The sequence below is a fragment of the Cyanistes caeruleus genome, chromosome 13, assembly GCF_971803275.1.
Source record: "Cyanistes caeruleus chromosome 13, bCyaCae1.hap1.1, whole genome shotgun sequence".
Classification (NCBI taxonomy): Eukaryota; Metazoa; Chordata; class Aves; order Passeriformes; family Paridae; genus Cyanistes; species Cyanistes caeruleus.
In genome coordinates, this window is record NC_141713.1 from 1,726,920 (window position 1) to 1,972,720 (window position 245,801).

General features: G+C 45.0%; 7 protein-coding genes and 5 non-coding genes across 35 annotated transcripts; 9 read left to right on the forward strand and 3 right to left on the reverse strand.

Moving 5' to 3' along the window:
• Positions 1-99,023: 99,023 nt before the first annotated feature.
• ZWILCH (zwilch kinetochore protein) lies at positions 99,024-168,817 on the reverse strand. 13 transcript variants are annotated; one of them, XR_015275693.1, is made up of 27 exons: positions 168,456-168,817; positions 168,126-168,177; positions 167,541-167,636; positions 167,314-167,432; positions 166,528-166,724; positions 166,010-166,089; positions 165,593-165,748; positions 165,318-165,389; positions 164,916-165,009; positions 164,500-164,555; positions 163,544-163,646; positions 162,895-162,974; positions 162,565-162,721; positions 161,974-162,002; positions 161,488-161,624; positions 161,131-161,226; positions 160,932-161,050; positions 160,184-160,307; positions 159,003-159,123; positions 158,409-158,606; positions 148,519-148,658; positions 147,169-147,300; positions 143,833-144,053; positions 142,147-142,238; positions 104,066-104,388; positions 102,990-103,162; positions 99,024-102,201 (listed from the first exon to the last, which is right to left on the reverse strand). XR_015275693.1 is itself a non-coding variant. In XM_086848712.1 (19 exons), exons 1-18 carry the CDS (start codon positions 168,509-168,511, stop codon positions 160,216-160,218), a joined length of 1,791 nt encoding a protein of 596 aa, XP_086704838.1. In that variant the 5' UTR covers positions 168,512-168,817; the 3' UTR covers positions 157,031-159,123; positions 160,184-160,215. The 13 variants fall into 13 exon arrangements, 3 of the variants coding, with proteins under 3 accessions (XP_086704838.1, XP_023789544.2, XP_086704841.1); XR_015275692.1 differs by lacking the exons at positions 158,409-158,606; positions 159,003-159,123 and adding an exon at positions 105,721-105,856 and having other exon boundaries at positions 100,707-100,925; positions 101,472-101,676; positions 102,990-103,195; XR_015275698.1 differs by having other exon boundaries at positions 101,231-101,676; positions 158,409-158,503.
• Positions 152,491-159,065, forward strand: LCTL (lactase like). Its single transcript, XM_023933633.2, has 11 exons — positions 152,491-152,572; positions 152,811-152,920; positions 153,207-153,335; positions 153,814-153,909; positions 154,531-154,585; positions 154,667-154,828; positions 155,398-155,672; positions 155,971-156,097; positions 156,494-156,693; positions 157,233-157,296; positions 158,392-159,065. The coding sequence occupies exons 1-11, from the start codon at positions 152,554-152,556 to the stop codon at positions 158,505-158,507; spliced, it is 1,353 nt and encodes a 450-aa protein (XP_023789401.2). The 5' UTR covers positions 152,491-152,553; the 3' UTR covers positions 158,508-159,065.
• Positions 168,770-173,899, forward strand: RPL4 (ribosomal protein L4). Its single transcript, XM_086848716.1, has 10 exons — positions 168,770-168,885; positions 170,202-170,373; positions 171,094-171,200; positions 171,522-171,660; positions 171,989-172,113; positions 172,344-172,473; positions 172,880-173,036; positions 173,173-173,256; positions 173,437-173,557; positions 173,638-173,899. The coding sequence occupies exons 1-10, from the start codon at positions 168,883-168,885 to the stop codon at positions 173,830-173,832; spliced, it is 1,233 nt and encodes a 410-aa protein (XP_086704842.1). The 5' UTR covers positions 168,770-168,882; the 3' UTR covers positions 173,833-173,899.
• LOC111945180 (small nucleolar RNA SNORD16) lies at positions 170,033-170,133 on the forward strand. The gene has a single exon (XR_002871558.1). It is a non-coding gene; the product is annotated as a small nucleolar RNA SNORD16 (small nucleolar RNA).
• LOC111945177 (small nucleolar RNA SNORD18) lies at positions 170,944-171,014 on the forward strand. Its single transcript, XR_002871555.1, has one exon. It is a non-coding gene; the product is annotated as a small nucleolar RNA SNORD18 (small nucleolar RNA).
• On the forward strand, positions 171,361-171,460 carry LOC111945179 (small nucleolar RNA SNORD16). Its single transcript, XR_002871557.1, has one exon. It is a non-coding gene; the product is annotated as a small nucleolar RNA SNORD16 (small nucleolar RNA).
• On the forward strand, positions 172,517-172,586 carry LOC111945178 (small nucleolar RNA SNORD18). The gene has a single exon (XR_002871556.1). It is a non-coding gene; the product is annotated as a small nucleolar RNA SNORD18 (small nucleolar RNA).
• A 7-nt stretch (positions 173,900-173,906) lies between the features above and the next one.
• On the forward strand, positions 173,907-177,114 carry SNAPC5 (small nuclear RNA activating complex polypeptide 5). The gene is made up of 3 exons (XM_086848719.1): positions 173,907-174,196; positions 174,999-175,088; positions 175,580-177,114. Exons 1-3 carry the CDS (start codon positions 174,107-174,109, stop codon positions 175,691-175,693), a joined length of 294 nt encoding a protein of 97 aa, XP_086704845.1. The 5' UTR covers positions 173,907-174,106; the 3' UTR covers positions 175,694-177,114.
• Positions 177,115-177,564: 450 nt separating this feature from the next.
• On the reverse strand, positions 177,565-210,292 carry MAP2K1 (mitogen-activated protein kinase kinase 1). Of its 2 annotated transcripts, XM_086848717.1 has the most exons (11): positions 209,522-210,292; positions 195,269-195,479; positions 193,505-193,651; positions 190,237-190,314; positions 189,718-189,769; positions 184,353-184,477; positions 182,074-182,281; positions 181,563-181,627; positions 180,257-180,318; positions 179,335-179,380; positions 177,565-178,470 (listed from the first exon to the last, which is right to left on the reverse strand). In XM_086848717.1, the coding sequence occupies exons 1-11, from the start codon at positions 209,599-209,601 to the stop codon at positions 178,357-178,359; spliced, it is 1,188 nt and encodes a 395-aa protein (XP_086704843.1). In that variant the 5' UTR covers positions 209,602-210,292; the 3' UTR covers positions 177,565-178,356. The 2 variants fall into 2 exon arrangements, with proteins under 2 accessions (XP_086704843.1, XP_086704844.1); XM_086848718.1 differs by lacking the exons at positions 193,505-193,651; positions 195,269-195,479; positions 209,522-210,292 and adding an exon at positions 193,444-193,475.
• A 5,495-nt stretch (positions 210,293-215,787) lies between these two features.
• On the forward strand, positions 215,788-227,715 carry TIPIN (TIMELESS interacting protein). Of its 9 annotated transcripts, none has more exons than XM_023933781.2 (9): positions 215,791-216,013; positions 216,357-216,516; positions 216,924-217,017; positions 217,241-217,316; positions 218,517-218,639; positions 219,192-219,255; positions 221,089-221,286; positions 221,567-221,733; positions 221,816-222,188. In XM_023933781.2, exons 2-8 carry the CDS (start codon positions 216,384-216,386, stop codon positions 221,719-221,721), a joined length of 843 nt encoding a protein of 280 aa, XP_023789549.2. In that variant the 5' UTR covers positions 215,791-216,013; positions 216,357-216,383; the 3' UTR covers positions 221,722-221,733; positions 221,816-222,188. The 9 variants fall into 9 exon arrangements, with proteins under 9 accessions (XP_023789548.2, XP_023789549.2, XP_086704943.1 ...); XM_086848817.1 differs by having other exon boundaries at positions 215,791-216,009; XM_086848821.1 differs by having other exon boundaries at positions 215,791-216,009; positions 221,092-221,286.
• LOC111934329 (small Cajal body-specific RNA 14) lies at positions 220,095-220,229 on the forward strand. The gene has a single exon (XR_002867152.1).
• DIS3L (DIS3 like exosome 3'-5' exoribonuclease) lies at positions 222,589-236,697 on the reverse strand. Of its 3 annotated transcripts, none has more exons than XM_086848772.1 (18): positions 235,555-236,317; positions 235,104-235,263; positions 233,839-233,992; positions 232,965-233,093; positions 232,279-232,414; positions 231,620-231,796; positions 230,644-230,722; positions 229,620-229,799; positions 228,909-229,078; positions 228,439-228,600; positions 227,558-227,805; positions 226,692-226,784; positions 225,564-226,097; positions 224,590-224,744; positions 224,317-224,495; positions 223,861-224,006; positions 223,173-223,347; positions 222,589-223,100 (listed from the first exon to the last, which is right to left on the reverse strand). In XM_086848772.1, exons 2-18 carry the CDS (start codon positions 235,153-235,155, stop codon positions 222,789-222,791), a joined length of 3,081 nt encoding a protein of 1,026 aa, XP_086704898.1. In that variant the 5' UTR covers positions 235,156-235,263; positions 235,555-236,317; the 3' UTR covers positions 222,589-222,788. The 3 variants fall into 3 exon arrangements, with proteins under 3 accessions (XP_086704898.1, XP_023789546.2, XP_086704897.1); XM_023933778.2 differs by having other exon boundaries at positions 235,104-235,176; positions 235,555-235,774; XM_086848771.1 differs by lacking the exons at positions 235,104-235,263; positions 235,555-236,317 and adding an exon at positions 236,373-236,697.
• Positions 236,698-245,801: the final 9,104 nt, after the last annotated feature.

A 245,801-nucleotide genomic window follows, 5' to 3' on the forward strand; every position in this document is an offset into this window, starting at 1 on the left:
AAAAAGAAACAACTGGCTTAATGGCTGTACTTGATGAATGGACTTTGGATTGGATTGGGAAGGAATTCCTGGCTGTGAGGGTGGTGAGGCCCTTGGCACAAGGTGCCCAGAGAAGCTGGGGCTGCCCCATTCCTGAGAGTGTCCAAGGCCAGGCTGGAGCAACCTGGGACAGTGGAAAGTGTCCCCACCCCTGGCAGGAGTGGAATGGGACGAGCTTTAAGGTCCTTTCCAACCCAAACCATTGTGGGATTCTGTGATTGTAAACAATTCCAACCTCATCCTCCCTGAGGTGAGAGGTCTCCTTTAACCTTCACAGTCCCTGGAAGAAGAGCCTGTTCCTGTCTGCCTGTTCCTGGGTGTTGTTTTCACCTGGATCTTCTGTCCCTCCTGTGCCCCTGCTCCACCTTCTCCCCGTGTCTGAGCTCTGGCTGAGCTGAGGAACCAGCAGTGCTGATCAAACCAACAGCAGAGGGGAGCAGAAGGAGTGCACTGGGTCCAAAATGAGGAGCCCCACAAAACCTCAGGTTTAAGAGAGAGGGAAATGTTCCCCTGCAGTGCTGGACCTGGTGCAAGTCTCAGTGCCCAGCACACAGCCGGCCAGCGGCGATGGGAATTCACGGATCCCGCTCCTTCCCAGGGAATGAGCACTCGGATCCCATCAGGAACAGACTGTGCTGCTGCCTGGGAAGCTCCCCTTGGATTCTCTCTGAACGCTGGAAGCAGTGACTTGGCCAGGAACAGACTCATTTTCGGCAGTCAGTCACATTTCGTCCCCAAATGCTCTCTCTGTCCCTGGGCTTGACCTCAGCACCCTCCTCCTGCCAGGGCTGCTCTGTCCTGGGTCTCCTCTGCTTCATGTGAGAAGGTGGAACAATGCAGCTCTCTGAGCACCCCTCCAGCACGGAGGAGTTGGACATTGTTTTCTTTTCCTGTTTTGTTTTGCATGGAATAACTCCCCTCTATGGAGTCACTTCGGCTCCAGAAACAGACTATTAATAAACTGAACTGCTTTGGGGAGCCCACGCCAAACGCTGGCCTTAGAGGGGAAAAAATAAAATCTACAATTGCACAGAGCCTTTTCATCCCTGTGAACCTTCTGAGGGACACGTGGTGATTATCCACCACGTCACCACGTCAGTGCTGGCTCTGGGAGCCACCACAGCCCCGCCTGCCCGTGCTGGCCCTGGCTGAATTTCTCTAAGCTGGGGCTCTTTGGTGGCTTCCATCAGTTTTGTTTCATGAATTAATGGTCCTACAAAGGGGACAAGGGTGGTTAAGGCACAGGGAGCTCAGCAGGAGGAGGAAACAGTGCTTTGGTATCAAAGGTTTCTCTGCTGGACTCACCAGGTTCTGCAGAACGTAAACTTTAGGTTTTAAAAAGAAAACCAGCTCCATTATTTGGGAGCATATTATCTGAGGCCCAATTCAAGCAGCCAATGAGGATAAAAACACAATTAAGTCTGTGCTCCCCATTCAATGTTAAATCTTATTCCAGGCACAAGATCAGACTCTCAGGCCACTTTGGATAAAACCAAGGGTGTCCAGCAGCAGGAAACAGTCAGGGATCACAGGAAGAGGCTGAGTTGCTTTGGTAGGGGGTGAGAGGATATTTAAAATACATGAGAACAACATCCAACCTAGAGATGGGACCAGAAGTCCCGTGGAAACACAAAAGGAAGAAGACCATGTGCCAGATCTTTCTCCAAGTGATACTTGAAGCCAATGGAGTTGCTCTGGAGCTGTGTCAGAGAAGCCAAAACCAGATTTTAGCACCAATTCTGGGATGGGATGCACACAAAACTGACACATGGTTGTAAGACTGACAGAGAAGGTTGAACACTGAGCCCAGGTGCCATACTGGTATGGATCTCCCAGAGATCAGGGGGGTTTAATTATTTTCCTTTTAAAAATTTATAAAATTAATAGAGATCTGAAACAAGAAACAACACAAGCCAAGTGTTCAACTTGCACTCACAAACCACAAACCAGAACCTCCCCCCACCCAACTCCCAAAATAAACTTGAGCCTAAAATTCAGTAATTTTAAAAACAGCAGGTCTTTCACTCAAAATCTCCAAATAACTACATAGAAGAAATAACTTTCTTTCATTATTTCCAGCATCAAGAAAGCCTGGCAGCTTCCCTTCCCTATAACAACTGCCTCTCCCTGGCATTAACCTGCCCCCAAACAACTCTGAGAGGTCACCTCTGCTTCCCTGCCTATCCTGGAATAAATCACTGTTTAAATAAATCACAGGATGAGGCTGGCACCTTCCCCATGATCACCTGTACTTCTCCTGGCCCTCAGAACACCTTGTTCATGTGCTTCCCCTGGCAGACTGGGAGCGTGTTCCCCTCTCTTGCCTGATGTGCAGGGACTTGCTTTGGCACCATCTGATTAGCTGCTGTTAACATCACTTATCCTGCTGGAGCTTCTTCCCAGTGAGCAATGAAACATTCCTAATCCAGGCAGATTAAAGAGAAACACGTTTCATCATCCACCCCTCAGCTTCAACCACTCCATTAGAAGGAGAAAGGCGTTTGGGTTTGGGAATTGCTCACAGCTCCATCCCAGTGGAGCAACCACTGTGATGGAGACACAGCCTGACAGATCTCAGCTCCACGGGGATGTCTGGCTGTGAAAACGATTTTCATGGTGCTTTACCTCAACCTGCTGCAGATGTTTTGTACCTTGGGTGAGCCCAGCCTGAAGTGCTGCTGCTTCCAGACACTTCCCATGGCTTTCCATGCCGGCTCAGCTGCACCCAGAGCTGCTGTCCAGCCTCCTCCCTGGGCTCGGGCTGGCAATCCAGATCATACCCAGCATGGCCTTATCCAGAACACTCTTCACATGTTTTAACCTGGTCTTCTAAGTTTGTGTAGCTGCTCTCAGTGGCTGTGAACACCTGCACACGTTCCCCAACTACGGCAGGGGCTTTTAAAGTCGTGGTTCAGTCACCACCTAATTCAGCTGTGCCACAGGTGAGGGGCTCCATGAACATTCCAGCTGGCAGGAGAGCAACCTCTGAGCACCACTGCTGGGGAAGGACAAATCTACAGCCCAGAAGATGTGACACCAAAGAATTTACTGGCAGGATGGAAATACTGCATCAGAAAAAGCTGGAATTGGAAGTTGTTGTCACCCAGAAATCCCATCACAAGGTAAAAATAGGGAGGAAACCAGAGCTTCAGTATTTCTGCTCCTTGTGGGGCAAGTTATTTTTATTATCACAATAAAAAAAGATTCTGCCTTGAGAGGTTTGGGGAGGTACCACTGGCTTTCTAAAACCTCTCTCTGGAAAGGGTGGTGGGCACTAACCCCAGGTAAAACATAACAGTCTCCCTCCAGCCTCATCTCTCCCCAGAATTTCCCATATCCCTTGTTTTGCCCGATCCCTCGATGATGTGCTCTTGGAGAAGGGCTCTCAGTGCCTGGGGCACTGCAGCTCCTGAGCTCCAGCAGGACCCTGCTATCAACCAGGGAAGTTCCCACTTTCCTGGACACAACAAAGCCAGAAGAGAGGCAGCAGCACAGAGGAGCCCGTCCGTGCTGCTCTGCTCTGCCACGACACTGAGAACCAATTTAGATTCAAACCAAGAATTCTCTCGCCACCAAAATAAGCCACTTGTGGAACTGCTATCCTCCCCAAACCACAGGGTTGTTTTAATGACCTTCCATTTAAGCATTAAGGAGTGAAATGTCTAATCCTGTCGAGTGTGTAAGAACGTGACTCATTCCCTCAGCGCTGTAAGCTGCCTCCTTTTTGGCAGCTGCTCTGTACAGCAACGAGAGCAGCCTTCAAAATGGCAGGGCTTGGATCTGCTCACCTGGAATGAGAAATAAACCCTAACTGCAGGTAAGACCTCATTTAATGTCTGTGTGCAATAATATTATTCCAGTTGCCAAGCAGCAAACAGGAGGTGCAGTAAAGGAAAGAGATAAACCCATGTGAGCAGGGCTGTGCTCTCAGAATCACTGAATCCTGGAAGGCTTTGGGTCGGAAAGGATCCCAAAGCTCATCTTGTCCTCATGGGCAGGGACTTCCTCTGTCTCAGGGTGCTCCAAGCCCTGTCCCACCTGGCCTTGGACGTTCCCAGGGACGGGGCAGCCTCAGCTTCATTCCTCCATATGGGAGGGTTTATCCAATCACAGAATCACGGAATCACCAGGTTGGAAGAGACCTTTGAGACCATCGAGTCCAACCCACCCCTAACACCTCCACTAAACCCTGCACCGAGTGCCACATCCAGTCTTCCTTTAAACACAGCCAGGGATGGCGACTCCACCACCTCCCTGGGCAGACAACTCCAGTCCTTTATAACCTTTCCTGAAAATACCTTTTTCCAATATCCAACCTGTATTTCCCTTGATTGTGCTGGGTTTATCCAATCTTGCTTAAGATCAAGATCTGCTCTGAATGAAAAGGGAAAGGTGATGATTTGAAGTAAATATGGATTCAAACCTCACAGAAATCCCTCCTACTGGCAGCCCTGAGCTTCACACTGGGCAGAAAATGGACAGTGTGATGGGAGAAAATGTGGCTGTGATCATCCCCACCGTGGGTGGGTTCTGCTGATGGAAAAGGTGACGGTCTTCAAGTCAGCTCCTTAAACTGGCCTGTGATATAAACAGTGAGCAAACAAGCAGCAACAACCCATGGCTGTGTGTCCAGCTGCCTGTGTTGTTCATGTAACCACTTGTTTGTCCATGCTGCAAGATGCTACCGGGACAATTAACAGGGTGAGCTCGCCCCTAATGGGTTTTTTTCATCAAAACCAGAACCCAAACCACCGAGCCCTCCCTTGCAATTCTCCAAGCAACACAGTTGCTACCTTAGTCTTCCAGTTGAAAAGGGATAATTGCAGTATCAAGGAGAGCTCTCAAGATCTCCCAGGAGATGTTCTGGAGCTCGCAGGATCAGGTCCTAAGCATGCATGATTCACTGAAATAAACAGTGGTCTGCATGTTTAAACTTGGCTTTCAAATTGGCTCCCAGAAATGAAGGACCCATGCTCCCTGCAGCAGAAAAAGCATCCAACAGGATGTCCCTCACAGAGGTGGCTGGAACCTCCTTCAAAATGAAAGCTGAAATTCTAAACTTGCTTCTAAAGCCTGGTTTAGCACACGCAGAAATGCAGCTCTCAGCAGGCGTGCAAAAAATGCATTTGTATCTCTTTTTCCTTTCTCTTTAGGCTTTTTGGCTGGAGGAGGTGATGCATGGAATGTCAGAGCTACTGCCTCCCATCAGATCCCCAAAATCATGTTCCTTTCTTTCCTTTTTACGTTAAGCAATGCATTTCAGCTGAGCTGTACCCACTGGAGAACCCGCTCCAACACCTCTAGCTTCACACACCTCGTTAAATTGGCAGCTCAAAGAAATCAGAAACAGACTGAATGTGAAATCTGACAATCACCTCACTGCAAAATTACTGGTGTAGTTCCTCCATGGAAAAGACAAGAAAACCAAGACAGTTTAAAAAGAGACAGAGGAAGCACAGAGGATGAGAAGAACTAAACAATCCTCACGTAAATGCACTGCGGTGAGCCCAGGGATGTCGTGAGTGCAGCATTTGCTGCAAATGTCACCCCCATTTTTATTTTCTGTTTGAAGATCACTTCAGTTAAACTGAATTTCACACCTGATGCAACATCTGTCTTTGTGTCTTGTCCAGCCTTCCAGCTGCCAGACAGGAGAGCTCTGGCATCCCTGCCCCAGCTGCCAATAAAGGCCTGGCACCTGGATTTAGGGATTTAAGGCTAAGGATTTTCTGTAGGAGGCTCTTCTGTGCCGACAGTTATGAATCTCCAGGGCTGTGTAGACATTTCTATCAGTGCTGGCCATCACTCAAATCCTTGCAAACAATGACTAACAGGAGCCCACACATGGTTCTGAGGGAGCTGAGCTCTCCAGCTGGGCTGTGTCACACGTGTGGGGTTGAGAGACCATGGGGACCAACAGGAGGATGCCCACGGTTCCTTCAAACCCAAAGAACTCCCATTCTGCTGTCACCCACTGCGTGGCACACACGTGGCCATGCACCCTGCCATGGGAACACTGTTTGGGGCACTCAAGCTGTAAAGCCCAGAGGAAACTTGGGTCAACATCCCCACGGTCTGGTCACGCCCCCGATGGCAGCTCTGACAGCCTGTGAGTCACCCAGAAAAGATTAGAAGAAAGTTCTCCTCTGTTTTAATGAATGAATAAGCTCTAAGGCTTTTCTAGGGTGTGGAAAAAGATAAGGCTTAAGGAGGAAATGCAATTGTCTGTGGAGCCTTCAGGTCTACCAAGTGCTTCCAGCACGTTCCTAGAAACAGCTGGCATTTAATCCTATAAATCATGGGTGCCTTTGAATCATGTTCTGGACTAACTGGAACCAGTGTACCTGAGATCCTGGTTGCAGTGCATTTCACTGGGGGGTTTAGGAAGGTCATCACCCACTGCCAAGTGCTAAAAGACTTTAGAAGGATCATTCACTTGAGCTATGGCACACAGTGAAGCTAAAGGTGGAAAAAACTCTGCTGAGCCTGCCTAGATCCCTGGAAATCTGCAGAGACAGCTGGAGCACCAGGAGCATTTCCCACGTGCCCCAAGGAAAGGGCAGGGACAGGCTGGGACTCTGTCCCAGCTCTCCAGCAGCAGCAGAAACCAGTGGTGGGCACACAGGGTGAGGCAGCTGATTCTGCTGGCTTAGCCCTGCAGAGGTTTGGATGTTGTGTGGGTGGGAGGCCCATGGAAGGGCATCTCCGTCTCTGTGCAAGAGGTTTGTGGACCAAACCCTTCCAGCACTACAGGTAAGCAAGGACCTGTCCCACTGCCACCGCAGAGCTCAAACTGGAGCAGCCTGGAGCTCCATCAGGTCCGTGCTGAAGCCACCTTCACTGTGCCTTGCAGAGACCTTGGAGGGCTCAGCCCACCAGTGCTGGGGGCTGCTGACCTGCCAGGGCTCCAGCAGGGACCCCGCTGGTGCCCTCCTGGAGCACCCCTGGGTCCTTCACCGCGGGTCGTTCCCATGTTTTCATCTCTACCGTGAGCAGGGCTTTGAGGGGATTATCCCATGGGGTGTGCTGTGGCCAGGCAGGCTCCCACCTCGAGGAACACCAGCACCATCCAAGCTCTTCTGCTGCCACTGTGTCTAGAACCGCTCAGGAGAAGATTCCGGCCCGAGCAGGCAGCGGGAGCCACAGGATCCCTCCCACTGAGCTTTCGGACTCCTTGCAGTATGAAACTAGAAATTATCCCTCTTCTGGCCCCTCAAGATGCCTGTGAAAGATGCAGCCAGGAACGCTCAAGTTCACCCACTGGGGAAACGTGGCGTTACGTGAAGATTGCGGCCTCCTCCCCTTATCTGGGAGCAGCTGATGAAGGGCCTGGCGTCAGTCTGGCAACTCTGATGGCTCCCATTTAGCACCAGCAGAGAGCTGCCTATCAGCAGGACGCTGGGGCAGATAGCAGCCAGGACTATCTAATCACATACCTTTTGCATTAGTGCTGCCATATATTCCTTCCATTTACAATCCCGAGACCGGGCCCGCGCTGAATTTTCACAGGAATGAACTGTCAACAACCCCATCCTTCCCAAGGCCTAAAAATGGGAGCTTTATCACAGAGGCCAGTAGACTTCTTTTCTTAGACTTCCAGGCAATGGCCGGAGCAGACTTGGAGCCCCCACGAGCGAGACATTAAGGAGACCTTTTTGAGATAACAGCAGTTCACTTGGCTCTCTCAAGAATGCCTCATGGCTGTTCCTTTTCAAAGCAGAAGTAAGGAAACCAGCTCAATTAGAGCATATCAAGAAACTTTGTGTCTCCTGGTTTGTTTACCTTTTATCAGTGCTCTTAATATGCTTTCCTGCTTTTCCAAGGGGAGTAGGAGGACTTTGCTTTGTAAATCCCACTAGAAAAATCAAGTAAGAGGCAGTTTTTTAAAGTAACAAATCCGAGTTAATAACGGGAGGGCGAACTTGATGTTTGGCTGCTTTTGGGTGCGTGATTAAGTTTCATTTTGCAGAAGGAGATAGTTGTGCTCAGCACACATTGCCAACCTATAATCTCTGGGGTCATGTTTAAATAGTCTGTGCAACCATTAGCTCTTCTGTGAGCCAAATGCACATTAGGACTTGTCCTAAATGAAGTGCCCGCTGAAACATCCTCTCCAAGAATGGCATCTCACAACATTTTTCCAAGCCAAGCCCTGACTCGGCAGAGCAGACTCAAGTTCAGAAGCTCTCGGAGCCTACATTATGCCATTAATTGAGGGCATAATTAACGATGGCCAAATCTCACAAAAGTGCCAAATTAGATTTCACTTGAGACAAGCAGATGGATTTGGGATGACTGGAGCAGGCCAAACCCTGCCTGCCACTGAAGCCTGGAAGTCTGGTCACAGATGGAGAATCAGATTTGCAGCCTTCACATGACTCAGCTCTCCAAGCTGGAATCAGAAGCTCAAATTCTCCTGACCAGAGATCTGGACACACAGTTCCCTGCAGTGCTTCTGAAAAGAAAGATTTGCTTTTGGAGGTCAGTTGGTTCATCCTACACTTAAATAAATGCTTTTATGTCTCCTGCACCCCTCACCTTCTGCAGGTGAGCTGGAACCCTGCCAGTGCCCTGCACTGCCACGCAGATCCCTCTTGTGCTGAGAAAGGAAAATAATATCAGGAAAATGAGACAAATCCTTCATTAAAATCTGGTTTTAGTCCACTGAAAACCCTGGATAAACGTTCAGAAGATTGTTTTATATTGCAGTGATTTAGTTCCCACCTGCTGCATCCCAGCACCACCCTGAGCTGTCCAAACCTTGCTTTGTGACCTCTGCTTACCTCCATCGTGTTTGAAACTACTGATTCACTTTGGGATGGTTTAGGGCAGGGGAAAGACAAAGTCTGGCCAGTGGAGTCCAGCTTCCAGCTATCTCCATGTGTAACTTAGGGGTTGGACTACTAAACATCCAGCCTCACCCTGTCCCTCCAGAAAACTGATTTTACTCATTTCCCACTGGGAGATAAAACACAGGTCTGCTCCCATTCCAGAGTTCTTTGGCTGGGACACAAATAGCTTTGGAAACACTCTTATCTGTGCTCAAACATCCTTTCAAAAAATGTATCGGCCTGCACAGGGCTGTCCTGGGACCACAAAGCCTCCTCATATGAAAAATGGGAGCTCAGCCCACAACCAGATCTTGTCAAGGAGATTTGCTTTCCTCTTAACACCAACATCCCACAAACCCAGAGGGAGGAACATCCCTGTGCAGGGGAAGCCTTTTATAAACCATCCACCCTGGAAGGAACCTGCCCACACATTTTGGGGGCTCCTGAGCAGGATGTCCCTGAGGGTTTTGCCCTGCCCATGCTCATGGGGAGGTGATGCTGCACCCTCAGCACAGCCCTAGTTTATCTCCTTCCTGGAGTGCTCCTGTTACCCAAGACAGCTTCCCTGAGACCCCTTGTTTTTCACATGCTTGACATTTTTTATGGTTCCTCTAACCCAGGCACAGGCTCAGCTGGAAACAAGTCGGGCTTGTATCAATTGCTGAAAGCGGGAGCGGTTCGGAAATGTGGGCAAGTCGAAACCTGGGCTGGAAGAGCTCAGGGCTGTCTGGGCCATCCTGCAGCCCCTGTGCTCTGGCAGTTCCCTGAACCTGACCTCCCTCTCGCAGCGGTGACACTCGGCTCACGTGAGTTTGGATTTCACAACCGCAGCCTTGGCACCGCTGCTGCCACGGTGCCAGAGAGGAGCCATCCCTAACTCCTGACACATCTGCTGCCCGAGGACACTCACACCCTGGGTGCCTAGAGCATTACTTAGATATTTCTGAGGGGAAAAAAACAAAAGAGTTTGGCTTTGCACAGCAGTGACAGTGAAATCCCAGCACACCTCTCTGCTCCTTCCCTCCGTGCCAGCCAAACCTGCTCCTCACACCTCTGCAAAGGGGCTCTGGGAGCTGGCAGGGATGGCTGCCAGCTGCCAGCTGGGTCTGGGTGACTCTCAGCAGGCCAGGCTTGGTGGGAGCTGCTGACTTGGGCTTTGTCTTGGCTCCTGTCTCTGTGAGCCCCAGGATTTCCTCTCCTGGTATGGGAGGAGAGCGATGGGAACGTGTTGGTGAGCTCCCATCCTCACCTGCTTCTCCCAGGCTCATCCCTAGCCTGTCTCAGGCTTGTTCCCATGGCAAAGGAGCAAGCAGGGCTGCCCCAGTGCAAAAGAGATGCCTGCAGGGTGGATAAGGGGGCAGGAAGAGAGGCAGAGCTCCTCATGTCCCTTGCCCTCTCTTGCGCTGTTCGTGGCACAGATGCTGCCGCCCAAGGGAACAACTCGTCCCTCATGGCTCCCAGTTCCTCTGCCTCATGCTTTGCCTGATGGCTCCCAAATCTCCTGAGCTGTGGAGCATCAGGAGCCCCTTGCAGACATCTCCAGATGAGCTGCAGGCTCCTTCCCATGGCCTCAGGGTCACTGGCGCTGCTGTTTGGAACCCACGGCTCTGGTGTTGTGGGGATGTGTTTCCACTGCCCTGAGCTCCACGCTGGTGTCTTTGAAGGCTGACACATTGCAAAATAGGAACAGAATGTTTGCAGCACACTATCAAACCTCAGTGGTTTCATTTATCCCCCCAGGACTGGTGCAAATGGTCAAACAGATAGTGAGGAGCCAGGCCCACTGCCCTTGGCCCTGAGCCCGGAGAGCATTTTCCATCAGCTCTGTTTAGGAGTTGTCTCCCCCCAGCACTCCCTCTACCTTTGTCCTTTGACAAAAAGCCCCTCTCCCGGTATTCCTGGGGTTAACCACTCCAGTGGTGGCATTTTCTGCTGGGACACTTGTTGCTGTCACCTTGCTCTGACCCTCAGGAAGGCGGCGCTGCTGCAGGTTGCAGCCCTGAATAATCCCTTAAAATCTACAGGATTTCATACAGAAACAGCAGATTTTTTTTCTGCTTTCATTTAATAACATGGACAAACGAGGTAGATCACCCACTGCTCTGAGATATTAAGTTTTATTTATTGACAGGTACCTCCCTTGCACACCCTGACTGCACTCACGTCTCCTCAATGTTTATGTCCCCAAAAAATAGCAAGGGATAAAACCCCCCCTGCATTACATGAAACCCATCATTTCACTCACTTAATGGAACACATTTTCACATGCCTTCACCCCAGCTCTGAAGCTGGAGCCTGCTTTTGCTTGGCCATATTTTTCATGCACTTCGTTTCCTTATCGCACCATATAATTTTCAGACGAATTAAAATCTGGGCTTTCACTTGCACAAACACTTGGCCATGAAAACCTGGTCATTGCCAACTCTTACAAACATATCCTCATAGCTGATGGGGTTTGTAAGGCCTCAGTCCTGGGAGACCTGTGAATGTACCACAATCTCGACTTTCCTCTTTTTTTCACCAGTCATTTTCTGGCCTTGATGGTTCCAGAGAAAAGCAAAAACCCCAGGAACCCAAATAATGCCAAAGGTAGAAGGCAGAGAAAAGAACTCCCTTGTTACAATTTAAAAGGACATGCATTTGCTGGAGTTTTAAGGGAATCTTGTGAGTTGGGGTTGGCAGAGGTTTGGGAGCAGAGCACAGGACCCTGCTCCAGCACCTCCTCTGGAAATGGGGTGCAGAGCAACACCCTGCTGGGGCTCTCACCCTGGGCAGTCCTTCACCAAGGACTCAGCATCACCCTTTCCAGGCTGCTTCTCAACTGCTTACAAAAACTAAAGATGCATTGTATGTACAGACTGCCTCTGCCAAGAAAAATAAACTCCAGAGATGCCTTTTTTCCAGGCACTGGCAGGCAAACCAACACAAATATTAACAATTAGACCCCAACTCCTGTGAAATAATAAAAGGAGGTGACACTGTAACCCTGGGCATTAAATCATGTCTGTAATGCACTCCTGTCCATCTGCTGCTTTCCATCCAAAAGCAATGAATAGATAAGTGTTAGGAGAGAAAGTAATAATTCCAGGAAATAGGACAATTAATTTTTTTATGAAGGATTGAGGTACTGTTTGCTTTTTTTTTCTGGTGGCAAAAAGAAATTAATTGCTGGTGGTGGCAGTGGGAATTAAAGTGGTCCCTCTGTTGCAGACCTGCTGCAGCCCATGGGAAAAGGGCTGTGGAGGGTGCAGAGCTCAGGGTATCTGTCCCTCCATCAGTGCATCTCCATCTGTGTTTGACAGATCAGCATCACACAGTCAGGGCTTCTGAATTAAAGAACACACCCCTGGGACCTTCTAATTAAATGCTGTAGGGCAAAAAAGTGGAGGGGAGATTTCACAGACGTGCTGGTCTCGAGGATCTGTCCCCAGCTTTAGGACTTTGCTCAGCTTTTCTTCATAGGAAAAGCAGAACCAAGGAGATCAGAGCACCAGGGGCTCAGCAAATCCATATTCCAGCCTCTGTTTCCACACAAAAAAGCCTCAGAAAGTCCCTTCCTGCTGCCACACAACTCGATGGGAGCAGAATCTGCTTGCTCAACTCCTGGAGAGTAATTGCAGGCTAATAACATGCGCTGGCATGTGGGCTGGGATGTGAAGTATGTGTGTAGGTGCCTCTGGAAATATGTCACTTGGAAAACACCCCTTTAGCCCACAGAAGCACTGCTCAACAACAGGAATTCCTTCAGATCCATATCCATTCAAACTCTGAAGCCACTTGTTGTTGCTCTGCCAGGCAATAAAGCGTCGATAAATGAAGGAATTTACACATCAGACATCTCAGATTCCTCTCCCTCCTTTCCCAGGAGCAGGATGAGGGGACAGTTAATGATTCTAGTTTATGGTATAAATATTTTGACAGAATATATTTTGATACCATAAATTTTAACAGCTCTGGCTGTTTTTAAACTCTGTTTATTCCCCAGCAAGAATCTGTGTAAAGTAATAATATCTGAAGTGTTTTTTAAGGAGCATAACCTGTCCCTAGGAAAACATTCTCCTTCCTTTAAAATAGTAATTCTTTGCCTGACAAAGGAAGTCCAAATATCTGGAATTACAGAGCATTCAGAGCTCAAAGCTCTGTTTTTCCATCTTTAGGTGAGATGTCTGTATCTGTGTAGGATCCCTTGCTCACACAACATTCCTGGTGGGCTCCTGTTACCCTGCACCTCTGAATCCCACTAATCCCAGCCAAGACCTCTCAGATCAGCACAGAGGGAGGAGGAAAAGCTCTTCCCAGACAGCCATAAATAACTGGGAATATCTATAGGGAAGCAGGTTTCACCTCTCCTGCCAGAGAAACCATCACCCTGCTGGGCCACTTGCAAGGCTCTTGGTCCCTCCTCCTCACCTCCTGAGCCAAATTTCCAGCACTGAGAGGAACAGAGATGCTGAGACCCCAAATTTCACAGCAGCTGCCCTGTGGTGGGACAAGACAGGGATTTGTTCCCCCAAAAAGGTGACCAGGGCACTCAGGCAGTGACCAGCACCTTCCATGGGAGCAGCAGGGACTGTGATGGGCAAGCCATGGGAAATCATCCGCATGGGATTATTATAGGGCCAGAGACTACAAATCCCAACAAAACCAAGCTTTGTTAGCGCCACTTCTTAATGAACAAGCGGTTTAATTACACAGTCCAAAAGGAACCAGCGTGGAACAGCTTTCCAGTATGCTTCCTGGATGTCATTTCACCCAAGTAGCTGCTAATGGGATGAATTTCAAGCAGAAGTTTAGCTGGATTTTGGGGTTTCGAGTGTGCTGGGACATGCTTCCCACAGCAGAGCTGAAATTCTCTGCAAACATACAATTAAAATTCTCAGATTGCACTAAAAACTGCTACAGCTTCATCTTCTGCAGCAATTTCTGACAGCCACAGTTTTTCCTAGGAAAAAACCTTGGTATCTACAAAGAGCAGGGCCTGTGTCAATCTCCAGACATGCCAGCTCAGGGCTGAGAACCAGATAGGCAGAAAAATGTTGCTGGGAGAAGGCTCTGGCCGTATCTGCTTCCCAACTTTCCCAGGCACAGAAATGAAATGTGGACCCCGGCACCTCGGTGTCTGGCTCCAGCTCTAAAGTGGTTTCCACTGGTTATAGAACATGCTGACAGCCTCTTCAGATAAGTAGGGCAAGGCAAGGGCACTCGGGCACTTGGCAGCCAGAGGCTCCTGAGTCCTGCCTGTGTGGCTTTGGGAGCAGCTCCTGAAGCCCAGGCCTGTGAACAATTCCTCCACCAAAGGCACCTGACCCATAAATCCCTTCGGTAATTTAAAGCTCATTAAAATCTGCAATCAATAGCGCAGGACACTTGGAAACCCTCAGATCCATTAATGTAAGTGGAAGAGGAAAGGGAAGGCAGTCACTGCTGAATGGCAGCTGACTTCCATGGCTGGTCCCAAATATAAAAGGATTTTGAGCTGTCTGCCCATCTTAGGTTTTCACAGTTTGCCCAAATCCCTTCCCCATATCAGAGAGCTCCCAAACCTTTCATGGCATTCGTGGAATTCCTGTTCTTTTCCACTCTTAAGGAAACAATTCCACTGGGATCTGGAGCTCTCGCAGGGTGATTTTTTCCAAGCAATTTCAAATCATTCCAATTAAATCTATTTAAACACCCACTTAACGATGCTCTTTCAAGGAGGTGGGGGAGGCAGAGATTTTGAGATGGCTCGGATTTGGAGTCAGATGTAATTTTGCCTCTCTCCTGCTTGCACAACTGACCATTAGCAAAATTGTTGGTGGCGTCAGGATGGTTGTTCCTGTGTTTTCAGGTCTCTCTTACACCATTACAGAACTTCCATTTCACAACTGACGCGTCACTTTGGAAAGGGCAGAAATTGCTTTATAGCTCCATAAAGCTCTGCTGGAGATAATGGGTCATTTGTATCAAGGAGATTCTCTTTTCCCATGAGGGTATTCCAGAGAAGCAGGCAGGTGCTGGGAATTCCAGCAACATTCCTGCCCCAAGACACCCCAACATCCCTGACGGTGTGGGGTGCTCTGTGTTTGAGCAGTCAAGGGACACGAGGACACTTTTTGGAGAGAATTGAGCAGGAAAGGATCCAAAGCTTTCACCAAGTGAAGGCTCTGGCAGGGCGATGCCCACACAAGGGGTTTGATGTGTGAGTTTGGGGCAGGAGCTGCTTTTTGGGATGGTTTTGCTCAGGCAGGAGTCTCTCCTGAACAAACAGCCCAAAGGTGTCTGTGAGCAGGCAGAGAGGCTGTCACAGGGTGTTACCTCCATCCCTGCAATGTTGCTGAAACAGAAGTAGAGGCTCTTTCACACACACACGAATTACGCCCTAGCGTAAACATGGCCTGGAGGAGCCCACTCGGATTTCAAAGCTCCACGGCGCAGCCTGGCAGCCTCACACGGGATTTTACCCTCACACACACTCACACTCAGAGGGGTTTAATGACAATGAAGAAAACCCTTCTGTCTCAACAACAACCCCAAGTTGATAAGCGCTGCTCTGCCTCTTCTCCAAGTAATCTCTCCCTAATCAGGCGGACAGCCTGAAACGGAGGCGGAAAGCAGAGCATGGGGCGCCTTCTTTGCTATGAAAAATTCCCCTGACCTTCCAAGTGGTTAAAGATGTTTTCTGGGTGTCAGCACCGGCCCTGGTGTGTCCTGTGGGCAGCCCCAGAGCTCTGCTGACGTGATCCATGTGCTGGCACCAAGGCTGCAATGATGGCAAAGCCTCTGCCCTGCTCCCGGCTCTTGGGGATGAAGGTCAGGCCAGCACCGAGCCCAGCTGCTCAGCACAGGCTGCACTGATTTACCCTGGTAAATGAAATTTATTCAGTTTTCACCACTCTACTAGGCCAGGCTGGATGGGGTTTGGGGCACCCTGGGATAGTGGGAGGTGTCCCTGCCATGGTAGGGGTGCAATGGGATGAGCTATAAAGTCCCTTCCAACCCAAAGCATTCTATGATTCATCTGCCTCTTACCCAGTTTCAGGAATATGATTCAAACCAGCAGTCTAATATCTTCAGAAAGCTCAAATTAGCCCGAGACAGCTCGGTTTCCGGCAGATTGGGGATAATTGCTACTGGTTGATCACCCAGACTTCTCTGCTTTGAACTCTCTTTTCAGTTGCTTATTCATTTCCCCCCAGACTGTGTCTGGGGCTTACGGTGCAGTTTGGACAGGAAAGGAGCAGGTCCTGAACTGCCAGCACCTCCCTGGGCTCACAAACCCCACATCCCCATGTCACCCCACGCAGGGGCTGTCGTGACAGAGCATTTATTGCTGGGGCACCAGAGCAAACAGAATCCCACATCAATCAGGGCTGTTTAAAAAGTTTATTACATTTCACGGCTGCCATAATTGACAGGTTTGGAAAGTTTTTCTATTTTCTTTTAGATCCCTGTGTAAGGGCTTTGCACATTGTTAAGGAGGGTCTCCTCACGGTTCAATTTGCCCTGTGTTTGAGATGAAACTTCCCAAATTTCCCCGGTGTGAGCCGCAGAGGTGTTAATGAGAGCAAGGCAAAGGAGGGAATTGCAGCCAGCCCAGGGAGCCTGTTCTCGGGCTGTGTAAAGAACTTAATGTTCGTGGGGAAGTGGTTGAACTGGTTTCTTTCTCTGAAAAAAGCCCTAAGAAGAGCTGGAAATGTTTTTGTAGAGCAAATGTCAACAATGCAGGACTCTCCCCCTCGTCTCCTTCAGCAGAGACCCAAAACAAATCCCGGGAGAGGCACGTAGGGCAGGATTCAAAGCAGGCTATTTAAATCTCAATTCACAATTACACTCGTATCAAGGAAACTTAATTATCTGTATTTTACCATCTTATCTCCAGTATGATTTCTCCAAACAAACAGCAGTCTGGAAACAGATAATCCATCCAATCTCTGATATCTCCGTCGGGAAAGTCAGCGCCTGGAGCAGCGGAAAGGGATGGTGGGGGGAGCCAGGAGCACCAGATTCCCAAAGGGACCTGCTTGCCTGGCCATGGGGCACGTCTCTGCCGAGCCCAGGCAGGGCTGGAGGAGCTGCTGGCTCTGGAAGGGGTCTGGTTGTGGGGGCAGAGCTTTGGGGCTCAGCAGGAGCAGGGAAAGAGGCTCCACATCAAAGGCAGCAGCACAGGGCACTGCTGTGCCAGCCAGATGTGCACAGCTGTGGGTTGAGATGTTCCTCTGTGTGTTAGCAATATGGTAACACCCTAAATTCATTAGGAGAAATCACATGTGAGTAAGCACTTGTGGGAATGGGGAATATCTGGGAAATCACAGTTTTTTCAGCATTCCTTGGAAGGCAAATGTTCTTGCTGGATTTCGTGTTCGCCAACTGAGAGCTGGGCAACAAATTCCCATTCCAGTAACTCAGCAACCATAAAGATGGATCCTGGATCCAGCACCCCTCGTCCTTTGGTAAAGATGGGCTCTTGGACACTCCCATGAGGTCATCAAGTTCCCTGAAAAAGTTTGGGGATTGATGAATTCCCTCAGGTAAAGCTGTTCCCACACAATGATTTTCACAGGCTGCATCCCAAACACATCCACCATCCTACAAAAATGTGGGAAGTGCTGAGCTAACTCTGGCTCCAAGGCCTGGTCCATCAGTGGCCAAACTCCTTGTGATGACGACAGTGCTAATGACTAATTCTGATAATAATTAAATGTCAAGGAGAACTTTCCATCCAAAATGATACGACAAGCACTAAGGAACATTCTGAGATAGGGGGAACAAAGTGTGTGGAAGTTCATCTGTGTGTAATATTTCCTGCTTTCACACTTGCCAGAGGGATTCTGAATGGGATGGATGAAAGTTACGGTCCCTGGTACCATCTGCAGAACTCAGAGCGTGCAGCGAGTCCTGAGCCAAGCCTGAACCCACCCTACACAGACCTTTCACAACCCTCTCACTCCGGTCACCTCAGGCTCCTCCACAGCACATGGAGAGCTCTTTGCATCTCCAGTGGGCACTGCTTAAGACCTTAATTACTCCCTAAGATCTTAATTAATCCCTGGAGGTGTTCACCTGCATTCCTTCACTGCAGAGGGAGCCAAGTTCTACACTTCAGGCATCCCATGCAGTGAAATGCCTAAAGAAGTGTGGGATGAATCCACAGAAGCACAGAACTGTGCAATGAATTTTGTGTGTTGCCCAAGTCTGGAGCCTTTCCCTGCTGGACTTTCCACGGCAGATCTCTCAGCAGGAAGTGGCACTGAAGCCGTGACACTCCCTGGCAGAGGGGGGAAATGGTGCTCCTTCCCAACACCGCCCAAATTCACTTGGGATTTATCCCTCTGGAACAGTTCTCTTGCTCCAAACCAGCAGACTGACCCTTTCCATCATACTGGGATGGCATAGAGAAGGAAATCCAAACAGAATTCCCTGGCACAGCATCTGAGCTGCCATGGAATCAGCTGGAAAGGGGAGAGAGTCAAATGCTTGATAAGTTCATTGAGTTTTCTGCAAAGGCCACGTCCCAGTGCCAGACCCTCCAGTGGTGGCTGCAGGATCCCAAAACCATTCCCACCTTCCTTTGCCCATCCCAGCCACGCTGTCCCTCCTTACCACCCACTGCTGCTTCAGTCAGACCTGGCTGAGGCCACAGAACCTTTTAGGTTGGAAAAGACCTCCAAGATCACCAGCCTTGGTCAGCTATTCCCCTAGTGAAATGTCTCTCAACTTGATCTTCTGATCCAATTATCCTGCAAGATCTTTGTGCTCCCTCCTCCATCCTGTGGATGAGATCCAGCTGCGAGCTGAGCTCCCCTGAACCCACTGAAAACCATTCCCAGCCTGGTGTCTCCCAGGGATTGGGCAGATCTGGGCTTTTGGGCTGTCTGGAGGATCCCAGGTGCTCCCTGGCCACGTGAGCCTTTTGGGATTGCTGCACCCTGGGAATTGCTGTGCTCTGCTCTACCTGGGGGATGGCAGAGTGCCACGGTCAGAAGTTCCTCCTCACTGAGCTGTTAGTCCCATCTCCAAGGAAAATACCCTTTTTATGTGCTAAACCCAGCATCTCATTCCAAATGTAACAAATTAAAGTGTATGAAAGTTTGAAAATACCTTAAATGCTAGGATAAGCAAAACTATAAAAAGCTGAATGCCACAAATCAGGGACTATGCTGGAATAGGAGACTTTAAGGGAACCTGCAAAATCTGGGATTGTCTGGATGAGGGGATTGTGATTCCTTCAGGTTGATACTCCCTGGCATGAATTAATGAACTGGACACAAGCATGAGTAGATTCTGATTTCTGCTGTTGTTGATAGGCTTGGGCTCGGTTTTTGCTGGCTTTTTTTTTGTTTCTCTGAGTTCTGTATTCCCAGAATGCATTTTAAAATAATCCCTGCTGTGAAAATGTCCTTCAGAACTTCCAAAAAAGTTCATTATAGTGAATTCAGGTTGTTTGCTTCTTCGCTGCTCACCCAAAGTCCTTTTTGTCTGGTGAGTTTGCTCAGAGCTGGTGCCAAAATGATCTGCAGAGTTTGCCACTAAAAACGCAGCCTCCTGAATGGCGGGCTGCAGTTTGGACAGTAATTTATGTTTGGGTGGAAAGCACATTTTCCCATGCAGAGAGGGACAAAGGAACATCTTTACAAAATCCTGAGCGTGTTTGTATGCGTGTGAGAGAGGCACAGAGCTGCTTCCTTAGCATTCCTGCTTGGATTCATGGCCCAGGGATCCAAACCACTGCAGCTCGTCTTTGTGATGGACCCACAGCACTCCAGTCCTCACTAAATACTGCTCCTACTTCATGCCACTTCCAGACTGTTGATTTTACATTTCTTTCACATTATCTTGTAGTTCTGTTGTATAATTCTGATAAAAATTTGTTTTCCAGACTAAATTTGTCACAGGAATCAATAAAATTATAAAAGGTGCACCATTACTGTCTTTGGATTTCCACAGAACTTCTGAGTACTCTGAGCCCACAGCCAGCATTGGAGATTCTGAACAACCCTCTGACTTCAACCTCTTTATTCCCAACAATAAATTTACTCCATATCTCCTTGAAACCCTATTCTATACGAAACAAGAATGGTGAGTGCTGTGAGTCATAAACTGATGATTAAAAATTTAAGATTTGATTGTTTGGCTTGGAAGATTTTATCATGGAATGGTTTGAAGACCATCTTGTTCCAATCCCAATGTCTGGGGGGTGTTTTGTTCCTTTACAGAGGTTTCTCTTCTCTGGGCAGCAGCTGGCACAGAGGTCAGCCCTGAGAAGCACCACGTGAACAAGTGACACCTGCAGAGCCCCAGGTCTCAGGTGTCTCCTCTGTTTCACAGCTTGAAGAACCTTCAAACCCATCCAATGCACTCAACAGCAACCAGAGTGTCCAGGAAAGAACTGGAGTTTCCCCTCCAGTTTTGTCTCTAGTATAAGAATCCTGGAATAGCTTAGGTTGGAAAGAGAGACCAATCCAGTCCAACCATCAACCAGTCCCAGCACCACATTCTCCCCTAAACCACCCCTAAACCAAGTGTCACATGTGCTTTGAACACTTCCAGGGATGGGGACTCCACCACTGTCCTGTGCCAGGGCTGGGAAATCCTTTGTGTGAAGAAATTTTTCCCAGTATCCAACCTAAACCTCCCCTGGAACAACTTGAGGCCATTCCCTCTCCTCCTGTCGCTGTTCCCTGGGAGCAGAGCCCGATCCCCCGGCTGTCCCCTCCTGGCAGAGCCAGAAATTCCCCCTGAGCCTCCTTTGCTCCAGGCTGAGCCCCTTTCCAGCTCCCTCAGCCCCTCCTCCTCCATGTCATGATCTCCCTCTGCAAAGAGGGATCACCAGGTAAAATTTAGCTAATGAGACAGGGAAATACTGAGCTGCTCTTGGAAACAAGAGAGGAGAACCACGTGTTGCACAGGGAACACGTCAGGAGGAGAGAGGCACCAAATTACTGTGTCCTCAAATGCTTTCATTAGATATCATTTGGTAATTGGTGCCGGGAACATAAAACTAGAACAATTGGGGAAGCATAAAAGAAAAAAAAAATAAAATAACAGGACAAAAACCCAAAGGGAAAATCAGAAGTCGGAATTTTAAACAGGAAAAGCATGGCGTCGGAACGGGCGGAAGATAACAGAGTGCTCTGCTGAATACACAAACAAACAAAAAATAACAGAGACAAACTGGCAAAACATTCCTCTGGCTGACTTAACCACTGCTCTTCTCACTCCCAGGTCTCCAACCAGCGCTGTCACTGCTCCAGCATCCTTCCCTGCAGATAAATCCGAGGGGAAGGGATCTCTCTGCTCTCACAGGACTTGGTAACAACAGTGCAATGAGAGAAATGTCAAGAGCAAAATGAGTAATAGTTCCCCTCCCGTTAAATGAGGGTAACACCTCTGACCTGCCCCTGAGGTACTTGCAGGCTGATTAGTGAAGGTTCTAGATAAGGGTAGGACACACTGCTGTCACTGCTGGCTGTTCCTGCTCCCACAGAGCCCACAGGGATCAAACAAAGAGGTGGCTGAAGGCTCCCAGGCTGGAAAGCCAACTCCAGCAGGGCTCCCTCTCCTCCCTGCCCTGCTGCACAGCCAAAGAGCCAAATGCCATGAGGGAGAAGCCACAGGCCTGTCCCTGCCATGGTCCCTGCTGTCCCTCCAGCACAGCACACATGGGGCTGTGCCCCCAAAGGCTCCTCCTGCCCCTTCAGTTCCCCTTCTCCCCCATCCTGGATTGTCAAGAGACTCCCAGCTCTTCTCCCAGCACAGCTCAGCGATGGCACTCAGCTTCTGGGGAAGGGACAGACGCCAGGGAAAGAGCTGGTGGCCATGACTGTGCATATAATTAAAGTCTGGGTTCTTTAAAACACTAAAATCATCTGGAGACGTGAATAGCAACCTTCAGATCCACTGACAGCCCTCAAGCAGGGATGGGGACAGAGTCCATGATCTCCTGGGGAATGTGGAGTTTATTCCAGTTGTTCTAATTGTTCCTCACACTCTTTCCCAAGTAGCCCTGCATTCTCAGGAGATGAAGAGAGGATGGCTGTTTATACCCTGAGATAACTAAACAGTGCTGGAGAATTATCTTATCTTCTCATCAGGATTCAAATGCAGAGGGTTCCTTTGTAAAGCCCAAATGAGCCCCCTGGAAGTTTTCCCGAACATTGTTTTACACATTATTTTATCCAAGGAAGTGAAAGGTCTCTCTTCAAAGAATGGGAAATGGATCACTTTTTTGTTTTCAGATCTCCCTGAGAAATCATCCCAAGTGGAGAAATCAGTGGAGAGCTGAGGGGCCTCTCTCCTGTACAGGCAGTTCAGAGAGCTGCCATCAATCACTGATGGAAATGATGTGAAGCCAAAACCTGGAACAAGGAGAGGGGATCAACCTGTTCTTGGTGTGGAAAGCCTTGGCTGATGGCACCTGAGCAAAATTCACCTCCAAAACTTCTGCTCCACGTTTTCATCTCTTCCCTTTGCCTCCCCTGCAAGGCTGTTCATCGTATTAATTTGAGAAAAAAATTAAGAGTATTCAGGAAGAACCATAAGGGAACTGAGACTTTAAAAGGGTGATGGATAATTATTAGGAATAAGTCCCTGCCCTACATACAGCACATGAAAACAGCAGCTCACCAAGTCCTTTCAGTATCCTGTAATTTCCTTATCTCCACAGTTTAGGTAGGGAAGAGATGCCTGGAGAGATGCCATCCCCTGCCCAATACCACACAAAAACCTGTCTGAGAATGGGGAACCAGAGTTTTTGGGAGAATCCAACCTTTCTCCAACTGAACCATCACCAGGGAACATCATGCACAAAACCAGGGCTCCCTTTGTTTAATAAAAAAAGGAAAACAATAACAGAGAAATGACCACTGCCACCAAGTTCTCCTGAGTTCTGAGGGGACCAGTTTTTCCAGAGTGGTAACATTTGACCTGTGTGCATCCTAGTTTTTCCACAGACTCTTATCCTTGCTACCAGCAAGTACCTTAGAAAACTGAGTCTCAGAAGGACTGAGAAACGTGGGAAAAAAAAAAAAAAGACAAGAAAAGAAAAGAAAAAGCATAACTCTAAGGAAGAAACAGGAAAAGCCATTATATACAGCAATAAAAAGACCGCTTCCCCCCCTGTTCAAAACATGATCATATTATCTTAGCAACCAGCACAGCCAAGCAGATTTTACCACAGGAATTGTATAACCATTCCTAAAGAAACGGGAAGGGGAAAACATTTATTCCTTTCTATATTTTATGACGTGAGAGCTGATAGGATTTGCTGAAGCCGAGGCTGCACATATAGAACCAGAGTGGGTTTCACACTCATTGTTTTTGCTTTTTGCTGCCCATACGCCGCAGGGCGAGGTAGTTTCCTACTGCTGGTGTTGGAAGGGCCTGGAATCATAATAGTCTCTCTGTAACATTCCCCAAAGTTGACATGTTTGGTGCCTGTTTTGTCAAGCAAACCTTTGCAATCTCCTTCAGAGCTGTCTAGGGTGCTCTAAATTAGTCAGTTGTTCTTGCACTCAGTACTTGCTGCCTGGGTTAATAAAAAACCCTTCAGGAGAAATATATATGCATTAAAAAAAAAAAAAAAGAAAGCTCCCAGAAAAGCCTTTTTTGCTATATAAAGAGTGCACTCAGATCCAACCCCTTGGAAATGCTCCACGGTGCTCACATTCCAGAACCTGGGAAGGGTTAAGTTGGATTTACAACCCTTCGGAGCAATTACCCAGCGCTGCAATTTAATGGTAATTCCAGAAAGAGCATCTCTGAACAAGACAGGCATGTTGGGAGAGCCACGCACAGGAAGCTCTTCAGGCAAAACATTACATAGGCTCTTAATTAGGGTCATTGACTCCTCTGCAGAACGATCTTATCACGGCTGGAGAGGCAGAGTCAGCACTCTGCCACCCTGCCCTGGAAGGATGGGCTGGGATGGGGATCCAGCAGGGATGGGAATCCAGCAGGGATGGGGATCCAGCAGGGATGGGGATCCAGAGTTAGAACTCTGCCACCCTGCCCTGGAAGGATGGTTTGGGATGAGGATCCAGCAGGGATGGGGATCCAGAGTCAGAACTCTGCCACCCTGCCCTGGAAGGATGATTTGGGATGGGGATCCAGCAGGAATGGGTGATGCTGCATGGGGAACCACTGGGCAGTGCACACAGCTTTGCTCTTGCCTGTGAACTCCAGCAGGCTGCTGAAATGCTCAAGTGGCAGAAGGAGCTTTCAGCCTGAACAAAACCCTATTTTCATTGCAGTTTTGCCCTTTTATTTCCCTGCAAGATTCCTCGTCATGGAGGGCTTCATAAAACATCACCACACAGCTGAAATGTGGGGCCCAGGGTACCTGACAGTTCTCAAGCAAGTCTAAGCCCTAATTGCAGGGACTGGCCTGCTGAATGCTTAAAATCTGAATAATGAATTACTTATCTTTGCTGTTGAGGCAGAAATGTATTAGGCATTACTAGCTCCAGCCTCAGATTCCTTGACTGGGTTCCAGCTGTAAACATTCAACAGGAAGAGGTTAATTTTTTGATTCAGTTAATATAAATACTGAAAGGTTCCTTACTTCACTGTCCCACATCACTGCAACATACATTCTGTAATTAGAAGCATATTTTTGTGATTTCAAGGTATATTTTGCCAAACCAACAAAAAAGCATCAAACTCCGACATTTCTGCCAAAAATACCCACTGTATAATTTATGCCAAATCAACAAAAGTCTTCTTTTGTCCTTCCCAAACCACACTAAAGAACAGTCTGTTGAGGAGTCCAAATGTTAAAGTTCAAAAAAAGCCCTCTATTATACAGGGTGCAAGATAGGGAGGAACAGCAAACCCGTGGAAGGAGCATCTCTGTCTGCCAGGAACGGGATCTCCTTAACTCTGTTTATTCCCCCTCCACCCCACACACACTTCTCCCTCTTTTTTCCTCTCCCCCTCCTCGTTTTCCTGAAGCTTTCTCAGCATCTGGAATGTGTAGGCAGCCATCCATGTGTTTGCAGTAAACTTTGAAAGCAGAGCCAATGAGGACCACATGGGCAGGTAGCCCTGCAAAGCCAACCTGGCTTTTGGGGCTGCTTGGCCAGGAATGTGTCATGTCCCCAAAACTATGGGACACAGCTAAATTATGAACAACAATGCAAGGAGAAAAAAAAAAAACAAATAAAATAAAGGAAGAATGAAAAAAGGGAGGGTTTTGGTGATAATTAAGCTTTTCCTTTCGCCGACTCAAAAAAAAAAAAAAATTTAATTAGAAGTTCAAGCATTTGGTTTTAATTCAGCCTGATGCACAAATGGTTTATTTCCACACAGCATATTTTCATAGGCTACGGAGCAGCCTCTGACTAGGAAGCCATTACAGCCCCTGATTACAGCTTTTACATGCACTTAGAGCACTTTGGGAAGTCGTGGAAGAAGAGATTCACTCCCACTTCTCCCTGTGCATGAGGGTGGATCCATGTGAGATTAATTAGGCTTGGTATAGACAATTAACAAACTCTTTTTTTTTTATTTTTAACAGAGAAATTCAGTAGTCTTTACATATTCAGCATCGATATTGGAACGTGGCACCTTGCCAGGGTGCACAGCTCGGAGCAGAATTTACTTTAGACCATCTGCTGGGTCTTTAAGTGACTGCACCATGACTGGAAGTTGTTTGGATCAACATTGGACAATAATGCTCAGTCTGGCCCCAGCAGAGACCCAACCATTCATTGCTGTGGCAACCACTAATGCAAAGGGTCCCTGAAATAATAATTCCTAATTTATAGATGCATAAAAAAAACCCAACTGGCCAAAAACCCAACAGCCTTTTCCACTGCAAATGCAAACCTTGGGTTTCTGATGTGTGCTGATGGCTGCAAGTCACTCAGAGGCATCAAATGTCAAAGTCTGGGTGTTCCTCAGCCCATCAAAGCCCTTGGCCCCATCCCTGGAAGTGTCCAAGGCCAGGCTGGATGGGGCTTGGAACAGCCTGGGATAGTTGAAGGTGGTAGGGGGTGGGATCAGGTGGGCTTTAAGGTCTCTTCCAACCCAAACCATTCCAGGGTTCTGTGATCCTCTGATTTGAGAACCAAGTAAAGAATGGCAGGGATTTTGGAAACTGTTTTTTTTTAATCCATTACAAAGGATCTTTAGTGAGACAGTCCACGAGGAGGCAGCTGGGGAGAGAGGCTTATCATCTTTCCAGCCTTTTTTGCAAAAATTCCTCATTCATTTCCTGCTGGCTACTGTCAGAGAGAGGGTACAGGACTAGCTGGGCCACATCCCAGATCCCGTCTGTTCCTACATACTTAGCTTATCTCCCTGTGACATGGAGCTGTGATTACATAGCTCAAGGGCCTAAAAACATTGCCAAAACCTTTAAAAAAAGAGAGGCACGGTTTTGGTTCTTTAACTGCACCAACAAATGGAAATGACTGGACAGATGAGCACCAGGGTGACAGAAAACCCAATGGGACCCCACTGCTGCCTGACACGGGTCCAAAAGGTGCCAGGGTGCCTTTCACCTGTGTGTTGAGATGGGAAAAGCTGATGGGGAAAGCACCAGAGCCACCAGAATGAGCTTCTTTTGGTGACCATTTATCAAAGCTGCATTTCTTTATGTCTGGCATGTGTCAGCTTTGCTCTCCAGCACGGCTTTGGCAGCAAATTTCATTGGAAAGCCAGAATCTGATGAGGGGACACATTTTTTACCTGGCTGCAAGGGTGACTGAGTGGCCACGTGCCCCAGCTCCCTCCTGGGCACTGAGGAGCTGAGGGCAAGCACAGCCCCCAGAGCCAGGGTCTGACTGCCAGGGATTTCAGTAGCAGCCTGGAGGGTCAGGCACGGGGCACTTGGCACAAGAGGTGGGAAAGAAGCCAGGGTGAGACCTCTGAGTGAGTGGAACGGTGTGGGGGCAAGCCAGGGTCACACACGGGGCTGGATAACACAGGGCAAAGGGAATGGAGCCAGGAGTCCAGGGGAGAGCCTGAGCTGTTCCCCAAGGAACCTGGTGAGAACCCTGAGAACTTCACTGAAAATCCTGGTGAGAACCCTGAGAACTTCACTGAAAATCCTGGTGAGATCCTTGAGCTATTCCCCAGGAACCTGATGAGATCCCTGAGCCAGGTGAGATCCCTGAGCTGTTCCCCAGGAACCTGATGAGATCCCTGAGCTGTTCCCCAGGAACCTGATGAGATCCCTGAGCTGTTCCCCAGGAACCTGATGAGATCCCTGATCCATTCCCCAGGAACCTGATGAGATCCCTGAGCCATTCTCCAGGAACCTGGTGAGATCCCTGAGCCAGGTGAGATCCCTGAGCCAGGTGAGATCCCTGAACCACTCCCCAGCCCAGCAGGCCAAGCAAAAGCAGGGGCTGCTCTTGCCCTCTCACAAACCCCACCAGGAGCCAGGAGCCCATTCCGAGCTGCAACAGCCCTCAGAGCTCTGGCAGCACTTAACTGCTGAACTCCACCAGCAGTGACCTTTCACGTTACCTCCAGGACTATTTAGACTGGCTGGGCTCCCCTGGCCTAGCAGCAATCCCACAGACTCCATCTGCCCGCTCCAGAGGAGAGTTATGGCCTGTGCTGCCGATGCAGTCTCTTGGGTTTGTTTTTTTTCTTGCAGTCTTGACTTCATCCCAGCAAGGGCTCCTGTCTCTAACTGGCCGCTGTCAAAACAACTCCAGCGGGGAGATAAGGGAGAGAGGACTTTGAAGAGGCTCCTTCCTGCAAGCTGCTCACTATCTCCCCAAGACATTTGTCAGCATCCCCTAGGAAGGGCAGCAGACTTGGGGAAGGCAGGAACCATTCCCCCTCCTAAGCCCCAGTCACATCACAACACAGTATTTAAAATGACTCGTGAACCCCAGATAAAAAGCAGGCGATTAGTGTCTAGAAGAAACCTCTGTTTTCTATCACCAGATGTGGCCGTTTCCCAGCAGGACAGATATTCATTCATGGAGGGACAAATATTTCTGTCCATTTTTCCCAGCTTTATTGCTTCTCTGCTCTTCCCAGCCACCTTTCTCCTGATTTAAATTAGGCTGTGGCTTTGGAGCATGCCCAAATCCACCCCCAAGAGAAAATAAGATTAGAAAAGGGATGTGATTCATTTGGTAGTTTCCCTTTTCTTACATCTTGCTTTGAGTGAAGCATCATTGGACCAAAGCTACCCCTCCATGACAATCTGCTTCTTCACAAGAGGACACGATGCAGGGCTCCTCGTGCCCGTGTGGTCGGTCACTGCTGTCTCCATGGGACAGCACAGATGAAATTCCCTCTCTTCCCCATCCCACAGACCAGCTGAGCCCTGCAGGCCCTCACAGCTCCCTTGGGAGGGAATTCCTGCTAAGGGAATCATGCCCAAACTGGTTGATGCCATCAGGGAGCCATTCTCCCTTTGGCTGGGCTGGGTGGGTCACTGCTGCCTCTTGGCTGTTTTTTGGGGCACTGATCAATGGCTCTGAGCTTGCAGCTGGCTGAGGTTTGGGTGGGTTTTTTGCACCAGCAAACCACACACTTTAAGTACCAATTTTCAAGTTTAACCCTGTGAAAGAAGGAGATTTGCAAATATTTCCATCCTGGGTAGCTGATGAGGAGCACGATGCCACAAACCACGCTGAGCTCCACACTCTCAGCCTCTCCTGACTGCTGGATTATTTGATGGGCTTTAGCTGCAAAGTCTCCTTTCACTTGCTCCGAGATGGGGTAACGTATCAACAGTGCTGGCAAGCCATGGGGTAACAACAGTGCTGGCAAGCCATGTTCCCTTGGGAAAACCGGTGTCTTTCCCTGCTGAGCAGGCACCTTGGACCACTGAACCTCCCCCAGGACCAGCAGCTCCCCAGCCCAACCCAAAGCCCCCAGCAAAGCCCAAGCACATTTCCTGCTCTGGTGGAAGGTGTCCCTGCCCACGGGAGGCTGATGATCCCTCAACTCATCCACCCAAACTCATCCACTCTTCCAACCCAAACCGCTCTGGGGTTCTGGGGGCTGGAGCAGCACAGCCGTGCCGCAGCCTTGTGGGATGCCTGGCTGGAAGCTCAGCAGCTTCCAGCGAGCCTGGGCTGGGTCAGGGTGAGCAGTGAGAGCAGAGCAGGGACAGGATGGAGGGGTCGCAGCCCCCGAGCCCAGCCCGGCTCCGCAGCCCCGCTCCCGTTTCCTGCAGCGGCGCTTCCCCGCGGCAGAGCCATCGCTGAGGCCTTATTGGAAAACTGGCAAACAAAACACAGCACTTCGAGCTATTAAAAAAAAAAATCAAAAAGTAAAAAAAAAAAATCCTGAAGTCTGCAAAGCAAAAGGGCTCCAGCACGGAGCGACTTTCTCTGCCCAGCCCATTGTTAGCGGAGGCAGCCGTCCCTTTCCCATGCCAGAGAGATTTGCCTGGTGCCGGCCAGTTCTTTATCCCACTGCGCAATTAATACAGCTTCCCCCAGATAAACAGCAGCTTGTTTAACTATGTCTCTTGATAGGTCCCAGCAAGGCTTGATAACATGGATGGTCGGATGTTGTCAGGACCAAGGAGTCAGACATGCTGGCAGCAACCTTTTCCCTTTCAAAGCACACATGTTTAGAAAAGAAAGGGCTGCGCCTGTTCGCGGCACAGCCACCGAAATCTCACTGTGGCATCAAACGAGGCAGGGCCAGGCCTGGGAGCTGCTCCCTCGCAGGAGCCAGGCTGCTCCCGGCACTGGCAGCCAGCTCCTGCAGTGTCAAGACCCCTCCTCAGGCCCTTCCCGTTGTGGTGTGTTAAAATCCATGAGTTCAAATTCTCCTGTTACGATTTCTACTATCCCTAGAAGCAGCAGAATAAAAATTAAAAATAATCGTTGTTTTTAATTTCCTTTCTGGTTTTATCCCCAGCACGCTTTTTTTTGTCAGCTCTCCAATGGTCTCTGCTGGTCACAAGCCCCAGTTTCTTAATTTAGCAACTTTTAAACTTTATCTTAAAGTCCTTTGATTTGATTGTGCAAGAATCTCAGCAGTCATTAAAAATAAACTAATTATGTTTGGTGAGATTGGAGATCAGAACAGTGAAAATGCCACGGTACTGGTAACAATCCCGTGGAAATGATCCCTTTCTGGATCAGGACTGCACCCACATTCCTGGCTTTTCAGGTGCACCCTGGCTCCCCCAAGAGATGGATTTGGGGGTGCTGGGGGGCCACCCCCACATGAGACTTGTCCCACTGCAAAAGGATGGCATGGAGACACCTGGCCAGGAGTTCCAATGGGAATTCCCAGGATGACAAACAACAAAAGGGATTTGAGGGCACCTCACTGATGCTGCTTTGGGACCTCTCCACGCAGCCAACCCACTCCAGGGGTCTCCTGCTCCTCTGGGATTCCATCAAGCCAGGGGCTGGGTTATCTCCACTGCTCCAAGCTCTCCTATCTCCCAGCTCTTCCTCTTCCCTTCTGAAGAAACCCCTTCCTTTCCCATCTCTCTCTTGGAAACCACCCTGTTCTTTCCATATTCCCTCTTTCCTTCCTTGCTGAGCTGCAGACCCTGCTCCCCAAAGCATCAGTCCCTTACCTGGGGCTGTGGGAATGCATCCCTCCTGCTGCATTATTTGATGCTCCCTTCCTCCCACCCTGGCCCTCCTGGAGCCCCCCTTGCCTGCCCACCCCCTCCCAGCTCTCCCAGCCACTTTCTGAAGCGGGCAGCACCCGTGTGGCAGCTCCCTGCTGCTCTCCTGGGTGAGGCACCCCTGGCACTGATGGGACACCCCAGGTGGGGTCACCTGAGCCTGCAGAACAGCACAACAGCACCTGGGGTCAGCTCAGGTCCTCAGTGTAATGTGAGGGAGCTGCAGGCATCCCTCGAGCAGCAGCAGAGCACAAAACCCTCCTGAAGCACGCCAGACCCCAATTACAGGGATAGGGCTGGCTTCAAACTGGCCTTAGGCAAACCCAGGCAGGTTTATTAAAATAATAAACCCCCGGTGTTTCAAGCAGCAAAATACAGGGCAGCAGGATCAGATAAAAGGGGAGCTCTGTCCAGGTGAGCCAAAGGAAGGCTCCAAGCCCTCCCTGGGAAAGATCAGTCCAAGGCACCTGTTAATCCTGGGATGGGTTCCTTTCCATTGTGGTCACAGTTGTGCTGCCACCTTTCCCTCAGCCAGCAGTTTGGGTCTGTGCTGTTTCAAAATCTCCACTTAATAGCCAGATTAAACAGGCTCACATTTGCAGTTTGCAAACCACAGGGGCAGCAGCAAAGTAATGAGATTTGGTACTTTCTGAATGAAAGCACCGAGTGACCTTTGTGGCACGGCGATGGCAGAACTGTGCAGGATGGCTCTGCTTTGCAGCCAGCACCAGGTGACTGCACCCATTCTGGCTCAAGGGGAGCACTTGCCATTTATTTAAATGATATTGATCCTTCAGAAGAGTTTAGGGGCAGGTTTGGAGAGGAAATGGCATCAGGAAGGCTGAGATGCCTCGTACCAGCTTGTCTGGAGTTTTCTCCCTTAGCTCTGCTCTGTGAAAAACCACTGAGGTGTCCTTGAGGGAGATGAGGGCTGCACAGGAGGCATCACAACCACGTCCAGCTGGCATCAGGGGACACTGGGGTCTCCAAGAGTTACCCCTGGAGGCAGATCAGCAGGGCAGGTCACCTTTCCCTGAGCTCCCACTGAACACAAAACCCGCTGCTGCCAAATGTACTTTGCCCTTTCCTTCTGTCTAGAGCAGAATGGAGCATAAATGGGCTGCTCAGAAATTACAGCAGTGCTTTTGAAAGGTGAGAGAAAAGATCTGTGACCCAGAACTCCGGGAGTCAGTCAGTTATTGGCCTGGTGAGGTTTTTTGGGAAGAGCACAGCTGGGAAGGGCTGTGGAGCTGGGTTGTTTGGGTGGACCATGGCAACCTAGGCAGGTCAGGGGTCTGATCTGCTCACACCAAACCTTTCCACTCCATCACCACTGCCATGGAGGTGGAGGCACCTGAGAGCAGCATCCACAGAGGCACATTTAGAATCACATGCAATTTTCCTTCATGCTCTGCCCCTTGCTGTGGAACTCATCATTTTTCATCAGGTTCTTGCACAATCAGTGTCTGCCCAGAGCCTCCTGCCACACTGCATGGATAGAGGGGAGTATTACTTAAGCAAAGAGCAAATGCTGGATTGGCTGTGGCTGGCTTTGCCAAGCTGCCAGCACGCACACAGCAATGTTTGGCATCCCAAGGTGTCGGCCAAGCAATCCACCCTGTGCCTGCCAGGCAGCCTCAGCCTCACCCCACAGCTCCAGAGCACACAGAGGCCCAGGTTCAGAGAGGAGAGCCAGGGTGACAAACAGAGCTGCCCAAAGTGCCCCCATCCAGATCGTGCTGACATCTGAAACGTGGAGAGGAGCCCTTGATTCCCTGGAAATCTGAGGGGTGAATTGAGATTCCCTTTTGTGGCACAGCAAAGGTAGGGCAGAGTTGATCCAGGGTATTTAATGCCACAGGATTCATTCATTCAGCCAAAAGCCCAACCTGCCTTCCCTGGGCTGAGCATCACTTCACAGTGCTGATATCATAAATACCACACAGAAATTACAAATCTTCCCAAGATGTGCTCTCCTCTCCACACAAACTGCTGCAGTCACACCTTCCCCTCCTGCTCTGCTCACCCCAAAGAGCAAAATGTCTCTTCATGAGGCCCTGAGCTAGCCCTGAAATATCTTCACTGGAGGACTGGAGCTGGTCAATGGAGACTGGCACATCCTCCTCCTCCGAGGGAGCGTATTTACGAGGAAGTGATTATGAGGGAGGCGGGGAAGAGGGGCTGGGGACGCTGAGAGAGTCCTTTCATTGATCAGATTATTTTTAGAAAACAAATTTCCCTTAATGGGTTTATGGTTTCAGTGAGAAGAGCAGCTGGTGCCAATGTTTACAACTCTGAGTCACGTCACAGAATGTCGAGGCAGTGGAAAGTCTTATGAGCCCTGGACAATGGTCCCACTGAGCAGAGCTGTCCGGGCACGCTGCGTTGGCAGGCTGAGCTCCAGGGAGCCAAACCTGCCAGAAAACAGCATCAGTCACCCACCCTGGCTGGACACTGGCAGCAGGCACTGGGGGAGCTGGAGCTGCACCCCTCCAACACCCCCTGATCTCAGGCAGAGAGGATGGGAAAGAGGGACAGTGACATTCCAAGAACTGATGTAGAGGCAAGCTCGTGTTTCTCTGATGATGTAAATTCCATTTTCATGTCACAATAAGTTATTTTTTTCACCTTGGCCGTGCTGGGATGTTTTCTGTAAATGCTTTGGTGTCTTTCAGCAACACAAAATCCAAGAGCTGCCTGCATGGAGCTGTGGGCTCTGAGGACACAGCTGCCTTCCTGTCCTGCAGCAGGGAGGATGGGACAATGAGCAGGGATGTCCTGCAGGGCTGTTTTACCTACAGAGTGAACTCCTGAAGTAAATTCCCCAGTTCTTTCCCACTGCCACACGTGGTTTGCCTGTGAGGGAAATCTGCAGATGTGTGAACAGATGTGAGCCCCAAATTCTGCATCAGGTGGGCAGCAGAAGAGGCTGTGAGGCTCTGCCCTGATGTTCTGTGTTTTTCCCCATATTCTCATCTTCCCTTCGAAACTCAAGGAAGCCCAGGATGGAAAAAAACCAATGTGGTTTTACACATCAGAACCTTTCCTGCACTAAACCCCAGCTGAGTCATCTCATCCAGCTCCAGGGGAGTCTGGTCCTACCTCCACATCCTGCTGGCTCCTTCCTCCTCCCCAGCAGAGCGGGGACAGAGCAGGGACAGCTCAGCCCTGCCAGGGCCAGGCTGACTCCCCAGGGATGCAGGAAGGTCCCTCCCTGTGTGTCACACATGTCCCCAGCCATGGGGCTGTTCCCCTTCACTCAAATCCCCTCCACACAGAGCTGTGTGAGGGTCCCCAGGCTGGCACATCCCTGCCTGCACAGGAGCAGAGGGGCACACGTAGGGACAAAGCCACATGGCCATCGAGTGCCTTCTTCCCAAGGAGCCTGCAGTGCCCTGACCTGCTCCAAACCCCATTTCCATCAAGGATCAGGGCCCAGAAGCCCAGGTCAGCCTGGTCTGGAGGATGTGAACAACACTTTGGCCCTCTCCCATGTTTGTTTTTCTCCTGCTGAGCATCTCCAGTGAGATTTCCATCCACAAAGCAGCCAGTAAGCAACATTCAAGCTGTAAAAATCGAAGAAGCAGCTCTAAAAACTATTAAAATCTGCCTTGCAAAGCTTTGGTTGCGTTTGATGTATTTCTTTTTTCAGCACATGAATTTGAGCAAAGCCTCACACAATGTGCAGGGCCCGTGGCTCTGCTGGCCTTTGGTTTGGAAACAGGGCTCAGATTTTGGGACATCTTCCAGGGGCACCATTCCACTGGAAAACGTGGGCTGGTCACACCCAGCCAGCTCGCAGGATTAGGTCAACAGATACTCATTTTTTAATTGTGAAGAAAGTCAGCCTTCAGGGAGAAGTATTCCTAAAAGATTGTTCAACAAGTATGAGGGATTAACTGAAAAATCAAGGACAGATTGGGAGAGGCCAGTCATTCCTTAGAAAAAACAGAAAGACAAAAAGGATGCTGGCCATTATGGAATATTGCCCTGTAATGGCACAGGGTGAGGCATTTTCAGTGGGGTTCTGCATTTTTGGGCAAGTTGAGGATCTGAGTCAGAGCTTTACCAAATCCTTCTGCTCACCCCAGTTGATGAGGGCATGCAAAATCCCTGAATGGACCCAAATGTCCTTAGAATCAACATCTGGCTCCAATAAGCAGCCTGATGGTCGTGCTTTAACAATGTTTGTTCCAAACTAAATCTTTAACTAAACATTTTCTGAAAAGGGGTTTTGATAGCGGAGTTGCAATAGTGAAGAGGCTGCTCGTGTTTGTTTTTACTAGAGATCCCAGTTCCCTGGGGTTTAACTCATCCTCACACATTCTTTTGGGCCTGGAACTTGGTGAAGCAAGAGGGATTTCTGCCATTATTGCCAGATTTTATCACGGCATCACTCTGGGGATTTTAACCTGCAAACTCCAACCTGGCACAGCAGCAGGGGAGGTGCTTGTGCTCATCAGGTTTGGGTTCTCCCTCCTCTGTGTCCAGGATAGGAAGGACAAAGATAACCACAGCAAGGGGACAATTCAGGATAGATATCAAGACAATTATAGAAAGGATTATAAGAGTTAGGTAGAATTTCCATCCCACGATGCCACCTGGTTTAGTGGGTGGCATCTCTGCCCATGGTGGGGTGGAACAAGATGAACTTTAAGGTTCCTTTCAACCCAAACCATTCCACACTTAGGAAATACCAGACTCACACCTGCCAGACAATGACCGTGACAGGGAGGGATGAGTGGATATTCCAAGGTCCTTTTAGCCCACTCTGTGATGCTGCCCTGGGGACAAGAGCAGAGCCACCTCACCTGTACAGGCATCACCTCCAGCCTGTCCCATCACCTGCACAGGGCCAGCAGCTGGAGCCTCTGCACAGGAGGCTTCCAGTCCTCAGCCACAGCCAAGAGCAGGCTCGCCCACACCAGGCTGCAAACTCCGAGCACCAGCCCAGGTTCTCCTCTGGACAACTCCTGGTGGCACAGGAGAGGCAGCTGCAGCTCCAGCCCCTCTCAGCCAGGAGAAGCTGGGAAGCACCTGGATGCCGGGCTCAGAGCCTCTCCCCAGCCCCTCAGAGCAGGGAGGGCTGTCCAGGGAGAAGGGGAGCGTGCAGGGAGGGCTGTCCAGGGAGAAGGGGAGCGTGCAGGGACTCGCAGCCAGCCAGCCCCGGGGCCAGGGCCGGCAGGATCCATGTCTGGCTCTGGCTGTGACTCAGCCGGCTCCGCGCTCCCGCTGCTCCTCTCCGCATCACGGGACACAAATGCTTCCCTCGCTTCCTAAAGCACTGCCAAATAGACTAAAAACATGAAAGAATGGCTAACTCGAAAGCAGCTGCTCCAAGTCCTGTCTTTGCCTGCATCTGCTGTCATCAAAATGCACGGGAACAAATCCTGGGTGCGGGGCAGGGTCGGAGGCCGGCCGGTGCGAGGCTCCTCACTCCTCCAATCCCTTCAGCTTTGGGATGCTCAGGCTGGTGGCACCTGGGCATCTCCTCCTGGCAACACTGTTTTAACCATCATAGCTGAACCAGGAGAGGCAGAGACAGCAAATCACGCTGATTTCCTAAATTTACTAATATTAAAAGTTATAAAAACTACCCTCATAGGATGCTGCAGTGCTCATTTGACTTCCCACATTCCATATTCTGCTTCCTCCAGCTACCAAATGCAACCCTAAAGCTAAAACTGGGATTAAGACCTCCTGTGATTCACACCTGAGCCCCTGTGTGAGGGGATCCAGGGTGAGATCCCAGGGATCCAGCCAGGACAGTGTCCACATGTAACCCCACACGCACCCTCCGGCCTTGCCAACCTTGATTAGCAAATTTTTTTGTGTTTAATTGTCCCTTTCCCACTCAAGAGCCGTTCCCTGGCTTTGCTGGTGGAAAGGAAGGACACTGGAAAGCGCAGCTGTGGAGTCTGATTCCCATTTAGGACCGAGGGCCCCTTTACCCAGCTCCAGCTCCACAGAAAGGCTTAAATGCAAATGGGAACCAGGCCCTTGGAGGGCTCACTTTGAACAGGTTCTATTCTTACCACTTTAAACAAACTTTTAGGAGAGGGCAGCAACTGAGCTTTAACCAGTACAATATGGCAGGGGCTGATGGTTTAGGCCTGATCTTTTTCTTGTCCCAGCCTTCCCAACACCCTGGGCACTGCTGGAGAAGAGCTGAAGGGTCAGGGTCATGCAGCAAAACAGAAACCTTTTTTTTTTTCTTCACTGAATAAATATAAAGATACTGTATATGAACAAAAAACGAAGCATGTTCCACAGAGGATTTTAAAGCTTCCAAAAATATTCCCTCAGCCCTTGCCAAAGGTAATACAGCCAGACTTTCCATGGAAAGCATCATTGTGCACGGTGAGGTTCAAGGAGGTCGCTCTGCTTGAAGTGCACAAACAGCCAGCGCCCTGTCCCGTCCCTCCTCTCCACACACACATTCTGCACCAGCAACAAGTGCCCTTTTTTTTTATTAAAAAAAAAAAAAAAAGGAAAGAAAACAATTTTCTTCCCTCCAAGGTGGTATAGAATTCACCCTGGCTGGGCAGCAGTAGCAGCTCCAGCTTGTATTTACAAGCAGCCCCCTTAAGAGGATTTGGATGGTTGTTTGTACAACACCCCGACACCAACAGGTTGCTCAGGGGGTTCTGTATTTTTGGAGGCTTTTCTAAGCCCTGCTTTCTTCCCCGTGCCCAAAGCAGAGACCCTGCACTAAGGAGGTGGGAAGCTGGCTGCTGAGAGGTTCCTGTAACACAGGCATTACTCCACACTTCTTGGAGGGCTGGAAAATAACCCTCTTTTCTACAGTTGCTGCCTTCCACCTAATTATCCTCAAAGCTTTGACTTGTAAACACCTGACCTAATTCTTTCCACGGGCAGTTTTTAATAACAGAAATTCTTCAAAAGTGTCTTTATGATGCATCACACCATGGTACCTTGTAAATAAGCTGTGGGCCAGCCGAGCCTTTCACGGGGAAAGGAGGCAAAGACACTTAGTCACTGAATATTCAGCTTTAGGGAGAGGCACCACAGCTCAGTCCTCAGCACTGGAGCTGGATCCTGTGGGTCCCTTCCAGCTCAAGGTGTTATGTGATTCTGTGATCTGAAATTCCACATCCGAGCTCTGCAGAGGAAGGAAGGTCCTTAGATCTTGTCCTAAGAGCAACACCGTGCCCATATGGATTTCCTTTCACTTTTGGATCACAGAGCTTTCTATAAATACCTCCCAACGAAGCTGCAGGGTTTACTCAACACTTAGGTAGAGGTGGGGGTTTGTAAAGAGAAAATCAGCACTTCCTGAGCTTCCTTCTCTCAGCACCACCAGCACCCTGTGCTGGGCACTGGGCACATCACAGCACAGAATCTGCTCTTCTGGGCCCTTGTACTCCTGGCAAAACCCAGGAGCATCTCCAGGAGATCAGCAGCTTCCCCTGGAGCAGCACCACATCCCAAGGGAAAAGCTGGGAGAGGAGCCCTGATCTCTCCACCTCCCACCTCACCCTCCATCCTGTGTCTTCTCCTGGCACTCTGGAGCAAAGCTGATTTTGCAAATCCTCCCTATTTGCATTTTGGATTTGTATGTATTTGTATATGGCCGTGCCCAAACCTGAAATTCTTTTGGCAGCACAAATACACCTAAACCTGTGATACACCTAAATCTGTTATACACCTAAATCTGTGATACATCTAAACCTGTGATACACCTAAACCTGTGATACACCTAAATGTGTGATACATCTAGACCTGTGATACATCTAAACCTGTGATACACCTAAATCTGTGATATATCTAAATCTGTGATACATTTAATCTGTGATACACCTAAATCTGTGATATATCTAAATGTGTGATACATCTAAATCTGTGATACACCTAAATCTGTGATACACCTAAATCTGTGATACATTTAATCTGTGATACACCTAAATTTGGGATACATTGAAATTTGTGATACACCTAAATCTGTGATACACCTAAATTTGGGATACATTGAAATTTGTGATACACCTACATTTGGGATACACCTAAATCTGTGAATTCCCCATGTTCAGCTGGGCTGAGCCTTGCACCAGTGACCTTTGGGGTGACCCAGCAGAGGGGCAGAGCCCTGGGAGGATGGAGGAGCAGGGAAGGGAGTGGGAGAGATTCCTGCTGGCTGGAGGGAGGGAGTTCAGGAACAGGCCTGGAGAAAGAGTTGCCGAAAGCGTTGCAACACGAGAGAAGCTCTGCAGGCCTTTGATCTCGGAGCTGTTCTTGAACTGTCACTTTAATGATGTGTCAAAGACTAAAAAGAGTTGAGATTAAGAATACTGGAGCCTGGGGAGAGGAGAAGGCCATTTTAAGCCTGCTGGGTCTAAGCTGGGTTTCTGGAAGCTTTTAGACCCTTGCTGCACACTGTGCACCAGCACAGAGCTGAAAAACAGGTCAAATTTTGGAAGTCCTCCGCCACAGTTTGCCTTATAAAAATCCTGTGTGCTCCCTGCACGGGCAAATCCCTGCCTGCTCCAGACGTGCACGTGCACGCTCTGCTCGGCAGCTTCTGGGCACAAAAGGCTGCAGTGAGCTGCTTTCCCGAGTTTCCCCGTGGAATGCCGGATCCCTGCACGGCCTGTCCCTAAAGCACTGGCATGGCTGAGCTGCAGGGCAGGGCTGGTGGCTGGAAAAGGGACAGGAATTCCTTAAAACAGCCCCAAGTGCAGGAAACACGGGCGGTTTTATCGGCCCACGACTGGCAGGACATTTGGGCTCTCCGCGTATATTTCATTAATATCCCAGCCAGCTTTCATGGCGTTACCATCAGGTTAATCTACTTTAGATTAATGAACCTCAGTTTCAGCCAGGCAAGCTAATTAAGATGATTTTCTTTGAACTTGTTCTAATGAATGTATTAATATCATTCAGGGCTTCTTTTGGAGCTACAAGCATGGCCATGTTATTCCTGAGAAGAGGCCAAACATTTTTTATTAGGGAATCATGTGCTGTGCAGAGTCTGGGACTGCCTTGCCTTTGTTTTCTCTGTGCTTCACCTTTACAGAGGCTGCAGAGAGAGCAGCCCTTCGCTTTCCAGATTCTGCTGTGGCTCCACAAGTCAGGAAAAGTTCAGGAATGCTCTGCACATGCTTAAAAAAACCTGGGAGAACTTACAGTCAACTAGTTCTTGTTCTTAAAAAACAAATTAAACAAGATTTATTTAACTACTCCTCCAGCTCTATTCCAACAGAGAGAGATTCAAATACAGAATCATTTGGGTGGGAAAGGACCTTGAAGCTCATCTCATTCCACCCAGCAGCATCTTTTCCCCAGGTAACAAGGGATGATGCCTTGGGTGTCCCTGATTTCAGGCCTAGAGAGGAATTGTTTTGTCTGACAAAATGGAAAAGCAGTAGCTAATACTCTGTATGGAGTTTAGAGTTATACACTAAAGAATAGAAGGATTACAAATTGATGAAAAATATAAAAGCTAAAATCCTAAAGCATCAGTAGCACAGGAAGAAATGGGAAATGGCCTCAAGCTGCACCAGGGGAACTTCAGGTTGGGTATCAGGAAAAATGTTGTCCCTGAGCAGGTGGTCAGGCACAGGGCAGTGGTGGGGTCACCATTCCTGGAGGGATTGAACAGATGTGTGGCTGTGAGCCCTGGGAACACGGGGAGGTGCTGGGGGAAGGATCTCAGAGGCCTCAGGGACTCTGGGACTCCGTGGTGTGGGGCTGGGGAGGCAGCAAAGGGGGAAATTCTCCAGGGCAGGAGCTGTGCAGAGCTCCAAGGGGAGAGGATGGGACCTGGTGATGCTGAGCCACACAAACAGGGATTTCCAGGTGATTCTGGGCAGTGTGGGTCAGGCTGCAGCACCAGGCTCGAGGCTGGAGCTCAAAGGAGACAGAAATAACTCAAAACTCAGCTTTATTAAAAGCTGCCTCACACCTTGGGTCTGCCTTGGCCACTGCTCTGGGTGTTCTGAGCAAACATAAGGAGCACACAGGGATAAAAATGTGGGCTTGGGAAGCCTCTTGCAGTCCCCATGGCCCTGGGGGAGCCCCTGGTGGTGAATGACCCCCTCCTCCAGCCCCAAAGACACCCCAGAGCTCCACCATCCCAGCCAAGGCTTGGCAGCAGCTCCCAAACCTGACCCTTGGACCTGCACAGAGACATCATTCCATGGATCTGGCTTAAATAAGCTCCTTAATTAATTGTTACTCTCATGAAATGAGGAAACCACAGGTCCCATCTCTCACAGTCACAATCCCTCAACATAAATAAAATAAACAGCCTGGAAATAGTTATTTAAAATTATATTGCCACACAGGTATCATTCAAAATTGGGGAGTATGGTTCTTTTTTTTCTTGATTTCCCTAAGTAACCAGCCTGCAATCAATGTACCAGGCCAAGGTGGAGTTTATTTATAAATGCACATTTATGATGAATCATTGGAGGAAATGCAGGCAGACTGGAGACAAAAGTCTGCAGTTGCTAAACCAAATAGGAAATGCTCTTTACATCTGCCTCTTCAGTTGGCATCCACTTCCCCTCCCAGTCTCCTTTCTGCTGGGTAGGCCTGTTTATTTTTGGGCCACTTTTGTTTGCAAAGCCAAACAGAGCTTCTGATTTTTTTTTGTATTTATCTATTTTTTTTTTTTTTTAATTTGTAAACAGCATTTCTCACTTATTCAAGCCTCAGAATATTAACAGTGGAAACCAGGGCACCTTCCTGCACAGAGTTGTTTACTCTCTTCAGGGAAAGCAAAGACACAGAGTGGAAATAGGGTGGAAAAACAGCTTTGTTAAAATGATATAAAAATAAGGACAATGATGAAACTACCCTGCCAACTATGGAAGAGATGGCCATCTCTTCTCTATTAGGTTTATTTTAAAGGTTGCTAAATTGAAATGGATGAATTGGTACAAATCACCAAATGAGTGTTACCTGTATCTCAGGCCAAGCTGGGTGGGGCCCTGAGCCAGGGAATGGCATCCCTGGCCCTGCTTGGAGCTAGGTGAGTTTTGAGGTCCATTCCAACCCAAACCATTCCATGATTCTGTGTCTCTAGGAAGTTTCCAAGTGACAGGACACTACTTGCTGACACTCCCATTCATTTTCACTTCTTTTTCCCCAAACTGGCCTTACCAAAGCACCTTCCACCAAAGGAACAAGCATCCTCTGTTTCCTAGCAGAACCCTGTGGCTCTCCAAAGGGACACCCCCATGTCCATGGAGATCCTCCCACCTCAAAGCAACGAGGAATCAGCAGAGCTGCAGGAGAACCCACGTCCCTCCCAGGCCCCATCCCGTGCTCCGGACGTGGGCACCTCTCCCACGTCACCCTGCAGGTTTTAGAGCTCTGCTGCTGCAGTGAAATATTTACTCTGCTGGAGTATGAGCTGATGGGAGATAAGGAAGGAGCTGTGGTTCATAAACCTGTCGTTTCTCTGAGAGCTGGTGCTCCCTGTGTGCGTGTGCGCGTATCAAACGCTCACATCAGCCATTTGATCGCCGCTGCTCGGTGCAGGGTTTCTATGCAGAAAGCTGGCATGGCCTTTCTTTCCTCCAGGAGACTTTAAAATCCTTCCAGCCCCACTGGAGAGAGAATTCACACTGCCAATATTTTTTTTTTTTTTTTTTCCAAAGGTTTTATAGAATGTGCTATGCGTGCAAAACGCAGCCTTTAACTGCTAGAAAAATACAGGCATTGGAAATGCGAGCAACAGAAATAGAGACGCACAAAAACAGAAACAAAGAGAGCTGATTTGATCCACTTCAGAGCCACTGGAGGAAGAAGCACCCTGGTAACTGTGATCAATGGTAAACACGGATTCTTATTTAGGGAGGTCAGAGCAGCTCCTCTTGTTTCTGCTCGCTTTTTATAGCAGGTTAAAAAATAACAATATTGCCGTGGAAAGATGATGCGAGCAATAACTTCCCTCCGCCTGAACAATTGGAGCAGTCAAGGCAAACCCAAGGAACAAAGTGAGGGACAAAAGCTCTCCCTCCCTTGGGCTGAGGGACTGCTGGAGTCTGTGGTTTGTCGGCGCTGGAGGGGCAGCGCTCATTCTTCTGCAATCTTGGGATTGTGGAATGCTCTGCCTCCCCCTGACCTTCGGAGCGCGGATCTCGCTGCTCCCAGGAGCTGCTCGCTCCTTCGACCCCCTTCGCTGGCCCTTGGAAAGCCGTGGGAGTCTTCCTATTTATTTTACAGCCCTCAGGAGCAAGGCTTTGTTTGGGAAGGCAGCCTGGAGCAGGTTTAGGGACTTTACACTCTCAAGAGCAATCCCCAACCTGTGTTTTTATAAAGAAGGGATTTTTGTGAGCAGCACCGCTGGCCAAACCCCTGGCAGCAGCTCCTGTCCCACCTGAAGGGCTGTGGCTGCTCCTCCTGCCAGGTGTGGCCCCAGGAATGGACCTTTGAGCGGGGTCAGGCTCCTGCCTGCCAGCTCAGCTCCCCGTGCCAGGGCTTCCAGAGGCGCTCCAGAGCTTTCCAAGCTGCGCAGGAATATGTTTGAATAACAGCCCGCTCCCAAAATTGAGAAGAGCTGCATTATGGCTCCTGCCAGAAATAACCTAAACGAGTGTTACTCTAGGAATGAGGCTGGGGTGACCACTTTCAGTGCCATTTTCAGGACACTGAGGGGAATTTGCTGTTCTTTTTTTTTAAAAAAAAAATAAAAAATAGCTTAGCTAATGAAAAACTGATAAGAAAATCATTCAAATGCCAAAAATTCTCTCTCACACAAACCAAACACTAATTCTTGTGATACTATATATATTTATTGGTTAAAAGCACATACCAGCCTGTCCAAATCTGTGATTGGTGCCTAGTTTATAACACCTTTGTGGCTTTTAGTTTCTCACCCAGACACATCAAAGCAGGGGACACTTAGCCAAGGAAAACTTCATTGTTAGTATTAACTCATTCCAAGAAAAAGATTTTTGGAAGTTTGAGAATTTTTCACTTCATGGCAATTGTTGATTAATGAACCTCAATGGACTACAGCCTAAAAGAGGACTTTGTTAATAAAAAATGCTAAACAGCGCAGGCAGAGTAAGGAGATACTTTCTTTGAACCTAATTGATATAAAGGCGTACACAAAGAAAAGACCTGTGAAGATGGATTTATTCACTGTGATCCTCTTTGCTTTCCAGTTCTGCCTCAGGCTATTTCTACTTGCAAAAAAAAACCCAGTTACTGAGGACAGGAGGAGAAATCAGAAAATCACAATATAGCTGGAGAGATTAGAGCACTTGGGAAATACTTAACAGTGATATTTTGGACAGGCAGAGCTACCCCAGCAGGGCTGTGAGAGCAGAGCAGGAGCAGGGAGCAGGGCAGTGACACCTTCCAGCAGGGATGGGAGCACCAGGATCCTGAGGGACTCATCCTGGCCCTCTCCTGGTTTTGTTTGGAGAAGTCATGTAAGATCTGTGAAGCAAAATGTCTTAGTCTGAAGGCAGGGTTAATGAAAACGGCTCATTTCACTGGGGTGATCCAGTTCATTCCTGTTTACACACTGGTTTAGGCTTCCCAGCAGAGAGGTACCACGTGGAAATGCAATTTTTTTGCTGTGAGCAGGTGGTGCTGATGCTGCTCAAGTTAAACACCCAAACCAGTGCAGACTGGGGTGAGGGACCTGCACACACCAGCCAAGCTCATGCTGGAGGCTGCAGTGTCCCTTCCAACCCTCACCATCCTGTGAGCATCAGGCACCACCACTGGGAGATCCCAGACTTGCTCTTACAGCTCTCAGCACTGGGAGGAAGGGTTCTAAGGAAAGTTTTGTTCAGTTGTGAGGAAGCAGCAAGGCCCAGCAGGCACAGTGTGAGGTCAGAGTGACCTTGGCCATGCCCTTCCTCTGATCACAGAATCCCAGACTGGTTTGGGTTAGACCAGTCTAAAGCTCAGACCATTCCACCCTCTGCCATGGCAGGGAAACCTTCCACTGTCCCAGGCTGCTCCAAACCCATCCAACCTGGCCTTGGGCAGTCCCAGGGATCCAGGGACAGCCCCAGCTGTGACCCAGAGCTCCCTTTCCTCACTCATTTACGAGTTCGTCCATGTGACTGAGAACTGGGACCGGTGAAACACTGAACAGAGATCAGTTCATGGAGCCCACGTGAGGATGAGGAGCTCACTGTGAGGGTCTGGTGTGCCCACTGCCAGAACCCCTGACCCCTTCCTCTGGGGCTCTGGAGAGCCAAGCTCCTGTGTGTTATTTTGAGGAGCCTGTCACAGTCAGGGGATCGGGGATGGAGTTTTGTGTTTTTATGTGTTTTTATGTGTTTTTATGTGTTTTATGTGTTTTTATGGAGGCTGCATTGCAGCCAGGTCAAAGAGCTGCAGTATGGAAATTGTATGGGAAGAGATGTGCCCAGGCAGTGCTGGCCCTGCTCTGCAGCCCCAAATCTCAGTGGCAGGGGGTGGTTAGATGAGGGGAAGAGGCTGCTGTTTACTGTGGGATGGCCTTTCTGTCTACATGTTTCTGAGAAAGAAATGAGAATTGTGTTTCTTTATTAAATTCAGTATTTGTATCCTGCCTCTGTGATAAGGAACAGTCTATAAATCATGGAATAAAACAGCTGTAAATCATCATCCAAGCTATTAAAGCCTCTCGGGTCTTTAGCAGATTTTCTACCCCCACTAGTTCATAAACACAATCCAAAATGTCACCCAGACACTTCTTCCCGAGGCCCGACTTTTTATTTTGGGTTGGGAATTCACAGCAGACCCAAGGCAGCATTTATCCCAGATGGGTGTTCCATATCTCACTGCTGTGTCTGTGCTCTCCCTCCAGCTCCCTCACACCACCACACACGGCCAGCTCCATCTCTCTCCAGCCTGGACCTCTGATTTCCTCGGAGCACAGCCCCAAAGGGGGAGCAAGGCAGGAAAAAGCTGGGAAGTGAAGCTGCTGCTGCTCATACAGAGCTGTTCCCTCCCCCTGAGAGCAGGGCAGAAGCTTCCATGGGGCTGCAGCAGCCTGGGAGCAGAGCCCTGGCAGGAGAAGGGACCAGCCCAGCTGCCAGGGGAGTTATCAGCTCCCAGAGGATGGGCTGGGACACAGACAAGGAGGAGATTGCAGAATCTCTGAGGATGGGGCTCTTGGGGTTCCCTGCCCTCAGCAACAAATCCTGGCTGGAAGGAGATGAGCAGCCAAGCTCAGGGACCACGGCTGACACACAGCATCCACACATCCCCCCTTCCACATCCCTGGATCTGGTGGGCTGGAGCCCATCCTAGCTCCAGATTTCCACAGCTGGCAAACCCAAGTGGCTCCTTCTGACAAGTTTTTCCCTATTTTTTGAATAAACTTGTATAAACTGCAAGCTCAGAGTGCATGGCACAGTCCTGTGTGCTTGTTCCTCCAAGACTGACTCTCCATCTGAAGCACATTCCACTCATCACTTGCACCAAGTGCTCCCTAAAATCCAGGACAAGGTCTGGTTTGAGATATAATATTTCAGCTGACTCACAAAGTGTCTTTGCATGAAATAAAGTTATAACCCACCTGGCAGATGCACCTTAATGAAGTAACTGCTAGGTTAGTCTTTGGAAGCTCCTGCTCAAGCTGGAGAGAAACAATAAAAGGCATCAAGACCAAAAAAATCCCAGAAACCTCCAGAAACTTTAACATAAAGATAAATTTTCAGTGGTAACTCTAAGACACCAAGGATTCACAGCCTGTTATTAAATATTGCATTGGTTCAGTGGGTAGTAAAGACAACACATAAAACAAAGCTGAAGTAAAATTCTGATAATTCCAGTCAAGAACTGAACAAAGATCAGCTACACATAATTTGCATACTAATTCCCACTTTTCTGTGAGTTAACCCATGGGAGCCCATAGAAATCCTTGTCATAAGTCAGGAGAAGGAACTAAGAAAAAAGATGCCATTTCATCTTGTTAGCATTTGAGCCCTGTGCCTGAGAACAACTTCACCAAAATGTGCCTTAGCCCAAATGCACAGCGGGGTTGTGATTGTGGTAACTGAATATTGGGAATTTTTAACCTTATCTAGAAAACAGATTTGAACCAGCCTAACCAGACCTGTTTTAGAGTAGTTTCCAAGCAGTAGATGTGACCTTGCACATTAAAAGACCCTTAGACAGAAATGACCCTTTCTGCATCACTCAAAGGGGGAAAAAATCCTCAATCCCTCTCCCTCCAAGCAGCCACAGAGCAGCAGGACACTCAAACCAGTTAAATCTCCACTACCAGACTTGCTGGAGGAGCCAGCTTCCCAGGCTGAGCAGTGGGATGAAGGGCTGCCCCTGCCATGCCAAGAGTGCTTTCCCTAGGTTGAGAGGACAGGATAAACTGGAAGAAAAAGGATTATCTTTGGCAAACCCAGTTCCAAGGGGTTTACTGTCAAGATGTTGAATAAATGAAATAAATAACAGGTGACTGCCTTTCTCTGTGGAAGGAAGATGCACTTTATCCTCTGGGAACATCCCTCATATCTGCATATTCCCATCCAAATCCAGCCATGGCTTAACTGTGGAATGAATGCTTTGACACTGCACTAAATTCCCTGGTGTTTCAGCAGGGAACAGGAATATCTGAGGGGCAGAGTCAGAACAGAGGGTGGCAGAGGGACAAGGTTCATCTGAAGGCCCACTTGCACCCCTCTGTTCCTGCTGCAATGAACAAAGCCGGGGATGCTGGAGGTGGGAAGGGCTGCCTGAGTATCCAATTCCCTTTTTTCCAGCACACAGCCTGCCTGCTGCCAATTCCAGGTGTTCAACAATAATGCAGCAGTTACTCCCAAGTAACACCTATAATTTGAGTCGCTGGGACATTTCCTCTGGCATTTCAAAGCATATGGGAAGGAATGTGAAAACCTTTCATTAGCCACAGGCAGGCAGCCGCTGTCAGAATCACTCAGAAGTGCCCTAAAAGTTTTCCAAAAATACATATCCATGTCTCTGAGCTGCTGGGCACCAGACACCACTGGAGACCACGGATGTGAGCAAAGCACTGATTCCTCCACCCAGGAACAACCTCTCCTGCCCTTTGGAAGGGTTTCAACAGCAGAACACGGTGTTCAAATCTCTAATCCTCACAAAGCATCACCTGTGCTCTCTGAGGGATGAGGGATTCCCTCGTCCCTGGAGTGACAGCTCCTTTCCCCACAAAGGGCATGTGGGGTCAGAGCTGCAGGAGCTTTCTACTCTGCTCTGTCCCTGCCTTTTGTGGAGAAGCCACAGCCTCTCCTGCTCCTGTGATGAGCAGAGTTGCGAGTCTCTGTCAATATTCCATGGGATGGGTATAACTTGCCAGATTTTCTGTTTACTATGGAATTTCTACACAGCTTCAGGAACCCCTCTATTTTATAAGAAAACAGAGTGGCATATAAAAACATTCTTAGTGCTGGTTTATTTATACAATTAATGGTCAACAGAATAAAATGTACTTTTGTGCACTCCACCTCCCTGCCCCAAAAGCCAATTTTGTTTGACAGACAGTTTTGTTCCACACTCTCGGGGGGTGCATTAACCTCTGCAAAATCCATGGGTGACTTCAGAATTGGCATCACCCCTCCTACTCCTGCAAAGAAAACCAAGCAAGCTCAATACTGAGCCTCTCTGTCCCACCAGAAGGGAATCACTGAGCTTCTCTTCCCCACTAGAAGGGATTCTTTCAGTCACATCCCTGGGTCCCGTGGCAGTTTGAGGCTGCTGAGTTGGGAATGCTGCCTGCCCAAAGGCCAGCAGCAACTCCTGGGACTGGGAATTCCCACTTGGGAGCACCAAGTCTTTCTAGGTGGGCCAGTGAGACACTGATGTTCTGTGCAGGGCAGCGCTGAAGATGAAGGTTTGTGAAGGTTTTAGCAGCCCTGTGCTGCTCGTGGATCTGCAGCTCCTCAAGTGCTGGGAATCTGCCACAGATCCAACTCTGCTGTGGATTCCAGCCTGGAAACTCCACCAGAGCCACGAGCCTGAACTCAACTCACTGAATGTTCAGCCTTGAACCATTTCAAGTCCCACTTTATAAAAAGAGATCAGAAGCCACATGGGTTTCACAGGAGCCTCTTGCACTCCTGGTTTGCTCCTGACTGGATGCTGCATGATTGGGATGGCCATCCTCCTTCTCCTGCTCCTCCTCCTCCTCTTTCCTGGAGCCACGTGCTCCAATCCAAGGCCAGTTAATGGTGCCCAAAGTCACCAGGAGCCCAGAAGCACAAACATGAGATTTACAAGAAGCTAGAGAAGCAAGATACAGAGAACAAACCTGAAAAGTGAATTTAGCTCAGATCTGTAAATGACAACCAACTCCCACCTAAGGGGCTCCTGGGAAATTTGTCCCCAACACATCCCAGCTAAACTGGTTTAAGAATCGATAAAACCAATATGAAGATGTCTACACTGAGGCTGTCTAGGACTTTAATTAGATCAATTTGAAACTGATTTTGTTAAACCAGTGAATGTTTCGTAATATGGACCAGACTGTGAATTTCAGGCACTTCAAACCTCATTACATGTATCCTTTATTACAACAGTGCTTCCCTCCATGCTCTCATGGCAGATTCCTGCCTCCTGAGGTTTGGGCTGGAATGCCAACAATTTATTTTAATGCAGTTCAGACATTTTAAAGCTTCGCCGAGCTATCCCCAAAATAACCACTGATAGTAGGTGGCAAGCACCCTGAAATGATTAGGGTCTTTCTTGTTGAAGAAAAAAAGATATTTGATGGAAAAAAAAAAAGAGAAAGCAAAACTGATGAGAACAGGATAAGCATTAATGAAGAAAAGCCACGTGTTGGAGTGCAAACTGGTTGAACTCAAATACTCAACATGAGTTACATTAAAAAATATCTTTGCAGAGTAATGGTCATTGGGCTGGTTGTGTTGGGATTTTACTTAGCTGATTAAGAATTGGAGCCACCTTTCCCTTTTCTTATTTCCACATCCCCACTGCACTTTATTCCAGCCCAGTTTTCCTTCCCATCACGTTGTTGGGTACCAGCTGGACCCTGTGCAGTGTTTGATCCTTCCTGGTCCCGGTCAGTAAAATGGATTTTGCTAAATTCCTGCAGGGCTGGCAGCAAGGAGCAGCAGTGTGTGGTTATCCTGGGGATGGGATGGCATGCCATGTTTGGCTGACTCAGCCTTTTGAAGCCGTGCATTGATACCAGGGCGGGTGTCTCGTGGTGATTAATCAGCTCTGGGAAGTGACAGCTCATTTGGAAGAACACGAATGAGCTCTCCCTCCATACAGAAAACAGCTCTAAACTGAAACAGGCACTGCCCCAAACTGAAATAATCCAAACAAGACCTCTCCTTCTCCATGGCTGCTGCACGGTGTCACCTCTTTACCTTTGTAGGAGGGAGAGAGCTGCGCTTCTCAATTTGTGAGAAATGGAAAGCCTGAGGAACAAAAGGATCTCATTCAGGGGCTCCAACCCCAACCCACAGCACTTGATAAAGCAGAGCATCCCTGTATTTAAGTCACAACCAGCATTAAAGTCAGGAAACACCAAAATTTCCAACCATTAAATGAGCTTTTTTCTGCCCTAGTTACCCAAGTCCCCTGTGCTATGACATGAGGAATAAATAGAAATCTTGTGACCCTCCAGGTTTCACCAGCCTTGCAGAGCTTCTATGAAACCCAACACACGGCCACAATCCTGTTTGGATTATTAAACAGATCCCTGTGCAGCTTCCAAGAAATGAAGTCCAGCAGAATTCAGTGGGGTCTCTTTGTGGAACGCCTGGGAATGGCAGGAGCAGCAGGGAGGATGTGGATATAATATCTTACTGCAGAAGGGGCTAGGGGGGAAAAAGCCTTGTTGCTGGGCTTGTGCCTGAACAGCCCAGAAATCGGTGGGAAATTTTTGGGCCAGGAGAATGCAAGAAGAGGAACGACTCAGGTGTTGGAAAAGCAACCTCTAAGTGTGGCTGAAGTGGTACAGAAGATGCCACCAGAGGCTGGGGAGAGGCAGGGGCTGGAGGGAGATGGGCACAGAGCTGGGAGCCAGAGGCTCCAGGGGAGGCTGAGGAGGGAGGAGGGAGCTGTTTGCTTTGGATTTTGTGCCTGTGTTTTTGCTGCAACGCCCCAGGAAGACACAGCAGGGAGTGAACTGACCAGTCTGGTGAACTTTTTATATTCCTTTTGGCCTTTTAATACCCTGAGAAGTGGAGGATCTTTTATTTTTAAACATAGCTGAAGGGCTAAATTAGCATTTTGGCAAGGGAAACAAGCCTGCAAGGCAGCAGTGAGGGAAGCAAGTGTTACCTGGAGCCAAAACTGAATGGAAACTCAGGCAGAAATCCCACCAGTGTTGGAGTCCCATGCCTAGTGAAGAAGGTGAGGGGCCCAAGAGAAAATCCTGCCCAAGCCCTTGCAGCATTCCCTGCTGATGAAGCCCTGGCAGTGGGACACATCTCACTCTGGTGGGCTTTTCCCAGCAGCTCTTCCCTCCTGGATCCATCACCCAGCGAGCTGGAGGCCTCCAAACCCACCCCACAGTGGCCTGAGGGCTAAAACTGCAAATTGGGTGGTCCCAGGTGTGTTCATGGAGCATCTGGGCACCACCTTTGTGCATCCTGGTTGGAGCACAAGCATTACACACAAACGTGACTGCGTGCTTCAGCAGTGAGGGAGAGCAGCACCACACACCAGGAATTCAGCTGGAAAACGGTCCAGTGGAATCAAAGAATCCCAGGATGGTTTGGGTTTGAAGGCACCTTTAATCTGCCAATCCATCCCTCCTGGTTTGGGTTTGAAGGCACTTTTAATCTGCCAATCCATCCCTCCTGCCATTCCTTCCTCCCTGTGCTCGTGCCAGGAGGCAGCACTCGGGTCACTCAACACCTCCACACCCTGTCACGGACACGTTCCCCATTCCCAGCACAGCCCATGCCTGGGATTAACATCCCCAAATCCCACCTGACACCCACATACACACAAACACCTCTCAGCTCTTCCCTGAGAGGAGCAGCTCATCCCAGCCCGCAGCGTCCTCAGCCTCCCAGAGCCTGTGGTTGGACAGGAGCAGGGGCAGAGCAGTTCCCTGGGGATGAAGTTACTGGGAATATCCTGCACCCCATTCCTGTGCTCACCTCTCCTCAGTCCCACGGCTCTGTGGGGCGGTGCTTTGGGGTCAGGTGTGGGTTACAGGTGTCTCAAAGCTGGAGGGGATGCTCCCTGTGACCCCCCCATCACACCCCTCAGCAATGCCTCCAAACAGAAATGCTCAGCTCCCTAAAAATCCCCTTTTTTATAGATGGATGTGAGACAATACTGATACCCAGTGGCTGATTAAGTTAATTACAGTTGAGTAAATATCCCCCATGGACACCCCCAGCATGGCACCCCGAGGCGGGCTCCGAGCAGCAGCCTGTAAGCAACGGGATATTCAGTTCCCACTCATTTTTGGCATCCTTCTAGAAACAATTGCTGCTAGAAACTGTTTTTGACTGAGGATCAAGTACAAGTTATACCTACTTTGCAGAGTCAAAACATTAGCTAAGGAGAGGGCTGAATCCTTTAATCATTCCAGCATGTGATTTGCATTTGCCTTGGCTAACAAATGCCGAAGAGGCATTACCAAAACCAAAGCTGAATCCTGCTGAGGTCATGTTATGTTTTTTTCACAGCAATGTGCTGCACCTGGATATCAGTTTTTAAATGCAAACAGGTATGTTTTATCAATTTGTAGCAGGAAAACCTATGGTTTCATGAGACTGGAAAAACTTGGCTTAGTGTGAATCAGGATTCCAGGCAGAATCCTCGGTGAGAAAGTTGCTCTTTATTTCTCCATCGATATTTTTCCTTCCCAACTCCATTTAATGTGAAAGAATTAATGAACAGCATAACAAATCCCTGTGTACCACAAATATCAGACAGCACACGGACCAAGCCTTCCCAAGGTAAGCCAGTGGGTGAAGGTTGGAATTTATCAAAACATGACAGAATAAACTACTTAATTATGTTGGGGTGATTGCCAGCATGCAACAATCCTCAGAGCAAAGAGCTTCTCAAACCAGCCCGAGGGCAGTGCTAGTTTAGAAGCTGCTGTTTAACCATAGATTTCAGAAGTTTCCTGAGCCTCATTAAGCCTATGGATTCCTGGCTGTTTTCCTGCTGACACTGGTGGATGTGGATGACACGGTCCCAGAGCTGTGACAGCTCTCAAGGGCTGCCAGAGCTTCTCCCAGTGTCTCTCTTTGGACACAAGCTGCCTTTTGATATTAGAGCAAACCCCAAAGTGCCCCAGGACACAGGTCTAAGCCCTAGGGCCACCAAATTGTCCTGTTTTGAGGAAATGTGGAGCCCAAAGCAAAGACAAGGCTCTGTGAAGAGTGACCAACTGGAAATGAGGGCTGGAGGAGACCTGGAGGTCCTTTGGGAACACCAGGAGCTCTCCCATCCCAGCAAACAGCAGATTCCTGCAGCACCCAGCTCCTGCAGCTCTGCCAAGCTCCAGCCACCAGGGCCTGGACTCTGCTGCCTCTCTCTGGCTCCAGATTTCTCCTCTCCTCACTCAGCCAGTTGTGACCCGACCCACTGGATCAGGAATGACATCTCCTTGCTTTTGAATCATAAATACATTTTTAGGCATTTAGAATGATCCCATGGTCCATCCCTGAACCTGCCTGTGGCACTTAACACCAGAGGTTAGGGTCTTACTTAATTACAGGAGATTTTTTTCCTCCCCCAGCATAAACTGGAACAAGGTGATTTCCACAGCTGCATTATTTACCTCAGATTTATTTAACTGGGGCTGTTTTTAGAGCAGTGCTACAGGTTAAATCCTTCATTATTTCCTACCCACTGACTTCAGGTTACAGTGCACAGTAGTCAATTAATCCAAGCAATAAAAGAGAGACCAGCACACTTTTCCAAAAGAGGACCTTAAGTAGAAACAATAAATTAAATTTAAAAAAGTAAAGAAAGAAAAAGGGAGATGATGAGCTTCACCTGAAGTTGGGGAAAGCTTCTCCCCCAGCATGATGGGATCAATAAATCTGTCACACACCGAGGCTGGTGCTTCCCACCATGGATTCACCTCCTGCAGCACCCTGTGGTTCCTGCAGATCTTCTGTCCCTCCAGCTGAGCCTCGGGGTGTCTCCTCCTGGCTACCAGCACCCCATGTCTGTAGTCCCAGGGGGAGGAACACACCTCCAAAGCACTCCCTGCTTGGACTCCATCACCTTACAGGTCATTTCCAGCCTTAACAATTCTATTTTACTTCCCCTCCTTCCCACTGCCAGTCTCCCTTGCAAAGGGGGAGAGGATTCCCAGACTTGGCAGCAGCCCTGCTTTGAGAACTGATCAGGCATTTTTGCTGTTTGAGAGCCCTCTCAAACAGGAATGAGCTGCACATCCCTGCTGCCCCTGGGCCAGCCATGGATGGTGGTTCCCAGTGCCGGGTCAGTATAAATAGATACAAAATATCTCTATGAAAAAGCAGCCTTTGCTCTGGCCTGGCAAGGCTTCTAATGAGATCTCCCACAAACTGCGTCAGAACGTCAAGAGGATTTTATTCCCTGTAATTGAACTGTGTTCCTGCCTGTGTTCTGTGTCCCGCCCTTCAGTGCTCTCCTCTCTGAAAATTCCTTTGTTCAGCCTAAAGAGACGTTTCATTAAATAAGAAATAATTTCTGGGAGTGGTAATTACAGCCTTTTTTTTTTTTTTTTTTTATGGATGATATGTAGCTGTTCTGTTTTCCTTTCTGTTAGCAAAAACAAAGAGAATCCCAGTACCTTTCATTAGGTGTCAGCTCCAGCCACCCAAACTCCAACAGGTCCCTTTGGATTAGGTTGAATTTGCTCTTTGGAATGACTGAAGCTGCAAGCAAAGATAAATGTGGCAATGCTTGTTGCCTGCAGGATGATCCATTCTGCCTCCCTGAGCTCTGCTACCCTTGGAAAGAGATTTTTAACACTGGTTTGGGTTGATCCTCTTTCTGTTTTCTTCACTGTGAGCTCAGCACATGGGAAGGAAAAGGCACAGGGATGAGAGAGGCTGGGAGAAGAGCCTGGATCCCCTCCTGCACTGTGGCACTGGAATTACACCCCAATAACAAACCTGAATCTGCTCCATCTGTTTATCCCCTGTTGGCCAAGACATTATATCCAGCCCTCTGAACGGGTGGGGGGTGGGTAATGCCCGAAATTTCTGCCTTTTGAGTTAATGAGACACTTCATCAAGGTCTGGTTTTCATCTGTGTTCCTCCTGCTTTGCTGAGCCCCTCACTTTACAAATCAAAGCAATTAGCAGGGCTGCTAACGAAGCCCAACAGGTACAGAGTGCCCAGGGATGCTCCCAGACTCCACAGACCAGGGAGCTTCCTGGGCAGCCTTTCCCAGAGGGATCTGTTTCCCTGCTCCAAGGCCAAGCCATGCTCTTGGCACCTGCCCCTTAAAGCCTGCAGAGGCAAACGCAGCAGCAGCAGCAAGGCTGGGACCTGCTCAAAGTGTCAGAGGCAGCTCAGCCTGATTTGAGGCCTCTCAGGATCTGGGTTTAGCCAAACCAGGCATTTTTCTACAAGCCAGAAGCCAGTGTGGGAATCCATGGCACAGCCCAGAACCAGAACCAGAACCAGAGACTCTTCCCATGCAGCATCAGGACTTTGCCAGAGGTGCCACCAGCGTGTTCCTGTGGGTGACACTGTCCCAGGAAGAGACTCTCAGCCCGAGTCTGCTCTTTGGGACTGGCTTGTCAGGAATGTTGCTGGGAATCACCCCTGGCACTGCTCTGACTCTTGGATGCAGCAGCAGCATCCCTGTGCCCGCTGCGCCACGGCTTCCTATTTAACCTGGGTGCATTCCCAGGCTCACACTCTGAAATGGCCAAACTCAGCAGCCTCAGAGATTAAATTCTTCAAGTTCCATGAAAACAGGCTGCCAGGTAAAAAAAATGGGGTTTTTGTTTCCCCTTTGGAAGAGAGGGAGGCTCCCAGCTCTTCCATCACTGGAGATTCTCACAGGGGCTTTCCTGGGGATCCCAAAGCTCAGGGGTGCTCTGGGGATCATTTCTGAACCCCACAGCTTCCCCATGCAGCACATCCCTTAATCTGGCCAGATCTGGGAAGGCAGGAAAACTGAGATATGGGTCTTTTCCCCAGCAGATTTCCTGTGTGACCTGGGCAAGTCGCTTATAATCATGTGAGATCTAAGAAGTGCAAAACATCTTAAATTCCCTTAAGTAGAGGGGAAACCTAAAGGTTTCAGAATAAGATTTGCTCATTTGGAATTCAGCCAAGCCTTTGGGTTTAATACCCTTACATTTGCAAAAAGCTGTTGGAGATCCTTAATGCCCTCCAGGGCTCACAAGCTCAGGTTTAGGTTTCAGCTGGAAGCCAATAAACAACCAAAAAGAGTGAAACAGGCACTTCTGTGCGAATCTGAAGGATGATATTTCCAACCAGCACCATGGAAGTGTCACTGGGGCTACCCACAAACTCCCTGCAACACGACATAAAATGACCTGGGTGTTTTAGCAGCGAGGTTGAGGAGACAAACTTAGCATGGCTCCTTCTAGATTCCCTTTTCCCAAACTTTTCCAATAAAAGCCCCAGTCACGCTCGCTGCACTGCTCTCACTACACCTAGGCAAACAAAACAGGAGTAAGCAGATATGCCCAACTTGTTTAAGCTCAAGTAGCAAATTCCAGCTGGCAGCTTCCAAACTGTGCCTCTGATTTATTGGCATTTCAAAATGTTTTACAGAACCACAGTCCACTGGCACCAGAGCCTTGTCACACTCAGCAGGGAGAGGAATAACACAGCAAAAAAGCTCTTTATGAAGGTGCCAGGTCCTCAACATCCTTTTGGGGGGACACTTACAGCACAATTCAAGTGTTTCCAGAGAACTGTGTTTTCTGCCCAAAAGAAAACAGCTGGAAAGGAGCCTTGAGACAAGTGAGCCTGGGCAGACCCGAGTTCCTTCACGTGTGTTCCAGCTGGGAGTTACAAAATACACAAGTGAGCTCCAGAGCAGTCCTGGCCCAGCAAACCTGGCCCAGTAAACTCAGCGCAGCAAAGCCCATCCCAGCACGATCATCTAAAGCCCTGGGTGTTTATTAATGTGACAACATTTGAGAGCACAGGGAATTTGATGATGGCATTAAATCTATCATTTCCCTCTGAAATGATAGAAATTTCATCGTGCTAGCTCAGGGAAAGCCCTGGAAAACCTGGAGCAGCCATGGAGAAGTGACAGGAATAAACTGGGCAGAGAATTCAGCTGCAGTCCTCGGCAGGAGGGAAAGAAGGGAACTCACATCGAGCACCAGCGCTCTCCCCTCAGCCCCTGTGTGGGTTTTACTGCAGGAAAAGGCTTCTCTGAACCTTCTTGTGAAGCCAAAGCTGGACAAACTGGTTTGCCATCTTCAGCCCAGGCTGAGTGCAATCCTTCCCTTCCCTCCTTCATGCCTGTCCCGTTTAAATCCCACAGCTGCTGATGTGCCTCTGAAAGCCGTGGCCTGAGTACCCTTGGGAAGGAGAGGATGGAGCTTTAGGGCTGTGAATTATTTCCTGAGACCTTCCACTTGTATTTTATAGAGACTGGAAATCTCTGCCGCTCTGCATCCCCCCCAGAGAGGCAGGGATGTCACTGGGGAGGAGGGCAAGGCTGCCATGGAGTCAAATAGGACTCAGCACCCCCTTCCTCCTCCAGCCTGGCCCGTTCCAGTCTCCCCAGTTATCAGGAACCCCCACACCAGTCCCAGGCAGCATTTCCACCGGCTCAGCGAGCGAAGGCTCCGTGCTCCCGAGCTCGGGGTATTTATGCAATCCCGGCTGGCTCGGGGCCCACGCCAGCTTTATTTATCTAATGTCTGCGCTGCAGGCAATGAATTCAGAGAGAAGGGATTATTAGAAGACAACACACAGAAAGGGGAGGAAAAGAGTAAGTGAGAAGTCCAGTGGAGCGAGGCTTTGCTGCTCTCCCAGCTCTCCTTGGGCGCCGATCGGAGCAGCGGAGCCGGGAGAGCCACGCACAGCCCCGAGCTGGAAGGGTCCTGGGCAGGGTCCCTGTCACAGCCCTGTGGAGACCCTTCCCAGCAGTAAATTCCACTAATTGCCTCCATCTAATTAATTATACAAGGAAATACATGAAATGAAAATTAATTCCATGAAACCAATCCAGCAAAATGATCCTGGAGCCTTAAATCGGCACTTCCACAACAATTGGAAGTTTCTCTAGGACCCTTTTAATGTGGGAATGAGTCTTGAGTCATTGTTTCTTGTCCTGCTGTCAGAAAAAAGCTGTTTCCTAGAAAGAAAACCACCTACAGAGACCTGATAGTTGGCTGAAAGGATTTAAATTTCCAGTATTTACCTAGAAGGGAAACACATCCCCCGCAACAACGGCCATCCCAAAACTGCCTATGCATAAAGGAGAGAATAAACCCTTTAGGGATGGAAATGTCAGAGCATAATAAACCTCTGTATTCTGTTTTCTATTTTCCCCTTTTCTATTTCCACCTCTGTTTTCAGGACTCAAAATCCCATTAAATCTCATGCTTCAATCACCAGAATCTGACACAGCTGCAAATCTGAACAGAGATGGCATTTTCTCACCCCTAATTTGGACATCTGCAAGGGGGAAGGGGCTGTTTTGTTTTGTTTAGGGGTAAGTTTAGAGGATGTTTAGTTTTGTGTTTAATTCCTGAAGTCTTCACCCAACTCTTAAGGAAAATAAGAAAAGCACCAGCTAAAGCAAGGGGTGAAATTCTGCCTATGAGCACCCCTGAGGGGGCATTATCTGGCAAGAGTTATTTGCCACTATGCACAAACTGCCAAAAAAAAAACCTCCTTTTGCTCCTCCTTATTATTATCTCCAGCCTACAAACCATCCAGTTCTCACACAAACCTGGATGGATGTTTAAAAACAGGTTACCTCTAAACTTGCACTGCTTTGGGAGCAAAATGCTCCCTCCTGGAGCAGGATTTGAGCCATGCCTTGTTACCTCAGTACACTTGGTTTTCTGCCTCCTTTCCCTTCTGGGAGCTCTAGGCAGGGGGAAAAGTGCAATGTAGGGAACTTGCATTGCTGGGGCCTCAGTAATATCCGTCAGTAAACCTGTAATTAGATAGGGAGTTCTATTAATCTTGTGCATTGCCTGAGGGGCATTGCCAGCATCCAGCAAAACCTCTATTGATGAGGGAGGATTCCAAGCATGCCTGGATGAAAAATGAAAGAGATGAAGTATTTACTTACTTTACCCTTCCCTCAACCACTCATTCCCAACCAAGGGCCCAACAGACTAAATTTCCTCCTAACATCAATGTCCGAACACAAAACGCTCGGCCTTTGGGTTCCTCCTCAAGTGTTTCAAAGAAACCCAAAAGTGTGATATTGTCAGACTTTTTAATTTAAATCGTGGAATGAGAACAGTTAATGCAAACAAAGATGTTGGTCAGTTGTGATAATGGAAGGCAGAGCCTGCTCATCCTTGCACATGATTCATAGCTCACATCTCATTCATCTGGCATCAAAGACATGATTTATAGATGTTCTTGCTCTGCACGCTCCACCCTTGTTTCCTGGAGGAGCGGGAATAAACTGTTTTATACAGAGGTAGGAATTTTTTTCAAGTGAGTCTGTAAAGTGAGGGATTACTCTGGCCTATTACAGATAGCTGAAACACCCCAAAAAAGAGTTTTCTTATTGGAAAGGCATTTAATAAAACTGGCATTGTTTCTATTAACCTAATTGCCAACTTCATCACTTCCTATCTTCCTATGACTAGTTTTCTTTTTTTCCTCTTTTTTTTTTTTGCATTCATCTGCCTTGTGAGAATTACTTGAATGTTGGAAATAGAAAAGAGGCCAATAGATGGAAACTGCCCATCCATAGGTGTTCAATACATTCAGCTGAAAACTCTGGCACTTTTTTACAAAATGTGGAGAGCAGAACTGAGACAACTTAGCATTTTTTTCCTTTGAGGCTCCTTATTTTATTTCTCAGCCAATTGCAGTATGCTGGCAGATGCTATTTCCCTGGTTAGGGTGGTTTTTTTAGGGTGAAGGAAAATCATAAAATCGCAGAATGGCTTGTGTTAGAAGGGACCTTAAAGCTCATCTCATTCCACCCCCCTGTCCAAGGCAGGGCACCTTCCACTAGACCAGGTTGTTCATTCATTGACTGAATCCTGGATTTTGACCTGAGCAGAACCAGGACTTTACCCCACTGCTGTGAATTAACTCAGCCAAGGCTCAGGAATTATAAAATGTGAGGAGTCTGACAACATGAGCTACCAAAGGAAACGGGGGTCTTGCACATCAGGGCTTAATCCCAGCAAGAACTGCAGTGTACACTTAGCATTAAACTGTTTTGATAGAAATGTGATCATATAAAGAGAATTAGCATTAATTATGCATCCAAGTGTTTTGGATAGAAGGCCAAACTGCTCTGCAGTTCAAGTTTGGGGACCTCAGCTTTGCAAAACTCTTTCCTCACATGTGGCCACTGAACTGACAGTGGATTGTGCAGCCCCATGGACATTACTCAGTGCTAATTTTCAAACTCTAACAAGTGTGAATGCCATATCTGTTAGGGCTCTGAGGAGAAATCCAACCTGCCTGCTACATTTTCCCTGTGGGAATCCCACCCACTATGTCACAACCATCATTTTAGGTATTTAACTTCTCATTTTTGAAACAAAAAAAAACCAAGAAGTGGCTGCCAGGGCAATGAATGGAGCCCAATGTGTCCCCGTGTGTAGGCTCAGCACCACGAGGAAGTGAACTCTCCAGCTGAAGCACGGCTGGGATTTCAGCACGGGACTTGCTGAAAGTTGAATCAAAATGGGCCAGTCTAATATTCTGCAGCAAATATTTTCCCTGCAAGGAAGTGGCAGGTTCTGAAATCTGCCCATTGTGGCAGTGAGTCAGGGAAGCTCATTAAAGCAGTTCTCAGGAGAGCAACTGCATGAGTTAAGCCAGAAAATTGCAAACTCCATTTGCCAGTCACTTTGACAACACTTATGTTTTTAACCCAGGGCTGGCGCCCAAAGTGCTGAACCACTGCACTCCTGACTGAAACTGTTCTTCCCAACATGACCAAACAGACTGGGGATGGGGATATTTTATCAATATATTGTTTTATTTCATGCTGAGCCTGTGTGAAGGAACTCTGCCCTAAGAGGGTTCAGAGTCAACCAGGAAATATCTGAGTATTTCCTACCCGTTCCCTGACATTTCAAATACACCCTCCAAACTTTCCTTCCTTCCTTGGACATGCCTGAATCTGGGCTCCATCTACAAAACCAGCTGCAAAAGCTGGTCACCCAGGAGGTAATAAAGAGTTCCTAGGACCTTTTTCTGTTGGATAGTAAATCCCAGCAGCAAGTACTTCTCAATTTTAGCCCAGCAGATTTCTGTTCCAGAGGATTTTCCCTATGGGAAGAACGTTAGCTTAGGCATCCCTGATAAACTCTGCAAATAAATCTTTATTAGCGACACAGCCAGACAGATTATTAGAATCAAACATTTGTGCTCAAAGACTTTGGTCTCTATAAACATAATTCAAAAAGCCTCTGGGCCCTTTAAAATTCCATATGTTCTCTTTTGATTAAGGGCTGCATCTCCCTGGAGGCAGCAAAGCAAGGACTAAAAATTGATCACCAGCTTTGCTGTGATTTGGGGAATCTCACATGGAATCCATTCTTTTTCAGCTTAGGTTTTGGGCATTTGGGAAAAATCCCCACAGGATTTTTGTCCCCTCAAGGCAACGAGCATCTTCCCAGGGAGGTGCTGGCCAAAAGGAAGTCCTGTGATCCAGCTCCCCAGAACTCCTGGAAGATGCACAGTGCAGCAAATGTAACAGATCAGTTCTGGGATTTCAGGGAGCACATCCATGATGAGCAAAACTAACAAACAAGGCTTGTTTTCCACTTGTCTGACTCCCAGTCTTTCCTCACCTCCTTTCCCTGTGGGAATCTCTGGTGTTCAGGGGAAGGTTTGGGGCTACCAGGGGCTCTCCCAGTCATTCCTCTGCCACCTGTTTCCCCCCAGCTTGTAGGAACAGATCCCTCTTGGAGATCTTCACCCTTTTGCTAAATCTGGCTGGAATTGGCCAGCGAATTCAAAAGCTTTTAGAGACACACACACACACACCCCCAGAGGCAGCGTGATCACACAAGACTCATTTCCTTAGGATATTAGGCAAAAATGCCTACTTGAAAGCTGTTTGATGTTGGATGCACCTTTCTCCATTTCCTGGTTCTGCATGAAATGCCGAGGAGAACCAAAGAGATCACAAGTAAAAGCCCATCCCCAGCAGACTGTTATTAGCCTTGTTTCTAGAGCAACTCTTGGCTGGATATCAAAACAGAACCTCCTCCCCCTCTGGGGTTTGCTCACCCCATGCAGATCTGTGGGTGGCATCTCCTGAGGATCCTTCTCTGCAGATCCTGCTAGTAGAAATCAGATATATTTATGAAAATATCCTATAAATCCTAGTTTTTAGCTGACTGAGTCAGGATGTTCATGATGTTGCATTACTGACTCTTAGGTGAGCCTGGTCATCAGGAGGGATATTCCACTGGTGTAGCAGTAATGTCACTCCAGGTGGACAAATCAATTCCAAACAGCCACTCTCTGCTATAAATCAGACACTTCAAGTTATTTAGAGGAAATGATGGAAAGTAGAATGGTCTTTCTGAAGATTTAGCACAGTTTGTAGAAATACTGGCAGGATTCTGTTGCTCTGGTTGCTCTGCTGCTGGTGAAATGCAGCCCCAGGTGAAATCTTGCAGTGAAACACAGCCCCAGTGGCACAGAATGGAAATAGAAATGAAGCCCAAAAGGATGAATGAGCCACTTGGGGTTTATTCTGGGAATCAGAGGGATGAGGAGGGAAGCAGAGAAGTGCTGCTGCTGGTCTAGCATGGCTCCATTTGGAATTTTGGTCAGTGCAGGGGCTGTTATTGAGGGGTTATTCCAGACAATTTCCACTTGTGCTCAGCCCTCAGACAGACTGCTGAAGGTGGATCCTGCTGTAAGGCATGTTTTCAACATTTAGCTCTAAGGTAGCTAAACTCTAAACCTGCTCATAGCAGAATTATTTTAAGCCCTTAACCCCAGAGTCATGAACCAAATGTTGCTCCCAAAACCATCCCCTCAACTCATGTCACATTCAAATCCCTCCTTCTGGGAGGTGCTGAGTTACCTCTGCTCTCATTCCCTGCAGTGAGAGTCGAGGCTGCTTAGCACAATACAGGATCAGACCTGTAAGATGCTCCAGTTCCTGAAGAACCAGCTTTAAAATGAGGAGCAGAGCCTGGGTCTGAGCTGGGAGCTGAACTCAGAGCGGGTGGGAGGGTCTGCCTGCCCCAGGGAGGCAGCAGATCCACGCTCCAGTTAATTATATTAAATAACACCTTCTCGTAGGTACCCGGATCCCTCTCCCTACCACTGCTGCCACCTCGGTGCCAATTATGCTAACCATGGGTTTCTTTTCAAAGGAGGAAGCAAAAAATAACATTGAATTGAAACTGCAGGAAGAAACTTCAGTGGGCAGAGGGTAATTATCCAAACTGGAATCCAGCTGGGGAACTGGAGTACCAGACCCCTGCTCTGGCTGGGAGGGATGAGGGGAGCATTAAACCCACGGTGAGCCAGCCTCGAGCTCTGTGAGGTGTCTGAGGGCAGCAGCTCTCTCAGCACAGTACTTTCAGTCTTTGTTTCCCATCCTCTGTCTTCCTGAAGAGACAGAATTGTGTTTTTCAGATAACCACACCGCAAATGGAGAACTATGAAACCACAGAGATCTATTTTAAATTAACATTAGCCATGTAGCTGAAACCCACAAACCAAGGCAACGCTCTCCCCACCATAACTCAGGGCACATGGCATGTGAGATAAGAGAGCTGCAGCTTTATTTGGTAAATGGAAAACCCACCTCTCCGTGTCTCCTGCAGCTGCAGCACACACAGCACAGGTGGGTGGCTGCAACCACAAACCTGAAATTTCCCAGCTTTCATTTTTAATTCAGTTCCTTAAAGTTCTTGAAGGGAAGGGATGGGCTTTGGGGTTGGGTTTGGGTGGTTGGTGGTTTGTTGGCTTTTTTTTTGCTTTTTTTTTTTTTTTTGTTTCTTTGCCAATTTAAACTTCATTTTATTGCACTCAGTGCTATGTTTAGGCCTTTCTCCAAACACTGTCTCCCAAAAATTAAGAGACTATTTTATTACTACACAGAGGAACTTCAAAAAGGGATCTGATAGTGGGGGACTTTTCAACCTTGCTTAATGAGATCTAATGACTGGAACTTGCAACTAGACATATTTGACCTTGTATTAAGATGTAATCTCTTGGCTGTGAGGGTAATGACATACTGGAACGACTCCTCATGAAAGGTAGCTGCTACTGCTCGGAAATCTTGCCCCAAAATCAGATATCATTCTAGAAAACAGCATCTCATTTGGGGCTGGGTGAAGGTCTAGGGGCTGGAAGGGAAAGGGGATGAAATCAAGCTGTATGTTTATCTGGGGTTTAGTGCTGGGAAAGTTTCTATCACCCCAGGTATCGCTGTCCTTCCCTGGCCTCAGGAAAAGGTGACTGCCCACGTTGCTCTCTGTGCTCTGCAGCCCCATCCTCTGCTCCCCCAGCTCCACAACAGGCACAAAGCAGCATTCCCTCCAACAGGAGGTCCAGGGAGAAGAGATTCCTTCTGGGAATGTCTAACTGGAGTGCCCCTTATTGCCTGGTTGTAACCAAAATCTCTTTTGCAGAACCATCTCAGCCTGAAACCATATCCAGTGCTACAGAAATGAAGTGTTAATGGCTTATTTTGAGAACATTTTCCACAGAAAGGTCACAAATCATGGAGTTTTATCTTGGTATTTCCATCTTTCCTCCCATTTGGTCAGAGGCCTGGTTAAGAGCAAAACTCTTCTTGCTCTTTTTTGGAGAACAGGCTGCCAGTGTCCACCTGAGCTCAGCCTGTGGTTATTGGGCAAGGAACAGGAACAAAAGCTGCCAGGGGCAGGGAACATGTGGCACACACTGCAGGGGACAGGTGGCTGTGGCCCATGCCACTGTCACCTGCTGGGCACATGCCACACGGGCTTGAGTGGCCAGCAAGGGCTCAGGTTTGCTAGCCCACACAGTAATGTGTATATATACATTTATATCTATAGGGGGAGGATTCAAATCTGGAACTGCAGGAGGTGAAAGCACCCCTGCTGATCAGAAACACATTAACCCCTAAAGGGCCTTGCAGGGTTGTGTTATCCAGCTTTGGGACTGGGCAGTCTGGGTGTGTTTCACACACTCAGGGCATTCCTGCAGAATTTTTCAGCCCTGGTGCTGCTCAGGCCAGCTCAGGCAGGGGTGACTTGCAGGGCTCAGAGATGACACTTTATATCTGTGAGTGGAGGACAAGCATCACTTGTGGCACTCTGCTGAGACAGCTCCACTGATTCCCATTGTGCTGGTGGATGAGAAACCTTTAATTCCCACCAGCTTTCCTGGCTATTTCCACTGCTTTGCTGGATGTGGAAAGACTCTCATAAATTTTAAGGATTTTTTTTTTTTTTTTTTTTAAAAAAAAATGGAATAGGAAAGTGAGGAATGGTCATGGAGGCTTCACAAATCACACAGAGCCCCTGAGCATCTGAGAACATGGAATTGTTTTATGGACTGCCCAAAATCCAGTTAGAGCTGCTGGTGCTGTGAGAAAGGAAAGGGCCAGTTTAGGATCCTTCCTTAAAGGAAGAAAAAAGACAAGCTGGAAGCAGGCAGGAATGTTTTCCAGTAACAAATGCCTTTAGAAGGATCTGATAAATCTTGGCCTGGATTTATTTGAAAAGGAAAATTCACATAAAGACACTCCCTTGATCAACATAGCTTGAGTGGCTTATCTTTAAATCAAACCCAAAAGCTCCAAGGCACACATCTTTGAAATCTGAGCTTTAATGGCATTAAGAGACTCAGAGACCACCAGTTTCAGACTCAGATCCTGAAAAGCAGGACTTGAACCAAACTGGTTGATTGTATCCAGAACAGCATTTTTGTTTTCAGCTCGGGGGAGGCCAGAGAGCGAAGGGTCAAGCAGGACTGAGATTTATTTACTGGCACTGAAAAGTAAACACCAGGCATTACCCTGATAACAACCTGGCCCTGACAAAGGCCATTGGCAAGGCACATTCTTGAGGAGGAAGAGTTTGGGTTGCTGTATTTCTGCTTTGCTAAGGGGATAGGCAGAGAAGCAATTACATTCTTGAGTGTAGACGAGGCTGGGAGAGCTGCCCTGTGTCGAACGTGGCAGGGGAGGGTGGGAGGGAGGGCAGCTCTGCAGAGGCAGGATCAGGGCTCAGGGCTTTGCCAGCCCCTCTTTATTTCCTTGCTTGATATAAACAGGACAACTCTACTCTCCAAAGCCCACCAGAGAAAAGAAATGCCTCGTTAGAGAGCTGATGGCCCCGCTGCAGAGCTGCTGTGTGATGGTTTGGTTCTCGCCTGCATTTACACACTTACACTCTTATCCATCCACCCCAAAGTGGGGAAGAAGCTTTCTCCAGGAAAATCCCTTCTGGGTAGGCTTAGAGAAAAAAAAATGGGAAAGATTCTGCCAGGGAAAGGAAATACAACTGAAAATGCTTATGCTGGGTGGCTTGGGAAGAGCAGCACAAACCTTGGCTCAGTAAGAAGAGATTCCTGTGGCTGGCAGGCTGATCTATAGCATCTTCACACTCTGCATTTCATTTGCCCATTATATTTAATTTTGAATATTTCTTAATTGCATAATAAAGAACACTTAATTTAAGCAATAATTAAGGTGTTAAAGCAGAGCTTCCAAAGACAGAAGGCTCAGTAACTTTCTGAATGCTGCTGCTCAGACACAAACGTTGGGACACCACGGATCTGAGATCCAAAGGGGAAGGTTAAGAGCATCCCAAAGAACCAGGGTCCTGTCAGGAAGCAGGGTGAGCAGCCAAAAGCACACAAAACACAGCTGCAGAAAGTCCTGCAGCCTGAAAACTGAGTTTCTTATTCTAATAGCCGTGTTTTTCTCAGGTGCAGAGTAACTGCTGGAGGGTGGGACCCCCCAGTCCTGGTGAGGAAGGGCACAGGCACAAACAGAAAACTGAAATTACTATTTTAAGTGTGCAGCTGCAGAGAGATTTCACATGTTCTTATCCCAGCCTGCTTCTCTTTACTTTTAGATTTACTTGTTTACATCAGAACATTTTCTGAATGAAAATACAAAGAACTTTTAAATGCTTCATTCCCCTGAACCAGGGCTCACTGAAAGCCCTTTGTTGTCACAATCTCTTTATCCGCCTCCTAGTCCTGATTTTCTTCATTTTAAGGGACCTTAACATATAGCACAGCTTGATAAATTTATGTCTCAAATTACACTAAGAATAAGCACAATTTAATACTTTGTATATTATTTGCAGATTTGATTAACATTTGATGACAATGTGTCTTGGCTGGGAGCCCAGAATGCACAATGCACCTGTCAAAAATGAAGAGGCCTTTATACCCATTGCTTGCCCTGGGACATCCACATTAATCATCTGAATTTGCTGCATTTTTAACCAAAAAGAAACCGAAATAGTGGGTTTGGACTGGGTGCTGCTGAAGTTGTTTATGGGATAGATGGAAGTGCTGCCCATTCGAGTGAGCTTGGCCAGTCCCATCAGGGCCTTACTGCAGTTTTCCACCCTTTTCTTGGATGGAAAAGGAGGAGAATTCAGCTTGTCAGAGCAAAACACCCGGGAAAAAGCAACAGAGAATTTGTGACGCTTTTGCATGGAGAAGCAGCTCTCCTGGCTGCTGATCTCCATGGCTGCACTTCCCAACTCCATTTTTATACATTTGGGGTACGGGAGTCTTCAGGTTCAAGAAAATCAGTTAGTGGGTAAAGTTCCTGCCTGCAAACCCAAAATATATCCCATTTTTATTAGTGACAGCAATCTGGGCTAGGACACTGCCAGATTGAGCTGCACTGATGGACTGGATGTGGCAGAAGCAGCTGGAGGAACTTCCTGCCAGAGCAGGTGAGCTCCCACCTTCCAGCACTTGCCTCATTTCATTTGTGGGGGCAACTCAGCAGAAATCTAAACCTGAGGAGTCATAGAGTCATTAAGGCTGGAAAAGACCTCCAAGATCATTAAAGTCCAGCTTTTGACCACTAGCTTTTTTCCCACTCAGCCTTACCCAAAAGGCCACGTCTGCTGGGTTTGTGACCACTTCCAGGGATGGTGACTCTGCCACAAGTCCTGCCCTGAGCCTGTGAGCCAGGCAGGGCACAGCTGGGATCTGAGGCACTGGGACATCATCCCAGCCAGAACCTGCTTCCATCTGAAGAAAGGTTGCTGGAGATGGAACAGGGAAAGCAGCAGTAAGAAAAACCTGTGATATTTCAATGTATTTTTGGCTACAGAGACCACACTGCGACGTCTGCTGAGATGGAAACACCTCCAGGCATGTTTTTTTCCCCTTGGCTTCTCCAGTATAATAAAGATACTGTTGACAGGTGACAGACTGTGGTCTTCCAAACTGAAAGATGAAGGAGGAAAATAAAGCTGTCGATCCATGCTGTGCCTCCTTTGGAGCAGGGAGCTGGAGGAGCAAGAGCACTCCCACAAAAGGCCAGCACAAAACAGGGACTCCCTCTGTTTAACCACACAATTGCCCTTTATGATTGTGTGTTTTGACATGTTCTTTTTGATCACTTATGATCACTTTTATTATTAAAAAATGTAAAGCTCAGAGTTCCCCCTGTAAGCTGTCAACATAGAAGAGCCGTTTCTATTTGCTTTAGCCAGCAGCACGTGGGAATTCAATGTATTATTAATTAATGTTTCATATTTTGATCCTGAAAAACTCAAGAAGCAGCTGAGGTGATGGAAAGCTCAACTTTAACTTCTCTCTGTAACCTATTCTGAGGTACCTGTGCTGGTACAAATGGTTTGTGCTGCTGCCAGAGCAGAAAGGTGGATTTTTACCCTCACTCCACTCTCCTGCAGATACCACCAGAAAAGGCACAGCTTCTGGTAACAGAAAATCTCAGATCTCTCCTTCATTCACTTTCCAGTTCTCCCACAGAGAGGATTTTAACCCATCTGTATTCCCTGCAACACGTGGGGTAACAGGGAGCAGCACTCCTCCCTTCCCCCTCTGGCCTTTCCCTGCTCATCTCCTTTTCTTTTAACATTTTCTTTTATTTACACAAAGTCCTCCTGCATACTTTTAATCTTTCTGGCCACTGCTGAATTATGTTCTGTAAAGATGTTTAAGGAACTCTCAGCTCTGTTTATATACATACATAGAACAAAATGCAGTAGGTAGTGCAAAATAAACTTTCCCATAATCCTTATAAATCTGCCTTGTTTCAGAAAATTGTTCTGCGTGGGAGAATGGTGAGGTCACTCCAAAGGCCTAATTGCCAAACTCCTTTGGCAATCTTTCCCACCTTCTCCTTGTCCTCACCCCTCTGCTCCCCTTCCCTACCCCATCCTGTCATCATTCCCCTTGTTCCTTTATTCATTTTAATACCAATTCCAGTGCACCTGGAAGGAAACACACGTGAGGGCAACTTCAAGAGCAATAATGAAGCCCTTAAAGAAAAGCACATGGCAAGTCTGAGCAGTAGAGAACCTCAGAATCCCAGAGTGGTTTGTATTGGAAGAGACCTTAAATCTCATCCAGTGCCACCCCAGCCATGGCAGGGACACTTCCACCATCCCAGGCTGCTCCAGCCTGGCCTTGGACACTTCCAGGGATCCAGGGACAGCCCCAGCTTCTCTGGGCAAGGCCTCTCCACCCTCACAGGGAGGAATTCCTCCCCACCTCTCCCTGCCCTCTGTCAGGGGGAAGCCATTCCCTGTGTCCTGTCCCTCCATCCCTTGTAAAACAGACCCTGCTTGCAGCCCTGGGTGCATTTTGTCCTGAGCAGGGACCATTCAGCACAGCTGAGGTCACATCCTGATTTCCAGGAGCAGTTGCACTGCAAAATAGAAATCAGAATACCCAGCAACTCCTTCTTAGCAGGTTTCCATTCTCAAGCCTTTTCTAGAAGCTGGAAGAGCTCAAGGCCTGCTCTCAGTAAATCCCACTGGATAAATAACTCAGCTGAAAGCACAACCAATGCTCTGCTGTGCTATCAGGCTACAGAGCCAATAAACTAAAACAACACTCATGAAATCACTTAACCAAGAGGAGCTTTCCCAGTCTTGTTTCATGGGAAGAATGGCATCCAGCCCTGATCCCCAAAAGCAGCAATCATGCTACAGGATTAATAAACCCAGCTCCAGCAGACTCCGCTCAAAAACACGCGCTGAGGTTCTTTTGAAAAAATTCCCCAGCTAGCAATGCAAGGAAAAATATGTGTAATGCCCTGATAGAACTGACAAGAAAAACAGAGAATAAGATTTATAGAGTAAATTCATTAAACTTTCAACTCGCATTCCATCGTTCTGGAGTCCAACTCAAATTACTGTATGAAAGCTCTTTCTCATGGAACTAGATGAAATTTAAGATTACTTTTAATTACAAAGGGTGTGGGAGAATGTTTTCATGGGAGACAAATACCTCTACACCTCTTACCAGTGTGGATTTAAGAGGTTCACAACAAACAGAAACTGATTTATGAGCATTGGGGCATCATTGTGTCAGGCTGCAGCATGGGCTGAGACTTAATTTCTTTACTTTTACTGCCACGTATATATCTTTTGCAAATTCTAATTGGAAATTAAAATGGCAGAAATTTTATGGGAGGAAAGTTTATTACTACTAATGGTTTTCAAAACTAGGCTAGAGAAAAATATTAACCGTGGTGATGATGTGTTCTTTTTAATTTAAATTTACTTGTGCTTTCAATAACTTTTTATATAAATCACCGTTCTGCCAAATTGTTTCTCTGGTTAATCAAATGTATCCTGTTTATTGAATAAATAGTGGTCTCTGCCTTGCTTTTATTTGGGAATGAACAATTGTTCAGGAGCTATTAGCTCACATGCAGGTTGCAACCCTTCTTTTTATCAAGGTTTCCCAAGTTTGCCAAAAAGAAACCCTTTTACAATTTCCTGTCACCCTGCCAAACTAACCATTCCTGCTGAAGCTTTCTGTGCTAAGTACTGGGGTGGGTTTTTTTTTTGTTTTTGTTTTGTTTTTTCCCTAACCAAATGGTTCAGCAACTTCAGAGAAAAAGGGTTAAAACAAAGGGACAAACTCCCCTGGTAACCTGTCATTAAAGACAGATAACACAATACATGTGCCAGGGGGTCAGCTGAAGGTGAACTGTGACACTTCTGAACAGCCAAGCACTTGACTTTGCAGAAAAAGAACCTTTTAAGGCAGCTCAGGTTTGGATGGAAGAGCAAACAAGCACATCCCTGGGTGCTGAGCATGTGTTTGCACACATCCACACCCAGCTGAAATGGATAAAGAATAAATTAAATCTACCAAAATGCAAAGACACAACCTGTGCACACATTAGCACAGAGCATCTCATTGAGACCTGGGCACTTTGCATTGAAGAAAGTTTAAAAGAGGAGGTTGCTGTGTTATCAATTGATATACGATTTAAGCCTTAAATTATTTTCCTTTTTGATGGCTTCTGCATAAAGGTGTGGGAGCTCTGGAGTGGAATTACTGCCCCACAGCAAGGTAAAAGCAGCTCTGTGAGACAGGTACCTCTCCAGCTCTGAAAGGCTGCTTGTAGTGGGGGCTTGGGGGGTCACAAGAACAGGGTTTGGAAGGTTGGGAGAACAAGACCTCAACATAAGAACTGCCTGTAGATTATCGCTTTTTCAAATTCAACAGGAACAAAAGAGGTCAAAAATTCAAGTGTGATTTGGGCTGCCCTGACCCTCAGCTGGCCACAGCACACGAGTGTTGTGGTCACTCAGTGTCAGTGACCTCTGACCCAACATCTTCTGTCCCTGGGACTGTAAATACAGCACCCACACCAAACTCTGTACACAGCCTTTTTGCTCTCTGCCTTCCATCCTATTTGCAGCTTTTACAAAAGGGTGGAGAGAAGCTGTAGCAAACTCCAGGATGCAATTGCAGGGTCATTAATTCCAGCACAAGTCACCGCTGGCACCGTGTCCTCCCCATCCCTGCTTGCTTTGCCGCCTGCCCTGTGCCAGCACCGCAGTCCTGGGCTGAGCTGTGATCCAGAGCAGGGAACTGATCCAGCTGAACAACCGAACCCACAAAAAGGTGATGTCAGCACAGGAGAGGAGCTGGGATGAAGAGGAACAGCAGGCAGCAGGATGGAACCACCCTGCTGCGCTGCCAGATGAAAGGAACCATATAAACAGAGTTTCAGAGCTGTTGGATCACTCCAAGCTGTTGCAATGAATTCCTGTATAAATGTACACTTGGATTGGCCTTGCAGGTCCTTCCCAAGTTCTGTAGTTTCGCTGCCGTGGCTCCAAAGGCATCCAGACAGGATGAAAGACTTTACTCCTTCAAAACATTTTGCAAAAGCTAATTATTACTCCCGTGCTGTCTTTCAAAGAAGAACTAACAAGATCACGTGCAGAGGCACAGGTTCTTCAGGTTAAGGGTTGCTTTATATCCCTGCACTATCAGGGGACTGGATCTTGCTTTCAAGAAAATGCATTTCATGCTGTTGTACTTCTAAAGGGAGTATCCACTTGTTTATGGCAGGAATTTCAGGCAGGAACCCAGGCTCTGCTATTCACAGACACGAGAGTCAGAAGCCACAACCTTATTTAAGGAATTAAATGAACAGAAATTAGTTCTACAAACCAAACTATCAGGCTGAACTGATGTCCAGGTGAACAATGGAGGTGAACACATGGAATTGTTACTGTGCTTCTAAGATGATTTCTTTTTCCTTTGAACTGAGGTGATGATGTTGATTAAGGTAATTTTCCAGATCTGCTTTAGTATTACCTGAAGTTTAGCTGGTACTTCTTGTGGCACTGTGCTTCTGCCAAGCTTTAGTTTTAGCGTAATTAATTTAATTTAGATTAATGGCATCTTTCAGGCATCACCACCCTCGTGACAATGCCAAGTACACCTGCAAGGAGTCTGTGGAAGCTCACAAGTCACAATTCCATTATTCTCTGGTATTTCCTTTGTTAAAAGTTGAGCTCCCACCTTGAAATACCTGAAACCAAGGAGAGGTGTCTCCACCACAATCCCAGCATGTTTTGGTGGTGACCCCAACCTGAGCTGCAGGAGGGAGCTTGCACCTGGGGAAGGGCAAACTCCTACCTTAATTCCCTGGATGGGGAACAATTCTCAAAGAAAGTTTGGGAATTTTTGTTGCTGTTTTTGCACATTTTCCTCTCTATTTTGTGGTGCTGTAGCCAGTTCTACTGCCCCATCAACAACTTTTTGCTTATTTTCCTTCATCAGCCACCTTTATCTCATAAATACCAATATTTCCCCTTTATTTCCATTCCTGATATAAATGCAAGTTTCTGTTTTCATATGCATGTTCACACAGCAGCTTCCATTTCCCTTCTCTGCTGGGCTGAGGGAGGGGAAGGGGGTGTTTGATTCCCATTGACAAAATCCTCTTCTACAACTGCAAAACCGTGACCCCTACAGCATCTGCTGAAGTTTTCTTAAACCATTCCCCATTATCATCCACATTGTTTGCTTTAGGGTGTTTTGGTTTTTTGGTTGTTTTTTTTTTTTTTTCTTTTCAAACCACTTTGCTCATAATTGCTTTAATCTTTGGGAAAACAGCCCTTTTAAAGAATCCAGTATATCCATTATACAATTAATGACTCCCAGTGGTCTTCCCTAGCGTGAGATGACTTGACAGAAGGGAAGTGGAGCAGATTTATTTGCAATGGCACTTCACAAGATCTTGTTTCAATTTCTTGGCCATGCTGCTTTCTGGGACAAGTAGGTCATAGCACATAAACAGACAGCACTGCCATCAAGTTTTCCTTATCTTCCTCAATTTAAAAGTGGGATATGAAAAATTAAGTGAAAAGCTAAATTATTATTCATGGTTTTGTAATGTTTTAACACTCTTGTTATTGTATGCTGTGTCCCACAGATGTGATAAACAAGCAACAGTGAAAACAAACACTGTAAAAGGGTGGAAGAAAGGAAATAGGATTATTCCCATTTTACCAAAGAAGAATTGAGGCACTGAAAGATTAAACAGCTCACTCATAGCACAGTCACACAGGGAAATGGAAGAAGAATCTGGGACTGAACTCAGATCTCCCACAACGCAGTCCAGGACTTTAACCACAAACCATTCTTCATCCATAATGAATAGCTCCTGGCATGCACATCCCAGCACCCAGCCAGGGAAAGGGACAGGTCTAGTCAGGAGAATATTAACACTTCATTGCCAAATGGTCACTGCACTGTCCCTGGGACCTCAGGATTCAACCCAAGTGTTTGATGAGATGATGAAGCAATTCAACCGTTAACTCCAGCTTGATTCCTCGGATGAAAAGGGCAATGATGTAAACTCGGGACAGGGCCTGAGACTCTCATTTTCTGCAAGAAACACATTCGATTCATATGCTGATTTAGTTTAAAAAATGGAGCTCATTTAAAATGGGGTGAAGCTTTTGGCTTTCTGCAGTCAATAGTTCATGTAATGTACCATACCAGAAGATCTTGGTGTTCCTGCCAAACTTGCAGCCAGCAGAATCCTTCACTGGTGATAGCTGAACATTGCAGCCCTCTGAGAAAGCAGGCATTTCCCATGATATATGGGGAATCATTTTCTTATTGGCAAGGTCATTGGAAAATTGCAAAATATTTTGCCTAAACCAGAGAGTTTTTCATCCTACTTTTTGCAGGAATGTGTAAAGAAAAAAACCAAAAAGATAGAAGGCAGTTCTGCAGTTTCCAGGGGAATTTCTGTTAAAAGACAGGAAAAGGAGGGTCTTTGTTTGAAGTGCAAGTGTGATGTTATTGAGCCTGTGATGTGTTACAGCTCCTCAGAGCTACCATGGATGGAACAGCCTGAACCAGCTTGGTTTATCTTTGTGAGCTCATTCCTGTGGCACAGCTCCCACTGCAAAGCTCTCAGACCTTCCCCTGCAGCAGGGACAAATTCCCCAAATCCCCCCAGCTCCTGGAGCAGCTCAGGACTGCTCCCAGGGGCTGCACTGCTGGAGCCATTGGGAGTGGCAGCACAGAGGTGGCTCAGTGACAGCCTCTGTCCTGTGCATCCCCACATCTGTGTCAAACCAGATGCCTCTGATTTAAATCAGATGCCAAACAAGCCACAAGCAAAAGCAAAGAGTAGCAGTGAATCCTGCCACAGAGAATTCCAGCAAAAATATCTTCAAGGAGCAGCACTTCTGCTTTCTGCCTCAGAAAGGTCATCCTGGATATGATCATGAACCTGCTGAGATTTCTCAGTAGCTCTGGAGAAAAATGTGCTGCTGCTGCTGAACAGCAAAAGCAGCAAAGCCACACCTTGGCATTTGGCCTCTGGCCAAACAGAAATTCAAACTTCAGTTTATTGTTGGGTTTTGGAATGAAAGCTTTGCTCTTTGCTCAGCAATAGGGCAGAGTCCCAGCAGAGGAGCCCCACAGTTTTAGGGGCAAGATAAATGACAGGAGGCAGAAATCCTGTCTGAACAACCCTGAGGAAATGTTGCACTAAGTGTGGAGCTCACAATGTCAAAGAGCTCCTCAACATTTTCACCTCTCCCAGAGGTTTGCTGGCTGAAAGAGAGGGCTGGAAAGGAGAGCAGTAAAAGTGGCCACATGTCCAGGCCTGTGTGTGCCACATGAGATGTGTTCTCCTGCCCCTGCCTCCCACCTGGAAGCTGCTGTGCCTCCCTGCTGCTCCTGGGGCACAGAGGGAGCTGTTACTCACATCACTGCAGGTCAGCACGACCTGGATCCACCAACAAGCTCTGTCTTGTGCTCAATAGCTGCTCACACTAAATTAGGCTTGGATTATTAAGTCTCCAGGAGTATCACCCAAACTGAATGAAGACTATTACCCACATTAAGTCTGCCAAAGGTAGCTCAGCTAAGGTATGGCTATATCTCCTTTTTTGGTTTAGGAACTCGGGGTGTATAACATCCCTAATTTAATTTGCAATATCATGGACTGGAGTTCCTGAAGCTCCTGACAGCAGAGATGGCTTCAAAGCCCTTCCAAGCAGGGACCAGGTTTCCAGTGCCAAAGCAGCATAGGTCTGGGGCTGGGTTTTGCCCACCATGGAAATGAATCTCAGCTCAGAACTGGCTCTTAAGGGGAGATGGATGGCTCCCCAAACTCTGAGGCTCTGGGGTTATAACTGTTTCCATTAGGAAGGTTCCCAAGCCCACAGCCCAAAGTGTGAAAGCAATAGATGACAGTTCTGTCCCCTTTGTGACAATGCAAAGCAGCCACCAGTGGGAGAATGCCAGGCCCTGCAGCCACACCTGCAGCCCAGCACTGCCCTTTTGCTGCAGTGGGGAGGGAGGGGCCCTGCACTGCAGCGATGCTGTCACAGGTATCATCTGTCACCACCCCAACTCAGTAGCAGCCCTTAAAACTGTCTGGCTGCAGTGTGAAATTGCATCTGGAATGGGGATGCTCACGGAGGGAACTTCCTGGAAAAACACATTAGAAAACACTTTTTTTTCTTTTTTTTTTTTTTTTTCCACTGCAGGACTCTGAGCTCAGAGCTTTAAAGTTTGCAGCTAAACCCAGCACGCTCAGGCTGTAAATCTTGGTGCTGCAGAACCAAGTCCTCGTCCTGGCTCAGCAGAACCTCTTAGATTAGGTGGTGGTGTTTGCTGCAGGTTTAGGACCAGTCTGTATAAATTTATCCCTGGCTCCCAACTTGTCAAATCTTTTCCCCCTTTGCTCCCAGATCTGATTCTGCACAGAATCCAGGTAATAAAGGTCATCTGTTCCACATTACCCGGCAGGATGCAGCGCTGCAGCTCCGTAGCTCGAGGCGAGAGTGTAGCTTATGTATCTCCAAATATTTGCCTGAAAACGCTTGCTTTGGATCAGTTTTTGTGGCATTTACTGGAAGAGTTTTCCAGAAACTCCCACCCAGAGTGAGCTGTTGTGCTGTGCAGGGAGCCCTGCCGCCGGATTAGGAGCTCTCCATGATTTCTCTTTGCAGGATGCTGATTCTCAGTCAGCTTCCAGCAAAACTCCAAATCCCTGCAGCTCCACAGCTTCAACAAACCCGGAATCCAGCTGCTTGCCCTCATGCAATTCCCATCACTGGGAATGCTGAGCACAGGATGCTTCTTTCCTTTCATTCCTCCCCACACAGAAAAGCAAACACCTACATTTATTTTTTTCATCTAAGGCAGGCCAGTGACCTTTTCCATTTGGAGAGCACTTAGCACTCCCTCCAGGCACCTGCAACAAAGGCAATGGGAGTTATTCCATTATCCCTCAAGATAAAAAGAGGAACCTTTCTATTATTTCTTCATCTTTCCCTCTCTGTCTTTGCTGCAAGATCCATTTTCAGCCTGACCCTTTTCCCCACTCAAGCTGAGCTTCTTTTTTCTGTCTTATTTTTCTACTGTAAGGATGCAGAACTGAAGCAACTGCTTGGATCTGCTCTGCACAACCTCACTTCACCCAGGAATGGATTTTGGGAGAAGGAAGAGGGATTACCTCATCTTTTTCTTGAAGCTGCTCCTTTCTCTTGACTGTATCATTTCCCTGACATCCCATATGCACCAAGTCCACTGAACACCACCGAGCTGGACAGGTGCCAGTCCAGTTTTCATCCAGGCTCCTTGTAAACTCCAGGATTTCACAAACCTTGGTGTAGGAACTAATGAGAAATCAGAATCTGGCGCCATGGCTGGACTGAAATCAAACCATGAAGCTCCTTCCCGACCTATTATAAAAATTACAGTGTGGAAAGTGAATTTAATGGTGCAGAGTACTTAATTGTAATATCAGTAAAGGCTTTGATCTGGGTGACTCTTGACATCACAGAATGAGGAAACTCCCTTAATGATTTGAAAAACCACACAAATGGTTGGGGAAGGAAATTTGTTTTATGTGTATATATTAAAAAATGTTACTAAGTCTCAGGAAGAATTTTATTTTGGCGGGGGGAGGATTGTTGGAAAAGGGATCTGTATCACAAAGGGAAACAGAGGTTGGCTTAAAAAAACAAGCAAGACATTGAGGACATTTTTAGTGCAGTGGAATCACAATGGCCTGGTACAAGACTGCTGAGGATTAATAAATGAGATGTTCTTAGCAAGGCCTGTGCTAAGTGTGGGCTGTCACTGCACCTCAGGGGTCTCAGAGCTCCCCAGGGAATCTGAGGGGTGAATCTCTGCCTCCTTAGCCCATGGATGATGCAAGACAGATCCTTCTCCAAAGCAGCTGACTCCGGTTGTTGTGTTGGAAACAGAGTCATGGCTCCACTGACCCTTCCAAGAGAAAACCTGGGAACTCTCTTTGACAGAGGCTGGCTGAAAGACCCAGGCAGAGGCAGAGAGGAGGGAACTTCACCCTAGAAATCAAACATCAGTGCCTTTCCCATCCTCCCTCCCAAGCCAGAGGTCCAAACACCTCAGGAATGCACTCAGCAAGAGGCCCTACCTCCAGCTGGCAAGGAACAACCACAGGCTTAAAGCTCTGTCCCACTTCTACTGGATCTTCTGCATCTACCTCAACGTCAGAGATGACATTTCACTGAGCCAGGTCTCCCAAAAGGAAGAATTTCCTGCACCTTAGGCTGCTGACAGCTGCCAGAGTTGATCTGGCAAGACTTTTTTCATGGTCTGATGTGAAAAGCAGAACTTTCAATGACGCCAAGGCGCAAGACTGTGATCTGTGGCTTAGGAGAGGAGAGGAAAAAATACATCTATTGGTACAGCTACAGAAAAACAAGTTGAGGTGACTCATGAGGTGTCTGTGGTCTTCCAAGGAGAATTCCCAGGTACCTGGTTTCCACTGCAGCGCTCAGGTTGCCTCAGGTAAACCTCCAAAGCCACTTGCCTGGTTGGGAAAAGTCTAATTTCAAAGGATTCAAATTTAGAGCTTCATGCTAGTGTCATGGTTTAGCTGATAAGGTGATGTTAGGTCACGGCTGGACTGGATGGTCTCAGAGGTCTTTTCCAACCTAGTTTATTCTGCGACTTTGTGATTCTGTGGGGTACTGTTCTTGCTCAGCCTCACAGGGAATCTGGAAAAGCTGCCCTGGACTGAGTTGAAGCTGGTGGGGAAGCAGCCAGGAGAGCTCTGCTGTGTCCCCTGCCTGGGGATGGGCATCATCCCACGGAACAACTTCCATCCTCCCTTGGGGACTCAGTTTACACAGAGCCAGGGTATGGCACAGCACAGCTGGAGTGAAAACTGCACTAGGTGTGATGCCCAGTGAGCTCCTGGATTGGAGTGCTTCAGTCCTTACAGGAAAGATGTCAGAGAACAACTCTAAAACTGGAATATTTTACTGAGCTAAAAAATGAATGCCTGTCAGGTAAAAAATATCAATGTAAAGTTCAGCTGTGTACCTGCAAAGTCACCTTCCAGGCACTGAAAAACTGCCATGACAATCAGACTCTGGCACATCAAGCTGGAGAGCGGAGCTGTGAACAGACCAAATCTCACCCCACCATGAGCATTTCCAGCAAACACCCTTTGCCCTGTGCCATTCCTCCGTGCTCCTGGGTCCTTTCCCAGCCTTTTTCTCTGCTCTGACTGCTGTAGACTGGAATGTCTCTGGGGGCAGGCACCTCCCGAGGCTGGGACCCCTCAGGTACAGCCATCTGCAAACACCACAAGATAAATGCCTCTCCTGGAAAGTGTTTAAAGTGCAGGGAATTTACTTTTCCCCAGTGGCTGCCCACTGATACAGGAAATCTAACCCGAAATCTCATTAGGTTCTACAAACAATTTGGTCTCTATCCCCAACAAAGTCACCATCCTGCACTGCTGAATGTTTATATTTTATTTCTCAACTACTTTTTTTTTTTTCTTCTCTCCATTCCCCCGCCCTTGCAATTTTCCTTTTGGTAAATATTTCTACATTGGAGAAGTCCAGCCAAAAGAGATTTAAAAAAAGAAAGTGAGCAAGAGAGACGGAGTATCAATCATTTACCTTCAGTTCCCCTGGGAAGAGGTGGGGAGAAAGAACTGCAAGGTAAAAAGTTAAAAACGGCAGAACCACAGCAGAGTTCTTTGAAGAGCATCCAAATCTATTTCTTCCAATGTTAAGGCCCTTGCAACACGTGCCAGAACTTGGAAGGCCAAAAAAAAAAAGCCCAACCTACTTCCAAAAGTGAATTTTTCAGCATCAAGCCAAACTACTCAATGTTAATTTGGTTATTTGGCAAACAATAACAATAATACTAGTACCTGAACTGATGCCATCTGCATCTAAAGATTCTGGCCAGCCCATTTCCCAGGCCAAGAATTACAGCAGATACCCCTGACTATTAAAAAAAGAGTTTGCTATTTAAATGTCTATTGTATAACAAAGTGTTGTGCTGTGTTGGGAATGTACTGACAGAGTATCTTGTACACAAACAGGGGATGAGGTAAGAAAAAGTGATATATCAATTGTATAAACACTTCAGAGGTCAAATATTGGCTCCCATTTCCTGTCATAAATGCACAGCTTTAATTAAACACTCTGAAAAGCGCTGGTAAAGTGACTTATTTTCCTTTGTTACCCACAAGATGAAAATCTTAAAGAGTGTCCTCAGATGCCACATGTGGGAATGCCTTGAATGTGCAGGAAAAGGAACACGGCTGCTCCCAAAGAAAAGCTCCAGGCAGCTCCTGGGGTGAGCCATGGGGCAGTCCCAACGAGACCACCACAGCCTTTTCTCCAAAAAAAGCAGCAAGAGATGGAGCTTGGAGAAAATATTTCAGCCAGAGCCACGGCGGGGTCAGGCACGGGGATGGGCAGCAGCCAGGGGAGGAGAGGGATGGAGGGGCAGCAGCCAGGGAAGGAGAGGGATGGAGGGGCAGCAGCCAGGGAAGGACAGGGATGGAGGGGCAGCAGCCAGGGGAGGAGAGGGATGGAGGGGCAGCAGCCAGGGCAGGACAGGGATGGAAAGGCCAGGGGAGGAGGGAACACAGAGGAGCAGCACTGTGCCATGCTGATCCTGCTTTGCCTGCAGCCAGGAAGGAGCCCCAGGGAGCTGCTGCTCTGAAGAAAGAGCTGGAGGGAGAAAGGAAGGGAAAATAAGGCAGAGGTCTCTGCTCGCTGCCCACAGACACCTCAGGGAGCTGCTCCAGCCCCAGTCCCAGCAGCAGGCTGGAGACAGGGTGGAGCCAGCACTCATCATCATCATCATCAGACCGTGCCTCAGCCGTGTCCCTTGGTCAGCTCCTTGCAGAGAGCCAGAGGCTCAGACACAGGATCCAGGCTCCCTCCCAGGAGCTGTGCTGTGGGACACCCATGGGAGAGCTCCACTGAGCTGCCTCTTTAAAACAGAGCAGGGAGACTCCCTCCTTCCCCTCCCAGGGAATGCATTGCATTGTCATTAATTATGTTTTGGATGACTCCTGTAAATCATGCCTTCAAATAATTGGACAGTGGTTTAATTCGAGGCCTGATAAAAAACACATTGAAAGCTGAAAGAAGGGTGCTGCTGGAAAGTTTGTTTGTGCAGGGCTCTTTTTATGGAGAGTCAATCCTCTGTTTAAAGCTTCCACTAATGGGCCAGGCTGCTTGGAAAGTTTCCTGATTTAAACACTCACACCACGGATCTTTGCTCTCACACAGGACCTTTGAGACCTCAGAGAGGACCAGGATCTCACTGGGCTCTTTCCCTCAAGACCATGGTCATGATGCAGCCAGCTTGGCCTAGAAAACAGGGATAAGGATTGTGAAAGAGATCACAAATTCTCTTGAATTATCCTCTTTTCTCTTATGAAAGCCCTTCATACTCAGGAAATGCTGGGGGATTAACCTATCCTCCAAAGAAGGGAAAAGCTTGCAATTAAGAGGAGCTCCCTGAGTACTTGCCCCTTATCTCGGCCCCTCCCATGGAAAGGCCAGGAAATCTCCATAAAAAATAACTTCAGGAGAAGAAATCTGGCAAATCTGGGCCTTGTGGGCTGGCAGTGATGGAGCTGTGAACCCACAGCACCAACCAGTGCCTGGGGCCCAGACTGAAAAGCTTTGTCCCAATGACACCGAGGGTCAGGATTGATATAAACACAATGGAATTTGTACTGATTAAGGCCTTTCCTCCCCACTCTGGATATAGGATTTCCTGTACTGAAACATGTTTGAATGTATTATTTCTATGCCAGGGAAGGGAAAACACTCTCATCCACTGAGAGGAGGAAAAGATACAAAGCAAAGAATCTCAGCTGAACAACACAAACGTTGGGGACTTGCATCACTGCTGACCACGCTCTTCCCCAAAGGTTTTTGGGAAGGAAACTGCAAGCCTACAGCCATCAGGAAAGGGGAGAGAGAAAACAGAGTATTAAGAATTTGCAGTATTAAAGCTCTAATTCATGTTCTGGAGTAACTGGATAACCCCGTGGGATTCTTCTCTGCCTCAAAACCATGGGAATTTGGAGATGATCAGCAGGTTGACACAAACACACTGGTCAGGGCAGTTCCTTGAAGTGGAACTTGTTTATCACAATTGAAGATATTTTTTCTGCACCAGCCCACACAGTTCAAACTGAAAGTGCAACAGTGAAGCAGAATTTTTACTCCACCAAGAAAATGGAGAAACAGCAAAATGGTCTTTGCCAATGTGTATTCCAATGGTTAAATGCAATAAATGGGTGATGAGCTCAGTCCACCACAGAGTTACTCACTCAGTACCACTGGGAGTAAATTAAACCTCCCAAGTGAAGTTCTGCCTCATAGAAATTCCCCTATGCAGGACACATCCTGCCACTCACGTGCTGTTCTGCAAGAGGCCTGAAAGAATGAAAGCATTTTGTGGTGCTAAGATGATAAAACAGATCTCCAGGACATCTTTCAGCAGCACAAGCAAAATAGTCCTGGGACTGTTAGTGATCCCAGGGAAAATAAACACAGGGACCCCAGCAGCCCTGGGATTGTTGGAGAGGCTCCGTGGGTGGCTTGCATTGCATTAAGGGTAAGAAGGTTTCTTTTTCAAAGGACGTTTTGCTGTTTAAAAAAGAAGTGAAAGAAACAGGCATTACCAGCAGTGGTCATTCCAGGAGATGCATGAACTCAGGACTGACTGCATGGAAAAAGGCATCAATACCTCAGCTGCTCATCCATCACAAGGATCACACTTTGCTTTGTGCTGTTGCACTTGGGGAAAATGCAGATGCCTTCCAGAGGGTTCCTTCACTCCAAGCTTTTCGCTGCTCGGGACATTCTCCAGCGGGCAAGCCCTGAGCAGTGGGGCTGTGAGGAGCCAGACCTACGCCAGGGAACATTTCCAGAGCACAACTGCACAAATTGTCTGAATCCAGCCTTCACAGGGGAGGCTGCAGCAGGCGAGGAGACCTCCAACAACAAAGCACTCCAGAAAACAAAATAAAAAATAGCCAGAGGAAAAACAAACAAAGGGCCTGGAGAGTTTTCAGAGGAAAGCAAAGAGTAACCCTTGAAAGGATCAGTAAGCCAACATTGCCTCAAGCCCAGGGGAATATGGAAAACTTCAATACAATCCTGCTGAGCTCCCAGTGTACATGCAGCACAAACCATCAGCACAGGAAGCAGAGGGCTCTGGAAGCACTCGCTTCACAGCCACACAGATTGTGTTGAAATGGAAAGGCACGAGGAGCCACGTGTCACTAATTCATGTTTTTGGCCTGGCACAATGCAAATCAAATTCAGTAGATATTCAGCTGGAATATATGAGCCGGATCAATATTGAGCATCCATTCCTTGACACTTCCTTCCTCCAGTCCTTTCTCAGTCCAAACTCAGTGTGGAGACACTTCTGCCTCTCTCCATGCTGAATTACAAGTCCAATTGCTCATCCTGTCCCCCTGAAAGGCAGGCTGGATGCTATCTCCAGGGAAATGATGCCTGTTACAACTAAATTTTAATTTACACTCTCAAGTCTGAGCTTTTCAAATCCCTATTGAGCAGCTGTCAGGTACAGTGTCACTGCAGTAATCTGATCAAGTAGTTGGTGGCCAGAAGGAGATGTTTAAATGATCAAACCAGCAAATTCAAAAGAGTTTAGAAAATCCCATCTGAATACAAAAAGTTAAGCAAAACACTGTCATGAAAACATTTCTGATTCCCATCCAAAAAAGCCTACCATTTATTATGAAGCCTTTAAAATTGACAATGAGGGAATTCTTCACTGTGGTCTCGCCCTCACTTTCACCCTACAAAGCAATGCTGTATGGAGGAAGAGTAAACACTCTGTGCTCTATTTTCCTAAATAAAGTGAAGGAAAAAAACAGATCAATGTCTATTCTGCTGCCAGCAGATATGGAGTCAATTAAAAAACTAAAATATACAATAACTTAACTCTTTGCACAGAACTCCAAACATATCAATACAGTGAGCAGAAAATTGTTTTCCATACAAGCACTGAAACACCCTGGGTTGAAACACACTCTCAGGTTTTAAATTTTGAAGGTGAATTTGTTATTCCAAAACCAAGGGATCAGCAGGCAGCCCCCAGGCAGTTCTCACAGCCACTGCAAGTTTTCTCCTTGACCAATTCTGCCAAGGATGTTCCCCAAATTCATCTTTTCCCAGGACCAGGGGATGCCAGGTATGGCCACCCTGGCAGCAGGGACATGCAGAAGAGGCTTTAGCCTTTCTCCAGACTCCAGCTTTGGGAACAAGGACAGCAGGCAGTGCTCACCCTCCTGCCAGGCAGATAAAAGTGGCCCTGGTGCTCATGAGAAGCTGAAAACAGCCAACAATCTTAATTTTTGAAGAGCAGTTTTTGTCCTTTTGTTTTCCAGTTCCACATCTGCCTTGAAAACATTCACCTCATCTTTTCATCCAGTACCAAACCAAAATCCTTGGATCAGCTCCTGAGTAGGGGGATGTTTTGGAGGTGAATCTACTTTCAGAGCTCAAATCTGGGATTGGGCAGCAGCTCTCCCACACTCTGGGGGCTTTGCTGTGCCTTCCAGTATCCCAGGAATTCTGCAGGCCTGGCTGGGAGAGCTGCTGTCTGTATTTTCCTCTAGGACAGGATTCCAGGTGCCACATCCCCACATGATGCCATTACATGCTGCTGGAGCCAAGCAAAATGTTCCCTTGCAAATTTTGGCTCTTCCTTCCAGCTTAGCCCTTACTTAGACAAATTCTCCTGCCTTTAGATTTTTAATCCCCATTAGCGCCGCTGTTTTCTTGAATAAAAACTTTTCAAAATGGGCAAAGTCCAGGAGACTTTGTTAGAACAGCTGCACAGCTCATGCATTACAGCTCCATTTCCAAATGTTTTCAACAGTGTGGCACAATCTGAGGAGCTCACACACATAAAAATCCACCTTGACACACTCTGAAGAAGGCAGGGACTATAGCCAAGGTACTGGGAACCACCCCTGCTGCAGGCTGGGTGTAGCTGTGGCATCAAAAGAGGTGCACAATTCCAACAGCTGCTTTTTGTCACTTATCTGGGCACATTTCAATGCTTTGGAGGCAGGGGGGACTTTGTTGTGTCCTCATTCCCCTCACTGGTACCGGTTGCCATGGCAGGCACTCTCCCCCTGAGCCTTCAGCTCGACTTCTTGGCTAGAAATACCAACTCCTGCCAGGGCTGTTCTGAGACAGCCCTGGTATATCCCCAGCCTCGTAAAATAATTCCTTCAATACTGCAGAACTGGATTTCTGAGGTAACTTTTGTTCTCCCAGCATCTGGTAAACATTGGCCTCAAGCCCCAGAGAGGGAGCAGCTCCCAGCCCCAAATGCCTGAGGCAGGGACTGGAGCAGCAAACATCCCCAACCTCCCCCAGGCCTTGGCATTTCAGAGCCAGCTCCAGATAAAAGCTGTTTACTGCCTTCACCTGCTCTAGGAACAGAAGCTTCTGGAATGCTGCAGGAAGTCTCAGGCTGGAGGGATGCACAGTCTGAGCTGGACCCAGGCTCCTGCCTGGGCTGTTCCCAAGGCTTCTGTGAGCCCACTGACCACAGCTAAGCTCACCCTGGATTCAGGACTCTCTTTGCCCATGTGACTTAAGTTTTCCTGAGAATTTCACCCACTTAAGAGGGTTTTAAGCACCCCTAAGTTTCAGTATCCAGCAGTGGGTCTGGCCACCTCTCCCAGACCCTGGTGAGCACATCCCTCCCCTGGGCCCTGCCTACAGCAGGGACAATGCCAGGCCAAGCCAGGCCTGAAGAAAACCAGACTTTAATGCCATTTAAGAATCACACTTTTGCATTCTTTGAGAGTTAAATAACCAGTAGAAATAATACTGAAGTGATAGACCTGTAGCTTTCTTTTTTCTTTTTATGCCCGCGTACTCATTCACATGCCCCATATGTGGCTCTGCCTATGTAGTTGTGTTCATCTCGAGCTTTTTCTGCTCCCCTTGCAGTGCTGCTCACAGAGTGAGGGGCAGCACAGCTGGGGGAACATCTGGGCATGCCAGAGCTGATCCAGCACTGCCACTCTGACCGTGTGCTCAGAGGGATGGGCTCGGTGAGGATCCAGCCTTGGACACAACCTGTGACTTCTGCAAGGCTGCGTCAGCTGCCCATCAAACAGTGGTTTTAGTTCCTCCAAGTCAGAGAAATTGTAGCATTCACTTGTAGCCATCTCCAGAGCCTGCTACTACCATTGCTTGGCTTGTAAAATACTATTTCCTACTAATTATTCTTTAATTACTTTCAACATTTAGCTTGTGATCTTCCAAGCAAGTGTCTGTTTCTAGCTGAATTGCTTACAGTCATTTACACCCCAATTGTTCTGGAAAGGAATATAAAGTTAAACACTGCATTAAAGTGTTGACACAAATTCCAAAAATTTGGATTCTAGCTATTTCAGACTAGGCACCCTTACTCACTTGATTTATTTTTATATATATTTATTCTACAAAACAATCCTGAGCTACCTTTAAATGATGGTAAAAACCCATTTCTCTTGATTGGAAACACTGGGAAAAGCCACTCATTTTAGTGAAGCATTCAGGTGAAACTCTGGTAAAAACCATGCAAACACATGAGAAATGAATCATTTCATCTCCAGACTGGAGTTTCCACAGCTTGCTGCAAGGTTGGCCTTGCCCAAGTGGAGGATAAAGAGGAAGAATTAATATCCTGAAAACACACAGCTAATTGAATGAGCAGTTCTCTCCCACGTGGGGTGGCTTCCCTTCCCAGCACGATCACCTGGACACAGGTAGGACGAGGCTGCAGAGCTCCTGCAGCCCTGAGCTCACAGATATGCACAGGATGCTCACTTGTGGAGTCAGAACCGCTTCAAATGACAGCCCAGAAACTCCCTCCTTGCTTCCAGGGCTCCCTGTGCTGCTCTCCCCAGCTTTGGAGCCTTCCCTGCACAACCAGAAGGTGCAAATCTTCCTTTGAAGCTTTGTTTGTTTACTCGCTTTTAAATGGGAAACTGCCAAAATCCAGAGACTGTTTTCTAATTTGAACATTTTTATTTTCCACGGGGGAAAAGCAAATCCCACAACACAAGTAATTGCCATTCAATCTCTACCCTGGGTTAGAGTTCCCAGTCGGTTTCTCATCTTCCAGGGCTGAAAGGAAAGATTTCCCTTGGGACCTGCAAACGATCCCTCCATTATGCGGAGGCCGTGCGTGCGCATTCCCGGGATCACAAATCTGAGTTTACTTGAGTGACTTTGGCATGGCTGCCACCAATCCATATTAAGCCATTCCCCAATATTTATTGTCAGCAGCATTAGAGGATGCCTTGCCTCCTGTTTCAGAACTTAATGGCCCATTGACCGCACTTCCTGCGAAGCACAAACTGTGTCCCACGACACTAAATCTGTGCCACGCTAATGAAAAGCCCTTTTTATTTCAGGCCAGTATCCAGAGTGGAAATGATTTAGATCACAGTCACTGGGTATTTTAACTCACTAACTCACTATTTCTTTAGTAATTAGAGATGAGGCCCATGGCAATGCCAAGCTGTAGGCTGACCCAAACATGCCTATCTATTCTGGATACTCTCCTGGAGATTTTTATTTAACACATTGCAAATTAGAGCTGAGGTGGGAATGAAAAATTCTTTGGCACAAATGAGAGACGCAGATGAGTGCATTTTCCACTTGGTTTTTTGGTCCTTAACACAGCAATACGTTATTTCATGTTAAAGACACCCAGATGAGATGTGACAACGGGGACGAGCTGGATTCCAGCAGGGCCCTGCTTAGGAGTACAAAAGCAGAATGATTTCCCCTCAGCACCTTTGGGCTTTCCTGCAGGGTGACTCGGGCAGAGTCACCCACACAGACTGGCAATCGCTTTTTCCTCCTCTTTTTATGTTTGTTATTTTTCTAACCTCTTCAATCTCACTTTGCTGAAGCAGAGGAAATGAGGTAAATTGGTCCTAACACAGGCCAGGAATTGCTGTCCTACTCCTGACACGGGGCTTAAAGGCACTGTGGGAGTGGAACAGTAAATCTCTGGAGCACAAATTTCTTGTGATAACACTAAATTTACCCAAATTTTATTGCTAAGATACAAAGTGTTATGGCAACACGAAAGAAAACAAATTCTAAGGTTTTCCTTTAAGGCATAAAGATCCACAAAACTCCACATAGTGCAGCCTGCACTTGAGCAGAGACATGGTGAGAATTCAATAGCACAACTGTGCACTCACACGCTCTTTTTCAGTCCTGAGACACTCAGCAAGCACATCTCTGAGCCTGCTGTAGGGATTTGGATACTCCAGATCCCTTCAGTGCCATCTGCTTTTGCATTCCCTCTTTATCTCCAAAGAGAAGCCCAAGAGCACTGCAGGCACTGGTGTGTGCTGGCAGGTGGAGTGCAGCAGGGTTTGGAGTGGAAATGGAATATTTTCCTGCAAGTTAGCAAGAAACAAGTGTGAAAGTCAGTGTAACCCAGAGACCCTCCCAAGAGTATTAAATAAATCTGAGGATAAGAGTAACAACACAAAGGTCAGTGTTTCCAAAAACATAACCTGTGAGAAGCATTGCTAATTACATATACAGACAAATATACACACAAACCATCCCGTGCTTGTTGTAAGATTATTTTGGACCTAAAATCCACGTTCTTCTCCTTGAAGTGAAAGCATCACCTTGATTCCACATGGATAAAGCAATCCCTGCAGTCTTTGCCTCCATCCTATTTTTGATAAGATATTTCTACTGTGTATCTTAGGTTAAGTATTAACTTACATGAGAAACAGATGTTTCCCCTCTGCAAGGAAAAGCATCTTTTCAAAGGTCATCAGTGGGAGAGAAGGACTTCCAGGATTTACACAAGGCACTGGCAGTTCTGGCCACTGTCCCTTCTGCTTTTAAGATCTTTTCCATTTGGCTTTAACTCTACCCAGTTTTAAAGAAGTTCTTTCATCCCACTACCTGGTAAAAGATATTTTCCATACTTCCATTGCAACCAGATTCATTCACTGGGCCATTCCTAAAACCACAAAGGCTATTTTGTTGAATAAATCTAATCCCTGTGTTCATTCCTAAGCATAACTCAAAATATTTCAAGGGTGCCTCCCCTCCTTTAGATGTTTTAATATTGGATAGGGAGATTTGCAGGATATAAGCTTTACAGCCTGTGAAGTTTTCACATCTCCAGGTGGAATTGCTTAACAGGTACAAAAAAAGAAAACTTAAAAAAAAGAAAAAAGAAAAAAGTGGGGAGAGAAGACTTGAACCTGCTGGTCCACAAAAGAGAAGTTAATAAACCACAAAGAACTGTAAAACAGTAAAGTTTTCCTCACTGGTTAAACACAATGGAATTAATGATCTGAGTTTCAGGGATATCTAAAAGCTGTATTGCATTACTTTGTATAAGGAATAAGCAGTCCCTGTCCCCTTCCAGTATTTCACTCTCTTCAGGAGGGTGGGGAAGAACTTTCCTAGATAATAATGTAAAAATAAGCAGATGTGCAAAGATAAACAGCACATAGATACCAACAGCAGAGCAGGGAACAGCTCAGACCAAAATTAACATCAGCACCCAGAGAATTAAGAGAATTTGATGTGCAATCCTTGATCTCAGCACGTGAATAAATCAGGATGGAGGAAAAGGCAGATGTAACCTGAGATTCTCAGCCTGGATCTGTTAACTCCAGTGACTACAGGCAGGGACAACATCCCAGTGCTTTGCACCACCTGCTCTGGGAATCATAAATGGATTTTAATGGAGACTGAGGAGCTGTGAATGGAGGAAGAACTCTCTCTGCTTCCTTCCCAACAGCCTCACCTGATCTCCCAGAAATCCTCAGACTGCTCCTGGAACATTCACACCTGGCAGGTGGCACAGTCCCAGTAGCACAAGGCCTTGGCTCAAGCCCTGCTCTTGCTGATGGATTTTTTCCCAAAGCACCAGCTGTCCCCAAGGTTCCCAGCCCCAGCTGGCCATGCCCTGTGCTGAGGAAGGGAGCAGCACCCGCAGCTCCTGGGGGATGTGGTCCCTGCCTGCCCTGCCAACAGCCACAAACCTCCCAGAGAGGAGCAGGAGCACTCCAGGGAAGGGCAGAGCGATGCCAAACCACAGGGTGGGGCAGGGAGAGCGTCTGCAGGAATTCTGCAGCTCTGGGACAGATAGCATCAGGGACTGAGGATGTCAGGATCACACACATTTGGAATTATCAGCAAGTCACCCCTCAGGAGAGCACGGACCCCAGTGCGTGGCCCTGCACCGGCTTGGCCTGCTCTTGAGGCCTTTTTATGCTTTAAATAAACAGAATCAAAGTCCAAGAGTTAAAACTTGACTTAAACTCGTATAAACTGCCAGTTTCTGAAATCACACAAGCAAACAATACTAAAATAAATAAAACCTACAGGCGAACCCTTTCTAAGAGCCCACAGCATTGTTAATGTCAGTACCAGAGAGCGTTTGTCTTCTGTAAAGTTATATGAAGCCTTGGTTTGGCTGAACTCACGTTGTCTGGTCACTTCTCCCTTCCCTGGAGAGAATATGAATGGTTTCTATTTCGAGGAGGTTACAGGTAGCCATAAATTATCACCTAAGTGTGGGCTGCCTCAGCCCCAGCACCTTGCCAGCTCTCTGGAGCACTGGATGGCTTTGGCACTGAAACCTGCCAAGTCTTGGGCCACGTCAACTCAGTTTTTGACATGTGTTATGTGGATCACAGGGAACCATTGCAGAGACCTCGTTATGGAAGAATGAAGCATTTTTTCCCCATCTATCATAGGTACTTTTCAGATGACTGCATTCCTGCAGGACTAAATCATCTTTTTTAAAAGCAATTTTAGCTCCTCACTGCCCGTCCCTAAAATATCAGCCATGACCAGGTAGCTCAGATTGTCACTGAACAGAGTTAATTATCACATTGCTAATTGTGGAGCTTTGTCTTCCAGGCACAAAAAGAAATTAATTACTACATTTAACTTTCTGACTCAAAGAAGTGAGTTGACATAAAATCCTGCCACGAGTGGAGATGCACACAAAGGCCTTTTCCAAAGTACACATTCCCTTAATGCTCTTGGAATAAAGCTATTTATATGTAATGCATGTGATATATGTTAGCTCACTGATCTTTTGTAGTGTATGAAGGGATGTACTTTAAAGGCAGAGTTTAATTAAGTTTCTTAACACTCCTTTGTGAGGATAAAATAATCATTCCTGTTTTGCAGGCAAATGCTAAAAAGTTAATTAAATTACAAGATCCAGACAGTGACTTAGAGGCAGGGGCAGGAAAAGAGGTCGGAAGTCTCAGCTCCAGTCCCAGCTGACAGGAAACTCTCCCCAGTGAATGTTCTTGATCAAGACAAATTTCACCTGACTTCAGATCTCACCACAAAGCTCATATTTTCCTGAAGAGACAACCTGAACTGTGAGAAACAGTTTTCCTATAGAAAACATTAAATAATCTGAGTGTTGCAGAATGGTAACAATGATAAAGGAATACTTTGAATTCCAAATCTCAAAAACTCATAATTAAAGACTCAGAATTAAAAACTCAGAATTAAAACTTGAATCAAAGCTGCAAGAACCTGAAAAAGTGCAATACAACACCTGATTTCTTTGGATTCTGAAGCTTCTGAAGGGTTCTGCCTTATTTGCTTCCTTCATCAAGTCCACGATAATCCAAATTAAATTAACAAATAGTTATTACTGGATGCAAAAATGCTGTTTGAAAGAAAAAGTGAGCTGGAGGGCAATCATTAAAATGATCCAGGTAGAAGGTCCACTGATTTACATAGAAATGATTTGTTATTATTGTATTAATGATGTCATTTCTTTATCAAGTCACGATACAAACCAAGTCAAGTGCTTGGCAGGGGATTAAAGGAAAGCTGCAACCCAAGTGAACATGCACAGCTTCATTCTTCTAGAAGAAAGCTTGAATATTCAGTTCATTGCGCCATCACTCCTTTGATTGGGCTAATTAAGTCAATTATGTAAAAATATTCTGGCTTGCCAGGGTAGGCAAGACTTGAGGAACAGTGGAAAAGAACAGAGAGAAGGAGGGTGCCCAGAACTCTTGAGGAGAACCAAGCAAGAAGGGTGAAAGTAAACCCAGTAATTTGGGAACACAGGAATTAGGGAAATCTGGTTTGTGACACAGCCTGTGGTGGAGTCATGGCAGAGCCTCAGTGGATCCTGGGATGTTCAGCAAGATGTGAGAGCTTGTGAAAGTCAAAATATTCATGGCATCTCCCTTGTCAGGGCAGCTTCTCTGTATGACAGAACGTGGGGAGTGTTAAATTCCTTTGGGTGAGCAGCTTCAGCTGTATCTGGAGATACACAGACACACAAAACAACTTTTCAATGGAAAAGCAGCTCCTAGACACACAGAGCATCAGAGAACAGGGCTCATGAGGCTGAAGGGACTGTGCATCCTCCAGTCACCACTGGAATGGCTGGGAAAGCTGCAAGGCTCTGGAGACACCAGAAATCCTCCTGCATTTAGAGCATTTAGGGCTCTGGGGAGACACTCAGGGGATTTTGCTGCTTTTAGAGAAGACCCTGCAGCATTTCCTCTAAATTCAGCAGGTTTCTGAGCCTGACCTGTTTTCCTGCTGCCTCGGACATCACTCAGCTCAAAATGCAAAATTGCAAAAATGGAGCAGATGAGAACAGTGGTCTTTAGCACAGGTCAGCTTTCTGTTCCATAGGGAGAATAGGTGTGGCTTTGCCTTTCATTGCTTACTACAGTGGAGAAAGCAAGTTTTACTTAATGAAAGGTAAATGCATTCTTGTTTTTCTCAAAGGATTATTCTGATTTAAAAGCAATTTTAACACAAAAAAGTGACTGTGAAAACCCTGTTTGGGCCAAAAAACCCTTCTTGTCACTAACCAAGCTGGCCTGATGTGGGTGTTACTGTCTCTCAGCACCTGCTGCACTTCCCTGCAGAAAAGCTCCTGGTGAGCAGAACCCTGCAGGGGCAGGTGACAGAGTTGGGGCAGCACATAACAAAGTGTCCCTGCTGGAGCACGAGGAGACACAGGGACACAGCAGGGACTGTCCCCTTTGCCCAGCTCATCCTCTGGGCAGTGCTGGGCAGCCTGACCCGCACAAACCCAAACCAAACCTCAAAGCAGCGCGGTGCCCCTGCCCTGAACTCGGCACCGAAGCGGGAGCAGCAGCTCTGTGCTGGCCTCCGGTGCTCCCCAGGTGCAGAGGTGAGCATGAGGTAATCACACCTCCTGAATGTGAGGTTTAGTCTGTAGGAAAGCAGCGGAATTGATGTCATTCTGGCACGCAGGGTGTTTTTTCTCTGTAAATTTAGCAGCCAGTAGCACACTGAGCTCCAGAACAGTGTGTGCACTATGCTACACGTGGATCCCCCAAGCCAGGGCACAGCCTTAGCCAGGCCAGGAGTTTGTGACCTTGGCCATCAAACCCTCCTCAACACTCCCAGCCCAGCTGGGACACCTCACTGTGGCCTCCCCATCCCTGGAAGTGTCCAAGGCCAGGTTGGAACCAGGGAATAGTGGGATAGTGAAAGGTGTCCCTGCCCATAACAGAGATGGAATGTGAGGAGCTTTAAGGTTTCTTCCAACTCAGACTATTCTGGGATCTATAACACACACTGAGAAGGGGTTTGAACAGAAACTCTGTGTGCTTGCTCACAGAATCTAAACTCTCTCTTAGGGGTGTATTTCCCAAATGATGCAGCAGGTTGCTGCATTTTCAGCCCTTTTTTTATTGCAAAATGCTCTTGTGGATACAGTTCCTTTACCAAGTTTAAAGCTTGAATTCCAGTTTGACTACCTGCCTTAGAAATGAGCAGAGCCCTTTCAATGGATCAAAGGCTTGCACTTAGAGGAACAAAACATATTGTTCTAAAGGTAAATACATTTCAGCTTATTAGTTATTCATCCTCACGCTCTCAGACAATGAGTTTTTAAGGTTTTTCAAAGTCATTGAGCTGTCCTGTTATTAGACTTTTAAAATGCATTAGGCTCCTCATTAGGTGGCCACACTGCAGTGACACATGTACTCTATTAGAAGCTGTGAACTTCTGCATGCCAGTGCTTCTGGGTTCTTTATTTTGTTTTACCAATGAGAAACATTTTATATGAATACAAGACTTTATTGTAAAAAAAAAAATAATTATATTTCCCCAGTGTCTTTTTGTGTCAACAAAGGGCTTTCCTGGAGAGTAATGAGTTTGCACTAAGCAGGCAAACACAAATAAACGAAGTCTATGTGGATAACCAAGTGTGGTGTCTGTATATATTGTATCTCCAAGGATTTAGAAACCCAACAGCACAAAGGATCTGCTCCTTTTGGAAAACAATAGCCATTTGTGAAACATTTTTGCCAATTAATTGCCAGAGAAAAATTAACCCTTATTATTGCAGATGTTTCCAAAGAGATTCTAAATAATCACTCAGCACTTTGCAGAGGGAGGAGGGTCTGGAGCTGCCTTGGGCTTGAGCTTGCCCTTTCAGTGGCTGCAGTGCTGGAATTCCCAAAGCCATTAAGAGATTTAGGAGCAAACAACCCCCTGATTTCAATGGATACAAAGGGTTAAATTTCTCCCAAGGTTTAAAAACCCCAGCACAGACTAGGACTGGCTTCACCACCACTGTGCTGGAACTTGGCAGTGGCTTAAGAGGACACATCAGCACTAAACAACAGCTTGGAACAGGAAGAGAAGATGAATATCTAAGCCGATTGAAACTGCAGAGGAAATATCACACAGGCTGGCTGGAAGGGACCCAGCAGGCTCAGCCTAATGACTCTGGGCTTAGGCAAAGCTCTGCTCTGCTCAGGGTCTCACTACCAGCCATCCCTAGCCCCCATCAGCAGCTGGAAGCAGTAGCCAGAACCTCCCTCTAATAATACAGCTGAAAAAATCAGTCATCTGATTATCTGATTATTTAGATACCTTCTAAAATCCAAACCAGCCCATTAATATGGAAGCACTGGTGGCCAGGGATGTCTGGGAGGAGATGGAGGATCAAATTCACCCTCGTGTTCCTTTTATACAGAATATATGAAAAAAAAGTCTTCCAAAACATAAATACTTCCTATTTAGGATACAAGTAGGAGGAGCATTGCCCTGTTGCTTCAAACAGAAAAATAAATAACTATCTAAACTCTTTCACCCAGGAGTCCCAGAAGACTCCAAAATTTCCTGGTTATCTAGGAAAGCCATTTACACAAGTGCTGTTTCCCAAGCCACGAGCCATAAATCACCTCCAGCCTCTGCACAGGGACATCCCAAGAGCTGAAACTCCCGAGAGCTGGGACGGCAGCCAGAACCCTCGGGAGCAGCCGCTCGGGGCTCCCACACCGGGGCCGTTCCACCTGAAGCCTGTGGTGTCTCCAGCTCTTCCTGAAGGCAAATCCAGGAGAATGGGAAGGATCCTGTCTCTCCCAGCCTGATCCCATGGAAAAAATGCTAATGCAGGGCAGCTCCCACGTGGAGGAACTGCTCCGGTGAGTGGCTGTGGCCACGGCACCAGCGCAGGGAGCAGATCCTCTGGGAAAGAAGTTAAACTTCCAGGGATTCCTTCCTTAGCATGGCTCCCACCTGGGTCTTTGTGGGCAGAGTTTAAAGGTTCTGTCCTGCTGCAAGTTGCAGAGGCACTTGAGCCTGGCCTAAAGCCAACTCGGGGATTTATTTCTTTCTTTCTTTATTTATAGTCTGGCCAGTTCTTAGCTGGAGCAGTTCTCTGGTCCAGGTCATTGCCCTGAAGCCTGATGCTGCAGCAAGGGAGGCAGCAGCAACAAATATCTGGAAGACAAAGAGAGTGGGATGGGATTTCTGTTGTGCCAACAGCAGATGATTATTTCAGGATGAAGTGACACCTAACAGCAGCCTCGCTTGCTTTTGGGAACATCTTCTGGACACAGCACCACAAACTGCACTCTGGGCATTCTTCCAAAGCAATACATCTATTTTTAAGAAAGATAATATTCCAAAACAGAAATGGGTTGACATAAGAAATTTGGGGATTCAAAAGAAGATGATTGTCGGTGTTGAGGAATGTTCTACAGAACACTCCTGTATTCCTTTCTCTCAGATTCCCATTGGTTCACTGTGCTGTATCAGCTCATGGTGCACTTTAAAAGTCCCATTTAAACCTCGTGAATGGTTTTTCAGGATGAAAGGGAACAAAGCCTTGGCAGCACTGAGGCACAGGCACAGCTCAGTGACTCTGTGGACGGCTCCCCCTCGTGCCTCCTCCAACAGAGGTGATTCCCTCACGCCCCTCATGGACACACCAGACACGTGTTCAGAGTCTCTGATGTACAGGGATGACATTTCACAAAGGACACTGAAATCTCAGCTCTTTATCAACACATGTTTCATAATTAGAATCACATTAAGTGTGGTTTTAGCAAGGTGGTCCTGTCAGGGTGAGGCCTCGCACGGTTGTGGTTTTGATTTACTGGACGCGGTAATTACTTTCTGAGATGAAAGAACCAAAATATGTGTCAAAATATTAATGGCCACTGTCTAAGGAGGCAGAAGGCTTGTGCTGGCTCTTGGGTGATGTGATGAGTGTTAACTCTGTCAGCCCAGCTGAGCAGCTGCCCCTGAGGCAACACAAACATCACCCTTCACTCATTTCCCATCTCATTTTTTGCATAAACATCTTCTGACGGGAAGCTCTTTGCCCTTAAGATTTCAGGGGTCCATGAATGCAAAAATAAATTAGTCAGAGGGAATAGATGTATGCTCAATATGGATAATCTCCCTACAGTGGAGTTGTTTGTGCAATGATTTCGTACTGAGGTTGAACACTGCAATTCTTTACACAGAAAATCCCTAAAAAGGGGTTCTGCTTTAAACCAGGGACCTGGGCAGCTTCCTGAACAGAAGGAGCTGGCCCAAGTCATGTTTGGATTATTCCAAAAATGACCTTTCCCAGCAGGATTTCACTGAGTTTAGCTGGGCACTTTCTATTTAGATCCCAATGTCAAGGTCCAAAAAAAGATCTGCACTTAATAAACCTTCCTTTATGCTGAGGATTCAAACCCTAGGATTTCACTTCCCTCTCCCCACACACACATCATTTTGACCCACAGGACAAGTTTTATACAGCCTGTCTTCAGCTGCAATAGAGCATAAATTTAATACTCCTGACAAATACATTTTTTGCCTAACCCACCTTCTCCTCAATCACAAATCCCACTTGAAAACACTTTGAACTGGACACCTACTAATTAACAGCCCCACAGAAATTTGAATAATTCTGCAAAATTGAAGCATCTAAAATGAAATTTCAAAAGTCCTGTCTTTGAATGACCTCAATCCCTAGGTCCAGCTTTACTGCCAAAACCTGCCACACACAGGAAAGCAGTTGAAATAAGGGAAGAAATAAGAATATTGCAGCCTAATTCACTTTTTAAACATTGCCATTGGTATTATTTCATGAAGTTTTGTAGAGGATTTAACTTCTCCCTAGGTCTCTATCAACACTTTTTCAAGTAATGACAAATCTGATTTGTTACAGGAAAAAGCTGAGTGTATCTCAAGCCCTGAAGTACAGCTTAGGACCGAAGTACAGCTTAGGAACATCGACTTCCCAGCTCCCAGATCCCTTTGGAAACACTGAATCCATTGTACAGGACTTTTTCACTCGCTCTGCACAGAGCCTGTGGAGGCTGGAATGGGCTCAGTGGGATTTGTGATGGAATCCTGAGTGCCCTGAGGTGAGAGAGACTCGTGTCAGGGATGTCAGGGAAGCTGTATTTCACTGCTGGAATGTTCCTTGTCTCCAGGTACACTCACAGGGTCCTTCCATGGGCTCACAAGGGATGGAGCCTTCACAGCCACGGCTTTAAAAAGTTTTGATGTCTTTAATTGTTATTCCATTACATATATTTTATCATTTATCCAGAATTTTTCATTTCAACCCCTAGTCTGGTAGATTTACAGAAGCCAACCAGTACAACTGGTTCAGATCTAATGTTGTAGCTCCCCTTATTCCAAATGATTTGGGATTTTATTTACTATTGCACACAGGCTCCAGAAGGTACAGACTGCATCCTGTGTGTGAACAGGGCTGTAGCCTTGGGAAATTCAGAATTTAAGGAACACAGAGTCATCCTCTGCACCAGTCACCAGTTCACAACCTGCAAACACAGCAAGCTCAGTTAGGGAGAGATCTGAGGACGTGTGGGACTCCTCATGAAGGTACTGACAGCATGTTTAACCCCAGAGCCCTCACAGGGACTTCAAAATGAAACTAATAGGAAAGGCAAAACACCTTTTTCCATTAAACCTTCCCAGGGAATCTAATCTTTCTGGTTTTAACCCACTTCAGTTGCTCAGCTGCTGCAGAGGGATTTTAATTCTTTTGCTACACTTTGGACACCAGCATCAAAGGGAGAATTTGACTTTCTGGATGAAAAGTGTGCCTCCAACAATACTCAGCCCCAGGTAATTGGTGTCTGTTCTCTCAGTGAGGTGGGGAATCCTCTCTGGAGAAAAAAGCCTTTTTTCCTTACAGGGGAAAACACCAGGAGACGGAAATCTGATGGATTTAATTTGCCCTGGTGTGCAAAGGAATACCTGAAACAGAATTTCAGCTGCCAAATCTCCATCTTGCTATCTCCTGGCTGCTGTCACTTCCTTGCACATCTTCTTCCCACGGAGATGGAGCCTGAGCTCATCCAGAGGGACACAGGTGACTCCATGACCACCCAATGGCCAGGATAAAACCAGCTCCCACTAATTCCATGGGAATAAATCAGCCCAGACCTCACCCAGGGATTTTAGGTGGCACCTGAGTGCAAATGACAAGCCATGACAATAATGGCCATTAACACTTTTCCTGGGCAGAGCCCATATTCCCATTTCCTTGAACGAGATGATAATTATGGACAGGAGCCTGCAAAGGCCCTTTTTTGCCATAACTATTCTGTTTCCTCGCTCCCAGTCAGATGGTGGGAGATTTTTTTGAGTGCCCCTACTGTAAATTGCCAAGAATAACTGTTGCCTCCCCTAAAATGGGAGTGAAAACAGCCCTGCGGGTTCCCTCTGAAGTGACAGCAGCTCTGACCGACTTCAAAGGCTACACGAGGTTTTTAGTGAGGGTTGTTTGTTGATTTTTTCTCCAGTGAAGTGATATTACATGGCATTTCCAACCCTCAATCCTATTAAGTGACAGAACTACCTAATAGCACTCATTAAATAACATAACTTGGTGTCAGAAATTCACTGACAGGCTCCTGCAATTGAAGTGGTAGATTTATGCCCTAAAAAAATACAGGTTTGGTGTTATTGTGACTGGGGTTTTTAAATAAATGTCATTTATTTTAACAGGTGAAAGCATAAGAGCCAGGACAGTTCATGAAAAGGTTATCACAGCTGAGAAGCTGGTGCCTGAATTTTACATGTAGAGGGAAGAAAGCACTAAGAAAATGTTCATTGCTGCTGAATTCCTCCAGCTCTGGGAGATCATTTCTTAGGTGACACCTCCCTTCTCTGTGGCGCTGTCACAAGGCACTCAGATGTTCCAGCACTGTTCAGGAACTTTCCATCCCTCTGTCCAAGGAAACACTCAGAGTGGAGCACAGGTATAGGACAAGAAACAGCCTGAAGCTCTCAAAGGGCAAAGGAAGAATTGAGAAAACCCTCTCTTGCCAGCATTACAGCTCAAGGATGGTGTCCAGGCATCCTGCACGGGGACAGCTGACCTTGGACACAACCAAACCCATTTTAGGTCAGCACAAGGACTGAGCTGAGCTGCTCCAACAGCTGATGCTGCTGAAAGAGCTGTCCCACAACCTTCTCTCCTTTTTGTTTTTCCACTATCACTTCCCACCACCCAATCCTGCTGCTCCTTGATATCAGTTTGAACTTTTGCCAGCCCTTCACTGCTACCTGCACAGACCCTCAGGTCTTTTACCTCGGTTTTCTGCAGGTGCAGTGAGATGAATCTGCTCAGACAGGGGCCCAAGAGCCAGAGCAGCACAGGGAACCTTCCAGGACCATGAAATAATTTAGGTGTAAAGGGACCTCTGGAGGTCACCAAGTCCAGGACAGTGAATCACCATCTTGTCTCTGCTGGATCAGGCAGAGCAGGCAAACCATCCTGCAGCCTTCTGCATCTGGCACCAAAATCCCAACTCTCACAATTGTCCAAAAATGTTTAAAGTTGCTTTTTTGTTGTTGTTGCAAAAACTTCTTTTTGTACTCTACAACAACAATAACAACAAAATCTTCCTGGAAATAACAATTACCAGTTAAATCCCTGACTAGGACATTTTGACCAAAGGCAGAATGCTCAAAGGAATACCTAAACAATGCAGTGAATATTTGTGCAGCAGGAAGAGTTTGGAGGTGTTTGTTTGTCATAGTTTGTTCCTACTAGACAGAAAGGTTCCTAAAGAACCCATATAAAGAGCTCTGATGGTATTTCTAACCTGTTTATAAATGGTTTAAAGGAAATCACAAATACATAAAAAACAAACCCAAGTTTACAGTAAAAAGCCAGAGAACTAAATTCCTTATTCCAGTAAGCAGTGTGTGATATGGAATGAAGCTGAGCATGTCTGCCATCATTTTACCTGGAAAAAAATCAAAATGGGAAGAGGAAGAAAGATTTTTAGTTTGCCATTTTTTTGCAGAAGCCAAACAAAAGGGAAATGCCCAAATATTGTATTACCCTACTGTACATATGGACAAGTAGTTTGAGTAATGCACACAATGATTTCACAATGTGCTTTGAAAAGATCCAATAATGGCTTTGGAAATATGGGAAAGTAATTTTTAACACCACATAAAAAAGTAATAGAGGGCCCAATCCTGTCACTACTAACTTAAACTGGGGAGAGCTGAACTTTCAGGATCTTCTGGTGGATTTAGAACATTTTTCAACAGCCTAAATCAGACATTAGCAAAGCCCAGCCTTGCTGGCTCCCATCACATCCCCACTTGTTAAATGATTCCCCTCCATTATAATTTGAAGCAAAAGTATTTTTAATGTGTTGAATCTTTGTGTATTTGGACAGTGTCTGCCTTTCCCTGTCACTGACAGCTCTGAGCACTCTGGCCATCAGCTGCCTGAGCATGGAGAGCTGCAGCCCAGCCTGGAACCACCAGAGTCTGGTGAACTTCTGATTTTCTGCATAACACTGCCACAAAAACCAATGGCTTGCAACCAGTCAGAGGACACTTCTGGAAATGCAAAGAGAGCTCAGTTTCCAGAGATCTTTGGGTTTGAAATAAACATTTTAACGTTGCCTACACAGTAGGAAAAATAGCAAGGATGAATGTAGGGGTTGAGGTTGTGTTAGGGACCAGCCACCCTCCCCATTAATAACATCAGAACATGGCACATTTCACAAGGTGAGCCCTTCCCTTCCTCACCCATCCCCTCTGCAGTTTCAGGTGGTGCTGGAAACACCAAACCTCTGTGTGTGGCATGGGAGATTTCAACCACTGTCCTGCAAACCTGGTGCACTTCCCAAGATGCAGCTGGATCAGACCAAAATTCTGATGCAATTTATTTAAAAAGGGAAAAAACCCAAGCAAATGAATACTGAGTTATTCTTTCTCATGCAATCTCATTGGCCAAGCCTGTACTGCAGGGCTCATCCATTTCTGCCTCCTCTGGCTCCCACCTCGGACACACCCGGCACGCTCCGATCCAAAAGCACCGTGTCATACACCAGGGAGTTAATGCAGCAAACACAAGGGTAATGACCCAGAGTTCTCACTCACCTTCTGCTTGTCTCACAGCATTTCCAGTACAATTTCTGCTTGAAGCATCTAAAACCTTTCAGTTTCTGTCAACTGATGTAACTCATGAACTGAAACCTTGAAGCCGCACAAACACGGAAAGGCTCTGCCCAACATCCACCAGGACTCAGGAATCCTCTGGGGTGCCTCAGAGCCAACCTCCCCTTTGCTTCCAATGTGTTAAACCCTGCAATTCAGCCCAAATAAACCACAGACTCTAAAAGATCCAGTGGTTCCTTCTAGTCCCCTACTTGGGGTTTATATGCAGTGCTGGCTTTAAATTCAGCTCTACTGTGAATGCCTCTATCAGTGCCTGGCAATTCTTCACATGTCCAAGGCAGCTCATCAGATTAATCCAGGCTGTTTTGTCTTTTCCTTCCAGTTTGGTGTCACCCACAAACAGTAAAACTTTTCCTGTTCAATTCTCTTGCTGCTCTGGAAGGCCTGAAACAACGTGATAAAAAAATTCTACCACGGTAAAGTTGGTCTTGAGAAGGAAAGTTCATTTCTCGTGCTTTTTATGACCTTGCTGACATTTCCTAGCCATAAGCTGGAAATGTTAAATGATAAAAAATACAATATTAATCAACCAATTGAGTTGCCAGTTCTAATTTTGGATAGAAAACTGGACAGAGAAATAATCAAGGACTTACCAGAAAAGCAGATGGCTGCAGAGTGCTTCTGGCAGTCATGCTACTCGCACATGGGACCACTTGTGTTTAACAAATTGGACAACAGAGAGAGAATTGAAATGGAAATTGGGGCTCTATTCCATTCAAATTCTTCAGAATGTTTGTTTTGGATTTGAACCTCTGCTGCAATTTACAACTCTAGATTAGATAGAGCAAGAGTAATATTCTTGACTACAAGGAAAACAGAATGGCTGAACTGTTTGCCAACTCACACACATTGTTTCCCTGTGTACAAATAATACCAACATAGAAAGGGGTCTAAATAAAACCCAGTACTAAAGGTGTCTTTACTACACAGCAATAAAGTTGCATGAGACATTTCCCTGAGTCAAACTGCAAGGCCCATATCAGCATGGAAATGGGATGGAAGGAAAACCCAGAGCAACCTGAGATGTCACAGCTGTCCCCGTGCAGCAGGGACCTCCTATTGCAACTGAGAATCCATCCCAAAACACACTGCTCAGGAATTAAAGGGGCATTTGTTTCCAGCATGAACCAGTTTTGAGACACGTGGCATAGTTCAATGCTTCTCAATTGATCAGGAAGGTAAAGAATCACAAAACCAATGTCAGCTGTATCAATACCAAGGCACACAGGTAGCAGATGACACCAAAAAAGGAAGAAAAAAGACTCATTCTGTCAGTCTTCCTGTAAGAAATCAGTTACCTCAGTGTTTAACAGGAAAACATGAAGGTCTTAGTGAGATGCCAGTTGCAGCTTAAGGAAATGTATGGCCAAATATGACATCACCTACCACAACCAAAAATTAAGATGAAAGTTGTGCTGGTCTCAGGGACCAGTCACTCACCAGGGAACCGGTGGTTTTATGTGCACGCCTTCCTGAAGAATCCAAAAATAACATTTTTCCATGGAGCAGAAATTCCTGCAGCGTTCACGCTTTTCCTTTCAGCAATGTTGCAATCCAGCGTGCCAGCCCCGTGTAATGAGGTCATCCGACAGCGTAATTTGTAGTATTTTAGTCTGTCAAAATTGATCCCAGGGTTTCTATGGCAACTAGATCCAAACAAAAGATGGAGCAGACAGAATTCGTCTCTCCCTGCCACCACCCAGATTTTTGTATAAATATATATGTGTGTATATATATAAAGCATTACACATATATAAAGTTAATGTTCATGATTCATCATTAAGCAGTGCTAGAAAACTGGCACTGGAGAAATAGCAACACACAGAGCTAACATTAAAAAAAGGTAATAAATGTATAAACTGACATCAATAAAATACATTAAAAAAAGGGAATTCTTCAATTCTCAAACACCTGGGAACAGGGCATGCTTTTCCCTTAAAACCCAGTCAGGAAAAGGTGTTATCCATTGCTGGCTGGGATGGATGGAACAGGACCCTGGCTTTGCTGCCATGAGGTGGAGAACACACCACCTTCCCCCCAGAAAAAAATCACCCTTCAACCATTACTGTTTAACATGTTCATGCTTAGGAAAGCTTGACTGTTATCAGCTTCCTAAGCTTGGGTTTGGAAGTTCTTATGCAAGTCTTGCATGTCTGTCAATTTAATTTAGTGGCCTTACAGGAGATGAGCTGGGTCCAGTTGTTGGATGGGAAACCCTGGATGTGGAACCCAAAGCCATTTCCAGTCAAATAATATTATTAACATCAACACTTTTGAAATAGAAAGGTGGGATGAAAAGTTCCATTTTCCTACGTATCACTTCTCCTTGACATTGGAAGAGCTTCTGAGCACTCCTCAGGAGATGTCATTTGGGTCCTGAACACAGATTGCCAGCCACACACTGCGTTCCTAACACAATTCCTGACAATCCATGCAAATCCCAGAACAGCCACATGGGTCCTGACTTGGGCTTTAAAGAGAGCATGAAGCTCCCCTAAAATGTGACACATACCTGCCTCCAGAAATCTGTGTGGAGTCCATCAATGATTTCCTGACTCCTGTGCACTGTCACTTCACAGCTTCTGGTGTAAAAACATGGGACAGTTTGAGCAGATCCCTAAACAGGGTGGGAGGGAATTTCTGAGAGCTGATGTGTGAGCTGGGAAGAGGCTGATGATACACTGATTTTTGTTGTGTTGTGTCAGTGCAGGTCCTGTGGGTTTGCTGCTGGTAGCCATCTCTGGAGGTCACCGTGTGCCTGATTCCCAAGGCTCTGGATCAGCCACAGGATGGGATTGTGGCTGGAGGGCAGTTTGTCCTCTACACCAACTGCTGCTGCCTGTTAAGAAAAAGAGAGAATGTTAAGTTAGAGAAATATTTGCTATTTAAAAGAAACAAACACACTCAAGAGCAGTGATCCCGAACTGATCCCAAATTCTCCTCCTAGAAAAAAAAAAATTTCCCCATCAGTTTATGTCCAATGGACAAAAAAATCATGGTGAATACAGGAACAAAATGGTGTGCATGCACAATTTGAAGTGCAGGAATATTTCCACAGTTTATCCTCCTAAAATTAAACACACTCAAGTCTTTCACCTGAGCAAAGACCCTGACCCCACAAAGCTCATCCACTCCATGGCAATTCCCTTGAGTCATGAAAAGTGAAGAATCCAACCCTGGCAGAACCTGAATTGTGTATTATACTGAATTACAGATGCTTCTTTAACAACTTCTGTCTTTACAGAATATTCACAGCTTATCTTACAGCTGACCCAGGCCTTGGCATGTCTTTAGGTGAATATATTTATAAAAATGTACACAATGAGCTGTTAGCTCTTTTTAACTTCAAAAAAATCATAGCTCTGCTACTGCAGCAGAAGATGCAAAATGCTTGTTTAGGCAGGAGTGTTTAAACAGTAGAAAAATAAATGAAACTGTGGATTTCTTCCTAATTATCACCAGTTTGTGACTGTCAGAGAAGATGTACCTTTTTCATGTGAAACCCCTCATTACCCCCCTCCTTCCAATAAAGGCAATCAACATTGAACTTAAAAGTTCCTGTCTGCATCCACTTTACTGGCTGCACCATCCTGCCCTTTGAAATGGAGTCGTGTACGAGGCCCATCAGAAAAACTGGAGGAAATTGGAGATAAAAAAGATTTTAAAATAAAAACAGTATTTATGTGTCCCAAATGGGAAGTTCGGAGCAGCAAGGGCAGGAAACGGGCCGGTATTTAAGCTGATTACCCAAGCAAAGTCCTCTGCCTTTTCAGCAGAGCCACGGTCCCTGAGTAAAACCATTTCAATTAATTGGAGTTCGGGGCAGGGGGAGCGGGGGGAAGATGTCAAATTTTATCTGGAGTGTTAGTGATGGCTGGCTGGAGAGGGGCTTTCAGGGCCGCTAATTGGGCCCGTTTGCTGCGACGCCACACCGGGTTTGGCTGACGGGGCCTAACGAGGCCTGGGCGCAGGTGGCCGCGGTGGCCGCGCTGTCGCAGCCGCTCAGCGCCCGCTCGGCTGCGCCGGCGGCTCGGGGCCTGCCGGGCATGGGCCCAAAGGTCCTCCCCGGAGAGGGAGCGAGATCCTGCCCGTTTGTACCAGGAATTCACACAAATAAAAGTCTTCTGGGCCACGCCGGCCCTATGGACATGGATCTTATTATGAGTTTTACCTAATTATCCAGCGGGCTTTTCTGGTCGCGGAGCCCCGGCCCCTCGGGCCGCGCTTCCGTGGGTGTTTGCACACATGTAAAAACTACATCTCCTCATTCACACTTGCACATAACTGACGAGACAAATAATATTATCCTAGTGGGAAGAGCCAGAATTAGAAAGGAAATACTGCAACGTTTAGATTTAATCTGGTGAGCGTTAGATCGTGATTCACTCTGACATAAAAGCTCAAGAGCACATTTAGCCAGGGTGAAACGCATTACTGTGTTTTATATGAGAAGGAAATAAGTCTGATGTTTCATGGGCTGCATTATTTGCTGTTGAAATCCTAATGACTGCCCACGCTCTACACCTACGTTGTACCTAATGAATTGGGTTTAAATTTTAGAAAGCTCCAGCAACAAATTGGACGATCGTATTTGCTCCTGGCTCTCCACTGCAGAGGAGATTTTTAGTAAAAGAGAACAGAAAAATGACAATCAATTAAAAAAAAAAGGTTTCAAATGTAGCACTTCATTTATCTTGCCCACATTTCACAGCAGTATTTTTAAAATAAGCATCTTTTTTGATAAAATATTTTTTCTAACAGGTAACTACTCAAACAGCATAAGCAGGATTGGCATCCCTGGTTTTCAGTATCCACATTTGAATATCCTGCTCAAGGCTCAGGAAATTTTGCTTTATCAAATAAAACACTGAATTAATGTTCCATATGAAGCAGTGGCTGAATCAACACGAGTTTTACAACTGCCTTAACCCAACCTTCTGCTTTCTTGTCACCCACAAGATTCCATTGCTTCCCTCCCATCAGCTCCTGCTTTTTGGTGGCCACAGGGAAGAACAAATCCCTGCAGCCTCCTCCCTGCTCAGGGACAGACTCTTTGGATGGCAGCACTGTCCTGCCCTGCTTTAACAAAACCCAGCACTGGCAGGCTCCAGCAGAGACCTTTTTCCTGGGACATATCCAGGCCCAGTTGTGTTTCCCAGCCAAGGCTCTCCATCAGCATTCCCAGCACTCTCTCAACAGGACAGAATAAACTTCATTTCATACAATCATGGAATAGTTTGAGTTGGAAGGCACCTCCTAAAGGCAATGAGCAGAGGCACTTTCTGCTAATTCCCATCCAACAAGGTCTTGGACACTTCCAGGGAGGGGGCACCACCCCTCTGGGCAACCTGTGCCACTGCTTCACCATCCCCATTGAAAAAACTCCTTTCTTAAGTCTAATCCAAGAATTTCACCTCTCTGCTGTTTATGGGAGAAATTTAGAGTTGAGATGTGAACCACAATGTGTGCAGTGCCTTCCTCAGCCCGGGACATCCCAATAAAACCCCCATGGTCTGGGTTTCCAGTGTGATTTGAGTTTTACTTGGGCTTGTGTTCATCTCAACACGTTTCCTTCATGTAGCAACAGGGATGAATATATCTAAAAATCCAAAATACACAGAACAAGCTGCTCTTTCTCACAGATGTCAATTCTCAGGAGCTGCTCTGAGTCCATGAACACCATTCTGCAAACCCAACTGAGGGTTGCAGGGCTCTCCAAATATCTCCAATTGCAAGGCAGATAAATGTTAGATAAACTCAAATTTTGCAACTTTATTGCTGTGTATTAATCCATGCCAAATCGTGCTTTACATCATTGAATGTATTTTCTGAAAAAAGCAAAATAAAGTTTACAGTTCTGCCTGGCCTCGAGTTTGTTTGTAAACACAGGAGCAGACTGGCCTTATTACAATGGGGATGGCAGAAAAAAAACCTGCTTCAAGCTGAACATGAGCCAAGAGCTCTCTCTGCAAGTGAGGCCTTCATCTGAGTGTGGCCTTGGCCTCTTGGGCCTGATGAAGAGATTTAATAACAGCTTATCGAAGAGGAGATAGATACAACTCCCTCACTTGGAGAGAAATTATAGTGATGACAGAGCCAAACTTCTTGCTTGAGGCAGATGCTGGAACAAGGGGCAACATCAAAACCTGCGCCTTGGCAGGCTCAGATGGGAGATTAGCAAAAAAGCTTTTCAGCAGAAAGGTGGTGCAGCCTTCAGACAGGTGCCCAGAGAGGCACAGGATGGTGATTCTCGGAGATATTTCAAGCTGAACGTGTGCCTTTTGACACTTTTGATAAAATGTTGCAGAAAAACTTCTTGTCAAGGTATTGGAGGAACCACAGATGTTTGGCATTTCTCAATGTCCCTCTTTTTTTTTAATAAACACCTTCAAAAGCCTTATCATAAAATGCCTGATGACTTTTGCTCCATGTCCTGTATTCCCAGAATTCCAGACCATCTGGGCTCCCATGCACATGCAAACCCTTGTTCTGATGGACCTTTCCCTACAAACACAGACTTAGGAGTAACAGTGCAGGATCTGTCCATGCAAGTTGTGTCACAAGAGCAAACTCCACATATTTGAAAAGATTATCAGTCAACTACAGTTCTTTCCACTGTAGAAACAGTTACTCAGTTAAGATAAACAAAGAAATTCCCATGCACTGAAAAGGAAAACCTATTAACTGATTAAACATGTGAATCAGTTGATAAACCGGTTATCAAAGTTCTGAAAACATTTTTAACAATGACCCTTCCTGCCATGTTTAACAATGACCCATAAAAGCTAGAATAATTCAGCCCTTTACAGGAAAGCAGCTGGATAAAAAACAGAAAGTATTTCTGATCTAAGAAGCTGCAGCTATGCCATATGAGCTGACAAATTTAGACACTAATTATGAGTAAAGTACTTATAAACATTTTAAATGTCAATTAAAAGCTTTGCACAAAGTTTTTTCAAAGATTTCTAACTCTTTTTCAGCACACAGAAAAAACTGGATGGGTGTTTGTAACTCATTCCTCATTTCAGGCTTTTCAAGTAACTATAAAAATACTTATTAAAAACCAAATCAAAACGCCCCTTCATTTATTTAGGACAAGTTGAAGATCTGGAAGTGGAATAGGAATGCAAATACCTGTGTTTTTCTTGCAACTGATCATGCAAATCCCATCTCAGAAAAAACCTCCACCTCAGAACTATTTGCAGACAGGCAAAAGCAGGATTTAGCACAGACTAATAATGATATTTCACTTGGTAGGGAACATAATTTTACTTCTAAGCATGTTTTAAAAAAGGTAAATCGAAAAAAACTGTTAGATCTGGCCCTTGGGATAGTTGTAGGATCCTTTCAGACAAGTCCAGATCCACAGAAGAGCAAAAATTTGGGTGCCAGAGAAAGGTCCTGGCTAAGCAACAATTGATCACATGCAAAACACAGACAGAACCTGCTCCACATCAGGTGGAGATTTACATTTTCCCAAAAAACAGAAAGATATTCAGACCCAAGGCACTTTTCAGAGCATTCTATTCCAATGCTTGACATCTATTCCCTTTCCTCCAACCTTTGTATCAGACATGTAAACCAAAATATTCCCAAATCCTATTTCTGCATGGTTTCATGGCAAGCAAATGGCCTACAGGTTTATTTTTCACTCTTAGAAAACCTGTCCAACATCACAAATCAGAGAAACCCCAGATTGCAAGAGAATTTCACCAGGGTCTTGTACACCAAGTTAACCAAGACTTTGACAAAAAACTTTTCAATCATCTAAGAACTTTTTAAGAAGTTACAGAGAAAAGATTCAGGCTTTCTCCCAGTTACTGCAGACTATTGGAAGTAAGTTAAAACAGTCAGTATTTAAACATTTGGCTTTACAATGATCTTAAAACAATCCAGTCTTTTTAAAAAAAACATCTTCCAGCTTTCTCCTAAGCTGAAATAATAACACATACACAATTTAATGCCAGTATTCTATTTTCATTCCAGAAACACAACATTTAAAAGCAATCAAACGAGGCATTTGTTAACAGAGAGCATAAATAAAACTTACAGAGGTTTTCAATTTTGAAAAGCCTGCTACCATTTCTGGAAACATCATATCTCAAAAGTGTAGCTTGCTCACTGTATAGAGAGGCTGTATTTATTTGGCTACAGCTCTGCTCTCAGTAAGCATTGATGGCTCTGCTTTTGGAAGAGGAGGAAAATGAGAAGTTCAGAGTGTTATTTTGAAGTTTATTCCAAGACTATCATGGATTTGGAACACAGCTGAGCCCCATGCAGACCCAGGATGTGGAAGGAGCATCTCTCTGTGAAGAGCTCCTCAGTTCACCAAATCTAAAAAGAGATGAATTCACCAAGGATTTGAGAGTTTCAGTTCTGTAATTTGAAAAAGATGTCAAAACTGCCCACTTCATATAATTAAGGTCACGCTGCACTTCTCTGGTGTCCAGAAACAAAGCAGGGGCAGGACAGTCCGTTCTCCCCATCATCTCCCTCTCAGCAGTGAGAGCTGCTCCCAGTGGGAGCTGCTGCTTTGCAGAGGTTTAATTTTGTGTGTGAACAGAAAGTCAGAACAAGTTTCCCCATAACCCCTGGCTCAGGCAGTGCCTCTGCCTCAGAGCTGGGCTCCACGTGGACTTTGTGTGAAGCAGAAATGGGTTTTCCCCATTGACAATAATCTGAAATGAGATGAAGCAGAGAAATGTACAGCCAGGTTTGCAACCTTTCCTTTCTCCTGCTTATCTCTCGCTTTGGAGCAGCCACTCTGAAAAACCAAAACCTACATTTTAACAGAAACTGTTTGATTTCAAATGTTTCAGGTACCAAGTGCTCTGCTTGGATACCTTGAAGAATTTTAAAGTTTTCAGGTGGTGAGATCACAGAACTTCCAAGCCTCCTTTCTCAGATAGCCCAGAAGCACAGAGCCCACAGTGATCATCAAACATTTCCAGTGCCTGCTGCAGAAACTTGGCTACCTATAAATACATTTACAGCAATAGCTACTTCATACATCCCCGTTGTGTCACCATTCAATTAAATGCTTTTTCCTATTCTACTTAGATATTTTCACATGTGACGTGCAATCCTTGCTCTTCTTCTAGGGATGAAATTTGAGTTGTAAAAGCATAGAGTGATGTTGAGATTCATGGTACTGCTTTCAAAGAAATCTCCTTTGCAACCCGTGATACAGTGAAGCATCATTTTCAAAACCAGCTTTCAAGCTTTGCAGATGACGGTAAAAGTGTCAGACAAATAACACTCAGGTCTGGCCCTTGTTGGATCAAAGGCAGCAGGTCTGGAGTGTCAGGCTTCCTGCAGCTCCTCTTTGCCACTGGGAATTCCTGCCAGCTCCAGGGAAGGTGTTTTATTGCTCACACTCAGCCTGACTCATCATTTGCAGCTCGATGCTGCATCAGGAGTCCCTGTGAGTGTCTCAAAACAGCAGCTGGGGACGTGTTCCCATGGAGTGCTGGGATGTGTGGGCACATCACCATGCCCCATGGGTGGGATATGCTCAAGTCCCAGCAGTTCAGCTCCCTTTGTGCCTTTCCTAAGTGGGAGGATGAAGGGAAGGGAAGGCCTTTGGGCAGGGATCATTCCTTGGCTTCCAGCCAGTGTTTTCCATGGCAGAATCCCATCCCTGCCATGGATGCTCCCTCCTGTCCCATGTGTGCCACTCATTTCCAGCTCCAGAGGGGAGCATGGTGGGAGCAGGTTGGGTGAGAAATTAAAGTATTTCCTGATGCAAACTGTGGCTGCAAATCCTCAGTTAGAACAAGCAGATCACTGCAGTAACAATAAAAGGTGACTGAGCAATCTGTGCAGCCCTGGCCAGGTAGGAACTGTGCTCAGTGGAGGGAATGACAGCAAAACTTCTACAGCTCACTATGAAATATTTCAACTCTCTGCACTGTTGAGGCAATTTTTCAAATTGAGTAATTCAATGAAATTGCCACAGACTGATAAAACAAAGCGACAGTGTCAAATCTGAAAGACCTGAGGGAGAAAAAGGGTTAACAACGACCCTGAAGGGCTTTATTTCAAAATAAACCACGTTTAAAAAAAAAAATAAATAAAAAAATCACTGTCTGTAACATTATAGTTTTCAAAGACTGTGCAGCCAGGAATTACAGATAAGCCCTCTTAAGACCATAAAGAAAAATCTTTTGATAGTGTTCAGCTTATTGAACTGGCTCCTCGGTGTATTCACAGCAATAAAGCTGTCAGGCAGACAGAAAAGGAGAGCTAAGTGTTTCAAGCCTCAGCCACATGAACTCCTATTAACCTGCATTACCATGCAATTGTTGCTGTGAGCACAGCGTTCCCTGTGTCAAGTGCTTGTAAAGGACACAGGGAAAATCCTTCAGTGACAGACAAGGTGACTGCTGCTGTGTCCCACAGAGCTCTGAGCACACTGTCTGCCTGGCAAGCACCACACCGAGAGCTGGGAATCATTCCTGGAAACTTCCCGTCTGCTTAGCAAATTTCAGGATGGGAAGAGATGTAATTTCACTTGAATAACTTCCATGTTTTCCATCCCACCAAGCCGTTGGTGGTTTGCTGGAGTCTGATCACACACGGAACAGCCTTGGGAAGGCAGCGGGGCCTGGGGAGGATCTGCTTCAAAGCTCTCAGACACCCTGACAAATCCAAGGTGATGAGACAGGAGGACATTCAGGATAAAACTTCAACGTTTTCATCCTCCCATCACTCCAGCTGCTGTGTCCGAGCTGAATGGGAACACACCTGGAATTCCCCTGGACACAAACCCAAGCGAGGAAGCACGGACAGATTTTTGGATCTGGCTGCAAAGCACATTCCCCATCACCTGGAACCAGTAGCTTGGAATTCTCTGCACCACTCCCTCAGGCACTGTAAAGATGCACCTTTAGGATGCACCAGAAGTGAGGCTGAGAGGAGGCACCCAGGGCTCTCTGCAGATAAATCAGAAATGCAATCAGCAGGAAGGACTCATCCAATCTGAAGGAAAACATTTGCACAACAAGAAGTGGCTATAAGCCAGCCCTTAATAAATTTCTGCTAGAAATGAGAAAAAGGTGCAGAAAGATTCTGGCACAGCCTTCCAACAGGATGGGAGAAACCACACAAAAAATGTTACTGTGGTTTAAAATGGTTGTTTATAAATTCACAGAGAAGATGAGAGGCTGCAGTGACCTGTGACTGCAGGGACTGGGTTTTCTCTGTTCTTAGTTGGATTTGTGCTTCATGCTCTCCTAAATTCCCCTCCTCTCCAGCCAGGGCAACATCCTGGCATTTGATTAATGCTTGTGAGCTTCAAGGGAATCACTAAAAAGGTGATGTGGGAGAATTCTCAGAGGGCAAGGTATGAGTGCAGAGACAGTTGTGCTTACACTGGGCTGATGGTTTGTTGTGGGCATTGCTGGTGCAGGTGAGGAGGTTCCTGTGTCCATTAGGCTGCTCACTGAGGCCTCTGCCCTTCTCTCCAGCCTTACCTAATCATTTACAAGATTACAGATGCCCTGATTGATAGCAGTGGATCAAATGGGAGAAGGAAGGGTGATAGCCCTCACCCAGTGCAGGGACTGCCAGAATAGGGGCAGTTTGCAGGAGTAACAGACTGGTGATAACATCACTGCACTGCTCTACTGAAATATCTTCTGGAATTGTTTCTGTGAGTCCTGCTGTGCTTCCTTGAAGAGGACAGGCCTCTCTGAATCATCTTCAGTGCCTGGAAGCGAAGGGCAGCACACCAGCATGCACTGAGCAGGTAATTCTGAAGCAGACTCTGTAGGTTTCATAAAAGCACAGAGGAAGTTTAAGGTCCATTTACTCCCCTGGGTTTCATTCCAGACATTGCAATGTGCCTCCCTCACCTGTCACCATCTTGCTTTAACAAATGTAGCCTGGGGGGATTTCAGAGCCTGGATCCTGAGCCCAGGTTAAAGTGGCTGCTGCTGACAGACAGAGCTGAGCAGCACATGCAGAGCCTGAGCTCACAGGCCATGAGCACGTAGCTAAACTTTGCCACATTACCTCAGAAAAGCCCTGGTTGAAAGGGATCTTCATTGTAAAATGCTGAAAGACACAAACACACGTGGAAAGCCCTGAAACAACTGAAGTGCATGGGCAGAAGGCAGGAAGTAGACTGGGTTTTCTGGCTCTCACGGACCTGCTGTGTTCAGCTGATGGCCACATCCAGATTAAGGCATTCCAGAGAAAATGCCCCTCCACACAATCCAACCCAAGGCCAGCCTGATTTCCACTGTGGTTAAAGGGCTGAAGAGCCCTCTAGACCTGGAAGAAGCTTAGGTTTGCTGAAATCCATGCCAGCAGTGTCCATGGAATTCCACCAAATCACTTTTGCTCTCCCACTTTTTCTCCTGTCTAAGCACAACTGCTGAACAGAGATCCACTCATCAGGCTTGTTTTAGCTCTGGCTGTCTAAAGCTCTCCCATTTCCTGCTTCATCCCATCCTCATCACGGGACACTTCTCCTGGAGATGCTCTGGGGATGTGGCTAACAAAAAAGAAATAGGACACACCTTTCCCCAGCCCAGCTCCAGCAAGGGCAGCAGGCACTCCTCAAGGCTCTGGCAAGCTGGGGGCTGTGGCATCTCCCTGCTCTCCCAGTAGCCACAGCAACCACCAAACATTTTGTAAGAGTCACACTCCTGCCTCTGTCAAGTGCAGATCCAGGTGCCTGTTCACTCTAATTCCAGCATCCCTGCTGAGTGAGAGCTGCAGGAGCCTGGGCTGTGCACACAGGGCACGGACCACGCTGAGTGATGTACACCCAACTGGTTTCACCTTCATTCCCAAGACGTGTTTCAGCCTGACTGACCTACTTCTTCAAATCCTCTGAGAAAAAGGACAGAGCAGGGCTCCTTCCACACAGTAGCCACTGGAATTCACCATCCAACAGTTCTCTTTTGTAATGCAAGAGCTGTAACCACCGACAGCAACCGCGATTTAGGATACAACAGCATTCACCAACCGTTTCATTGAATTGAATGTGTATGAGCAGCAAAAGGAAACATCAACAAATTCCAGATGCAGAATGTAATTATGTTTGGATGGCAGAATGTTTCATATTGTTTTCTATAGGAAAAAAAAAAAAAAAGTCATCATTAAAGCAGTGGAATTTCAGTAAACTATGTTTTGGGTTACAGCCCAGAATAGTTCCACTTGGCAGTTCAGAGGCTTGGGTAAAATATTCCAAGGTTCATAAATCCTTGACTTTAATTTGTAGATATAGGTTACAGCTTTAGTATCACTGCAAGGGGGTAAATCATGCTCCCACCTCAGCAGCTGCCAGAGGGCACTGGACCAAGCCTTGGGCTCCATTGGGCAGCGTTTAGGAAAAGCACACATCAATGTCTTTCCTGTTCCCATGGCACTCAGATCCTCTGTGCTCCCAGAAGGTTCCTTGGCTGGAACAGCCTCTGCAGCACCTATTTTTAACTCACACTTTAGATGGTGATGTCCTGTGAGGGAAAATGATACCTGGAGGTAGGCTGGACATGGACAAGGTGATTCCTCTCTGACATCACCTTATATCAAGTGTCTCAGTCCTGCAGACAGTTTGGAACTGGAAGGGATTAATTTGTAAACCCAAAAATTCAGCAGTTTTCCACAGCAAGTAAATAATTGCATTTACCTTGCATTCTCTGAAACAGGGTAAAGAGTTCCAGCAGTATTGGTTTCTTCAAAACACTCAAAGTGACACCTGTGTTAACCTGGCTCTCACACAGTGCCAAATTTCTGGAGAAAGAGAGTCCCTTATAATCTGGCCAGACTTGCTTTGCTCTTTTAATTCCTGCTCACCCACAGCAGCTCTGCAAATACAGTCTGAGGTTGAGCCAGACTCCTCCAAGCCACCAGTCCTGCCACTGTCCCAAGGAGCACCAGGAATTTGGGTGGCTCACCCAGGGGCTTTGTCTCCTTGCTGCTTGTTTTCCCTGGCAGCCTCCTCTTAAACTACAGCAACATATCCACACAGCAAACACTCAATAACCAGCTCACCATCTAACATCCAGAAATTAGAGAGCAGCTCCACTTCCACTGCCGAGCCAAACCCCAAAATGAAGTGCTGGCCCAGATTAAAAATTCTCCCAGAAAGAGAGAAAATTGTAGCCTTGTGTCTTAGAGTCTCGCCGTGGCTCCATTTTGGAGGGTTTGGAGGCTTGTACCGGGCTGTGCCAGACAGTAAATCTTCAGTGGAGACAATCCTGCTTCTCTAGAGATATTTCCTCTCCTGAAAGCAAACCCCAGTTGTCCTGCATCCCAGCCTTGCCTCTCAGGCCAAATGCATCTTCTCCAATAAATGTCGCAAAAGAAGTTGAAAAATAAGTAAAGACATTTCCCCATAAATCCAGATTTATATATAATATATATTAAACTGCAGATGGCAGAGGAATGTAAAATGCTTTGCTAATGGAAGAATTCAAGGCAAAAGCCAGAGTTTTTAACATACAAAGAATGCAAATATCCAGCAAACTCTGCAGATCCATGGCCTGAGGAATGGACAACCCCAACTGGGTTTGCGAAGAACGTGTGGAAACCCAAGAGCTGTTTGTACTTTAGTGTTACCAATTCCCTCTGTACCTATAATGTCTCACTCTTTGGGTTCTCCCAGAGCCAGACTCTCCAACACATTCAAATCTGGGAGGCTTGGGACTCATCTTGATGCTGCACAGCACCACTGCTCATAAACCAGGCACAAAACCCGTGCTTTTCAAAATGACAGCTCTGGCTCCAAAGCTTGTGTTTGGAACGGGAAAAGAGATGGATACAAATGGGCAGGAGAAGGCAAGGGAACGCTTCCAGCTCAGGAGGATGGGCAAAATTGGCAACTCAGCTTTCTAAAGCCAAGGCAGCCAAGTCCACAAGCCAGCAGGAGCTGAGCCAGGGAGCTCTGAGGTCACCCCAGAGCACCATCCTGAGAAGGTGGCTCAGCTTCAGCCATGGTGATGATAGTCCCAGGAGTGCTTTGGTTTGGAAGGGACCGTACAGACCGTGTCACTCTTTCCCCTCCCAGGGGCAGGGACCTCTTCCACTGTCCCAGGGTGCTCCAAACCCCGTCCAACCTGCTCCTGGATGCTTCCAGGGATGGGACAGCCACAGCTCTCTGGATAGTCAACAGCCATCAAGAGTCAAACAAAAATTGTCCACGACACACAAGGGAGGTTTGAGTGAGGCATTTGCACGAGCAAAGATCAAAACCAGGACACAAAGCGTTGCAAAAGGTCTGTGCATCTCAATTCACATCCAGCCTACAACAATTTCTTTTTTCTATCTTATTTACGTCTTCATCTGAATAGAAACACAGTAAATGAGGTGAGGTTGAAATGGCAAACAAGAATTTCAGCTTAAAGCTTTGATTTAGACGATTTGCTTTCTGATAGTGCTGATGTGAATTGTGCCCCTCAGTTATTTCTGGAGGCAGAGTTTATAAACAGGTAACCTACAACAATGTTTCTTAATCCCCCCACCCGCTTAATAAAGCGAAGGATCATCTAAATTTAAAACAATATATTTAAAACACCAAGAACCATTTCCTGGAGTGTTGCCTAGTTTGTTTTAAACTCTTTTTTTTAACAAAAATAAAAGAGAAGTCCAAGCTGTGAATGTTTGTTTATTGCTTTTATGCTTCAATTGTACTTATTTCTGTGCTCATACAAGTGGAAACACATATCTTTTATTTTTACAACAGCTTTCTTTAAAAGGGAAGTCACTTCTGCTCCCAATTGTGTGTGTTTTCAACTAAGGACCATAAGATATGAGAAAGGGGACCACAGAATGATAACAAAGATTAATTTAAAAGGGTTTTTTGATATATCCTAATGAGTAACTTGCAATCACGTTTAGTCATGCTTGATTATGGGAAGCACATGGTGCCCATTCCAATTTTTAAAAAAAATTCAGACTTCCCTAAATTCTTCAATTCCCTAAGCTAAATGTCTGGAGAGTTTAGAGTCTCTCTCCCACAGCTTCCCCAGGGATATTTCCTAAAGCACTGAGAATGGAAAGATAAGCATTCCTCACTGTTCTCACTGTTTGCTGCATTGTTTCATTTCCCCCCAATTTTCAAAGAAATCTATATGATAATGGCAGCAATGGTCTCTCAGGGAGAACCCTTGGTTCCCATGGACATGGATGGCAAAACAAGCAAGGAAATGATTCCTGGGGTGTCTGTGATCTGACAATCCTTGGGGGTCCCTTCCAGCTCAGGAGATATCATGTAAAACACCCAAACCACAACGCTCCCAAACTCTGTTCAGGGTGCAATCCTAAATGTTAGAATTTGCAAAGAAATTACAGTTTGCTGCCTAAAATGGAAACCCAAAAAGTAAAGTGAATTTCTTCATCTTCACCTAAGATTGAAACAATTTTTTTAAAGGATTTTCTTTAGGATTTAAAGGTAAAGCTGCACTATGGAATAAAGAGGAGAGAATCAGGGATTTTCTCTCCCTTATGATTCCTTCAGCAGATGTTCCTTCCCTGCCATGGAGGACTCTGTGCTAAGCTCCATGAAGTCCCTCCTTCCTTTAAAAGCTGTGGAAAAGCAGCTGTGCTTGGGCCACCTCTACCATGAGATTGACCCCTGCCCCTGCCCTGCCTGCTCTATCCAGGCTCCATTCCCCAGGGACACGCGGGCCAGGCTTGAGTTTCCCGGCTGCCATTCCAAAGCAAAAGCCAGAAATCCAAGAGTCTTTGCTTAACAAATAAAATTCCAGCACTATTCACGACACTGGTGGCTCAGTTTACAGGGAGAGCTGACAGAGTTTTCTTCTTGCTTGGGCTTGAGTGAGTTATGGCGATGAAGGAAGACCCAAGAATGTTGATTAATAGATATTGGAATCTCCAAAAAGGAGGCCCAAAATCCACGGCTGGGAAGGCAGAAGGGCAGGGCTAAGAGAACCAGAGCTGCAGCAATGTGGGGTAGCAGTGACACTCCAGCCAGATCAAGTAACACTTTGTTCTTTGCAAATCCAGGAACAACTCATGGGAGAAAAATTCTAAATATCAGCACTTCCAACTGCACAGAGACAACTTCCAACTGCACAGAGACAACTTCCAACTGCACGAGCTGCCGGGCACGTGCCGGATTTGAGGCATTGACCAGAAGCAAGATGGAAATTACTTCTTGTTCCATATTTTTTCTCTCAAACCCATTGGCAGAAGCATTAGGCTTCTCATGAGTTTGGTCCCAGAGTCTCAGGGCTAAAAGAGGAAAAAAAAATCATAAAAAAATAATTCTGCTGGCTGCCAGGAAGCTGCTGGAGCCCTTGGGACAATGGGTGAAAGGCTGGTTTGATCCAGCTGGAGAGGCCTTGAGCTGAAAGGTTTGAGAATGGACAAACAGCTGTCAAGAGTGATGTTGGTGTAGGTGATCATGGCAAGGAACTGGGAGATCTTCTGAGGAACTTCCAAACCTTCTCTTCCAGTTCCTGAGCACTTCCACATCACCAGCCCTGTTCTAAAGCATTGGAACAAACTGCCCAGGGAAGGGGTGGATGTGGCACTTGAGGATTTAACAGTGGACATGAGGGTGGTGCTGGGTGACAGACTCAATGATCTTAAAGGTCTTTTCCAACCTTAATGATTCTGTGATTAATTTGGTTGTTATTCCTACCTAACTAATTTTACAACAACAAATTTCTATCAGACATCCAGAGCTTCACTGATTACGGCACACTTGCTAATAAATCTTCTAAAATGCAGGTTTCTTTCAGCTGACATTCCCAGTGAAGAAGGAGGAGGACACACATCTCAGCCTGTCAGAAATCAGCTGGCAGGCTCAGGCAGCTCAGCAGAGCCTCCAGCTCGCAGCTATCACAGATCTCCCTCCAGAATCTCAGACAGGAGTACGAGGAGCAGCTTTACAAATTCCAGACAAACGGCTCGTTCTGGCATCATGACAATGCAATAAACACACATTTCAAAGGCACATTTGTCAGGTTCCTCTGTTGTTCACTGGACAGTTGCCAGAAGGAATGAAAATGTTACCCAGGGGTGATCTCTCTGAAGGCACTGGTGCTGGGGCTGAACTGTGCTGATGGATCTTACAGAATCTCAGTTAGGAGGATGCTGGATATTCTGAATTCCATGTTAGATTTATGGAAAACAAGGTGATACTTTTTTTAAAAAAAAACATTAATAGATAAAGCAAAACACAATTAATGCTCCAATACTGTGATAGGAGATTTCTCAAAATGACAGGGAAAAAAAAAGGAACCAGAACTAAACCAAACCCCACACTCAAGGGGAAGAAAGTAACCATCAGTCAGCTGTTAAATGAAACCTGTTCTTTCTTTCAGATTAGCTACTGTCTAGTGGTCCATAATTAATATTGATTTGAAGGCAGCCTGCCCAAGGGATCCAGAACAAGTGAGTGCAGCACATGCTGACAAATGAAATATCATAATGGTCACTGTGCAGCACGCCTTGAATGAGTATCCATCAGTAGGAGGGGGTTTTCCCCCCCTCAGACTTCCAAAAGGCAAAATTCTAATTTGACCAGATTTAGACACTGGAAAGTGGAACTGATACTTGAGGAAACTGGAAAGTACTGTTCTATTTTTTCAGCTACTTTAATCAGTTTTTCATGTCAAGGCCAGACTGCGTGTCTCGGGGAAGGAATTCCTGGGTGAAAGTCCATGGGCTGAAGGATGGCATTAAAACCTGATTAAAACCTGCATTCCTGGTGGGTTTTGTGTGTGTTCCATGAGCAGGGACCTCATGGAAGGAGGAAGGGGAAGGAGGGCGAGAGGTCAGGCTCTAACCTGGAGTTTTAGCAACCTGAATTTAATTTCTTGCCCTGCCAGAGACTTTCTATGAAGCAGGGGGCAATTCTCTGTCTTTTTGGGGTTTACTTTCACACCTGTGATAAGGGAGTGATAGGATCACCTCAGAGAGGCACAGAAAGGATGAAAACCAAAGAGCTGGGAAAAGTGGGATTGCCCAAAGACCATAACCTTCTGCAGCCAGCACTGCCTGACACACTGAGAAATGCAGTGGAGGGACCAAAACTCAACAAACTGATGGTTTTCAAGCAGTGTTTTGATTCATAAATGCAAACAGTAATCCCCTCAGAGGTAACACATGAGGGGGGAAAAGGGTTTTGAAGTGTTCTTCCTCAGAGTCACACCAAGGGGACTCTGGTGGGAGGAAGGAGGGAGCCCTCCTCCAAGGAGAAGGTTCAGGGAAAGGGGAGGAACGTGTTTGGGTTGAGAGCAGCCTCAAGTGATAATTAAAAGGATAAACCAAAAATTGCTTGTACAAAGCAAGCAGCTGCTGTGTGAGAGACCTATTTACACCTTGCACTGGGCTTCCTTTCATCTCTCTAATGACTCCTGCAAGTAGCAGAGCTCGGTGCAATTCCTACCCAGTGCAGCTACCCTGAGGATGCAAGCCACAGTAAACATTACATAATTCAGTAAAAGCTGTGCTCATGACCAGGACAGGGGCTGGAAAGATTTCCTATGTTTCCATAAAACATCCCATTTCCCTCTATACAATCCTATCTCAGGAAACAAACACAACAAAACAAAATCTATTAATTCTATTTTCTAAAACTAAAGAAGGAAATGACAAGTTATATTAAGAAAAATCAGGGTGGCACTTTAAAAGAAAAACCAAGATGTCCCCAATTACTAAAAGCAGATTTGTGTGTCCCCTTTGGTACTGAAGCAAAACTGAAACAATTTTAGAATTATTCCTTTTTCTTCAATTTATTTTTAAACAAGAATGTTGAATGATAGCTAAAACTTAACTTAAAAAATAAGGAATAATCCCGGTAATCATTAATATATTTCAGTAAGATTATTTAAACTCCTTAAACTGTTTATTTCCAAGTCCAAAACAGTTTAAAGCTCACTGTGTAAATACTGGGCTTCTGAGCATCCTGCTGAATTCAACAGCACAGAAAACCTTCAGCATCATTAGAAATAACACATTGTTTGCATTTTTCATAAAGACATCAAGTGTATTTCATCCCTGTGAAACACGATCTCTCCCGGGGAATTACGGATGAGCAAAACCAGAACAAGTGGAAGTTTAATTTTTTTTTTTTTTAAACGCTGAGAAGCCAATGGGTTAAGCTCTCAATTTATCTTTGTTTCTCCAAAGATACAACACTCTCGCAGAGACATTAAGAGCGAGACCACACCTGTGTTTCTTTAGCGGTGGCCTGCTGAAAATATTTGTCAGGCATTGTGTCAGGAGCCAGAGCACATTCCTTCACTTTATGATTAACCTTTGGAGAGATTACGCTGGGAAAAGGCTCAAAGTGACATTCAGAGTGAATTAACGGCGCACAGGCTCAAGGCTCTGCCCTTGAAGCTGCCGGTGTGTTTCAAACAAAGCCTAAGTCAGACGTGGAGTGAGAGTCCAGAGGAAACAGAATCCACAGTCAAGTGCTGAAAACGAGCCAGGGACGTTTTGATATTTGGGCAGTGGTAAATTCAATCCTCCATAGGAAAGAGAAAAAAAGAGACAGATGAGAAAAAACTGACCCTTTTAGTCAGATCTGGTCTCGGGGATGAGAAAATCAGCTTCAGTGGAGTAAAAGCCGAGCAGAAGCTGGGCTCAGGCTGTGAGCAGATCCCACAGCAGCCCAACATCTGGAACAGGTTGTGCCACCTCTGCTGGGCTGGGCAGAGCTCCGGAGCGCTCCTCCTGCCAGGGTTTGCTCCTGGATCCGAGTCAGCTGGGCCAGCTCCAGCCGTGCCTCATTGAGACTTTATCTCGAGACTAAAGCAAAAGTCAGAGGCTGCCTGAGTCTGGGCACCCGGCCAAATCTCCAAAGACAAAGAACTTTGTCCAGCACAATGCTAATAAATGATTCCACCCTCCTTTTACAAAACATTCATTCTCTTCACTCGGGGCACAGGATCCCTTTTCCAAGTGTACAGTAGGGAATTAAAGGAAAAACAAACCCGTGGCAAAACAACAGCAACAAGCCCTGAGCAGGAGGATTTTCCCTGTGTACACTGACCAGGCTCCCTGGTCCCAGAGCAGGGATTTGAAGCAGAAATGAAGCGGCAGAAGCGCTGCAGAAGCGAGCGGAGCCCGAGGAGGTGTCAGGAGCACAAGGCAAAGCTCGCTGCGGTCACCCCGGGGAGAGGGGGATCCCTCAACACCCAGCTCCTGTTGCTGTGCCTTGGCAGTGCCTGGGGACCGGCCTGTCTCAGCGCTGTGCCTTGGAGCTCTGCCCACCGCACATGTTTTTCCCCTCAAAGCCTGGCTGCAGAACAACAGCGAGCGCCTGGGGAGCGGCCAGCCCGGCCCGAGCTGCTGAGTGACGGCGCTGGGACCATCCGAGCTGCCCTCCGGAGCGACGGGAGAACAACATTCCGTGTTGTTGAGCACCATCTGCTGGCACCTTGGCCACGGACGCAGGTGCAGCCGCCTCCACCTGAGCCTCCTCTTGCAAGGAGGGCAGGAGTTCCCTTACCCCAGCTGCTCACCTTGCTGTCTTCCCCTTCAATTCTCGATTTTTCCTACAGCAGCGCTGCAATGTCGGTGCCTGACGTGGCTTTTCAGGGTGGCTGGGGTTGGGAAAAGCGTCTCTGCATTGGTCAACACCTGTCTGAATCCAGCTTCACCTTTCTTTGAAATTTATTCCATCAGCTAAAGGTCCATCGTTTGAGGATGGATACTTCACAGCCTAACCTCACACAAAAAAGAGATGATGCCCTTCCTGAGAACATGGACTGCCCTAAAAACTCCTGGCAAAGGACTTCAGGACAACCAGAGGATGCATGGTTTCGTCTCCATCCCTGTTCCTCTTGCTTCTTCATGAAAAGCATGAGGAGGACAAGGGAAATGTTACAGCTCACTGCAGTAAATTTTCAATACTACTTTGATATAAGCTTTTTTTCATGTGATTGAGAATAATTCCCTGTCTTAAATTATTACAAGACCTGTGACAGGGATTGGATGGAGTGCTGCAGCCTCTGCAGAGTCTCAGTCCCTCCCAATGTGCTCCACAGCAGTTTGCTTCTGCCCTTGGAATGCAGTGAGCTGCCAGCTACATCCATGCATTTATCAAGAGTCTGGAAACTCCAGATGGGAGCACAGGATTAATCCCTGCATGTTCCTAAAGCATCTGATATTCAGGAACATCTGCGATTTCCTCAGTGTCCCACAGTGCAGACCTTTCCTACCACCAAAGCATAAAACTCAGCTTTCCCAGCTGGAAGAGAAATAGCCAGGACAGTGGGACTGTCCCCAAAACCCAAGGAAGAGCCTGGAAGTTGTGGGGTTGGGAGAGTTGTGGGGTTTTGGTTAATCAGAAAAACTTGATATCAAGTAAATAATGGAGTTTGCAGACATTCTTTCCTTGTTAAGGGACTTCTCGATACTTGGACTTTGAGGTTGTTTCTGTCAACATCAAGGATTTCTGGTTTTTTCTTTTTTTAATAAATTCCAAAAATCCTTGAAAAACACTAAGACAAAGGCATGACTCACATTCAGAATTTCCTGTTGATTTTTTTTAAAATGACCAGGATGTCATTGGACAGCTTGTCCTAAAATAAACTGATTACAATGATTTTAAGAGACATGGGATATAGAAAGTTTAAGGCAGCAATTCTGCCTTCTGAGCCCCTCTCACCAGCAAAGCTGTGAGTGAAGCCCCCAGGGCAGTCTCTGGGACATTTGCAGGTACAGCATTCCCAGAAATGGGTTTTAGAGGTCCAGTTCTCACCAAAGACTGACAAAGCTCTTCCTGTAAACTGAGACTCAATAGAAACCAAACCCAAGGCCAAACCCAAAGCCATCTCCAAAATCAGAACTGCACTTCCAGGTTTGTCCTCCTGTGGGACATCAACAACCTCCTCCTGGGAGGCTGATAGGGACACCAAGGGCTGATAAATTCTTTTTCCCCCAGACCAGGGGGAATGGGGAGGAAGGGCCAGGCTGGATCACTTTTCCCTGTGCTCCAGGTCAGAGACAGCTCTGCCACCCAGCACCACGTCCCTGCCTTCATTAGCAGCACGAGCTCTTTGCTCTCCTGGGCTGCCAGTGGCAGGGAGATGAAGATAAATAGGAAGGAATCACACCAACAAAACATTAAACAGAAAGGAAGAAGTTTAGGATAGCATTGGAAGTGCCCCAGGAGCACAAGCCTGGCCATGGGTTCTGCTGGAGCCCTGCAGAAGTGGAGATGATTACGTTCCTTACGGGCACCTTATCCAGAAAAGGCAATTTTTGGGTTTTTCTCAGGCTCTCACACTCGCCCAGAGCATTGCTGTCTTGGAAAAGCATTCTATTTGTTCATTAGATGCAGGGGATTTCTGCTGACCAGAAAGCCTGGATTTGAATGCCATATGCTCCACAAATCCAGGCGGATAACGCTGATGAGCTGTGAGTTATTTCATTAGCATCATGCAGCTCCAAAGAGGGAGAGGCCACGTTAAACTCCACAAAACTCCACAGAATCCTGTGAAGGAGGGGTGGTGGGGAGAGAAGGAGACTCTCATAACCCAAATAACACATTATGAAACTCGGTTTGGGTCAGGCTGACAGGGTTTGCTAGCGAGCAAAGCTTTCACACACGCAGATTTTGCAACTGCGGAGGAAAGCCTTGGTATGAATTACAGAGGGTTAAAAGTTAAGAGAGCCTGTTCCTTGATCCATCCTGAGGTGAGGCTGATCCCAGAGTGTGAATTACAGAGGCAGCTGAACACAGGATGCTCGAGGACAGGAGCAGGCTCTCGCTTTGCGCCGCTCTTGATGCGAGAGCAACAACAAACCGGGGTGGGAGGTGGTAAAGCCTGCCTTGGGAGCACAGCCTGCATGACTCAATCCCCAAAAAGCATCTTTGAAAGTCTCACAGCTGACAAGCAGCCAGCCAAGAGAGACTCTTGCTATTCAGAAATTTAGTATACAAGGAATAAAAATTTGTTATGGAGTTACACATGGCACTACATCTGCAAATATTTTACATTTTCTAATGTTTAGAGAATTACAGAAATACTAACTCCTCCAGCCTCCCTGTAAATGTTCTGAACACATTTTATAGGAGAGGCAGGAAAGTAGCTTTCTCCAAAGCCAGACAGTCAGTAGCAGTTTTGAGGCGATCCAGAGCTAAAAAATTACTGCAGAATATTTAAGAACACTCATTTCATGGCACACACATTTACTACAACAGCATTCACCCCCACTTTTATCCTTACAGTTTGGGGATTGTCATAAAGTTTTAATTAAAACTCCATACATATTTATGGAAAGGAGATTGGTGGCACCACTGCCTTTACACCACCCATGATAAAGCAAATAAAAGAGAACCCTTTAGTTAATTTTAGGTCCTTATTATCTCTACATACATTTCATGATATTAATGAATATTGACAGTGAATGTTATGTTGGATAACATTCTCCACTATGTGGAGGATTGATAATGAAACATCCAGAGCAAAGATTCCTTTTGAAATCCTGATTTAACTCTTTCTACTTATAAATTCCCAGAATCATCACTGGAGAATTGATTTGCTCAATCAAGTACTGCACATACAAAATGATGGAAGAAAGAGAAAGCAAAAAGTTTAGGAGCATCTTAAGTGCTCAAATCTGCTCCCAGGAAATCAGTCCTGCATAGATGGTACAAGTGAACCAAGGAAAATGAAGTTCTGGTCAAAGAAAGAGGAGAAAGAGTCAATAAATTACTGACTGCAGGCTCCCATTCCCCAGCTCTGTCTCCTAAACCACACTGGTTTGTGCCACACAAACTCCATCTGGAAAAGGCTCGGTTTTGGGTGTCCTGGTTAAAGGAAAAGCTGCAGCCCAGGGCCTGGCCCCATTCCAGCTGGGCTTTTTGGCATCCTCAGCGTGCAGCTCTCTCCTCCCTGCGCACACCCCCGTTAATAAACACAGGCTGTGCCCTCCAGGGAACGGCCAGAAAACTCCAAAGTGGGGACCTGCTGTTACTGCAGCCGAGCTGTGCTGGACCTTGCCTCCTCCTCCTCCTCTTCCTCCCTTTCGCTCTCCTCACGCACTCCCAGCCCAGATGGCCGAAGCCAGGCGTGGTTTTAGGGACTTCCACTGCTGCACTCCGATGCGAGCCAGTGTTTGTCTGTTTGCAAAGGACACAGGAACTGATACAACACATCTGCTCCCACAACACTATTTCTTTCATCTGTTGGAGTTTTGGCTTCTTGGAGAGGAAGTAATTGGCTGTTAATTATGGGGGCTGAGAACTGGTCACATCACAGAACTGTGTTTGCGAGCATGATTCATGACAGCATCATTTCTCAGCAGCTGTCAGCAGTAAAGGCTCAGCACTTACAAGAAACTATTATAATATTATACCAGCAAAGGATGAAGACAAATGCTGTGCACAGCTGAGAAAGCAGCAAACAAAATATTTTTCTTAAATCTTTATTCGATAGAGAATCGACTTGAAACACGCTGTTTCTCAGGAGATATAAACAACAATGCTGCCAGCACAGCTTCCCAGACCGTGAAACTGAAATCCAAACTCTTCAGATGTCCTCCCCAGAGCTGGATGAAAAATGAAAGACCTTTTCTCATTAATAGCTGGAAATTTTAAACTTGTTCTTAATACTCCCCAGACTGTCTCTGTTCCTGTGTCTTTCTTGTCTTGTGCTTAAATTGTTTGCTCCTTGGGGAAGACATTTTGATTTGTTATCTTCATATAGGCCCCAGGAGATCTGGCCAAAATCCAGCCCTAAAGTATTTAAAAGCAGGAAAATAATCAACCTGCATCAGATCAGAATTCCATATAGAACAGCATCCTGTCTCCAGTGACTCCCAGTAGCAAATGCTTTGGAGGAGAAAATGCAAATATCAGAGCAAAGTGGGCTGAACTTCTTCCTGACTGTGTTTACCCTGCTCCCTTCAGCTTAGTAAGAAACAAACAATAAGAAATAAAATGGGCATTATGGCTCTGGTGCATAACAGAGAGATCTAAATGCCATTTATTGTTGCAGTCTCTGTGTGTTCTTTCTGAGAGAGCTTTGGCAAGCCAGGGGAAGTTTGTCCTGTCAAGTGTTACCTCATCCTTGAGGATTCCATCACCTGAGGCAGCTCCAGACCCTGCCAGAGGTGGGCTGTACCCATCCCACTTTACAGCCCCATGCAATGATAAAATCAGTGGCAGTTCAGGCGAAAATGCTGCTGCAGACTCAGGTGATCAAGGAATGTCTTAATGGTCCCATCAGCCATCCCTGCTAAATCTGCCCACACACAGCATACAAACACTTTTATCCCTTTAAACAAAGTCCAGCCTTGTAAAAAGTTCTTCCCAGAAATCAAACTTTAGTGCACTGGTCAGGGGAAGGGAGAGTTGCACACACATTGTCATAACCTCAGTTCTAGGTTGGGTTTCCATGGCATAAATAAAAATGAGAAATTCTACAGAAGCTGTGGAGGGCTCTTTTCTCCTCAACAACAACCATAAATCTCCTGTTTGCCAGAGCAACCACCACGAGGAAGAAGATGGTAAAATGGGCACTACCTCTGGCCCAACATGGTCATCAGCCATGGTAAAAAACCAGGGTGGCTCAAAGACAACACTCACTGAGGAACAGGGGCTTTTACAAAAAACTCAAATACTTCTGTATGGGCTTCAAACTTTCTGGTGTGGTTTTACATCCGCAGTTCCCTTCCGGATAATTGAGGCTGGGGAAAAGTCTGGCTTGCAGTGGGCAGGAAAAATTAAGGCTTCATGTTGTTTGTGGGCTAAACCAGAATACCAGGACTTGTATGTAAAACATAAATGAGAAGAAAGGAAAAACAATGTTATAAAAATCCCTCAAAGGAGTTTAAGGAGAGCTGACAGATAATGACATCTCCACAAAGCAGGGCCTGAGCCTTTTTCCCACAGAATTCCTGAGACTTTGGAGGAAAAACTGAGAAAAACGTTTGTTTCTTCATACTCAGGAAACTTTCAATTCGGGACTACTTATATCAGGAAAAGGGGAGCTCTAGGAATTTGAAGATGATGATATACTGCCCTCAAAAGTCTGATTTTTCACATCAGAGAAAAGCAAGGCTTTTCCTCAATTTCATGGAAACTGGCTCTCCTTGGGATTCAAAACAAAATCCTATAGTTTTATTAATGTGCAAGCAACTGCCAGAGAACAAATCCTTTGTCCAGAACCATAAAGTGAGCATCAATAAGAATTTCTTAAATATCTTTTAAGGTTACACAGGGGCAATGGTTTCCATGTAGTGGCTGTATGGACACAGGAACGTGAGCAGGTCTGTAGCTCAGGTTTTGTCTCTTGGTGAGTATGAGCTAGAAAAGCTGAAGGTGCTCTCAGCCCTCCTAGAGTCAGGGTTTATGCTCTAATACCATCTGACTGAGCTTAATTCAACAGTGACCAGTTCCTGATTCATAAATCTTTGTGTAACTCTTCAGGCTGAGCTACTCAACTCCAAACCCAGTCCCTCTGCACCATCCTCGAGTCTAGCCAAGACACTGAGCACAGACACAGAAAGAAATAAAAAAACCACCTCAGACACCCCTGTCCTCACACCTGTTCAACACTCCCAGTCCCAAGATAAATTAACCCAGGCCCCGTTGCCAGTGTTAACAGAAGTTATTCAAAGAAAAACAGTAGGCAAGTCCTGAATTGAGAAGTTTGGAGGGCAGCAGCCTCTGTTTCTGCAAGTTCTGCAGAGCAGATAAATAGCTCTGATGATAGTTGAGAATTTAGTCTGCAGTAAATGTGCCACAGACCATAGAGCACAAGCACCCCAAGAGTTAAAGGCAGTGTTACCTGACCAATCAGAAGCTGAGTGGTGAAGCGTCTCAAAACCCACACGCTTATCCAGATTGTCTTCATAATTCCTGGGCCTTAGAGACAGCCAGAACAGGGTCAGCTACCCAAAATTTATCACCCACACAAGGTTATCCGAGCTACTTCTGCCCCCTGATAAAAGCTCGTCAGCTTTTGGAATGCTTTCAGGTGGTACCAATAGACTAATAAGGGTTCTGCCCAGACTGGCATCACCTGTGAGGATCTGACTCCCAGCCTGTCCCCTCAAGGTGAAACTCAAACCCTTGTGCTCCAAACCATGCTGGGTGTAAGAGCTGAGCGTGAGCTGAAGCTGCCCAGCCAAGAACACAGCTGTGTTCTCACGAGGTCCCTCCCAAGCCCTGGGAGAGTTGGTGGCTCTTGTACCACAGCCACAACTGGAGCCATTCACCCTCATGTGACTGGAATCACAGAGCCAAAAATCTGCCTGAGAACGGCCCTGTCTTACAGAGCTCTCAGTGCTGGCCAAGAGGGTTCTGATCCAGTGGGGAGTGTGGGAGCTGCAGCAGCCATCCCTGCTCCGAGCAGGCAGCTCTGGGGGAGATGCTCAGACAAAGCAGCTCATTCCCCAAGTCATTCCTTGGATGTTCTCCTTGGGACCTGCTGAGCTGGTTTTCAATCCAGGATGAGGATTTAAGGGTTGCAGTCAGAAGGGTGCACTCGGTGTCCTGGACAGCCTGGGAGGCTCTGCCTGCCCATCCAACGTCCATTTCCAATCCACTTCTGGAGAAATGTGGAAGATTCACCTAAAAATTAAACATCTCAGCTGGGGAATCTTTAACCAACTCATCACAAATGAAAACAGCATCTTTTGCAGGACTCAGAGGAAACGTGGACAGTTCCCTTCTGCACAGATTTATTGGAAAGGTTTTCATAAACACAGATGTTGGGAACGGATGGCTACTGTGTAATCATGTGTAGAAAAAGCCAAGGGACAAAATATCCCTTAATGAAGACCCACATACCATGCAATATTCCAAAACAAGGGAGGAAGAAATATGGGTGGTGTTACAAACACACAAATTGCAAGAATCCAGATGCCAATATTTAGTTTTTTTAAAAAAATTATTTATTCTCCCACTCTATTTGTAAGCAAAAGAGCCCCAAAAGACCTTGCTCTGAGCAACACACAAGGCAGCCCAAGGGACCTACGTGGCATTAAAGTCAGTTTTTAAAGGATTAAGCCCAGTTTAAAACAACAGCATTGAGATGGGAGACAGCTCTCACTATTTCTGATATCCTGATTTAATGCAAGGACTGCACACACATTTTAATTGACATTTTAATGTCACAATTTATTTGAAGAGCTTTTACTGGGGTTTATAGAATCACAGAATGCCCTGTGTTGGGAGGGTTAAAGATCATCTCATTCCACCCCTGCCATGGGCAGGTACTTGCCCTTCCACTATCCCAGAGTGCTCCAAACCTTGTCCAGCCTTGGACACTTTCAGGGATGAGGCAGTTACAGCTTCTCTGGGCAATTAAAGATTTTAGTTTGTTCTGTCTCAGTTTTTAGAGGTATAAAAAAGATAAAAAAATCTTCATGAAAGTATTTGAAGCAATGAACCCATTGCCCTCTGCAATTCCCTGTGGCAATACTGATTCTCCTGTGACCAGGAATAATCCTGCATTAGCACAAAGGTGTTCACCTTTCTCAAATAAGAGAAGAAAAAATAATTGGACACTGAAGCAAATAGAAAGCCCAAATTTCTGACTTTTAGAGGTTATTAGTGCAAAAATAGGTATTTTAATTTTTCCAGAATATCTCCATAACAGCATTAGGGAATTTCACTCTCCCTTCCCCCTCCTTCATTTGTGACTTTCATTCACTGATCACAGCAAAATAATATCCAAGGAGAAAAAGTAATTTTTGACAGTCCAATATCCCTGTTATACCAGTGAACTTTGCAGAAGAACCCCAAACTCAGGCAACTTAAGAATATATTTATAATATTCAACAAAATAATAAATTCTGCACATGACACAGGAAATAATAATCAGATGATCTCAGCCCCAGAAGTATTTCACTGCTGTGGAAATGCCAGGTTGGAGAGTTCATGTGGAAAAGGAAAAGCCTTGTAACTTCTCCAAACATCAGTCATCACTTCCAGATACCTCTAAATACAGCCATTCATTTCACACTGCAGGATATTGTATTGAAAAGCAAGGCAGGGCCAGCGCAGCACCTTCTACCACTAAATATGCACTGCACAAACCTTAGCTAAGTGTGTTTTTCCTATTTGGAATAGGGCTCTTTCATTTCCAAAAAAGAGCTTCATGCTTCTCACAGAGGAAAAATATTTATAGCCACATGCAAAATGAAAAAAAAAAAAAAAAAAGGAGGAAAAAAAGGGGGGGTGGGAAGATCTTGAAAAGGCAAATCCAGAGGTATTCCAAGATAGCTCCGTGTCAAATATAGTGACTCATCCACCTCTTTCAATGAAAATGTTCATCCCAGATAGATCAAAGGCCCTGAGTACACCAAGCCCTTTTTGCTAAACCTGGCAGGAGAGTAAAAAGGTTTTCAATCAGCAGCCACTTGGTGGGAGGTCTGGGAACAAATGAAAGCCAGAAGACGCTGGCATTTGAGAGAGACCATCCCCTACAATGCACAATAGGGACAATGTATATAATGTAAGCACAGTTTGTCAGGAATAGAGGGAAGCCTGGCTGGATGTTTTTGTGCAGCTCTACCAGATGGATCTGATATGAGCAGTTCTGCCTTATTTTTGTATAGATTTTCAAAGATGCTCCCCAGTGCCTATCACCATGGCTTTGAAGGCTGGGCTCTTTATTGAGGATTTATTTGGAGCCTGGATGGATCCTGCCCAGCTCTGTGGATGCTGTGCAGTAAAGGAGCCTCTGCAAGCTGTGATATTCCTGTGAGCTCCCATTTTACCGCTTGGGTTTCCACCTCTTCCACCACCCCCACAAAGGTTGGGCTGCGGGGGAAGGGAAACCACAAAACACAGGAAAGCAAAATGTCAGAGTTTAATTTAAAATAACCCTGACCTGCTGCAGCGGCTGCTTGCAGTGGGAGAACACAAGGCTAAAGATTATCCCGCACAGAGGTGTTTTGTGCTGTGCCTGCAGCCTCTCCCTGCGGCCGCCCCGCAAGGCAGCGGCTCCCCGGCCCCGGGATCCTCCTGGGATGCTCCTGGGATGCTCCTGGGAACCTCCTGAGATGTTCCTGGGATCCTCCCGGGGTGCTCCTCGGATGCTCCTGGGATGTTCCCGGGATGCTCCTGGGATGTTCCTGGGATCCTCCCGGGATGCTCCTCAGATGCTCCTGGGATGTTCCCGGGATGCTCCTGGGATGCTCCTGGGATCCTCCCGGGATGCTCCTGGGATGCTCCCGGGATCCTCCTGGGATGCTCCTGGGATGTTCCTGGGATCCTCCTGGGATGCTCCTGGGATGCTCCTGGCTCTCCCCATCCCGCAGGTTGAGCGGATCCCCGGTCCCCCGGGACTGTCCTGGCTCCCGAAGTCGCAGGATCCCACACGGATCCCACACGGATCCCACACGGATCCCACACGGATCCCATGCCGATCCCACATGGATCCCATGCCGATCCCACACGGATCCCACACGGATCCCACACAGATCCCACACGGATCCCACGTCGATCCCACACGGATCCCACACGGATCCCACACGGATCCCACACAGATCCCACGCCGATCCCACACAGATCTCACATGGATCCCACACGGATCCCACACAGATCCCACACGGATCCCACGTCGATCCCACACGGATCCCACACGGATCCCACACGGATCCCACACGGATCCCACGCCGATCCCACACGGATCCCACACGGATCCCACACGGATCCCACACGGATCCCACGCCGATCCCACACGGATCCCACACGGATCCCACACGGATCCCACACGGATCCCACGCCGATCCCACGCCGATCCCACACGGATCCCACGCGGATCCCACACGGATCCCACACGGATCCCACACGGATCCCACGCGGATCCCACACGGATCCCACACGGATCCCACGCCGATCCCACGCTGCCATCGTGCGGTCGCTGCCGGCTCCTGGCACCGCTCGCTCGTCCGAGCCGGAATTACGGGATGGTTTGGGTTTGCCATCGCCTCCTTCCACTCCACCTTCCCCCACCCAGGCTGCTCCAAGCCCCCGTACACTGGGCCTGGAACACTGCCAGGGATCCAGGGGCAGCCCCAGCTTCTCTGGGCACCTGTGCCAGGGCTTCCCCACCTTCACAGCCCAGAATTCTTTCCCAAAATCCCACCTAACCCTGCCCTCTGGCAGTTAATGCCATGATCCCCTCTGTCAAGCACTGCTGGGGCTTGGGCAGACCCGATTTGCTCAGGGCTGATTTTGGGGACCCTCCTGCGTGGGTAAAATAGGAATGAACATTTCTGGGTGTGTTCCGTGCCCAAAGGTTCAGCACTTGTGTGCAGCAATCATCCCATCCTCCTCTCACTGAGCACTCTACCTCGCTGTCTGTGGGAAATGGAGAGAAATGTATCCTCGAAATGCTCCTTAATTCCTTCCCAATTTCCTTTATCCTGCTTTGCTGGCTTCCAGCAGCAGACCCAGCAGACCCAGCAGTCCTATTTCCACCCTGCAGCGTGGCTCATCCATGGCCAACAAGCGGCCGGAGGCACTGGGAATACACAGACTGCCCAAATCATCCCCGGGAAAGGCAGCGCTGCCAGACCACAGGGCACAAACTCCAGCTCACCCCACACTGGGATACTCCAAACACGAGGAGAGGGATACACAGGCTCATGGTAACACCACACTGACCAGGCCGTGGGTTACTGCAGCTGCCTCAGCTTTCCATACTCAGGAATCATCTGGGCCACGGTGCTCCAGCCCTGCCCCTGCAGCTGAACACTGTTTTTAGGAAGTCATTACAGTGAGAAAAACAAAGTTGCAAGTTCCTTGAGTTTTTCTGCTGTATTTTTATAACTCTTTTTAAATATTAACTGTGCAGAATTGACGATTCCTACAGAAGGGAAAATCCTGACACTAATCTGCTTCTCAGTCATAAAGAATTCATGCGTTTTACCCTGTTTTGAAACTCATTAACCAAGCTTCTGGAAGCAGTTTTTCCATGACCCAAAGTAACAAACAGTTTGAAATTTTCTCTGGGTAACAGTTGCCTACAAAGCACTTAAAATTTATAAACTTTTGGTCCAGTTTGTGCCATTTATCATTGCTAAAGTAAATGGAAGCAGTGGAATCGACTATGCATCATGAGTAATATAATGCAATATTAAAGGACACCCAGTGGAGCACTTTGGAGGCTGAAGGATGTAAATCATACACTCGGTGCTGGGAAACCAGAAGGAAAATGTGCAGCACCATTTGTTGGTGGCTGGAGCTGTCAGTGCTCAGCGTTCTGTGAGCACTGGGGTACAGGACTGACAGCAGGGATTTACTGTTTGTGTGAATGAGGAGAGAAAGGAGCACAGGAAAGAATTCCTGAGGAGTGATCACAGGCGTTTCCATGCTGCCCAAGCTGCACAGAAACTTGCAGGGAGATGAGGAGATGGGTTCAGGGAAAGGAAAAGCCCAGCTCTTCCCACCTTCCTCCCCAATCCTTCACTGCTTCTTACCCATATGCCAGGAGAATATATAGATTTATTTTAGCAGAATAAACAGCCACTGGAATTACACTTTGGAATTATTTTCTTTCTTCCTCTGTTTTTTTAATATATTTTGCTTTTTAGTCTTTCACTCATTTTCTTTCCCTCTTTTGGATTTTTCCTTCAGTCTCACTGAAGAGGCAAGAATCATGATGTAAGAAATAAGTCACACTTCCCATTCCTCTGTTCCTCTTCCAATAATCTGCAAATTCCATCAGCTGAAGGATGTGGGACAGGGATGGATTGGGGCAGACAGGGAGGCACAGACTCAAATCCTGCCTGGTGCTGGTACTGGGGAAGAGTTTTAGCAGAAGGATCAGCACAAACCCTCATCATGTTACAGAACATGTGAGATGAAAATGAAAGTTTAAATTCCTTGAGTGTTTATCTTCATTTGTCCATTTTTGGCTCTTAAGATAGACATGTAGACATTACTGTCCCCAGCCAAATGATGAGAGGATTTACGAAAGATGAAGCAATTTGAACTTCATCTCAAAAGTCTCAAAATGATATTTAATTCATGTTTGTGTCTTTAATATAAAAATATACATTATTTTTCTGGTATGATGGTCAAACAGTTCTGTTGTTCTTCTGGGATAATTACTTGCATTATTGGCAAATGAGCAGCTTCTGAAATCATGAAAGCGATTTTCAGAGTGCTCTGTTCTCTAAGTTTTTAATAAGAAGCTTCTCTCCATCACAATTGCAGAATAAAAGTTTGGAAGAAAATAGATACAAATATTCCAATGACTCAAAAATACCCAGGAAACAATGAATTTTGAAAGCATACTTATCTGCTTTAAGCTGATGGTCTTTAACAAAATCTTCTGACTTTAAAGATCGTTTTTGGCTTTTGAAAGCTTCCACTTGGATCTATAAAGCTGCTCTTCAGAGCCACTTCCTTCAAATCTTTGCAGAAAACATCTGGGGCTGACACAGGGAGCAAACAAGGCAGCAGAAGTTACATCAGCACTTGTGCTTCCCTGGCTTGATGTTTTTATGGCAAAAGTACCTTTATTTGTGAAAGCAGCAATGTTTTATCCCAATAACAGGGATCACACCTGCAGCCAGTGAGCAAACCCAGGAAAAGCTGGAGGTTCCACGTGGCTGGAATGATTATTTACACCCAGGAGTCCATGGAGTCTTGGCCTCCAGTGACAGCTGGGGCTGCTGGGCTGGGGAGCTCCAGAGGGAACTTCGCAGGAAGGAAGGATGTGCCAAGAGGACATCACCCCTTCCAGGACGTTTTCAGGTTTCCCACCTAGCCAGACTGATGCTACCAAGAGTAAACTTCAGCTGGGGCCATGTGGCACCCCCACCAACATCCCCAGCTTAGTCTGGAAGGAAAGATTTCCCATTCCCAGCTCTACCTGACATCCTGGTCATCTCCTCTCCAGCTCCAGATTCACTGGAGCACCACTGCATTGTCCTCCCATCAAACCCCATCCTGTCCTGCATGAGGAGCTCATGGAATAGCAAATTAGGCTCTTAGCTTCTCGAGGATCCTTTGGGAAAGCATTAAAAGGGAGGCCATATTACTATTCCAATATTCCAGCTATATTCAGTGCAATATCAAAGTCTAGTCCCCATGGCTCTGATTTCCAAAATGCCAAGTCCCTGCAGGACACACACACACACTTCAGAAACAAAACACCATAAAAAGATCAAAGATCCCTCTGGGAATACATTCTCTGCAATCTTCAAAGCCAAATGTCCCCTCATTTGCCCCCTTGTAAACTGATTAATTTCAGTGGGAAGAGTGCTCACAAAATCAGCAGATCCATGCGGTGAGGATAAGTGTTTGTACACGTTGACTCCACAAGCAAATCCCTCTGTATTTTCTTCTTCTCCACAGAAACAAGAGGATTTACACTAAATCTCATTTCCAAGCTGCAGTTGGTGTTTAATCTGCGAGCAGGCAGCTTTTCCTTGAGTGGTTTTGCACATGGATGGGATGCAGCCCCTTTCCCTGGATGCAGGAATAAATGAGAGCACCATCTGGCCAGGCCCAGCGCCTGCGGTGCAATTCCAAAATGTGAGGAATGCTCACCCAGAAGACTCCACTCACATCCTCCCTCCTGTTGACTAAAGCTGCTCTGTCCCTTCTGGGCTGCTTTAGAGAAGAATTTGGTGGGAAGATGAGGGCTCTGAAATCCAAACCATCTTCAAATGTGCCTGTGTGTGGTCTGAGCAGGCAGCTTATGCAATGAGAAATGGGAAGCCACTAAAATGATTCTGCTTCTAAATATTTTGACCTTTATTGACATTTATAAGTAGCAGGCAGCTTAATTACCAATTAAAGGAAGTTATTAGCGACAAAAGGAGCCTGTTCTTTTTTTTCCCCCATGGCTCCTTTCCCAAACCAGGGCTGTTAGATGAGATGTCTGTGGCAGGACAAGGCGGAGGAGCCCAGGAGACCTCGGCTACTTGATGGCAAATCTGTACAGAAATCCTTCTAGGAGTCAAAAACCTTCATAAAGGGGATATCCAGAGACAGCCCATGCACAACAACAGACTCTCCACTGCTGCTGGGGTTCAAGCCTTGTTTTACAGAACTGTCCCATTTTCCTACATGGAACTGCTTGATATTTCTGGCTGACTTTCTTTCAAGTACATCCATAAAAAGGCCTTCCCAAACTGTTTTTTTGGGTTTTTTTTTCCTCTTTTATTATTTTTCCTTCACAATATGCATTTAGGGGTTGGCCTGAGGAGCTGAGAATATTCAGGACTTGGCTGCTAATCCTGACACACACTGTTAAAACAACTGGAAGTTCTGCCCCAGAGATGGATGAATTCCTAGAGCAAACAAAGCAGCTCCTTTAAAATCACCCAACTCTTCATGCTGGATTGCAAGGGCTGGGAGCTCTACACATATTTATTGTCCCACTAGAGCATTGGGATTGTTTGCTGGGTGATGACACTGATGAGAACATCCTTATTAAAAATAGATATAACGGAATGATCAATGCTCTCCCATAATTTTAGAGAATCTTTCAATAAAAATTAGGTACAACACATACCAAAACTACAGGATAAGCAGAGCTCTGATACTGACAGATGCAGGCAGGACTTTTTAAACTGAATTAGTGTTAATATGAATTTAAAAATAGCCTCATGAAAGAATTACCCTACCCTTGTATTATTTTCAGTTCTGTAATACACATTAATGTTATTTTAAGAGTCTTTATTTATGAAGGGAGACACAATGTAGAGAAGACATGGATATCCCAAGATGCTTAAAAACATGATTTCCTCACTGGGTGAATAACCCCAAGGTTTGAATTTCCAGTAGCTGGGAGGTGGATGAGTGATCCAAACCTCATTTTGGAGTATGATATGGAAGATAGGAAACTTCCAGGCGCAGTGATTTAGCTTTTCCTCACTTCTTCTCCTGCTTTTATCTAAAGTCCCCCAGTCTTTTCCACCAACCTCAGCTTCTGATTTTCTGACAAACTTCTGGACTCCCAAGCAAGACTTTCAATGCTATTTTTTTCCCTGAATTTTTACCCCAGATCTTCATGGCTTTTTTTGCTCTGTATTCTTTACACCTTTTTTATTGAGTTGATTATTCACCCTCACTTTCAGAGGGAAAAGAAATTTTACTTTCAAAATATTTGAAACTTAGAGTTTGATCCTACAATCACCAAAGTCCAAGGCAACAAGGGTGTTCTGTTCAGAGGAAGTAGAACAGCCCCAGGTCCCTGAACATTGTGTTTTCAATCAGGGAGCCTTCACATTTAAAAGGAAATCATTTACACCGTGTTCATATTCATTGTCCACCTACACAGGACGGGAGATTTGCTGGATGAGATGAAATGTGCTGATGGCAGGAGGGCAGAGCTGCTCTCAGCTGAACCTGCTGCAGGAAATGCCATCAAACCCCTCTGGGGAACCAGACCTGGTTCTTGGTACGTCAAGGTCAGCTGAGGTCCCAGTGTGGGAATTTCACCCCAGGAGCAAAACCAGAACTCAGCCTCTGGGGAAAGGACCAAGGGAAGCTGCTGCAGCCCATCTGACACAGACATCCAGTTATCAAATGTCTGAGAAGAAATTCTGTTCAGATATATTTCCCTGAAGTTTAATAACAAGGAGAGCTTGTGCAAATATCAGCTGCAAAGACTTGGGAAAGCAAATCAAATCCAAGCTTGCAACAGTGAACAGGTAACAGTAATAATGAAATATTTGCCTGGATTTTGACAGCCTTGAACAATTCAGTAAATCCTAGCACTCCCCGTGCACTACCTGATAATAATAATTATTATTATCAGGAAGCTGCACTGCCCTTGAGAACTGGGCAGTGGGTTCTAGGAGGAAGGAAATTGCTGCCACATGCAGTAAATAAAAAGAAGTTTGAAAAAAAAAGAAATACAGAGTTGTGCTGCAGAATCATTCCATTGAGCCTGGCTAGAAACACAGGCAGCTACAAACCAATCATTCATCTCCAACATAAACACAGATTGGGTTCAACTTGCAGTAACATAGGTTGAGATTTTTAGTAGATGACATAAATAAATGTATTTTTATATTTCCTGACTACATTAAGCTTGAAATCAAGAGTTCTAAAATGTGAGCCATACACTGTAAGGCTTCTAATAGCTAATAAATTCAGATAGTCACACTGAAGCAATGTTTTCTCCTTAAAGGCACATTTTGCTGCAGTGTATACAAATACAAGGGGACTTGTTTTTTTTATGGATTTGTAATTATATGTAGCTGAACATGATCATTCCATACAGGTTAAAGTTCTCTTAGGAGGACAGCAAGATGGAAACCACTTCAGAAGGCACAATCTCTGGCCCCAAATATTATTTCTACATGGAAAGACATTGGTAAGGAGATGGGGGAAGGTTGAGGAAAATTACTTTCTCAAAAAAAGACCAGTTGAGGAAAGGTGAAATATTCTGGCTCAAGAACATCAATGTATTCCTCTGTTCCTGCCCCACTTCTACTACTCTAAGAAAGCACAAAACCAGTTTTTATCCTGCCCAGTGCCTCAACTTCCCATGTGTAAAGCAGGGATCAGAGTGCTGCAATTCCTTCAGGTGGTGGTAAAGGAATGAACCATCCTAGAGAAACACCAGTAATACTTAAGAGCTAAAATACTGCCTAATCAAAGGTCATTTTTCATCTCCAGCCCTTACAGCACTTCTGTGTGGAGCTGAGCATTGTCCCCACGATAACCCATGCTGGGAAATGGAATATAACATTTTCCAGCTTCTCAGGAAGGGCTGGCAGCAGTGGCAGCAGTGATTTTGGGAAGGGCTGGCAGCAGTGTCTGCAGTGATTTTAGGTGGCAGAAAAGTGTGTGAGATGCACAAAGGCTGATGCCCAGCAGTCAGAGAGCTCAGGGTCAGGCAGCACAAGGCTGAATTTCAGCTCTGCTCCCCACACAAGCTCTGGCTGAAGGACACAGTCACTGCCCAGGCTTGGAAGGCAAATCCCTCAGCACAGAACGAGCTTGTTTGTGTTTTGGACCCAGCACTTCCAGTGGGTCTCTCACAGAGACGTGTTCCCAGTGGGGGAGCCATAAAGAGTCAGTGTGTGCTGGCTCCAGAGCCCCTCATTGCCTGGATGTGCTGGAAAAGCCAACTGGAAATGTCTGAGTGCTGATGTCACTGCAGCACAATCGCTTTGGAGCCTGCTCAGCTTTCCTTGGGGCGCCCATTCCTCACAGGAGCCTCGCTGAGCTTTGTCTCCTGGCTGGAGGTTTAGGAGCAGAGAGAAGTGAAGATGGCAGCTGAAAGCCTCACTCCACAACAAGGAAAATCATCCTTTTAAGGAAGGATTTGTTATTCCTAGCCCAGTTTAAAAGCCAGCAGTTGAGAGTGAGTAAATTAAATGGATGAGCAGAATAAATCTGAAATCAGCAACTGCTTCTTCAAGGGGAATTGAGCTGCATGTGACAAAATTAATAAGAACCTCCCCACCCACCTAAGTTAAGGTTGAAAAATTAAGTGTTTAGGGGCTGGAAACACCAGGTTTAAGGCTGCCATGTGCAGTCCTAATTCACATCTCCTGTGTGATACAATTAAAAGCTATTTTTCCCCATGGCCTCACCCCATTTAGTGGGGAGGATGAACAGAGCTATTCAGTATTTCTGGTTGGGTTTTTTTTTTACCTTTTTGAGTCAATGTGTGGCCTTGGCTTTATTTATAGCATGCCATTTAAACTCTTCACTGAAAACAGGATTATTCACATCCTTGTGGGTTTTAATATAACACTTATCACAGAAATATTTGCTTCAAAAATATAACAAATGTCTCATGACAAAACCCCTGCCAGTGAGGTAGGATGGTAGCACAGTCCCTTGAGCCCAAGTGCTTAATCAGAATCAGAGGTCCCACAAGCTTATTTTGTTTAGGATGAGATCATCTGAAAGTAATACAGTGTATAATATATTCTTGGGTTTTAGCAAACCAATGGTAACAAAAACCCATTTCTCTGGGACAGAGCTCCAAAACTTTAGTGCCCTGAGTTCTGGCTTTGGGAAAGCATCTGTTTCCTTTCAGCAGTGGCCACAGCATTTGCAAACCTTGTTCTCTGTGGTTTAAAGCAGCTCCTTCTAAGACCACGGGGCAAACATGCAAGGCCTGATCTGAAGTAAAGTAATGTAGCAAAGAAAGGCTGGAGTGAAATTATTCCTGGCTCACTTGGTTCTGGAGGATTTCCACTGAAATTTGCAACTTCAAAGGCAAAAGAATTACTCCTACCTCTGTTTGCAGGCCTCTGGACATGCATGTGGTTATATAATACACCTAAACCCAAAAAAGTTGTCATATCTGACTGCAAAACACCTGAAATATCTTTGAATGTGTAGCACACAACAGTGTTAATGTTTTTTTTCAGCAGTTAATCAACCATCAGCAAAGGTTTAACAGACTTGAGCTCAGCACTGCACAGTCAATCCTCTCATAGACAATTCACATTTACCTTTTTAATTTGGATCTGGGTTACAAATCAAGTAACTTCTCTTTTGAGACATTGTAGAAAAAAAAAAAAGTTGCTTCAGGTTCTTCCACAAGTATGAAACCATTTGATAAATACAATTTTCAAGTTTATACAAGCCTGCAGTCCCACCTGCACACCCAGTCAGGGAAATCAATCCATGATTCCCTGTCATGCTGCTTGTTTTACAGCACAGGCTCAGAGAAAAGTGCTTGTTAGAAACATTTTTAAAACATTTACTCACTGTTCTGACAGCCCTTAGGATCTCTTTTCCTTTTTCTGGTCTGTGTTGCTTGTCTCCCACTATTCCTCACTGGTGCTGTCTTCAGAGGCCAGCTGAAAGAAAAATGCACAATGCCAAGAGTTTATATCCACCAGACTGGAAACCTGGCATGTCTGGAGCATTGTTATTATTATTATTATTATTATTACAAATATGTTTTGGAATTTGTATTTTTGGCATAATGGGAAGATTCATTCTAAAGAATGTAGCTCAGCTTTTTAAAAACATGTGAAATCAGTTTGGATCACATCAAATTGAAGTATTTCAGAGATGACTGGGACTAAGCTTCTTTCTTGATTTGATGTAGCAAAAATAAAGTTCACAAATATAATCTCAAGTACCACTTAGGAGCATCTTAAATACTGTTATTAAAAATATTGCTATTATTATTGAGTTTAGACTGTATTTAACCCTTCCCATGGCAAAGTGACAGAGGCTCTGAGAAATCACTAAACCAGGCTGTGATTTGCTACACTTTTAACTGATTTACATTTTTAACTGCTCAGTTCCCAAAACAATAAGGAGGCTGTGATGGAGCAAAGCACTGGGGCAGATATTTCACTTTAAGAACATATTAAATCTCCAGAGGCATCACTTGGTTTTGGACTTGAGCTGAAGTTGCTAAGGAGCATTAGTGAGGCCTTGTCTCTGAATTTATCCCTGAAAAAGCAAAAGTAAAATATATTTAATTTTTTTTTTTCTTTTCACTGGTTTTGTTTGTTTGATTTGATAAATAAGCTACAAGGAGGTCAGGCCATGGCACCAAACAACTTTCACTGTAAGAGCTGTGAAAGAATTTACATCATCCCAGTTCGTATTCAGTTTCTCCATGAAATTTTGAATTTTATTTAGGAAATAAGGAGCCTGGAAGTTTAGAAAGGAATTTTCTCAGGCTGTGCTTATGTGAGCAAAGTCCTCCTGTCCCTGGCAGCCCTGACACTGCAGCCCCTGAGGCTGAGCAGAACCTTCTGCTCACTTTGCTGCCCTTCCCCACCTCCCTGACCAGGCAGACAGAGACATCCCTGAATGTTCAGCCAGAAATCAGAGTTTCCAGCTCGCTGGTGCCCTGTGCAGAACCTTCCACTGGCATTTTTCAAACCTGCTCCCAGCTGAAGGGCTGAGGATGCCAGGGCAGCTCAGGCTCCCAGTGCTGCCTCTCCCAGGAACACAGCTCCATGCCCTGCAAGGCTCCAAACTCTCCTCTCCAGCCTAAACCTCCAGCCCTGGGCAGCAGCAAAATTAGTCTGAATGTCTTTAGTTATTAAAGTGTTTTATCTGTCCACTCCCTGACGATTTGTGCCTGTCTGGTGCATGAGAAAGGGCCCTTCTGGGGCAAAACCACAGATAAAATGTGTTTTAAAACTGGAATTAAAGCCCTGAATGTGGATGTTTCATAATCTAAGCTGAATATCTATAGAAAGAACAATTGTATGTTTTTAGTAATGACCTAATTCAACTAATTCAATAATGAACTAATTCAACCCCTTCCAAAACAATTCAAGAGCTCTTACTCATTATCAACAGACAGTGCTTGGGGACCTTTGCTAATTACCACTATTCTTTGGTGCTGGATGTATTTATGTCATGGATGCAGGGTAAAGATGGACAGGAAAGAAAATATAACTGTTTCTTTTTGTTCCTACTCACAAACAGTGATGGGAAAACCTCCAAAAGCTTTCTTGCTGTTTTGTGGTTGTCAGGACACTTCATTTTCTCTCATTCCCAAGCTTCAGAAGCTTCCTCTTTGTGATTGCAAACAGATGATGGCAGAGGCAGCAATTAGACTAATCCAAGTAAATTCCAATCACTGGTAGCCTGCAGCAGCTTGCAGTGCTCACATCAAATGGAGGCCCACCCTTAGCACGAAGCTGTCAGCAGGAAAAGAGAAATTAAAATTGATTTTTAGAAGCAAATTTCTGTGACCTTCCTCATTGCACCCAGGAGTATCTATAACATCTGTCATTTATTATATATCATGGCTGGGATTCTTAACCAACCATGGAGCTTGGGCATTCCAAATCCAGTGTGCACCTTTGACTGTATCAGTACAAATTCTCAGGAGTTTTGACCATTTGGGAGTTCCATAAAAGGAGGAAGTGTCTGCACCTCTCTACACACACCAAGAAACATTAAAAATATACAATTTAGGAGCTCATTTGAAAAGGACACCTTTAAAATTGGAGCTTTTAATACAACCAGAATAGATTATGCAGATTTATCTTGTCCTTGCCAACTTTTACAATCTTTCTTTGCAAAACAGAGGTGGCATGTTCTCAGACAGTGTAATTTTTTTAATAATGACCCAAATAAAACCAGTGGCTAGTGATAGCAGCTACTCAGTGAGCTCAATGGGTATTCAAATATGAGAGCAGTGTCTTTTATAATAGTGCAGGAGCTGCTAAGTAAATTTAGTGTAAATTTCAGAGTCACTCATCTCCATCTTTTGTCAGGAATCCCCGTTCAAACACAAGATCTCCCAGATTCTGGAGGTTTTCTTGCAATGGAGACTGTCTCCAGAAGCTGCCCACAGATTTCCCAGGATACCAGACTGGTGTTCCCCACAAGTAAAGTAAAACATCCTCATTCCTCTTCCTTCCAATATTCTTCCATAATTCTAATATTTTTCTCTGAAAAGCAAAACCAGGTTGTAAACCCAGTTGAGCTTTAGACAAAAAGTTTCCAAAAGCAGCAAATATAATGCAAGGAAAGTCATTTTGTAACACAGAAAAACACAAGCACAGTTATACAAGTGTTCTTGTTCCAAGAACAATTGTAAGTGGGTTTTGTTTTGATTTGGAAAAAACTCCAATATCTCAGTGTAGTTGCAGCAGACCACACACTGGAAAAATTACGTGGTTTTCTGGTGGCTGTATAATAAGAAAGGATTTTTCTCTCTGAGACAGAAAAGGCCTATTCAAGGTTGGAAAGGGAGTGTGGCTTGGAAGAATGGAGAATCAGGAAGCTGAGGAGATAGGTCAGAATTGTGTGAGGATGATGTGGTCTCATTTTCTGAACAGCTGCCAGGGAATTAGGAAAGACAGCTTCTCCTTTTTCATCAAAACATAAGGGCTAAAAGCAAAAATCCAATAAATAGCAGGTTTAGGGTGTTTGCTGTTAAGGGTGGCTCCATCCCTGGTGCCTAGCTGGAGATAAGAGGTTTTGCAACACAGGCTGGCACAGACAGAAAACAAAGTGGGAGGATAAACACAATGGGCTTTGTGCCAATGGATTTGTGATGTGTTCACACAGAATCCTGCAGCAAGAGAAGCCATAAATATCTCCAGCATTTATGGATGGAGATGCACTCCAGGCTGGAGACAAGTGAACAGCAGATAAAGCACTCACAGAGTTAGGCCCTGACTTCACACTCACAAAGTGAGCCCATTGCAGGAGCTGCTTTCCAGGTTATTTTACTGCCTTTTACTTCATTGGGCAATCTTGGATGGGCTCCAATGAGTAGATTTTTTTAAAAACATTCTTTTTACCAGTAAAACACAATAAAAGATTTTATAGCCTTGATGTGTTTCTGGCACAGTTTAAAAACTGCTGCTAATAAAACTTTACCAAGAGGAAAAAATGACCAAGTTGTCACAATGTAAATATGATTTTTTAATTTATTTTTTTTTTTAATTTGGGTTTTTATGCAGGAAACTGGGAAACAACATCACAGGAAAAGATTATATTAAGAGAAGAAAACCTATGCAAGCACAACTTAGAGTGGAACAGTGTCATGTTCCTGGCAGCTCATGTTAAATGCAGTTGGAAAGAATTGTGTTTTCATGCACACCAAGGGCTGGCTCCTCCTGACCCCTGAGTCAGTGACAATTCACCAAGTGATGCCCTGAAGCAGCAGCCTGGCTTATGAATATGGCACCAGGCTAAGCCAGACAAGAGCTCTGAGCTCAGTCCTGGCCTGATCCAAGCTCCCTGTGTGAGATCCATGGAGCTTTTCACATGGAGAGAGCGTTGATCTGTCTGTCTGCTCCCCCTGCCAGCTCTCTGAACAGTCCCAGCCCCTCCTGGCCCTCTAAAGCCTTTGTTCTTGGGGTGTTTTTAGGTGCAACTTTCATTTTACAAGGAATGAGTAATGGCCACCCTTAATTATCACAACTCTGGCACTGTTCAGCGCTCTGGTGACTCTGGTTCACTGCCCTACCCGGTTCTGCAGGAGATAAAATGTGCCAAATGCCAAAAAAAGTGATAAAAACGTGCCTTCAGCATCCAAGTGCCCTGCAGCAGGAGCTGTGTAAACAGCACTGCCCTCTGTGTGCATCACAGCTGCAGAAGCTGCTGCATTTTCAAGGATCATCACCTCTGCCCCTGAAAATGCTGATATTCCCTGCTCCTGGTGATGTTCCTGCTCTCATTTCAGTGCAACTTTTACTGCTGAGCTCTCTGTAAGATCTCGGAGATCTCTCTTCTGAGAGGCTTTGTAAGAACTGCAATGTTGATGTTTATTTTATGCTACCAGGCAACATTCTCAGTCATCAATTTGGCCACGCGAGGGCACCAGCACTGCTGGGAAAAAAAAAAAAAAAAAAAAAAAAAAAAAAAAAAAAAAAAAAAAAAAAAAGACAAAACTGAGTAGCCAAAGGAATAAATAGGAGTTTGTTTACAAACTGTACAGCTGCAAAAGCACAGCATAGCAGGCTCCAGGCAGGAGTCACCCACCCAGAGCATCCAGCAGCTCCAGGGGTGCACAGCAGGGAGGAGGAAATCCCCCACCACCAAAACACAACAGAGCTGAGCTGCTCCTGCTGCCCTGCCAGGCTCTCCTTGCCCAGAGATCCCTTTCTCAGAGTGGGTGTGGGAAAAGCTCCCACACCTTTGTTGTTTTGGGTGCCCTGGCTCAGGTCTGTGGCACAGGGGCAGCAGTGACCTCCAGGCTCTTCCCCCTCTCCCTCAGCACAGAAAGGTTTTCTCACCTGAGAGCCAGGTGAGCAGAGATGTCAAAAATCACATTTATAGCCCAGCAGGGTTTACCTCGTTTTGTGCCTTTATTTGTGAGAGGAACTGAATGTGACTCCTGAAGTAAAAGAAATGAGTTGTAGCTTGAGCTGAACATCCACACTGGGTGAGTTGTTTTCTCCACAAGGACACCACCACAAGGAATTCCTTTAGAGAGAAAATAATGTGATTTTTTCAAGCCTGCATCTTAATTATCTGATTTTAAATGATGCCATATAAAAAAACAAAGGCCTTGGCATCACCAGCTCTCACTGAGTTCTCCCTGCCAAACACCATCCAGGACACAGAGATTTGCACCAAGAGAAAATCATGGAATTCAGAACCCCAGAATTCTTTGAGTTGGAAGGGACATTAAAGATTCCCTGATTCCACCCCTGCCTTGGGCAGGGTCTCCTTCCACTATCCCAGGTTATTCCAAGCCCTGTCCAACCTGGCCTTGGGCACTTCCAGGGATCCAGGGGCAGCCCCAGCTTCTCTGGGCCCCTGTGCCAGGGTCTCACCTCCCTCATAGGGATAAATTCCTTCCATCTATCCCACCTAAATTTCCCCTTTCAGTTTGAACCCATCCTTGGCCCATCACTGCAATTCCTGATGAAAAATATCTCCAAACCCCCTGTTCAAGAGCCAGCTCTGTATGAATGTATAGATGAGTGCAAAGCTAATTTTGCTTACAAAGGAAAATCCTCATTGCTAACAGATCCTGTGGTTAAGCTAAAGCTCGTCCTGCAGCATTGACTGTGGATACAAAAGGATTGTTCTTTTTTGTTTTGACTGTAAGTGAACAAAATGCTGTTTGCAACTAGATGTTTCTCCCGAGGTTTTTGTGATAGCCTGGATTAATTCCATGCAATTATTCTGGGGAAGTAAATTTATTCTGAATGCCCTGGTAGGTTTGTGGCAGTTCAGAGGAATCTCCCAGATAGGACACATCTGTTGTGAAGAACACCAGGTAAGGCAGGAATGGGGAAAATTAAAATAACTCCAGCTACAACCAGGGCAGAAGGGATCACAGCTGTCAGAAAACAAGGGGGCAAAAAGAGTTTTACAGGATCATCTTTATAATCTGAGCTTATTAAACCTTTTTGCACTGTTTGGAAAGCTGTTTCTTCTACTGTGTTTGTCAGAAAATCAGAGCAATGATGAGTTCCAAAATGCACATGTGAATTTGAAAAGTGTTTGATTGAATATTCCACAGCAGACTGTGCATAAGATGGTTTTATTCAATACAGGGTGCTGTAAAATCCTAAAGTGTTTTATTCTGCTTGAGCACTTCTTGAGGCACTGAAATTATTTCTAATTCTACTACTAAGAATAATCACACCAAAAGTGGAAAATAAATTGATTTGTTGTTGTTGTTGTTGTTACCTGTAACTCCAACTGAGCTCCTAGCAGCACTCTGTAGAATCCACAGCCCTGGGGCAGTGCCTCAGCTGCAGAAACATGGACAGACCCCACGGAACATTTCCTGCTCTCCTGACTCCTTTTCCTGGGACTGTTGGTCAGTGCTAATGAGAAGAGGAAGAGCAATGCTAAATTTAAATTTACTGACTGAGCCAGAGACCTACTGGCAATGTCTAAGTTCAAATCACATGTATTTGCAACGATTTATATTCAAAATAAAAGCAATTCTAGAGTATTTAGACCTGATTTAAAATGTCTGTAGTCTGCTACAAGCTTTTTTTTTCATCCTGTAATCTAAATGCTCCCATTTGGAACGCCAAGGTGAAGATATTTTAAATCCAGGACTAAAGCCTTTAATGCTGAAGTAGTTACATTTTCCCAAGGCAGCTGTGCAGTTCCTGTGTAAATTAGGAGATATGGGATTATCATTAATAAACAGAGGAACAAGAGGTCTCTGAGGCTGTACATTTATTACATGTTCTCAAAAGGGGGTCAGTCCTTTGCCTTTTGTTTTTTGCCAAATTTGGGGGTTCATTCTGGTCAGGAATCAACCTGCAAAGCAGCTCAGGTATTCCAATGCAAAACATGATTATTTTAAATATTCTGTTTTTCCTCATGGTCCAGCCCCATCTTCAGATTCACCAACAGATGCTCAGGAATGTAAAACATCTTTTGGGGATTATCAATTTGGAGAAAACAGTGCTTTTCTGAAAAGCCCTTCTGAAACTTTATTTAACTCAGCTAAAATGTGTCTCTCTAATAGTTCAACTTGATGTCACAGTTTAAAATTGATGCTGAGACTGGATAAAAAGGACCACATCAAGATAAAAGCTGTAATTAATTAAAACTGCAATAATTGCAAGTTTTAGTTTTCCTTTTCAAATTCCACGGGGCTTGTTGCCATGACAGGCGGGAAGATGCTACCAGCATAATCACTTCTTTCTTCTCATGTTTAGAAGGTTTTACTTTACTTTGTGGGACAGTTTGAAATTCAGAACAAAATAGGTACCAACAAAGAGATCTTTAGGATACAGATAAGTAACAGAAAATAAGTGGCTTCTAATAATAATAATTTTGCACCTCAATCTTCCCTCATTTTCCCCACCCTGGCAGAAGTTGAACTGCTCCTTCCACTCAGCCCAAGCTTTCAATTACAGTTCCCATTCAGCAGAAAAAAATCAGCTTTTCCCTTTTGAGCCAGCCCTTTTGGAGCAGCAGCTGACAGAGCTCTTGTGTTTTCCCTGGCAGGGATGAGGAGGGACATCCTGAGGTGCTGGGCTGTGCTCGTGGCACTGACGGGACCGAGCGTGGCCGAGGATTTCCCATGGACCAAGAACAATCCAGGCTCCTTCTACTACGGCACTTTTCCAGCTGGTACCTGCCAACCCCGCTGCTTTGGGGGTTGGAATGTTCTAGATCTGCTCCTGGGTTTGCACAGGGGAGTGACCCAAAGGTTTTCCTTGTCCTTCCAGGAAAATGGCAGGAACAGAAATGGAGAATGCAGGAATGTTTTGGGATCTGCTCCTGGGAACAGAGGGATCCACATGAGCCTGCACTCCATGGATCCACTTAGACAGGAAATACAGAGGAAAGGCTCACAGCTTAAGAGCTCATATCCACATCTCCCTGGTTAAAATGCAGTGTAACAAGTCACACCTGAAAACCCTTCTCCTTTTTTATAAATTACCTACAATTAATGAAATAAACTAAAATACCCTTTGTTATGCAGCTAATTTAAGAAATTAGTGTAATAACTGTGCTGGGTTTGTTTCAAGCTGTTCAGTATTATCCAACCCACTCTTCTGTATGGAATTATGAAACTTATCCTTTCTTCAACACATATTTAAACACATTTTATCCGAGCAAAATCAAAACTAGAAAGATGCAGGCACTGATTGGTTTTCATGCTCAAGTTTTCATCTCATTTATGCTATGGTATTTTGTGTAACAATAGGAAAATAATTCAGAATATTTCTTTATATTTTACTTAACATCTAAAATTGTAGTTGCTAAAATTACCATGAAAACTAGCAGGAAGAAATGATGTGGAAACATACTTTCTTTTTTACAATAAGATATCTCTGCCATGCTATCAATGCCCTACCTCACTGTAAAACACAGATTTCACAGGTTTGATAAATGAAAGGATTCATTTCCTTTTTCAGTGCATTAGAACAGGACACCTTCAATTTATTACCCATTTTCAGACCTATTTAGGCACAGATACATTTTGAAATGGAGAAAACCTCACCTCTCCAGCAGCGCTTACTGTCAGTTCCTTTCTCCTATGAATATTTAGCACCAAGACCAATCAGCAGGAAGATGCTTCAATAACTCCCCTGTTTTTACCTTCAGGTTTCCTGTGGGGTGTTGGAAGTTCTGCCTACCAGACCGAAGGGGCCTGGGACAAAGATGGGAAAGGACTGAGCATCTGGGATGTTTTCACTCACAGGAAAGGGAAAGTGGTCAGGAATGAGACGGGAGATTCCGCCTGTGATGGCTACTACAAAGTCAAGGTATTGTTCAAGAGGAATTCATTCCTTGCTCTTGGATTCCCATTTTGAAGGAATAAATAAGGGCTTATTTAAATAATAAGCTCTAAGGGCTTATTTAACTTAGGGCTGATATTTTTAATCAGTAAAATCTTTCCTTATAATCTCATAGGAACAATAATCCCACGGTGTTTCCCAAATACATCTCAGCTTTGCAGGATTGTTGTGTCTAAAAATATTCTAGATGTTGTAGGAAGTCCAAATGCTTAGTTAGAAATACAATAAAGATATTTGAGCTTTAAATAAAATTAACTTTCTGGGTGTGTGTGCACGTATGAGGTTTTCTATGTATTTTTAAGAGGGTTTAAAATTCAGTCCGGATATTCCCCATTTTTTGAAAGTGTAACAAACAAATAATCAATGAAGCTCTGTTCACAACATCTTTCCAAGCCCAATACCATCAAAACCAATTCTGAAATTACTGTGCTGGAGGAAAGACAGATACACAGCAAGAGGAATCCAAATGACTGTGAGAAGCCAGGGTTACATAATTGGAATTGCAACTGATTTAATAAAAGCTGTATTCCACTGAGGTTTCTCCACATACATGAAGTCCAAGGGAGAACTAAAGGTCTCAGCAAGAACTAGAAGAAAAAAAACTAATTATGTCTTTCCTAAAATGGGAAAATGCAGGAGGGGTTTCTCAAATAAGCAAAAGTTTGAAAGAACAGCTTAAAAAGTATCCTAAAGAAGATGGAACTCTGAGCCTCACTGGGCTGTGAGGCTGTGGCACCAGAAGAGATTGATGCAGAGACAATTTGGATTTGTATTTAGAAATACTTTCTAAAACTTGCTCCTATTTGTCCAGTTACCTGGTCCTCTTTATATCAGAGCATTCCTTGCTTTCATCATCAGAATTCTCTTTGCATTGGCACAAATATCACCAATTCCTAATTTCATTGAACACTGAAGATGTAAAATTTCTTAGCAAAAGAACATATATTCATATGGGATTTAGGGGGTTTTCTCATTCCAGTGTAAGATAGTAAAGGAAAATCCAAGTAATTACGTTTTTGAGCCTGAGCTGAAATGTTTGAGGTCAAGATTTACAGGCTTCTATTATTTTCTAATACAAATTCTAACATAATCATAATTGTGTTGCAAAACCTCAGCTCATTTTTCTGTACTGCAAACTTTGTCTCCCCTGTTACACAAAACATTACAGGACTTCTTTGGACTGTCAAAAAAAAGTGGTTAAAGAGGAAGGCTTCAAGTAGAATGAGCCATCACCTCAAAGATAAGAAAAAAACCCAAATGGAATTCTCTTTTGTGCAAATCATCCACAGATTTTCTGCATTCAGAATTATTTAAGCCAGATGAGGAACTGAAGTCATTCTGCTCAGCCTTGGGATGTGTTAATTGGATTTTCTTCTCACAGGATGACATTCAGTTACTGAAGGAGCTGAAGGTGAATCACTACCTCTTGTCCATCTCATGGCCAAGGATTATGCCCACAGGCATCAAAGGTAAGCACAATTTCACCACATTCTTCCCAATATTCTTATCTGTGAGGAATTTTACTCCTGAGTAACCCACACAGTTGTTCAACATTCCTGTTAAACAGATTTCTGTTGGTCTGCATTTATCCATTACAGAATTCCCAAGACTGGAATGTAAAATTCCTTGTTTAGTATTTCTAGATTTCTGTTCTTCCAGTTATTTGGGAACTAATGCAGGTAATTCCTTGTCTGTGCTTTTCATCAGCTGAGCAACTGAATGAGAAGGGAATACAGTTCTACAATGACACAATTAACAGTCTTCTGGAAAACAACATCACCCCTATTGTGAGCCTCTACCACTGGGATCTGCCACAGGTCAGACAATATTTCAATTATTGAAACACCTCAGAGAAAGTCTTCTGATAGAAATATTTTCCTAAGGTTAAGAACTAAGAGTACTTAAAAAAATTAGAGAAGCTTGCATGATTTTAAGAACTTGTAAATATTTCCTATTCGTTTGAATTTTATGTGCCTTGAACTTTTGAAAAATCTCTTTCTTTGCTAGAAATACAAATGGAATTAAACAGAAATAAAAGTCTTTTTTAAGCAGCAGCTGACCTTCAAGTACAATTATTGAATCTTGAAATTCTTATTTCCAAAGGTTCTTCAAGAAAAGTATGGTGGCTGGCAGAATATAAGCATGATTAATTATTTTAATGATTATGCAAATCTGTGTTTTGAGAAGTTTGGTGACCGTGTGAAACACTGGATCACGTTCAGCAATCCTTGGGTAAGTCATCGATGCTTTCCTTCCAAACACTCCCATTGCACTGTTCTGTTCCCAAAATTCTGAGGAAGTGACATTAGAGGACAGGAGGTTAAAAAAAATAGAGAAGGAAGTAGAGAGATTTAAACCATTAATCTTTATGGCCTAAAACCTCAGCAGGCAGATTTTGCACAAGGGCAGAGTTTTTAGACATGAAATTCCAGGAAAATTTTGAAAACCCTGAAGAGACACCAGGAATTAGAAAGGCAGCTGCTATTTACCCTTCCCCATTCCTCAGCTCACCTAACCCTCCTCACCAACACCCTGCTCCCAACAAGCCACAGCTCGGTACCAAAGCGGCAGCAGGGCAGGAAATGGGAGTCAAGGAAGGGAAAAGGGGATTGGGGAGGGGCAGCCCAGGCAGGAGAGCACAGGATCCAGAGGATGGAGCACATCCCCTGGCTCTGGAGCCCAGGGAAGAACTGATTCTGTGTGTTTGCAGGCAGTGGCTGAAAAGGGCTATGAGACAGGAGAACACGCACCAGGACTGAGGCTCGGCGGCTGCGGCGCCTACAAGGCTGCTCATCACATCATTAAAGTAAAAAACCTCCTGAAACTGTGCTTGAAATGACGTCTCAATTAAGGATTTTTATCAGATTTCACTCCTTAAACAGAAATAGTTTCACAGCCATGTGATTTCCAAGTAGGACACTGAAATTATAATCTGGTTTTAAACCTCCAGTGCATAACCCAAGGCACTACCAATGTTCGGCGCTTGATTTAACACTTGTAACAATCTGATTTTTCCTTATATTATAAATGTCTCTTATAGTTTGTTTCAAGCTGGTTGAAAAAGAAAACAATCCTGGCCTGTGGAAATGAACCTGAATGTTGCAAGTGACTTCAGGAAGTCTGGTAAAAATTAACTTTTCATATGCCTGAATAAATTAGGGAAAGACATCCAAAGATCAGAGTCATGGGACAGAATCCTGTCCTGAGGGCTGTGTGTCAGCTCCATGTGGATGTCCTGGAATTTAGGGAAGGAATCCTGCATAAAGGCTTTTGTGATGTCTTACATGAAATTCAAGTTTCTGTAATAAACACAAAAGAAATTCTGCGATATTTTCAGACAGACTTCAGTGCAGAAAGTTCCACCAGCTTTCCATGGCATAAGAGATGAAAATGTGAACGATTTATTCTATTTTTACATTATTTTTAGACTCATGCCAAGGTTTGGCACTCCTACAACAACACCTGGCGCAGGGAGCAGAGAGGTAATCAGGATTCATTCTGTGATTGTGCTGCTGTTTCTGTTAAGGGCTTAAAGAACAGCAGAACTGTCCCTTTGTTTTAAGGGATGGTTGGAATTTCCCTAACGAGTGGCTGGGGGGAACCTGTTGATCCACACAGTCAAACAGACAGAGATGCTGCTGAAAGGTACATCCAGTTCCACCTGGGATGGTTTGCAAACCCCATTTACAGAGGGGACTACCCAGAAGTCATGAAGAATTATGTAGGTAAGTCCCAGTAATGAGGACATGAATAGATCCACACTTCCAGCAGGGAATAACTCCTGGCCACTGTGGGCTTTAATCAAGTGAGGGCACAGGTGACACACAGCAAAGCAACCGAAGGCCCCTGGGCTGAACACAGCTCCTAAAGCAGTTTGGGAACACACCAGGACACTTTAGATCACTGTTTCTCCATGTATGGTACCCAACTTAATTCTCCAAACCAAAAGGATGAAAGATTTTCTCATCTTAAAAAACCAGTTAAGCTCAGGTGTCCTTGACATTAACACCAAATTCAGGAAAATCATATTTGGCCCCAGCACAGGTGCCCAGGGCAGCTGTGGCTGTCCCTGAAACCCTGGAAGTGTCCAAGGCCAGGCTGGATATTGGGGCTTGGGGCACCCTGGGATGGTGGAAGGTGTCCCTGCCCATGGCAGGGGTGAGGTGATGATTTTAAAGGTCCCTTCCAACCCAAACCATGCAGGATTTTATTATTCTTTGATTTATTGTTTGAGATATAAAGAAAACCAATTGCCATGCTCCTCAGAAGTTGTTTCCTATAATTATTTTGCTAGGCAGGAAGAGTGCCCAGCAGGGCCTGGGGACATCGAGACTACCAACTTTCTCAGTGCAAGAGAAAACCTATATTAAAGGCACCTCGGATTTCCTGGGAATTGGTCATTTTACCACTCGTTATGTTCTGCAGAAGAACTTTCCCTTCCTCCAAGTGTCCAGTTACCACACTGACCGTGACCTGGCTGAACTGGTGGACCCCAACTGGCCAGCTCCAGGCCCCAAGTGGCTCTACTCTGTGCCCTGGGGGTTCAGGAGGTTGCTCAACTTCGTTAAGGTGAGTAGAGAGGATCTTTAATTAGAAAGGAAGAAAATGACTGGTTTAGATTTAGATTTTCAACAGTTCCAGCTATTGGTCTTGTCATAGTGGGAATTTACTTTGTCAAAAAAACCCTTAATTACAGAATTCAGTCATTTTAAAATAAACCCCATAATTAACCTAAATTCCTACTACACACTTTTCTTACTTAGGTAAGTAAATGTAGAAAATTGTTATTAATGCACTTTGCTAATTCACATATTCTGTCAAAATAAAATGATTTTATGTGAACCACTTTAGACATTTCTGTTTGCAGACCCAGTATGGGAACCCCCTGATTTATGTGACAGAGAATGGAGTGTCTGAAACAGTGCAGTGCCCTCAGCTGTGTGATGAGTGGAGGATCCAGTACCTGAAGGGATACATCAACGAGATACTCAAAGGTCCCTTAAAAACAGCTTTAAAGGATTTGACTTTTGGAGTGTTTTCACCTTCTGCTTTTTTTTTTTTTTTTTTGTCATTTCCATCAGAGAAATAATTATTTACAAGTCAAAATGGACAGCAAACCAGACTCATAAATTTTCACCAAAATGACCTACCTGAGATTCAATACTGCAATAAATCATCGGTTTCCACTTTCAGAAAGCAGAAATTGCTATGCCCATAGAACTCTAGTACCTTTAAGCTAAAGGCAACAGTTTCAGAGAATCTAAGTTAAATTAATTTGTACTTCATTTTTCTGTCCTCCTCCCTATCTCTTCCTGCTATAAACCAAAACATTTACAGAGCCATATTTTAAGGACAAAACTTTTATCAGTGATTTGTGTTCTTCTTCCCAGCTCTAAATGATGGTGTAAATGTCAAAGGTTACACTGCCTGGTCACTGCTGGATAAATTTGAATGGAACAAAGGCTTCTCCGAAAGATTTGGGCTTTACCACATTGACTTCAAAAACAAGAACAAACCACGGTACCCAAAGGCATCTGTTGATTACTATAAAAAGATTATCAGTGCAAATGGATTCCCAAATCCAAGAGAGGTAATGTCAGCTGCTAAATTTGATCTTTTTTTTTTCCTTTTTCTTTGATTTATATGCCAATATCACATTGAATTTCAGGAAACAACTCGTATGAATATGGTACAGATGGGACACTTTGGTTCTGTACATTAGGGATCTGTTTAATTCAGAGATATTCAGATACTGAAAGTGGGAACAGCCTCAATTACTGTTTCTAAAGCATCCCACAAACTCCAACTGGACATACTGATGCAGTCAAAAATTCTCCATCAGAAGTTATTTAGCAGTGCTGTCAGATTCCCAGGCAGAAAACTCCAAGTATGTACTAGCCTACTGGAAAATTACCTGGAATGTATTATGTGCTGTTAAAAATTTTATTAAACAATTAACTTGGAGAAATACACTGAAATGAAAACCACAAAGCCACAAAGAAACTTTCAGAAAATCGTGAGTTGGTAGAATAAGGTAATTTCAAGTTCATTGTAGGGACAAGGGTTGAGGGGCAGGGAGGGAGCTGTGGGAGTGAGGAGGATGCTCACAAAACTGTCACCCCTTCCCAGGTGGAAAACTGGCATCGGAAGGCCATGGACAGCTGCTCTGCCACACACCAACACCTTGCTGCAGGTAATGATGGCTCTGTTTTGCTCTATAAAAGCAGATTCTCTAAAGTTCAGATATTACATTGCTCCTTGAATTCTGTTAAAAGGTATTTTCTCCACAAAAGCACAAGAAAAATGTCTTCACTTACTGTCTCCAACTAAAATCACTGTAGCTAAATGGATTAACTGTGTATGTTACTGAAATACAGGAACTGGAAGAGCTACTACTTAAAATTTAAGTTGGGGATAGCAGCATTCTCCTTAAAATAAAACTGCTAAATGCTTTTTCAAACACAAACCAAACCCAGACAAATCAAGACAACCACACAGACAGAAAATCTCTAAATGTTTGACTTTTACATAAAGTGGAACTATAAAAATAAATAGAAGGGCTAAGGAGTGGCCTTAAGATTAAGTTAGGGCTCTGATGCTCCTGGTAACAAAGAAAATCCAACACAACTGATCCAGAACACCTAAAAAACCTCCTGGTGTAACTCAGGACCTTTCAGAATATCTGAAGAAGGAATTTTTTAAGAAAGAGCAAATAACTACTGCAGATTCTTACAAGAGGATGAGCTAAATTCCACCTGGTAGGAAACATCCCAGCATCAGCCTGAGCTGATCCTGCTCAGCCTCCACTTCCAAGTCATGCTCAGTATCAATAAACTGGCTTTACTGAACTCTTCCAGGCTTCTCTGGGAAACAGAGTAAGACCCATTTAATTTTTCAAACAGATACAGAGCAATCATAAAAAGGCCAGAGTTTCCCAAGGACTTCTCTTTGACACTTTTCTTTCACCTTGGGGTGAGGGGAATAAAATTCAAAGGACCAGTAAAATATTTGTAATGCACTGCAGCTAATTCATAGCAAAGACAATTCTTGCAGCCCTTTGAGCACTGACATGTCTTCAGAAATTTAACTTAAAAAGGAAAAGAGAAGGAAAACGATCATGGATTTGCTCCAGCTTCAGCAGACTTAGGAAATTGTTTGCTTTGTTTGCTGTTTATGCCAACATCAACATTTTTATGTTCCAAAAAACCTTTATGTTAACTCTAAGCTAGGTATTAGTGTACTCCAGAAGATTAAATCTCTTACATATTCCTCATTTCTCAAATTTTAGATTCCCTGATTACTCACATGGAAATGGTGACAGAGATTGTTCTTCCTACAGTTTTCACACTCTGCATTCTCATCAGTATTGTCCTCCTCATATTCTACCTTCGAAACCACAGCTAAAATTGATGTTTGCACACATCTTCATTTGCCAAAAGGACTGAGCTGCAACTGTTTTATTTGAGTGGTTAAAATTTACCACAGATTCCTCTTTTTATACCCCTGTAATGAAATATTATTTACCAATCTACCTAGAGCTTTTATAATTTTTCTATTCAACTCCCAAAACATCTTTTTACCAAATACATTCTCTTCCATTGATTCTAAGCAGTAGATTTTACAATTCTAATTATTTTGCAAACTAATACACATTTTGCTCACCAGAGATATAGTTAAGAGTAAAGTGATTCAAATCTTGCCAGTACAAATTTCAAGTGATTAAAAGCTTGCTTGCAAATTCTGATTTCAGTCTGTTCATCAACAGCATTTTGATTACCATGTAATTGCCATTTGAAGAAAGACAAACACATGATTTTAAAATATAAAAGGACTTAAATATTCCAAGAGCACTGCTTAAATATGAACTTATTCATGTCTAAAAATTAGGAGAATATATACCTTGCTATTTAGGTGTGGAGAGTTGTTTGAAGTGAGTAATCCAAGGTGACAACTTCTGAATCAGATTTCAACCACATCTCTGCAGTTTGGTTTACAGGAACCAGACTTACCTTACACAACTCTGTAATATATTATACACAAAAATGTGGATTTTAAATAGTCCAAGAACTTCCCAAATTAACATTTCACCTTAAATCCCCTTCTACTGCAGGTAGAAACAAGTACTATAAAAACTTGGTTCCACAATTCAGCTGGCTGTACTAGAAATACAGCTTCCTGTGCTTGAAACCAGAAGTTATAAAAATTTACAATAACCATCTGTAATTCATAGAATATATAATTAAAAGTATATGCTTTTAAAAGCATGAATATTGGGTGTTTTTCTTATTCTTACTTACCCATAGTTAACTTTTTAATGCAAAAATATTTCTGTCTCATATTATTTGGTCAGCATGTACAACTCTATGGAATTGTTTAAATTAAACCACCAAAATGTTACCTCACTGATTAATCAACAGAACACATGCAACTGCCAACATATTTAAATTATGTCCAGCCAATTATACTGATTTTGTTTTTAAAAAAATTATGCAAAACATACAAGACCACACTGTTAAAATAACTCACTTCACATTGAAGGAATAAAATGATTTGAAGAGGAGGGAGATGTATTTCCAATACCCCAAAATATAAATACAGGGACAAAGAAACCTAAACTGGATGAAGATCCCAAGGCACTGGATGAAGAGGTTTCCAAATACTTCAGGATAATTAAGAATCACTTGATCCCAGGAGAACTTTATTCTTATTTCTTATTCTTATTTCTACTTTCAAACAATATTGCTTGGTTTGTTGGTTAAGATAACTCACACTTTGAACAGTGTCTGATTGCATTTTTAATGATCAAAAAAATAAAATATGAAACCCCAAAGTGCACAACTTTGTTGAATGTCTGTAAATATATGAAAATACCCACCATATTTACAAAATATTTATACTGTACAGTCATAATTGCACTGCATTTTTAACAAATGAGATGCCTACTGGCGAATTGTGGCTGTGGAGGTCCCACTTAAGTGTAATAAAGTAAATAAATCAGTGAAAATGAACTGTTTGAAGCCCAGAGTGTTTCTAAAAGTTCTGTTGGGACAGAAAACACTGAAATGTCCACCTTTCTGTACCTTTCCAGTCCTGCCTGTTCAGTAACATCAACTTAAGTGAACTGCACCTGACTGCACTGAGTCATGGTAATAAAATACAGCCTTTCTTCACTGCTTCCATTTACTGCAGAGTCAGAAAAGAAACCTGAAAGGACAAAGGGAAAAGCAGGGATTAGCCACTCTTGTCAGAAGGTGAAGATTAGTTCATGGAGCAGCTTCCAGAACTGTTTTCAAAGTGCAGTTTTACTGAACTACTTCATGACAAAAATCAATAATGACAGGAAAGATTTACCAAATCCTCACATCAAACCTCATCCCAAAAAGGCAAATCATTTCTGCACCAGTCCCCCTGCTTAATTCTTCCCCATTCTGATGCTTTTCCACTTGTTCTACATTTGCTTGCAGCAAGACAGATCTTCTCCCCTTTGCACTTTTCTGTGACTTGAGACTAGCATTAACAACAGGGAAATTTATTTTAGAAATAAGGTACAAGATTTTTTGGGTATCAGACATCTCATATTTGGAACTATTCTGTCATTTGAACTCTAAAAACATAACTCAGCCAAGGTAAGAAGGCAAAAAAGTCACCACCTTCTGAATATCCTTAATTCTGTAAATACCACCTCACTCTTTTGGTAGAAAGTAAAATATTATTTTGCTTTTGCTAAAAAGTAAATATAAAGCTCAGACCCACTGAACTCAGGATAAAAACTGAATTTGTTTGAAGTTTGTGCTTTGATTATTTCATTTCACCACCAACATTCCCCACCTGAATTGTCTGATGTCCCATGTTCAACTGGAGCATTGGTACTGACTTGCCACGTTGTTTTAACCTCCTTCTGTCCATGCCCACTACTTATCTCCACCTTCCAGACTTCAGGGTTATCACTGAGAGAATAATCAAAAAACATCGAGTCAAACATTCAGTCCCATCTGAATTTTATACTGCAAACTCAAGTTTCTCTTACTTTTGATAGAATTTCTTCACAAGAGCTGGTCTGATGGGCAGCTGAAACACATGCTTCTCATCCAGAGGGTTCTCCTTGTAATACTTCATGCAAATCCTACAAGAGATATCAGGTTACTTTATTTAAAGAAATGTTTGTACAACAGAGCATCAGCTTGTGTAAAATTAACTATACTCTCACATTTTATTATTTCCTTTAGTTTTCAGTTTTAGTCCCAAAGCAAAATTTGGCAGGAAGATCCAACTGCTCCTTCTGCAGTTTCACTATCACCAACATTAAGGTGTTTCTTTAAAACTGTCGAACGAACTCTATTTGTGATTGCCATTTAAAGAGCAAAAGTAAAAATGAAATAATTACTGTGTCAAAGGGAAGAGATTCTCATGTCTGAACTGCAGTAAGCCTGTACAGCTGACCATTATTTCCAGCATATGGTGAAGCTTTTGAACACGGTGGACTTGCTCCTGGAGATCCACTGATGTGGAGGTGAAGTAATCCTGGAAGAGAAAAGAGCTTTTGCTCTTACCTGAGCTCTCCACTGCTACAGACACACAACACACCCTCAGTAAATAAAATCATCTTCCTGCTTCTTTGGAGATTTTTAGAGTGGCCCAGCAGACTCAGACCAAAGCCTTATCAAAGTGTAACAAAGGATCACTGCCTTAGCAGTGACCCAAATCAGACATCAAGGGAATTATCTGGGAATAAGGAAACAAAACAATGACATTTCTGCAGTGTGTTGTTCCAGCCTCATGATCTGCAGTTCAGTTTCTCAGCTTTTATAATTTGCATCCCACCATCAGCTAAGAATGCTCTGCTTTGGAAAATAAAAGTAAAGCATCTCACCAAGTAGGTTGCTGTTGCAAGTTCCTGGCCTGTAAAAGGAACAGCAGGAAAAAAATTAATATGTGGTATAAGATGAAATATAAGCAACATTCAGGTGATCAAACAGTAAATTCTACTGAAGTACAAAGTCAGCAGGAGTGTGTTGTTATTTATTGACACAATCATTCATTCCAAACAAGAAAAAACCTCTAACGTGGTCAAGGCATGATTTTGTTTATCACCAAGGCTGCACAATGAAGAAACCCACTGTGTACTTGGAGACAGCCACTCTCCTCAGGACACACAAATTTACAAAAGTAGTGAAAATAAAAAAGCAAATAAATGAAGAATGAAAACAGGATGACAGATGCCAAAAAGAAATGAAGAGGTAACCACAGCAGTAAAACACAAAGCTATACTTCTTTTGAAACAACTAAGTTTTTAAAGTTTTAAAATTTAGAAGCTGGAAATTTCCATTATTCAGGAAGCTGGAAACTGCACTTCAGCAGATGGGAAGGGAGAGAGATGGAGGTTACCCAAAAGTTCATTATTTCCTGCACGGAACACCTTTTCTCCTGAATTCCTAATGCTGTTATCAAGTGCCAGGCTCACCTATGAAAAAACTGACATAATCCTTCTTCATCTTCTCCAAGCCAATCTCCAGGAGCATCTGAATGGGAGTGATGTCACTGAGGGAAACATCCTCCATCTTTCCATGGTAGGACTGCTGGATCAATTGACTTAAAAAACTGCTGCTCCCTTGATGAATCTGAAAATAAAGCAGTCTTTTTGTGATGACACTGCATGAAACATCATCAGTGTTGTTCAGAAGTTCAACACCATTTAAAAACAGCACAAATGAGGGCAGTGAAGGGACAGGAACTGCATTTTACTTGAAACTATCCCAAATTTTAGCATCTCTTGTGAAATACAAATACACACCCATGGCTGTATCTCACCACGTTCCAGGGATTTTATGACCAGTGTGAAACAGTCTATTAATTCCTGATAGGAACTAACACCTGGAAAGAAAAACACAATATTTTAATTATCAATCCAGGCTCTTGCTCTGGTTGTTAAGTCAATAACAACATGCCAACACCCTTGCACAAACAAAACCCCTCAAATTAAAGAAATTACAGACTGCACAGGTTTTTGGCAGCTTTGTCACATGACTTTAAAAAAAACAATCATCAACAGAGATCACTGAACTCCACATATACTGAAAACTGTCCTTCAGATCTAGAGAAAAAGGAATTATAAAGTTTTCAGTTTTAGAGCAGATAGGTTTTAGCCTTAAAGCAACTACCAATAGTCTAGTGCCTTTTGCAGTCAAATAAAATGAAATTATCTCCTGCTAGATGCTGGTCTGCCGTTGGAAGGTTGTAAGAAAAGACATCATCCTGCATCCCCAAAATGGGCTCTTTTCTAGGAAGAGAGTGCTGATACCAATTTACTGAAGAGCTGATGAGTCCTTAAAACTCAGAAATGGACAGGAATTTCCCTGAAAAAGCAATACTGTCTTGCAGATAGAGAAGAAATGAAAGGAAATAAATGAAATTAAATGTAAGATGGGGCACAATACACTTACCTTTCATTTTGCACCATAATTGCTCAGCAAAATCCAGGTCTCCTCGCTCCCCAAAGATTGATTTTATGCAACTGTCCACAGCAGCTGTGTCACATTTGATTTTCTGAAAGAATTTATTGGACTTCAATGAAAAATGGTGCTTGAGAGTCAAAAATCTTCCACATCTGAATTTCTCCAGAGATCAAAACTGGCTGCATCACTAATTTTCCCCCTTTCCAGGAAAACTACCACACAGTACTTTGGAAGTATATTTTTATTTCAAAGTGAGTCTGATTCTTTGCAGAATTATCACAATGGATAACTGCTAGCCTTGGAGCAGAAATCAAAAGCCACTGTCAGAGAGATTTTAGATCTCAGCCAGGTATTGTCTGTGTACCCAGCAGTGCCCTGGGAGGCAAAAATCCAGACACACAAATTCTCAGAGCAGAGAACTATAGCTCCTGTTAGTATAAAGAACTATAATTCCCCATAGTTCTGATACAGAACAGTTCTGTTGACACAGAAATCAATATATTCTTGGATTATCAACAAAATGCTGCTTCTCTCTTAACAGAAAACAGACCTAAAACTTTCCTTGTAGGCTGAGAGGGAAAAAAAAAATCTCAATATAACCAAACACATTTTTATCATTTGAATTTGCCCATTGCTTTACAGGATCATAAACCTCCAGATAAGGGGACACATATTCAGCTGATACTATCAAATTGGCCCCAAATCACTAAATTAGGCAAGAAAAGTAAATTAATGCTAGAATGCAATGGCACAAAGGTCAGAATTCCTGGAAATCAGACCTTCTCCCATTATTTTTACACAGCAGAGACAGAAAGAAGAGATCCATATTCCTTTTCATCGCTATTTACATAAAGAAACAATATACAAGATTTAGTCAAAATCTGAAATAACTGCAGTTAAAAGGGAAGCAGAAAGACAAAGAGCTGTTAGGAGACTGCACACACCTCTGTTTCATTCTTGGTTCCAAGTGTATAATCCCCATCCAGTTTCTTCTTTAAATCTGGGAGTTAAAAAAAGTAAGTTCCACCACTATGAAAAGAGTCATCAAACCAGTCATGAATCCCCTGGCACATCATAAATGACAAATAACCTGAATAATAGAATTGGTTAATTTAAAAATGGTTTTATTGGGTAAGGATATAGTCTGAAAATACTTTTAAAAAATGTTTTTCATAATTTTTACTTTGCTCCATGATATTAGAAAAATTACAGATATGTATTAACCTATTTTACTACTCTGTGCAGAGGCTACAGCACAGAAATGAACATTTCCAGCTCTAATGCTTTAAAAGTTGTATGTGGAATTCCCTTTTATTCCTGTCAAGTGCCCTTCCCTCCCCATGGAACAAGCAGCAATTACCAGTCAGAAATTCCTGGACCAGTTTAAGAGCTGAATCAGACTCTGATGGCTCAGGCCACTCAGTCACACCCGTCTTCAGACCTTCAGCCAAAACCTAAGTGCAGCAAGAAAATCACAACAGAAATCAGTTCTTCTTTGGAGTTCTGCATGTGTCATCTTTCACATCCTCACCAAAAATCACAAATCTCTGCACAGCTAACCAGGAGTTACAATTTTTCAGAATTTCCTGGATGATTTGTTCTCTTTCTAGTTAAGACTTCTAAAACTGAACTCAAAGTTCAGCTAAAATAAACGCCTGAAGGTATCTTTGAAACATCTGAAGTTTTCAATAAAGCAAATTATTAGCACATAAAATCCCCATTCCATGCAGATGTCAAATTGGAATTTCTCCCCTGCACTCACCAAGAGGAACTGCAGCTCTCGGTACAGCTGGAACACAGGACTTCTGGGGTCCCCCGACTCCAGGACAATATTCTGAAAGTTCCACAAGTTTCCCTCAGTTACAAACTTCAGAAATCAAGAGTCCTAAAATTCTCATCAGTGTGAAGCGTGTCAGCACAACTTTTAATCCAGCTTATGAACAGGTTACATTGCTTTTATCTTCTATCCTTTATACTACCCATGATGTGAATTGTGCCAAGAGCTTGGGTTCATTTGCTTTTTCCATCCTGACTTACCAGGGTGGCAGCAGAGATCAGTGGGGGAGTCTCCAGAATCTCTTCCACACCATTCCATGTGATATCCACACAGATGTTGCTTCCAAATTCTGAAATGGTGTCCTCTATTGCAGCAGCTGCAATCAGCTCATACTGAGCAAATCCTTTTGTTGTCACCTAAAATGAACAAATTTCAAAAATAAAACCAACTACCACAGGCAAAGTAATTTTAAAAGCATTTCACAAACACACAAAAAAAGGGTCAATACCAGACAAATGCATTATAGACATGACCTGAAATCAGACTGTTATACAATAAAATCACACAAAGGTGAGTTTCCACAGAGGATCTAAAAAGCTTCCCCTAACCAGCATCATAAATCCCAAAACAGAGTTTTTAAACTTCATTTGAAGCCATGACAGAGTGTAAAAACGTACAACGGATGAATGATGTCTTATTTTGTGTTCCATTTTGAGCTGCTCCAGGTTTGCAAAACAGGTTTTATCAGCTGTAGGACCTAGGAAAGGAAAAAAGTGAGAATCAAAAAGCCCTGCTTGACACAATTTAAATTTGGCACTTTAAGTTCATTCCCAAATACTCCATTTGGTGAAGCATGACTCCTGCTGTCCTTCAGAAAGCTGGAATTCTCCTTGCATTTCTCCTATTGATTGAGTCAGAGGTTGTGTAAGATGCTGAATGGCAGCAGTTTAAATCTCCTGTTGCTGCACCTGAGTTGAGGCAGGCCTGCACAGATACAGGTGCATCAAGTAGATTAAAAAGCCACTTCCCACACACAGCATTGATTAAAAACATCTTTTCTCTTATTTTAATCCCCTCTTGTTCATTACAACCAGGAATACAGAGCATTTCCAAGTATCACACAAAGAACAAAGACAGCATTCCCACAATTTTTAGCCTTCCTCATTTAATTTTCTGTGCACCATGATCACCTTACCATCACATGAAACCGTGTAAATATTGAGGCCTGTGACTTTGTTTCCAGCCTTGAGAGGCTCAGCTCCAATCCAGCAGGTGTGCTGAGGGTCAGAACCATCACACCTGGCCCAGAGGGGAGGAAGAACAACCAGGTCACTTATCCCCAGGTGGGTCATGTTTGGGTTTTGCACCATTGTGTACAAGGAAATCAAATGCCTAGAAATAGGAACAGGGAGAAAGTAAGATGCCATCAAACTTTAAAAATATAATTATTATATTACATTATTATAATTTATATTATACATTTATGTTTATATTTAATATACATTATAAATACGTTAAATTATTAACATAGGCTGAAGATTCTATAATTATAATGGAATATTAAGATAATTAAAAGAATACATTAGTTAGGTAAACCACATTTTGGAACCATGCACTGGTATTTTAATAACACCAAAAACACAAATCAGATTTTTAGGACCTTTTTTTAATAGGAGTTTTACCAAAAAAATAAGCACTGAAGTCTTAGTGAGCTCTTTTTGCTCGTCTACACCCAGTGAATCCCAACAGCCCAGCTCACAAGTGCTTTTCCAATAGCTGGATTTTAGCTACTTTTTAAAATGCTTTTAGACATTGAAAGTAGGGAGGCCCTTTTGCAGGATGGAAAACAGTCACAACTCCTCATAAAGTAATGAGTAATTTTATCTAGGGGATTGAAAATACAGGTTCTGAATATTAGAAAAAGACACAAAATTACAAAAGAAAACTCCCTCAAAAGGGGAGGAAAATCTTTCACACTTACTTTGCTCTTCCAACAGAAAGAGCCAGGGCTCCAGGACTCTCCTTTGGCAAAACCCCAGAGGCACCAACAGCATCATCTACTTTTGATTCCTCCATGGAGTCACTTTCTTCATTGTGCATCTTTAAAAGAAATGTTCATTTAAGTCAAAAACTGCAAGGTGTGTGAAAAGAAATCCGATAGGAATCCAAAAGTCTGGATTACATTTAACATCTATCATGCACACTTACAGCTTTCTGCAAAATATATATTGCACTGTTTCCATTCCAAAATTTTTCAACAGGGCTTTTGCAACTGCCACCAACCAGTGAGATCTCTACATCAGTCTGAAAAATAAATAAATAAAGAAATCAAAACTTCTTAGTACACTGTGTAGAGACACTGCATTTTGCATTTTTTTTTTAAATAACAGAAACTACAAAATTAAATAATCCCACAGACTGTTTTCCAATCCCATTGCATCCACTTGTGAAGCACTTGCAGCCTCCCTGCAGCACCTGAAGGGAGCCTACAGGAAAGATGGAGCGAGACCATTTAAGAGGATGGAGTGGGAGGACAAGGTGGAATGGATTCACACTGACAGAGTAGGCTTAAATTGGAAATAAGGAAGAAATCCTTCCTGCACGGGTGGGCAGGCCCTGGCACACGGTGCCCAGAGAAGCTGGGGCTGCCCCCGGATCCCTGACAGTGCCCAAGGCCAGGCTGGACAGGGCTTGGAGCAGCCTGGGACAGTGAAGGTGTCCCTGCCCATGGCAGGGAGTGGAATGGGATGATTTTCAAGTTCCCTTCCAACCCAAACCAGTCTATGATTTTACCTCATAGAGATAGCGATGTCCGGGGATACTATGCTTTCCTTCGTCACGTATCCTGAAAGAAAAGAAAACGTTGAGATACACGGCCTTTCCCCTCAGCATTCCTCATTAAACAGCAACATTACCCACATACATTAAACGCTCCAAGGCTACAACCGGAGCCTCAGCAGCCTCCCCACAAGCGGGACCAGACCTCCCTCAGCAGAGCAGCGGAGACCCCCAGGCAGTGACCCCGATCCTGACGGGAACAGGAGCCCGGACAGCCCCGGGAACAGCCCCGATCCTGACGGGAGCAGGAGCCCGGACAGCCCCGGGAACAGCCCCGATCCTCACCGCAGCAGGAGCCCGCTGAGGCCGCCGCCCGCCCGGCGCCGCCGCTCCGCCGCCATCGCCGCCCACCACAATCGAACCTCCCGCCCGCCGGCGCTACGCGACGCCTGTGAGGGGAGGGTGACACGTCACGCTGGATCCCTCCGCCGTAACAGAGTCCCCTGCTTTGGCAGGGAATTGAGCGGGACAGAGGCGCCCGGAGGGCTCGAGACGGGCGCCACGGGGCCGAAGGGACTTGGGTGGGGACTAGGACGGGGGTCGGAGCTCGGTCGAGAATTTGGACCGGGGTCGAGGGTTGACCAGCCGGCGCGGCAGAATCGGCGGTGAGGAAGCGGAGGGCCATCGACGTAAGTGACGGGGTGTAACGAGTCCTTCCTTTTCCGGTCGGGGCGCGGCGCAGGCGGGCGGCCGCACGAGCAGCTCCGCCGCCATGGTGAGGGGAGCGCCGGGCCCGGCCCGGGGGGGCGCGGGGCTGAGGGGGAGCGGGGCGGGCAGCGGGGCCGGCCCGGGGGAGCCGGGCCCAGCGGGCAGGACCGAGCTATGGGCAGCTGGGGGGCCGCGCTGGCGGCCTGGGGCGCGCGGCCGCCATTTTGGGCCCGTCAGTGCTGGGCGGCCGCGTGGAGCCCGTGAGCGACCGAGCGGGGCCGGGCCGGGCCGGGCTGCGGAGGCCGCGGGCGGGAGCTCGGCGTGGTCCGCCCGGAGTGCTCCTTTCCATGGGCATGGGAAGGGATGGGATAAGTCCCGAGTGTCGTCTGGCAGCGCTGAGTAGTTTCCTCATGTATTTATCTGAAGTAAAACAGGCCCCAGGGGAGCGTTTGCGCCCATCTAAAGTGGAAAGAGCGGGTTCTATATATCTCATTTTTAACCTATTTTTGTTGCAAAAGGGGCTTTAATAAGCCTTGGTCTACAATCAAGTTGCAAATGAACAATTTTTCTTGCTGTTACAGCTCAGTTTGCTCTGATGCCTTCACCCTGATCAAGCTTGTTGTTTGTCTTGGGGTCTCTGGGTGAACACCAGGGGCCAGAGCCTTGCTGGTGACCAGAGTCGCATGCAGACATGGCCCTTCTATTGCTATTATCTGGTTAATTTGGAGTTCTAGAGTATTTTAATACTTCTAAAATGAACTGCAGATAGGAAAGGGAAGGAAAGATGTTTTGCCTGTAGTGTTACCACGAGATTAATTAACCAATATAATATAATGCTAAAACATTTCTTTTAAAGGGTGCTGTTCATCCACTGGCTATTTTTGGGCATCCTTTCAGCCTTTTGACAGACAGCTGGTGCTGAGAGCAGCTTCATTTTTCACTGCACATATTTTGAAGCACCAGGGATTGTTTAGAGTGTCCAGACTTCCCTCTGACACTGTTTGATGAGCCGCAGTCATTGCAGTAAAGAAATTGCTTGCAACATTTCCTAATTCAAATTACAAGGGTTTGGTTAACACAGGTGGGTTTTTTTAGAAGTAGATGGGAATAGTATTGAAGGGGTTTGTTACAGAGCCTAAAGTGTAGAAATGCCTTGGAAATTCAGATGTTGTGTTCTGGGTGTGAGCTGTGGAGCACAACTTTGAGTAAAATATTGCTGTGATGACGTAATTTGCGTCTTATCCAGTGCTCAGCGACAGTTGCCTGCTGTCATCGTGCTGGCACTGCTGAGCTGACGACTCCTTCGTTCTGAGCAATCCTTGAGGAGCTAAAACACCAGAAATCCACTTTGCTTGTACTGAAGGGTTTGTTCTTCCCCCCCAGGCTTGCGCTCGGCCGCTGATCTCCGTGTACTCCGAGAAGGGGGAGGCGTCGGGCAAGAACGTGACGCTGCCCGCGGTGTTCAAGGCGCCCATCCGGCCCGACGTGGTGAACTTCGTGCACACCAACCTGCGCAAGAACAACCGGCAGCCCTACGCCGTCAGCGAGCTCGCAGGTACGGCTGGCACCGCGCCGCGGGGGCTTCACGTGCAGATACAGCTGCAGCGGGGATAACAGATGTGCCTGTCGCTGGGCTTCTGCTTAAAAAGCACTGCTTAACGGTCTGGTTTGAAATGAGGAGCATCGAGGTGGTGTTTGGGGGTGTTCTGTGGTCCTGCTTGAAGTGCAGGTTGCTGGAAGTATCACAATGCCAAGGTCCTCAGGTGGAGTCGTTGTTCTTTGTAAGAAAAACACAAAATGGCTGACAAGTATTCCAGGTGAAAAATCACTGCTCTGCACTGACCTTGTGAGACTTGCCTGAGGCAAGGAAAAGCTCCTGCAAATGGGCATTTCTTAGATTTGCTTCTGTTGTTGGTGCAGATAACTTCTGCTTCCCAAGAGGTCTGTGCTAGGAACATGCCATTCTAACCTTATTTCTAAGTTTCACACAAACATTTTAACTTGCTAGGTATAGCAGTGCTAAGTCAGACACCCATTGAGGATCAAGCTTAAAATAAGGGTCTTAGGTCAGAATCAAGTACATTAATAGACAGGGATTAAGTTTTCCTGATGAAGATTTGTTATGCTGAAATGATGAGGTTCCACTTCATTGGTCCGTGTTTCTGAAACACATGATTGTGTGGAAGTTCTGATTGGTGTCCTGTGTTGAGCATCCCTGTGACTGTGGGAGCATGGCAGTGATGTCCCTCTCTGAATGACCCTCTCTCTGTTTCAGGTCACCAGACCAGTGCTGAATCATGGGGTACTGGCAGAGCTGTTGCTCGAATCCCGCGAGTCCGGGGCGGTGGCACTCACCGCTCTGGCCAGGGTGCCTTTGGCAATGTATCCTTCCATGGCCATGCTGGCTTCACTGAGCTCAGCCAGCAGAAAGATTTTTAATTGTCCAAATGTGAGATGGAATCTTTTTCTTGAGGTAATGGTTGCAGTTCAAACTAGATTTGCTATGATTCCCACTCTGGAACCACAATGACCCGTTCTGTCTTGCCATGATGTCGTAATTTGCGCCTTACCCTGTGTCCAGGGACAGTTGCCTGCTGTCAGAGTCCTGGCACAGGAGGTTGACGACCCATTAGTGCTGAGCAAGCAATAAAAAGTCACTTTGGTATAAGAAAGCACCAGAAAGTTCTTAACTGCAGCTCCCAGATGTGTCGTGGCGGCCGCATGTTCGCCCCGACCAAGACCTGGCGGCGCTGGCACCGCAGAGTGAACATCATGCAGAAGCGTTACGCCATCTGCTCTGCTCTGGCTGCCTCTGCCCTCCCAGCTCTGGTCATGTCTAAAGGTGAGAATTCTGCCTCTGGAATTGTTTGTCTGGGCCAGCGTTGGGTACTTTGTGGTGACTGAAATGGAATCTTGCAGTGCTGTTTGATTTCTGTTCATGGAGGCAAAGATTTACACAACATTTGGATACACAAAGTTGTGTGTGAGACAGACCTGTAAGACACCACTGGAACTTCACTGCTCTGCTTACTGTGCCTGACTTCATTTCATGAATTTCTATCATGAATTTAATTTTTCATGTATCATTTGTGAATATACAAAGCAATAACTTTGATGAATGGGTCCAGCCAAGGCCAGTGAGCAACACTGTCTTGTGAAATCCTCTCCAGGCCACCGCATTGAGGAGATTCCAGAACTTCCCCTGGTTGTTGAGGACAAGGTTGAGGGCTACAAGAAAACCAAGGAAGCTGTTCTTCTCCTGAAGAAGCTTAAAGCTTGGAATGACATCAAAAAGGTGAGCTGGAAAGGTGTGATCTGAAGGGCAAAACACAGGTGATTCAACTCCGCAGTTATTAGAGTTGGAATTCCAAATAATTCAGTATTTTGGCTCGGGAGAATGATGAACTCCTCACTGGTCCGTGTTGCAGATGCGCAGTGCTGATGGTGAAGTTCTGACTGAAGCAGTGTTTTGGGTGTGGCTGGTGGGCTGGGGCTGTTGGGATACTGAGTTTCTGCTTTTCCCAGGTTTACGCCTCCCAGCGCATGCGGGCCGGGAAGGGCAAGATGAGGAATCGCCGCCGCATCCAGCGCAGGGGACCCTGCATCATCTACAACGAGGACAACGGCATCATCAGAGCTTTCCGGAATATCCCAGGTGATGAACCTGGGACACACTTGCTCCTCCCTTGGGACACTGCCTGGAATGATGAGATTCCACTTCATTGGTCCGTGTTTCTGAAACACATGATGTGTGGAAGTTCTGACTTGCCGCAGTAGTTGATGTGTGCTTTGTAAGAACCTGTTGGGGTGGTGTTTAGGGTGTTTGTGACAAATGTTGCAGCTGTTCCCAATCCTGAACTGTGGGGCACAGATGAGGCTGCTGAGTTTGACACTGGAAAAAGGCTGATGATGATGATGATTATTAATTTAAAAATTCAATTTTTATACAGAGGTGTGTATAGCTCTGTAGTCAGCCATAAACCCCCAGTCTCTATTCTTAGCCTCACGTTCCTCAATTATAATGACAAACTAAAGGGATTGCTTTACCTGGTTTCCTGCAGGAATCACTCTGCTGAACGTGAACAAGCTGAACCTGCTGCGCCTCGCTCCCGGGGGCCACGTGGGGCGGTTCTGCATCTGGACAGAGAGCGCCTTCCGCAAGCTGGACGACCTGTACGGCACCTGGCGCAAGGCTGCCACGCTCAAGAGCGACTACAAGTGAGTGCAGCAGGCTGGGAGAGCAGCCCTCTTTTTTTCCAGGAAAAGGGATACTGGGACTTGCTCCTAAATGCCCAGTTAAGGTGAATTAGCCACGGTTTTACCACCACTCACACTCTGAACGTTGTTTTTGCAGCCTGCCAATGCACAAGATGACCAATACAGATATTGGAAGAATCATGAGAAGCCAGGAAATCCAGAAGGCACTGCGTGCTCCAAAGTAAGTGATTTTATTTAATGAACAGAGCTTTTGTGGAGAGGTTTGAAACTGCTTTCAGGCTGGAATTTCTTCATTTCTGGGTAAACAGATGGAATTGCTCTTGCCCAGATCTCAGGGAGAGTTTAGCAGAAGTGGCATTGCAAAATGAGATGATCATACAAACATGGCTGTGCTTTTCAGGAAGAAGATTCAGCGCAGGGTCCTGAAGAAGAACCCGCTGAAGAACCTGAGAATCATGATCAAGTTGAACCCGTACGCCAAAACCATGCGGCGCAACACCATCCTGCGGCACGCCCGGAACGTGAGTGGGGCTGCCACGGGCAGGGCTGGGGCTCACCCTTCGCATCTTGTCCTGATTGATCATCTCTCTGTCTGTTCTAGCACAAACTCAAGGAGGAGAAGAAAGCCAAGGCCCAGGACAAGGTGGCAGGCAAAGCCCAGGACAAAGTGGCAGGCAAGGCCCAGGACAAGGTGGCAGGCAAGGCCCGGGCTGCACCCAAGGCAGAGCCCGCTGCCAAGAAGGCCAAAACAGCCAAGGCAGCCAAGCCCGCGGCGAAGGCCAAGGCTGAGGCATAACCGCGGCCGAGCTGCCCGTAGGGGGCTGTGCCCGCGCTCTGTCCCTAATAAACGCTGTTGGATGACAGAAGGCCGTGTGGGGTGTGCGTGTGTGAGCAGGCGTTCGGGCAGGGCAGGAGGGAGGGTCGGGCGGTTCCCGCCGGGGCGGCCGCGGCTGCTGCGGCCGGAAGTGGCCGCGCGGTGGCGCCTGCCGCGCGCTGTTCTGGCGGCGTGACGTCACGCGGACTGCACGTGACTTGAGGGGGCGGGGCGCTGGCTGCCGCCGGCGGGGACGATGCTGAGCCGGCTGCAGGAGCTGCGGCGGGAGGAGGAGACGCTGCTGCGGGTCAAGGCGGCGCTGCACGATCAGCTCTGCCGGCTGCGGGTGCGCGGGGACACCCCGGGGCTCGGGGGCGGCGGGGGGGACGGGAGCGGGAGCGGCGGGAGCACCGCGGCGGGGCCGGGCCTGGCCCTCAGCCGCGGCCCTCAGCCCTGGCCCTCAGCCGCGGCCGTGCTCGGGCCCTCGGCCCGCTCGGTGCTGCGAAAGGGAGAGCCGGGAATTGCTGAGGGGTTCCGGGTCTGCGGTGCTCTGAGAGGTAAATTGTGTGCAGGGTACATCTCAAAGAGTTAAATGTAACTGATTGTGTGTGTAAGATCTGTAAGGTACCTATAATTGTGAGTGTATGTAGACATTAAGAGATAAATGTGAGTGTATGTAGGATTTATCTCTAAGAGGTAAATGATGATGCATTTAGTATACATTAAGAGATAAATGTAATTGTGAGTGTGCATAGGATACATCTCTAAAAGGTATGTAGCATACAAGAAGAGAGAAATGTAAGTATGTAGGATATATCTGTAAGCGGCACCTACAATTGTGAGTGTAGGTGTACATTAAGAGATAAATGTATGTGGGATACATCTCTAAGAGGTAAATGTGAGTGTGTGGTTTGCCTTAGCTGGTGGATGGAGAAGGGATAGTTTGAGGTAGTGGAACTGAGGGCTGCTTGGGTTTAGAGACTCATGCAAATCCTAATAAAGCAGCATAGAACAGAATTGCAGAAGATATAAGAAAGCTTTTCCAAGAGTGCCAGGTGAACCCCCCCAAAGTTGTGAATGGAAACGTTAAGCGGTGTGAGAGGGGCCGGGCTGATGATGCCGGCAGTGCTCAGTGCAGCTCCCTGCAGGTGGAGGAGCTGGCGCTGCAGTCCCTGATCAGGGCCCGTGAGGAGAACGTCCCTGTGCCCCTGCCAGCCCTGGCCGAGGACACTCAGCAGGTAAGGGGGTCCCTGGGTTGGAGGGGGCCCCACGGCTGGGTTGGGCTCTGCACGGTTTTCCTGTGCAGCTCCTCGTGTTATCTCATCTTCTCATCACTGCAAAGCTCAGCTGTAAAATGTCTGTTTTGCTGCTGGTTTTAAGGGTTTCACCTTTCCCATCCCCAAAAGCAGCACCGTGTCTCAGGGAGGATTGGGAAATACCTGTGTGGTGCAGCTTCAGTTCACCATTTATTAAATATTTTGTTTAATGCTTGTGACACTGGGGTGGCACTGCTGCTGGGGATGGAGGCACAGGTGCTGCAGCTTTTCACTCAATACCTGACCCAGGTGCAGCTTTTCCATGGAGATCAGGGCCTTGTTGCTGTGATGGGCTCTCAGTCAGCAGTTCTAGCCCTGAGACCTTTAATTAGAGACTGCACAGCTCTAACAGTGATTTGAGAAGCTTTTGGTGCCCGTGCTGGGTTTGGTAATCAGCCCTTTTCTCGTGACAGATGCTTGGGCAGATGGACAGTGAGGCTGCCATCAACCAAACTGAGTTACACCTCAGTGTTCAGGATGATAAAGAGGAAGAGGAGGAGGAAGAGGAGGAAGAATCTGATTCTTGAGAGAAAAAAAATCAGAGAAGGTTTTTAATACTGACTCAGGAATTTCTTCTTCATTCATCTGAAACTCACCAAGTGATTTCCGTTCTGTGCTGTGTGTGGATATGAACTATTTGATATATCGGAGTCAAGGGCAGTGACACTGAACATGTGAATTTCAGAGCCTGGGCACATCTTGACTCAGATGTTGAAAGAATGAAAATTGCTGCACAAATATGTAGCATCATCCATTCCACATTTCAAACCTAATGTAGCTCTTACAACATCTTTGTATGTGGAAGGGAGAAGTAGTTGATCAACCAGACTAATTAACACGTGCACTAAAAGCAATAACTTGTCTGTTCTCACTTCCTGATGTGAGAAACAAATCCAGGTCCTGGAGGCTGGTGCTGCCCCAGTGATTACATTACAACCTCATTTGCCTGAACTGGGAATTTAAGAGACAGGGTGAGAAAAGATGTGTCCAGGGCTGTCTCCAGCCTTCAGCTGCTGTGTTCTGAGTTCCATGGAATGCTGGAGTTACTCTCAGAGTCCTCCCAATGTCAGCCCAGCTCTGAGCACAGCAGGGAGGTCCCTCTGTCCCTCTGGTGCTCTTCAGTTCTGTCAGTCTGTGCCAGAGAAGGACTTTCTACTTCTGCTCCTTCAGAGCAGCAGCCAAGGAGCCTTTTATTTGTCCACAAATTGTAGAGTAAGAAATGATCTGTGGTGCTTGTAATAAGCTAATACTCTTAAATTGGTGTTATTTCCTTTTCCTCTCATTGTAACCTCATAAATCAAGGCAAGGTCACCTGTGATTCTCAAGGAAGAGCATGAGAAGTTTAAGAACTTAGTTAAAAATGGAAAATCATGTGAAATCTCCACCATTTTTGCTTTTGGAAGTGTCTGGGATCCTGGGGGTGGCCAGAACTGACAGTCAGCCTGCAGTGAGTTCCTGCCACTGTTTAATGAGTGTTAATTTGGCTCTTGTTTGGTTTGTACCACTGGAAACTGTTGGGATGTAAATGTGGCTTCATCCTAAGGCTAAAGATTATTTGGGTTTTGAGGATCCTGGATGTCTTAATGAAGGAGTTTAGAACAGGAGTGAAGAGATTGTTTAACAGACCTTTCCCAAACCTGACAGGTAAAAAAAATCCCAAAAGTCTGAGCCAAAAATGTTACGGTCAAATAAGTCCTGGCAGTGATGTGTGTGAAGAGCTGGTTTGGGAGGAGCTCAGGAGCCATCCTGGCCTTTCTTGGCACATTTCAACTCCAGAGGGTAACTTTGACTGCTGAAAAATGTTATTTGTGCCCAGCATGGTCCAGAGTAGTTTTCATGGATAGAATTCCTGCTGCTTTTGTGAACGAGTCCCTCGCTTTTGGATTTGAACAGCCCAGTTCTAGCGCATGTTGCAATAAAGTTCTTTTCCTGCTGTCCTTACACACAACTGTGCTTGCAGTGCCCAAATTATTTATCTGGGGGGACGACCCAAAGCGGGAGGGAGTTAAAGCTCTCAAACCTTGCTGTGTGTTTCTTTTAGCAGACAGTAAAAGGCTCTGGTGTGGCTCTGGTTGCTGGCTGTAGGTGAAGCTCAGGGAAGAGTTCCATTTTCACCCTCCCAGCTGCCACTTCAGGTCTCATTCCAGCCAGGACAGGCTGGAGGAAGCCCTGGATGTGTCAGTGAGTCATTTCCTGCCGCTGCTGGGCCCAGGCTGTGCCAGCCCTTTGATACCCGATCCTTTGGCCATGTGGAAGTTCTTGTCCCACTGATGGGGATTCCTTTTGGGGAGGAATTTCAGGCATTTCCTCATCCGAAGCATTCTTTCAAAGAGCTGAAATTTATAGTGCAGGGACCGGATTAAAGCCTTGGTGAAGTTTTAAAATAAGCTTCAAGAAGTTACTTGATAATATATTTATTAAGAGAACCCATTGCTAAACATCTGAGAGAATAAAACAATAAAGGATTTTCATACACTTTTAGACACTAAACACAGTTGTCATGACTCTTTAGGTTAAAAGAAAGCAAAGTGCTTGGATCATTGTCTTGATTCCATAGGACACTTCCAAGAACTAACTTTTAAAAATCAATTAGAAAGACATACATCACTAAATCCAAGGATGATGATATGTTTGAAAAATAAATATAGAAATATGAACAAGTCTACAATTAGAATATTGCCCTGTACATTCCGAGAAATGCAGAGCTCTTGCCTTCTTCACCTGCAAAGAGAGAGATCTCTAGACAACAGCAACATTGGAGCCTAACTTTCAGGAACAGCTGGGCAGCAGCAAAGCATGCTCACAGACAGGCTCGGAGCATCCCGAGCCCGGGGAGCTCAGGGAAAGCATGATTGAAGTACCAACGATTTACAAAGAGTCTTGATAAAGTTCAAACAAGCCAGGGGCCAACCCCTCTGCCCCAGTGATATTTTCATTAAGAAAGAATATCCATAATCACCTAAAATCAGCAAGCACTGGAACTTACACAGCTTACATTTGGTCAGTGAACGACGGAACCCGGTACGATACCAATTAGTTTAGGACGAGATTTAAAACCGTTTTGGCACATGCTATCAAGACATTCTTCCTTAAGAGGTGAAATACATGTTTGAACAGGTACAAGCTGAGGAAGGAGGACCAGGAGAGCATCGTTGTCACCAGAGGTACAGTCCAGGAGCTGCCCCCGGGCTCAGACGCCGGCGGCGTGCGTGGGGGTGCTGGGCTGGTTAAGGCCGATGGTGGAGCAGAGCCACCCCGCAAAATCCACCTCCTCTGCCTCGGATCTCTTGATGAAAGCATGGATCTGGGCACAGGAGAACAGGGTCAGTGTGCCAGCCCCCAGGAGCAGCCAGAACCATAAATCCTCTTGGAGCTGTAAAACTTTCCAAACCATGTGTGGAGAGTTTTCCACAGAACTGCAGAACAGGCACTGGGGTCCCTCCCCAGAGGGATCCTGCCATAGCACCTGCTGCAGGGCACTGGCACCACACAAATGGGAAGGATGTGACTCAGCCACTCAAGGTGATACTCTGGAAGAAGTCTGCCTGGGCACTGAAAGGCTTTTTGTAATAAAAAGTCTCCCTGCATTTTGTACCATTACTGTGTGGCAGGGTCAGGGCAGGGAAAACCTGATTTTCTGCAGTACAACCCAAGTCCTGGCATTACACTTCAAACCATAAAAGGCTGCACTGAGACTGATATGGTTATTTCACACAGGGAAAAAACGCAGAATTTGTGTGGAGTTCTACAGACTTTGCAAGACAAAGCTGATAAAAAAGTGACAAATTTTGTGTTTCGGAACATATGATTAAAAATGTATTTAATTAGTCCATATGGTATGTGGAGATTTGTTCTTTTGTCCTCCTAAAAGTATCCATCAATACTTTATTATTAACTAATAAACTCAAGAGAGAATTCTTTTGTTAATTTAAGTCACCCATTGTGATTATCAAATGGCAGACTCTACAGCCCACCAGACTTTTGATCTCCTTGACAGTCCCTGTTGTAGGAGGGTGTGAAACCTGCAGCCCCTTGCTCTCTAGCTCAGAAAAGCTGTTCCTCCTCAAGCTGAGCTGCTCAAGGGCCACCAGCCACCCTCGAGGCCACGTGCTCTGATCTGCCAACCTGCCTGGGAAAGGCATCCATCAAATCAAAAACCTTCACTTACCATCAGCTGCTTCAGGTCGGCTCTCTCAGCAGGATTTTTAATTAAACTAGGAAAACACAAAGGGGTGCACAAGTTACACTCTATTATCTTCTAAAATAAGGCTTGAGTTGTGTCCTGTTGGTTGTGTTGCTCTGATGACACCATTCAATAAAAGCATCAGTGTCTCTCAGACAGAGATGGGAGCCTGCAATTCCCTTCTGTGGGTTCCACAGCTCCAGGTAAGAAATCCTGAGTTGTCTGAGACTGATGAGTGTCTAAACCGAGCTGGGGAGATAAATCCCATTTCATCTAAAACAACACAAACCACTTTATCCCTCACGTTTCTTTGCCCCAAATGTCTCCAAGCTCAGTATCAAGTAGGACTATTGCATGACTGTCCTTCCTTTTGGAAGCTGTAAACACAGATATTTGATAAATAAGCAAACTTTTGAACTGCCGTGAGCTGCCTCCCTTAGCACTGGTTCAGTGCTGGCATCACTGAGGGAAAGTGAAGAGATGGGGCAGTGCCTGCTGGGATGAAGGTGTTGGTTCATGGGCAAGGAAGAATTGCCAGGTTCTTGCCAAGGAAGATTCCAGATTGTGCATCCCACTGCAGGATGATGTTCCTGAGCCTTGCAGAAGCTGTGTGTGCTGTGCCTCACTGCCCAGGCTGGGAAAGGGCTGCTCTGAGCTGCACACAGCACAAACTCAGTGCTGAGGAGGGGAATCTCCCCGAGCCTTAGGGTTCCTCTGGATGCAGCCTGTGAGATGAACTTCAGGCAATTAACACCCAAAGAGGATTATGCTGATTGCAATCCTTACACTTGCCCTGGCCAGGAGCAGGGACTCTGACTGCCAAATGCCTGATAGACAAAGCAGGGCTGAGCCCAGCCAGTGTCCCTTGGCCACTCAGCCACAGAGAAAACACAGAGAAAATACTCACCATTTGTTAACAAAATCTTGAAATTCAGAACCAAAGACACCATTGGGTAATTTTGGAGGTGGCTGTAAATAAATAAATAAATTTTTTAAATCAGCAATCATTCAGCATAACTAATACATGATGATGCACCACCTACCCAGGGACCTACCAGTCACCTGTCCCACATCTGAGCAAAGCTGTAAAACCCTGGCTGATGTGGGTTATTACTCCCAGCTGCAGGACCTCAGATGTTTCAGTAATAAATCAGACTTTCTCTGGCATGGGGTGGGTTTTGGTTGGTTGGTTATTCTGTTTTTCCACACACACACCTGAATGGGGCGAGCACAGCCTCAGCTCTCATTAAAGAAGGCTCAGAGCACTAATTAGCACCCTGTCATTCTCCACACAGCTGAGGGAAGATGCCCTGCACATCATTAGTTCCATAATCCTTTTGATGTAAATTTTCTGTCCCTGGGAATGAGTTTGTTCAGGCTCTGAATGCAGAAAGAATTCTGACAAATAAAGAAGGGGGACTGCATAAACCTGCACGTTACTGCCTCATCCTCCAGGGTTTGGCTCCAGGATCAGGGTAAGTTTCCATCCTTGCACTGAGTTACTTTTATGCACAGAGCAGAGACAAGACCTGCACTCCTCCCTCACTGGTGCACAGCCTGTGTTGGAGGGAGCAGCTCCTGCTGAAGAAGTTTGTGCTCAAGCAGAAGTTGGACAAGATAATCTCACCCAACTGAAGCACTGCAGCTTTTCAGCCCAAACTGACGCCCTCAGGGATGCTGCAGGAGCAGGACCACAGCAGCTGAAGTAATTCAATGCTAACTCTATTCCCAGAGTTAGTGCTGGCAGATTGGGGTGTTATATAATATGCAAAATAGATTTGTAATCTGAGAGAATTCTGCAAGCAGATGAGTTACAGAAGCAATTTATCAATTTATCAGTGGCACAGGCAATGCAGGGACCCAGACACCAACTGTGCCTTTTAAATGTGTGAGGGGGACAGTTTCCAATAATTCATCCAGCTGCTACAAATGACAGCTAAAATGAGCATGGGGTTTCTTGGGTTTTTTTATTATGAAGAACACAAGCAGTGGAGTCACACAAATTTCAGTGGTACTTGTAAAAATACTGGAAACAACCCATTCTAAAATACAAATCTCTAACCAGCCCTGGAGCTTAGCTATTTGAAAGATAATTGTGACTAAGTCATAAGGCTAAACCAGACTAAACAGCACCAACCCCCCAGTCCCCCAAATTCCAGGATGCTTTAAAAGTTTACAGTTGTGAAGTGCAGATGTTTAAGTTTATAAATTACCTCATTGACAATGTAATCCAGAAGTTCAAAGATTGCCATGGGGGGTCTGCTGTCTGATCCATAGGCTGGGAAGAAATGGAGAGGTGGGATCAGTGTCACTCTCCCTCCATGGCTGTGGGGGTGCTTTAGGGGGCCCAACTCTGGCACCCAGCAGATTTACAGGGAAAAGGTACAGCAGCAACTGGGAAATGCTTTCATGCAAGGAGACATTTCCAGGTCTGATCCAAAGCATTCACTTCACTGGGAATCATCTTGCTGCCCTTGGATCAGCGTCTTGGAGAGAACCAGAGTAACAGACTGGGATCTCAATATGGGGCAGTTCACAAGAACCACCAACAAAAGGGTCTCTGGTGCTCTGCTCTCACAGGGCTCCTCTCAGAGAGGCTGAGCCTGGTGCCCAGTACAACCCTGATTTTTTAGAAGTTTAAAGCCCCACTGTGCAGACCAGGATCAGGTGAAGATTTGAAGCTGGCAGGGAAAGGTATTGGAAATCAGTTTGAGAGTAACTCACAGCTCATGGGTCTGCCAGGTGCTCTTTGCCTGGGTGAGGTCTCTGTGACTGGAGAATCTCCTTCCACAGGGCAGCCAAACATCAGTTCCAGCTCCTTGGAGTCAGGAGGGGGAATGGGGTACCTGCCAATGGCCATCTCCACCAGGGACAGCCCCATGCTCCAGATATCCGACTGCACCGAGTAGTGAGTGCCCTGCAGCCTCTCAGGCTGCAAAACACAGGGGAGGAGAGGCAGGTTTGTAACAAGAAATTACAAAAAAAGAAATAATATTCTTCAATAATCTGGATAAACTAAAGGACTAAAGCCCAACTTATTAGTACAGCATGCTCAAACGAGTGGCTTCATTGGTATTTTCCTGGAAATCTGTCCTCTGTATTTCCTGAAGTTCCCCAAACAACTGTGAGACTCTTCAGAAATTATCCTCTTATGTGCTGTTTTATTTCTTTAGCAGATATCTAATGGAAGTATTACACAAGGCTCTGCAGGCAAGATCAGACTCAGCCAAAAATCTGTTTTGTATTGTCTTCAGGAGATTCACACACTGTAAAGATATTTAAGTAAGGGATTTTTTTGGTCAGTTGAATCATGATCAGAAGTGTATCTGGCTATTCCAGTGCTTCACAGATCCTCAGTTCTGAGCAGTGTATCCACCTCCTGCTTCTGCCAAAACCAGCAGATGAGTGCTGCACCAACTCCTTTTCCTTAATTCTTGCACTTGCTTTGTCAGTCTATGTTCAGTGCTGAATATGGTTCCAGAAATTATTAATACATTGATCTACTTCACCCTTAAATCCATTTTTACTCAGAGTTCTCAAAGAAAACGTTCACTTGTGTGTCCGCTTTTAAAAATCAAGCTCGTATTTTACCAAAATGGTGCAGATTCTTCTCTGATTACATGCACATCTTGAAGAAATACATATGTAATTTGAAACTCCCTCTCAGAGAATGTGAGAATGCAAGAAAGCTTTTTCCTTCTGCCATAAGGGGGTGATAGCTTTGTTTAATTAGTTTTGTAGCATTTACTGAGATTGTATTTGAGTTTTCTCCAGTGTCCCACCTCAGTCAGTTCCAAAGCCATCTGGACAAACCACACAACTGCTGGACAGCAATAGAAATGTCCAAATCCCACAATTTTAATAAAATATAAGGGCAAAGGAAGGTGGGGTGGATGAGAAGGAGCAGGAAACAGAGAGAGCACTTGCTATAAAAATATAATTAAAATGTAGAAATCTGTTCAAGTTAAACTCTGTTGTTTTTACACACCTCCATGTGGTAAAAAGGGATGTTTGTATGTAATAATGTTCACTACCAAGACAAAAGCCCCCTCGTGGCTTGGTCTGTGATGCCAGAGAGCAAAGCCAACCCTAAGTCTGTAAAAACAACAAATTGAAGAAAGCTGAAGGCAGACAGCACTTGGCTCCATCCCTTCTGGAAGAGCCAGGGAAAGGCAGCAGCAAGGATGAGCCGGGGCTGTGGATTTGCTTTTGCTCATTAGCAACAGCCCCCAGATGTGAGAGCTTCAAGCCCAGGCTGATTTCAGGTGTGTCACAAATGGCACAAGGACAGTGCAAGTCTCCTGCTGAACAGAGGCAGCATGAAAGCTTTTTTCTCTTTAAGTCTAAGCCCACGGTTTTAATCCTACAGCCAGAGCTGGGAACAAGTGCAGCAGTTAATTGTGTGCTGAACAAGGTGTGTGAGAATAAAAGAGCTGTTATTTCCATTAGCTGGGGCTTGCACATCACACAGAGAGCTCATCTGGAAAGAAGCTCCAAGGTGTTCCTCATCCCCAGGAGCACAGAACACCCTGGAAACAGCCCCAGATTAATTCCTTGCCCACTCCCAGGATTCCTCCTGTTGCTGCAGCCACGCTGGGATGTGGGAGCAATCCCACAGGAGCTGGTGAGGCAGCACTTTGCCTACAGAGCGACCCCAGCAAATGCTGGAGTGGGAAGAGAACCACACTTCCCAAGGAAAACAAACCATAAACACTGGGCTTTTCTGGGAGACACAGTCTGCAGCCCCCAAAGGCAAGAACTGACTGGGTTCTGCAGTGTAGACACAGCCAAAGCTCCTCTGGAATGTTATAAATATTCCAACTTTTTGGCTTTTCCTGCAACAGTTCTTTCCCCCCCACACACTCTGATAAGACATCAGAGTATTCCTGGAATGCTGGAAGAGCTGAACAGCAACAGTTGGTTCTTGTTTGATCACCAGAACTGGGACAACTCAACCCTAACAAAGCCAGAGCTGTAAAATCTGCACTTAAATCTGTACTTACAGACATGTAGGAGCGTGTGCCAACAAAGGAGTTTGCCATAGAATCTATCAGCTGCCCACTGACACCAAAGTCACAAAGCTTGATTTCACCTCTAGAGTTTACCAAAATGTTGGATGGTTTCACATCTGGAAAAAAAAAAATAACCAAAATAGATAATTTAGGAGATAAAACAGGAAATCTGACAATGCAAGGTGAGAATTCTCACATGCTTCCCTTCTGTGACACTGTTCTGGCCCTTCTCTGGAATAATCAGAGATTTGGGTCCCTCCCAGATCCATCTCACAGATTCTGTTTAACTACAGATAAATAAAAAGAAATATTCAAAATCACACATGTAAAAAAGATTGTCAGCTTTTTGATTTCACCCTATTAAATATTAGGTTTGGGCATCCACATCCTCCTTGCAGATAAATGCTCTCCTTTGAGATAAATAAGTGTGCAACAGCATAACTCCTCCTGAATGATGATACTTTGCCTAGAAATGATCAATAAGGAGGCCCTACATATTTATTTTACAAAGGTCAATGAATTACAGCAGCCATGCTCTCATTCCTTCATAGCTACATAGGCAGAAATCATCCTGTGGCCAAACACTCCTTGGAGTGGGTTCCTGCTTTCTGGGTTTGGGTGTATTGGGGTTTTTGGGGTGGTGGTCTTGGGCTTGTTTGTTAGTTTAGATTTGGGGTTTTTTTTTTTTTTGTTTTTTGTTTTTAAGGCTTTGAAAAAATAATTTTCCTATTATTGAAAATGTATATTTTAAATAATTTGAGGTTGTTTTTTTCCAGTGACAGAGCCCCCTCATGATTTTGAATTCATCACTTTTCCTAAATGGAAATTTAATAAGGGTCACTGGTAGCTTAGCAACTAATAACAGCTCTTTGTGAACACAAAGGTACAGGGAACAAGTGTTCAGTGTTTCTTTTATAGCTGTAAGGAGGTTTTTCACTGTATCTCACTGCTTAGCTGGTCATTACCAACATATTATCAAAATAAGCAACCAACAGCCCACATTGGCACAGTAATGCTGCAGAAAAAAGGGAATTGGAAAATTGTTTTGAAGAGAATTATAATTTCACTTTAGAGCAGACTCAGAAGTCTGTAGGCTGTCACATTTTCATTTGTTTTTCACTTTTAAGCACAGATCTGTCCCAGGAGCTGCCCTTTGCTTGGGATGTCCTGTGAAGAGGGCACTGATGTGACAAAAATCACCATGCAGGAGGTTTATACCTCACTGAGCAAAATCCATAGGAAGGGGACAATAAAACAATTTCAGCTGTTTTCCCCCAGCTCCCTTTTGAGCAGTAACACAAAGTTTGGATAATTATCTACTTTGGGAAATTGTGGCTCTATGTTTTTGTCCCTGACATCCCTTTCCAGACAACTGAAACTCTCCAGGTACAGTTTCCTGGTCTGATTTGGGTATGGAAAATCCAGGCAGGTATTTTGTAGTGTGCTGCTTTCAATTCCCCACCCCTGGGAAAGGTTCTGGCCAGCTGGGCACACAGCTGGACCTTCTGCAAGCTTTGCCTCCTCTGGGCAAGCCTTGCCTGCTGAGACCTCACCACAGGGATGGGAAGAATCCAGGCTGGGAGCCTGACCTGGCAGTTTAAAACTCCAGCAGGAGCTGAAAAACAACCAAAGCCAAAGCCCAAGCAGCTGGAGCAGGGAAGCAGCGAGCAGAGATTAGAGATTCCCAACTGCACAGGAATCTGCACCCAAAGCTCTGTGCAAAAGCAAGGTTGGAAAAAACAGTGTTTTCAAAACACCCTGGAAGCACAGCAGAGCATGAACAAACCCCAGGTACCCAGATTTGTGCACAGCTACAAATTCAACTCAGAACAAAGATGTAAATCCTCACTTTCATCTCCAGAGTTCATTGATACTTCATAATTAAATGGCAAAGAAAAAAATCATTACCATTCCACTGTCAGTGCCCCAAACCAAATTCTGTTTGTGAGCATCTTTAAGTTTCAGAATCCCCCTGGTCTCTCTTTTCCCCTGAGTGGTTTTGCAGGTGGCAGAGCCACACTGCAGCTCTCAGACCAGCACAGCAACCCCATCTCCTCACTGGATTTCTGCACAAAGCTTCTCCTCCCTGGAGTATTTTCATTTTCCACACAAGGCATCCCATGTGATCAGTGTGATGTTTGGAAGGCTGCCTCTCCACCCCTCTAAATGTAGCACCTATTCTATTTTCACTCCAGAGCCTCTGAGCACTCGAGCAGTTTCTCTGGAAACCAGAGATTTGTATTGCCAGAGGAACAGGAATGCCAAAGCATCCTGCAAAATGTATGCTGGAACTTGCAAGGAGCAGACAAAAGGAGCCTAAAATGTGTTATGTAAGCATTTCAGTTTTAAAGAAAGTGCAAGATATTTTATATACCATCCCAGACAAGCCAGGAAGAGAATTCTAGAGAAGTCCTTTGCCAGGGGGATGGATTTATGACACTGCAAAGGGAGCTGGTAACACAGAGAAGTTTCCAGAATGCCTGATAATCTTTGGAAGAGGTTCCTTTCTCTGCTCTGTCCCTCAAGTTCCTTCTGAAGGGTGGCCCTGGAAGTTGCCATAACACCTTCAGCCCAGAATTCACTCTGTACCAGCTACTGAGCAGACATGTGAGGACACAGACCAGAGATGTGCCCTGCAGCACATTACTGGGATCCTCCAATCAATTCCCATTTCCCAAGGCAGGATCTCACGAGAATCCTCTGGCACTGCAACCCTGGACCAGAGCAGTGACACTTTCCTGCTGGGTGGTACCTGCTGCCTCCAGCTGGGGTTCAAAACTTTACAAGGCAGCTTCTCTGCAAGGAGAGACTTTCCAGAGAGGATTAAACTCCTACAGCACCACAGATACCTTTATTTAACAGAAGAGAAGATATTATTAAAATAGCCAGCATAATCAAGCTCCTCACCCCTTCCTTTCCCGTGCCTGCCTTGGATCCCACCACTTTAACTTCCAGAGGTTTTGTGATTTCATTCCTGTCTGTTCAGAGAGGAGCAGAACACAAAGCCCAGCGCTCCACATGAGCAAACCCTCTATAAAAGAACTGTATTTTCCTCTATAAAAGGATTGTATTTTCCATTCCTGCTCTAACAAGCCCCAAAAACTTCTTCCTTGAGCTGTCTGGAATGACAAGTGAACAGTTTTCCCCAGTCCAGGACACAGCTGTGCAAGGAAGCACTTTAGGTTAAATATTCCAAACTTGCTGATATTGCCACACAAGTAATAGAACACAGCAGTGGAAGAAATTCCTTCCTTCAAATGAGTTCACACAAGCCTGTAGATTTAAGAACAGATTTTTTTGGCCCTTTGTTGCTATGTTCTCATGTTTAACAGGGATGTCTCTCCATTTTTAAGTCACCCACTCTCCCCAGAGCACAACTCCAATAAATCCTGCTGAAAACAAGCCCACCAAGTGCACACATTTTCCCCAGGGATGGACAGTGAGAACAAGCAGCCCATGTGAGATGCTGTTCTCACCTTGTCAGTGCAGCAGAGAAAGCAAAGCACAGAAATCTGCAATTATTAGAGCTGTGTATAAAATAATGCTGACACAGTTACAGGAAAAGTGCTTTTACCAGCACTGTTTATTTCAGCTGGGATCCAAGGAAGAGGCAGTTTGGAAAAACTGCCAGAAGCAGCTTCACCTGCACTCCAACATTCATAAGGGCTGTCCAAAAAATGCACAGAGTCTGTGGCACAGACAGACCCATGGAGAGCATCGAGGACAGAAGCTGCAAGTTTGGCTCTGGCTGTCCAGAGATGGGAAAACCACTGACTGTTCTGACTGATTCTCCTTTTAGCTGCCAGAACCAGCCATGGTCAACTCCAAAAATGTCATTTTGGCTCCCTCTTTATCAGACATCACAGATGTGATGTGATCATAGAGCAGCTTCTGCAAGAAGTGCACAGGGTCACAAACTCCTGCTGCTGTCAGAGCACACAGGATGGAAACTGAGCTGAAAAATAAAATAAAAACCACAGTGTGGACATGGAATTTTACACTGCAGGGCACACTCAACCCAGTAAAACTGGAAACAATGGGGAAGAGGAATTTTTGTTGTAGAAGAGGGATTTGTTGGTCCATGAACCTGCAGAGTAATCTCTGGCGTAGCGAATACCATGAGGTTAAGCTGCACTCAAACGAGATCAGGACGGCTTCATTTTGGATTTATCAGATTTACAGATTGTAAAACTGAAAATAAATAAATAAAAACTGCTGTCTCAGCTGAGCAAGATCAACCTAAAAAAAAACCCAAAAACCTCAAGCAACCAACATAGTAACAGCCCACTGCTGTGGCTGACTTGAGAACAAGAAGAAGCAGCAGTAACTGTTCCAGGATGCCCTAAAATAAGGTGATCTCTTTCCCTGGAGTCCTTATGCTCTGAACTGAGACAAATGACTTTGAAACTGTCACCAGAAATGTTTAGAGTCTCCCTCCAACCTCTTTGCTCCACAAGAGAGCTATATTTGTTTTAAAAAAACCCCACAAGCCAGGAATGTGTGATAAACACAACTTTCATGTGTAAGGTGATCCTACAACAGCTTGTGCAAGCTGGGACTGCTGATTTCTCTTTTTGGTCTGGGCAATAAATGTAAATTTAGACATGTATTAATGTCTGCTGCAGATATTTTATAATCTGAATCTTCTCCTGTGCTCCAGCAGCTGCTGTGGGTCGCACAAAGGGCAACACCACTGCTCCAGCTTCACCTTCACATCACAGCCACAGCAGCAATAATGGATTTATTACTGTTCCAAGGGTCATTCTTCTTTAATGGAACATGCAACAGATTAATGGAGGAGCTGGATTTTAAAAAAGGCAAGTAAAATCAGAAAATAATCCAATATATTTATTCTAAAGTAACTAAAGACCCAGGAGAAGCCACACTCCCATTTTAGATGTTTTTTAAATTGTTTTAACCCAAAAAAGGATGCAGTTCTGCACGACAGCTCTCAATAAACAGCATGTGAATGTAAGACAGATGGGAAAAAAGGAGAGCTTCTTTTAAAAACTTTAATGTCAATGACTACTGAACAGTCAAACGAAATTTAGGTCAGAGGTTTTAATTGCAATCAGTCTCAAACACAGACAAGTTTTGTGTGCACATAAAATGAAAGAACAGCAGCTCAGGCATAGATTATAAACCCAGATAAGCAGCAGGAAGACAGAAGCTGAAGACACCTGATAGTCATACTAAGAGATTTGGATTTATAACAAAAAGTTTTCCTTACACAAGAAAATCCCTTTGAACCAAAGTCATGTGAAACCACAAAGAACCGAGCACAGAAAAAAAGAGGTATTTTAATGTGCATAAAAATTATACTCAAAGAAAGTTACAACACAAACTTTTATCTCACCTCTGTGCATTATTTTATGCTTTTCTCTCAGATATGTGAGTCCTTTTATTACCTAGACAAAAATGAAAAAGAAATTAGTTTAGGAAGCAGAAGAGAGAGTTGAATGCTTTGTCTGTACAAGAATTCCAAACGCATGCAGCTCAACAGAAATCCCAAAATGTAATCACTGCCAATCAACACTGAGTTTTAATGGGTACCTCCAGCTCAGACTAGAAAAGAGAAAAACAAATCCAATCCCTTCCTGGCAGTTCTGCACACAGAGAGGAAAAGGCAATACTGAAAATTAAGGAAGTGTTAATTCAGCTCTTCTCCAGAAGCATCAACTGATCCAAGAGCGGCGAGTCCAAGCACACACAGCAGAATGTGTTACTCATCCCAGTGCCCACAGTTACCACGTACAAAGATGCTTCAGAAAAGAAACTGAAAAATGAAAAAACACACTGAAAAATTGGGGAATATTCCCTTTTCCCTCATCCCTGGATTGCCCAGCCGAGCCCCAGATGTGCCATTCCCACTCACCGCAATGCTAACTTTGCCCAGGATCTGCTCTGGAATTCTCCCAGCTTTTTTCAGCACTTGATCCAAGGAGCCACCATCCTAATAAGAAATATTTGAAAAGTCAACCTTGAATCAAGTTGCTCTAAAATATTTTAAGCAGTGCTGTAAATTGAAGCCTGAATTTGTTAAAGAAAAAAAAAAAAAAAAAAGAAAAAAATTGCTCTTCACGTTTGCTTTAACATTGTTGTGGTGCAAATCTGAAACAAATAAATCACTTCTCAGGAGGAATCAGTCGGGTTTGTGTTTATTTTAAACAAACATTTGGCCACTTACAACATCCACTCAAATAAACACTGCACACAATGCTCTTCCAGAGCAGCATTTCCAAGGTTTGGATCTCTTTAAGGAAGCGCTGTCCACAAACAGTGACAAGCAAGCAGGAATGATTTCACAGGTTTCTGTCATTTTCAGTTCAATGCATTTTTTTTCTTGTCACAGCCATCCATAATAATCCTCCTCCCCAAAAGACAGAAAGAAAATATTTTATTGATCCTGATTATGGGGCTGAAAACTCATCATAAGGGAAGAGACAGAGTTTTCTGATTGAAAATCCCAGATTGATGGGGTTGGGAGGGACCTCTAAGGCTGGGGCAGGGACACCTCTCCCTATCCCAGGCTGCTCCAAGCCCCATCCAGCCTGGCCTTGGGCACTTCCAGGGATGCAGGAGCATCCACAGCTGCTCTGGGCAGCCCAGGATCAGGAGAGAATCCAGAGCCCCATCCCACTCCTCTCCCTGCACAGGAGGAGTTGCCTCTGTCAGTCCTGCAGGTCCAGGGTGACTCTCCCAAGGATGGAAGGTTGGTTTGGCACAGAAGGAACCAAAACTGGGAGAAAATGTTTTGAAGGTTCCCTGGTAAGCCATGGCCTTGTTTATTAGATTAAATAAACTGCCTGCATGCACACACACCCCCAGCAAAGGCAAATATATCCCACTGTTGCTAAGAGCTTTTCAAAAGGAAAACTGGGAAAAATGCTGTTTATTTTTAGCAACTGATTCAACAATAGACTTGTGCATAAAGTCTGGATTCTCTGGACCAGAGAATATACAACCAAAGATATTGAAAAGTTATTTTTCAAATTTAAAACCATATCCTGTTGTCTGGATCAGCACTGGATAACTCCCAAGACTCCATTACAACTGGAGTAATTAATTGCCTCCTGCCTTAACCTCCCCTTTGGAACTTTTCATCAACATTTACACTTGGTGAAAGCAAAAAAACCTGGAACACAAAGGTTTATTATTTGAGGACTAAAATCTACAACTCTTATGAGAAGGGAACTATATAAATACTTATCACTTATCTGATCATGTATTTTTGTTAAAAACACACCCACATACTCCACACTTGATTAAAAATACACCAGCAGAAAAAAAAAATCTCTCTAGAAATCTCCTGTTAAAGTAGTCTGGATTTCTGGACAGCTGTCTCTGCTGAGACACTGGCATATTAACCATAATTTTGTACAGAAAAAACCCTGTTTTTCCCTTTCCCTGAGGACCAGCTCTGATCCTAGACAAGGCTGAACACAATTCAGCTGCCTCGTGTTGGCTGCAGCCTTCAGTGTCTTGCAGGAGCTGCCTCCAGTCCTTTTGCCTGTTAAATACCTGCTGCTAAGCAAAGTTAGGCACTGATCTTGAATTTAGGTACCTAAAAATATCAAACACTCAAGTTTCATTCCTGTTCCACCTCCAACTTTTTGTTCATAATCCTGCTTAGGTTTTGTAACACACTGCTAAAAATAAGATTTCTGAGTGGTAACCATTTAAAAAAAAAAAAATACCACAATGGAGATTTTCATCCAATCTTTTATCCAAAAGGAGACCAAAAGCTTCTACCAATGATCTGCATTAAGCTTAATGCTAAATTAGGACTATAATTTAAATAATCCACCTCTCTTTTGATTTCATAACTTATTGATCAGTTATTCTACGTGTCAAAACGTTGGCTTGGACCAGACTGAGCCACCAGATTTCACCCTGCCTTCTCTTAAATTGAAAATGTTTGCTGTCAGATATAATATTCCCTGTCAGATATATTATCCCCTGCTTAGGAACCTACAAACCCTGACTGCTGCTGGTGATTTTCCCATTGACAAATTAATTGAGACTCTTTAGGCCTTTTATTTCTCCACATGATCTCTTGGATCACCATCTCCCCTCTGGAATGCACAGGCTCCTTCAGCAACCACAGCTGTGCACACCTGTGATATTTAACATATTCTCAAACAATGCCCAGACAGTGGTGTTTTTTAACACCTACTTTCCTATTTTTCGCTCTTGCTTTCAATTTTGAGAGCTCAACTTTCAAATTCCCAGCAGGAATTTGTGTTTTGGGGGGGTGCACACCTTCCCCTCGGCTCTCACATGCCTGAAACCCGGATCGTGAGCGCTCGTTCCTAAGCAACCATCGATTCCTTCTAAAAATTCTGAGGGACCAGAGAAGCATTAAAACAATCACATGCACTTTCCAGAAAAAATACAGCTTCTCTCCAAAGAAACTGTTCTTTTCAGGGGAAAAAATAAAGAGGTCTTCAGCTGTATTGTGTTTTGTGTTGTTAAAAATCTCCACCAAGCGAGGCAACAAATTTGACTGTCCTTTAATTACAGAAAATTTACTTTTCATGGTTTGAGTCCATATGGCTGGAGAAAGGCAAACAGATGTCGAGAAGAATGTGTACTTTGTATTAAAATGAAACACTGTTAAAAATATTTTTTTTGGCATTAAAAAAGTTGTGTAAGATTCCTCTGGGCTTGTTCACTACTCTTCACGTTTGCATTTTCCCTAAAATATGAAAAAGGGACAAAATATGGATTCACATAAATAAGAAAAAATAGAGCCTGCAGTATCAGAGTGATCTGGTCCATTCTACAGAAAGAACAATGCTGAACCCCAATCAGAACAAGTGTTTAAGTAGCAAGACTGGGTAAATATTTTGAAATACAACAAAAGGATAAAAGAGAAGCAATTGGGAAGCTACATTTGTGCAAGGCAGACACTGGAGAAGGGGATAAAACATCTCCTACCAATCCCAACCTCAGATTTGCAGAGCAAATCCAAACCTTCAGCTGAGCAGAGAACTTTGGTGACTGCAGTGATGGTGGCACTGAGGGTTTACAGGAAAGCTCAGTGAACAAGTCCCAGTAAATCAATTTTCTGAGCACTCACCATGTGCTCCATGCAGATGGAGATCTCCCCATCAGTGATTAACCCATTCCTGGGCACTCACCATGTGCTCCATGCAGATGGAGATCTCCCCATCACTGTAGAAGGCTCCATAGAAGCCCACGATGTAGGGGGAGTTGCACTCGTGCAGCACCTGCAGCTCCCGGATGATCTGGTTGCGGATGGCTGGCTTGATCTCCAGGTGGATTAACTGCAAAAAGAAGACCACTAAATAAAAGAAAATCTACTCTTCAGGGTTGATTTGTGCCATTCAGAGAGGCTTTCAATACCTGGCAGGCCCTGAGCGTGTTCTGCTCTTGGAGCTGACTCTGCTTTGAGCATCTCATGACCTCCAGAGGCCCTTCCAACCCAAATTATTCTACAATTTAACTGTAAAATACCCCATCCTTGTTCTCCTAGTGGCCAAGGGAAAATACCACAACACAGCACCCATGAAAAGGCAGGAATTCCATCCTCTTTTCACAAAATACTTCTCCAGCAGAAATGTTTAGCTCCAGCACATTTCCTTAGGGAAATGTGTCATAGATGCACTGACTCAGAGGCAGCTGCTGAAAAATATCTGTCCAGGTGTTTGTAGGGCATTAGTGGAAGGAATGAGCTGAACCTCCAATTAAAAGCTCCCCAGTACTTTTTCCCTCCCAAGACTGTTCATCCCATACAACACAAGTGTGTTCTTTATGTGAAAGGAAAGATTCTGGAAAGAGAATGATGGAAATGAAATTTTGGTTAATAAATGGATGAAAAATCGCAATTCAGCAAACAGTTGCATCAAATATTAATGAATTGGGGCAAAATCTCCTGTTAAACCCACAGCAGGTGAAAAAACAAAAATCAATTAAATTGATTTAGTTCAAGAAAACCTCAGTGACTTGTGCATTTTGTAATTCTCACATCCCCAGAATTGGGCATTTTCCTTTGCTTCTCCCTAGACTGCCAGTGTCCTCAGTATAGTTTATTCTTAGCAAATTTTCCTTTAGTTTTGCTGGAGATGATGCTGTCCCCTTCTTAAAAAGAAATACCTGAAGTCTCCAACTTTTCAATCAAAAAAAAAAAAAAAAAAGGGAAGTTCCCAGTGTAGTAAAACAATGGGTCCCAGGATGAGTGTTCTGTTCCCAGGGATTGTGAGAGGAAGTGAAACCTTCTCATGTAAACTAAATGAGAATAAAACCACCCAGCTATTTCAGCCAAAAGAAAAAAAAAAAAATCATCTCAGTTCTCTTGCAAACTAGGTCACAACTGCTCCAGGTTGTAAAGCATGAAAAATACTTTCAGAGACGGAAAAATCCCTTCCTGCACAGAAACTGCATCCCAGGATGGAACTACAGAACAGGAGATGTCTCTGAACTCCAGTGCATTCCCCTATTCCCAGTTTTGTGAGCTCTTTCCCTCTCCAGTCTCATACAGAGGCCCTTTTCTTAAGACAGGTGATACCTTTTCCATTCCTCTAAACTTATTGCCCAGAATACAGAATATTGCCACTTTTGTCTGATTTTATAAATTCCAGTAATTTTTTAGGCCTCCTTCTTTTTTAGGTCTGCTTCTGAGTGAGAGGGAAAAAGGAGGAACAAATGCCAATCCTTTCATTACTAACACATGTGACACTACTTCTGAAAAACTGGGAAGCTCACATAGGATGAGGAAGTGCAACCTTTCCTACTTTTGGAAACACATGCCCTTCTCTGAAAGTTGGCATTAAATAGTATTTTTTGTGTGTCAACAGCAATTATTTCTCTAAATAAAGTCACTGTATTTCAGAGACAACATCCTCTATAAACACCACCCCCAGGTTGTTCTTTCTGACTCTCACCTTTCTTGCCATTATGAGGCCAGAGGGTTTGTGAGACACTTTGAAGACCACACCACCATTCCCTGCTCCCAGCTCACTGATCTTCTCAAAGTCATCATCCTTCAGCTCCCCAACCTTCTGTTTCTGGGTGAGGAATGCTTCCAGGCGCTTTCGCTGCTGCTCATCCAGCTCCAGCTCCTCCAGCTTCTTCTGAAGAGCTTCCAGATTTGTCCTGCACAAGAAAGAAGCGCAGGATTGAGCGGTGCTGCGAGGGGAAGAGTGAGGGAACAGAGGTCAGAGTTAAAATCACTCCATTTCTGCACCTGCACATGTTATTTAGAAGGACCCAACCTGCACAGTCACCCCCTTGAGATGTTATTGCAACTCTGATTTAAATAAACTGTGTTTTATCCCAGATAAAACAATGACAAACACATGATACCCAGCTTCCCCCTCCTTGAGGTCCAAATCCAGGCATGTTGAGTTTCACCACCTCCAGGAGTGGCTTAATGACTCTGCATTTCTGGTCAGAGAGAGCTCCTGAATCACAGCACAGCACTCCACGCTATTTTTAGTTGTGTGTTTTCAAGGTTGTGTTGTAATTTCCTACAGAGTTTGCCTAAATGTTTTATTGACTGATTTTCACAGGACTGTATAACCAACAATTCATTCAGAGGTTTCTCATTTGGGTATCAGTAAAAAGTCATCAAGCCCAGCCAAACACAGGTTCAAAACACGGTCACTGAAAATGTGAGTGTCTTTGACCCAAAGGTTCTAAGCTTATTTTAATTTTGTTAAAGGATATGTCTGCTGAAAACTCCATTTTAACATCTTTAAGCAACACAAAACAGAAAAACAAAACTTTATACAGGAATTAAGTTTGGAACTACAGACACAAGTTCAGTTTTCCAGGGACATTTTAACAACTTCAGTTCCTATGGAAACTCTTCATTCCAATATGACAACTTAAAGGCTCCTTTAAAATTTCCTGCTTCCAACTGAAACAGTAAGTTGTTTCAAGAGTAAATATTTAACAGCAAATACCTGTTTTGCTTCACCAAATTTAATGCAATGTTCCCAGGGAATACAGTGTTGCTAGGATGAAGAATTTGAGGAAGAGAACCTATTTCTTCAGAAGTATGAAGACTGGAACTGCATTCCATTAAAAAAATATTAAATTTCACTAATAATCAAAACCATTTCTATTCATCACTTCATAAAATGTTCACTTTGAAAATATGTTGTACAAAGGGACACCCTCACACCCAGACAGAAGCTGCTCAGCTGAGAGGATGCACAGCTAGGATCACAACTGTCTCACCTTAAACATGAAGTATCTGCACCAAAGCAAAATTGTTTTTATGCTATCTTTTAAAGAGAAACATCATTTCTGTCCTCATAACATGTTTTATACCTGTGTAATCACAGCCCAATAATCCTGGAGTATCCCCACTGAAAAATCCCCCCTGTATATAAATGTGGCTTACAAGAATATCCAAGTTAATCTGTTTTACTGACTCTGTTTTAAAGATGAATCATTAAGAAAGAAACACATTTTTTTTGAAATTCAGAAATGCAAAACTGAATGATTAATCACTGGCTTATTTTTCTCCCCATCAAATGCACCCAGTGAAGCAAACAAATTCCAGGCTGCAGTCAAAGTGAGGTGTGTCTTTCCTAGAATATACCTGAAGCAGCTCTTCTTACACCATGATCACAAGAGAAAAGCTGAGGAAAAGTTAAGCACTCCTTATTTTCCTGCAATAAACTCCAGAGCAATGAATGCTGGACACAAACTCCATGTTTTACCCTGGAAAATTACTGTTGTGAAAAGACAGAGCTCAAGCCTTCATTATAATTTACAAGCTTTGAGAAGAAACTTGCTGTCATTTTATGGATTACTGAGTAAAGCAGGGCTGTCCATTTGGAATTAAAAAAAACAACACAAACCAGAGACACAGAAACAGGGTGCAACAAGGCTTTCCTTGCTGTGCTTTGAAGAAAACAACTATTCAGTTTTTCTCTCAGGCAGAAGGGGGTTTTTGGCTTTGGAGACAACACAGAGATGCTTGAGCACATGACTTGGAGCAGACAGACTGCTGGTGTGATGGAACAAACAACTGATGCTTTAGCAACAAGAAAATTTGCTAGGATAGCACTTATCATGTCTATTTAGTCTAATGTTTGTCTGGATAAAGCTTTTTTTTTTCTTTAATAAGTTGCCTGTTTCAATCTAAATAAACTTGGCATTGATTTAAAACAGGCGTTTCCTTGCTTGAAACTATGAATTATTGCTGAGGTCCCTGCTTGAATACAAGTCAAAAGACTCCAAAAGCTCTCTCAGATGAGGAAGTATTGGATCTCATGAGTTTCAGCACCTCAGGTTTCTCCACCAAGTGAAATCACCAGAATATTCTAAGCTTTAATGGTAAAACCTTCATTATTTGCAGTGTCGAGCAATGAAGTTCTCAGATTTTCAGGACCAATTGTCTAACAGTAAAGTGAATTAATCTGAAAGATATGAACCCAACAACTGCATTGTCAGAATCACTACTCAGAGTGTAACTAGCAACATCTCCAGTTAGTTACATGATAAGAATAGAACTATAATAACTGAATGTCAGGCATCAGGAAAGAATTGATTTTTTTCATTCTGGTCCTTTGCTTGAAGGACATTAATCAATTTAAAATGCAGACAGGTAAACAGAAGGTGTATTTGTGTTATCAGAATTGGTGTAATCTACTCAGGGTATTTCCAGGAGACAGGACTTTGGAAGTTTCAGTTTTTAACTCCAACCACTGTAAGAACACTCCCCTGGCTGGCAGCTGGGACTGTTACCTGGACCCTCCCAGGTGAAATCACCACAGCAAGTTGCAAAGCACAGAGAAACAGGTGGAAAAGTAAATCACTACACAGGAAGTTCCACAAATCAAATGAAACCAGCAGATACAGAACACAGAAGAAGGAATACTTTAGACAGTTCATCACCACGCACCACAAAAATGTTCAGGAACTTTGGCAGCTAAAACAGTAACATGCTACTGTGCAACTGTCTGCCTCCAGAAGGAGCACTGGTAGTTACTTAATCTTATATAAAACTTTTATTCAGAGACAAAGATTCCTATTAAAATTCATCACCATTACCTGCTGCAGTCTTGGAGTTGTGTTTTTCACTGTCAAGGCACCCTGGCTTTGCCAGGGATCCATCAAAGCAGGAAATCATCAAATCAGCTCAGGGCTCCACGGTGCCAAGCACTACTCTAAAGCAATAGGTTATCATTTAATTTATTGCTGGTGGTTTGAAAGCCAAGCACACACTAAACTGCACCAGGGATGGGATCCAGCTCTCACAGGGTGATCCTTGGGATGAAGCCACGGGGAGGTCAGTGCTGCTTCCCCCATTTGTTGAAGAAACAGAGGAATCCCACACAACACCACCAGTAAACACCTTCCTACTCAGCTGGCAGGAGGATAAATACCCTGCAGAGCCAGCAGAAAACACCTCTGCACTCAGTGCAGTGCCTTCACAATTATTGCAAGATCTCTCTCTCTCTTCCTGACTAAATGGAAAGTTGAAAGGAAAACACACTCAGGGCATGTTTTTGGGAAAGCTGGTTGTTTCTCTCTGTCTTCCAAGGGCAGCATGAGGTACCAGGTGCCCTAGAGGAGGAATTCTCTCCACCCACATTTGATCAGGGAGGATCTTTCCTATTAACTCACATTATTTCTTCCTTTCTGTGCTCAAGGAAGTGTTTTGACAGTGCAGCATCCCACTGGCCATCTGGCACTTCTGTGACCTCCCAAGTTCGAAAAGAATGCAGAAAGAACTCAAACACAGCCCACCTTCCCCAACCACTGACCCCTGATGGGTGTGGAGAAACCTCACCTGTATCCCTGTCCATCTGGGACTCTGGGGGAACCCACACCCAGCCCTTCTGCTGCCACCTCGTGCAGGTGAGAAAGGTTTTCCAAGGAGAATCAGACCGTGGGAATGTGGGAGCTCTTCAGACTCGGGGACACCCCACCCTGGGCAAGCTCATCTGGGATCTTTAAATTCTCACTTCCCCCAGTCCCTCACCTTCTGCCAATGGCCAAAAGTGGATGCTTGGGTAAAAGAATCCTGGGTGGACACAAGAAGCTGAAATAAATGTCCAGCAACACCTGGAGTCACTGCTGCACCAAGCACCCTGTTCTCTGCTTCCCAGACACACACATGCTCCTATCCACAAAGCCCTGGACAGACAAGGTGTGTCACAAACACCATCCCACCACAAGGTCACTTCCTGAGCCCATCACACTCTTCTTTTTAGGGCTGGCTGTAGATTTTGTTTCAGGTTTTCTTTTTAAACATCCAACCCCCCCAGGATTTCTAACCACCAAACACGTGCACATCACACACAGCTGGGCACTGCAGGGCCAGAGCAGTGACTTAGGGCACAAGGAGCAAACTTTTATTTCATGTGTGCAGGTTGGGCAGGGAGGAGTCACAGACTGAGCAGAGTGAGAGCACTCAGTACACAGAGATGCACACAAGGCAACTGGAGATTCTCAGCTCCTGGTTTTGGGGACAGCCACCTGAGCATGGAGGAAAACACTCCTGGAGGAGATGCACGAATATTTTAGAACACACTTGTTCTCTTGGAAGCAGTAAGAGGAAGAGAAATGCTGCTTTTAGTCTGCTAGCACATAATGGCACAACAAAAACCAGAAAATAAGTCCTTAATTAATACCAGTACTCCAAACCCCTGGGAGCTTTCTTTTTTTTAAATTCATGTTAGTGCTAAGTTAATCACACACTCAACCCTAAAGGCTACAGTAAAGCTGTTACTCAACTCTACTTCAGAGAGAGAAGAAAAAAAATGTGGCAGGGGAAAAAGAAAAAAAATCCGAGAGTCTTTACCAGTAATTTGTCAAATATCTGTTCAAAGGCATTACTATCAGTGCTGCAAGCTGAACAATTAGCATGAGTGAAAGCATCAAGAAGTACTTTCACTTTCAGATCTCCTGTCGCATGAGGATACAAAGCTTGGGGGTTGTTTTCCAGAACAGTGACATTAATGCTTTCCCCAAGCCCACACAACTGTCAATTTGGAGAAGAAAGTAGGCAGTTCACTACATAATTTCCATGAACAACCTCAATCAGGGAGCTGAAATTAAGTGTTAGGAACATGAAGACATTCTGTGGTTTTGAGAAGACAGACTACTATGTTGTGTGACTCTGCCAAACCTGGGCAACAAGACAAATTCTTATTAAACTTTTCCTTGAACAAAGAATAACATGGAAGATAAATGTAATTCCAGAAGTCTCCCAGCTTAGAGCACAGGTGTCTGTCTGGTCTAACCCCAGTGAAGTCTCATAAAACTTGCAGTCAGAGCAACAACTCAAAAAAATCCAAATTCCCTATAAATGCAAAGGAGTCTGTTTTGGAAAACTACACTGGTTTTCAACCCTTGTTGATCTTCAATCCTTGCAATGCGTTAGAGGATCTTAAATAAATTCCCTTGCACTTAGGTGGGATTTCTAGGTGAATTTATCATCTGAACATCACAGACTGGTTTCTTAAAGCTCTTCTTGTCCCACCCCTGCCATGGCAGGGACACATTCCACCATCCCAGACAGCTCCAAGCCCCATGCAACCTGGCCTTGGGCACTTCCAGGGATCCAGGGGCCTCCCCACCCTCACAGTGAAGAATTATTCCCTAATATCTAACACACCATCCACTTCCACATTGCAGTGACATTGCATGGCATAGAGTCAGGTTTAATACTGCCAGAAAAAAAAGCCAAAAACACAAGCCAGTTAAGAGGCATTTGATTAAAATCTATTTCTCAGTAAAAGGCATGCAAAACAAAACTATTAGAAAAGCATTGTTCTGTCCAAAAGACTATCCTGCTAATTCAGTGCAAATTCTCATTTTTCTAAGGCTGAAAGGCATGACTTTTAAGGAAGAAAAGAGATGACACAACTTCAGATCTCCTGTTGGGTCTCTGGACAGCTGAACTTCCAAAATTCCCTTTAGGCTGAGCTGTTGGGGGGAATCTTTGTTTTAAGCCTCCCTCTCTTTTGCCTCACCACCATCCCATTAAACACTGCAGCTTCCTCCCCTAAGCCAAAGCACATTGAACACGTGTGAGCTGAAGGCAGAGCTCAGCAGACAGAAAAGCCAGCGCTGCCAGCAGTGACACAGAGGGTTCATGCCCTGGGTGCCTCTCCCCACCAGATTTTTTGCAGCTGTTCCATCCCTTGGTGCTCCAGCCCCTCACCCTGAGTGGCAGCAGGAGCTGCCAGAAAGCTTTTGCAAACCCTTTGGCATATTGAGCTCTGTGGCTAAACCATGCCACAGAGAGGGAGTTTGGGCTTCTTTTCTGAGTTAAGAGGTTTCCTCAGGACTTACTAGGCCATTGCATTCAGAATTTGCCCTAAATCAACTTTGTAATCTCAAGTTAAGAAATTCTACAGCCAAACCTTCAGGACCAGAAATCCAAGCTCTCCATCTCCCTTTTGTGTCTGTGCACCATGGATTTTTCCCAGCCAACACTACACATTATCAGGATAAAGGAACCACAGCACAATTAAAACTTCCTTATGGACAGAAAAATGAACTTATTGATTGGATATTTAAAGCACAACACAGAGGATACACAGAATTATAAATTCTGATCATCAGCTGACACATATATTTACATAGGCCTGCGTTTCCATTGTCTCTGAAGTACGAGTTAAATGTAATGACAAAAACAAAGGATGAACATATGTAATAGTTACAGTAACAATATCTTCCCAACTGTCCCATGTGGTGGCTACACAGCCTTTGAGGGGCACTACAATAATAAAAAAGATGAAGTTACAGGATCAGTTTACAAGGCCCCTGAACAGGCCAGGATTAGAATTGAGACTCCTCTGTGCAAAGGCTGAGCCCAGAGCACAGCAGGACAAACTCCATCCAGAGCCAAGTGACCAGGACCAGGAAAAGAAACTGCCAGAAACTGTCTGAAACAGACCAAAAAAACCCATAACTGGGATTCTGAGAAAGCCAGGGATGGAAGGTTAGCCTGTATTTCAAATGGATGGATTGCATAACACTGAATATCTGTCAGCACAGCCATTTAGAGAAAGAAATTAGTAACTTTTACTTAATATATGAATCAAGTGTACCAACACATACAGAAATATTCACATATCTATATCCAAAGAGAACACTTTTTTCCCAAAAGAATGTGTTCTGCAATCTGCTGACTCATTTTCCCACCACACTGAAAAAAAAAAAAAAAAGTTCTGGAAAAGCACAGAACAATGCTGAGTTGTACAAAACCCTGCAAGAAAGGAAGAAGAGTTGCCAGGAAGTTTCAAGGGTTTGTTATAAAAACCCATAAGGAGGTTTTTAAGAAGATTCTTGTTCATCCAAAGAATCCCACACTGCTGGAATATCTCCATCCTGGTGCTCAGGATGCAAAGTAAAATCATCTGCTCCTTTTGCATGCCCTGTTAGGGATGATGCTTCCCACTGCTGGATGAGGCTGGATCCAGGTGGAGATCCCATCCTGAGCTGTCAGCAGGGAGAAGTTCTGCTGGAATCCACCTTCCTCCTGCTCAGACAGGACTCAGGATGACAAAGGCTCCTCCACAGATGTTTGCCAAGAGAAGCTGAGCACTGAATGAGCCTTTCCCAGTTGTTCCCTTGCTGTGGGCAGGAAGCCTTGCACTTCTGTTCCAAAGTGTAACCACGATTTTGTCTGAGTAATACTGAGCGCTTATCAAAGCAGGAATCACCTGATTACTAATTTCTAGTGACACAAGTGGTTAGAAAAATAAATCCACCGCTTCCTCAAAAAAAAAAATTAAAAAATAAAAAATTAAGAAGTCTTTGGAAGAAAGAACATTATTCCCCAAATATTCAGTTTTGCCAGATAACATTTCTTTCTCCAAGAGACATTCTTGTGTTTTGGCAGAGGAATTTGCACACTTCACACAGCCCAGCCAACCCCCAGGGCAATGGTGGGGGAACAAATGCAGCTGTAAAAAAGGTAACACAGGCAAAAAGAGGGAGGAGCTTTTTTACTGGAAAATTTAGAATTTAGTAATTGAAAGGGAACAAACTACCTAAAGATGAGATGGAAAGGTTTATCAGACCTCACAGAAAATTCCTTCCTCAGCTCATTTCACAATGCTTCTCCTGTACCCAGTGTAATACGTAGTCAAAATCCACCCTAAAAACTGGCTGGTGTATTTCCTGCCTCACAATTTTCACAATTTTGTAAATTCCCCACAGTTTTCATGTTTGGTTTTCTTTAAGTCAGTGCTAACACAAAACCCTTTTTTCCAGGTTAACAACAGCTGCACTGTTGTTATACCAATAAATAATTCAACTACATGTTGGGTTTACCCAGAGCCTCTCAATCCCTGTTTTTGGCTGTGAGATAACACTGGAAGGTCTCACAGGTGATTTGCTCCTCTTGAGATAGAGACCTGAGACTACTCCATTAAAATATGTGCTGCTCAGGAATGGCTGTAATTTCTGAATTCCAGCATCTCTCAGGCTCCCCATGCTCTGCTGAGGCAGGAGGTGATGGTCTCATTCTGCACTCATTGCAAAGCAACCCATTTACAAACGAACTAAAAACACATTTTCACTGGGATTATTTCCCTGGCTAAGCTGTGGTTACCCCAGTGCTGGTGGACAGAGCTCTGGGAACTCCTCGGGGATGCTCTGGTGGGTTCTGAGTTCTCAGCCAGAGCAGCAGACACAGGCACAGCCAGGAGAGGAGAGACTTCTGCAGAAGGAGCAGGATCTTGCACAAGCTCTATTGTGAAATCACACCTCTGTGACCATCTGCAGACTCAGTGTAAAGGACAAGGAAAGTAGCTGGATCCATGAGCACAGCTGCACTTCCCTCACCACTTATTCTCCTCACATTTCCTCAGCAACGTTTATTTTTACACCCATTTTTCAACTCCCCTAAACCAATTAAGCTTTTAGAAAAAATAAAGACACCTCACACAAACTGAAGTATTCCTCCATTACCATCATTATGCTTAAATCTGACTGTCAGAACATAACAAGACGGGATTAAATGTCTTAAAATCCTTTCTACATGCAATCCATAATTGTCAACAAAAAGCTGCCTACAGCCAGCAAGAGCTGCACAGGTCAATGTGCCCCTTGCATTAATTTCTGTGCTAGTGGTGTACACTTAGTCATAATTTTTTTCAGCACAAGTCCGTGAGGTGCTGCAGGCTCTGACCTTTCATTAATTTATTATAACAGATCACATGTTCTATTAGTGTGTACTTAAATAACATTAAAATGGTATTTCTAATTCAATGAAGGACTATGCCAGGCTCAAGCACATTAAAAGAGAAAGCTATGCATGGGTATATTTTAATTTAAAATGCACTCATGTCACATGTATTTGGAAGCTTGATTAATCCTTCATTAGTAGGAGATTAAAAAAAAAGTTGCTTTTTTAAAAAATATTTACAAGCTTGCAGAAATTCTATGTGTATATTGAATACAACTGCAATCCAACCAGATCAGTTATAAAATTCCAGGGTCTAATCTTCCAGAACACTGCACACAGGCAAAAAAAGCTCCCCTGAAGCCCAAGGAATTCCAAAAGGGGGAAAAAACCACCAATAAAAAAATACCCCTTGAAGCAAGGCAGAAATGACCCTGCAAGCATTAAAGTGAACAACTCTGTGAAAATCCTCCTTTCCTTTTATCTAATCTCACATCCAAGAAAACTGATAAAAAACCTGCTCCATGGAGGACAAATCCTCTTGGAAAAGGATCCACTGGGAAAGAGCCCACAATGGAAACTTAAAGCCCAAAATCCAAAACCCCATAACCCCATCCCTCTGATGGGACACAGCCTGCCCTTCTACACCTCAAAAACCCAAACTGAAGCTCCCTTGAGAAAAATACTGAAAAACATGAAAATTGCAGGAAGCACAACAAGTAAGCAAATGTTTACTTTGCAAATTGTAATATATATCGAGGTGCAAACCAGTTCTGCACAATCCCCAAACTTTTCTTTGCCAAGCAAACACAGGGAAGTTGCACCAGCCATTCAGGGACTTTCTTAAATGCAATTTAACCAGAATAAACAGCAACAACAAGGAAAGGCTGATTAATTAATACTCAAACTATGACTGGAATTTGCAGTCACCCGTTTTTACAAAATTACTCTCTGGCTTGAACGGTTCTAAGGCACAGATTTATTATAATTAAGGCTTTAAAAGGAAAAAAACAAAACCAAAAACCACATTGTGCCTGATGACTTGGTTCTACTCACAGTTTGCTTTGGATTTTCTTTCCCTTTCAAAAAGAAATACAGTTCTTAAGGTGGTAAAGACCTATGGACAGTATCTTAAATGCCTCTCAAGGGCCCATTGCAGCACATCAGAGAAGATGCAAATTCTGTTGTCTACTTTTCTTTGCTCTCATTTTTATCTAATTAAACACAAACCTCCTATTGTAGCTGATATTTCACATCTGAGATTTGCAGAGGCCACAGCTCAGGCTTGATTTGGGAGACACCAGTTGTTGCTAAAACATATACACAGTTATATTTTGAAAAGAAAAAATGAATGCACTTCAATCCCATCATGTTAAAGCTCATAAAATACATAAAAGTCGCTGGCACGCAATTTTTAAGAAGAATTGTTTTCATTTTCTGTATTTAATCAAATCCCAGGCACTCTTTGGAAGGTTTATGTTTTAGCACAAGAGCTAGGAAAGTTGTTTGGATTTACTGAGACAAAGTAAAAACTAAGGCTTCAGAGCAGTCAGTTTGACCATTCTCTCTGACTTTTATTTTTATTTTAAAGATGTAATTAAAGAACTTCACAGAGTAACTTTCTTTTCACGTAAACAAATTTCTAATATGGAAAGTGGCATTATCTCAAAACCTGCCTTTTTTTTTCTACTTCATGTTCTGGGGCTGGATTGGCTTTAGAGAAAGAAAAATTGGGTTAAAACTGTCAGACATTCAAAGCAACAGGGAGTCAGAAGTTTGAAAGGAACACAAATCCATAAATTGGAGATTTGTTCTTGTTGGTTTTGGCTATTAAGACACTAAACTAGCCAGAACAGTTTTCCTTCAATTAATTTTCATTCAGGTTTGCCTGGTAGGGTTTTTTTTTTTCCCTTTCTCTGCAGAAGCTTTGCACAATTATATCAGTGTAGCTCCAAAGAATGAAATTAAATCTACAGCTGGCCTGTGTCATCTTGGTTTCAGCTTGAGGAGCTGAGGCAGCTCAGAGCAGCAGAAAGCCGAGCAACCGCGACTCCACGGGAAGTGTCAAAAACAGAAGTGAAGCTGAGGGCACAGGAAAACCTTTCATCAAGTTGTCTCTATTGTCCAACTGGGCAGAGCCAGGGATTGGGAAGGCCCTCGAGAAAAATTATTCGTGCAGGATGTTGTGGTTAAGTAATTGCTACAAGTAACAAAATCTGCTGTCGGAGAGAAACATTGTGAAATTTTCATTTAAGTATTTGGGATACGTGCATTTAAATTCTAAGTGCACTGACTCCCCTTCATACTACCTTGCCAGGGATAAAAAAAAAGATTAAAAAAAGAAAGGAATAAAGAGAAAAGAGTCATGCACATGAGACCCAGGCCTCCTGCATACTCTTAAAGCCTTACACCATGTGTTATAAACTTTCCCTTGCTCCAGTCAATGAGCTCCCACCACCAAATAAGGATGAAGACAGAGGACAGGACACAAATGCAAAGCAGGACATCCTGAATCATCCAGCCTCTTCTTTCATTTCCTCCCTTTCCCCTTCCTTTCTGCCAGGATGTCACGGTGTCAGAAGTGCTCATTCCTAAAAGCATTAATAAGTTACAGAACCTTCCCCCCCGTGACAGCGAGAAAGTCTCGGAATTCCAGCACACAGCTCCATGGCCCGTGCACATCCGTTTGGGTTTGTGCCAGAATCGCCTTTGGGCCTAAATAACTTCCTTCCTCCTGGATGTTCGGGTCCCTCACGCACTCACAGACAGGAATTTCATCGCCTCGCTCGGAATCTTCCTTTTTGCTTTGCCAAGTCATCTGAGCTCCTTGCGCGCTGCGCTGTCTCTGAAGAGCAGGGAGGCGTTTGCAGAAGGACAGGTTTGTGTATGTAAGGAGCAACTGGAGCCTCACATAGCCAGAATTCCATGATAGCAGGCTCGGGGCTTGAGGAAGTGTTAATGTGGCAGTGCAGGGATGCACGGCATACTTGGAACGCCTGGTGATGCACAACAGCCTCACAAACACCTGACTGAGGAATTCAGGCACTGACCAAAGGGGGAAAAAACCCAGAGCAGGAGAAGAGAGGAAAATAAACAACCTTACAGATTAAGGAAATGAAAAACAAAACTGTTTCCAACTCAATTCCAAAAACACTTCCAAATTCTGATGCAACTGTTCTTTGCTATTTGAAATCTTTTACAATGAGGGCTTAAAATTAGCAGGATGAGGGGATATTTCCATGATTAATTAATCCTGGCTGTATATAGGACAACTGGTTGCTGAATTTACTTCCACTAAGCTACTTCTTTTAAAAACACTGGACACCTCTAAGCCTGGCAAAAGCTGGGTATAAGGTCTTGTGTGTGACACAGATCAGAAGTGTGGGGGACAAACACACAAACCCCAGCCAAATCAACACACGGAGCAGAAAATGAAGCACGGCAGTTCATCAGGGCAGAAAAGACTCAGCACTCCCAGGAGTCCCCAAAGGCTTCCAACAAGTAAATGAGTACCATACACGTAAAAGCAATTTAAAATTAATGACACTTCTTGAGGGAAGAGATACGATATTGAGTATATTGGGAGCGAGGTGATTTACATCAAGTACTACAAGCAGCAAGTGACTGGTGGATCAGATTTATTCTGTAGAACAAGGCTAAAATGCAAAGAGATCCCTGAAGACTAAAGCAACATATTCCCAACTGCCTTGAGAAAATCGACTGGAAAGTGCTACCCAAGCAAATATAAAAACACAGTATTTTCTCCCTGTCAATCCAGAACAAAAGCTTCATAATATTCAGACCATAATGCTTAGATACAATCAGTAACTCCTGCCAAAGAACAGTTTTTAAACAGCTCATCGCTCAGTTAATCATCAAAAGAGTTTGCTAGAAATGTCACAGCTGGAGCTGCTAGATGCTGAATTTTTTATTTTTCAGGAGGAATTTGTTTGATTTCAGGGTTATATTTCTTTTGCGGTTGATTTGGTTTTGGTTGTTTGATTTTTTATTTTTTTAGATGTTTGGGTGGTTAAACGAGATCTGAGCCTGTGTGAAAACGTGGCACTGCTGAATACAGAGCACTTTAAAGCCCAAGACTTGCACATGTCACTGCAAGCCTGCCTCACATCCTCTGTGTCACCGTGGTACAGCAGCACATCTCAGCTCAGTTTACATCTCCCACAGAGGACCGAGCTGACCATACAGGGACAGGAATCTGCTCCTCCAAGATGCACCTTCACTAAAGGGCTAGCCCGCCACCATTGTCTAAAAATCAAGGTGTGAACATGGACCCACGAACCTCAAATGAAAACCTTCTGTAACATTTCATCACTTCGAGGTGCAGGTGGTGTGTCTGCCTGACCGAGGCCACCCTGCCCACCCACATCCGTGAGAAACGTGCAACACAGGCTTCATCAGCAACACGCAGCCATCCAATATTCAGTATTTTTTCCCCAAGAAGTGTCCCCGTGATTAGCTCAGCCCTTCCCACATTTACAGTGTCATGTTTGTGTTGCACACAGAGGAGCTCTGAAGCAGTTTCTGCACACACACTCCCTCCGTACCCAGCACAACATGTCAATTAGTGAAAAACAGATTTGCTCAAACTAGCGATTGTTTGGGTTAAAGCCAAGGACAAGGCAAAACAAAACAAAACACCTTTTCTACAAATCTGCGGCTTGCAGTATAAATTCTCCCACATACACGTATATGAAATATGCCATCGGAAACGTGTAATTTGGCATTACTAGATAATTATATAAGCTAAGAACCCAGCAGACACCATTACGGACTACGAGAAATGAGTTATACAAGTTTCCCCTATTTTTTCCCCAGGTTTTTTTTCCCCCTCGCGTATGTGCCAGAAGTTTGTTTATTGCCGCAGGCAGCATCTCCTTACTCCGCGGAGGAGACCCCGAGTATCCCCCGCGCTGGGGTTCCCCGGAGTCCCCGCCGGGCTGCGGGGCAGGACGGGCTGGGGAGCAGCGCACCCCGCGGCCGGGCCGGCCCGCAACCCCGCCCCGGCTGCACTCACTCTGCAGAGCTGGTCCCGTTCACGGCGGATCCATCGGGAGCGGGGTTCAGCTGGATCGGCCCGGGCTTCTTCTTCGGCATCTTCGCCCGCACACGGCGCGCAGGGGAGCGGACGGAGCGGCCGCGGCCCCACTTCGGACAGGTCCGAGGGACTTCCTGCGGCGCGGCAAACTCGGGGGGGAGCTCCCCTGTGCGGCGGTGGCCCCGCGGGCTGCGGGCAGGTGACGGTGAGGCTGCCGGACCCCGCTCCGAGCGCTCCGAGCTCCGGCGGGCACTGCCCGGGATCGGGATGTGCCCGGCCGGGACCGCGCCGGCGCGCGCCGCCCGCGCCCGCCGCGCGCCTGCGCGGGGAGCGCGCGCACGCGCACGGCGGGCAGCGAGGCCGCGGGGAAACGCTGCCCTCAGAGCGCTCCTGCCCTCACAGCGCTCCTGATCCCACAGCGCTTCTGATCCCACAGGCGCTCCCGATCACAGCGCTCCTGCCCTCACAGCGCTCCTGATCCCACAGCGCTCCTGATCCCACAGCGCTTCTGATCCCACAGCGCTCCCGATCACAGCGCTCCTGCCCTCACAGCGCTCCTGATCCCACAGCGCTTCTGATCTCACAGCGCTTCTGATCCCACAAGCGCTCCTGATCTCACAGCGCTCTTGCCCTCACAGCGCTCTTGCCTTCAGAGCGCTCCTGCCCTCACAGCGCTCCTGCCTTGAGAGCGCTCCTGCCCTCACAGCGCTCCTGATCCCACAGCGCTTCTGATCCCACAGCGCTCCTGCCTTGAGCGAGCCCTGAGCGAGGGTCACCGGGAATAATCTTTCCCTGTCAGAGTGGGGAGGCTGCACAGAGAAGCTGTGGCTGCCCTATCCCTGGAAGTGTCCAGGACCAAGTTGGATAGGGCTTGAAGCACTCTGGGACAGTGGAAGGTGTCCCTGCCCATGGCAGAGGCTGGAATGGGATGGGCTTTAAGGTCCCTTCCAACCCAGTCTATTCTATGATGACTTAAACAGAGCCTTGCTTTAACATCGACTTGCTTCCAGAAACAGATAGAGAACTGAGTTTTTTTAAGGGTCTGCCCCTCGTTACTAAAGGACATATGAAGCAGCAGCAGAGAGGCAGGACAATGGTGTCCTGTAACAGCTCAGCTGGACCTGGGCAGCTGGAACAGCGCTGGTCACTCAGCCCAGGACACGCAGGGCTGTCACCAGCCAGGGCTGGCTCATGGGCCTGTGGGCACATCACCCCTCGGACAGGACAGCTGGGTGTCCGTGCTCCAGCGGGCTCTTCTGGGGTAGCAAAATTTCTTTGAGAACAATATTTATCCTTCCTATGGTCAGTACACCATGTTCTTCCATACCAGTGTTCTCTTCATGAGAGAGGATTTAAATGTAAAGGTTCTGTTGTTTAGCTGTGGATCTTGTGGGGGGTTGAGGAGCAGGATATGGAATATTAAAGCACCCAATGGCCTTGTTTGGATAACAAAGCAAATCTGAATATGTGTGTGCAGTTATGACACATACACTAATCATATGATAAAATTCAGGAGATAAAAAGTGTTCTGTGCATTTGACTTCCGTGAACAGCGTGGCACTACAATCCTGCCTCGACTGCTGAGATCTGTAAAGAACTTCATGAAAGTTCGAGTTGCTTTCATAAGATTAATTTCTCATTGTCTGATTCCAGCAGAAGTCAGCTAAAAACTCTTTTAAGGCCTGTAGGAGTTACACAGTGAGAAGGGCTTGAAGATTTCTTCTGATTTCTGACACAGCTGAGAAATTCTTTCTGTTGCTACTGTACATTTCTGTACCACACAGTGCTCCATCTGTCAACAAACACGATGCATCAAGCAGAAAAGACTCTGCAGTTACTCATAATTTTGCTTAAGTGATAAATGAAACCTCTCGCAGACACACGTGAGCCAAGAAGTGAAGCAGCACCGAGGAACTCAGCACTAAGGTGGGAGTAGTGGCTTGGTACTGGTAAAAGAATGAAAAAACAGCTTCTTTGGCAGTTCCATTTTTTCCCTGAGATTCCCTAGCGGTCTTTTTCATACACAAGACATGTGAATACACCACCTGAATGAATAACATCTTTCCAGCAGTGGTCAGGTTTTATACTCCAATGAGTCGATTCAGTCACAAAAAGAAGTGTAGAGTTAATTCCATAACAAGATTTCTATTGTGAACACTTTGGATAAAGAACCAGCCTGAATTCTGTATGATTTAAATTTCTGTGGTTTGCAAAAACACAATTATATTCTAATCGAAGTAATTATTAATGTTTTTACAGAAACTGAAATGATGAACAAAGTTCCCCATATATAATACAAAAATGCTGAATAAGTCTTATAATCTTATTAATTTCTAAAGTAAAATAAAATAAATAAATATTTTTTTTCCCACAGGTTTGCCATTAAAGACATATTCCCTCTATCCAACTCTGGATACTAAGGGACAGCTCCCTCCTCTGGAGCACTTTATCCTTGCAATGAGAACACTGGGCTGTGAAATTACTGATTTCATCAATCTCTTTTAAAATCCCTTTGACCAAAGCACAGAATCCAAAAATATCTTAGACTGACTGCATCTAGAAATAAATTCACGGGCATATGGATTGATGCCACTGCAGAAACAATTTCTGTACTGTTGTATGTAAAACAAATAGGTTTAACATCAGGACATTTGTTACTAAAAATTAAGTACATTTCCCCAGCCAAAACAGAACACATGTTTTGGGAATTTGAATATTCTCCGTGGAAGGAACAGTGTTTGGCTTTACAAACAGGTGTTTCTGGAGGTGAGTCACAGAGGAAAAGATGAAATAAAAATAGAAGTTGCTGTCATTTCAGTGAGAGGTTTCTGAGCGGGGAGACTTTCTGATTTATTGATTTCACCACTGCTTGGAAAAATAGAAATAATTTGTCTCTGTAAATAGAAGTGGAACATAGAAGCTTGTCTTCATTACCACTTTTTTCCCCTTATAGAAACCGAATTTTTGCCTAATTTCTTGCATGAAAACAAAACCACAATTACTATATAGATCAACTGCATCTAAAATAAGCCAACTCTTCAAACTCGATTGCCACATAAAGCTGCATATTTTACTGCCAAAATATGTGCACACAAACTTCCATTTGAAAGATTTAATACTTCTTAATCTATTTAGTGGTTAGCAAAGCAAGTTAGGGAAATAATTAGTCCCATAAAGCAATGGAATTTAAGAAGTCTGGTTTGAATTTGAATAAAATTAGCCAAGAGGATCAAAAATTATTTGAAGGGAGCTGACAGAGAGCCTGACAGAGATCACAACCTGCCTTGTACCTTATTTTCCACAAGAAACAGAGATTTAAAAGAGCACTGTGGATTACAGCTTAATTTTAATGCTTTGTGATATACTAAAAGCTTAGAAATTAAGGTTTAAATTGGCTGCATAATATCAAATTTAGATTAGATCAGCAAGGTATAAATGTAAATAAGTATAAATCACAAATAACTGAAATTTGCTTAATCCTTAAGATGTGACTTCCCACTAATACAGATACAATGGGAGCAGTTGTGCCGAGGGTTTATGGCATGAACAGCTTTGCCAACATAATATTTGAAGGTTTTTTTTTGCTGAGCAAGTTCTGCTCCCTCAGGAATAAATCCCTTCAAGCATGGAAGCAGGCAATTATCCATTTGACAGATTTCCTTTGCTGTATATTACGTGTAACAAAGCAGGAAATGAGACTGAAATATAAAATAAGGTGCTAATTTTCTGCAGTTTTTCTAATGAAATTACAGTAATCAAATAGAAACAAGCAGTAATATTTCCTTTTCACCTAAACTAGAAAACAGAAGTGTTTTCTAGAATAGAGGCACCCTGTGGGGGGTTTTTTGTTTGTTTTTTCCTGACTTATTATTTTAGCAGCATGTGGCTGGTTATTCATTTCCTGAGGAAAAACCAATAATCAATGTTTGCCAGCATTTGCTTTTTATTTAATTAGGAATACAGGATTGGAAAGAACCACCTAGGTCATCAAGTCCAGTTTCTAATTAAACACTCTTCAAAAATATTGATTAATCAAAGTTGCATAAATATGGTGGGTTTTATAATTCTGTGTTCTCTGTAGAGATTGTAAGTGATCTACTTTTTGTTTGTTTGTTTGTAAGGATTTTTCAGTACAAAGAGGGGCTATTATTTCCAATACAAAGAGCTCATCATGTAGATATTTGATTTTCAGTAAATTTATATGACAATTACAATATTTTGTGCTGGAAATTAGCAGCACTTGATCTATGATTATTATTAAATCTCTGTGTTAATTTTCATACTTCGGCTGCCTCAATCGATTGAAGAAATTGGCCATACCTAAAAAGATAAGATAAATTGATTCAATGCTAAAAAATCCATTAGTGTGTTCTCCCTATATTTAATATATTCTTGACTATAAAAGATGCTTCAGCAAGTGGGAATATACATTTTAAACATTAACTGTTAAAATAATTTCAACCAGAAAGTAACTTCAATTGATTTGGTCGTACTAGAAGGAATACATTAAATTACCAGAAACACTGTATGTCAAATTTGAATTTATAGAGAAATAAGGGAAAACCAATTCCTTTAATGGATTTATATTTTACATTAATTTATATAGTTTTGTTTAAACAAAGAGACTATAATTTAAGCCAGATACACCTCTATGGACTGAGCTGTAAAAATATGAGAACAATTTATAGCTCCTACCGCACTGGAGATGGGAGCCTGGAGCCTCTCCTGTTGTCCCTGCAGCCCCAATCCTTACATGGCATTTTATGTGCACAGCTGCCAAACCTCTGAGGGCTCGGCGTATTTTCTTCCAGCCTGGACAACTGCAAACTGTTCTGTTTTAAATTCCCTGAAGGCTTTGTCTGCAGAAGAGCTCAGGATCGCTCGCTGTCCTGGTCCTTTCCTCTGAGACGGGATGGGAACCCCTGACCTGGATTGGGAATAGTGTGGCCATAGGAGCAGGGCAGCAATTCTGCCCCTGTGCTGGGCACTGGGGAGGAACTGCTCGAGTTCTGTGCCCGTTCCCTCTGTTAAAGAAGGACATTGAGCGTGTCCAGGGAAGGGAATGGAGCTGGGAAGGGGCTGGAGCCCCTGGAACAGCTGAGGGAGCTGGAAAGGGGCTCAGCCTGGAGAAAAGGAGGCTCAGGGGGAATTTCTGGCTCTGCACAGCTCCCTGACAGGAGGGAACATTGTCTTAAGCTGCACCAGGGGAGGCTCAGGGTGGACACCAGCAGGAATTTCCTCACAAAAAGGGTGGTCAGCCATTGGAAAGCGCTGCCCAGGGAGGTTTGGAGTCCCCATCCCTGGAGGTGTCCAAGGAATTCCTGGAGGTGGCACTCAGTGCTCTGGGCTGGGGACAAGCTGGGGGTCAGTCACAGGCTGGACTCGATGGTCTTGGAGGGCTTTTCCAACCTCAGGGATTCTGTGATTCTGTGAAGTTACAGGGGGCTCAACAGGCCCTATTTTAGATCCCATTCTTGGAAGTGACTCATCATGGGGCTTTGCGACATTGGATATTTCAAATTAAACACTAATCCCCAGCACATTTTCCCTGCCAAGGAGACACTACAGGTGCCTGGAGGTGCTGGTGGATGAGACATTGCACATGCCCCAGCCAAGCGTATCCTGGGCTGATCCACAGGGAGGGCAGCAGGTGAGGGGGAATTCTGCCACTGTGCCCCGCTCAGGTGAGACCCCACCTGCAGAACTGCCCCAGCACAGCACGGGAGTGAGTCCAGAGGAGGCACCAGGGTGATCAAGGGCATGGAGCGCCTCTCCTATGGGGAAAGGCTGAGAGAACTGGGATTGCTCAGCCTGGAGAAGCTTTGGAGTGACCTCACTGTGGCCTTCCAGTTCATCAGGAGACCTTACAGGAAGGATGGAGAGGGACTATCTACAAGGATCTGGAGAGACAGGACTGGCCAGGTGGAATGGCTTCAAATTGACAGAGTAGGTTTAGATGGGATATTAGGATGAAATTCCTCCTTATGACGGTAGTGTGGCCTTGGCACAGGTTGCCCAGATCAACTTTTCCATTCTTGAAAGCGTCCAAAGCCAGGCTGGACAGCACTTGGAGAAAGCTGGGATAGTGGAAGGTGTCCCTGACGACAGCAGGGGGGGTTGGAATGAGAACGAGATAATCCATAACGTCCCTTCCCTCCCTGGCACCCCAAGTTCCAGAGCCCCGGGAATCGCCTCAGACACCCGGCCCCGCCCACTGCGTTTTGGCGCCAAAACCCCTGAGCCGCCGCGGTCGGGAGCTCGCGAGACCCGGGGCTCTCGCGGGACTCGGCGTGCGCGGGGGCGGCCCCGGCCCCTCAGCCGTGGCCGCGCTCCCTCAGGCCCGGAGCCGCTCCTGCACCAGCCTTCCCTGACACCGCCTGAGCCCTGCCCCGCTCCCGCCGGGGGCTCCGGGGTTACCTTCCCTTGGGGAGACAAAAGGGGAATCTTCCTCCACACCGCGTTTCGAAGTGGGTGAGCTGTAAATTTGGGGAGTTGCCGCTCCATCCCCGAAGGCTTTGGTCAGGGATGAGAGAGGCGCGCGGCTCCATGGATAAGCGCTGTGGTCAGGAATCCACTTATTTTGGTTAATTCCTGCCACTCCCGAGTAACTTTGACGAGTTGGAACATCACAAACCCTTATTTTTTCGGCTGGGCTATGTGATCCTCCGTATGGTATCTGCTGTTTTATTTGTATGATGATCTGGTTGGCAGATCTTTTCCTGAAAAAGCTGTAAATACCGTATATAATTGACGTTTATCTGCTTGTGTGGCAGCCTCGCTGCTTCTCTTTAAATGCTTTTGCTGTTTTCTGCAGGAGGGGGAAAAAGGCTTCTTTGTGGCAATGCTAGATCCTTTAGAGAACAACTTGTTTGATCTTCCGGATTATGAGAACACAGAAGACGAAACATTCCCACCTCTTCCACCTCCTGCCTCTCCAGGAAGAGACGATGCAGAATGGGCTCAGGCTAATGGAGGTGAACACCCGGGATCCCTAAAAATCACATTTCAATGCTGTGCAATCGAAATTGGTGGTGTTCGACCTCAGTGCATTAAAATAGGCAGAAAACAAACTGTAAATTTAAATTGTTAATCATGCGATGCTTTCTGGCTTGTGGGATGTTTATTTTTGTAGATTCCATGAAAATATGTAAACAAATCTTTATAAAGCTCAAGCTCTTCTGACAAAATGTTGCTACAAATAATTATACAGCAATGATCTATAGTTACTCTTTATGACTTGGCTTTTAGAAGAGATAAGAGTGTTGGATGCATTCTTGATGCACTTATCAGAAATACAAGTAGAAACTTAAAATGTACAGAATACAATCCTCGGTGATGGCAATTGCTTTGAATACTTAAATGATGCTATTTTCTTCCCCAGATCCAGATGGAAACCAGCAGTCCCAAACAAAGGATTCTGCTGTGACCACACAGAAAGCAGTTAAAAGACCAAGGCCTAGATTAGATGCCCAAAGGTAACTTTATACAGTGTATTTCCCTGTGCTGATTTTGGTGTAGGGCTGTGGGAGAATGACAAAGGTACCTCTAAAACTGGTGTGAGTTCTTTATAATCAGCAGAAAGAATCTAAGCTTTATGCTGTTCTAAGGAATGTGAGAGTTTTTTCTTTGTTTCTTTTAGTTGTTAATGGAAAGAAGAAAGTGTGGGTTTCAAATAACTGCCCTATTTCCTATTGCCAGGTTAATTTCAGAAAGGGGACTGCCAGCTCTGAGACACATGTTTGACAATGTGAAGTTCAAGGGTAAAGGGCACGAGGTAAGACCTGGTGAGCTTTGGTTTTATTTCCTGAGAGGTTAATGTAGATTTGTTAGAGTGCTGCCCATCTGATATGGGGGGAATTTATAGTACTCTGGTTAGCCAGCTTCCCAGCTGAACAAACCCTGATGGGGTTTGGAGCTGCAGATTTTAAAACAAATATGAATGCTTTAAGAAAATCCATCTTTTGATCATAAAATTATTTTCCTCGACTGTAAAAGTGGAATATCACATCTGTGACTCTTGTATTAGCCATACAAACAGGGCTTTGAATCCCAAGGTTTTTAAGAAAAATGTGACATACAACAAAGAGAAAAGAGAAAGCAGGACTTTATCTACAAGCTTTTTTACTGTTTTGTGTGTGCTTAGATGTGCAGAGCTTATTTTCCTTTACGTATCATTGTAGAGTCTGTTGTAGACAGGGGAGGGTCAGTCTCTTCTCCCAGGTAACAAACAATAGGACAAGAGGAAACAGCCTCACATTGTGCCAGGGAGGTTTAGATTGGTTATTAGAGAAAATTTCCTCACCAAGAGTGTTGTCCAGCCCTGGGCAGCCTGTGCAGTGGAGTCATCATCCATGGAGGGATTTAAAAGACATTCAGATGTGACACTTGGAGACATGTTTTAGTGTTGGCCTTGGCAGTGCTGGGGGAGTGGTTGGACTCTGTGATCTCTGAGGACTTTTTCCAACCCAAACAATTCCATGATTCTCCTGGCACACTTGCAAGGACACCTGTGCCTCTCTCTTACAGAGAGCATCCACGGTATAAATGTTCTCGTTACCACTGGAGGCACAAAGGAACTGGGCAGTAGTGCTGAAAGGTGCAAAAACCTTTCCTAGATCAGCTTATTTTGCTGCATCTGCATTCTAAACAGCAGGATCAATGCCATCTGTGCCCCTGTGGGTCTATTTCAGCCTGGGTTCAGCCCTGGTTGTTTAAGGACAATGCTTCAGGACCTTTAGATGTTTTACGGGATATGCAAATGCTCCCCTGAAATGTATCAGTGCTGTTCTCACAGCCTGAGTTTACACTGATGCTGGGTTGTGGGAGGAGGAAGGAAAGGTTACCCACACATTTGTACTCTGAGCACTGTCAAGCTGCAGATGCTCTGTGCTTTCAGGAATTGCTTCCCTGTATCCCTCTGCAGTCTCCCTTCTCTGTCAGCTTTAGTAGCTGGGTATTGTCTTTTCTGCTCTAGGCAGAGGACCTGAAGACACTGATACAACATATGGAGCACTGGGCTCACAGACTGTTCCCGAAACTACAGTTTGAGGATTTTATTGACAGAGTGGAGTCTTTGGGAAGCAAAAAGGAAGTTCAGGTATGAATTGTTTCTGTCAGTTTCTCTTCATGGTGCTTAGAATAGTGCAAGAGGTAGGTTTAGGGGATCAATTATGCAGCAAAAGAAGACCTAGGTTGTGCATACTGCTCAGAAGTATAATGTTATTTAAATTAATTTCTCTCAATCTAGAGCTCTGTCTGGTACTTACGTTTATATTTAGATGCAACCTTTCTTTCTTTGAGATAATACTCCAGAGAATTGGCTTCAGCACTTTCAGGACATCTTTAACCACAGCAAATTGCTTAAGAGTGCTGGAACTGGCTGGAGTTTTAGGTTTTGTTTGGTTGATTTTTAATGCTTGAACCTGCAAAAGAAGACTGATGAAGAATTCAGCTTCACCTGGCTGTGTGATAGGTGAAGGACTGGGAAGATGAAGATCTGTGTGTCAAATGGACATGAAGTGAAAGGAGTATTTTTTTCAGAGTAATAAAGTGTAAAATAAAATTGCTGTGGTTTTCCCATCCTCCCAAAGTTGAACAAAAAAAACTTGCTACAGGGGAAATTACCAATGTTTTAATCTCCCACCTGCAGACCTGCCTCAAGCGGATTAGACTTGATCTTCCTATTTTACATGAAGACTTCAAAAATAATGAAGGTATGCTCTCACTGCTATTTCTTCAGTACTTCAGTGCTTGAAATTATTTACTTCCCTTCCTACTGACGAGAAGTGAATGATCATGATAGGCTTTTCTAGTGCAGAAGAAATTATTGAGAGGTCTCTGCTTTAAAACCAGGCTTCTGTGAATCTTACGATGGCAAAACTGAACTGGTACTTGCACATATGTATGTTAAAATAAATAGAATTGCATGGGCTGCTGAAAGGAAATGGAAGATGGCTATTGTTAGAAATGTTGTTGCAAAAATCCCTAGAACTGCAATTATTGAGCACACAGGTTTGTGTTGTGCTTGGATCCTGTTAAAGCAGGAGTCACAGACTCACCCTGATGGCAGCCTGAGGAGTTGTGGTGCAGTCAGGGCGTGGTGTCTGTCCCTCGCAGGCAGTGCCTGCTCTTGCTGGGGGCACTGTTGTGTCTGTCAGTGCTGGCACACAGCTGCTGGGAGAATTCCTGCTGCCAGGATCAAAACCCAGCACTTGCCGAGGACATGAGTCAAGAGTCTCTTCCAGTCGATAGAAATCAGACATCAACAGTTTTTTAATTAAAGAGGAAGTACAGTTCACATGGTAACTTGAAAGAAACATTAGCAGCAGCAAGGAGGGAATTTCACTGTCATTCCTAAGGATCTGTGCAGGGTTTTGCATTTCTGCTGTGGGTCTCTCTCGAGGACATTATCTACCCATTGTCCCATTTGTCTCCATGTGACTCTTGGCCTCCAGCCCAGCCAGTGCTTGGGAATGATGGTGTGGGGGATGAGTTTGTGAGTGGTAACAGCTGGCCTGAGCTTTGGGGTGCCCTGGGGGGCAGTTGGTGACACGTGGCTGCCTTCACTGCTGCTGCACTGCGAGAGCTGCACTGCAGCCAGAAGCAGCCACGGACAGCAACACCAGTGGTTCCTGCCGACAGGGTCTGCAGAGCCATCAGATTGTTCTGTGCGATGGTTCCACACACTGGGCTTCAAATGTGCTGCTGAGCTGTTCCTGAACTGTGGCACTGCAGGGAAAAGCTGCAGTAGGTGTCTCTCAGGTGTAGATAAACTCAGGCTGGAGTAATTAACAACCCGAGCTTTTTGTCTGCTCACGTTTCTATTCACAGGCTTGAAGTGGTGCAGAGGCCTTGGGCTCTTTCAAGGGTGCTGTGCTGCTCTCTGGGGGTGAAGTTTGTCTAACTGAGCTGCCTCCACTTAGCACAGTTCAGTGCTGGCAATGAGTAAATATCTCTGGAAGAGAACACACTGAATTCAGAGCTCAGTACTCAATGTATGTGTTCAAACTTCTGATTCACAGGATCCTGGAATGGTTTGGGTGGGAAGGGGCCTTAAAGCCCATCCTGTTCCATCCCCTGCCATGGGCAGGGACACCTTCAATTAGTGCCACACAGCCTGGCCTTGAAAGGTTGGAATTCCTGTAGGGACTCCTGCCACTTTCTAAAGGACAGTGTTTGATTAGTAGAGTTGGGAGGAAAATTATTTGGCCCTAAGGACTGCCTGGATTTCCTGTGCCTTTTTGACCCTTGAAGCACAGCTGCTGTTGCTAACTCAGTGCACAGAGCTGTGCCTCTGCACTCAAACATGGATTATTGTTAGTGTGTGAGCTCTGAGCACTTGTGTCCTTTGAATACTGGGGATGTGGGCCTAGGCAGAAAATTGCCCATTAAAATTAAATTATGGAATGAGCTTCAGCTGTCAATACAAAAGGTAGAACATAGAAACACTTTCAGAATGTTCTGTTGACTGATGTGTAGTGCATCTCTGTGGGTTTAAAGTGTTGATTCTGCCCCTCTTCCCCCTGCCACCCCTCCTTTTTAACCAGCAGGAGAAGGGGAAAGCAATGGGCTGGATCCAGCTGCTGAAGATGAACATTCCCACTCTGGCAATGCTGAAGAGCTGAATTCCCTGCCTGCTACAGCTCTGACGGAGGAGCAGCAGGAGCGGATGAAGAAGAACCGGCAGCTGGCCCTGGAGCGGAGGCAGGCGCGGCTGCAGGGCCTCAGCCAGTCCCAGCACCAGGGTAAGGACCCAGTTCAGTGCTAACAGGGAGGGCAGGGGCTCTGGTGGCTCTGATGGCTTTCCTGGGAAGTGCTGGAATGTGCAGCTCTCACATTTGAGCAGCTTTCCTGTGGTTAAACTCCCTGATGGTTGCACCAAGCTGTGACAGCTTTGTCTCTGGTGAAATGCAGCTCAGCCTCTTATCTCTGAGTTGCCTTTGCTGGGATGGAAATTCTGGTGATGGAAACATCAGCTAAACACAGCAGCCGTATCTGCTCACGATTTTTCTCTTTTCTCTGCAGAGCTCCCCAGTAGTTACTCAGAGGAGTTTGACAGCCCAGTTGGTGCTCAGGATCCCACTGACCTTACTGGAAACACTCAGGTTCCTGCAGCCAAGGATGCTCCCACAGAAGATGATGGAGATGATGAATTGGAATGTGCCAGGGAAGAGCAGTAACTTCCCCACACTGTGAGTGCCTTTCTTTACCAAACACCCCCCTGCCTCAAGTACTGTCACTAGACTGAAGTGTTGCTGGCTCTTGGCACTCCAGAACCTCCAGGGAAGTCTTTCCCATGGCACCACTGAAGAACAGAACTCTTCCCTGGAAGCTGCACAGGAGCAGCTCCATACACCAGGAAACAGAACAAAGTTCTTCAGCTGCACTTGAGCCATCTTTTCCACCTCCCAAAACATTTTTTAGGAAATGTTTCTGAGTTTTTGGACCTACTTTGAGTACAGCTTATAATTTATATTAAACTGAATTATCTGGGATGTTGATGGGTTAAGATGCTATTAAAGTTGTGTTTGGGCTTTTTTTTTAACAGGTCTTTTAGGGGTACTGGATTTTTTTTAACTGCTTATCTATTACTTTTTATTTTTCATATAAATTGGAAGCTATTAAATTTCAGAAATCAAACATGAAATTCTTGTATGAAGCTTGTTCCAAGGCCAGGGCTCCCACACTTCCCCATCCCTTGGGTCAGACATCTGTCCCCAGAGAAGCACCTCCCCTCGGGGAACAAAGCCTTCCTGCTCCTGCTCTCTGCTTCATCCTCTTCTCAGCATCCTGGGTTTCCTTACACAACAGCTTTTCCCTTTTGTGGAAAGAAGAAGAATCACCCCTTCCAATAGTAAAAAGTACTGAATTTCTACTCACTGAATTAAACCACCCTCAGGGCAACAGCTGTTATTTTATGAAGGAATTTGCTTTTTATATCCTTGTAGGGAAGAAGGAAGTATTTAGGTTTTAAGAACTTACTTTGCTCATGTTGTCCATAAAGTAAGTTTCTAAATGATTTTTAAAAGAATTCACAGCACAGTGTCTTTAGTCTGAAATATGAGCTTTATCAGGTATAAAATCTTTTCATAAGTCATCCATACTCACAATTAGATAAAAATAATTCTTATTTAAAATAGACATTTAGCTTCTTATTGAAAGGACTCTTGAATATTTAAATAAACTGCTTTTTACAAGATCCCCCAAGCACTTGTGCACAGTGAACAGGACTGGGACAGGTCCCAGGTCAAGTCCTGATGTCCTCTGTCACATCCAGCAGCGCCAGCTCCCGGATCTCCTCCAGCAGCTGGTACAGGCTGGGCTCCTTGGTCTGGCAGAACTCCCGGGACTCCTCATCCAGCACTTCCACCCTGGCTTTCTCTTGGGCACGCTGGGCCTCCTCTGCACACTGGCTGACTTCTTTCACCAAGTCACACTTGACCCCATGGAAACTCTTCTGGGCAGCCTCGGTGTCCGCAGTGTGGTGCGGCGCGTTCCTGATGATCTCCAGCTTGATGGTTTCTGCGTGGCAGCGGGAGCTCTGCACGAGGATTCTCACCTGAAAAGAAATATTGGGGTTAAATTTCTGATGGTGCTATTCCCTTTTCCTCCCCTCAGACGAGATACTCACTGTGATGTGATCAAAAAGGCTCAAGGTCACCGAGTCTCCAGTGGTTGTAGTGGAGGTGATTTTATGCTGAGAGCGATGGAGGGATCCAGGCTTCCACTGGCAGCTCCCAGCCCCTTGACAGGAGATGACCAAGCCCTCTTTGTTTTTCATATAGGCTGCACCTTTGATTCCGTAACTACAAAAGAGCAGGGAAAAGCTGTTCTAACCATTTTCAGATCTCTTTATTTTCAAAACCCACAGCCTGGCTGGGATTGTAGGAAAGCAACAGGAAGGGGCAGGCACAGCAGCCTGATAATCCTGCTCCAGGGATGCTGAGAGGTGTTGTTAAAGAAAGCCAGACAAGAAAACACCATGCAGGCAGTGACTGAAGTGTTTTGAGAGCAGTGAAGCAAAAGTGAAATAATCAGTGATCCATTCTCTTAATGCTGGGTGGGGCCTGGAATGGCTCAGCGATGGAAGAAGAGCAGCTTTACAGGTTTTTCCAGACAGACAGTGAGGAGACAATTCTCCATTAAAAAAAAGCTCCTTGAAGAGCAGCAGCATGTGTGCCCTGTGTACTCTGTAAGGGCTTTCTCTGGCCCTTGAGCCTCAGATCCAGCCTCTGGAATGCTGGAGATGCCAGATGTCCCTCCCAGCACTGCAGCAGCAGCAGGGGTGGTTGCCAGCCCGCCGCAGCCCCCGGGCTCACCGGGGCACGAAGACGAGCACGCCGTTGGTGCGGATGGAGTAGATGACGCCGTCGGCCACGCAGCGCTCGGTGCTCTCAGCACTCCTGTCCCGGAAGTACATGCACTGGAAGAGCTCTGTGGATTGCTTCTGAGCACGCTGGGCTGCCTGTGAGCACCACACACACACACACAGGCAAAAACATACGTAAATATTCCAACAAGCATCTCTTGGCTTTGACTTACACTGCTGCTTTTTCCCATTATTTATTCTTTTACCTGTCCCCAAGAAAAATTACATCTAAAACAAAATCCTGCGTGCAGTACAAGTGAAGTATGAGAAGCAAATTGGTATTTAAAAAAACCCCTATGCACTACAAACAAAAGTAAAGTGATGCTCTTAATTCACAAAAGCCAGAGTCAGGACTGGTATCCCATTCCTGAGGGCACCATGGAGAGTCCCACAGGGATGCCCTTACCCGGTTCCTGTTATTGATGTGTCTGCACAGCTCCTCCAGATCCTTGTTACTGATGAGGTTATCCTTAACATCCGCCGTGGTTCCCCTCAGGGCCGCTGCCATCAAGAGCCTGTGCACAACGATGTCAGCGTATCTCCTGATGGGAGAAGTGAAGTGAGTGTACTTCTCCAGGGCCAGCCCTGCCAAGAGAAAGGAACAGAGATGAGAGGAGCACTCAAAGGCATCACCCAACACTTCAGGAATGACAGCCAAAGCAGAAAAGTGACCAGATACCATAATGATGGAACTGCTCCTCAGGACAGGAGCCAGTTGAGAAGTACAGGGCGTTGGACATGGCGTGGGTGGCCATGGAACGCAGCAGTTTGTTCACAATGGGATCTGAGGGGTCGTTTGCTCTGTCCAGAGACTCGGCCAGAGCCTTGTTAGACCTGGAAAAAAAATAATTAATTAACTAATAAATTATTTTTATTAATGAAAATAAAATTTTAATTAAGTCAATTTATTTCTTTGTTAATTTCTAAGAAAATGATGCTATCCCTGGTTATAATGGCTCACAGTTAACAACAGCTTAAAACCCACATAGAAGTTAATAGTTATTTATACAAAAATGGCAAGCAGAGTGATATTGAAACATTCAATGCAGTTTAGTAACAGTTCTACTCTAAGAAAATATTTAGAAAAATCCCAGTTTTCAACCAGGTGTCTGCTGGAACCTGGAGAAGCAGGGACTGGAGCAAACTCCATCCTGTGCAGTACGAGAGTGAGCTGGCCCAAACCTTTGTGTCCAGCACAAATGGGACACGGTGACACCCAGGTCACAGAGGCTCCACTGAAGCCCTTCACCATGGTGAAGATAACTCAGGTTATCTTGCCCAAGGAATTCTGAATTATTTTGAGTAATTTAAAACAACTACATTGCACAGAATTCACCTGATTTAAACCAGTACTCTCTTACACAGGAAATAAGTGCAAAGAGGAAATACAGAGGATTACAGTGAAAATACACTGCAAACAAGGCCACTGCACAGTGACTGAACAAATGTTTTGTCTGGGCATGTCTAAAATTATTCAGCCACTGCCATTTGCAGTACAGCCAGCAGAATGCAGGTAGCTTCTCCTGGTCAGAACATCATCAGAAAGGTTCTGATAAAACTTTTTAAGAACTGCTATGCAATGTCTCTTAGCATTAAATACTCAGAGCTGGAATTGTTTAACAATAACATGGCCAATTTAGTAATGAAAGCTACCGTGTGTCTATCGAGAAGCCCTTGGCACTGGCACATTCCCGAAGCTCGGTGAAGAATTCCTGGCGTGGTGGAGGGTGCTGCCGCAGCAGAGCTTGGTGGGGAAAATCCTCGGAAATCCTTTTCGCCACCCAGTGGTTGGCCAGGATCATGCATTCCGCCACGGTCTCGTGCACTTCCAGCGGCTGCTTGGGGATGAGATCATGGATATTCCGTTTGTCATCCAGCTGCACTCGGATCTCGATCCCTTCCAGCTCCAGCGCGCCGCACCTGTCCCGCTTAGCTCGGACGTGTCGGGCTATGTCGGTGAGCTTGGATATGGCCCAAAGCAGCTCAGCCAGCTTCTCCTGCCTCGTTCCCTCATCCAGGCCTTTCAGCTCCAGGATATCCCCCACCACGCTGGTGTCCCCATCCAGCAGTGCCTGGGCTGTCTCGTACTCCAGCTTGTAGGCAGAGCGGATCAGGGTTTTGCTGTATTGAACCCTCAGCGTCTCGAACGATTCCTTCTCCAGCTCCCACAGGACGCTCACAGCGTATCTTAAAGACAACACCACAGTTCTGGAATAGCTCTGGCAGACTTAAACTCACATTTCAAGCATATTCAAATTCTAGAAATTTATAGATTTAATTCTGGTTGTGGAAACATCTTTTTCTTTATGGAACCAGTGCTCAGCAACACCACTAAATAATGCACTTGCCTTTCAGTCTCATGCATGACAACTGAAATGAGGACCAGCTACACAGCAGTATTTTCAATTTTTATCTGATTATGAGTATGGATGAGTTATGAAAAGATTTTACACTCTGCTAAGCAGAGTATCCCTAAGGTATAGGGTCTCTCCTTTATGTTAAAGCAGAGCTACACTGTGATAGTTATTTTTACCCATTTTTATTTTTATTAGTAAGATGCATCCAGAATGAACATCTCTGTACCCTGAATATCCTCATACCAGCCTTGCATATCCTTACACCAGCAGCCAGCTGAGCTGTAAATTGATTTTAGCTGGTCTGTAAAATTCACCCTACCTGAGGCAGAACTGAAAGGTAATTTTCAGTGTACACAAAGAATAATGCAGTAATAATGCAAAATGACTTGTAGAAGTCTCCCTGGCCAGAAGTCACAGCCCTTACCTGTCCACCCCGCTGAGGAGGGAGCACAGGTCAGCGCTGAGGACAGAGGGCAGCATGTCATAACGCCGGTCTGCCAGGTAATACGTGGTGGCCCTGGAACAAAACACGGTTACTGCTCCTCCCACCAGGACTCCTGGGTATAAGCACTGCTCCACAGCCTGATTTGAAAAGGTTATTCCCACAGAACACTCCCAGGTGCAATACCAAAGTCAAATTATTTAAATAGATATTTCTACAGAACAACCCTAATTTTGCCTTCCTTGGTATTTCAGCTGTAGTTAAGGGCAGAACTGGGGCTCGACAAAATTTGATCACAAAATTTGAAGAAGAGGTGACTTAATGGCTACATCAAACATCTCTGCTGCCTACACTTTATACTTCTTTGAATCTACAAAGAATACAGTTCATCAAGTGATTCAACAATTTAACTTCAAAACAGCGTCAGCAAAAGAAAAAAGAGAATTAAATATTTGCACATTAAAAGACAAGATTGAATATTAGAACATAAGCCTAACAAACACCTCTGGAATTAAATTCATGTAAGACTTAATTCCATTTTGTGGGTGTTCATCTCCCTTGGAAAGCAAATAAGTGGCTTTTAAAAATACTTTAAGTCACAGATGTTAAATTAGACTATAAAGCAAAGAGGAGTGACTAGGGAAAAATAAGCTTGTATAGCTTTCTGGAAAATGTGTCCAAATAAAAGCAGAGTGTCATTAGTTATGCAACAGTTTAATTAGCTTTAAGAAGTCTTTAGTAAGACATGAAAAGTGAAAGCATGTTTTTTTTCCTTCCAAAGTTTCCTTTAGGTAGTATCACAAACTTCTGAGCTCCATAAATTTTCTAATTTCAAGAAGATAACTCACCTTGCTCTGGCCTCAACATCAGTGTAGGAATTTGCTGCCACGAAGTGAGTCACATCTGCAATGTGCACCCCCAGCTCGAGGTTCCCGTTGGGCAGAGTCCTGACAGAGAGAGCATCATCCACATCCTCACAGCCCTTGGGGTCAATGCTGAATATCAGGTGTGTATCTCTCAAGTCAAGGCGTTTTTTTGCCTCCTCTGGACTCACTTTCCATGGATTCTTTGGAGAACTCACTGGCATTTCACTCATCTATACAGAAATATTGTTGATGAACACAGATTTATATATTTTCTACAAAAAGATGCCAACAAATTAGATTAGTTTTTCAAATTTTTCTTTTGTTTCATTTTCCAAGTCTATTACATTTAAAAGAATTCCATGTGTATTAATAACCAGTGTTATTTACTATAGTGATACTACAGCTCTGGCAAATATAACCATTACATATTGGTTTTTTAGTTTTAGTCTTCTTTCAATTAATTGTAGGTATAATCAAAATAGGTATCTAAGAAAGCTGGCTCCTCTCCCAGCTGAAAACAAAGTATTTAAGTCACTGATTTTGGTAGGATGAGGCCTTTAAGATCAGTAGCATAACCACCTACTAAAGACAGAAAAATCTTAAAAGTCTAAATTTGAATTAAGAGTTCATAATCTTCTCCTTACAGCAAAAAGATTATCTTAAAATCACTCTTGACTTGAAAATCCATAGTATCAATAGAACCACAGATACAAGAGTTTGCAGAAAAATAAAGTAAAATAATAATTAATTTTCAGCTTTCAAAAACCCACTGGCAACTAAGATGTTGAACTGTAAGAGGGTCCCTCTCTTAGAGAAACAAGACCCTGGAAATGAAAAGACTGGATCTGATCACAGAGACAAACCTGGATTTCTGAGAAAGGGGCAGCACAAATGCTGTTCTCCACCAGAATAGCTGCAATTTCCCCCTCGAGATCCCCGATTCTCCCCAGCACTCTCACAAAGTGTCCGTTTGGATACAGGGATGTCGACTCCCAGGAATCGATGCGCACGACAACTCTGTACTCCTGCAGCAAGACAGCCCTGTTAGAACAGCTCTGTGCCCCTTAAAAGTACAATTTATACCCTTAACACAACCTTTAACTTAGCAGAAAAATCCCAAAGCAAGTGGGATATAAGTGCTTAGGGCAATTGGACTGTGGCCCAAATTCAGAACTCAAATAAACTTTGTTACCTGAAGTGGTTCTGACAGGAATTGAACCCTCTCAGACTTCTATAGTTTTACCATGTTTTTGTCAAGGAAAGCATCATTAGAGCCTGTAACACCCTATAACAGCTTTGTAGGAGCACAGAACAGAGAAATTCAGTCAATTACCTGTAATGCTTCAGCCTGCTGAGTGCTGATCCGGATTTTGGGAATTCGGTAATCCCAAGGTGTTACAAGGACTTTCTGAGCATTTCTGCCCTGGGACTGGCTCTCTTCTTTAGAGGGGAAAGTGACCACATAATCCCTCCAGTTCTTTTGGATGATTCCAACTACTTTACCTTTAAATAAGGAACACTGTGCATTAAAGAGTTAAACAGAACCAAGAAAGCAAATATGTGAGAGGTGCAGGAGATTCATTGCTTTGTAAAATAAACTGCTGTGTCCCCAAATCTGTCACAACAACATATGGTGTGTAGACAATACAAGTGTGTCATAAACTAATGTTGGCACAGGCAGATTTTAATGAGCTTTTATTTATGTGGAGACTAACTCATTGTATAGATTTCAATTGATACACGACATAAATTACTCAGAGATTCCCACTGCTGCTGAAATGTGGCCAGTTCTAGTAATACAGAGAATTTTTAATAGCAAAGAGCAAAACAAAACATGATTTCCCTACAAAAAGAGAATTAACCTCTTAAAACTTTTAGCTCTGACTTCAACAAACTTTTAAGATGCAGCTATGGCTGCAGAGTAATAATTTCAAACAAGACTCTAAGTTCCCATGGTACCCAGGCATGTCACACTGGGATACTTTTTCACCTTTTTTTTTTTCATTATTTATCAGCAGGGAATTAAAAGGATGCTTCTCCTTACCTGTAGGCATAGGGTCACCTGTGGTGTCTGCAGGTGCTTTGTCCTCAGTCTCGTTTTCACAGAGGGCAACAGTCCTTCCTTTCCATTCATGCTCAGGGAGCAACTCAACCACAACCACATCCCCGTGGATTGCACGGTTCCGAGCCTTGGCCCCATAAATAAGGATGTCACTTTGAAGTTCTGTATTTAAAATAAAAGGAAACACAACTATAATCTACTAAAAAAAATCAAATCCCTCCATTCTTGGAAGCATTATGCTGAACTAACAGAAAATGACTTTTCCAATATGATTTCTTCCAAAAAGGACTACTGGCAAGTAATTAATATTGCAAGGAAATGAAAACCTTTTCCTCTTTTTATTTTTTTTTAGTGAACTTTTGGATAACAAGTAGCAAAGGCTGGGATGAGTTCACTCTTAGGCAGCAGCTATAAAAACAGACAGCATAGTTGAATTGTGAAAGCCACTGCCACAGGATTCTGGGGAAGGTTCAGAACAAAAGAAGCTTTTAAAAAATAATGAGTGTATTGAGCACTGGTTTGACTGCAGGGTCTGTCACAGGAATATCTGAAAGCAGTTATTAGTGAGAGCTGGGCCAATGTGTCTGTGCAAGGGCAATGGACAGTTCCTTCAAAGGTGCTGATTAGTAACTCATGCCAGAAACACAATCCTGGGTCACTTTGGATCAGCTTGACCCAAAGGGCAATCTTCCAATTATGGTCACAAAGACCAGCTTCCTAATCCTGCCAACATCTATGCAAACTCTTAGTGCAGTCAAAGGAGTGGTCACCTGAGGTTAGAGCAAAGCACAGGGACAACAATTTGCACCAGCATTTCCCTTCAGAGAGGTGCAGGGAAACAGGACAAGGGCCAGAATATGGCCAGAAGTGGTAAGAAAGAGGAAGGAGTTTTCCTCACAAGTTCCACCCTCTGGTTAATCTTCAGCCTCCTTTCTGGCCCATGAAAACCACACAGGCAGTGCAGTGTCTCAGTCCTCATCTTGTTTGATAACTGAAAACTTCTCACCTGTGTCTTTGCTGCCAAAGCCCTGAAGCCGAACAAAAGCTTCCAGCTGCGCTCGGTGCTTATTGACATTCAGGGTACCCTGGAAGAGACCAACAAAACAATCAATAGAATGAAACAGTCACCTTAAAAATACACAACTTAAAAGAATAAAATTTTGGGGGTTACAATTATTTTTGCATGAATTAGTTTTGATTGATCCGTAGGTTATTTTGAACACAACTATTCTCTCTGCGGGATGTAGAGCTTTAGGAATTCACTTCTGGAAAAGAATGGTAAATTCTTTTAAATGCTGAATTTATTTATAAGCTGGTAAATGACATTTTATTCCAACCACAGGCAGTGTAAGATTACCTTTGTTGCCTGCCTTAGCAAAGAATCTGGCATTATTCCAACATGAAAGAAAAACCTCAGTCTTTCTGTTCATATTTTATTCCTGCCTCTGCTGAAATTGCCAAGAAAGGAACAAATTACTGCCCCTAATTCTTTAAATTATTTTTAAAAGAAGGACACTTGTCCAGCAACAATCCATATTAAGGCTCTGAGCAGCCATAAACCTGTAAATTAATTTCATTGACTGGGAGATCTCTGTGCAAATGTAGTTAGAACTGCTGCCTTTGTGCAGCACTATTTATATTTAAGAATGAGGCCTCTGCTTTAAATCACACCTGGTCTCTCAATTTACAGGTACATCACATATCAACCTGAAGAAAAATCCATAGGAAATTTCAAATCCTCAATAGCCAATTCTTATTTTAACTTCTCCAGGACAAAAAATATCCACATGGCACAACACAATGTAGGGGAAATATTTTGAGAATCCTAAGAATCCTCAACCCTTCCATCCTCTTGTTTTTAATTTTCTTTCCCTCTTCCCACCACAGCCATATTTCTTTCTCTAATCACTCTAATTCAGGTAACTCAAGGGACCAAGCACAAGACTGCATGGCTCTGTGTATGTTCTCTATATAACAAATACCTGCAGGTATCTTCCAGATTTGATCCCAGCCTCCAATATTTCCACAGGTAAGTGCTCAGGATATTCTTTTCCATGGTTCTCTTGGCTTTCACTCTCCCTCTCACGCCGAGCTTGGACTATGGAGTCAAAGAGCTCATGGGCAGCCTTTAGGTCAGGCCAGAAGTTATCCAAGTAATTCTGTATGTACAAATAGAAATAAACATGAAAGCATTCTGAGATTCTGAGAATGAATGCTCTCAGACATCACTGTATCCCCAGCAATCCAGGCAAAGTAACTGGCAGAACATTGTTAATGGATATTTAGGCTACAGCTGCTTAAGGACAGCTTGCACTCCAGATTTAGGCAGCTGCCTGAGGGAACTGATCACTGCTCATCAATGCCAAATTCCTTAAAAACAAGGAAAAGGTCTCCTGGGAAAGATGACCTCTATCCTCTAATCTACTGTTTATCTTTCAGCTCTCTGCTTTGCTCACTGCCATTGGTTTTTCTGAGATTCCCATAAGTGACATATTTGCTTGCTTTGATAAATGAAGACATGAGTTACCATCACAGTTCTCTTGAATGTAAACTCTGACATGATTTAAAATACACTTTAATGTACTTGCTTCATCATTTTGATGCAGCATAAAGGAAACCTTTTATTTTACTGGCATGTTACCTTGAAAGAAATCACAAACACTCCTTCTGTTTCATTTCCGTACTGCCTGATAGCATCTTCATCTTCTGTTACCATAACAACTGGCATCTGACCCAGGCAGTGATTGTGATACCAGGCTGCTGCATTGTAAATATTCCTAGAAAAGTAAAGTTTGAAATAAGATTTCTGGCATAGTTCATTTGCTATTTGCAAGATTTTGCTGGCTTTGTATAAACGAGATTTTGATTTAACACTCAGACTTTTGAGAGATATACAGCAAGCTACAGAAACATTTTTCTGCAAAAACGTTCCTGTACCATTCTTAAGCAGCACAAGAAGAGAGAAGAATAGAATGTTTCCTCCCCAATACATCCACTTGTGCCCTGGCTGCAACACAACATGAAGTTCCTCTGAGTGAAAGCTTGTAAAAAGCAGGTTGGAGGTGCTAAGACTGATGCTTTAAACTGATCCAACTTTTTCTTTAGCATTATTGCATTTAATTTAATGACATTTTGTCTATTTCCCCAAGAAAACAATGCTGACACTTTTATAGTTATAAAGCACAATGAAGACTTCCAGTGACTGTGAACTGTTGCAGTGCTAAGCAGAGCAAGAGCATGGATCTCTCAGTACCTGGTGCATGCTGACATTCCTAAATACAAAGCCATGATGCTGTGCACTGTGACACTGCAGAGGTTCACACAAACCTGGTCTGCCACTTCTCCATGGATTCTCCCTTCTCCCTGGGCAGGTAGCAGTGCTGGTGGAATTCATTAGCAAACACAGTACAGTCGTGACGGGGATCCTTCAATAGATTTCGTAACTTGCTGTACTGTCTGGAATGAAAAAAGACAGATAGATTCTTATGCTTTGTTTTAATAATGCTATTTCAAATCCATGTGAAAATACAGCTGGAAAAGTCCAGGAAAATGATTGCCATGCACGGAGAAGCGAACTCATTAAATTACACCACTGATGAGAAATCCTAAACCATCACCTGCAAGGAAACTTTGTAAAGTTCCATCATGAATGCTTCTGATTTTAAACATACTTGTTTTCCAACAAGCACCACAAAACACCCTAAGTGTTCAGGAACTTGTTTCGTTTGTCACTTTTGAGGCAAAGGCAATTTCTTCAAGAGCATTTATGCTTTAGAAATATGGGAAGGCCCTGAGAGCAAAGTTTACTCTGAGGTGCTATGGCAAAGCCCAGGTTAAGGTCTGGTGAGATAAGTACCATACAATAATATTAATTACTCCCCAAAGACAAGTGCTCAGGCATCAATACAGCAAACCAAAACCTGTCCATGATCTATCTGTGGGCACCTGATAGATCATCAATGCAAAGTCTAATTAATTCCAGCCACTTGATTAGTTAATAAAGCTACAGGTTTCATATTGCTCCTGTCAAGCAAAAACTATACCAGGCATTGATATCCACAGATCACAAAGGATCCCAGTCTTTCCCCTTCTGTGAAACTACATTAAGACACTTGAAAGGGTTCAAAACAAATAATACATTTTACAAATCAGTATTTTCACTTCAATCTAAATAAAAAATTCGTTCTTATGGGATAAATACCTGCGTCCTTTCTGATGCTGCACAGCCTGACAAGCTGTTTGCATGAAAATAATTCCTTTCAGCTCTGGAAATTCCAGAATCTCCAGGTATTCCTGAACAACCTTGCAGTCGGGGACAACGTAGTGTGTGACATCATCTGATAACAATTTGCCATCTAGAAGATAATTCAGAGTTTCAAGGTTCAAACTTTCAGTTGCAATACTGGTTTCTTGAAAATATTTCCCCATGTAAGAAAATTAGGGTTGTGCCCCCTCAAATGCGTACATTTCTTTTCCTGATGAACAAAATTATGGATATTATGGTATAATTCTGTGGTATGGTCCATAAATTTGTGACAAAACCCTTTTGCATCCACTGATGCCAAAATTTAGTGCAAATTCTATCCAAAGGAGTTAAAAAGATCCACTTTCATTATGAAAAGGCTATAACTTAAAAGAGCGAAGGTTACAGTTCTTTCTTCTGTGCTTCCACATGAAAAAGGGACTATACATCTGGCACAGAAAATCTTTTCATGGAATTTCCAAAGGCTGTAGAATTATGAGCATCTCCTTTACCCTGCTCCCACAGCTTTCTCTGTTCAAACACACCATTTACAGCAGGGTCTTTACATAAAAGAGCACAGGTAAGGGTACACGTAGAAAAAACCACTGCTACTGCAAAGAAAAGATGTTTTTAAACCTAAACTATTAATCATCAGTGTTAATTTTCTTTGTAGAGACTATGCCTTAGGAATATGTCATCAAAATATCACACACAACATATCACAGATGACATCTTAAAATGTACCTCAAAATTGAAGGGTTTAATTGCTTTTGGTATTTCAAAGATTACCCAAAAGCTTTCAGATGGGGGGGGAATCTTCACTGTATTTTCTCTTAATACCTATTTATTCTTTATTATGAACAGGGAACTGCTGAACTCAGTGCAGGCAAATTATACAGAATAAAGTATATAGATATTGACAAGTCAGGTTATTTTCATGTATTTCTTAGAAGCTGACAGGGGACAATCTTTGAGCTGTAACCACAAGAAGTGTGAATCCAGGCAGCACAATTGTGCACACAGTAACTTGGCCTCATCTCACACTGATGGCTTATAATGGATGATGGCAGCAGGCATACAAGAAAGCTAATATTTATTAATAATTCAGAAGAGCATTAGAAGTGAAATGCCACTGGAAGATTTATGAGCTCTGCCCATATGAAGCTATCCTTGCCTAACCCATACATCTAGAGCAGAATAACTCCCAGGCAGGCACAGCTCACCTTTACAAGCACCTGCTGATGTGATTTTTGCAGGCAGTCTCTCACAGGGCATGAAATAGATTTGCTCAGCACACTGTGTAGAGTCAGGAAGGAAAACAAATATTTCCCTGACATCTGGGTTACCTTGAATAACCACCTAGGGACATATTCTGACAGTCACCTGTAGCACAATTTACATTTAAGTACAAAAGAGGAGGAGTTAGGCACAGCAGGAGAGGTTAGACTTTTTTCTGATATTTGCCTTTAATATATCCTTGAAGAATTCATAACCAAATGCAGTATTTTAGGGAGCAGTAACTATCACTAGTCCTGATCTCCTAGATAGCAGTAATACACAATAATAATCTAAATAATACACCTTCTGTCCTCGATTGCAACCTAAATCAGAAGTGAAAATATCTATGCTAATCATAGTTCCAAAGGAAAAAAAAAAAAAGTCACAATTCTCAACCTTTTCTTTTAGGCAAGTCATTCAGTCGATTTAAGCAGGTTGGATATTATGTTTGTTATTTGCCAGTCAGTTTCCTGCATCAAATAAATTGTGCTATTGAACAACAACAACAACAACCCCAGCTGAAATATCAACCACAGCTCGGGTGATGATCTATGATGCACACAACAGCACCACAGTACATAAAAACAACAACAAATGCAGACATCAGAGCCTGGCAGCCTTCCCGTGTCTGAAATGCCTTGATATAACACAGGCAATTACATTTAATTACTGAACAGAAATAGCTGCTGATGCAAAATTACAATGGCTTCAAGATAATGGCTTGGCCCCATTGTAATACTTAACAGGTATGTATAGAATTTAGCTCATGCTATAAACTACCACCCTGCAGAAATTGATGCATTTTAAAGGATATTTTAAAACAAGGTAAGTGTAAAAATTGAACAATCCTTCAGCCTTTTATCACAGCCAGTAAACTGTTCACAGTTAAACACTGTAACAATCAACTCCTCGATTCCTTCCGCTCTTAACGCCTCGTTGATTTCTACAAGATCTTGCTTGAAAGCAAAACTGTTGCTACAGCCGCGATTTGTTCAGCACGGGGCGGACACCCCAGGAAGGGGATCACCCCTTCCCCTTCAGGAATAACCCTAGCCCGAGGATCGTGCTGTGTCCCCAGGGACCACCCCTCGCTCAGGGATCCCCCCAGCTCCGGGATCACTCTGCCCCCGCCGCCCCAGCCCGGCCCGTGGGCGATCCCGGCTGTGTCAGCGCCCAGCCCCGGCTCCCCCCAGCCCCTCACGGCGGAGCCTCACCGCGGGCGCAGGCGGCGCGGCACAGGGCGCTGCGGCACAGGGCGCTGCGGCACGGCACATCGGGGCGCAGGTAGTGCTCCCGCACCACCCGCACCGCGCGGCCCTGCTGCCCCCGCAGCTGCAGCACCTTCTCCGTGCGGAGCATCGGGGCGGCGGGGACGGGCCGGGGACGGCGGGGAGCGGCGGCCCCGAGGCCGCGACTGCCGGGGCGCCTGCGCGGGGCGGGGCCCGAGGTCACCGCGCGGGGAACGGCCCCAACCGAGGGGCGGGAAGAGAGCGGGTGGGACGGGCTGAGGGAATCGGGCGGGAACGAACTGAGGAGAAGGCGGCGGGCTGGAGGGCCGCGAGCTGAGGGACGGGCGGGAGCGAGCTGTGGGGAACGCGATGGAGTGGGGGACTGCGAGCTGAGGGAGCTGGAACTGGAGCTGAGGGACAGACAGGAACGCGCTGAGGGAGCTAGAACTGGAGGTGAGGGACAGCGGGAACGAGCTGAGGGAACCGGGGCAGCTGAGGGCGGGCGGCTGAGCTGGCGGCGCTGGAACTGGAGCTGAGGGGCAGCCCGGAACGAGCTGAGGGACAGCGGGAACGAGCTGAGGGAACCGGAGCTGGGGCTGAGGGACAGCGGGAACGAGCTGAGGGAGCTAGAACTGGAGGTGAGGGACAGCGGGAACGAGCTGAGGGAACCGGAGCTGGAGCTGAGGGAACCGGGGCGGCTGAAGGAACCAGGCGGGTCCTGAGGGGCGGGCCGGAGCGGACTGAGGGGGAGCCCGACAAGTGCAAGCCCTGAGGGAGCCCAGGCTGGGCGACCACAAGAGGGTGGATTAAAGTGAGGCATGCAGTTGTTATGAAGCATCATGGTCTTTCACGGCATCTTCCAGGAGAAATTCCAGGTCCATTTCTCGCCCCTGATTATGTGATCACATGCCAGAGCACTCCGGGAGGTGGGCATCAGGGCAAGGGTGCATGAGGAGCGCAGGCAAGCCCTAATGACACCTGATTTTACAGTAATCACCGATATTATCCTTCACATTTACAGAGGGGAAGATAAAGGCACTGACAGATGAAGTCTAGTCCAAGATGAAACAGAGAAGCAGTGGAAGGTCAGAAGTCCAAAGCAGTGTCTCTGGGTCTGAGCCACTGCTCTGTGTAATGCTGCAAGTGTGGCATTTTGGGGATGGTTGTTTTAACTCTTAGAAAAGCATTCATACTTTCTCAAATAATGATTGCCTACACCATAACTTCACTTGAACATAAATACATGGTGAGAGCTGTGTAGTGTTTGTCCTTAGGAGGGAAAAAAACACTGGGAAAAAGCCAAGGCAGTATGTCACTGTATGTTCCTGTTTATTCTACTTCTTATTTTTCACATGTTTTATAAAATGTGTATCTCCAATGACTAATACTTCTAAGTAACCAATTTGTGCCAGTAAATGGAAGCACCATCTGTAAGAAGCTGATTTTCAGAAGCCAAGTTCTCAAACATCTGAGGAGGAGGAGGTGTTATAACTTAGTGAGAGACGACCAAAGTGTAGACTTGGGTTTGGGAGTCAGGATGATTTCAGATGTATTATGTAAGCAGGATGTGAGAGGAAAAGGGAAATGGGGAGCAAAATGATGGAGCTCTTGTTCAGCGGGAACAAAGATGAAGTAACCCTTGCTGATAGAAAGGGTAAGAAAAACACAACATTGGGGAAAAAAAAAGACATTTAATTGAGTTTGAAATGTAGCAGATGCTGATTGCTGACACAGTGAAGAACACAGACCCGTGTGCTTACTCAGTGACATTCAATGACTGTAATAAAATGAAGGTTAATTAAATAAAAGTAGCTGAGATCACTGCTCTCATTTGTGCACTGTTTCACAGAGGAAAATGGAAGACCTTTGGGCCAAGTTCATCCCCTGCTGATACTGTTGAGTAACTGCACGTGTATTTCTAACAGTCTGAGCAGTTTTATCATTCTTGAGTTTCCCCACTTCCTTCCTCTCTTGGAAGAAACCTCAGCTGATTGCAAAAAGCCAAGCTGGAGTCACTAGAGCCAAAGAGAGCTCTTGACACTTTATCTGACAGCTGAGTTTGTCCCTGTGAGATCAGAAATCAACTTTTCATGCTGATCTGGTAATTTTCTTTACACAGGGCAAGAAGTTTGTGCAGGGACAGCCAAAACTAACGGGATCACATGTGCACGTTTAATTGTTTTAAAATAAAAGTTACAAAAATGTTGGTGTATCAATATTAGAAGATCTTACCAAATGTTGAAGAATAAAGATGGAGTGCAGTCTGCCTGCAGAACTATGGGACATACTTTGCTTCATACACCTTCACTCCATAAAGTACTTTAGAAGAAAAAACTGTGGTAGAATACAAAGACATCAGTACAATTATTGTTTTTATGGAGTTTTTATGCTCACTTTGTGCAATGCTCCCGTGTTATTCACTCTAGCAAGTGCCAGAGAAGCTTTTATTTTACATGGGCAATAGAAGCCTTTTAAATTCAATCTCATGTTTGTGCCTGCCTGAGATGGGAAATGGGAGCTTCTCACAAGCTCTCCCTGCCTGGAGAAGCCTGTCAGGAGATGCAGGACAGAATTTCAGTGTTAGCTTTTGACAGAAGTGTTTGGGAAAATCACTGATCACAGATCACTGGAGAATACCAGCAATTGGTTCAAGTTTCCCAAGCCTGAAGCCTGACTCATCTGACAAATGCCACAAACAAGAGGCAGAAGATAAATCTGAGATCCACAGAGTCTTGGAATCAATAGAAATTGTATATTTCTATTTGAAAAAGGCCTTTTTATCTTTTTTTTTTTTTTCCTCCAAGTACTCTGTCACTGAGGTAGAGGATGCAAGATTTGATTATCTTTTAGCATATTTTTGAAGTTGGTTCTCCCATTCTTAAAGCAATTGTGGAGCAATTGGCAATTCAGCATCTCCTCCTAACTCATCCTAAACTGGATAAATGTTCTCTTCTCTTGGAGATTCCTTCTGGATTGCTGGCTCAGTAAAAGCCAAGTATTGTAAAAATTCCACCCACATCTAGAAAGGTCTCAGGATTAATATGCCATTCCTTGCATTCATAAAAAAGAAAGATATCAGATGATTTTAACGGTGTCTGTTTTATTTAATCCCGTGTCCACTGGCATTAATTATGTCACCCTCCTTTAATTATTTTTTTGTCAGATCTCATGTTAATTAGACTGTTATTTTGCTTAGGATTGCACTTTGACTGATGATTATCTCATTTATCCTTTAAAATAATTTATACAGCGTTACGAAGAGAATACTAATGTTCTTATTTTAGCGAAAAGAAAATGATTTTGTATTTGTGCGTTTCTGTGCTTCCGATTTTTCTCCGTGGATTTCAGTTGGTCCAAACCCACCGTAGTCCTTTGTGTTTGCAGTATCGGACACCCCCGCTGGGGGACGCTCTGTAATCGATTTTGGGTTGAAATCCGAACTTTCGCTTCCCTGCCTGTGTCTAATGGGCTAAAATTCCACCTTTCAGCTTCCGTGAACAAACTGCTTGGAGTTGTTTATAACGGAAAGAGACAATTTTCTCCACAAAATAAACTAGAAAGCGATGCTGCTCTATAATAATAAAAAAAAAGGCTTGCAGATCTCTTCAGGCATGTCAGGAATATGAAACTACACGATGTTTACAATTATTGGATGCATAAAAGCAATTTATCACAATACCTGATATTTACTATAGCACACATTTGATCTTCTTTCCCTCATGCTTTTCTTCCATGGATGCAGTTCAAAAGTTTACAACACAGGAATCCAAAGCTGTGTACTATTTTGTTTCACTTGTTTTCTGTACTATGGCTTACTTTATCCCAGGGTTTCCCACTGTATTTACTGATGAGAGATCCTAAATATTATTTAAAGGAAAAAAAGCCTTTATGCTGAGATAATTAGAATATTATACTTTGTCTGATCGGGGAGCTTTAGGTTGTTTGCAGCTGATAATAACTTAGCGTAGTCCAGAATTTCTTCTTTCATAAAATATGCTTTTATTTGTTATGCTAGAAATTATGAAAACAATTTGGATCAAAGGAGAAGGCCACCATATCAATCTTTTTGTCATCAAAACGCATTTGATTTGGTGGGAGCCCTTGCTCTGAAATGATGCTCAGGATTGTCTCGGCTTCCAGAGCAGCTCCTGCAGGGAGCTTAGAATTCTGTGAATGACTATGGAGCTGGAGGAAAATGAAAAGAAATATGTGCAGCCAAGATTTCTTAGATTTTCTTTGAAAAAAAAAAAAAAAAAACAACTTTTGGGAATTTCTGCTAGCATTTGCTTGATTTCTTTTTTACACATAGATGTCAATGAGCATAATTCCTTGAAATTCCAAAATTTCAAAATGTCCATTTTAATTTTCATCTCTGTTGCATACACAAAACAAACAGTTTCTGGGCAGAAGTCAATATTATCCAGCATACAGAATGCTGTTTCCACTTTTGCAGGGAGGAAAGTGAGGCATAAAATGTGTGGTCCAGTCCAAGGATCATTACATCAGTCTAAGGTGCATCTTCAGATCTCACTGCAACAGGAGAAGGTATTGTGCAGGTGGACTGGCTTTGCAGGCTGCTCATCTCTGCAGTGATGAATAAAAGCAGTAACAAAATTTCCAGAGCAGATAAAAATTCAAATGATCCTCTTTCCAAAAGTCTCATGCTGAGCCCTTTGCAGCTGAAGGGAGGAGACCACAGCACTGAGATACACAAGTGGCAGAGTTTTGGACTGGGAATGAGGACTCTGGTTTTGCTGAGAAAGGACTCAGAGCAGAGAATGTTTATATTCAGTGCTGGTGTTCAACTAGTTCCTAAAACTTCAGGTTAAAAATTCCTGCACAAATCGATCCTAAAGATAAATTCACAGCTTCTTTCAGCTTCTCTCTTCTTTCTGTAATCAAACCCATTCCTCACTGAGTACAAGAGCAGTGAACTCAAAATTTCTTTTGATAAAAGCATAGCTGAGCAGCATCGTTCCACAGTGTGTCCAAATAATGCCAGTTGCTGTAACACTACATTTCCTGCAGATTTAAGTTCTCTCCTTAAAATTCTATCTGGAGACAGCTGTTTGAAGAAAACAGCTAAGCTTGATCATAAATTTGCCCCAGCATATTTAGAAGTATTTGTAAATAAGATCTGAATGAATGTGTCCTATGGACTTCTTTCAGAATACCAACCCCCAAGTTTGGTCTGCTCCAGTCCTTATTTTAACTCTATTTCTGGTTTGCTATCAATTGGAAGTTTGGTCAGCTTTCTCCAAACAGGAATTTCCTAAGGTTTGGGTTTCTTTGTGACAGAGCAGAACTTTGGGGAACCTCATTGCATTGATGCAGGCAGATGGAGAGAATCAGGATTCTTCTTTAGCTCCTGGGTCTATGCCCCTTTTTTTGGTCTGTGCTTGCTCATGGCTGTTCCTCTGGGCTTAGGTGGAGGTGAAAGAGAAATTCAAAGAGATACAAACTCAGGAGATGGGGAATATTCAAATAATTGACTCAACCACAAATACAGCAGGTAATGTTCAACCTGTAAATGCCTGTTTGGTGTTGGAAAGTTGGGAATTGGTCAGGTTTTCTCCCATAGCTTTGATTTCCCCTCAGGCAGTACTAGGAGAGATGTCCTGTAGACACACAGGAGCCTGACAGGTAAATTGTCCTTTCACTCTCAGAACCAGAAGGTGCAGATGTGCTTAGAAGCAATTGGTTTCTTTGCTTCAGTTGCAGTGTGAAATTTCTGGATAAAAGCAAAAAAAATCTCATCTTGCAGTTATCCACACAGGAATTTATACTAAAAAGCCAACACTTTCAGTCTGACCTATATGACATTGCTGTTAATTATGCATTATATATGCTGCTTTTGCTATTTTCTCAGTGTGAGGGGCCTCTTGGCTTCTCAGTTCGTACGCATCACTCTCATTAACATTAATAAGAATTTATGTGTTGCAGAGTGATTGTCAATCTATTTTGATATCATTCCCCAATACTTAACCAGGGTCATGTGTTCCAGATAAAGGCAGAATGTCATTCTGGATGCCAGGGTGTACTTGGGTTCCTCTTTCATACAGAATTACACTCTGAAGCTCCTGGGAGCCAACTGTGAATTCCATGGAGTTCTTTTACCTGCTCAGGCCATTCTGATCCATCCAAAGAGCTGATATGTTCATACAACAAAGCTGTCACAGCCATCCTGCAGCACAGAGTTCCACTCATCCCTGTGGAAGGCTGGTTTCTTAGCCAGTTTCCTTTATAATAAAAGGAGTAATAGGTGTGTACAACTGAATTTCTCTGGGTTTTTTTTTGTTAGTGGATCAAATTCCTCCCTGAAGTAACCAGCTACAGTTCAGCTGAATGAAGGCTATGTCTTCATTTGCATCATTGCATAATTATTTGCTTCAGCCTTACCAAATCCTTTGTTTATTTTTAAATTTACATCATTCTAAGCAGAAAATAATGTCATGCCCTGGAGCAGTTGCAGAAACCATGATTAAGAGAAATAGCAGGCACTAAGAATGATGGTCATACACACAGGATTAAGAGTGGAATTTGACTTCCTGTAGGTCAAGATTTACACAAACCACTTGGTCACTGGCCAGTTCTTAACTCATTTTGAGTGTCCTTTTTATTAGGACTGGGGAGCAGACCTAAAAGCTCTGTTAATGAAAAAAACAATTGACATGATTGAACCAGGCCCTAAATGCTTAGTGTCTGTTTGAATTAGATGAACAATTCCTGTATATTTTGCCACTGTAATGCAGGATTAATGTTTTCTGATCATATTTTCATTACTTGTTCTTGAAGAGCACTGGGACAATTTGAGTGAATCTTCATATTTGTGATGGGTCCATCATGTGGGAAAAGTTAAATTAATTATTTATTCTTTCTATCCTTATTTGGAGAGATCAGGGATGGATTGGGAAAGTCAAACAAAACCTGTGCAGGACTGGCTCTAGTTCAGACTGTATTTTCTACACTGCCTACAACTGATATGTTTGTATTTGATTTGGACACTTTATATTGGTAGAAGGGAGTCAGGCATAAATGAGGCCAACACTATTATTCAGTGTTATTAATGATGTTGTCTACTCTTAGTTCCTCAAAAACTAGAAAACTAATAAATTTTACATATTGGAAAAAAATCACAGATAAATCAAACAAATACATAAATTCTTTAAAGTATTTAATATGTGTTAAGAGGACAGGATGATGAATTCAATATTGAAAACCAATATCAAGTTTACAATTATGTACCATTTATCATCACTGATTGCACAGACAGAGTATTATTGTGGGGAACAGAATGATGCATAAACTAAAACCCTGATTGGTTTTCTAAAAAAAACCAAGTTAAAATTCATGTTATGTCTGAAAAGCTTTGTTTTTCTTTTTCAAGCATTATTTTCGATAGTAATTGTTCATTCAGACACAAATGATGCATATTTAATTTCTTGGGCTTTAATATTAACACTATAATAATTTTCCAGTGTTGATAACTTCTGCTTTTACAAACACTAGCAGGATTCAGTTTGCTGTTGTTTTCTGAGGCCAAATTTCCCTTTTAAGCAAAAAGAACACATGGAAAATGAAAACGTGGAGAGGAACTGGTTTTGAATTGGACAAGCAGAAGCAAGCAAATGAAAGCAGCAAAATGCTCTTGAAAGGTGAATGGACTTTGAAGAGAAAACGTGTACAAGTGGCTGTTTTTACTCAGCAGATCTTTTCAAAGGGTAAAATTCTGCCTCCCCAAAAGTCAACGACAAAGCTCGCAGTGACTTCAGTGTTTTCAAACTCCTGTTTGTGTGAAGGACATACCTGCTCACCTTTATGAAAGAGCTGCTCTTCTTTAAACTCCTGTCACCCCAGCTGAGCTCTGGGAGAGGGAAATGAATTCTTCTCTGGCTCACACTTTATCAGCAGAATTATTAAGCAGTTTTCTGTGCAGAGTCACTCTTGTAATACACTCCTGCTTTTTTTTTTTTCCCCCTTTTAAAAAAAAATCTATTCTCATATTCATGTTGGTGCTCAGGTTTCCTGGGGATAACCAGATATCATTTCACCAAACTGAAGCTGTGCACTCATAACTGAGAGTTATTTTGTCTTCAGAATTTCAGCAACTCATTCTGATTTATGAAAGAATCTGGCTAAGCTTGAAGATTCAGCTGGAGTTTACAGAGTTATAACTCTAGTCTAGACTCATTGAGTCAACAATAATAAGAAAGAAGCCAAACTGTCTTTTTATATCTTTTTTTGTAAACTACACATTTTAAAGACAGAAGCACTGAACTAGAACCAGTGTGCTGCAATCTAGTGCTGTTTGTACTGAATATCTTTTAGAAGGGGGTTGCATTTAAATAGACACCAAGAGGAAATGAGTATTCCAGTAGTCACCCTCAAACGTAGAAACATCCATAGCCACATTCATTGGCATTTACTGACATCTACACCCCTGCAAGCAGACAACCATGGTGCAGAGAATGCCAGAACTTTCCATGGGAAATTACTGAGCTGGATGGGATTTTATATGAGCACGTAGAGTGGGGCTGAATGCTTTGCCTCAAATATCTGTCAAAAGTCATGCAGCAGAATGTAATATCTTGAGTTTCATTGGTGTCCAGAGCAGTCATAGTTTGACAGGCCACTTCTTTGGAAAGTTTTACAGGGAACACTGAAAGACAAAGAAAGAAAATTGTCGCAGCAGGCTTGCCCAATTCATTTTAAGCAGTCTGGTTTAGTCTCTGTGCATTTCTTACCATTTAAAAAGGAAAATCAGGGATGCCAATAGTTCTTCAAATGGAAACTGGTGACAAAACTGAGTTCTAAACAACACCATCAGTATAGAGCAACTGGTGGTTTTTAATATTCTTAGACAAACAACAAAACCTAATTATCTTTATTTATTCAATAAATCAAGTTCAAATTTGATCTATTGAATTATATTAAATATTGAAAATAATTTAATAAATAAACACGATCGCTAATTTATTATTGATATTCATCATTAAGATTTTGGTAAAAAATAATTTAAAACAGGTGGACAAAGATAGGAATTCACCTCAGGCACCAGTACTGCTGCAGAACCTGCTTAGGTTGCCTTAGCCATGGATAATGAAGAAAAATAGCTCGTGGCGCCAGGGAGGGAGCAGAACTGGTTCTGGGAGAGAGGTGGGGAAGGAGGAATCTCTCCAGCAGCCACTCCAGCACCCAGGGATCTTCCACTGCCCAGCTCAGGGCGCTGCTGCAAGCTCTCGGGAATGCTGCAAACCAGCACAGCAAGGCAAGGCTGAGCACCTGGGGGCACAAAGGCAGTGCTGGAGTGAAGGACTTTTTTGGGAGGCTGGGAGGTCACAGGGAGTCCCTTATGGAGCCAATGTACCAATCCTGGCCCAAACTATGTCCTTTTTGAAATGTTGCCATCACCTG

Coding starts and splice junctions, on each gene's coding strand:
- LCTL (XM_023933633.2), top strand. Junction 152,921..153,206: donor ACCACTGGGATCTGCCACAG/GTCAGACAATAT, acceptor TTATTTCCAAAG/GTTCTTCAAGAAAAGTATGG. Junction 157,297..158,391: donor ACACCAACACCTTGCTGCAG/GTAATGATGGCT, acceptor CTCAAATTTTAG/ATTCCCTGATTACTCACATG.
- ZWILCH (XM_086848712.1), bottom strand. CDS start 168,511: ATGGCGGCGGAGCGGCGGCGCCGGGCGGGCGGCGGCCTCAGCGGGCTC. Junction 167,433..167,540: donor TATATATTTTGCAGAAAGCT/GTAAGTGTGCAT, acceptor TTTCTTTTAAAG/ATGCACAATGAAGAAAGTGA. Junction 165,749..166,009: donor TAAGACATCATTCATCCGTT/GTACGTTTTTAC, acceptor TGTTCATTTTAG/GTGACAACAAAAGGATTTGC.
- RPL4 (XM_086848716.1), top strand. Junction 171,201..171,521: donor GCCAGGGTGCCTTTGGCAAT/GTATCCTTCCAT, acceptor TGCAGCTCCCAG/ATGTGTCGTGGCGGCCGCAT. Junction 172,114..172,343: donor CTTGGAATGACATCAAAAAG/GTGAGCTGGAAA, acceptor TGCTTTTCCCAG/GTTTACGCCTCCCAGCGCAT.
- SNAPC5 (XM_086848719.1), top strand. CDS start 174,107: ATGCTGAGCCGGCTGCAGGAGCTGCGGCGGGAGGAGGAGACGCTGCTG. Junction 174,197..174,998: donor ATCAGCTCTGCCGGCTGCGG/GTGCGCGGGGAC, acceptor AGCTCCCTGCAG/GTGGAGGAGCTGGCGCTGCA. Junction 175,089..175,579: donor TGGCCGAGGACACTCAGCAG/GTAAGGGGGTCC, acceptor TTCTCGTGACAG/ATGCTTGGGCAGATGGACAG.
- MAP2K1 (XM_086848717.1), bottom strand. CDS start 209,601: ATGCCGAAGAAGAAGCCCGGGCCGATCCAGCTGAACCCCGCTCCCGAT. Junction 181,628..182,073: donor ACCTGGCAGACCCATGAGCT/GTGAGTTACTCT, acceptor ATTTCTTCCCAG/CCTATGGATCAGACAGCAGA. Junction 178,471..179,334: donor CCGACCTGAAGCAGCTGATG/GTAAGTGAAGGT, acceptor TCCTGTGCCCAG/ATCCATGCTTTCATCAAGAG.
- TIPIN (XM_023933780.2), top strand. CDS start 216,384: ATGCTAGATCCTTTAGAGAACAACTTGTTTGATCTTCCGGATTATGAG. Junction 217,018..217,240: donor CCTAGATTAGATGCCCAAAG/GTAACTTTATAC, acceptor TCCTATTGCCAG/GTTAATTTCAGAAAGGGGAC. Junction 218,640..219,191: donor GAAGCAAAAAGGAAGTTCAG/GTATGAATTGTT, acceptor TCCCACCTGCAG/ACCTGCCTCAAGCGGATTAG.
- DIS3L (XM_086848771.1), bottom strand. CDS start 236,517: ATGCTCCGCACGGAGAAGGTGCTGCAGCTGCGGGGGCAGCAGGGCCGC. Junction 224,745..225,563: donor GGCTTCTCGATAGACACACG/GTAGCTTTCATT, acceptor TTTTTTTTCCAG/GTCTAACAAGGCTCTGGCCG. Junction 223,348..223,860: donor GTGCTCGTCTTCGTGCCCCG/GTGAGCCCGGGG, acceptor GCTCTTTTGTAG/TTACGGAATCAAAGGTGCAG.